Here is a 253325-nt window from a genome sequence, read left to right on the forward strand (position 1 = left end):
CTGGGGCCTGCAGTGGGGACTAAAATTAGAAACTCATTACAAAAATAGGAGAGTGTTTCTTTGAATAGCCTAGTTTTATTTTGAGATACTCTAGGGAACACCCCACTGAAATGTGATCCAATGCCAAATCTTTGCATAAAAGTTGTCTTATTTGTGCAGATGATTTGGTGACTTATTTTTTATTTTTATGTAATAGATGATCATTTAAAAATGTATAATAATAAGCTGCCATGATCTGAAGAGCCTGTCAAAGCCGGGTGCTTGTGCTGTTAGCAGTGAAGGAGAAGGCAATTTCCCTCCTGCCCGGTTCACACAGTGGCAACAGGCCCTACCACAGGTCTGTGCAGTGCTGAACTGAGTTTATATGCCATGTAATCTATATGGGAAATGCCCATATAGATGTTTCAAGGGAACCTCAGGAAGGGATAATGCCACGCTGAAACCCTGGCAGATTATTGACTGCTGCGGATTTGTTTCCCATGTCCTTACTAGTACAAGTGTAAGGGCTAAATGACAATGCTCTTTGTTGAGGTGAGCTTGATACACTTTTGTGGAATTTTTTCAGCCCTTTTGTTATTGAAGTCACAGCGTATTACCAAGCCTTCAAGTCCCAAATTTACACAGATGCATTTCTGGCCATTCGCCAAGTCATAAGATGGCAAAACATAAGCCTCAAGAGCAGCAGGCTTATGAAAATATACCATTTACAACCCCTACCATGAAGTACTCTCAAAAGCCCAATTTTAGATGTGCACGCAGAATCAAATAGCAAAGGGATTGGTGGGGGGACGAATGGAGGATTTTTTATTCAAATGTCAATTATAATTAACCTAGAGCACAGTATTCTTCTGTCCCTGGGCAATCATGGTGACATGCAACACCATTCTTGGAAGCTGGCAGGACATCCTGAGAAAGACGTTCCTTGCCTCAGGAAACAAAACCACCAAATGTTTCTGCCAGTGCTGGTCCATGAGTCTTGCTTTGGTGTCTGTGCATCAAGGGCTGGCCTTGAGCACCAGCAGACCAAGCAGCTTCCCTTGACTTTTCCCTTCCCACCACCCTCTTCATTGCTGCAAGGCCACCTCAGGGACGTGTTCCTGCACCACCACCCATGTCATCATCTGCCTATTTCGTATTGCACAATTGCAAATTGTCTCTGCTCAGGGAGGAGCAATTGTTCTTGGTATGTGAAGGAAGCAGAAGCTCGTGGTGCTTGGGCTCCAGGAGGCTCTGAAAAAAGCAGGAGGCATTGTCAGTCCTTTCCCATGGGAGCGGCATCATCACCCACGTCCCTGGTCCTCCCAGGGACTGGCTGTGCGATGCCAAGTACTAATGCTGTGGTCATACCTGGGACTGTTGCACTCATCCTTGCTTTCATATTTTCTTTTTCTCCTCTCTTTCCCTTACTTTGGGCAGGGGGTGGCAGCCATCTGTGAGACAAGGTGGAGCCCCTTCAGCAGCAAGAGTATCTATCAGGAGCACTGGTTGGTGGGGGTTTTTTTTGGTCTACTTGTGCCATAATCTCTTCCCAGAATCAAATTATTTTGCTGTGTTTTGCCGGTATACCACCTAGTAAGACAGCATCTAACCTACAGCTGTGCTGCAGCAACTTATGCATAAAGCCTAAGGCCAAGAGCTTCAGAATCTGAAACCCACACTTTGGCTTGTGGCATAACTATGTACGTAAAAATGGGAGGATCCCCATTCCCCACTCCACTCCAGTGGTTTTGTGCTAGTTTAACGCTCAATTTCCATGCAATGAGGCTGTAACAAGAGAAGCATAACGGAGTAGAATGGTGTGTGTGCAACAGGCTGAAGTCTCATTTACAGGGAACCCCAGAAAACTGTCAGGTCTCTGTAGAAAGCGATAAGGTCGCCCTGAGCCTCCTTTTCTCCAGACTAAACAACCCAGCTCTTTCAGCTGCTCCTCATCAGACTTGTGCTTCAGGCCCTTCCCCACATCCTTTGCCCTTCTCTGGACACGCTCCAGCACCTCACTCTTTCTTGAGTGAGGGGTCCAGAGCTGGACACAGAACATGGGGTGTGGCCTCACCAGGGCTTAGTACGCAGGGCTGATCTCTTCCCAAGTCCTGCTGGCCACCCTGGCGCTGATCCGGGCCAGGGTGACTTTGGCCTTCTTGGCCACCTGGGCACATGTTGGCTCATGTTCAGCTGTTGTTGACCAGCGCCTCCAAGCCCTTTTCTTCTGAACACCTTTCTAGCCACTCTGTCCCCAGCCTGTAGTACTGCAGGGGGTTGTGGAGACCCGAGTGTAGGAGCTGGCACGCAGCCTTGTTGAACCTCATGCTGTTTGCCTCTGGTGACCAGCCACCAACTGGATGTAGCTCCATCCACTCTCTGGGCCAGGCCACCCAACCAGTTTTTAATCCAGCAAAGAGTGCAGCTGTCCAGGCCATGGGTGTGAAGGTTTTACATTAACTTCTGATCTATACTAATCTCGTAATAAAGCTACATCTCAAGGAGCTAGTTCAGGTGGCTTTGTTGGGACATTTATACTCAGGGGAGCAGAGCAACCAAACCACCCCAAACTAAACCAGCGTGCAGACTGGAGAGACAAGAGCTGCCTGGATTATTCCCAGTGATATGCAGGGCAATGACTGAGATCCCACAGGAGCCTTTCAAACTCAAAAAATACTCTTCAATCACAGCAGAGCTGTGAAAGGTCAGAGTGTTTGACTGACAAACCAGCAGAGGTTTGCTATGAAGTGCGTCTTTGTTTAAAGACCTTAAAAGGGGGAAGTTTAGTAAAGTGCAATAAATAAACTCCGGCAATCCACTTTGAACAAGTTTCTTATCTATGATTGCAGAAAAGAGGGAAAGCAGCAAGTCTGGGGCTGAGGCAGTAGCAACATGCATCCAGGTAGCTGTACCTTCCTAGGTAGTGCCTGGGCTCCTCTCATTGATTCATACTTCGATTTGAGTATAGAAAGCAACAATAAAAAGTTGTGCTCTTTAATACACCGAAGAGTTGTTCTTTTATCAAGAACAGCACTCTGGCATCTCATCTACATATGTGAGCATAGGGTTTGCATTGCCATCCAAGATAAGAACATACTGGTGTCTGTCCTGGCTGCTATAACTGAGGTCTTATTAACAAGAAACAATTAGGCAGGAAAGCATGTGCAAATAATTTATTGTAGCATATAAATGCTTTCAGGAGATGGAAATACTAGCTACAAAAGTGCCCTGTGCTTAAGTGGGAAAAGGCACAAATTCAGTGGCTGGAAGCCAAAACCATACGAACTCATATGAGATATAAAATTTAGATTTTGACCAATGAGGTTGTTTAACAGCGGACCACAGGCATTGGTGAAGTTCTCATCTCTTGATGTCTTCATATCAGAAGTGCAGAACTTTGCAGAAGCAATGTTTTAATTAAGTGCTAACTGAAGAAACTCCCAGAATTGATAGGCAGACAAGAATGAAAGGGTTTGAGATGGACTGAGGGACAGAGTTAGGCAACTGCTTTCAAGTCACTCTGTGACCCTGCCAAGCTAACTGTCTATAATAAAACTCACCAGCTCACTCTTTTGAAATCAATATATCATCCAATAACCCTGAAAAATGCAATTTGTTTCTTTGTATTTGTACTAAAGTTAAGTTCCAAACTGACTTTTCTAATCCCTAATGGTCTTTGAAGGCTACAGAATCTTTAACTCACTTCTTGGCTCGACTGAATCTTCTGGTTGTTTCAGGACCAGCAGACATTATACAGAAAAAGTCAGAAGCTTTGCTGGCCACCATGTCAGGCAGGGAAGCCCCACTCCTAGGCAGGCTCTCCAGTGCTCAGCCCATTACAGGGCACACCAGTTTCTCTCTGAACCTGTCCTGGGGATGACTTCTTGGCCAACAAGAGACCTCTTGTGCCAGAACAACACAAGATTATTTGAAATAACTTAGTTTTAGCCATAAATAAAATACTCCTCTTTGATTTCTACGGTCTACTCATATTTGGATTTTAGATTTATTTTCCTACATATAGACTTATTCTCACTGGTTGATAGCTATTAAAGTATGTTGGTTTGTTGCTAAAAAGTAGCCCATAACTATAACTGGTATTTCCTTTTTAGTAGACAAGATGATATACTATATACATGCTAGATGCATAGCATAAAAATGCAATTCTTGTGCTGAATGAACTAGAAAAGTTTTAATTGGAACAGGCTACACATTTATAACAAATGATACCTTAGACAAAAAAAGCATTATTCATAGACATTTAATCAGAGTAATAGTTTCTGATCAGTATGATTTTCTGCATTTTAGAACTAATAGATGTCAGCCTCTCACACCTCATTTTTATAAATTGGAAGAGGAAACTTGGCTTTTTTCAAATCTCAACTGGTTTCTCAAGTTCTATTACATTATTGAAGTAGCTATTGGATTGAACATATCTGATAGGAAGAAAATATCCTTCCAGCAGAAGAGACAACAGATGGCCAAAAAGAAATGTCATGCTTTAGTAAATTCCATTTCTAGAGTTCAGAGAGTGATTTCATGAGTAAATTGACTTTTACATAGATTTCATTTAAGCAGATATATAGTGGCTAAATAGTGTTATTTACATAGCCTAAAGTTTTTAATAGTGTAATATCAGGGGTTATCTCAGGTCATTATAATTGTTTATTTGCATGAAAAATGTTTTTAATAAGGAAATTAGCACCTTTTTAAAAGATTTACTTATTTTAGCTAATTGACTGTTGTTATATTCAAAGATCTTCAGGAAAAAGATCTTGAGAAGAGTTTTGCCTGTCTGTTGCTGACTATTATCCTATACAAACTACTCAGCCTTGTCACAACCCTGTGACTCACTTCTGCACTTGGATCATGTAAGGACAACAAAATAAATGCGAGTTTAACAAGACAGGAATCTGTCTTTGAAGCACCTATGGGTTGAATTTCATAGATTCAGGGAGTTATGCTTCCCCTTTTCAGTAGTCCTATGCTGGTTTTTTGAACTGCTTTTTCCCCTCCCTACCATGCTAGATCTTCTTTCATGGAGAATTTTGGAGCATTTTTTGCCCTCCTCACATATGCAACAATTAGTCTCACACTCCACAAGCTTCAACACTTGAGTGTAAGATATTGCCCTGAAAAATACCTTTTGTCTTTAAAAGAAAACAACAGTCTTTCAGCTCCCTAAATATATGCAAAGTTTGATTTACCTTTGCATTATAAAGGAATATTGCCTGTGAGAAAGTGTGGAGTCCAAAGGCACATAGATCAATGAGCATACATATAGTTAGATATTTATCAAAGATGCATATATATGCACATATAGGCATACACAATTTGTGCAAGATTAGCCAAAAATGAGGTAAATCCAAGAACAGATTAAAGAAATTGCTCTAAGAAAATTGACATCTGGAGACGTTTCTTCAGACTTAGTATGAAGCGCCTGGAAAAAGTTTATTTCTTTTTCTATTCTCCTTCTCAAAGGTATAATTAGTGGTTTTCTGTGCGTGAGGGCCAGCACATGTATTATATGTGTGTTCCTGTATGCTTTACATCCACCAATATGTGTGTGGGGGGATGTATAAATGTATATACACACAGATATTTTAAATATTGTTTGTCATTAAAAATACTTTGCAATTGCAAGTAAACAGGGTAACAGGGAATTGTAATTATATATATTATTCCTGTTTCTGAACTGAGGAACTCTGATAACAATGTGAAAAATTATTCCCATTGGGAAAAGTAACAGCACTGAGATGAGCTCTTACTGGCACCCCTCCATGACCACAGCTCCAGCAAGGAGCCCACCTTCTCCCAGGAGCCCAGGGCCAAGCAGGACTCCATGCTGGTGCAGATTCTGCCTACTCTGAACCAGATCAGTTCACAGGATCAAGGCCAGAAGAAAAAAACTGCTCTGCTGAAGTCAATGAAGTTCTCAAAGCAGCGTTTTAAAAGAAAAGTTCCGCTAGGTAACATGCTTCTCTGGGATGCAAAAGAGATAAGAAAGGGAAATGAAAGCACTATCAGGTATAATTTACATTAGCTTGTGCCACTGTGATGTGGCCACTTCCATTGGTTTTTCCTAAAATTTCTAATAGGTGCATCATGCATTTCTAATGGTGTTCAGCTCTGCTATTGCTGCTGGTTGGGTTGCCTTATATATGCAGTTCAGATTTTATTAAATAAGATCATACAGTGGTCATGGAGAACATTTTAATTTTTACTAGATAGGTAAGAGCAATCAAATCAGAAAAGAACAAAGATACTTTATCACAAAGGACTGTTTCTGCCTTTAGTTTTACAGACCAGTTTATTTCTAGAATGTCCTTGGTACCAGCCTAATGTAATTCTTGCGCTGTTTTGCAAGTGAAAAGAAGTTTCCTAAACTTCACTTGAAAAGGTTATACGTGCATAGAAGTGAAAGAAAGATGAAAAATCAACAATCACACCCAACCTAGGGTGATTCATCTTCCACAGAGAAAGAGATAAAATCTCTCTTTTCTGGAAAAAGAATATGCAAAAGAAGTCTGTAAAACCATTGAGCAATATTGAAAAATAAATAAATCTGCAATCAAATGGAACATAAAATAAGATTAAAAATGTACAATGCCTTTAGGCAAAAGGTAATGGTCAAAAACCAGTCAGATGAATGGAAATACTTGAGTCTAAATGAAGATATTGTTACAGGATATTGTAATGCGAACTAGGAGAAAGGAAAAAAAATTCTTGTAGCACGAAGGTAAAAAATCATAACAGAAAGCATAGCTGTCTGTTGGTGGAGAAACTGTGTCTGTGTTAAAGAAATCCTTGGCAGTCAAGTAATATGATTAAGTCATCCACATCAACAAGTCCTAGGGTATCACTCCGGATTGAAATTGTGGGTTATAGGTTAATACTGGGGCAACATCAGTGGAGCACAGTGGTGACTGTGGCCTCCAGGATCAGAAATACAACAGTAACGGAAAATTTCAGTCATTGCTTTTCCCCCTGACAATGGGGAAATGTCATTGCAGGCACCACGCAGAGACAGAAGTTGAAGGCATCATAAATGACTGTGTTTTCTCAAGAAAAGTGAAAAGAAACAGTCTCCAAAGTAGTCTAGATTAATACTATATATAGGGAAAAAAGTATTATACCAGATGCAGATCAAGACTGTATCATAGAAAAGATACTCTGTAGTGTCTAAACTACCAAAGTTTAATGCTCTAAAAAGAGAAAAATGTTCAAAAATTGATTACGTTATCACAGCACTTTAAGAAGGGTAGTAAACAAAATCAGAGAAGCTTATCAAGGAAAAGAAAAAGAAAAAGGAAAAGAAAAAAAGAAAAATAAAAAGAAAAAGAAGAAAAAGAAGAGAAGAAAAACAAAAAAAAGGAGAAAAAGAAGAAAAAGAAGAAAAGGAAAAGGATTCTTTGTGTCAGAATTCAGCACAGAGAGGCTTAAGGAAGTTTGCACAACAAGTCTTTATTTACAAGGGTGAGGCTGAGGGGTTATGTCAAATTAAACTGTCAGTAGAGAGGTTTTTGAGCAAATCAATAAAGTGAGTCGCAACACATTGCCAGGAACAGGTAACAATCACTCGAGGGATCTAAGGGAATTCAAATATAAAATTGCTGAACTTTTCACGGGAGTGTGTAACCTATAGCTTATATTGGCCCAGGTTCCAGAGTAATGGAAGGTGGCAAATGTGGCCTCAATTTTTAAAATAATCTCCGGAGGGGAGCCAGGAAACCAGAGAATGGTAAATTTGACTTCCTGCTGAGGCAGACTGATGGAAGTTATAATAATGAGCAGAATTAGTAGACATGAATATATACAGCTTACTGGAGATAGTGGACAGGGTTCATAAATAAAGAAATTACGTCTCACAAATCCTATACAGGTCTTTGAAAGGATCATTGCCCTTGTAGACAAGGGCAACTTGAGAAAAAAAAATTACCTTTGAATTCCTAAACCTTTCTAAAATATCCCTTCCTAAACAATCTTACAGAAACCTAACGTCAGGGGAAGGTTGCTGTGCATTAATAACTGCTCAAAGGAGATGGAGCAGCAGGCAGGAATAAATGGTTGCTATTCTTCCTGGGGCAGTAACTCGGGGAATCCCAGGGGGATCTGGCTGGGAATGGCCACAAATCACCTAGAAAAGTTGAAGAAAACATCGAGAGGGGAAAGTTTGCTGGTCTTTTGGAAGTAGTCAGAACAATTGAAACCAAAGCATGCTGAAGAATTTCAAAAGTTTTCATCATGCTGAATGGGTGATAAAATGGAAGATAAAATTAATCCTCAATAAACATGAAGTAATACACACATGGGAATGCAGTCCTAAGCACACTTTGGCGGTTATCAGATCCAAAATTAGCTGGTTTTGTTTGGGAGATACGGGACAACTCCAAACGGGAGATACGGGACAGATCTCCAAACACATCTGCTTGACAACCTTTCATTGGTAAAAATTTGAACCACATTAGGGATGGACTAAGAGAAAGCAGCATTATTTTAATAATGCTGTTACAACTTAGAGATCAGGTTGGCTTCTGTCTCAGCCTCTGTCTCAGCTCATAAAGGAGGTGGAAATGAGAAAACTTCAGAAAGAAAGGTAGCAAAAATGAGCAGAGGCTTCTGTGCAAAGTGAAGCTTTATATATGAAGACTGCTAACATGGGAAAAAGGTCCAAACAGGACACACCTAGGATGTATAAAAGTCCTGAATGATATGGAGACCTGGAGGACCAAACAATTCTGCTTTTCTCAATATGAGAACTGGGATCATTCAGCAGAAAGTTTTAACAGCATACCTAAAGCAAACAAAAATAATTTTCCACATAGCACACAGAAAATTGTGGAAGTGACAAAGGATTCTGTGGAGGTTTAGTATATGAAGTGTTTTAAAATAAAATCAGGTGGCTACGGAGTGAGATCTTTGAGTGTTAAACAGCAGCTCTGCTCAGCAAGCCCCTAATCCCTGATTTCTAGAAACTGGGAAAATATAACAATATAAGGATTATAATCAGCCTCTTTCTCATGGACTCTGCTTGCAGCTGCTGTGGCCAGATGGGATAAATGGACCCTTGCTCTGGCCCAGCATATCATCTTTAATTCTCTGTGTGCTTTTGTTCACTTTAGCAATCTGTTATCTGGCAGTGCTGAAGCAGGAGAGAGATGACCTGATGGTTGTGGTGAAGCTCAGTTGCACAGAAAAGCTTGAAGAAAAAGTGCAAGATTCTCTCACACTTCCTAACAGCCCAAAATAGCTGAAAACTCTCCAAGCCTGAAGTCTGCCATGTTAAAAGGTAATAATCCCTCAAGGCAGAATGTCGCACAGGTAGCAGGTTTGGGTAGGAAACAAGAGTATGCTGTAATTGATGGGAGGAAAATTAATAACATAAGCCTGAGCTGTGAAATTCTAATGGCACTGAAAGCTAGGCACACTCACCAGGCACTGTGGCATTCTCCTGTACCATATCTAGTGTATGAATTAGCACTTTCCCTTTCAGACTTTGAAAATTCACAATTCACATTCATATTTCCCTGAAATAGGAATAGGGGAAAGGTGTGATGAGCTGGGTCTACCACACATGAAAAATATTATTCTCTAAAATAATCACAGTCATTTTTAATAACACAAAATCTCATTTTTAAAGTAAAAGAGCTTGTTAGAAGAACAAAAATTGCAGCTTTTTTTAAACACACATTGCAGCTTTGTTTTGTACAGCAAATACTGTGTACAGTGGAAGCTGCTCTGCTGGCTGACAGCTCTTCAATTCCTGGGAACTGCTGCTCTCTGGTGCTCATCTTCCAAACAAAACTCTGGGACAAATTCCCTTTCATACACTTCACTCTGCTCTCAATGTTGCTACTGATCTGCCTCATCAAGAGAAGAATCAAGATGCAGTGACTCATGTTCAGACACACATCCTTTCTAATTAAGTGTTGGGAAATAATGTGCACTTGAATTGTAAGATGGGTCTCTGCAATATGTAAATGAGATTCAGTCAATTTGCAGATTGGGCTTTGTACAGCATGGTGTCTTCTATGCATGTGACATAAACAGCAAAGAAATTTCCAATTTTGGTTGTGGTGGTAGCCTAGTTTAAACATTTTCAACAGAGCATGTCTGGACTCCTCATTTCAAAATTATTTTCATTTTGAAATTGATGGAGGCATCTTGAAAATGGGGTTAAATAACCTGAAAATGAAACAAAGCACTCCTTTTTGCAGCTTGATGTTGATACACTGTTTTTCAAGGAGACTGTTTGCTTTAAAAGGAGTATAAATCCTGTGCTGGGTCCCTACAGTCACAAGGACCTTTGATGCATTTTGCAAGTGATGGCTTAATTTCTGTTTTGATTTTATAGTAGAGAAACTACACGGGTGAAATAATGAATGATTTGGTAATATATCTTTCACTATTTATTGCTTATTTTCATCATGGTTCTGCCATTTTTATTCCCTCTGCAAGCCTGTACATCTTCCTTGATGTGAGAGGCTGGTGAACTAAATAAATATAGAGCAGAAACTGTCTGCAGAAAAATGTCTATTAGAAGTTCTCTCCTTTCCGTTTTAGATAATTATGTCCTATAAACTGCACAAAGCAAATAACAAAGTCAGCCAGTAAATCAGAGGCAGTAAGTAGAAAAAAGGACTGTTGATGGTGTCTTTAACTGCTGAAAATGGATATATGCATGAAACAGCAATACTTTACAAAATCATAGTTATTTCTGACTTTACCGAAATGCCTGCTGCTCATTACAAAGATTTAAGAGGTTGATGCTGGGAAGGATGACAGTTAAATTCAATGAAAGTTGCAGACTCACGCTTTCTGAGCTACTGCAATTATATTTGACAAAAACTGTAGAAGCATTTCGTTCATCTTTAGCTGATCGTCACAACATCCTATGTTGTCGAGCTCAGTGATTTTAACATCCAGTTCTTGTCATAACTCTCTAGAGGTTTTATTAATACTTCTATTTCCTATTTTTGCTGTTTTTGATAAAAATGCTTCTCTTTTAAATATTATATGCACCAATTTCAAGTACAGAAAAATTGTGTAAACCTATCTACCTATACAATAAGAAAGGGAGTTAAGAGGAAGATGGTGACAAGAGGGGCTTGTGCTGGCAAAATTTATGCATACTTCTCAAATTTTAAAAAATACACTTATCATGTATTATCTGATAGAAAAATGTCAGCACAGGAGTATCCTGTTTTATTTGGGATTTTTTTTTTTTTAATGTACAGACACTTCATATAAATACTGCTTCTCCAAATCATCCTTACGCAATCATTTTTATTGTCTCTTTGCATTATATGTTCTGGGATAGCTATCTCCAAAAATACTATTATTTTCATACCATTTTCCATGTACAAATGTGGGCTGCCAATAACTCAGGAATCATCTGTAGTTATAGATTCCAGCTGAATACTTCCAAGGCATTTATATGTTGGAATAGAATTGTTCTTCAGATCATCCTACAAAATTAGGAAACTATGAGGTCATTTCCAATAAACAATTACCATGTAATTCACCGAGTGATTGGGAGTGAGGGGAAAGTGGATGCAAGGAAGCCCTTGTTTCTTGATGATTGTGTATCCCTTAGATGAGCACAAGGTAAACATTGGTGAAATAGGAAAAAGAGCATGGCCTGCAACTAACCCCGAAATACAAGACAGAGGTACAGAGACAGTGTCTATGAGGAAGGAGAAATTAAGAGTTAAATCAATGGAAATTGAAGTTTGAAAGGATGCTGAGGGCAACAGAAGTTCAGACTCATCATTAAGGTTCACTGGTGCTACCCTGCTGATGAAGAAGTTGTTGTACCACATACATAACTTTCAACAGTTGTTTTGGGTTTATGAACTCAGAAATCCTTTCTTGTGCATCTCCATGTTCAGATATGCAGCTTGAGGGTTTATAAGGAGGAGAGGACCATTGATATCTTGACCTGGTCTGTCCTGCACCATGTCTGGCTCCAAAGCATGCAGACATGCTGTGACATGATGACTGAGGTCTGGCATCATTTTGTATTCTTCTCTTCCTGCTTGCAATTTTTTCTCCTGTGGTGTGGGCCTGTGGAAGCAATGGAAACAGAGGATCTGACCAGGATAGATGATATGGGAAGGGTAAGGAGCAAGGAGATGAAAGAGAAGTGGAGAGAGGTTAAGGTCTGAGAAACCCCAAGACGTGCTCTAGAAGGTGAGGAGTACAACCTAATGTTGCCTCCCACGCCTCCCCCTGGGCATTTGTTCAAGTGGCCTCACATTTACAGATTGTTTTGTTGCAGTCATGGACAGGTACTGGAAAAGATAGAGTTCTGCCAAGATTAAAATCCTTTTGCTTCTGATCAAATCCAAGAAAAACTGGTGGCACAAAACATTCCTATTGAACATTGACTGCTGTCTATCATATTCTGCTACTGCAAAAATGTGATGAGACCTGCCTGGAGAAAAGCAGACTGCTGTTTACACAGAGCCAGCAGAAATGTAGCCACTGATTGAAAACATTGCTTGTGTAAAATGTTCAGCTTTGAGAAATAAGGTCTTAAGTACTAATGTAGCTTAGATGGTTCTGGATTTGGCTGAAGCTCAGAAGCTTGCTTTCTGTTTGAACAAATAAGGCACTGAATGTCCAGTCAAGACATTCCTAAAACAGAGCTTCTAACAGTTTAAAATTAATTGCTAGTAATAAGTCATTATGATTTTATGTCATAAACTAAAGTTCTTAGTATAGCCCTGACAGTTGCAGCCAATTCTTAAGCTTCCAGGAACTGTGCTGTGTAATGTTTCTATAGAGATTTTTCAGTTGTGCCACAAAATAGGTCTACAAATGTACAGCAGGGTGTTCCCTCTTCTGCGATCTCTATATCTCTCAACTGTATATTTTAGTGGTCTTTCACACAACAAGAGCATATCTTCCCATAATTGTCCTTCCTGAAGATGTCTTCATGCCTTTCAAAAAGATGGAGAGCAGAGACAGAAAAAAATAATGGAAGTTTTCAGTTTTCAGAGATGTAAAATCTTGGCTCTACTGTTGTTGATTTTGCTTCTCTATATTGTTACTTCTATTCTGCCCTTTTGCTCCTGCACACACAGCTTTACTCTATTTTATGTTCATATACAACTTTGGGTCAGAAATAATCTGAGATTTAGGAAGGAGAGGTTATTAGAAATTATTAATATAGTATTTTTCACACAGTTTTAAAATAAATGGCAAGTTACTATAACACATTGAAATGGAAATATGTTCTTCTTTTTTTTAAATAAACCATTTTTGGTTGGAAACTCAGGGAACTGGGAGGGCCTAATTAGTAAAGCTAATTTCTTTAAAAAATAAAAATGAAAGGAAAATTACATATGGAATAGGATTATTGATATACAATAAATATATAATGAGCTATTTCTTCAAGCTGCTAAAACCAATATGAGAAGCTGTAAGAATATTCCTAATAACTAAGTTTCTTTACTCGATTTATTTTAGTGGGTTTCTGTAGATGCTATGCATATTCTCTATTAAAGTAAAAGAAGCTGTAAAAATAATTTTCTTGTAGAGAATTTTTAAAGAAACACTGCAATTCCTATTGAAACTACAAAACATTTTTCAAAATAATTTTAGATGTATAAACATTAACTCTTGTATTGAAAATCTGGCTCAAAGGACTGAGTAGATTGTCAGCATGACATTTTTATTCTGACTTTTTTGACAAGACACAGTTCAGCAAAACAATGAATTTTTTAATTAATAACTTAAAACATCCTTATCATTTTCTACAGAACAAGATTTTTTTCTGCAAATCATAATAAAAAGAAAAACAAAACAGATTCCACAACTTCCAGAACAATGCCTTCACAAATGAAAGATTTTTAATTCATCCAAAGAGTATTAGTTTGGTGTTTTTTTTCTTTTTCCAGCAGTACTGAGGAATATTGTTTCTGCAAAGAAAAAAATGAGACAGTTTTGGAACACAAGAATTACTGAATAAAAGAAGCTAATCTTGCAACATGTTTGTTGAGAAACCATGAATATACTTCCCTGTTTAAGACCAGCTGGAACATCACAGAAGACTTTTATGAATTTTCTGATTTTAATTAATCCCTCAGGGTTCTCCATTGACCTCAGGACAGTTACACAAGGATGAGATTTGTCTTCTTGTTAGAAACAATTCTGTATATAAATATGTCTTTAATTTTGGTAGGAGCTGGGTGGATTCTTTACTCTTTTTCAGTAGAGCACTACGAGTACAAAGCTATTTGTCCTTTCTTTGGCTGCTGCTTAATTAGACTTTTAAATTCTAACCAAGGTTGTTATGGAGATCACCTGATGCTGGGTTTTTGTCATAAACCCAGCTTTCATCACAGGCTCACATGCTCCTGCTTGCATCTGCCACATGCTTTCTAGGGTTTTCTAGGTAAAAGAGGCCAAATTTGTGCCTTTCAAGATGTGGGTAACCTAAGGGCAGAATCTTATGTGACTTTTTTTTTCAGCTGTGAGTCCTGAGTTCACAAAGCTGGGAGCTCTCAGAGAATTAGAGCTGGCTCTCCATGCAAAATTAGCTGGGAACAAACAAGCACAGGATAAGATCACAGTTAACCCTTCCCTTAAAACCACCCATCTTTGCCTTGGCCATAAATCTTCACGTGTCAACCTAATCTTTGATCATGTTCACAGCAAGAAGCTGTGGTGTTACAAAGAGCCTTCTCAGTCACTTAAGCAACAAGTAGTGAGTGCTGTTGAACTTGTGTATTTACATAAATTCCTATTTCTGTGTCAAGAAGCTTGTTCATGTATCAGTAAGGAAAGGTGGGGAAAGGAAGGTAGGACAAAAGCTACACACAGCTACACAGAAGGCGTAGTGTCAGCATTACACCTTCTCCTTCAGGGGAGAGTGAATCAGAAATGTTTGCCTTCCATACCCCCTTGCTTTGAAGTGGTTCATTTTGGCTTGATTTGACTGCACAGGAGACATTGAAAATCAGCATTTGTGCTGATACTGTCAGTCCTCAGGTAGGTAAGGAATCTGGTGCAGACAGGCACCACAGCACTGCCTAAAACGTGCTCGAAAACATCAGTCATGGGGATTACACAATGTATTTCACTGCTGTTTACATGCAGAAATCTCACCATCGGGGTTAATCTTGTAGAAGCAAGTACAATTAGGTGATATTTTGTATGTATGATAAAACCTGAGCCACAGGGCTCTGTGCCAGGCTCCATTCTCATAAATGTGTAAATCCAGAGCAACTCCCCTAACTTCAGTGGAGATTACATCAAAGCTGAGCTCCAATTCAAATTGTAGGTTCTCACTGCCTACACACAGCCTACAACATTGCCTAAACAGATCCCTGGCTGCCTCATTTCTGGCACCTTAAAGGAACAGTTAACAAATATGTGTGTGTGTGTGTATATGTATATATATATATATATATATATATATATATATATATATATATATATATGGGGTTGTATTTATTATTATTATTATTATTATTATTATTATTATTATTATTATTATTATTATTATTATTATTATTATTATTATTATTATTATTATTATTATTATATATACTCATATCTATGTACTCTGAATTATTGTTAGCTGTGCTGGAAATAGAAGCCTAGCACCAAGAATTTTCTAGTATGAATTTTACATTTTAATCAGTGCACGTGCAGCTATGTGACATTCACACAGCCACCAGAATTTATAGATGCATTAGCCAAGAAGAAAGGGACGAGAAAGGAAACTTTATCAGAACAACAGAGTGAAAGATAAAATGGCAATTTCAAGGTTAGTCTTCCAAACTTAGAGCCCTGACAAGCAATACACAAGATGACTACACTGGAGAAAATAATCAAGTGTTATATAGTGTGTTTTGGACCTTTGACAGAACTTTTAAGTCAGTTTTCCATTTTCTAGAGTAGTCCTCTAATGAGGATATCCTGTGGCTGGGGTAGGCCAGTCCCACAGAAAGAACTTAGAGAGGAAGTATTTTGAGAATAAAAATAGTCAAATTTCCTACAGATATCTGGCTGTTGATATGATTACAATGCCTAAAGATCCATTTGTCTTTTTCCTTGTCCTACTCAGAGATTTTTGGCCAGTTGCAGCTATATCAAAAGAGAGTTGTAGAATCCTTAAATTAATTACATTCCTACAGGTCTTGTGATCTTTTGGGTCTGGATGGAGAAGAGACAGCTAAGGTGGTACTTTTGCTATGAGCTCTGAAAACTACTAGAAGATATTGCAGGAAGATACCCAGGAGAAGGGAAGTTGAAATGTTCCAGCCATAGGAAATGCTTCCTTCAGAACTTGCACTGTATGAGGTGCAGAATGTCAATAGTCACTAAGGCTCGAGTAATCAGAGCTCATTGGAATCTTCTGCTCAGGGAACTGCCTGGTTAAACAATGAGAAACGTGATGCTTCCACTGCATGATAAGGCGTGGAAGGATAAAATCTGAATGCAGTTTGAAGACATTATTCCAGTTTTCTAATAAATCACTAGCAATTTTCTAATTGCCTGTGACCCTTTCATAGCTACTTTAAAAATCTATTCTAAAATGATGTCACTAACTTGTTTCTGTGTGTGGAATTCTTTAGGGGGCTTTAAAAGCAAAAAATTTTTGGCAAATGGTAGAACCTTGCATAGAAGATTTGTTGCCTTTGGGTTTTAATCTGGAGCTTTCCAAGAGCCTTGAAGATAAAATTTTGACTTAAATATGATTTCTGTACTCCACACTCACCTTAGCAGATACAATTCACATCTCGGCTGGGGTGACTCCTGGGAACTTAACCGCTCTATGTGGAAACTCCCTGTGCCCTTGCATCCTCCACCATGGCTCAGCATTCACTTAAGATGAAAGAAACAGGCTAGAACTAAAGATTTGGGAGAAACTATTGAAAATAGAGAACCCAGATCTTGAGTTTGCAGCTGTCTGGACAGTGGATGGGAAATAAAAGCTCCAATTTTGTGCCGCCTTGCAGCTGTTAACTGTAAAGTTTAAAGCTGACATATTAGGCACCAAAGACAAACAAATCATGTGCATGTAATTTATTATGCCACAAAATAAAATTGGAGTTCCTACAGCTCATCTTCAGATTGGAAAAACCACACCAAAACCTTAATTTTAAAAATGCCAATAGGTCTCTCAGAGAATGTGTATCCAAGTGTCACAGATGGCAAGGACCCCACTGTAAAGTATGCAAAAGTACAAATTCATCCACTGAATCCTCCATGAGGGGGTAATGTGCTCATACTTGGAAAAGAAATGTTCAGTTAATTTCCAGGAAGTCAAACTTTCTAAACTATACAACTATTGATACAAGCTTAATGTTTCCAGTCGATACTGATATGCTTTCTTGGCTGCTGAAAGAGACCCTTTCACTTGGCTTAGCTGCACTTCCAGAGACCTCTCCTCTCCCACGGGACACGCCATGCCCATCCCTAATGGCTGCAATCACAGAGCGGACGTTTCTGTAAGGCCTTTCACGGCACGGCACGCTGCCTTACAGACGTGCTTTCTGCCCGTGCTGAGATCCCGTGGAGAAAGGGGGAAAGGTGGTTCCTTTGAAAACAAACACAAAAACAAGCAAGCAAATAAAATGTCTTTTGACACCTCCCATGCCTGCGCCGCGTGCGTTTACTCCCGCGGGCAGCACCACAGCAGAGGTGGCTAAACCAGCCATGCAGTGAGCTGAACCTACCAGCCTTCCCAGAGATGGCAAGGAGCCAAAGCCTGTGCCTTATCTCTTGGACCCTGCCCTCCACAACCACAGTGGATGGTAAAGTTACCATTTCCCAAAAGACATCGCATGGGAGCTCTCCCCGCCATCCTCGCCCAGTGGGCTCCAGGGCTGCAGAGCCTCCCAGTGCACGGTGACCTCTCCTGCACCCACCTTTGCTGAGGTGCCGATTCTGAGCTCCTTTAAGCTGCCCCAGTGCCAGGACAGAGCTCAGACTCCCAGGCAGTGCCCAGCGCTGCCCGTGGAGCAGGGAGCAGCAGCAGCCTCTCGCGTGGTTGGCTGCGGTGTTACTCATTATTCCAGCCGGATGCATGGCTGGAGTTACAATGATTTCTACCAGCTTGAGAATAAAACCCTAAATGTGCAATTTCCTGCCCTAAAGGCCTTGAATTTCAACTATATTTCAAATGTGGGCCTCTCATTTACCTGAAAAAGAATAAGTGCCTAAATCTCACTCAGGTACTGGTTTTAGATTCTTCTCATCACTTTCCAAACAATTCTTAAGCCGGGAAATTTAACAAAAGACACTTATTCAATTCCATGCACATAAGCCAAGTAATACTGGAACTGAAGGGCAGCAGTAGAAGAAATGGGGCCTGGAAGGCAAAGGCCTAATTAGCTGTGGTGTGTTAGAAAATCTGATAACAAATACAAAGCAGAAGGGGTTTTAGATGATCCGCACTGACATGGAAGACTCCTGTTGTTTCTTAACCGAGCAAAATGGTAATAAACCTCCTTGTGTGCTGGGTTCGTTAGGACTGGAATGCATTGTGACTGAGGAAAATAAAAGCAGCTCTGGCACTTTTAACTGATGAGAGCTTTTTTAATGAGACTAGCTGGCCTGGCTTTCAAAATGTTCAATGGACTTCTCTGGATTGAATGAAAGTGGCTTCATAATTGTAATGATATTGCAAAATAAATGCAGGCGAAGTTGAACCAGTCAAATGTGGTACTCTGAGTTAACTGTGGAGTTATACTTACAGACTATATTTAATGAATATGGAAATTGGTCGATATGGAGATTTAAAAAGTGTTAAAAAAAGGAAAAGGTACCTTGGAGTTCCTTCTCAGGTTTGTGATTTTACACTTCTTCTTTATCACCTTGTGCCTGCCACGCCAGGCTTCTCCAAATGTGGAGCTTGTTTGAATTCTGAGTTTTCTTAGTACTGGTTTTCATTTTAGTAATAGAGTTTATTTGGATTTTTTCTGCATTCTGCTGTGCTAAAACACAGCTACAGGAAACCACCAGTTTTCTGGTGGAAGAACCTAACAAAAACTATCAACATTTACAACACTTACAGCACTTAGCATTTACAACAAACAGAGCAGGAATGTCAGTAAACATTTAGGATCCTGCTCTTTATTATCTTGGCAGTGAGTCTTCTGAGCTAAAGCTGGCCAAGGGCAAACCCCAAAGAAGTTTATGGAAGGTGTCCATAAACTGTAGACTTTAAATAACAATTAAAAATCTATTTGTAATCTAAGGTCCCTCAGAGTTTTCCCCTTGTTTTGTCCAATTTTTGAGTTCAGTTTCTTAACACGTAAAATTAAACCTTCTTGAAGAAATAGAAAGCAGAGGGAGGAATTACTCCATCTGTACCCTGGCATCTCGCTAGAGTTTCCTGGGTGCAGTAAGTGGTTTTGATGAATTAGGAAGAGGCTTCTACAAAGACTGCCATTTCCCACCTCTGCTTTCTGCAGGATGGCTCCACCAGCCCTGGAGACATCAACATCATCAGCTCATGTGTCAGCTCATGCCTTGCCCAAAGAAGTTGTTGACAGCCTTTAGTCTTATGATTAACCCACAGGCAGAGCAGAGCTTGCAGGAGATGCACAGTGAGCACCACTCCCTTTTGACTGGCTTGACCCCGGGGAACAGGCAGAGATCACCTGCAGGGGGAGAGGGGGTGTGGGACAGAGGCCACATTGCAAACTGCTCACTGGACACAGCACACAGAGAGCTTGTAGCTGCCAAACTACCTGCCCTTAGCTGTCCTGAGAGCCTTCTAATGAAATGGTTACTTGTGGAAAATAACCTTTTTGTTGGAGTGCATTCAAGCCGGGAGGGTTGAGGTGAGAATGCCCATCCCATTCAGTGAGAACGCCCTTTCACAGGGGCAGTCAGACAGTGCCCTGGAACAGACAGGTTGCCTGCAGCCCCATGTCCCCCTGTGCACTTGGCCATCCCAGTGGGGAGAGGAGCCCTCACCTTCCAAACCTTGATGCAGCAGAAAGGCACATTTGATGTGTTTATTTGGGGAACAAAAGATTCCTTATACCTTGACAGCGGGGCTGCCTTCAAAACCCTCATTCAAACAGAGCCGTGTTTATTGAATTCCTCTGCACTGAGTATATACATGCCTGAGATTTTAATTCTTTCATAACTGAGAAACACTTGGTCATATTTCTATCTGAGGTATCAGGATGAGAATTATTACATATTTGTGTGAATTTTGGTCTGTTTACATCAAGACTGGGCAAAAATCAAGTACGTGGGACTTCAGAGGTTCCCCAGGCAGAGAGACTCGGGTGGAGGGAAATCTCTTCTCCCCAGTGGCCTGTTTTGTGACAAAGTATGTCATAAAATCTCAGACATGGAATAAAAAAAGCCCACATATTGCTTTTGATAACTACTCACCCTCAGGCTTTCCGAACAGATGGGAGCACTAAACACCAAAATTCTTCAGCTTACAAACTGGCAAAAGGCCCAGCAGCCCTGCTAACAGAAGGAGTTGTACGAGCTCTTCATTATTTACAAATTTAAATTCTTCTGGAAAGAATTACTGTAATATGTAGGACATGATCCCAGGGTTTTGGCAAAATGTATTAGTAACATGAGCTCTTGATCCTAGGAATTAAATTAGATCTTGGAAGGTTAAAGTGTGATGTTGTCTAATGTACCAGGAACTTTACATCTAATGGAAAGTTGTTTACACCTGTTGCGAGTGCTTTAGTTAATACATGAAAGTTGGTCTTGCCACAAGGGAATTGACTGGCTGTTCCTCTCAAATGGTGCCTTTAGAAATCAGGTGAACACTTCTGGACTGGAAGCATGATTATAATACCAGTGCCACATAACCAAAATGCTACATATCATTTAGCTCCTATTTTTTTGTCAAATGCAAATTTTGGTCCCAAGTATCTCATTGTAGAAACTTCCTGCAAGTAATTCAAAATTTAGACACTTGTTTACAAAAAAAGAATATTTTAAGAGGTGATGGGTTTTTCTTTTAGGTATTATCATAATAATTTACTTTTAAGGATTCTACTATATCATATCAAAGTAAATGTCTATGTGTACTTCTGCCTTTGTAGCAGGTAATGAAAGAGGGCCTGGAAGCACTTGAAATAAAATGCTGGGAATGGAGGGCTCAGCTATACAGAGCTGTTTCTGTAATTTCAAGAAAATAAGGAGGTTTGGGTTCTGATGCCAGTGGGAGCTGGGAGCTACCGATTGAGGCAGCATCAAGGCAGTGAGATCTGCTAGGAAGGGAGTGGGAAGCATCATGCAGGCATTTCCTGCTTCCCAAGGAGTCTCTGCCAACACACTTCATCTTCTAATTTGGTAAGGAACAATCCATCTGGCGTATCAGTTTGAAGAAAGTATGCCCACATTTTACATTGCAGGCAGCAGCTTCTGAGGGTCAGGACAGTGAGAGACACCCAGGCAGAGATTCAATGAGTGGTAGTTTCCTGCTTGCCATATAACATCCCTCCCCAGAGGGTACCTGCCCATCAATGGGGTGTGGATGTACCTCTCTCCAAAATACCTTCCTCACTAAACTTTCCCTGGCATTTCTATTGTTTCCTTTAAATGTTTCGGTGTTGACATGTTGTTTTGTTGAAAAATTCCTGTCTGTCTCTGCTCAGTATCTCCTCCTTCAGTAAGCTGTCAGCGCTTTTTGATTTGCCAGGCTTATGGCAGTCACATAACAAGGAAACTTGCAGTATGAATCAGTGATACATAAGTGTCTCCCGGAGGATGCAAGTGATGGAAATCACAGTTATTGGTTATTATTGGACCAGTGGGAGCTTAGGTCTGGAAAAGAGATCATCTTACCAGTTTCACTGTAGTAAAAAGAGCACCTTCTTTGTTCCCTTGAAGCCACTAATTGCAATGGCAGTTACTTTTGGGCCCCAATTTTGGGACCATCCACATGGAGTAAGTGAGACTGTTTGAAGCATAGGGATTATCCTGAAACTCCAGTTTTTGTTGGTTTTGAGTCAGGCCATATCTCCAGAAGCAGTCATACTATGACTACTGCAATGCATTTCAGGAATATCCAAGCAAACTTTAGCCAAAATGCAACAGCACTGATTTTTTGCAGGAGTTGGCTGGAGCCTGCTGTTGTTGTGCCATGTTCAGAATAGTGGGAAAGAGGCTCAGACCCTGTATCTTTGGAAAGGCAAACTGTTTGTTCAGCTGTGTCTGTGAAGGTGGGCAGGCTCTTCCCCTGCTGAGGAGTTTAGTAGATCTCTCACTGTTTTATTCTCCAGCCTTCTCTACAGAAGACCAGGCAGCTTTTTATTTTCCCAGGAAATCTTACATTTCAGTTCGTGCCAATTTGCCTGCATGGGGCATCAATAAAAAGCAACTGACTGAGTCAGGCCTCCTTCCATGCATTTGCACTTTTGCTCCTGTCGGATCTTCTAAAAAATACACAGTTGGGTTTGACCAGTGTGCTAACCAGAAAAACTCTGAAGGACAACAATTGTTATCTTTGTTTAGCACAAGGATCTATGGTTTATCTACAGTTATGTGCTGGCATGTCCTATGGCAGTTGGACTGTGGAACTCCCTTGTCTCCCATCCTTTTGCCCCCCTCTTTTCTTCTTTAGCTGAATTCTTTAATGATTATCATTCTTCCCCACCGTTGTGGATGCAACTGTCAATCATCTGCCAAGGGCCTTAGCAACTAGAGCCCACATCCTAAGACCTGCAAAAGCTAAAGGTCCCAATCCAGCCTGTTTCTACACCTGCTGCAAGCAGGCAGGTGAGAAATGACACAAGCAAAGAGATTTTTATTATAAAAAGGAGACATGGTTATCGTTCTGGGAAAACACAACACCCATTACACTTAAAAATGGAACTGTGTACTGTTCTTCTTTTCCAGCAATGGCCAGTGCTCTCCCAGTGCCTATCTAGCTGCCAATGGAACCAGTCCCCTGCACCAAGGGAGAAGCAAGAGGATGCAGAGTCCTGGAGCAGCCACAACAGCTTCAAAAGCTGCTGCTTGCCCCAGCATCTGGGGTCTGGAGGGGGCTATCTGTTCCCTCAGCTCACAAGGTCAGGGACAGCATTAGTGGCGTCACACGGTGTTGGTTAACCTGTGAGTAAATAGCTCATGCAAATAAAACCTCATTGTAGCACCTCTCTAGGGAAAAATGAAAAAAATTAAGATGGTGGTTTGACTCGCCAAAGTAACATGAATGTGTTAGGAAGAAAATGTTAGTGTTTTGGGGGATGTTTTCCTGCTGTTGGGGAGCAGATATCAATGTGCTTCATGTCCTTTGAAAGGAGGTAACTACCATGGACTGCTCTGATTCAAAACCAAAGGCAATCCAGCAGCTGAGCTGCCATGGAGTAGGGCAGGGGAAGAGAAAGACTGTTCATATTCAGGAGAAGAATTGTGCATACATGTGCATATTCACACACCCATTAGGCAGGAGACTGCTAGAGCTTTCTCTGAAACGATTTCAGCAGTGTTTTGACTTCTACAGTCTGACACATTCCAGCCATTTAATGAGAATCTGGGGATTTTTATTGAGCTCACATTTAGGGAATTGAGCAGACCATTTTCCTGTGGGAACATCAGAGCTGTACCTTTACAGAAATGACATGAAGTCACCCTTAATTCCTTTCCTTTAGTTTCTTAAATCCAGGATGTGAAAGAATACAGGGGGAGTGAAACAAGGTGATACAAAACTAACAAAAAAAAAAAAGAAATTCTTCTCAAAGTCTTGACATTGAAATGCATGCCTGAAACTCATTCTTGCACAAGCTAATATCAGACAAGTGAAAGCAACTGGCTATGAAGAGAGGTAGATTTCTGTTTAAAGGATGAAATTCCCTCCACAATCAAGAACAGCTCTCTGAGGTTATTTGTCAGGCCCTCACCATGCTGCACTATAACGAATTGATTTCAGGCAGAGAATCAGTGAAATTATATCTGACTTGGCCAGCTGCCAGCAACATAAAAGAGATTATGATTTCCAAGAAAAAAATTATGATTTCCAGGATGAGGAAATGGTCTCTATAACCTGCAGAACCACGAACTGTAGGTTAGTGGCTCCCAATGTTTTGTAGGAAAGGCTCACTGAAGAAAATTGCTAGTATTATATGCCCTTCCCTTGACCCCCAAAACCCCACTGCTTTTCCTCCTGTCACTTGTCCTTTGTGCTGCTGCTATCCCCACTCCCCTCTTCTCTGGCCATCCATCACAGGAGTCCTGCCATGTCTTCCCTTCCTTTTGTCATTGCCTCTCCGAGGAGAACCAGGTGAGTGCTTTGTCAGTGGTTTTCAGCTGGCACCTGTCCAGGTGTTGCTGGAGAGATGACTCGACAGCATCACGTTTTCTTCTTTTGCCTGAAGATACTGCCAAATGAATGTGGGGTTTTTAGTAAGTAGCTGCATCTGCTGAGATATATGCTTTTCATGTGCATTTTCATAACCACTGAGGACTGCAAACAAATATTCTCAGGTCTAAATATATCATTAGGCTACTGTGCCATATTGCATTTATATTAAAGAGTTCCAAACAGAACAATAACAATAGCCACTTTAAAAAGTGAGGATAATGTGAAGAATCAGTTTGAAAAAATCTGCTATTGATGAAAAGCATACCTGAAACAACACTTTTCTAATGCTGGTGGAAGACATGGTAGCAATTTGCAATAGGATTAATCTATCATCTTGTTTCACTAATACTTTTTATGAGTTTATGTAACAGCAGAGATGCATAGTTTATTTTCAGCAAGTTCCTCTCATATCATCAGAATCAGGTTTTTTAGCCCTTTATAAATATTTGGTGTTTATGAAATACCTCTTAAAATTTTCTTTTAGATCTTCTTGTTGTTAATCCTGATCACCTGTCACTTGTGCACTTTAATAAAAAGCTGTTCCATGACTCTTTTTTGAGGAAATATCTTGACTGCAGCTGACTGATGCCCGCTGGCAGCTCTGAGAGAACAGTTATTGTATAAACCTTTGGATAACAGCAGCCCCACAAAACCTAGTGTGTCAGGCTAAGGTAAATCAAGGCACGCAGTTAAAACTGCAGTCTTGCATTTGGAGAAGCTGGTTTTGACAAGTGATTTGGTAGCGGCACCCAGTGGCTAAAATACAGACTGCAAAATTTTCTAGCCCCAAAATTTCCCAACTCCGTTGTGTTCGTGTGCATCTGGTAAAAAGCTTCCAGCTGAGTTCAGGGAGCTGCAAGCAAGGAGAAACTCGTTTTCAGCCTCTTTCGCGAGTATTGGAAGAGTTAGACGTTAAGGGATACCCTTGGAATATGCTCTTTTTGCGCTGAAACAGCTAAATATACGTATTTTCCTAACATTTCCTTGCACAAATGCTGCAGTTGCCATGGGAGGATTATATAACAATTTGTGGGAAGGGATGTATCCTCATAGGAAGCAAAAGATCTTCATTGATTTCCTAAATATAGTCTATGCTCTAGCACACACTATAATATTCTCTGCCTTTGACACTACATTTATTTCTGTTTACACTTTTATGTGCACCTTGTATATAATTTTATTTTTATTTATGTTACACATGACGATGTGTGTTTGCACACGTATTTTGTAGGAAAACAAACAGGCAGACCAAGAATATTGATACAAAGGGTCTGCTATCTGCTGGTCCATGTTGCTTACCATTTAAAAGCTGCCATAAGGTCGTACACTATCAGCACCTGACAAATCAGACACGTATCTTCATGTTTGTGGAGAATACACTGGGGCTTTAGTATTGGCCCCCTGAAAGCCTCCATCCCACATGGCATGTAGGCAGCTGGTTCTCCTCTCCACTGCAGGTTTCGTGGCCCAGGTCTGGGTAACAGAGGCAGCAGAGCTGCAGTGACACTGCCTGTGACCTGGGCTAACTGGAGAGGCGCTGCTGTCCCTTAAATGTGTGTAGGAAAGATCCTGCTGCCATCATCTCTGCTGTCAGCAAAAGTCTCATGGACTTCCCCATGACATGGGCTTTTGTTGCATGGCCTTGAGCCAGGGGACTGACCCTTTCAGGAACTCTCAGAGCTGAAGCTTGGGGTGTTTGTCCATAGAGGGACAACTACTCTGACAGTAGCAGCTGGAAACCTCTTGCTATAATAATTAATATATTTGTATATTCTCAGTTGAAGCTCTTAGTGCACCACATTAAAGTAAAATAACATTTTCAAGGCAGTGTAAGGTCAGTACAAATATGAAAATTGCCAACGCACCCTTCACAGGAGATAATAAACACAGGTGTTGTAAGGTGCAGGTGGTTTGCAATCTGTGGCCAGCTGTGGTAGTTCAAAGCAGTAACTTTGCATGCAGAAAGCTGGGAAGCAGCAGCAGAAAGCACCCTGCAAGGTTCAAAACCTGGAAAAGCTGGCTGATGTGAGAGGAAGTGAGACTGAGCACTATCTGAGGGCTCAGCACCTCACCTGCTGGCTTGTGGTTGTAAGGACAGATGACAGGTCACTGCTGCCTCCTCAGCCTCATTTGTGAAGCTCCAGGGAAAGCTGTCAAGCACTCTCACCATAAAGAGCCTTAAAAATGTTCACCATGTGCAAGTTCCATGTTGTGTTCCTTGTGCACCAGGAAAAATGCCTGGCAGGACAGTTTCCAGAGTGGTTTCTCTTCCAGTTGTTCCTCTTAGTTGTAAGGCTCCTTCCTACCACATCAGACTTCAGCATCAGAGGGAAACACACCTACATCTCAAAATAGTTACAGATGCAATTCTCACTTTGGTGAGTTGTTCCTCCTCTGGAAACCACTGGCTGAGAGAACGTCCTGCTGTACAAACATTCACTTCTTAAGTGGAAGCTGTTGGAGTTAAGAAGAAGCAAACATCTCTAACTCCCACTGCTTTTCCAGGGTTTCCTGCTCACACAGCAGAACCAAATTCCTATCAGTCACCCATCTTCATGGATCCTTACACAGGCTGGATCATGAGCTTGATTCTCCATTTTCAATCTCCTGCTGCTGGGCAGACCCTTAAAGAGCGGGATGGAGCAGGGAACTTACAGGGAGAGTTTCCTAAAAGCCAGAGAAGACAGGTTCAGCTCATGCATTCAGGCTCTGCCTGTATGATTAATGTAGCACAGAAGCAGCTCATTTTGGGAGACACAAGATTCTTCACCACTGATGACTCTTACAAACTGGAGAGATAAAAATCTCTTGAGAATTATTTACTTGTAGCTCTTCCTCCATTATGAGAGAGAGAATGGACTAGAAGACCTCTCAAGGTACTCTGCAGCCCTATTTTCTATGATTTCTGGTTGTGACTGAAATTTTCAGTCTCTAAAGTTCTCTGACTGACTTGAAGGGACTTTTTACACTGATTACAATCCAAATCAAAAAAATAAAAATAAAGAATAAGAACAAAAAAAACCTCCAGTACTCCAAGAACAGTGCTATTTCTTACCAGCAAATGGCAGGGTTTATTCTAAATCCATTAAATGTAGAAAAATATTTGCTGATTAGTTAAAGACAGTTCAAAAGTACTGATTAACATATGAAGTTTGTGTTGCTTTTCATGATGACTTACATCCGCTTTTCATGTTTCAGTATTTGCTGTCTTCCATATTTGAGATAATTCTTCTACCTTTAACGAACATGTATTAGTGAAATATTTTCTCATCAGTTTTGAGTATTGCATCAAGGCAATACTTTGCAAAAATTCCTCCTCCAAAACCTTGACCTTCTTTTGCCTTGCTCAAGCTTAGCAGTTTCTGCAGCTGTCACAGCATGAGGGAACCTTCCCTTTTCTCACAGTGGTTACAGAGGCCAGCATCCCCAGGTGGACTTTCAAGAACCTCTTCCTAATCCCTGTAAAATGCAGGAAGTCCCAACAGGATGAGAGAGTGAGAGTCCCTTTCCTCACTTCCCCACCCTGCAAAAAAACCAAATCAACAGTTTGAATGGGGGGAAGGAATGATTAACACAGGGGACTAATAGAGAATGAGACAAAAGAAAATGCCATCCCATCATCATACAGAACGCTGCTGGCTGGAGTTTGTAATAAAGATATGAAACAGGAACGCATAAGACATCTTGCCCAATAAATCCCTCTTCCTCTTACACATTATTTGTTCCCAATTGTTTTCAGCTATTTTGAGTCAAAACACCAATGGCAAATTTGCTGGGACACTGTGAGACCACCCAGGCAAGATGAAATCTGCCTGCCATTCCTGACCAGGGTTTACATTCTTAACTACTACCCAGTGATTGATCCTTTGAGACTCCACTTTCCTGACATTTCCCAATGCCAAAGCTGAGCCTTACTCACTGTAGTTTTCCTGTCATGCAATCAACCGCAGACAAGGGGAACAAACAGTTTCCTTTTCTGTTGCATAGTTGAAGATAATTGCAATCCTCCTTAGTTTATCCTTTTCTCTTTCTGGAGAAAAACAAACTCGAACCAATTCTAATTAATCCAGTGTTGTCTTCAAAGAACTATTCTGATTTTTTGCTTGGTTCTCCTCCTTCAAAGATGAGAATCTCAAAAACTGAGGCAACACGTCAGCTATAGCCTTGCCACTGTTGTGTGCTCTTGCAATACTTCTGCTTACACTGAATTTTTATCCCTGAGTGTGATACTGTTGACTCTTATTGCAGCTTGTGATAGGCTATCCTATGGCCTATTTGCTATAAAGCTGTGGGTTACCATGTCTCTCCCAAGCTTTTGCCTGCAACACTCATTGTTTCAGTGACATGTGGAATCCTCTACTTTCAAGGAACATTGCTATAGCCGTGGATTTTACAGCCAAAGAAATTATGTGGGTTCTACTTTTCCTGTATTAAATGTTGTTGTTTTTCCCCGAGCTACTTCTCCAATTTTTAAAGATAATTTTGAATTATAATCCTGCCCTTGAAAATTGCAAACAATGACCCCAGGAGACTTTTGCACATGCCTGTTAAAAGCTGACTTTTTGCTTTCACCTATGAGTCAGTTTTGAAAGCGCTTCCCTTAGCCTGGATTGAGAGACTCTGAGTACCTTGACTAGAGAGAGACTCCATTACTTCATTACTGCCACTCTTCTGAAGGAAGTGACATATGGGCTGGCAAGCAATGTTAATATAGAGCAGTCCTGCAAAGATTGTAATTTTTGCAGCTCTTCCTTGTGTAAAAAGCAAGCTTCTTGTTTTGCTTTTTGAGCCACTGTTTGACTCCCACATTCTTCTGTAACAGATCTATTTTTTGAACTGTCTTTTTGAATCCTGGCCTAACTACATGTTATCTTTTCATTTTTTTAAGAAAGTGATTCAAGGGATTTTTGTGTACGTTGACTAGTCACAGAAATACTTAACAGAAGTTCTTATCCAGAAGACTAGTTCTCACTAGTACACATTTTGGATCAGGATGAGCTCTTAGATTCTGGGTCATAATTACATAATTTATACTTTCACAGAGTGGCATTTTATTAAATGTATAGATTTGTTTTAGTGTCATGTTATCTGGAGAATTGTTTGGATGGGAACTCTCACAATAGATTATTTGGTAAATTAAAGAATATAGAGATTATGAGATAAAATTAAAAGTTTATAGAAATTATGGAGATAAGGAGATATAGAGAACACCATCATCTTTCAGGCATTGATTTTGCAGACAAACAAATTTAGACTTTATTTTTCCATCAGACTAAATATTCTTGTTTGTTTCAGATCCTCCTTTGGGATAAACTGCTGTTGCTTCATTGACCACAGCAGACTTGTGACATTTTATACCAGCTAAGGACTTGCCTCTGGTACATTTCAGCTAAAATATTAAAAGCATTATACTTTTTACAAAAAACCAAACAAACAATAAAAAAAAACCAAAAAAGGAACAACATCTGGTGTCCTTTCCATGTAGATTAAGTAATGAAAGGTTTTAAAGCATGGGGTGCTTCAATTTAAGCTCTGTTTCAGTTTCAGACTGTACAGTAAACATTTCATTTCATATAAGAGGTGTTATTATAATACCTAGAGGGCTATTTGGATAGGAGATTTTCTGGCAGATTATTTACTGAATTATTGAAGTTATAGGATATGAGGAACATAAGGGATCCTGGATGCATTTGTCGATTATGAGAAAAGCCACAGTTACTTCTAACAAGAGAGAAGAGATGCAAAACCTTTTTGCTGATAACAAATAAGCTCAATGACATTTGGAATTGGGAAGCTGACTGATCTCACATACATGGAGGTTTCTTGCTTCCACTGACCTCCATTCAGGTATAGAATCCACTGCTCCTGTTTTCCTCTGACAGTCCAGAATCCTCTGGCTTCACATTCAGAATGTGGACTTCATTTGAAAAAGAAGGCAAATAGGGCATGCAGCACAGGTTTATTTGCCAGACCTGGCACTGAAGAATGTGCTACACTGAAAGGAGAGGAATGGGGGAATCTGTGGGATCTTGGTCATAAAATGGGCTGTAAACCTCTCCCAGGAGAGAGCGGATTTGCAGGGAGCATGGAGCATTTTTCTAAACATGAAGATAAACATACCTGAAATATGGGGTGGTTAAAAGGGGGAAAATAACAGGAGAAATAGAAATAGAGCAAGAAGAGAAAGAAAATGGGAAAAAAAGAAAAAAGAAAAAAGAAAAAAGAAGGAAAAATGAAAAAGAGAGAAAGAAAGAGAGAAAAAGCAAGAAAGCAAGAAAGAGGCAGAGCAACTTGTCTGTTGGACTTTTTGTCACAAGAGTGGCAGCATGGAAAGACTGAAGACAGGCTTTCCAAATGGTATTCCAGATTGAGGTACAACAATGGTCGAGCATACAATAATGTACAATGATGGTTGGGGTACAGCCATCCACTAATAGGCTCTTCTGGGCAAATTTGTTGGCAAATCATCAGAGACAATGACAATTCAATTAGATCCTTCTCAGAGCGAACACAGTGAAGGGAAATGTTAGGAAAAAAAGAAACAACATCAAGCAATTCATATCATATTGAGCAGTTTGTCCCTGTTTCTCTCAGAGACACCATTATTCAACAGCATTCAAAGGAAGGAAGCTCTTGCATTATAGTCCATGTTACTAATTAAGAACAATTCTAGTTGTAATTAAAATACTTAATTCCACTGCTCCTTGGTGGCAAAGGTAGTTTACATCTTGGGTCTTTCTATTAACTCAGAGTAGAAACAGTAAGAAGATTATTTGACAAAAAATGTCTTTGTAGCCTCTGGACACAAAACTGAAAGTTCTCTTGGTTAATTTCATTAGCTTAATTAATTTGGCCAGCTTAATTAATTAGACTTTCATTAAAACCAACTAAAAAGAAACTAAGTACTGCTCATGTGTCGATAATGCTTTTTTTAATGTGCTCATTAAAAGATTGTCCCTACCCAGACAACTTTGAAAAATGTTCTCTATAGAAACTGAGGTGTTTTATGTACCAAGCTTGTCTTTCATTCTGTTGCCTTTCTGATTCTTCTTAGATGACTTTAGAAGAAAAACCTTATCAGCTGGCAGACCGCAGTCTGCAGGCGCTGAATATCCTGCAGTTTGGGCTAATTTCTCTGCCTCTAACATCCTGTTTCCATGCAAACATCTCTTCAGGACAAACAAAAAGGGGGAAGTGAGACAGAGATACACAAAAAACAATTGTCAGAATAAAAAATAAGGAGTTAAACTTGGGTCAGCTTTTACTTTTCCTTGAAGACTTGCTCGTGGAAAGCAGCCATGGAGTCAAGGGAGGGAAGGTCAAGCACCAGCAGTGAGAGACCAAAACTGGTCTGAGCAAGAGAATAGCTTTCAGGTTACCCCCTGAGTGGAACCAACCTCTTTAATTGCTTTCCTAAACATAGCTAGATGCAAAGTTATTTTTCTCCGATGAGCCATCCATTTCACAGCATAATTGCATAATCTTTAACTTTGGGAAACAATACAGTTATTTTTCTTTCTCTCACCAACAGGATTTCAAAATATAGTAGTCAGTAGGCAAGCAGAAGTAGATATATATGAAAGTAGGTGCTTAGTTACACAGTTCCTTAAATGAATATTCATTTGGAAAAACATCTTGTTTCATGTTTCAAAATCAATTTTTAATTCCATTAATCTCTCTCTGTTAACCTACGTAGTACCAAGCTTTTATTTGCATCTTTGCTTACAAAAGAAAAACCCAAGATGCTTTTCTGCAGACATGTTTGACCTTTGTTTAATATAGGCAAGTGTTTTAATTTGTTAATATGGGTATGTTAATATGGGTATGTGGAGGCATGTATGCTTGGTAACAACCGAATGTCATCATCTGTGTTTCAGATGGGACCTCTCCCACAGTTAGCTTCTGCACTCTAAGGGAAAAAATACATGAAGAGAACTCTAATTTCTGACACATGAGAGACTGTGGAAGATCCTTCTCACAAACTGCCCTGGCAAAGCAGTTTTGGTAAGCTGTCATCTTGTAGTCAACCTACTAGAAAGCAAAAGATGTGACATCAGTGTTACTCTGTTGAAGGGTGGAATTAGAATACTCACTGAATTTAGATCCAGCTGATGCTAGTGGGCCTAATGGCAAGCAAAAGTAAGACTTCATAATATAAGAGACCGTCAAGGTTAGTGGAAGGGTATTTTAATACTTTGGAACATATATATAATTATGGCTTGTTCCTTTGTTCTTAATATCCTTTACTACTCTTCTCTTAAAATTAACAAATTCCCCTATCCATCTGCTGCAGTGCCATTTATCTGTAATCTGATTCAATTCCCAAGAAATAATTTTGCTTCAGGTTATAGAACTCTGGCTGTGACCAGACTGAGGACCACAGTCAAAAGGCAGAGTTGTAAATAAAAAGTGTGTTTACTCACATCTACAATGGGCTTACACTAAATTGGTACCATTTGGGGAAATTAGAGAAAAGAATGGTGGAAATAAATGTAATTGATCCATTCAGAACCTATTCTAGTCCTGGAGCATATCAGTATGTGATAATGCTACAGTGGATGGTTCTTGCAACCAGTTCTGTAATTAAAGTTAAGAAGATTATTCTTTAACACAGTCATTTTTTTTATACTTGAGGAAAATTACAGCATCTTACTACCCAACTTTGAGCACTTTTTTTTTTCAATTTTGAATGAGTATTCAAAGTTTAATTTGAAATAAATTTCATGAATATATTTTAGTATGCATTTTAACTTTTCCATGACCTGAAGGTTCTTAGTAGAATGACACAGACTTTTCAAATCGTACAAGTGAAAGTTTATTGAATTCATGGGCAAAATTTTTAAAAAGTTCTTGCTAGACTTCTACATTAAAAATTCTTGATTTAGTCATTAAATGTTATGTTTGTTAGAATCTATTGTTGTTTAGGAATGGTACTCCCCAATTCATTGCCCCCACTGAGATTCTCCAAACCACATGCTGTTTTCTTGCTGCCCTGCTTTGCCCCTCGTCTCCCCCTGCAGCAGGCTGGAGGAGAGAACTGGAGGCACAAAAGGCAAAGATCATGGGTAGAGATGAGAACAAGTTACTGGGAACAGCAATGAGATAAGAAAAGGAACAGTAACTTGAAAAGTACTAATGACAGAGGGTACAAAAAGAGAAAGGATTCACATGGAAAACCACCCCACCAACACCAGAGGCTCCCTTCCCCACATTTACTCAACCAGAAGGAATCTCTTCTTCCTGGAACAGACTCCCATCCCCAGAAACTATGTGAGTCCCCTACTGTCTACTGCAAAAAATTAACCCTATCCTGGTGAAAACCAAAACACAAATTAGTAGGATGAGGACAAAACTGAAGAATAGAAAGGTGTCAGAGTCAGGAAAGCATCAAGGATTTAGGCAGATGGTGACTCTGCAAATGGCTAAGCTGATGCAAAGCACTATTATGGAGTTTTTGTGCAATAACAGATAATGTGTTTTTAATAAAAAGGTCAACTAAGAAACAGTCAAAGAATCTGTGAAAAGGATGTATGCAATCTCACAGCCTCAGTTCACATCAATATCACCTTAACAGAGATATACTCAGACTCCCAGTGGTTCATCCATCATTTCCTTTGCCACTTCTTGGCCTGTGCCCAGCTTAATACCACAAGCCTCTGCTTAATTTAGCATCCCTTCAGATCTGCCAGCAGGAAAACCTACACATGCTCTCCTACAGCTGACTCATTCAAATTGGATGGGCTGGTTTAGACATCTTAAATAGAAAACATGTTGACCAACTAGTAGTTTAGTAAGCCTTCAGATGAGTATCTCCTCTGCAAGTGTAAATATGCAAAGGGGAAAAACAAAGAGGAGTTTAGAACAGGTTCTTGATAATTTTCCTTATCTACTGACACAGATAGATGCTGCAGAGCAAATTTCTCCTTGACAAATGGTGTGTTTGTCTAAGGTTGAGGAACTGACTTGGTGCAGAAGTTTCTGGTTTGTATTTTGGCTCACACAGGAAGGGCCACGTCAAGCTTCATACCTTGCCCTAGGTCTTATGCCCCTCCACTGCATGATTATTATCTCTGACTGAACAGACAGCCATGTCAAGAGCTTGGTTTATTTTAAAAAGTAACCAGAAAGCTCCTCCAAGGCTGAGTTGAATCTCTGCATCCCCGTGGCCCTCCGTGGGCTGCAGGGGCACAGCTGCTTCACCACGGTGTGCATCACGAGCTGCAGGAGAACCTCAGCTCTGCTGCCCGGAGCACCTCCTGCCCCTCCCTCTGCACTGATCTTGGTGTCTGCAGAGTTGTTCCTCTCACATATTCTCACTCTGCCCTGCTCTGAGCACAATTACATCTGTGCAATCAGGTTTTTTTCCTTCTTCTTAAATATGCTATCACAGAGGTGTTAGTATCATTCCTGATGGGCTCAGCCTTGGCCAGTGGCAGATCCATTGTGGAGCCAGCTGGCATTGGCTCTGCTGGACAGCGTGGAAGCTGCTGGCAGCTTCTCACAGAAGCCATCCCTGTAGCTCCTCCCCACTACCAAACCCCAGCCACACAAGCCCAATATACAGCAATTACACGCTGCTCCCACAAAGGGAGCATTAACCAGCAGCCAGAGAATTTTGCTATGTCAGAGATGCCCAGGAGTTGTGTGCAGCTCCAGCATTTCATCACGAAGGAGCATCTTCCTGGGAAAGATGCATTGGTGAGAGTCCAGCAAAGCAACATCTTCCCTGGAGCCCATGGACATATCACTGCTGGCTGCAGCTGATAGCATCCAAAACAGATCCCCAGAGAGTTATAACAGCATAGTCCTGCTCTTGAATCTGCCATCTCCTCATTGTGAAGACCAATAAAAATGCAAAATGGCCAGTAACTTTTAGACTAAACAAAAATCTAAAGCAAAAAAAAAAAAAAAATCTAAACAGAAAGAAACAAGACTGAAAAGAAGAACTAAAATCCAAATCTGCAAACCCAGTTTCAGTATTCAAATGCCTCTGTCAGAAAAGGAATCCTTCTCAGAAAAGCTTTTTAAAAACTGCCCAGCATTTCCTTTCTATTTTGTCAACATGCAGTTACAGTAGGAAATTTTCTTAACTATATAATGAGAAATACAGTTATTTTATGTATTACACCAAAGATAAAAAGTCTGTTAACAGTAATGCTACCTATTACTACTTTGTAAATGAAAGGTTATTTACCCTTTACAAAAAAACATTTCAGAACTAAAATAAGGTAACCACATGGATTTAATAAACAAAACAAATAAAACCTTAAGTGGTCTTGAAACTTCAAAACAGGAGAAATATCAAAGTGAAGCTACACAAATTAAGCATAAAAAATAAATCTCATTTACTAGTAACATTTTGTAAGATGGTCTGTGGATTCATAAATTCAGAGAAATTTAGCATGCAGATGAAAAATAAGGAGGAGGGAATCATGAACTGCAGTGGAAAAGCAATTTTAAGTTAATTTAGGATGTGTTCTGCCTAACACTGTTGAAGATCTAAATGAGAGCTCTTTAAATTGTAGATGTAAAAACAAGTCCTGGTGTGATTCACATTCTAACTTCAGATCTAACATGGCATGCTGAAATACGTAAATGTTGCTTAGGATAGCAAAGGAAGCTCAATTTGCTTCCCTGGCTTTTTTATAAATTTTGAATGGGGTGCCAGAGTTAGACAGCAAGACTTTGTAAAGTCTAACATTAACAGGCAGACTACCTTATTCGCCCTCCCTTCAGTGCCTGAAAAATAAAACACAGTACAACAACAGGATAAAAATACCAATTATGGAACTGACAGCCAAGGGAATACAGTAAAATGATTTGCCATTGTCTCCTTAAATTTTATAGAAGTATCATTTAATAGTTTGGGTTAGAAGGTATCTTGGAAGATCATCTAGTTCCAACATGAGCATCAGTTCATGCTGGAATCAGCTCAGTCATGAACTGATTATGCTGTTTTCTGGTCTGCTGTGTTAATAACAAATATTACACTCTGAAGCAGTACAAAATAAACCTGTAGCCTCCCTTTCTATTTCCAAAACACCAGTAGAAGCTCAACTTTTCCAGTATCCAGATAGGTCTCTCTAGAAGAATGTGTTGAAGATAGAAACTCCTATTTACTTCAGGGGCTTTGAAAGGAATTGGGACTACTTTGCCACTGCAAGAATTGGGTCACTCCTGAGCAAAACTCCATGAACTAGCTCTCAGTGCAAAGCTGGCTCTCAGAAGCGTATGCAGAATTAAACATTGCAAGATGAGGCTCTGGTCCAAGCTACTCTTTGCTGGAAAGAGAGAGGAAAAATCAGAAATAGAAAAGTGACAGCAGGGAACAGTCTGAAGAACTCTGCTCTGATGGTTGTCCCTGGGACAGGAGGAATATGACATCCCATCCCATCCCATCCCATCCCATCCCATCTCATCCCATCCCATCCCATCCCAGTAGAACCTGCTAGCCCACACAGCTAGACTGTTTTCACGTGACAGCCACTGTATGCAGTTCAGTCCTCCCAGGACAAAAATTGAAGCAGAAGGCTGCTTTTTGGCAGTTTTGGCAATCAGAGAAGTCTTCAGTCCTAGGAGTGATTGCTGTTTTCTAAGACTAGAACAAGCCTGGCCTCATTCATTTAAACAAACCAGTGAAGTACATGAGGCTTATTCTAAACGTAAAGCCTGAGAAAGAGGTGTCTGCAGTCCATGCAGAGCTCGGTGATTTTGCAAAAGGAGGGATGTTTGCAGAAGATGACCTGTTGCTGGGGCCAGAATAAGACATATCTTGCAGTCAGGATGTTGATATGCTTTGCTGTTTAGCCTCATGAGTTTAGAGCAAGAGGAAGATCACTGACAGTTTCATATTTGAACTGAAATTAAACTAGAAGGCAAGGTAGTGTGTAATGCATTCCAGTATGACATGTTCAGCCTCCTTTGCAGAGATGTATAAATGACATTTCCATACACAGCCTATTGGTGATATGGGCAGGAGGATTTACTTTGCCTGCATGCTGACTAGAAGTTCAGTCCTCCACGGGTAGCTGCAGGCAGCGTTAGCACATAGAGCATCTCTTTGCATCTGGCAAGAGGAAAAATTGTGCAATGATTCTCTTCCACATCCTCTGCTACATTTTGCAGATTTTGGATGCGTTTTGGAGTCACTGTACAAGAGATAGGCAGATGGGCTGTGGAGAGCTCTGGATTTCATGGAATATTTGTCCTAGACACTTTTTACTGGAAAATTATGGAATATTTTTGCTGACCAGAGCAACATCAATTCTTGCACAATAACTGCTGCTGGGCACTGTCGAGGAGAGAGAATCAAAATTTGTTAACATTGTTGCAATTCCTGCTTGAAAATGTTGCACTTGACTGATTCATCAGAGGTTACTTTTGTTCTAATTTTTACAGTCCCACTTTTTCCTGCTATCAAGCTACTTCAAGACAAAAGCAGTTTCAACAGAGGGTCAGATGACTTCTCGGTTTTGAACATTACATCCTCTTCTCAGTAAAGCAATGGGCCCTACACCTATCCTCACCCAGAGTTTCCAGAGTCATCAAAAAGAGAACACTGAAAGACATCTTTGCTGCTTTTAATTTTTTTATTTAAAATTCAGCAAAACGGTAATTTACCGTAAGCTCAGCATGTGACCTATACTTCACATTGTGTTGAAGCTCAGCCAGCAGTGACAGAATGGGAGATGAAGTAAATCAGTTGCTCCATTCAACGTGGCCCATCCTGTTCCCAGCGCGCGTTGGATGGGCGTCCATGTCTCAGCGGCACAGCTGGAAAGGGACAGGTTTTTTGTGTGCCTTGCAGGACCCCGGAGAATGCCTTTGTTCTACCACAGGCAAGACCAAGATCTAACCAGGGATCTCTGATCCTTCAATCTTCCCGCTCAAGGAGCCATCGGCCGACTGGTTGACGGGGGTGCTGTTTAGCGGGGCGGTTCTGCGGTGCATTTGAACGGGGACAGGACGGGTTTCCAGGCTCGCATCGGGCGCTGCCGGAGCCCCGCAGAGTCTGACCCACGCCCACACGCGGCATCCGCCAGCGGACCGCGCCACCGCGCTTAGCACCTTCCCCGCTGTTCGCCCACTGCCCGCGGGGGGCTTCAGCCGGGCCGGGAGCGAGGCAAAGGGAGCGCACGGAGGCCTCCCTGCCCCGGAGGGGTTCCCCTGCTCCGGCGCCCCAGAGGGGTCCCCGTGCGGGTCCGGGTGCCGAGCGCCGCCGGGCGAGGTGGGTCTCGCTCCCCACCGCGTCCCGCCACGCCGCTGCGAGCGGCCGCCCCCGGCAGCCCGGCGACCGAGGTGGGCTCCCGCGGCGCCGCCGCCGCCCACCGTCCGCGGCAAGGCGGGCCGGCGGGGCCGGGGGGCGGAGGGGGAGCGGCAGCGCACGGCGGCTCGGTGGCTCGGCAGCCCTCCCGGAGGAGCCCGGCCCACCTCTCCCGTGCAGGCACCCCCTCCTCCCCGCCCCGAAAGAGGAACTCCCCGCCCGCGCAGCCCGGCCGCGGCGCAGGGAGAAGCGGCGGCAGCGGCGGCAGCGCGCCCGGCCCCTCCGCGCACCATGGCGCAGCAGCGCCCGCCGCCCGCCGCCGCCTGAGGCGCCCCGCGGCGCCGAGCCGAGCCCGCGCCCATGGCGGCGCCGCCGCCCGCCCTCAGCTGGGCGCTGCCCCTGCTGGCGGCGCTGGCGGGCGCCACCAGACCCCAGAGCTTCGAGCTGCTGGGAGCCCCCATCGACAACATCGAGGTGAGCGGCGGCGCCGTGCTGGTGGCGGGCGGCAGCTGCCTCTACGAGCTGGGGCCCGAGCTGCGGCCCCGCCGCCGCGTGGTGCCGGCGGCGGGGCAGGGCTGCGGGGAGCCCCCCGGCATGCGCAGCAACCTGCTGCTGTACTACGAGGAGGCCGGCGGGGTGGGCGTCCTGCTGACCGGCTGGACCCAGGATGGCGGCGCCTGCCAGGTGTGGGAGCAGCCCTCCTACCGGCAGCGCTTGAACCAAAGCGAGGTGGTCAGCTGCCTGCCCGACGGCTCCACCGCCGGCGTCGTCTTCCAGCAGGCCGGCGCCTGGTACCTGGCCGTGGCGGCCACCTACTCAACCAGCGCTGACACGAACCACCTGCACTGCGAGCCCTCGAAGTCGGACAAGGAGACCGTCATCACGGTGCGCAGCATGGTCAACCTGAAGTCCAAGGAGGAGCTGGGCATCATCAAGCGCAGGGAGGAACCTTTGCACTTTGTTGACGCGCTCCAGTGGGGGGATCACCTTTTCTTTCCCTACTACACGTTGAAGGCCAGGTTGGCCAATAACACGGAGCCACCCAGCATGGCTGTCCTGCGCCAGCTGCCCCCTTCGGAGGGTGGCCTTACCTTGCAAGGGCACGTCTATTTGGACTGCGGGTGCAGGAGCCTCATTATTTCCTCCAGCCTTGTCCGCCAGGGTGAGCGGGGCTGGTGGGTGGGTGTGTTCCGCCACAGCCACAACGCCAAGGCGTGGAACAGCACCGCCGTCTGCATCTTTGGGATGGAGGAGATGAAGGAGCAAGCCTGTGCATCCCCGCACTTCAATATGAACGGGAAAAGCTGTGTAAGTCTGGGCATCGTTTGCTAAGCTTTCACCCTGCTCGCCCTTGTTGACACTGTTATTGTTGTGGCTGGTGTCTCGGTGCATGACTCATGGGGTGTCCCTGACCTGGAGGCACATGAAGTTTGTGAGAAACTTCAGAGCCACACCAGGCTTTGCACATCAGCCCTGGCTCTGGCAGCTCTAGTGATTTCTCCAGCTCGTTCTGTTTCTAAAAGGCTGATCCTTTCCCAGATTTTGGTGTACTTCCCACCTGTTGGGAAAGACGCATCTGAGGGAGCACCTGAGGGCATCCTGGGTCAGACCTGAGTCTTAGGCTTCTCCCTCAATGTGTCCTTTTCAGCCTAGGATTAGTCATATTTCATTTTATTTTCCATACAGCCTAGATAAAGCATCTCCTATCTTATTCTGTGCATTCACATCTCATGTCATTGCAGCTACATCAGAAATAATAAAAAAAACCCATCAAATTGGCTCTGTGCACTGGGCTGTGTGCACTGTTATCCCTATCATTCCCTAGTTATCTGTGGTTGCTTGTTCAGTGGTAGGTATTTCCCAAGTCTCTCACGGTTGGCCTTGCTTGGGAGGGCTCTCACAGCCACCACCCCAAATCCTTGTGTGCAGACAAATCCTTGTGTGCAGACAACAATAGGTGATATCTCTTTGTTGTTGCAGTGGTTACATTTTCACAGACAGTGGTATCCCATGGAGTTCCCCATGTCACCTACTTCAGTAACACTCTCTTCAGCTCCTTCCTCCTTTTCAGGATGAGCTGAGCGTGTGGAGAGTGGGATAGGCGAGGCTACTGGTGTTGCTGTGGCCTCAGTAGTAAAGAAATTACCTGAAAATTATGTTATATAGGAGAGTAAAATTATCATTCAGATGAAGAAGCTGCTTTTGAAAGGCCTGTCCATGCAGAAGACTTTCCAGAGCTGTGGCAAAAAGATTGCTGAAAAGTATTGAGGAGAACTGTAGGGGATCAAGCAAGGCATCATAAAGCAAGCCCTAAGCCCTTTGCAATTCCCACACCATCCGGGGTCTTAGCAGATAAACTTCTGAAACCTTAATGTGTTACAATAAGAGTTTCCTCAAAATTCCTTGAAAGAAGTGCAGTAGATTTACTGGCACTCCTTGGCTTTCCAACTCTAACTCATAGCAGAGTGCAGCGCTGAGATTTTTTCCAAACAGACTACCAGAGGGCATGTGTGATTCAGTCTGCTCATCTCCCTACTGAGCTGTGAGACTATTGCCAGTGTTAGAGGACGTGGTTGTGAATGAGAACCCCGTATGTGGGTGAGACAACTGTGCTGAAGTAAATAGTGAAACTCACTACGGAGCCAGAGCCAATCCTTTGATTTCCAGTCCTACTTACCGCTTGCTGTGTGATTTCTGTGCTCCCACAAGGCAAACTTCCGGAATGAATTTGAAGTCTCATTCTGATCCCAAAATACCTATTTGCTTGTTGGAATTTTATTTTGCATTGTTTGTTCTTAATTACTCGTGAAGTTTCTTAGCAAAATGCTTTCTGAGCCTGCTAAACAAAGCAGAAGTAGAAAGCTCCCTGGGCGGTAGATCCCTTCGAAACATTTTACAAAACCTCAGACAAGAGATTTCAGAAGAGTCTCATGATTCTCATAGAGTAACATAATGCAGGTAAGGTGAGCCACTTATTTCTGTGGACAGGGCAATTCCCTGTCCCCATTGCCTCTCAGGGCCTGAATATGAAAAATCAGTGATCCATTTGTTTCAGGATTGGTCTGATTCAGATCAGACTCTTGTGACTCCCGAGTTACTTTCGTGTCCCAAAAGGCTCATCCCTCCTGGAAACTTAGATTATATTTGGATACAATGTTGAAGAATCTCAACTGAAACAATCTTTAAAAGGCTTGCTTACTTGACCTTGTGTCCCAACCTATGATGAAGTTATTGATTGTAATATTTTGGCACAAGAAATGCAGTTTGCCATTGAGAGAAAAGTGGTATTTTAATATTTTGTGAGATAGCAGGACATGTGGGTCCTGTGAAGTAATAAGACCTATAACATTACATGGCTAATTAGCTATCTTTTTTAAAGCTAATTATATGTGCTTATGGTGTATAAACATAGCAATAAATGCATGTAGTTCAGCTTTAATACTTTCTTATACTACAGAAGGTTAGGCTGGGCTATTGCAGAATAAGTTTGGAGATGACAGGCCCATATGCTGCTGCTTCTGGGTTGTTTTAGACCAGATCCTTCAACCGTCTCTCACCAAAGTATGGGAGTCTCTGCAATCCCAGAATATGCTGTTCTTGTGATGTCTCAGGTTTTAGCTTTTATGTTTTTCAGGTTCTGTACTGCTTTAGTGTGTACTTCTGATCTTCATATTAGGGGATAGTAATCTCTCTTCACAGACTAGGTAGACAAAACAATTCCTTCTGTAGCTGAGGACCAAGGACAAATGATCCAAATTTCAGGCCCAAGAGCATAAACAACGGTGGACTGAAGAGAGAAAAACAAGAAGGATGGGACTTCATAAGCTAAAGCTATAATTGGACAATTAATTCCAATATGCTAATAGATCAGAACTTACAAAAGTGTGAGACCCCGTGACCAGTCATCTATTTTTGGGATGATTTTGGGTTCATCTTGGGTGTAGCCCTGGCTGGGCTCTTGTGCTGCCCAAGGTGTATCCATTGAGGCCTTCTAATCAATACCTACTTTATTCTTTAGCTCCATCTAGTCTCTGTTCTAGGTCAGCCTTCACAAGGCATACTTGGACTCAGGAGCACGTGGGCTTCAGAGCTGACAGGAAGATGGAGTGTGGAATGTCCATCCCCGTGCTGCTTGCAGCAGTGGCTCTGGCCAGAAGGGCCTCATAGCATGGAGCTGTCAGGGTGTGTAGGAATGGCAGCAAACAGTACTTAACACGGCTTTAAAGTCCAGTCTTCTAAAGACAGTGTTGGTCTTGAGCAAAGGAATGTGTTGCAGCATTATGAGCACTGTAAGTGCAAGACCTCTCTGGTGCTTGTGGTGGATGGATCATGCTGAATGTCAGTCTGGCTTTTGCATTGCAAATACCATGTGCTGTAGGGTGCTGCAGGTCTTAGTCATCTCTCTTAGTTCACTTGAATGCAGGAGCTCAGGTGTGATGTGATGAGGTATGTGGATCCCAAACATGGGACTGTCAGTTTTTGTAGGAATTGAAAATACAGGGATTTTTTTCACTGGACAAGTACAATTTATAGTAAGCATACACATTAGGAGGTAGTGGCAGTGTGTTTTCCTTCTGATCTTGTCTTCTTTCAGATTTCTGTTATTATTCTGATTACCTTTAGGCAAGACATCCTCTTACTCCTCTCCACTCACGTTGCATTTCTCGCTAGGACACTGCAAGAGGGGCTTAGCCCAGGGTATTTTTGGTCCTGAATTCCCTGTTGTGCCATTGCTGCATGGTGTACTCAGAACTCATTCCTGTAAGGTACTGAGCTTTCTGGGCACAACCCAGTAAAGCACTTAATGACATATTTAACATTAGGCATATATAAGTATTCCCATCATCTTCATGCCCATGCATTTAAAGTAGAGCATGTACTTGAGTACTTCACTGGATTGGAACCAAATTGCTCTGCCTCCTCCTGGAACTCACTGTAGGTGTGTAATCTCTTTACTTCGCTTTGCCTCTTAGGCCAAAGTTCTCATTTGCATTAAGTTTTAATGCTGGATTAGAGTCTGTCATTGAAAACTGCTAATTTTTAAGATCCTTGCTTAGCAACTTTATAAAAAAACATGTGGCTGCTACAAATTCTGTGGGATTTCTCCATATGAGAAGTAGGTAAGTCCATTTTTGTTTTGTGTGCACAAATTAGTTGGTCCTGCTTGGATGTGTGTACTGAGGACATTGGCACTACTTGATTCCCAGAGACAGGATTTCTATCTAGCAAGAGGCAAGTGGTGTTTTAGTTGAAACTACTCTGAAAACATTATGCAGTTTTATATTTAGCTATTTTTTTTTTTTTTGATCCACATGTCTCTTAGTTTTGAATTTATCTACTTACATGCACTGTCAAGGTGTATGTGTTGCTGGACTCTTTAGCATATCCTACACATACATAAGTGCATCTTCTTCACAATTTCCTTAGTTAATAAATGTGAATTTGCCAAATCTTAATTTCTTTTCAGAAACCTGACTGAGTACTTACAAACACAGGAGGAATGCTGGAATTTGTCACAAACTTGCTGTGGGAGTTAGTGAACTGTAAGAAAGGCTTTTCTTCTGTCCTGTTGTTCTGTGACAGAACAGGACCTACAAGGATCTCAGGTCTCTCACAGACAAGCCAGGATGTTGTTAGTCACAGTCAAGTAGATGAGTAGGAAAAGTGTTCCAATTGGAGAACATCAACAGGGGAAAGATGTAGAGTGTTACCTAACCACTATAATGACAAATCTGGTTTTGCCATTTAAAAAGTTGCATGAGAAGAAAAGGACTTAGGGAGATTCAAGGATTCGCAATTTTTCTGGTAGAAATTGCCAAAAAAATTTTTAGGCATATATCTGTAAGAAAGAGAATTGCTGTAGTTTATATTAAGGTGTTTACTCGATTATGTGAAAAGGCTAAGTAGTTGTGATAGCTACTAAAAAATAAGCTATCTTGGTTGGATTTTCATCTATTATTTAATGCAAGTTAAGAGTTGTAGCAGTGTCTTCTTTGAACTTTTTCATTTTTCAGTGGTTGATACATATGAGGGCTGCTATGTGTCCCTTAATTTATCAAACGTAGGTTGGAATTCTAGGATACATCCTTGCTTGTGTTAGCTCTACCAAAATGAGATTTGAAGTCAACAGAGTCACATCAGTTTAATTATGGCCTTTAATTTGCAGGAACAACATTTGAATTTGTGTGGTAACTCATTCCAGAGTGATTAATGTTCTTTTATTTAAGGAAAGAATTACAGACTTCTAAATATAATTTTGTATCAAAATCGGTCCTGTAATTAATTTTGTAGTAGTGAAGTCAATCTCCTGAGTATTACGGACTGCTAGTGTTACATCTGATGTTTGATGGGTTTCTAGTTAGCCTTTTTGAAGTGAATATTTCTGTCTCATTACAATGAGTTTTCAGTTCATCTCTGTTTAGTGTGGGAAGTAAAGCCACCAAAGATTTGTCAACTCTCACCCTCCAGGGATGGGGACTGCACAACCTTTCTGGACAACCTGTTCTGCTTGACTGCCCTCATAGTGGTGCTTTTTCATCTCCTGCTCACTAGAAACCTGCAGTGTTTCAGTTTGTGTCATTATCTTGTTACCTTACGTACACTTTGTTTAGGAGTCTGGCTTTGTTTCTTTGGTCCCTCTGAAATTATGTCTTCCTTAAGCTGGACACACCCAGTTTTGGAAAAGGCCTGTAAAATCATCCACGACAAAAGCATGTCCCTAAGCGCCACATCTACAAGTCTTATAAATACTTCAGATTTGTCAGGCATGATTTATTCTTGGTAAATTTATGCTGCCTTTTCTCAGTCATTTTGTTCGTTTCTTGTGTCCAGGTTTCAAAGAGGATTTTCTAATGATTCTCCCAGGAAAAAAGTAAGACCTATAAATGGGTAGTTCCCTGAAAAAAATCTTGGGTTTTTTGAATATTGGTGCAGTATTTCTCTTTATTCAGTTGGAGACTTTACCTGATCTCCACACCTTTTGAAATAGGAGAGAATAACCTTTCAGCTTCATCAGACAGTCTCTCAGCATCTTCCTACAGATCCCATCTGTCTTCTATAAAACTTGTAAAATCTGAGGTTTCTTAAGAGATCTCTGGCTTAATCCTCACAGTATTTGTAGTTTCTCTCCTCCTTGAACTCTGTGTGTACAAAGGACCACAAGATGTTGCTGGTGAGGTCCAGAGCCATGTCTGCATCCACTGTCAGTAAATCTCCTGAGCTATTCAGCATCTGGTGTGCATTTTCATTGTTCATTCTTTTATTGCTTATGGAAGAGCAGAAAAAGAAGAGTGGAAGCTCTTCTTGTTGTCCATACCATACCTTGCCAGTTCCAAAACCAGGTGAGCTTGGGTTTTCCCAACTCCATTCCTGGATGTCCAGAGACTTCCTCCTTAGTCCTGCTTCCTCCTCCTTTATGCTGTTCTTCTGCAGTGTAGTTCAGTTGTGACTTCCCTGTTTATCTAGAGGCCATCTCGTGGTATGTCTGCTTGTTTTCCTGAGTTTTGTGCTTGACAGAGATTGTCCTGAAAGACCTGCTAGCTTACTTGAGCTCTTTTTCCCTTCAAAGCTGACTTTCAGGGGATCCCACTATTTCCCTGGAGCTCTCTCCAGGTCTCTGCTCAGATTATCACATCTTCAGTCAATTCTTCCTTGTTTTTGAGTAGCAGATCCAGAAGAGCATCACTCTGGACTGATCCACAGCTTAACATAGCCTGGAGTCCCATCTTATTCACTTTGCCCCCAGAGCTTTGTAGTTCTGATCTGCACTAGGCCATGGCTTTGGTGCCCATGTGGATGTGCAACAATGGGTAGTGGTCCAAGGAATGGAAAATTACCACAGTCTTTCTGCAATGAGTATGGTCCCCTAAAAAAAGCCCCAACGAGTCCCCTAAAAAAAGCCCCAACCTCTTGTAACAGCATGCCTGTTTAGCAAGTGTGTGCTTTCATCCCTCACAGTCACCCACCACTTCTTTTTGCTCTCTGCTAACACGCTGTTCAAGCTCAGTTGGTTTCAAAGCCCTCCTTAATGGAGCTTGTTCTCCCTCAGTGGTTATTAGGACACTTTACCACTTTTGTGAACATAGATCTGAGGGCAGAGAGGACTGTTTCTGCTGATGCAAGAAGTCACTAGTTTCTAGCTTCCCCGTCTCAGGAGTCTCCATCAGCATCTCACTCAACCATATCCTCTGACTGTTCTTCCTGCCTTGCATCATGAGCCTCAGGATTTGCCTCTGCAAGGTCTCACTGAAGACTCTGACTTTCTGGTCGTCCTTGATTTTTTGCAGGCTACTCACCTGGATAGACTTGTCCACCTAACGCTGCTAGGCAATGCACAAATCAAAAAACTTCCTGGGAATAAAATTTTGGAAGAGTTCATGTTCTCATTCCTTAGCACTAATAAAGGTTCGCTGCATGCCCCAATATTTGTTATCCTCTGATAGAGTAAAAATTGATGGAGGTGGTTAAAGGATGGTGAAGTTAAGAAAGAAGAATAAAGTTCCAAAAGTTCTTTTCCCCCTAGGAAAAACATCTATTGTTTCAGTGTTGACTATTGCTATACTCTACTTACAAATCTTGTATCCTTTTGTATAGCTGCATCTGTTCTTTCACTCAGATGCTCAAACCCTTTATTTTTACTTTTTGGACAGCTGCATATGATGAGTGCTGCATGAGCTAAAAATGCTGCCCTTTCCTCTGAGGCACGCAATGTAAAATAATCAGGAGGAAATCAAGACAGAAAGTAGAAGTGTGAATATGGTTGCTGCAGCTGGAGTGACAGGGAGATGCATCTGAAAATGAAGTGCCAAATAGAAAATTAGTATAAATACCTTCCATGCCAGTAATCAAACAACTATAGACTTAGGGGGACTACAGAATAGAATAGAGGATGAAACTGAAGAATTAAAAAAAGGGAAGTCTTACAGAGTGGTACTATCTTTTCTTTTGCTTTTCTTGCTTCTATGTGCCTGAAAATGTTTTAGGATAGACAGATGACCACAGAGATGAACGACTCTTCAAGTGTAAAGGATGTTTAGACTGTAAATGCATTTTTAAGAATGGATTTAGCTGTGAAAGAAGCAGCTTGGGAAGGCCCTACAGTGCTGTAACCCCATTAGTCACAGTGGAAGAGGTAAAAGGGCTTGTTAAAACAATAAATGGATGTGGAAAAGTGGTGACAGAAGGGTGAAAGCAGCAGCTGCACCCTGGAGGAAATGGGCAAAAGAGAGAAGGCAATTTTTTTGGTGACTGTCCACCGTCTGAATTCCCCCCGTTCTTATCCATATTAGCTCAATGTCGCATTGACCCTCCCTCCAGCAAGCAGAGGGAGGGGAGGAGACTTCCACACTTGTCAGTATTGGTTCTTCAGTCAGATGAGGATGATGCACTGATATGACACTGGTTATTTTATTAGTATGTGGGTGAAAATAAAATCTGGCAGCAAAGCTTTTCAGAAACCGGGTGAGTACTCCTCTTTTCTGGGATCTTGCTGTACAGAGTCTGCAAGGAACCTAGGGTAGTTTATCTCTCTTACACTACTACATGGTGCACTGCAGAAAAACTATTCCTAATTTTGGTGGAAATGAAAGGGAGGAAGATCCATTTTCTCACTCCCTAACCTGAGTGAAGACTCATTGAGTGCACTAATCCTGGAGTTTTGTTATCTTCTGATCCATTATAAAGTGAGTTAACTTTTTCCACCTTGAAATGCTTGCCACATCCTGTCCCACTTCCCTATCTAGCACAAACATCCAAGGTACTGGATTCTCATGGCCAAGTGAGTTTTACCAGAGTTCTGTGCCAGTGCATGACACTTCCCTGTGTCTTCTTCCTGCTGCATAAAAAAAAGATATAGTGACTTTAAATATGAAAGTTAATCAAGTCTTCTTTTATTCCAAGTGGCTGTTCTTTCAAGCTAATTAAAATAATTCAGATGACTGAAGAACATTTTAATTGACTTAGGATTGCAGTTCAGAAAAAAAAATATTTCTACTGGAAAGACATTTTTGATTAAGCCAGCATCATAGCAATGCAAGAGAGTTGAATTCAGCTGTTACTGTGTTATGGATTTGCTTCATAACTTTGAGAAATGCCTTCACCTTACTTCTAAATATCAATTTTGATGGTCCATTCCACACTATGTTTTGTGCATTTAAGTGAAATAGGCTCTTGTACTCAGAGGGTTCCTGTAGGTTTAGGAATCTGTCCTGGAGGCTGAAATTCTGGATTTTGTAAGCTAACCTACAGGGCTTGTTCTGAAGGAGCTGGTCTTACCTGAGCTCTTGTCTCCTCCCTCTCCATGCCTGCCACTCCTTTGTGCCGGCACTGGTGTTTGTGCAGCCACATGTTCATGTGATGAGGAGCATGACTCAAATGAAGATCTAGGCAGGTAGATTTACAGAGCATTTTCTAGGCACATCATTGCCTTAACTAAGCTCACTGGAAAACATTATACTTCACAGGGAAAGTGAAGTAAAGCTTGGCTGGGGTTGGACCCATTTGGAGAGCAGGTGGGATCCCACCTTTGGCAATGTCTACCACAGAGATTGACTTAGAGGACTTCAGAACCCAGTTACTGCTTGGGCTTCTAGGGATTCCCCCTGGTAAATGGTCCTATTCTCACACATGTAAATTTCCTTTCAACAGTTGATCATCTACACTCAGAGCTTTTTGGTTTGGTTTTTCATTCCACAAGATACAGGGATTTCCTTCATGATATTTTTTTCATGAGCTGCTTGCATGTGTTTGCCACTTAATTTCCTCCAGGTGGGATGGAGAATTGAGGGTAACTTGTTGATTTTAAAGCTCACACAGCTACATTTATGTTCTCCATGACATGAACATTATATTGCTTTATCTCATTTTTATGTTTATGTAATACACAAGTCTCTACTTTCTCTAGTGTCATGGAAGATGAAGGTTTGCATTTTTATACGCACAGGCACTGTTTGTTTGAAGTGTCTACTTTCTCCAGAATATTTGCATGCCTTTGAAAGTGGTTGCTGAGTGTATCTAGCCTTCAGGTGATGGCAAAGCATGGCTTCATTGAGAAGAACTGGAAATTCAGAATAAACCCAGGACTTATGTTGCAAAAACCATAAATCCTCCTGCAAAGTAACTTACTGCTGCTACCTGAGTCTGTATCCACTGAAGTCAGTGATTTAACAGCAGCAGATACAATATTTGTTACAGATATGGCCGGTTGTCACATATGAAAAACTAGTTTCCTGTGTAATTTCCAATGATGTGTTGCTCTGAAACTGTGTCAGAATTGGAATGTTACTCAAAGTATTGTCTGAAGTTGGTTCTCTGAGAATCTTTCCAAAGAGTCTTCTTTTACTCAAAGTTTTGGAGTATAGATGAATGATTTTTTAATATGTTTTTCTTATATCTGATTCTCAGGAGGCACAATCAATCAAGAAATTACCTACCTTGATTCACTCTGGATTAGTAGCTGTTTACGGCACAGTTGTTTTGAATCATATAGTTCTCTTTTTGGGAACAGATGATGGACAGTTACTGAAGGTAAGCTGAGTGTGGCAGTTCTTCCCTTCTCCACCAGCTACTGTTGTGTTCAAGTGGGTAAATATTTCCTGGTTTATTCAGTATATTATAAACAAATATGATCCCCTGAATCTCTGTTTTTTGTTTGTGAAATAACTGCTGTACAGTCATTTGGAGAGCAAGATAACTTTCAAAAACAATTATGTACCCCGCTAAAATTCAAGTAAACATTTCATTAAAACCCTAATGCCCACAATATTAACTTACAGACTGTGGAGTTCTCAGTTATTATGCCTTGTTTCCTCCTTGCTTTGATTTTTCCAGTAGAAATATTGTTAGATTTTGGAAGGGTGTTTGTTTGTTTGTTTGTTTGCCTGTCTGATGTGAAAAGCTGTCCATTAGAGAGAAGAGTCAAGATTCATTTTGCCTTAGCTTCTGAATAGTTGGCCTACACTAATTTAAATCCATTGCTTGAAAGTGAAAAAGTCGTCTTATCTTATTATCAAACATTTCAACCATCCAGTCAAATGTCTTTTATGCTTTAGTTTTTTCTGGGTTTTGTGAAAATGTGTATTTCCTGCCTACACTGCAAAGGATGACTCTCATTCTTTGTCTTTATTAAGCAGACATTTGGAGAGGAATATCGTAGAGACATTGAGAAGCTTTGTCCATTTGATTTAATTTTGCTTTTGATAATGAAAGATGAAATTGAAGTCTTTCATGTCTCCTTAACACAGTGGAGACAGTGACCACATTTCCCTTATTTGGTCATGAAAAACCAATGTTGGTGTGCTTATTGACTTGCAAAATGCAGTTTCTGTGGTTTCTGGTGCCCTTGAATTCTCTGCAAAGGGTGGTGGAAAATAGTAGAGTTGGGCAAGGTAAGAAAAAGTAATATCATCACAGGTGTATACTTAGAGAAGCCACAAAGAAATTTGTGTAAATTCCTTTTTAGTTTATGGGTGTCTGAATGTTTGTTTTCTGAAGGCTAATACTTTCTTCTCCTTTGATAGGAGTAAAAGATTGTTATTTTGGGATATAGGCATTTCTTCCACGTGCAGTTTCCAAATCAGTCAGTAACAGGCTTGGTGGAAGGCAAGTTTCATATGCTAAACCAGTGCCAAATTCAGTGCTAAATGTGTCTGGCATGGATTTTGTTGAAATCGTGTTCTTATGGTCTTTTCCTTCATCCTTCTCCAGTGTGAGAACCAGTGCAGTAAGTGAATTGAATCGTGGCACAGTAATTAATCTCAGAAGCTGTGATGTAACTGAAATTAGGTTTTTGTTTAGGATGTTGACTGAGCAGTAAAAGAACATGGTAATAATTAAATTACACATGTTTTAGGCTATTCTTAATAAGGATATGAAATCTAATTGCCCAGAGGTTTTATATGAAATTGAGGAAGAAACTTCCATTTTCCCCAAACTACGACTTGATCCAGTGAATAATAACTACATCTATCTGTCCTCTGCCAATAAGGTAAGTACAACATTTAATAAAACAATAAATTCATATAAACTACTGCTTTAAGGATTTCTACTGCTTTATAAGTGGAGCATTGGTTTGTGTCAGAGTTAGACTTTTCATATGCAAACTGCAGTTACCGACTTTCTAATATCTGCTTATGTTGTCTATGTTTGGACTGCACTCCTGCAGAGCTTGGAAGAGCTTCTGCTGTCATGGGTGCTGCCCAGTGTTGCTATGATGCAGCAATACCCTTAATTCCATGGTTATTTTGTGCTATTCTGCCAAGAGAGTGTTTGTTTCTCTTTTTCCTGGAGGCAGGAAAATGCAGATCATGCAGAGCCAAGCTTAGAGATAGCAAAAAAACTTGTACATTCTTTGGAGACAAAGCAATCCCGATGTTGGTAGGTCAGGGTTTGCCAGTCAATTAAGGATTTTCTAAAGTGGAGAAATCTCTTAATTTGAGAGACGGCTTTGAAGCCTTAGTTCTGATGAAATCAGCGATAATGCTGTAATCAGTGATAAACTTCCCATTGTCTTCAGTTAGGCGTAGACTTCAGAAGAACAAAACAAAAGGACAATGAGAAGTGAGCAATGTGTGTGCGTAGTGAGGCCAAGGAGTTCAGCAGTGGCTGAGAGATGCTGCACGTGAGCAAACGTGTTGGAGCTGCGCGTCGAGCAGTGAGCAGCTCCCAGGAGCCAGTGCAGTTGTTGCAGCACATCTTGCAGCAGGGCTACTGAGCAGCAATGAGAAAATCCCTTTGTCTCACCAGCAGTGGGAAAGATGGCACTGAAAGCTTAAGGGCTTGCTGTCCATCTTAGCTGAACAGGTTTTCACCCAGCACTTAATTACCGTCACTTGAAATAAGATCACTTTTCTGGCAGGGAACATAGTGTTTTAGCCTGCTGTTATAGAGCAGGGGTAAGTTGGTAGGAGAACCCCTGACTGATATAAACTGTCTATCACAAATATAGAGGGAATCAAAGTCTCAGTCAAAAGTATACGTAGATATTCAAAGTAAGAGTTTAATTTTCTTTAGCTTTGATAAAAGACCAAGTTGTTATAGAGGAACAAGAGCTTTTAGGAATAAATGCACTTCTCTGATCATCTCTTGGAGCTGAAATAAGGCTTCTACATTGTCTTCTTTAACTTGGTAGTAATCTAAGATTATGACTGGCTTCTGAATTGATTATCTCACACGCTTTCAGATCAATTGAATTTTACAATATGTGGATGGAAAAACCAGTAAATATAATTTTGCAGGAAGCAGTGTATCCTTGTTTCTGTTGACAAAATATAGGAACTTCTAATTCTTGCAAATTTGTAAAATATGGTTTGAATTAGTTTTTCTTACTAAGATCATTAATTCACATTGTTATTAATCACATTATTTGTATCTGTATTCAGTATTTGTAATCAGCTTTCTCTTTTTCTTTTTCCTTTCCTTTTCTGAAAATGGCTGGCTAGGATATTCAAGCTGAATGTACAAGTATAGATACATACAATATAGCCACAATTATCTACATTTACTTACTGAGATGGCATTTTCATGCATGCTAAGCAGTTGCATGCGTTTGTTCTAGTGTGCACATGCAGTAACCTGACATGGTGATGCAAACACAGATGCATTTTGTTATGCGCATGCATTTTTGGATGCACCTTCATCAATCATTTAAGTATCTCCATTCGGAGGAGAGGAAAATGGTGTTCTGCTAAGCAGAACATTATTTGTAAAATATGCCTCCTTTCTCTTATTATCTATACTTCACTATGCTGATAAGTCTTTCTTGCATTAATCTGCCCATGCTGGCCTTTGAGTAGTAGAACCAAATTGTTATTGTCAGAGGTGTTTCATTATCTGATGGCAAAATACAGTGTGTGCAAAATAGGCTTCATATTTCTATCCAAAGGTCTTCTGGCAGAGGGGAATCCATAAGGAGACTTCCCCAGAGGGATTGTGCTTGGTTGCTGTCAGATTTTTAATGGTAACCTTCAAGTTCCCTGTTTATGGAGGCTGTATTAATTCAATGTGTTATTGCATTTTTTGGTTTCAGGTGAGAAGAATACCAGTTGCAAATTGTGGTAGATTTGCTTCTGAGCAAGAATGCTTATCTGCAAAGGACCCCTACTGTGGGTGGTGTTCTTTCAATCAAAGGTATCTTTTAGTATTTTAGACTGTTATATAAAAGCAGAGCATTACTAGTCAGTGTACATTTTGACTGGCTTGGGGCTATTCAACATCAAAATTGTATCTACTGATTTTTTGTGGAATCAGTCGTAGCCATAAATATGAGACACATTCTTGTCATGTGAAAGGGAACTTGTAAAAGGCTTTGTAACTCTCAGATTTTTGAGATCTATCCATAAAATATATGTTGGGTTAAGAATAATAAATAATTTTGCTTTTAGAAGAGATATTTTTGTTTTCTAGTTTGAGAAAGAAAATTGTATACTTGTGCTTGAAACATCTTAATAGCTGGGAGCATCTTGTATGTGAGAACAAGAAGAGTGCTTAGTTTTCTTCCATATTGATAGTTCATTTTTTTGGAACCACTAGCTTCATTCTCACATTTGAATCATTAATTTTGACACTAACTCTGAAGCAGGTTTGAAACCTATTTTACATCTGGGTTCTGGGCTGGAGAAATTCCTGGGTTGTCAGGCCTAGTCTTAACAATTGCAAGCAACTACATCATGTAAAACAAAAAACTTACAAAGGACCATCCTAAATTTAAATGGGCTTTTTGTTCTTCCTGCCCTGGTTGTGCAGCTTCCTGGCAGTCTAATTTTTGCTGATAAAAACATGTCTGCTCACTTTCGTCATGTGTATGTTTATGGACAGGTTATAGTTATTTGTTCTGGTGTTCACATGACCTTTGCCTAAATAAGTTCCTTCTCCACTCTCTCACACTTTCAATGTTTTGTGAAAGCAGTCTCTCTCTCTATCTCTCTCTTTTCATTTTGGTGTGCTGAAACATTGAACTTCACTAAGGTCCTCTCACTTGAGATACTCCTTTCTTGCCTGCACTCCAGTAATCCTTCCATGAAATTCATGCTTCCTTGTAAGATAAGGATGGCCAGGACTCTCAAAGTATTCCAGAAGAGATATCAGCTGTGCCTTGCTTTATCTTGTTTAATCAGTCTGTCCAGGAAGCACCTTAGTGTGTTCTGGGATCACAAACGTCTTTTTCATGACAGCATCACATTAATGGGCCACAATCATCCATGATCAAATAATGCCCCCAGGTCCTTCTCTTTCTTTTTGTTTTTCCAACTGATGAGTTTCCAGTCTATAACACATATGGGTTGTGAGATTTTTATTGCTGTAGGTGCATGTTCTTGTACTTTATGCTTTGAAATGTCATTCCATTTCAAGGTTATCCAAGTTTTCCTGTGTGATATTCTTATCTTCCTTTGCATGTTAATGTTCCCAACTCTGTATCATCAGCAGATGTCAACAGTGTAAACCTTCTTTTATGCCAATTTGTCAGTGATTACAATCTTAAACTAAAGTGCCTATAAGATAGATTTTTGAGAAATTCCACTAGTAGCCTCTTCTAGAAGGTTAATACTACTCATTTTGGTTTGTTACCCATTTGGTGTTAGCGTGATTTTGCTGAAGATCTGCTACTTTGTGTTTGCAAAGGTAGTTATTGGAAGAGAGTAGGTATTTGTTCTGTGGTGTGTTTTCTTCAAACTCTCTTTTGCTTCCTTGATAGAAGCTGTGTGTGTAACAGTGCTGAGCTTTTCAGGCTTTTAATTGCCTTATAAAGAGATTGTGAATAACTCTTATTACTCAGTAAATCCCCTGCTCATGAGGGGAATCACGGAAAGTTTCCGTTTGATTGAAACAGAAATAATTTACTCTTTTAGAGAAAAAATGAATTACTATAATATGAGTCCTGTTCAACACCCACATAATTTTTTACTGTTAAATACTTAATGTCATTAAATATTTGACTTTTTGAAGAGACACCTCTAAAGCTTTAGGAATAGAGACAGACATTTTTAGCCAGTATTTTAGTCAAAGTCCTTATGTATCCACTAAAGCAATATATTCCATAATAATTTTGAGATCAATGATGTTTTCTACTTTTACAGGGAAATAAATTTTCTGTAAAATAAAATACACACTCCAATTTTATGTAAAATTTACTAGCAATGCTCATTTTTCATTTTAAGGACAGTGTGAATTAAAATCCAGTCCTTTAATGAAAAAATGTGTGCATCTCATTGCAAGTGAAAACAAAATGAAACAAAATATTTCCACTGTTCCTATTTCTACTCTTTCTTCCATAGGGACATATATAAATTCTCCTTTTCACTTGCAAACCAGTTAGTCACAGTATTGTGTGATTTCTCCTAATGTTTCTAGATTTTTTTTTGTAGATGAATCAGGTTTGCCTGAATTATGCTGAAATGCAATTCAAATACAAGGTATTGATGCACTTTCCACATGGAAACAAAACAATGTATTATCTAACATGACCAGAGTTACCTTTGCATGTAGTCAATGTGTGGGATGTCAGTGGACTTTATTCAGGGGTTGGTACACTGGAGAAAGAAGGAAGCCTCAGCTTTTTCTGAAAGCATGTTCTCATTCCATGAGGAAATCAGAATGCTTTAGCAGGACAGAGAAGGCAAGTATGTTAGGATCTGTAGGTAACAAAGATTAGTGAATACAAATGAACCAGTTTGCATAAGTATTGTGTTATCACAGTGAAATAAAAGGAACTCAGTTCCAATCATGTAGAGAAATCTTTAGCACTAGAAAGAAGTAGTTTGCTGTGGAATATCAAAAAAAAAATCTTAACTGTGCTTCTCTCTGTGCACATATCTAGGCACGTCTGAAGTCTGATCCAGGGGTTTCCATACCTTGTACCTTCATGCTTGTATAAGGTCCAGTTCACCTTTCCAAGAAAGCCAAACTTAGTTGTCTGAGTCTATGTGTTAATTTTCAGAATCCTGTGGTTCACAAATAATATTTGTCTGTTATATTCATTCACTTGCAATCAATATAATTTTTTTAAAAATAGGGGTATTACAGAATAATGTCATCTTTAGGTGAGCGTAATTATTTTGCTCTTAGCCTTTGCAGGGCAATTTTGAGAATTTATGCTGAGGGGCATCAGATGTGACTGATTCCTGTGAAAATTTCTTCACAGCACACTGTTAGAGTGTTAAAGGTCAGCTTTTAGAGCAGCAAAAGGTGCATTTTTCCCTCACATAAAGACAAGCGTGACCCTGGGTGGCATTACTGGTTTTGCTATTAAACTCTCAGATTCTTCACAGGTTCACTGCTTGTGTTCCTCAGGCAGTCTTAAGAAAGCAAGTAGCTTCTTCCTGGGACAATTGTAAATATTCAGTTTGATAAACAGTTTTTAAATATTTCAATATTAGCATCACTGAAATGCATACGCTTATTTAGTGCCAAATACTGTAAGTGTATTGCCTTGCATCTTTACCATTATAATCCTCACCCTGTCAGAAATTGTAGAATGTCTTTTGTCTTTCCTCATTGCCAGTGTGAATTACCTGCCTGTATGTTTTTGAGAATGTGGTTTATGCACATCTGTGGATGACAGAGTCTGTCTTCTGTGGCTCTAAAACTGTGGTGCTAATGAGCCTTTGTGATCTCAGCAGGGGGAAGAGAGATATAAATGAGACTGAAATTCACCCTAGCTCAGACAGTTTGAAATATGTCAGGCATATATAGTCCCAGTTTATTACAATATCATTATGGTCTGAATGTATTCAGATGCAAAACCCCACCAGGTTCTTGTCCAGCAGGAACTCAGTTTCCTGAGTTAGACCACAAAGGAAGTGACCTTGTGCTTAACTGCATTCCAATTGCCAACATCTTGTTCTGCAGAGAAGATGACTTTATGGTTCCTAAGATTTGTGGGGTTATTTTGGGCATCTTGGAATGTGGTGGATATTTTTGTTGAATATGTTGTTCATTTTGGAGGGAAAACACATTGTTTCTGAAATATGTTTTTACAGTGAGCTTCTAATGAAAAAGGACCATACTTTGCAACTGTGAACTCATTTCCAGTTTGTAGAAAAGGAATGGTTCATGCCAGGCAGATGTCACTGTTCATAAGATTGAAGCTATATATGCTACTACATTTGGTAGAAAAGTAGAATTAAAGCTATTAAATGTTACATTGATTTATAAATATTCAATCTTAGTATTAAAATATTAAGATATATTCAGTTAGTACTTACTTGTCTTTAATTGCTAACTGTATGAAATTACCTGGAGTTAATCTATGAATTGTTCATAAACTGTTGACAGCAGACAGAATGTCTTTTAAGGAGTCACCTTTCAAACTCATTGATTGTCCATCTAATTTGTATGTCTATGTTGTCTTTTTCTTATAACATGTTTTTAATATGTGTAATCTTTGTAGTACTTATGTACCCTAGTGTTTCCTCATTCTTCCTTAATTTTTTGCTGCACAGTTTGTTTCCTACAATTTGACATCTCCAACATTTGTATTTACTTTGAGCTATCCTAATTCTGAAGTGTATTTTGTGCTTGAAGACAGAGAAATCTATTTTGAACCTTTTCAAATCCAGTGTTTTTATCCAAGTGCACTGACAAAAAGGAAGGATTACCATTCAAATCAGTGTGTGACAAAGGAGATTAGGGATGAGGATGCATCTCATGAGCTATGCACATTCATAGCCGAGCTTTACATTTGAGCTTCACTCCCATCCCTTCTTGTACCCTCTGGAGAGAACAAGCAGCTTCTGTGGTGTGGTTCATTTCATTTTGGTGGGAATGTCTAAAACAGGATGGGTGAATTGTACCCTAAAGAACGTATTTCTCCCCTCAGAGTGTGGAGGGGGGCTGGGGGGCAGCGAGGGGAGCAGATCAAGTGCTGTCCAATGGAACAGTCAAGTTGGCAATGATGAATTCCTTCCCGGGCTACCAATTCCACTGTTACTGGCCGAGCATCTCATGTTTGCTTGAGTTCCATTGACTTAATGAAAACCCTCGAGCATATATCAATGCAGTGTAATTAATTTTGATAAGCAGAAGATTTTACTGATTGTTTTCCTGAAGCTTTTTGCAGTTATAACCATATTTCTGCTAAAAAAAAAATGAAATCAATAGTGTTCCTGTAAAAAATCAGTAACTTTAAATAAGTTGAAGTACAGTGTCTGAAGTCAAAGGCACGATAAGGAGGCTAGTATAATTTTATGTATACTTTTAGGTGCACATTAAAAGAAAATTGTACACATTCAAACAGCATAAATGGTTGGTATAACATTTCACATGCACCTGATAAAGATCTGAAAATCCTGCTAAGTTTCCCTGCCAAATATCAGGTATGTACACCCAGTTTTATATGTGTTTGTTTATTGTGACTTAAAATACGTAATTTTGTTGCTTATTACAGCTTGTCTTCTTTTGTCACCATGTTCCATACATTAGTTCCTCTTACCCCAACAATTGGCAAATATCTGGGAAGTCTCAGTAAGCTCAATGTGTAAATTAGATAGACGTTCTTCTTCTCTCCTATGAAACATATCTTGAAGCTGCACTTCATGATGCTGAGTCAAAATTTCAAATATTTACCATGCTAACATTGCTTGGAAGTGTTTCCAACTGTATCAGCTATTTTAATATTTCCAGTAACTGTATATCAAGTGCAGTATGGAAGTTCTGAGCTTTGTAGCAAGTTAGAAAACATTCATTGGGACACATATGCTAACACAAATTCTTAAGTGCTTGATATTAGTCTTTACTCTGTATCTGTTCACAGCACACACAGCCTTGAATATTTGATTATCAACTATTGTGACTGGCCACTTAATCTGCACGCTATTGTTTCTGATTTCCTGATTGAATACACTAATGTAATCATATTTGTAAAGCACATGCAGCCAGAAACAAAGGATAACTCATTACAATATAAGTTCTGTTTCATAATTAAGTGCTCTTTGGTTATGGATACAAACGATCTCTCTCTGTGAAGATTCTTACTTAAATATTTTTTAAAGAAATATAACAGCATAAAACACAGCAAAATTCTAGTTTTAAACTCCAAAATTATTTAAGATTGCTTGCTAACATACCATACAGATCCATTTTATTTCTGGAAGTAAGCAATGCTGTTACTTTTAGAACTTTCTGTATTGCTTCTTCAGCTGGAAGAGTCACTCTCCTTTGAGAGTTTACTCAGTGAATTGTTTGCTTTCACCACAAAAATTTTCATTTTGTGCATTTCATAGTTTGTCATTTTCTGTAGAGACAAGGTGATGACTTAGCAAGTGTAACAAAACCCCCATTGTATTCTTGTTTTTATTGTTTTATAGGTTGTTGTGACCGCAAATGTAAGCAAAATCCTTACTTTCTGTATGATAAAAATTGTAACAACTGTTGAAATATTTTATGAAAACGTAGTGCTGAAAAATTCATCCTGTTTCTGCAATCTAACTACGCCAATGATAACTGATAACGGTATGTTTTACTATTAAATGTATTTAATGCTTATTCACTGTTCTTTAATACTGGGGAGTACTGTATAAATACAGGCCTAATGAGTGTGAAAGTACATAATGCTTTTTATTAAATGTCACTGAAGAAAAATAATTCATATTTTGTTGAGTGATGTGAGTATAATCACAGTGTTCTTGGTGATTAAAGTTGTGTTAATATAGAATCCTTTGAAGAAACCACCCTGTGGCTGGAAGCAGCTTCATCAGTTGACCCTGTGGCAGTGCAGTGCCTTAGCATTAGAATACTTATTTACATGGTGCCATTAATAACTGTCTAAGGAAACTTAAGATAACTGCACTGACAATCAAGCTGGCTGGAGCAATGGAAGCAGTGTTGGTCTAGGCTTTGCCTTGACAAATTAACCCATCTTAACTCTTCTCTAATCTGCAAACCGAATTTGCCTTTGCAAGAAGCTGTAGTAATGTAAATAAGAGGAGAATCTAATTATGAATGTCTGTACAATATATAATCTTATCATTTAATTAACTGTTTCAACCTAACTTAGACACTGTGAGAAAGTGATTGTGCTGTGTGGAAGATTAGCAGAAAAATAGATGGTTCAGGGGCAGTTTGGTGGGTACATCCTTTTGACTTGATTTCCTTCATCCTGAATTATTGGTTGAATCATTTTGCAGTAATTCTGACACTGCTTTGTTCACCAGTGGTTCTCAGAGTTAGGTACCTGAGCGATTTGTATTGGATGTGTAGTGCTTGAGATCTGGTTTGTGTATCTAATGGGCAGCTACAAGTTTTAGAATGAGGTGGTAATTTACTGAATGTCTAGACTTTTGAGCTGTTCTTTAGGCTTTGGTCTCAAGGATCATAATCCTTCACAGTGGAGTCTTACTTGACTAATAGTAGGGCCACGTCCCCCTTGAATTTCTTCAAGAGTCTGTATAGAAGCATAAAGCTTTTTTAACAGAGATTGGCCTTATAACTTCCTAAAGTTGCTTATGTTAGAATGCAAGAGTTTTAATATAAACTAAGGAAGACAGCAAACACAAGGATTCCCACATGTTTTTAAGTGACTTGAAGAGGAAACAGAAAACAGACACATGCTTTGCCTCTATCTCTCCCTCAATAATATAGCCCAAAGGACATGGAATACTGTGCATGAATCTAATTCTCTATATAAAAACCTTGGTAGATGAAGAGGAATGAAATTTACCAGGTATTTTCAAGGACCCGTTGTTCTGAAGAGCTCAGTGCTACAAAGAGCTCTCTTTCTCTCAGGGACCCTTGCCCCTGAAGAAGGCTCTTTGGAATATTTGGATCTGAGTAGGCTGTATGGGAAAAACTCCTCCAGCATCACAGAAATGTTGTGTCAAGTTCCTGTCCAGCACTGGGAATTGAGAAGAAAAGACTGTCACTAGAAAGTGACAGCTGGAGTGATATCCATGAGTATTTTGATCTATTAAGCTGTCTTTAGTAAACACTATTAGTGGATTTTTAAGAGGGAAATGTCCTTTATTGACCCAGTCCTAAAAACCATGTTATCTTGTAATTATGGAGTATATAGTTTGGTTCTCTGTCTTCACAGACTAAAGCTTTCTCTTAACTCCATTAGCAGGTTTTCAGAGAACAGTTGTTGTGCAAGCCAGCTCACCTTGCCTGTGCTTTGTGCCAAAAACGAGCCCTTTGGCAATGTTAACCAGAAGGCTGTGAGGTTAGCTTGTGCCTGCCAGTAATTTACTGCTACTCACATGCTCCTGTGAGCTGAGATCTCTTAGTGGATAATTCAAGTGTGAAGTAACATTGTCTATTTGTGGTATCTCCTGTCAAGTGACCTCAGTTTCACAAGAGGATGCACTTGCAAAACTCCTTTAGGTATCATTTCCTGGAAAAAACATTTTGAAAATACCTGCTACTCAGTGCAGTCTAATGCATTTTAAAAGGTCAGTGCAGACCATACAGAAAATAATAGGTTCCATTAATTTCAACAGACAGAATCAGGAGAGCATATTTGACAGTGTTGTTTTTAAAGTATTTATACAAGCTTAAAAGTAAATACAAGCTCTGCCAGTAGGAGATAAATTCCTTACTTTTACTTACTACTTCTAGTAAAATACTAGGAGTATTTTACTCTTTCTGTAGCTCATGGCCTGAGACCTTTCTCATATATTGATTTAGGCAATTGTGTATCAACACGTCAGATTTCTGCTGATAACTAGATTTCTGTAGATGCAAATAAGTGTTTGATGAAAGATTTCAGAATGTCTGTCTGTACTCATCCACATCTTTAAGCATAAAAATGCTGTTAAAGTCAGATTCTGCTATCCAGTTAGTAAGGTGTTTGAACATCTGAGTGGTCCCAAGGGCTGTTTCTAACAAGCAGTTCAGATGAGCTTTGCAGTGAGCACCCAAGCTGCCATGCTGCCATGTGGAGGTTGGAGATGCTGACATTAGCAACACAGATGTAGCCAAAGCTGGCTTTCCTCTGAACCAGCCAGCCTGTGATAAAGACAAAGGTTTCTCTACCTTTGCAAGATAGATATACTTAAAATCCGTGTAACTTTTCTGTATTAAAAAGTTAGCTACTTTCTAGGATAGAGAAGTCAGAAAAGTCTGCAAACGTGGGTTTCGTTTGATCCCAGGCAGCCATTCATTTCACAGACTACACATCTGCAGGCACACAGATGAAAGAGACCATGGCCTAAGTGGTATATATCTAATTCTACTGTTGGATGTGGTATTCTGCTCGTAAGGGAAGATACTCTTTCATACCACAGCTGCCAGTGAATTGTTGGTATAGTAATTGCTAGCTGAAATAATGGCAAATTGACTCATGCAATCATAAAAGATTTAAATAGGATGAAAATTGCTACTGCATAGATTACAAAAGGAGACTCTGAAACCAAGTCTGTGAGACAGAAAGAGAGAGAAGTATGGTATGGTGGGGTCTCTTGCATTAGAACAGTCTGCTGTGTTAGAAGACTTGAATTCAGGGTCTGGTTATACCACAGTATATATCACTCTGTGCTTTTTCAGAGATGATTTTATATCCCTGCTTCACAGTAGCATTTCCTTATCTATATCCTGACAATAACATTACTTTTATTTGTCATGCAATGGTGGTATCAAACTTAATTAATATGTGTGTATAAAGCATTGGCATAACTCAGCTAAAGGGTTCTGTGGAAGGACAAAATCTGGTTATTTTTATCAGTCAAAAGTGTGAGTGAATGTATGAGAGAAGGTGCACACCAAGCACAGAACAGCTACCATGGGTTTTCAACTCAAATTATTTTTGAACTGTTATTTCATCTAATATCCATCATATACCTAACATGTGCATTTTTCCAGATTGTCTAGTTCTTGAAGCATCACTGTCCTCAAGCTCTTGGAATATCACACAAACATTTCAGTTGAAAAAGTAAGAGCCTTATTCTTGTTAAAGTTCATTGTGGGGTTGATGTGTGTGTGGAGGAAAGTGGCTAAAGTCATTCATCATTCTTTTTTTTAATTATTTATCAAGTAACTACATGGCACTAAAGATAGTCAGATCTGTTTTCTTGGCCCACTTCCTCCCCCTTCTCTTTTTTTTTTTTTCCCCTCAAAAAGCTACTTCTTCAGATGATTCCCTTATTTAATGGGACCGTGGAAACTAACTGTAGGAAAGTCATTACAATAACTGAATTTATGACAAGTGCCTGAAGAGATAATAAAGGATGTCACAATAAGATTAAAATTCTTTTTGTCCTTGCATGAAAGGTGGGCCCCTGGTACTCAGGGTAAGGCCTAGATTAGAGAAGTCAAGAGATTCTTTAAAATCACTTTGTGAAGCTGTTTTAAATTAGACCCAGATGCAATTTAAATATGCTCTATAGGTAACATGAATATAATTAAACCAGAAAGTAACATGTAATCTGCTAATAGGAATAATGAATACCTATTCTTCTTTACACATAATTTTTCAGACTCTCTGTTGAGAGCTGGCAGAGGAAGTATTCATGCCCAGTACGTGGCCTAACACTTTATGATAGGTGGTTGTTAATATTTAGAAAGATCTGGCTAACATATTCTGTAGGTAACTACAGTGCTCCCATTCAGAATGCTCCTCCCCTATGCAAAAAGGCTAATTCCTGAGCACCTGGGATGAAATAAAACTCTTGCTTTTTGGGGAGTGGCCCGTCACTTCCCTGTCCCTGGAGGAACATGGGGAAGGAGCTGTCTTTCTCTAAATCAGAGCATTTCTCAGCATGTTTGGAGAGGGACTGTGCTGCTCTTGGCTCTCTTCCATATTGATAGAAGCATTGCAAAGCAAGATAGTGACTAACTAGTCTCAGAACAGGCACATTTTTTGGTAGATGAAGGCTATAGCAAACTGGCAATACTTTCTAGCACTACACACATGGAACAGAGGTTCGGACAAGCTGGAAAAAAATCAGTGATGGTTTTCTGTCCTTTAATGGTTAAAAAGTACTACCTGGCCACTCAGTGTACTGGAGTAAATCACAGTAAAATGTAACCCAAAGTGTTTCCTCTGCTTCCTGCCTTTTTTGAAATTACTCTCAGCATCTCAATACAGATTGTATTTCATACTAAATTTCTTCTCAGAATAAGTACAGCAGAACAATAGGCTTGGAGGGCAAACGGACTTTTACCCATTTCATTACATGTTTGCTTGGTTGTTCCCTTGGGTTTATGCTCTTTTCTGTCACTTGAAATTTGACATTCATGACTGAACCTAGATTGAGTTCCTGTGTCTTACAAAAACTCTGTTTCTGTGTTACCAGCTGCTCACGGTGTATACACAAGGGTGAGTGTGCCAGCTGTGAATGGATACGTGTCTCTCCTGTCACCACCTGCCAGGTGAAGTTTGTTGGGGAAAACTGGAATCCCCTTTTCCTTGTATTTTTTTTATCTGAGCAGCAATCTGTCTCTATTTTATCCTGACATGGTGAAATGCTTTTTTTTTTTCCCAGGATGATTGCAGTGCAGCTGCTTCCAAGGGGATCACCACTATGCAGAAAACAGAGGTTAGTTAGCATTTTAAGATAGCATTATTAAGGCTCTCTGGGCTGGGGGAGAAATCAGAGGACTTTGCAGAAAAAAAGACAGATATGGATGAGGAGGCAGTCATTTACAAAGGAAGATAATGCAGAATTTGGATTAATACTATTTTTTCTTAGAGCTTTGTTGGTGTTTAAAGGTACCAGCAAAGACTTATGTTTCAGATGCAGGCATTGAGACAGTGAAAACTGCAATTGTCACGTGCCTACCTCTAGATGCAGTGTTTACAACATTGCTTTAAATGCCAAAGTCCCTGTATGCTGTATTTAGTCACTCCACAGGAGCCAGCACACTGAGGGCTGGAACATGTGAGCTGACCAACAACAGCAACAAAAAAAAGCAGAACATTTCAGGCTTAATATCTTACCTAGGCTTAAAAGCATGTTTGAGTTCTGCTGTCACAGACAACTCTGGGAAACTAGGCTTCAGAGTCTCAAACCTCTTCCTCATTTTATGCAGCCAGATCACAGCTTCCCCTGAAACATAGCTGCCAGGGGAGCAGAAGGAAGGGGAGGATGTGCCACCCAGTTTCTGCATAACAGAGAAGTGGCTAGAGGATGAGTCCAGGAACTGAAATCCATGGGTGTTAGTAAATCTCTAGTTCACACTTTCAGAAAAATTTTCCTTGTTTCCAGGCTGTAGACAAAACTGGAGATGGATCCACACAAGCTGGATCACTGGGAAGGAGGAAGTGTCACTGAGGCTGCCAAAGTACCTGCTGAATCTGGTTACTAAATTCTCTGCAGAATTCATATAGATTGTATGTGTGCATACAGTCTAAATGATTTGTCTCATAGGCCAGCCTTTGAATTTCTGGTCATAGGTCAGCCCTTTAACCACAAGGTTATCCCTTCATTCTTTATGGAATCAAAATGTTTTTATTTTCTCATGAAGCTGAGTGATCTTTTTATCAGTGGTTGCTTATCACAGGTGTTAGGAAAGAAATGAGTAGTGGAGAGAAAACTGACTGATGAGTAAGTACGTAGAGATTGGCTGCCTACACTTTTTGGTTTCTGCTTTTCTGAGAGTGATGCATAGTTGTTATAAATAGTGACTATCTCTAAGTGTTTCATTAGAACTACCCAAACTTTTACCTCTCAAGACAGGGATTACTTCTTAAATTCAGCTGCTCAGCTGCTGTTACTTAAACAAAATCACAAAATACATCTTGTTTTTCACAGAGCGTGGGATTGTAATACTTGTGCTTCTGAGCATTAATATTCTGGATTTGATCTGCATTTAAAGCATTATGGCTGGTGAAACAGAGGAAATTCTTCTTTGCTCTGCTTCCAAGTGCATTAATTTGACATTGGTAAATAGTTGGAATTGCCTGGGAGATGGCTTTCTTCCACATGCCTTATCTTGGAAAGACAGTGATGGACAAGGCAGTGAAAGCACCAGAGGCAGTGCAAAGGCAGATGTTTATTTAGAAGTGATTGATCCATTCAGAGAGCTTGAAATTGCATTTGAAATCCTGCTCTCCTTTGACTGCTTGTGCTTTAAGGAGAACATACTGGAGAGTAGAGAAAGAGGATTTGTGTTTTCCCACAACCCCAGCTGAGCATTTAGATTAATATACTTTTTTTCACTGCCAGCCCCAGCCCTCCTCCTGACTCCAGCTGCTGGTTTCTATGCATGCACCTTCCCCCTCCCCTGCCAGAGCAGCAGTTGGAGTGGTTGGATTGAGTACCCTTGGCTAGGGAGCTGCTTTGGCTGGAAATAAGTGTTATCTTTCAGCAGGTTATTGTTTGTCTGGGCTGGTTCCCCCATCCAGCTCTTCGGGGCCCTGCGTTAGCGATGCAGGAGCGGCTGTGCCACAGAGGGACTGCCCGGGGTGGCAGACACTGCTTAACCTGGGCTGCTGCCAGGTTCCTCTCTGAGACCTGCAGCCACGCTCACCACACCTCCGAGGATGTGGCTGCCACGGTTCACACCGCCCCAGGGGAGTGCTAGGCTGTCCAGAGCAGGGGGGAGGAGGCTGCAGCTCAGAAATATGGAGCTCTATTGAAGCTGACAGGGCTGTGCTGATTTACATTACCTGAGGACCTGGTGCACGCTTTCTGTATGTCTCTTTGCATGTTTACACTTTAATCACATGCCTCACAACTAGTGTTTTTTATAAATATCCTTCTGCCTCTCTGCTGTGGCCCCTCTTGCCGCTGGGCATTGCTCCCCCTGCCATGCAGCAACTGGAAGGTCAGAGGGGCTGTGTGGCGCTGGGGAATGAGCGCTGCAGACCCCAGTGAGGGCACTGGGTCCTTCCTGTTTTCAGCGAGGAAATCATTGGCTTCTTTTGCTGCTGAGCCAAGTATTGCAGATTATGGCAGTCAGGCTGGGTGGGAGTTGGACTCTTGAGTAGCTGGGGTCACCTTGCCTCAGTGCTGTGGCTGCACTGACTCCAGGAGGCTCCAGGGCTCTGTGCTGTGCAGCCTCAGGGAAGGAGTGATGGCAGAGAGGACCGAAACTTTCCGTGAACAATACTTTCCGTCATTTCTTTGTGGTGTAAGAAAAGAAGCGAGGCAGGTCATCTGAAGCCTCTGTGGTGTGTGGTGCCTGGCAGAGAGAGCAGGACTCCCCCTGAGGCACCGCAGCCTCCCCCTGCCCCCCTGAGCCATGGGCGCCTGGCATGTCCCTCACCGGGTTCACAGCCTGATGCAGTCTGGGGCATCTCCCTGTGTTTGTGTGATACTGTGCTATTCTGGTGCTTCAGGGATCCCTGGTGGTTACCAGTGAGAACCCAAAATAGTGTTTTCCTCCTGTCTGTGGTACTTGGCTTCTGGATTTGTGCGAGGATATTGACTGTCCTTGGTGCGCTGGAGGTTGGACACAAGCGGAAGGACAGGATGCAGGTGAAGAAAAGCAATAGTGGTTTCCTGGCTTTAATCTCTTAGATTTCTGCTTCACTTGCCCTGTCCCAAGGATTAAACTGATTTCCAGATTGTCCTGGGAGTGAATTTTCCCCCTCAGGCTGTTTGTGAGGGATTTCCTTTGCCTTCCTCTGTTATCCACACAAGAGGTCATCTTGGAGCCCTTTTAGAGGCCCTCTGGCCCCAGCCTTTGCACTCTCTGGCCTTTTCCTGAGGCACAAGCTGCAGCTTTCAGTCAGTGGTGACAGATGCCTCATTTGCTCTGGAGTGCTCTGGCATTCAGTGAACCGTGGCAGCCTGTGGGGACAATGTGCTGGGACCTTTTTGAAATGGTCAAAGTGTTGTGACCCTGATGGTCCCCTCAGGCAGCAGCCCAAAATCTTAGTGCTGCTTTAGGTACGTGAAATTATTAATGGTGAGAAAAACCTGTGGGATGGACTTTCCTAGAAGCTTTGCACCAGCACTCTTAACAGGATCAGAAAGACTGAACTTCCCAGTGCATGTGTCCACAGGTGCACAACAAAAATCAGGATAATCACAATGCTCTAAAAACTCAAATTAAACTAGTAGTACACGCAGTTAAAAGTTAAGCAAAAAATTATTTGTCTGAGAAGGTCCCAAACAGTTTGTGGTTTCACATGCGTATTTTCCTGTTTTTTTGAATGTTTCAGTTTGTTGTCTGAAAGACAGACAGAGAGGAAGCAGTCTGTGTGGCTGCAAAACTGGGGAAGCAGCAAAACTGATTAAACATGAGATGCTGTCAAAAGTATCAAGTGAACACAGTAGGGAAAAAAATAGCTCTTCTTGCTCAGTAGTGTTAGTAAGTTAGAATAAGTAAATATAGACAAAGAAGAACTCAGTTTTTCTGCAAGACTGTGACAACATCAGAGCAAACTAGAGTTGTTTCTAAATGCTGGAGAACCTCTTAGCGTAAAAATAAGATACCAAAAGACTCCTCTGCAGTTGTTTTATACCTTTAGTTCTCTGTATGACTTTGAAAAGACTTTCTAGTAAAGCTAATTCTGGGGTGCTTTCTCAAATTTTCATTCTACGATTTCACCCTGCTTCCCCTTTTCAGGTCACAAAAGATGCCTTCATTTGTTCATCTGATCTCTCATAGTGACAGCACCATGGGTTTTGTCTTGCCTTTTCTTTTAGTTCTTCAGGGGTCACATGAAATGTATCATTTCAAGCTGGGTTTTTATGCTACCTACCTTCCAGCATGTCAGACTGTGATTCCTTTAGGCAACTTTGTTATGAGATAAATTGAAATATAAAATATGTAGGCGAAAATAGTTGCTTTGTAATGAAGTTGTGATTGACAGTATTTCCCAGGATTAAGTTAAACAGGATTTAAAATGATTAATAAAAATGTATCCCAGTGCCATAAAATCTTCATTCCTGAGTGGTGGTTGTTTTTACAGCTGTTGCTTATCTGCCCAGCCTTTTCATAACCAGATCTTGTTTTGCTTTCTTTCCTAATAGCATATCAGCATTCAATCCATTGAACCTTTGTGGATTTCTACATTAGGCAAAAGTGAAATAACAGTCAAAGGAGAAAACTTTACACGTGCATCAGGCATAAAACTGATACTGACTGGAATCACTGGCTGTAAACCAGACGTGTGAGTTAAACTGAAAAATAACACTATTTACTTTGCATGGTGAAAATTCCATCCATTTTGCTCTAGCAATATGGCTGTGTGAACAGTGGTCATATACCTCTCCTCAGCAAAGCAGGGGATGCTCTGCACTCCTTCATTTGTACTTTCACTTTAAATTACCTAAGGATGAAAATGAATTTGGTGTTTGAGTACAGCACAAGGGATGGACAGGTTGCCAGTTCTCTCAGTAGCAGTAGGATAGTTTATTATCTGTGGCTCTCTATGCCTTCTAGCAGGCACCAAGAAGCTAGGTCACAGGAAAGCCTTCGTTTTTGTTTGAATCTCCTCTGCTTCAAAATATTCCTCGTATATTTTAGGATTCTGCTTGTAAAGCACAGACACCATGCCAGGGAATGAAATCTCTTGTACAACAGCTCATATTTTTCTCTGTTGATGATCACACTGTGTAAGCCCCTAGATAATTAGGCAGTCTTATTCTGAATCAGTTATTTTCAGGTGCAGCTGCAATGGCTGCCTGTGATTAGGAAGCCCATTTTACATAGCTAGCATTTGAAAAGGTCGTATCCAATTTTTGCTTCAACCATGAATTTTCAGGGAACCACTGAGAAAAAAGGAGAGAAGGAGAGTAAGACAGGAAGTAAAGAGAAAGAGGAAGGAGTGAAAAAATGGGAGAAAAGAGAGAAAGAAAAAAAAAGAAAGGAAGGGAAAATGAAGATTCTCATTCTTGACTAGCTCATGGAGCATGCTGTCAGCATGGAGAAGTACACAGTAAACAGCAAAATCACACGTTGCATTACACAGCCTCATCCCAGGGTTGATTATCTATACTGTTTTGTGTGATTATTGTCACATAGCAACTTCATTCAAAAGATGCCCTACTTTGTCTCTTCGACTCCCTGCTCTCTTTCCACCTCCATCTGGCAGCTCAGACAGAGATTCAGTTCTCTTCTCTCCTATCTCTTGCTGTAGGCTATAGGCTTCGTGTAGTAACACCAATAAGTGGCATCTGTGTTTCAGTGTTCGTTTACTTTCTTCTCCAGCATTAAAGTCAGAAATGTGCTAAATGATACACAAATGACATTTGCTCTCCCACCAACACGTAAAGAGGCCAAAAGTATATGTATCCAGGCTAATGGGAAAAAATGTTCACCACCAATGACCCTGCATTATGTTTCTCTGCCATCGTGTTCTAGAATTACACCAAATACCTCCTGGATCAGGTAAGTTTGTCTTTCTGTACTTTTTATTTATTTATTCAAATGTAGTTGCACTGAGCCAATATGAGCCTTCTTCCTTGGCCAGACTGCAGCTGAAGCAAGCTTGGAAGGCTGCTGTAACCTGTTGTGTTGGATAAATTTAAGCCTGTGAAGTGATTTAGTAGATAGGGTCATAGTAGCTGCAAGATGGATTCTGTAGACTTCTGCCTACCTCAGGTCTCCTTTATAGAAGTCAAAAGTAGTCTGTTCCTACTAAACCTAAACCCAAAATATGGATAGCATAAATTCTAACTCAAATTAATTTGATTTCTTGATGCTAATATAGCCTTCATCTGTGAAATAATATAAAGTATCAGTGGATTGGAAGTGAAGTGAAAATCATCAGTGCACTGATGTACTTGCTTTACAATATGATTCCTTAAAGCCAAAAGAGCTCTTTTCAAGCCTTTGCTGAGTTCTGTGTGAGACTCACAGACCTGGTGAAAGACTTACAGGGTAGTTTTAAAGATATTCTCTGGCACAGCTTTCCACTTGTCTCTCTTCTTTCACATTTTTTACCTCTTCTCACGTTCTGAATCTGATATCTGGTCAAGTGAGGATTTGAAGTAATGGGTTGGGCTGGCAGCTGCAGCAGCTAAGCAGCCAGGATGCATGCCCTCATCTCCAGGTGAGAGGCAGCTCAGGCAGCTGGATATTAATAATACCTTAAGCCACTCCAACTCTGTAGAACAGAGGCTGTGAGCCACAGCCCTCAGACACAAGCAGCATTGTGTGCTGAGACAGATGATCTGAACACCACCGAGAACGTTTCCTGTGAGGAGCCTGGCACGATGAGTTTGTCCTGAAGAAGGCAAGAATTAAGCACAGGCAGGGCTGTGCTGGGGCAGTGAAACACCACAATGCTCTTTCTTTGAGACAGAATATTCAATCATGGTCGAGTTCTTTGGCTGCATAAATAGAAAAAAAGGTGAAGCGTCCCTGAAAAGGAGTATGCATGTGTATGCAATCAAGTAACGTGGTTTTGGGCTAGCAAGAGTATTTGCCATGACATTATGAGGAAAAAGTGGAAGTACACTGTTATAGCTCAAGGTATCTTGTTCTGCAGTTTGACTTTATTATGTTGTCTGCTACCAAAGCAAAATGCACTTGAGTAGTTTATTCACAACTGAAACCTTAATGCAGGACATGTCTGCGGGATGAGAGATAATATTCTCACCACATTTGTTTATGTTTTGTTTTGCTTTGGGTTTTGCAGTGGTGGTCGCAAAATTACTACAACTGGTAGAAATTTTAATGTGGTGGACAGTGTGATTATTTCAGATGACCAGAGATCAAACCTCACAGTAAGTCTGAACCTCCTTTATAATACCAAATAGAGGTCTCTTGATGCATTAGGTTGTTTTCCTAAGGTTTGAGGAGAAGAGACCTCAGTAATTTCCAACCACTTGCACAGACATGTCAGTCACCCTGCTGAAATAAATATGACCACTTACAGGATTACAGTTAAAGACATTCTCAGTACAGAATCACAAATACACATAAGCTGCTCTCCTGCATAATTCCCTGAGCTTTTTTTATGGTCTAGGGACAAATCTGTCCTTTTTGAGTCTCCCTAGTCTCCACATACAGGTGTGTTGGAGGAGGGGGTGCTATACTTCCCTCTGGCTCTGTGCAGAAAGCCCAGATGGTACCACTGCCTCAATGAGGGGCAGCAGGCTGGAGCTGATGTTGGGATGAAACCCTTTCTCCAAGGCTGTGAGGAGGTAAGCACTTTGTTGACCCTGCAGCACCGAGACCAGAACACAGCAGAATCACCCAGTGGATGACCCCGTGCTACAATGACCCAATGCTGTGGTGACTGTAGCAACCCCTTCTCCCAGGAGTTAAAGGGCAAATTCCTAGGAGTGCTGGAGAGCTTGTCCTACTCTTCTCTTGTCACCTGCATTGAGGGGAAAGAAGGAAAATTCATTGTCACAATTCCTGTCTCATTGCAGGAAACAGTTACCTTAGCAGTGAGCAATCAGCCTTAAAGCAGTGTGCAGAGTGTGTGACAAATGCACTTAAAGGTAGACATGGGCTCAACACAGAAATTTTTTCAGGTGCTCTGCATGCAGCCCTGATCTCAGAGAAGAGGTTTAGCAAGGAGCTGTGTGTAGCCAGGAAGACATTAAAATGAATTTGAGTGCCTCTGTTTGTGATTGTACCCACCATTGAGTCTTTAATGACTGTGAGAGCTTTACTATTGCATTTCTAGGTCTCTAGGTGTCCTGGAAATGCATCTGAATATCATTATTTAACACCAAGCCTGAGCCATGCAACAGAGGGTAAAGTTGTTGATATGATGTTAAAAGTGGATTCTACCTTTATACCGTGTGTCAAATTACACTATCACCCAGACCCAGTGTTCATTAACTACCAGCTGCACACTGAACTGGATCCTGATCTGGAATTAAAAATATATGTAAGTTTTGAAATAATAAAAACTACAGTACCTCATTTAAAATAGTGCTTGGAGATAATTTTTTTTTCTTACTGCATTTAGTGACTGATCATTGCCTTCAATTTTTTCCCTCTAGAAAGAAAATGATAACTTGAATATTTCTAAAACGGAGGTAGAGGTTTATCTATCATATATGACTGGCGCACAGACCAAAAAGATATGGTTCAGTGTCCAAAACATTACCAAAAAGCCAGACCGCAGCACCATACTGTGCAAATTCAAAAGGGAAGGAACCGACAAGATTGACTTTTCCACTGTGAAAGTTTTTGTAAGTAGAAATCCCTTTTGTTGCAATTCAGCAGTGTTTGAATGTTTATACAAGAGTAGTGAAATGTATCATTATTGCTGTCATGGTGCTCGGTAGTACAGTTTTCTTCCTCATACCTAAGCATACCTGCCTAGCTTAGGTACCACTGATGGACTGAGTTCATTTTCTGTGGGGTGGTGTCGGAGCTAAGCTTTGCAGGCAGAGCTGAACCCGCTGCTGCTGAGCTCCAGGAGAGCAGTAGCAGTCACACCTCTTATCTGCAGAGCAGACATCATTGGAACATCACTGTCTCCAGGAGAGCCCCTCATCTTAGATCTGTAAGCAATCTAATTCTCCAGTGTGGCCATGAGGAAAAGGATTGTGTTCTCCCAGTCACTTTTTCCTGCTAAAGTAAGTAAGGATCTGTCTCAGAGATCACCAATAAGGCAGAAGGCATTTCTGGATGAAAAAGGGGGTGAAATTCAATGTGCACTGGGAAAGCTAAAATGCTTCGAGCATGTGGCACAAAGCCAGGCCCAAATATAAGGACATTAGCATGGATATCAAAGCTGAATTGCAGCTTAAGATATTTGCTCCATGAATAAGATGAAGATAAAATTTTTTTTAATGCTATGATTACCATTTATGAAGGAGAAAAATTATGCTAGACTCTTATTGCAGTGTATGGTGGTATAAAACTGAAATAACTCTATTGACTTCAAGGCATATGGCTCATAGTAAAGATTAACAAAGCTATTCTTGAATTTTATCACTTTTAACTGATCCCCCATCTGTGGATCCTGCCATCTGAGCCAGTTATGGCATGGAAAAGCCTTTCTGAATTTGCTGTTGCATTTAAAAATCAGTGTTGCCCTGCTCTATCACATGCTCATCCTGCAAACTTCATAGAAGTGACTGTCATAGAAAGGCCACCACTTTGCTAAAGCAAATCAAATGCAATGGTTGTCATGTACCATTGCACTTCTAGTACCTTAAAAATTTTTTTCCAACATAAGAAAAATATGGAAGTAGCAAATCCTCACATTTTTTTAAAACCTTATGAATAGATCTTTACAGAAGAAGTAGGGCCACTGAAAAAAAGGATAAAATGGGCATAAAATATAAGTTTGACTCAAGAATAAATGTATCTCTGGCCTTAGTTTTCCAGAAGAAAGAAGATATTGAGTGTGGGTTCAAAGACAGAATGATCAGTCTGCATGAAGGTGCCAGAGTAGAAAATGCCATTCTTGTGACAGAAGGAAGATTCAGATAGATCAAAAGGCTCAAGACAGCAGGAGCAGGATCATTCCCATCATAGCACTAAGGGAAAACTGACACATGACAATGTAGGCTTAGTAGGAAAGATTTTTAATAAAACAGAGGTCAGGAGATGTACTGTATGACTGGAGAGCAGCAAATAAAATCCCAGTATTTAAAATGGGAAAACCCCCAAACCCTCGGCAAATGGAGGCTTGCTGATTTAATCCTAGCTCTGTGTAACACTTGAGTATGTATTCTGAGTTATTCATGAAAGACCTGGAGGTAAGTGGAAAATGGGATAATTGTCAAAATCCTTTTAATGAAAGCAGATAATGCTAGATATCTTTATTTTCTAAGATGAGTGATTTCCTCAACAACAAAAAAGCTATAGATCACATGTACCTGGAAGTCATTCAGTAAACTATTTAACACGGTGATTATGAGGGCACCAGGGGTTAGAAAAATCACATGCTGTGTGTGGGGAAGTGGCTCTGGGCAATGCTGATATTCACACAGATATTCTTTAATATCACCACTGACTTGAACACAAAAATAAGGCATGCACTGGTAACACTTGCTGATGACATCAAGCTCAGAGGCATTACTGGGCCAGAGAAGATTTTATAATGTCATGCGGAAAAATGAAATTAATATAGGAATAGGAATTGGATTAATTCAGGTGTACCTTACATAGTCTGTGATTCATAACCAAGAAAAGAGATAAGGAAAGAAATGAGACCACTAGATAGGAAGGTTATGGTGAAGAATATAGATAATCGAAATATGAGCAGATAATTAAGTGAATGCCTTGTCTCACTTTTCAATAAACTAGGAGGAGTAAAAGAAATTTCTGCTTTAGGAAGTCTTCAGTTGGACGTGAGAAGTCTAGAAAAGTAGATGTATTAGCACAGGATGGGTGATGTATTTAGCCACTAATGCATTTGAGCCTTGGAAAAGGTCAGTGGGAAGTCACAGAAGGAAGCCACAGACCAGAACTTTGCATAGGAACTGTGAAAACGTAGAAACATCAGAGGAAGAAGTAACATTTGATGAAGGAAATAGATCTGCTTGAGGAAGAAGTAACATTTGATGAAGGAAATAGATCTGCTTTGTCTTCTGTTCCTTGTAGCCCTGGAAATATAAAGTCTGTATCCTTCCAGCCTGTGGGGTTTTTTTGCTTGCTTGTGTCTGTATAGCTGTGATGTGAGTATCCATTTGGCAGTCTGCAGCTGCCCTGGCTGCTCACCTCCTGTGACAAGCCACTGATTGCAATCACCAGATCTCTGCCTTCCCTGCTGTAACCCAAAATAATTTCAACTCAACCCTCCTTTTCAATTATCTCAAGCTCATTTTTATCCCTGGCACTTGGTGGTATTCTTTTTATGTGCCAAAACATATTTTTGTGTCTAGCCTGTTTATAGTTTTAGCTACCCTTTATTTATGTGCTTTTGCAGTCTTCTTTCAGATCCTCCTTTGTGAAATTTCTTCTGCCATAATTATTAGTGGTAAATGCCTCAGTTTGGCATTTGGCAGACTTCAGCACTTTCATGTATCCCTAAGAATTAATGCCTGTCCTGCCTTTGACAAGCCCATGGCTGGGGGATGTTTGTACATGTATTGTAGCATCTTCATGTACATGTTGTGCGCGTATCGTATGTTGCATTTTTTCTTAACGACTCTCAGGAGCAATGTCCTGCATAAAGAGCTTGAAACTTCCTCAGAGAAATAGGGAAGGGGGCTATAGGCCAGGTGTCTCTGAAAAATTCTACTTCCCTCATTCTTATTATGAGTCTTATCTTACATTTCTGCTCAGCAGAGTAACACTGTGAGTGCAGACACATGCCTTCCTTGTTTCAAAATGCCAAAATGTTTAGCAGTGACTCTGAGTGCATGAGCCACTTGCCCCAGCTGAAGGCCAGATCTTGCCTTTCATTTGAGGGCTCTACTTTGCAGCAGAGCATGACAAAATTTGGTGGTACACAAGGGCTTCTAAATGTTTTCATCATTGCTCTGTTACCCTGCTTAAACATCAAATACAGTAAAAGTTAAGTTAATCTTGGTTCATAGGCATTTTGTTGAACCTCTACTATTATTCCCAATAATCTACCATTGTCCTTATGTGCCTTAAATACTTTTTTAAGATACATTAAATGTCATTTTAAGCACTGATATAATGCCTGTCCTCTATTAACACAGCCATTGCTTTTCTCTTCAGGTCAAATTAGGAAATTTTGAGCATGAAGTCAAACCAACATCATCACACATATATTTATATGTTCTTATTTTGCTACCTATTGTGGTGGGTGTCATTATAGGTAAGTACAATAATGTGTTATCAGCTTTTGATTTGCTGAAGGGTATGATCATGACACAGACACTATACAAACTCACATGTCTGGAGCTGTCACAAACAGTCTGGTGATTTTACCCTGTTCCCTATAAGAGTGGACAAAGTTAACTCTATTTTGGTGATGAAGTCCTAATTATCAGACTGCAGCACGTCAGAGGCATGTTACAAGGCAGAATTTCTGTCTGTTCTGCTGGGATTACTCACTTTCACCTCATGAAGCAAGCTACAGAACTGACATCCTTGACTCACAACTTGGTCCCTTCCAGCTGTCAGAGCTCAGCTACCCTCCTGTCCCTGGGGCAGATGAACACTACAAACTGCTTATCCTCAGTCAGTGTTTGTGGTGTTTCTGCTCAGTCTCATTTGGATGATTCATGAATTTGGGGGTCATTACTAAAGTGAGGGAGGTAAATAGTTATCCCCTTCTCTTCTTGGTGCTCACTTTTTTATTCTGAGTCTTTTTACCTGGTTATGTATTTGATAAATTTGTCAATCCAATTTATTTTAATAAGTATCGGGGTTTGATCATTTGGTTGATTGCTTTTTTTTTAAAGTTAATTTTTTAAAGGAATCATATGTCATGCCTTTATTCTCTCTAAATAAGCTTTAGAAAAGTTAACAATTTGTAAGTGGATTTTCTTTTCAAAACAACTGGGTTTTTTGTTTAATCAGTGCTACCTTAAGTAGGTTGCTACTTGTAGAAGTGGTTGTTAGAGTCTGTGTCTCACTGTGCAGGCTGTATATAACAGGGGGTGCTGCATTTTCAAATAAAGTTGGATTGACAATTCAAGACCTTGTTAAAAGGAATGATTTTTCTAAAGATGGGGGTATATATAGATCCAGATAATATATATATAATATATATATAGATCCAGATAACTACTGTACTAGTACAGGGACAACAATAAAACACTAATTGTGCAAATATACATTAACCTTCGTGTTTCTTGATAATAAATTGTCGTGTATAGGAGTTTTCTGTTCTGTGATTTCTGTACTCAGAGTCTTTTTTTCTTCCTTTTAGTGGCATTTGTAGTTACCAGATACAAATCCAAAGAGTTAACTCGTAAACAGAGTCAGCAACTTGAACTGCTGGAGTATGAGATTCGTAAGGAAATACGTGAGGGTAGGTCTGCAGCGTATTTTCTGAACTGAAACTGTCAAGAAGCTCACATTATATAAACATTTTCCTTTCGTAGCTGTTAGAATGTTTTTGTGTTGTATCAGAGTTCCTGTTTAATGCTGTATGCACTGCAGTAGCAGATAGCACTGAGCTAATAGGATTGCATGTAGTATTTCCTTCAACAAAAAAGTAGATTGCTGCTTTCCAGCTCATAAGAGCTTCAGCTGTAAAAACAGCCCCTTTTCCCTGAAAACTGCTTTTGAAGGAATATCTACTGGGGCCAAGTTATAATTGTGATTTTGTGTCAACTAAACTAACTCTCTGGGTGGGGATGGGGGGTGCTTTTTCAGGATTTGCTGAACTGCAGATGGATGAATTAGATGTGGTGGACAGTTTTGGAACGGTTCCCTTCCTTGACTACAAACACTTTGCTCTTAGAACTTTCTTTCCAGAGGTAAATATTTACAAGTCTTTCAGTTGTCAGCCCTGGCTAATAGTAAAAAAATTGAGGAAGGTCAGGATCAAATAACTAAAGAAAATACTACACAGTAATTGCACTTTGTTCTTACAAGAAACTTTTATTAAATCAAGAATTACCAAAGAACACTTAAATATATCTCTATATTTAGCCAAGGCTTTGTGCTGTAGATAAAGCAATATTCTTGAATTTTCAAGGGTTGTGTGTGTCCATTTATTTTTGTTCAGCCTCACTGAGCTGCTTGCCTTTCAGGCCATCTCAACTAAGCTATAATTTATCCATTGCTTTTTTTTGTTCCCATGCTTTCACTTCCAATGCTATAGCTAATTAAAGTAACAGTCAGGCTAGCTAACATGCTAGCTAACATCATGACACTTCCTAATTAGACTTATGGGATGAAGAAATGGCTCTAAGATGGTGCTGACTTTCTACACCAAGGTGCTGACAGAAATGGTAAGATGTTGATTCAAAGGGGTGCAGCTCAAATGCTTAGAAATTACATAAGTAGTTAAATGTTTTCCAGTTTAGGGGCAGATATTTTCAGTGTTCATTGAAGCAGCTTTTGCCACTGCATCAGATGACCAAAGAGGTGTTCTCTTGAATGTTTTACTTCTCCTAATTTTTATTTTTTTTTTGCCTGTGTGGCACATTATGAGGCTGACAAGCGCCTTTGCCACAGCTTTCAATATTATATTGTGATATTATATACTCTGTAACCAGTGCTTATGAGCATTTATCCAATTGGCAGAAGCTGTGATCTCAGCTGGTGATGTTTTCCTGTATGACTGACACCAGGAAGTAGAAGTTTGGTTAGTTTAGGGCATAACTGGTATGGATGTGAATTATCTACCAGGCTTAATGTTAATCATCACTGCTGCAGCCAAGTCTTGCACTCTTGTCTGCACACTGCTTCACTTCATTGCTGCTTGTGATCCTAGCAAAGGCTATTGTGAAAAAGTTAAATACATGTGGTAGTACAGAATCAGGGCCTTTGGTTTTTGTACAACACCAAATACCAGACACCAAGGCAGAGTAATATTTAGCAATTACATATGTAAAATCCCTGTATCATTTGGGTCCAGTTCTCACACCAAAGGACTCTGGGAATATCTCTGCTGGTGCTACTCTTGTGCTCCCAGCCTAATTTTTAGAGGGTCACCAGGTGGTTTGAAGAAAGTGGAAAAGAAACTTTACTTCCTATATCTCTTTCCTTTCTGTTTGTTTTGTTGCCAGGCATATTAGCATTAAAATAGCAGTTTTATTCTTAAACATATACCTTTTCCTATACTTTCCCTTGTCAAAACAGTAACAGTCTGTAGAAGCTGACCCAGTGGAAATGCTGTGCTCTATGCAAATAAAAAGTTAAGAAAAAAAAGGTATAAAATTTGCCACTCTGCTGCAGTCTGTAAAGTAAACATGGGAAAGGCTCCTGTTTTGCCTTGGTGAGTCTCATGCCATTGCACATCCTGGAAATTATTTCAACTGGATTTTGTCTCAGTTTTGTAATACTTTTCCCACAAAGGTACACTTGCTACTGTTAGCTCTCTACAAACATACAGTGTCAGGCAAGTTACTTAAACTGTTGTATACCAATTTCTTCTGCTAAGTACTTACTGTTTACATTGCAGTAGTGTCCAAACATGCCTGGTGCTGTATGAATGTGGCAGAAAAGCAGTGCTCCACTGAACAAATATTATAGAAGAGCAAAAAAGCCAGTGGGGTATATATTGCAACTGAATGTCAGAAGGGTTGACAGGAGGGTCAAAGTGACAAACCACCCTTCCCTCACTAACCACATGTGTTAGAATGATGTCCATATTGCACTCTTTGTGCCCTCCAGTGTGATTGATGGGCTTTGTCTTATCCAGTCTAAGCTGTTTAAGCATGGAAATTGAAGCTATTGACTGAGCATCTTCTGTAGTCAGTGCAGAGATGGGCAGCTCAGAAAAGCAATTCATCCCATTTGTCTGAGGCATCTCCCTTAGGATGGGACAAGTTGCTTAAAGAGGGACTCCCATACCTAAAATGAAGAGTGATCCACCCCATCTTTGTTCTGCTTCCCACTGCTTCACTTTTCTATATTTGATCTGGCTTAATAGCTTTTAATGCTTGTAGGTCTTAAATGGATATTATATTTGTTCTTAAAATGTTCTTGATGCTAAGCCTGATTTTTGCTTTGCTTGTTAAATTTGTCTTATAATTTCTGTTTTCCTTCAATTTCACAAATTGTTTGGTTTAATGCTCCAATCCCTGTTCCCTGTTCACAGACATTTTAAACCTTTAACACAGTTCTGGTTCTTCCACTCTGTGTGTGCATGTGTGTGTGTGTGTCTTTTTTTGGTAGTTTGTGTGAGGGTTGCTAAAGTTCTGGAGAAATGGGAATAGCCAGTGGAGGAAGTGGAATAAGAGTTTGGTATGGTAGAATAGAGCAGGAGGAATGAGGAAAAGGAGGGATGAACAACCAAGTATGTAGATGAAAGATTAGATGTGAGATGCCAGTGTGTGCTCACAGCCCAAAGTCAGTCATATACCCAGGGCTGCATCAAAAAGAAGCATGGCTGGGGAGGTGATTCTCCCTCTCTGCCCTGTGAGACCCCACCCCCACTGCATCCAGCTCTGAGGTTGCCCAGCACAAGAAGGCCATGGACTTGTTAGAGCAGGTCCAGAGGAGGGGGATGAAAATGCTCAGAAGGTTGGGACACCTTTTTTATGAAGAATGTCTGAGCCAGCTGTGATTGTTCAGCCTTCAGAAAGGAAGGCATCCTTTCAGTTAAGATGGGACTTATAAGAAAGATGGAGACAGGATTTTTACCAGGGTCTGTAGTGACAGGACAAGGGCTAATGGTTTTAAACGGAAAGATTATAAACTTAAATTGAACACAAGGAAGAAATTTGTTATGATGATGGTGATGAGGCCCTGAAACAGGTTGTGCAGAGCAGTTGTAGGTGCCCCATCCCTGGAAATGTTCAATGCTAGATTGGATTTATGTAGCCTGGTTCAGTAGAAGATAACCCTACCCACAGCAGTGGGGTTGGAACTAGATGATCGTTAAGGTCCATTATGACCCAAACCATTCTGTGGTTCTGTAAGGAAACTAGGGGCTGCCAGAATGACAAATAAAGCAGATGACAGTAAATGGAGTGGATCTGTTGCTCAAGAGGCTTTGACAAGGTGTTTGAGAACTGGGGGCTTCCTTTTGTGTGAGAGCTTTTGCTAGGACTGGATGTGTGGTGGCACCTGTGCCTCAGTGGAGACTGCCAGCATGGAGTCCTGGTGAGTTCATTAGTGAATATTCATGGGGTGCCTTGCAATGAATGGAAGCAGATGAGCTCAAGTGTCTCTTGGTTAACAGCAGCCCTGTATAGCCAAGGCTATTGCTGCCAGCCAGGAAGGATGCAGCCTGCAGCACCCAGCACGTTTGCAGATGACAGTGACACACAGCTCTTCCTGGGGAGCATTGGTTGACTGCTGTGCTAGTGCAGCTCAGCAGCATCGAGTAACACACACAGCATGTTGAAGATGATACCAGGTCATTTTTGAGAGTTCACTTTCCAGTGATCTTTGGCAGCACCTTTGCAGAAGTTACTGCGTGGAGTTTTTATACTGTATCTGCTAGAAGTCGACATTTCCATTGTTTTGTTTCAAGTAGTAGCAGGGACATGCTTGGCGTGTTAAAATACATGTGTTAGAAACTCCTGGTGTACTTGTGAATGATAAATATCCCCTTATATTTTAGTCAGGAGGCTTTGCATCCATCTTCAGTGAAGAAATGCCTCAGGTAAGCTGATCTAGTGTGATATGCCTTAATTCTTTTCTTTTTTTCAAGAGTGATTGTATCCCTTCTCTCAGTGTTGTCCATCAGCTTGCATGGATTTATATGTAAAAGGAGTTTGAAGTGTAAGGTGCTGTTATCCAATGTGCCTTTACTTAGATAAAACAGAATCTCATCATGGGAAATGATGGGCAAACTCAACTATTAGCATTGCTTTGTGTATGGGGCAGAAAATGTATGCTCTGCACGTGTATATTCTGTGTTGTACACAAACATAAATGCATTTTTGGTAAAATCCTGAGACACCTTAAATAAATGCAAAATTCCCACTGATCTGAATGAGGCCAGGATCTTATCCCATATGTTTCTTTCAATTTTTTATGAGCATTAAGAATCCATCATAGCCAAACTACAGTTTGCTTATTTTTGTTTAACTATTCCAGAGCAGAGACCAAACGAGCAAGGATGAAAGCTTCAACATGTTGCATGCTTTAATTTGTAACAAGAACTTTCTTGTTACTCTCATTCACACCCTTGAAAAGCAGAAAAATTTCTCTGTGAAAGACAGGTATAGTATGATTATGCTTATCATCTTCAAGAAAAAGAATTAGCAGGAAAAAACAACATGGGTTGTGGCACACAAATGTATTTGCTACTTTTTGCAAAAATAAGCTTGCAGTACTCTGGAGCATTTTTCCTTCTCCATCTGTACTCACTGAGGAAGAAAAAACATTACCATTAAAACAAGCAATTAAAGAGAAATTGGAATGTTTGTACATATAAACAAAGAGGCAAAGGAGCAGGAAAGCTCAGTTCAAAACTGTAAACACTTCCTGCAGTTAGATCAACAGTTCTACAGTTTAGAAATGTTCTGTCACTGAAGCAGGTGTTGTTCTGCAAAATTAAATTTAGAGACACACATTCTGTGTTTAAAAAATAATCACAAGAGCAGATGGACTTGCATTTTTTATATTTTTGTAGAGAACAGTGGACAGTTTATGTGCCTAAGGAGGAAGAAATTGGGATATGAGCTGCACTAAAATGTGTTTCATTTATTAAAGATGACTGGGAAGAGAAATTCCAGAATTAGAGCATTCTTTTTTTTTGCCCCCACAGGTGCTTGTTTGCATCCTTCTTGACTATTGCATTGCAAACTAAGCTAGTTTATCTGACCCATATTTTGGAAGTATTGACAAGGGACTTGATGGAGCAATCGAGCAATGTGCAGCCTAAGCTCCTGCTCAGACGAACTGAATCTGTGGTAGAAAAATTGCTGACAAACTGGATGTCTGTCTGTCTTTCTGGATTTCTCCGGGTACGTGTCCATCTTTTCACTACATAAGATATGCAGAGAATTTCTTTAATTTACTTTTTCCATAGGAGCTGTCAGAAGGGTCAGTTTAAAGCATTCAGTCTGGCATTTAGCATTATGAGTGTGCAGAGTTTAGGTGACTTAGCTGGCTGTCATCAGTGGAATGCAGGAAAAGAGCAGATCTCTAAGCAATGATCGTGTCATGTATTTGGCCAAGATTTGGGCAATTTTGTAATTCCAGCATATCCTTTTCTCATACCCGACATTTCAGCCCAGTGAGATGTATTGTGATCATATTAAAAGACTGATACACTTGATAAAATGCAGTGGTATCTGTGCAAGTTGTTGGAAAACTACCAAGAAATGGAGACTTAGGGAGTACCATCCTTTGGAAAGCTAAACTTCTCTCCAAAGTTTTCAACCTCCAAGCAGTATTGCAGATTTCAAAATCTAAATTACTTCAAATGAAAACAAAATAAGCATTTAGTTTCATTTTAATATTTGTTTCTTTTCTTAACTTGATACCAATGTTGTTGGTTTCAGTGCTTGGTTACTCTTCCTGTCTCTCTTATCAATGTGATGCTATCACGCTGTTGGTATCATTCTCATCAGTGCTTGCATTAGTACAGAAGCTGAATTGTTTGAGCTCAGCAGTTCACAGTGGTTTCCTGGAACTGAGGAGAGTGCCAAGGAACTGTCAGAGATGTTCTCAATACACCAGACATTTTTACAGAGCTGTGCTAGTGAGACGCCTTAGCCGGGCTGCAGGAATGGTGTCACGTGGAAATAGAGATACATCCTTCCTTTCTCAGGTGCTTTCCTGAGCCCTGGGGTTTAGGCAGGAGAGGAAATCCCCAGTTTCATTTCCTCTTTTGCTGATACACCAGGGTAAGTCCCACCAGCTTGCTCCCAAGACATTTTTCAGAGACAAAAAGGGGAGACACCAATTCAAAAGGAAACTAGTTGTTAGCTTGTTTTCTCAAAAGACTGAAAATGGAAGAAGTAGCTGAAGTATGCATGTGAACATGTGCATGTCTCACCCCCCACCCACTCCTTGGTGGAACTAGGAAATGTCTGCCAGGTGGAGTAGGAGCAGCTTGTCTGTAGTGTGCTTGTGCACAGCAAGGGGCTGTGAGATATCTTGCCACTCACTCCAGATGTCCCTTCCTATTTGCATGAGACTTTCTCACTGAAAAGCAAAAGATGGAGGTTAAACAAATAACTAGATAAATCTGCTTGGAGGGATTTTCTTTTCTAATTGCAAGATAATGAGTTACTTAAAAGGAAATAACACCATTTGTTACACTTGATTTTTTTTCTAGTTATTCATGCTCATTTAATGATTACAAAAATAAATGTTTCTTGTATTTTTTTCCTGACCCAGGAGACAATTGGTGAACCTTTCTATTTGCTGGTGACAACCCTCAATCAGAGGATAAACAAAGGACCTGTTGACGCAATAACTTGCAAAGCCCTGTACACTCTTAACGAAGACTGGCTGCTGTGGCAAGTGTCTGAATTCAAAACAGTGGTAAGTGTGCAGCTTGTGTTTCCTCCAGGCATGGACAGCTGTAATGTTTTCTCTGTTTCTAAGAAGCTAAAATAAGGCTCCTCAGACACTAAGGTAGTGGTTAAGTGCTGAGATAGTAAAATTGTTATTGCTGACAAAGTTTCCAAACATGGTAAGAGTGTAACTGGCTGGTGTTTCTCTGATATACCTTTCACAAATAGCACTTACTCCTCACTTCACAGCATGCATTAATCACCAAAGAGTAGGTTTAATGAAGTCTCAGGATATTAAAAAAATCATTCCTATTTTAAAGTATACTACAAAATTATAAACATGTTTAGAATTTAAACTAAACTACACTTCACGAATGAATGAAAGAACAGAATGCAGAGGGTTTTTTTCTATTGTGTTTACTTGTGACTAATCTTCAGGCAATGATTTGCTGTGGGTTTCCATATTATTAGCACTAAATCATCTTCAAATTAGCATGGTTACAGCATGGTGGATTTTACTTAGTTGCTTGGTTAAAAACAAGATATCTGGGAAGTCAGTCTAGCTAAGCTTCTGAACTTTACCATAGATTTTTTTGCCTTTCTCAAAGCACCTAAGAAGTACTTCCTGTTTTCCAGTTGCACCCAAACATCTTTGAAAGCTGGAGTTCCCTTACTGATTGTCATTTTGACACTGAGATGAGAAGGGATAGCAGGATTATTGCACTTTGGAGCATGTAAAAAATGTGGCTTTTAGAGTAGGAGGCCTGAAAGGGGTTTTCAGAATAACCAGAGCACTCTTCTGCTCCAGAGTTTCCAAGTGATTTTAGGCCTGAGAACTTTAAAATGTGCATTTCCAGTTATTTTTGTAGCTTCCTTGTTTCTTAACTCCTGGCTTCCAGTCAGAGTTAGGTGACATAATGAGGAGTATGAGAAGTGCTGCTGAACAGTGGGCTTCACACCTTGGGAGCAGAAATTGGCAGGCAGCAATGGCCACGGCAAGGACAGTTCAAGTGCTGTCCTTTCAGTCCTTTTCAGAGCCCATGTGCTAAGTCTGTGGTAGGGCTGAAGTTTCCAGGTCTGCCTGTCTTCAGTTTGAAGCAAGAACTTGGAGGTGCTAAATGCCACATACTGGAGTAGACTACAGGACCCTGGAAAATTTGGGGGGTCAGCAGTCCATTGGACTTCTCTCATTGGGCCACATAGGAAACTCACTGAAATGGCAACATTTCTGTGAGTCATTTCTGACTTGACATTCTCTAATGAAAGCTTCAAACTGATAAAGCAGTAGTCAGATCTTCTTCTTACAAAGCTGCTGTTAGAGGCTGCATTTGAAGGTACTTCAAGCTAAGTTACCAGAGTGCATTTGAAAGGGAAGTTTGTGACTAAAAATCAAATACATAATCCAAGATCTTTGGTTTCCTTGTTTGTGTGCTGCATGCTGGCATGTATTTGAGATCCAGAGTAAATTTAAATATATTGCTGTATGTATCCACAGGATGCAAAACGCAGTGGTGATGCAGAGCAACAATTTTCAAGCAAGCTCAATATGCCTGTTACTAGTAGACTGCACAGAAACATTTTCTAATTTATAGCACACATTCAAATTGAGAGCCCCTTGGGGGGATAGCTGACTCTGAAACTGCTGAAGAACCTTAAATACTTTTTCTAGAGCTACTTCTATGCATGTAGTCACCTATAGGGTCTTGTGGTCAGATTGCAGTGAAGAGATAAAAACATAAGTGGTCTGAAGGACTTGCTATTGCTGGGGAGCACTCTGCAGATGGAAGAGGAAGTGGGAGCCTACAGCCCTTCTTGAACCTTGTTTCCTGCCTTTGTACTGTGTATTCCTGCTTTTGAATAGGAGATAATGATGCAGCTATAGTGTTAATATAGATCAGCGTTCCCGTTTAGGTGCGGCATTCCTCGGGCTTAGCTGAGAAGTGCTGAATGTTCCCTTTAAAACCATCACAAAAGGAGAGAGGACTCCTGCAATAATACTGCAGAGATGAAGTTCTAGGATTGTAGTTCTGGCTGGACTGGGAAGTGGTTTTGTTAGGTGGTTTATCTGAGATTCACGCTGGAAGCTGAAGCTGTGCTGTGAAGAGACTTAGGTGGAGTGGTGAGGCTTTCTGGGCAGGGGAAGCAAGCCAGCTGCGCACATTTTCCCTTCAAAAATAGCATTTAACAGGAGGCTGAAGAGAAAGCAGTCAGTTTTCTTCCTTCACCACTTCAGATGCACTGCATTGACGTGCAGGACCTGTAAGCTTACAGACTGGGAACCAAGTGTTTTCTCCTTACTGTGGAAGAACATTTCTGCCTAAAGGAATGCAGGTTTTGTTTTCTAAATGGAATTAATTCTGATCTGAGTTTTCAAGTGCACTTGCACAGTTGCTCACTGCAGTTACATTCTGAGTCTTGCAGTACTTTGTTGTATTTTGGTTTTCCCCTTTGGCCAGCCCTACAATAGCAGTACATTAAAATCTACCTCTCCAGAGCAAAGCATTAAAAAATACAGCAAAAAAAGAGGGTTATAGAGAGATGGTGAAGCAAATCTGCAGACATTTGGTGTCCAAATTTTTTTAAGCTGTGTAGGCACTTGAAGATACAGGGATATATCTGGTAGGGAGTTCAATTCTCAAATCAGTAACAGGGTACAAGGGTGTAGGTGCTCTGCATGAGAATCTCTCCTTTCAGGATTGGGAGTTCAGTTCCAAACCAGTAAAAGCAGGATACAGACAGACTCCTAAAAATCAGGGCAAGCTCCACAGATCAGGAGAGGTTTTTTAACATTCAGACCATTTGTAAGCAGAAAAAAAAGAGGACCTAGAAACATGTAGTGTTTGAATTGCATTAGAGCTGTTCCCTGGCAGGGCCCCATGCCTTTTTTAAAAAGGCCACAGACCTTGGATCACCCGACACCCTACTGTTAACCCTCTCTGCTAGAAAGGGTGAGGCCTTCAACAGAGATAGGCTGCTGAAGTACATACTCAAGTGGAGGAATTGAAGGAAAGATACTTCTAAAAGCACTGGTCAAGTATGGGCTGAGAAGCTGTGCTCTGTCATGCTGTGCTTGACAGCTGAGAAATAAAGCTGCCTTGAAAGAGACTTGGATGTGTCATGGATCCTTTTCTCAGGCTGAGGAAGCCAGGCTGCTCTCTCGCAGGCAGACAAGCAGCTGCACCCCTCGGCAGATAATTTGCTCAATGAGTGATGAAGGAGTGTGCTCCACAGCTGAGTGCTAGCCTTTCACTGAAGAGTTTCATTTTGAATAGAAAATGCCAGCCTGGAATGGGAGTTCTCAGTGGTGGATCTCCTGTGGGAAACCAGGGGAGACTTCTTACAGTGGACTAGGTGCTCCAGCATTCCTTTGAGTAGTCACTGTTTATTTTAAAAAAGGCATTTGGGCCATTGAATGCTTTGCTGAAATGTGTTTGCATTTTTAGATGGGAAGAAATGATCTAATTCACCTGTTCAGCCAACTGCCTTTTATCAAAAGTGAAGCAAAGCCATATAATGGAAGGTTGTTTAAAGTGTTCAACTGCTTCATGAGTTAAAAGAGGGGTGTTAAAAAAAGGTGGGTGGGCTGTAAGGGAGTAAAGCAGAGACAAGGAAATCAATTTCCTAATAAGACATCATGGCTGTGGTATTATTAGTCACACTTTGTGAGAGATAAGGAAGCTATTAAAAGCATGTGACATAAGGGGATTTTTGTCAGCAGAAAAGTACAGAGCAACCCTCACTACAAAGTGAGCAGTGCAGATGTTGGCTATAGGAGAGTCCTCTGGATTAGAGACACATTGAGTGTCACATACAGCAGCATCAACAGCACAACCCTTCCTTTGTGTAGTGCCCATCTAGCCTAAATTTAACTCCTGCACCATTTTCTGTGCCAGTTGGCTAACTCTTCTACAGCTGTCCTATAACCTCTTCACAGGTGACTGTTCTGGCTGCTGCAGAAGGATCATACAATCAATCTGATTTTTCTTGTTGATTGTATTTCATAGTCTGGGAGATGGGAGTAGTTTTAAGGCAGTTTTGTTATGTGGTACATCTTGATACTGACTCTTTACATAAATGGCCTTTCACCAATCAAAAGAGGATTTTTTGGGGTTTTTTCCATCTGTCTGATAAATGGAAATATGATTTATTCAGATGCATAGCTGATGCATAGGGTAATGAATAAGAGTCCTTGAATAGCCCAGATTATTGTTCTTTATTTCTAAGAAAGTATGATATTATCACATTGCTTTATTAAACCACATCACATTTATTATCTGCTTGCTGTCGTTATTAATAGCTCTGCTAAATAATTCATTGTGTGAAATTAATTTTCAAGGAAACTACAAATCTGAAAAGCCATCTGCAAACACTGTCATCAAATGTCATTATTTCTGTGACTGCATGGGTGAAAATACATTTTTTAGGTTTGTTCCTGTCTTGTAGCTAGGTTCCAAGCTAGTTCCTATACAAGTAGTTGCAGGTGCCACCTTCTCCTTAAGTAGCCTTTAACAATTCTTGCAACCCATGTTAAAGCTTTTCTGAAGAGCACTGTGACTTTGTCTTGCTGTCATAATTTCTAGAGTGTGAAGTCTCATCTCTAGATATTATTAGCTTGAACCAGGTTCTATAATTTTCTTCTGAACCTTTTGCTAAGTATTTTTATTTCCTCTGCAAAGTGAGAGAATTTAGAAAAAGGCTTGATGATATTTTCTTTTGACTTTCACATGTCCTTTTGCGATTTCTCATATATTTTCTGACCTCCCGAGCTGATCATGAAAGGACTTTCATAATTTTACAATAACTTCTGTTTCTTTTTCTAGTTCTACGCTATGTGTCTAAGTACAGTGATTGTGACTGTCGGCTTCTGATTAATGGTTTCTAGAGCCAGGGACTGTGCTGTCAGACAGGTTGAATCTGATTTATGAAAACTTCAGCTGCAGAGGGACAGCTTAATAATAATTGGCTTTCCTAGCTCCCCATCAATTGCTTTATCACTTAAGATTAACTTCTGCAGGAAATCGTATCATTAAAACCATCTGGCTCTCATGGCTTAGAGACTTTTACGTGTTTCAATATTCCTTCCCATCTGACCACTCCTTTGAGTTATAAAGTATTTCTATTATCCTCACCCTATGGATACTTTCACTTAAGCCCTCCATACATCACTTGTATTCCACCTACATGAAGGATGACTTCTCTCTTTTCACATTCCTGTCATCCTGCAGGAGTGGAGCAGGAATGGGAGGGCTCTCATGTGCTAATGACTGAAGAGCCTGTGTGAGAGTATATGCTGAAAAGGAAAGGAGGAAGAGACATAGTTCCCTTTGATGGTCTGAAAGGAGTAGAAAATGAAGAAGGAGCAGGAACATGAACATTGCAGTGTAGGAATATTGTTAGAAGGAAGGGATCATCTGAAGGAAGGAATGTTTCCAAGGACATTGAGCCAAATGACATCAGTTAAAGTGCAAGGAGCTACTTCAGAAAGATCAGTTCAGAGACTAGAAGGGGCAAAGACTGATTAAAATGAGTTTTCCAAGGACAAAATACAGTTAGTCCCTGTCCACATTTTAATCCTACAGGACCATGACTTCAGGGCAATCAGAGTCAAGGACAGGACTATTGTCTGTACAGTTGGTCTGTGGGCCTAACCAAGCATGACTCCCTCGGTGCTGTGCCAATATATTTTTTACTAATTTTCTGCATGAAATCCCAACCTGAGGCATGGTGTCCAGTCTGCTTCTCCTTCTGCAATTCCCACATATCCTTGTCTCTTGTTCCATCTGTCCTTTCCATGGGCTCGTTTTCCTGACAATTAAACATCTCAGTGTCCTGATTAAGTTGTTCCCTGTTGCTTCAGTTGCATCTTAGTCTTTCTTAAATCATAATCTTAATAGTTTTGCAACCCTGTTTTTAATAGTCCCTTTGCTTCTGTAGAGACTGTAAAGTTAATTTTTGTTGCATTGGACTACTTTTTTTCACCAGTAGTATGTTGTAATTTCCACTCTTGCTGGGTAATAAGCAGAACATGCTATTCTATAACTATTAATAACTACCTATTTTTCTGAGAAGATAGAAAGTTGTCCCTGCAACAATCTGGACAGAAATTCTTTCCTTCACATGACAGAAGAGAAAAAAAATTGTTTACTTGCTTCCTGTTTTAATACTCAGTCCTTCAGAGTCACACCTGGAGTCCTCTCATTTCAGTCAGAAGATAAATGTTATACCAGAACCATTCAGCAGCCAGAATGGTTGGAATACATTTATTTTCCTTTGCCACTTGCAATCAAGTGCTGGCACCTAAAACACTTGCTTTAATTCTGTCCCAAGACATCTTCAGCAGAACATTTGTGTCCATGTAGCTGGACAGCGATTTCACTGCACAGAGCAGTGAAATTTTGATGTTATTGCTTGGCAATTGCAATTACAACTTAGCAGTTCTGTGCTCATACTTTATTCCCTGCCTTCTAGCAGTTAATCTGCCTCACCTGATCAGAAATATGACCTGACAAAAAAAACCATTCCCTGGAGATGGTCACTCAGTGTCACTGGCACCTCCCTCCAGCCCTACTCAGCTTGTGTGCAGCCCAGCAGAGGAGTTGTGTCCCAGCCAGGAGCAGCAGTGAGCTAAAGGGCAGAGGTGCTGTAACCAGACATGGGTGTTGGAGCTGAAATAACAACTAATAGAACACAATGCACTTTTCTGTGCAGAGCTGTACCACTTTGGATTCTCTCTGCTGCAACCTGCTCTCTTTTCCCTGCTTCTGTGGCAGCCCTGTCTGTGCTGCCTGCAGAGATGGGGCTGTATGCAGACAGACACCGACAGCTCCAGGGGAGGTGTACCTTCTGTGTGATATAAGGCACTCAGCATAATCTGCTGGTGTAAACATGCATTTTAACACTGCTTTCTATCCACTCAGAATCAATCATGCTTACCATGACTGCTTACTCAGCAACCTTATCAGATCTCTTGTCACTTACAGTTTTGCTCTTAAGGCATTCATTTTACATAAAAGATCTGCTTTTTTTAGAGCATGCATTGTAATTCTTCCTTGTCTCTTGTTGTTTTTTGGTAATTCACTGAAATACATTTGCACAAAAGCAGAAGACAAAATACACCCTTGGAAATACATAGCTATATACATCTATTTTTCATGTTATGAACAGGAAGAATTCTAAATGCTTCTTTGTGTAATTCTTTCAAATAATCTTTCTTTGAAACAACTTTAATAATAAATATGCTGAAAATCTCTCGGGTGCTGAAAATCTGTCAGGAGTTTGTAAGTTTCCTATGCCAGGTGTTCCCTGTAAGTCAGAATAACATGTATTTCTTTCCCCAGACACTGAACATTATCTTTGAAAAAATCCCAGAAAACGAGAGTGGAGATGCCTGTCAGACTATTCAAGTTAATGTTCTGGACTGCGACACCATAGGCCAAGCCAAGGAGAAGAGCCTTCAGGCTTTCTTTAATAAGAATGGCTTTCTCTATGGTCTTCAGCTGGATGAAATTGGTCTTGGTAAGAGAATGTCACTATGCTGGATTTTCATGGAGTTTACTGGTCTGTTGTGGAGTTTTCTTATTAGGAATGCCTACCTTTGGCTTTGATTCTTTTCAGAGTTCGTACAGAACGTAGCTTTTGTGAGGAGTTTTGGGGCAAACACTAGATTTATTTATGTTGCCAGTTAGAACACTGGAGCTATATCTGCTGCACTTCTGCAAGGATGTCAGCATTGCAGTTAAAAATGATGTTATTTATTATGTGTATAGAACTTCCATGTTCCTTTTCTGGGGTAAGTAAGGTGGCAGGCCCGTCCACCTAAGTACAGCTGGTTGGTTGTTACATTTTGTCAGGGTATAAGATGGCATATCATGATAATCAAGTATTTTTGTCCCTATCTACTATTCCTCCTACCTCCCTTCCTTTCCTTCCTTCCTACAGGCCTACATTGCCCTTGATCAGAAGAGCCTTCAAATAAATCTTATTTATAGTCAGATTAGGTTTATATAATAATTTGCCCATGACTCACAAAGTCACCTACAATATCTGCAGATGTAAATAAGTCTGTACCAGCAGATGAGTCAAACCACCTTTTCTTGTTGGGTTTTCAAGAGCCCAAGGTCTGTAGCTACCACCACCATACCACTTCCCACATAACCTAGTAGGAAACCTAACTAACTCTATATTGTTGGCATTTGTCACCTCCTGGACTGTTGGCATTTGTCACACTCCCTAAGATGTCAATGCTTCCTCACCATCTCAGACTCTGTGTTGGCAAGTGCTCATAATTTACTTTCATATCTGATGTCTTGATGTCTTTATCCTCTACAAGTACCTGACCACCCTTCATAAGTACTATATCAGTCTTGTACAGCTCATTTTAGTGATCTCTTAGAAATGGCTTGTGGAACCTTTCTTCTAGTCCCAAGGTAACCTTAATAGCAGGACACACTTGTGCAGCAGAATAATGATTAGGTGAAAGCATCTCCAAAAACTCTGCTTTGACCAACACAGAGTGAAGCACCAAAACCTGCTGAAAGGGAAGCCACCCAGGCTGTCACCCCAGAAAAGGAATCAGAAGTGTGGGAGTGCAAAACCACTTTCATGTGACCTAGCACAAGGATGGAAAGAAGCAGCTCAGTTGGGAGTCACTGGTCCAAAAATAGTTGGGTGTTGTTTTTCTTTACAAACACCAGTACAGTGAGAATGCCATTGGGGTGTAATTGTTTTCTGTTGCTGTCATACTGCAGAACTTGTGTCTGAGGAGCAGCAAAGAGAATTGTTAGATATTGATGGTTCCTCAGAAGTGATGGATGATGGGATAAGGAAGCTAAATACCATCGGCCATTACGAGGTAAGCACAGAAGCCAGACCAGTGAGTTGAGAAGATATTTCTCCACAGCTCTCAAATGTGATCTGCACAGCTTGAAGTTATAGCTGAGCATCATCAACAGAAGGAAAGAATTGTGTGGCACACAACATTCTTGCCAATGAGTCATGTTTTCTGTTACTTTTCAGAGGTTTCCTTGTTGCAGGGTTGCTTGGTTCAAACATACCAGGTAAACTGTTACTCTGTCAAGCATTTTATTTAAAACAGAATCTGATTTCCAGCTACGAACATTGCCTCAGGTCTTTTTGAGTCTCTGCTGTTGAGTTTTTGTTGCACCATGAGCAACTGTTTACCTCATCCTACCTCATATTTTGATTATCTGAACAGGCAGTATTGATACTTCTGAAATCTGATTGCAAGTCAGAATAAAAAGGATTGATGCCGCTTCTCCCTCTATTCTTGATACCTCCTATGCCAGTCTCCTTCCCTTTTTCTCTCTCTGTTTCTGCTTCCATCTGCTGTTGGCACTTGTACCATGTCTTTCCCTCTGCTTCCAGTTGCCCCTGTAAAGCAGTTGTTTGTGATGCTGCAATAATCTGTCCATCATTGCAACAACACACAAAACTGTAACTGGTGGCAGAGCTCTCCTGGGTGTAGCGCACTGTGAAAGCATAGCAAGCAGCATTTCCTCACAGAGGAGTTTTCAATGACACCAGTCAAAATAGAGAGTGAGATGTTGGAGGAAAATGTGCAGCAGGTGATTGGCCTCAGGTGATATGGAAGTTCACATGTGATGCTTACAGATAGATTTTGGAAATGGAGGTTATCATGCTGAGTGCTTTTACAGATCATTCCTCATGCCTCATTGAATTTGAAAGTCTAGCTCTTAACAAGTTCATAAATTTTTATTGATTTAGAACTTTTGCTGCCATAGGTCTGTGCTGTGCACTGCAGTTTAGTGCTGAGGAACCTGAGCCAACACAGAGCATGTTGCTGTCTGCATGAGCAAATGCTGTGCCATCTATAGAGAAACAAGAATTTTTAGCAGAAATTTGTATCCTGGGCAGAGAACAAGGCTGCTTAGAGCTGAAGCAAGCTCATTTGGACTCGCTTTACAGATGTCTGTAGGCATTTGTTGCTCTTCTTGCGTCACAGGGGTTCGTTCAGCAGTGAACCCAGATTTCCTGAGTCACCACCCAGTGGCTTTGCCTGTGCCTGTCTTGAATCTTATCTATAGATGAATGTGTGACCTCCTCCACTCCACTTGTAGAGATTTTGTACAAATTAGGACATTATAGTGTTGCAGTTTGAGCCTGTACAGCACAGGTCAGCGTAGATTTGAATTAGATTAGGTGCTTGAACTTCTGTCCAATGCAGCAGTGCCTGCCCTCTCACCACAGGCAGCTATTGCAGGTGCTCCCTACTTTTCCCAGCAGCCTTCTGTGTGCCTGGAGCTCATGGCATGCTGTGGCTCAGGGGTGTCAGACCTCATGGCAAGTAAGTCTGCTCCACTGGTCTCTGTCATCCCTGGGTATCTTTGTCCCAGCCCTTGTTTTGTCTGAGGTTTCTGCAGGCAAGGGTTTCTTGCAGATGCAAGTTAGGTAGGAGGCGCAGTTGTTTTTGCAAAGCTGTAACTACACTAATTATAGCTTAGCAGCTGCCTTATGGAAATTGTACTGCATGTCTCTTCCATATTTTAGTTCACATTTTCTGACATTGACAAAATAATGTACATTTTAGGCAAAAGCTCAGTGACATTTTAGGCAGTGGCTTAGTGGCAAGTATTAGCCATTAGCATATCGAGTTTATTTTCTTGTATGCATATTGATGCAAAAAGGAATGTAAAAATGTCTAGATAGCAAGAAAAAGGAACACTGCATGCAATTTATGAGGGTGGTAACATTGCCTGAGAAATTCCAACTTACATTTCAACTATGCCTCGAGTTTTGTGGCAAGCCTGAATTTTTCTTTTTGTTTATCAGCCTTAAATGCTAGAAAGTAACCAGATGTTTGATACTGGGAAGTACCATCAAACCTTTTTAAGACACTGGAGCATGAGGGTTGTGTTGTGAAGATCCCAGAGTCACCAATCAATCATGAAAAAGTAGACTTAGTTTCTACAATGATTTTTAAAATATGCAAGAATGGTGCATTTGCATTTTTGTGTAGTGTTTGTGAAGAGAAAAAAATCCACTGTACTGTTAGACTCTCTTATGCCTCTGGCCTGTGTGCTACTTTTGCTCTATTTTTTGGCTCCTAGGAGGTTTATTGATATGTTTATTTATGAGGTCTGTGCTATCACTTTCATAAGAATAACCACAAGCCATGACAAGAAAGTTGCTAATTGTCTTGACATCTCATTCCCCACACAAGAAGAGAGCTGGACAGTCACTTTCAAGTCTGCTGTCCAGTTTCTCAACTGTTGAGAGTCCCACACATTCCAGGAGCAGGCAGAGCCCCATCAGGCAAAATTGAATGTGATCCTGGGAGCTCACTGGCAAGGACTGGATTACAGTGAGGACAGATAGCCTGGGGAGCAAGAGGCATAGAGCCACACTACCATGTCTTCTCTTTTGCCAAGTAGCTGTATTCCATGTTATCTGGATTGGAAGAGATCTCTCTTCTCCCTGTTTGTCCCCCTCAATCATGCAACTGACAAAGCAAAAAATTTTGCAGGTGTCCATGGGAGCAGCCCACCACAAAAAGTGATTTAGACAGCAAGATGCAAAAAGAAGGGGTTTTTAATTTTTTTTTTTTTTAATTGGGTCACACTGTAAGAATCAGCAAGTATGGCTGCTGCAGTAATGATAAAGAAGGGAAAGCATAATCTACTCACTGCTAAAAGCATAATTTGCCCCAAAAATAAAACCTAGAGTGCAGGCTATGGTCATGGCTGCTCTGCAGCAATGCCTTAGATTCCTGGAGGGAAGCACAGTTCTCCCTGTGAGCTCTGCCCATCTCCCTCAGGACAGAAGTCAAGACATTTCAGCACTGAGCTGCCCTACTTCTTTGGGAGGGAATGGAGGTAGCATGTTGCCCACGTTGCTCTGGGAGGGGGTAAGCTGCTGGGTAGCACTGTTCCTGTTTATCTGTCTTCATGGCCAAGTAGGAGGACTGTCTGGGTGTTGGTATCCCCTCACTAGCTAGCCTTACAGCATATTCCTATTTGTAGTGTGGTTTTCAAGTGTTCTGTGCTATCTAAAATAGTTCTGAAAGTCTGTTTGATAGATGGAATCTCTGCAAAAAAATCAGAAAATAGATTGCATTTACTTTCCAGGAGCAAATGTAAGTGCAGATTTTTTGGCACAAGACACAGCTTTTGATAGAGTATCTTAATGTTTAAACTGGTTTCTCACACCAGGCTGGCTGCCAAGGTTTAAAAAACACTTAAATTATTTTGGCAGAGATCCCTTCCTAGAACTGGCCGGTTGTTTTTGTAATTATAGAGGCAAGTACACTAGCACTTGGCAAGACTCAACATTTGATAGCAGAGCAGTGGTGTAGTTCTCAGTGGGAGCCATTTTTTAGTTACTCTTTGACAATAAAAGCATGGCTTGCCAGTTTGTTTTAAAGATAATGCGTAACATCCTGGCAACACTATAAATTCAGGGAAGGAGGAGGTTGATTTTTCCTAGAAATCCCAAGATGGTGAGATATGGATCTTGATCTTATGGTGTATAAATATTTTGTTCAGTTTGAAAATAGTTCTTGGGAGCACCAGGCTAAACCCTCAAATGGCCCCTCCACAGGACATGGGTAGAACAGACTGAGCTGAAGGAAAGGGACCAGAAGAGAATTCACCTTTGTGTGCACCTCTCTGCCTCATCTTCCCATAAGATTCTGTTGCACTGGGTGCAGAGAATTTAACCTGAGCAATCTATAGAAAAATGGATGCAAGAAACAGCACAGAGCAATACATGAAAATTAATATGTCCACATATGGGCTGAACCAGAAAAATCAAAGGAAGGAAAGGTCTTCAAGGCTGGTGCACTGGAAGAGGTGCCTTCCCACGTGGCTGGGTAATGCTGACAAGGTGCAGCTACTGCCTGTGCTGAAAGCCCAGCCCTGGTTGCCTGCTGAAGGCTGTGCACACTGTGGTGAGAACAAAGCAGGCTGGGCTGTCCTGCACTGCCAGGGGCTGAGGGACAGGGGAAATGAAACTGAGTCTTTTGTAAATTCTAAGCACTTTTGTTTCAGCATGATATGTTTGTTTTTTCTTTCAGATTCCAAATGGAGCAACCATAAAAGTCTTCAAAAAGAAGGCAAATACCCGATCAGGTATCAAACTCACCGTGACCCATTTAAACTTTCTGCAGAATGGTTGGGGATGCAGAGAACTGAGCCCTGACAGGTTGTATCTTGGGCAACAGGAGGTCGGAGGAATTGGTACTTTGAGAGAGTTGAGCCAAATGAAGAGCCTTGGCTCTGGGCCTCTGGCAGGCACGGTAGGCCTGAAAGATAGAAAGAAAGCAAAGGAAAGAAGGACAGAAGGGCTTACAGTCCTCGTTAAATGATTGCCTAGGCTCATAGGCAGGAAAGCAGGACAGGGAAGTCCAGGTGACACAAAGAGAGGGAACTCTCTCTCCCTGGTGCCCAGAGCTGTGCATCACAGACATAGTGCTGCATTGTCCAGAAACAGGAATGATAAAACCCCCACTGTTTGGTAATTTTCCTTATTCTTTTGAGTGTGTTTCTGAAAGCTTTGACTTCACTGTCTGAGCAGCATGTCAGAAGATAAAGGGTGCTTACAGGGGGCCAGTTCATCTCACCTAGCCCTGTGGTGCAGGTTGCTCCAACCCAGCTGGTGGATGAGGGTAGAACTTTCTGTAGCTCCTGTGAAGAAACACACTCCTAACGTGTCTCCTTATCATCAAAGTTAGGAGAGACGTGCATCTCCCCCTTTGCAAAACTGAGGTTGTCTGTTCCCAGCCATTGTGTTTAAGCCTGACCTCAGCCCACCTGCACTCAGCACTCCTAGAGACTTAAACCACTGCAATCATCTCATCTTGTCCTCCTTTCAGAGGAGCTGTGATTGCTGCCAGCTTACCCCAGCAGCAGATAGGATGCTGTAGCTCAGTGGTCTGAGCTACAGGTTGGCACTAGGGAGGTGCACAGGGTCTGTGCATTTCTCAGAGACTTCCCCTACACTGGAAAGGATGACACTGTCTCTGCTTGCTTGGCATCTTGGATGCACCCTGCTGAACAGCCCAGAGCCCAGCAGAACTCACAAGCTTGTAGCTGTGCGTTTCATTAATGGCTCTCTGCTTTTGTTGTTTAGATGTGGACTACTCAGATGAACACTGTCATTTGGTGAGTTGAATCATTCCATTGCTAAGTGGTAGATTTAATACTGAGCTGTATTTGGATCTGTGTAATCTCTCTAATCTCTTCGTGACAGATTTTACCAGACTCGGAAGCAAACAAAGATGTGAAGGGAGCAGGTCACAAAGGAAAGCAAAAATTCAAAGTGAAAGAAATGTATCTTACAAAACTTCTGTCAACCAAGGTAAACTGTAAAGGCTTTATATTGGGGAAGGGCTGATGTTGGCTTGGACAGTTTGGCATAAACACAAATGAAACAAAAGGACTTCCTGTGTGTAAATCAAATGTTAAAGGTTGCATACAAAAGTCACTGCGCTAACTATGGGGGATGACCATTTGCAAAGACAGACACATTTCAGTTTTTCTAATACTAGAGTTCTAAAATTGTCTGATTACACATAGCATCTCCTCAGGAAGCACAACCTTCTTCTCAGGTTAAAGAAAAAGGTTATTATTTAGCCTATGGAAAGTGAGTTTTACCACAGAGTTCCATAGAGTGAGAATGAGCCATTCTGGAATGACAGCTTTCAGTGAACAATCTCCTCACTCTGCTCTAGAGTTTGCCCAGCTTAGAGATGACTTCTGAAGCCTGAGTTTCACAAGATACTGCCCACAAAATGAAATAATCTGTTATGGTTTCAGATTAAGCATTCAAAATAACTAGATTAATTTTAAAAGCAAGGTCCTTAGGATTTATAATACAAGTACCTAATTTATACAATGTGCATTGCTTAGGAATAAGTCCTGCTCACTCCCTCCGGTAACGTCATCTTGTTTCTGACTTAACTCCAAATGGTTAGAAAGCTCTTTGCAACAGCATATTGCATAAAATATTAATGGGTGCACAACACTGAGCTGTGCAAGAGGCCTGAAGGGATGATGATTATAGCCTTCTTGCATTTAAAAATCTATCAGTCATTATTTAATTAGGTTGTTGATAGCATCTGAAGTAATTTGGGACAGTCCCCAAAGTGAGAGTGAAAACTGGTCATTTCTCATTACCTGTGAAAACTAACATGAGCCCTTAGGAAATGCTGGAGTAAACCAGTAATATCTTATGCTGGAAGACTGAGGTACAGAAAAAAAGATCAGTTTTTTTAGAAACAGGCCTTTTAAAGGGCTTTAAATTAATCATCTCCTTCTCCAAAGCAGGACACTGCCCTGAACAACAGAGCTGTGATATTCTTTGCTGTGAAATTCCTCTCATGATAGGCTGTGCACTAAAGGAAATTGCATCTCACCATCTCTCTCTCTCTCTGCTCCCCTCTCTCCCATACACGCACACAGGCATAATTGCAGAGTTTACCCCATGAAATGAACTGGCCAGAATTCATCAAGGCCCTGGGATATGATTAAATCCTTCTTGTCAAGAGAAGATTGGGCAGAATTGAGCTTCAGAACAGATGTGAAGAAATAAAGCACAAAACAGTGTTTTGCTTTGTTTGCCTCTACTTATAAATACTCTGTGATTATGTCAGTGAGTCCAGCAGCAACCAAACCCTTCCTTTAATGAGCCAAATATCTTCTCTTATGTATCAGAAATATCCAGTTTTCAGTTCTTATCTCTAATATTAGTGTCTTATAACACCCAAAGCTGTTATTCTAGAATTAGATCAAGTGCCAGAGCCACTTGGCTGTGAAGTGTTGATGAGCACGTGTGTTGAGCATGTGCCACAGATGGCACCTGGAAGACCAGTGCCCTAGGAAACTGGCTAAACTGCTTTTTTCTCACCTCCCTCTTCCTTCCAGTCACAAATTTCAAATGCTTTTAGCAACAGTGGCAACAGTATCCCAAGAGTTGATGTTGTCTTTATTAGCCCAAGTGGTTCCTCCCACCTGTGATTTATCAGAGTTCACCATGATTCTCCTGTAAGCAGAGCAACAGGACATGTGACATATGGAAGGAGCTCATTGTGATGTATTGTAGTTTCATTTTTGTTACTGTCTTGTTTGCCAATAACCTATGGCCTTGATGTTTGCCACAAGCATATTGTAATTTCTGTGCGTGGTTGTCTAGGGGCACACACAGCTCTCTGAGGTAAAACATCTTATTCTTTTCTTGTGTAATAGTTACAAAATATTGACTTTGTTACTTTTCAGGTGGCAATTCATTCAGTTGTTGAAAAGCTCTTCAGGAGCATTTGGAGTTTACCCAACAATAAAGCACCTGTTGCCATCAAGTACTTTTTTGACTTTTTGGATGCCCAGGCTGAGAGCAAAAAAATTACTGATCCTGATGTGGTTCACATATGGAAAACCAACAGGTATGCCCACAGGATATATGCAGGGGTGCATGTGCTTTCTGAACACTTAGTTGCAGAAATGAAATGTGTCAGGCGTGATCAGAAGTATAAGATTTTGGCATGTCTGGGAATAAGATGTGGTTTGGCTTTGTGGATAACAGCAACTTTAGTGTATTGATTTAATACAACACAAACCATCAGAGCTTCCAGGTCTGTGCAGCCTGCACACTCACTTCACACTCTGAAAGAAGTAGCTGCAGATTGGGAGCATTATTCGAAGCTGGGTGCCTGACAGATGTGTTTGCTCTGTAGCCTTTGTTCCCTGACCCCTTTTTTGTGTGAAGAAGCAGCCAGGAATGTGCTTTGTTCCATGAGTGCAGTTGCAATTAAGGACCATTTTAAAGCAGTTGTGCTACTTGAGTGGTTGATTTTAAAGATGTTTGTTCTTTCTCCTGTCTAGTCTTCCTCTTCGCTTCTGGGTGAACATACTGAAGAATCCCCAGTTTGTCTTTGACATTAAGAAGACTTCACACATAGATGGCTGCTTGTCTGTAATCGCCCAAGCTTTCATGGATGCCTTTTCTCTTGCAGAACAGACACTGGGGAAGGTAATTCTGCCCCTCCAGTCTTCTCCTACTTTCTCAACCAATGTCTTTTTCAAATGTAGAATGATTAAGATGATGAAATCCTGAATCTGCTGATATTGGGGGCAGAATTGTCAGGGGCCTAATTAAGCTGGGTTTCCATTCCTTGTTGCTCTGTCTCCTGAGAGTGAAGAATTCACTGGCAGACAGATACAGCTATGAGAATGCCTTATTTATAGTTAACTGCTGTTTTCTCTGCAGTTCAGTTCTGCACAGTGTGTTTACACAGTAGGTGGCAGAAGATGGAAATTGTAAAGTTCTAATGAAGTTTTAAACAAAGGTCTTAAAAGTATTAACGTTATTTGATAAGTAGTCCAGATTTTGTCTGCGACACAGCAGTGTGCAGAAAGCACACACAATAAGCTAGTGGAAGCTGTAAGAATACTGAAAGACCTCTGAAGATTGAAACAGTTCCTTTTACATATATTAGCTGCTCCCTTTTTATATGCAAAATTATTTGCTGGAGCAACAAGTTCAGGAATCTTACATTCAAAAACTCTTTAGTATAGTGTCCAGAACTCTGGGGATCAGAAATACTTCCTTTTTCCCCAGGGTATTTTCCTTTTCTTTGGACCAAAGCAGGAAGCTTTTGTTCAGGCTCATACTACCAAGAAAAACAGGCTAGAAACTTTTTAACCTAAAAGAATTTATATAAAAATGGACTAATTTCCTATGTGATCTAATCCAACTGCTCATCTGTTAAAGGTAAATAGCAATTAATGTGCTTGTTTCTCTTACTTTAGGAATGAAGTATCATAAATTAAAGCTAATCACATCACTTCCTTGATGGAAAAACTGCAAATGAGCATGGTTATTAGGCTTCTGTGCTTAACATCCACTGTGCAGAATTGTTGAAACAACAGCTCCTGTTAGCTATTTGAAAAAAGGCGCTGAAACCTGATAAAGCTTTGCAATGCAGCAAACATCTTGTGACCTTTTTGTACTAAAATGTATTTACCTTCATGATTTTTAGGCCTTTATCTTGAGACATCTTTTAGCCATTTAGAAAACAAACATTTAAATTACTTCATCACACATTGGAAGCAATGGTACACAAGGTTATATCATTTATTGCCGAGAGCTCAAACAGGAAACTACCAGCCCCCACTTTTACATTCTGAAAATCAGTTTTCCAGGTGGGGCTTTGGCTCCTATCACAAGCATCAGCGCTTATTTCCTCAAATGAGCCTAAAGCTCCTGGATAGGTTAATGCTGACCTGGGTTGTTAAAGTCCTGGGGTGAAGAAAAATCCCTTTGGCTTTGTGTGTCTGGCAGTCAGCTCTCCATGCTCTCAGACCCCTGAGGGAAAGGAGTAGTAGGGACCAAAGAGATTTAGGGGAACCTCTGCCAGGACAGCATCTAACAAGGCTCTCTGGTGTGTCACTGCCAGGGAACTTTCCTTTCAGCAGTACTGCTGAATCTTGTATGTAAATTGGGTTTTGGCTTCAGACCCTTTGGTTCAGCTTTCATAATCTTTCAGGTCTAAGGATCTGTAAGGAGGAAGTGAGAAAGAAAAATATGTCTGAGGGACAAAGTCATCAATCCTGATGTCAATAGAAATAATTACATGGCAATTGTCATGAAACACAATACACTATTAGTGAAATCCTGCCTCTGGTTTGCATCTTTGTTTCATAATCTTGGTTCCTTGCATATAACCACAGCAAAGAAAAATGAGTCACACAGACACAATTAGATGTAATTAACTGTGTGGAGGTGGAACCTTAGGAAATCTGTGCTGTGAAAAGTTACAAGGCTTCAATTTTTTTCTTTTAAGGAAGCACCAACAAATAAACTTCTCTATGCTAAGGACATTCCTCTCTACAAGAAGGAGGTGAAAGCGTACTACAAAGCCATCAGGGATCTGCCTCCATTGACCACTGCAGAGGTTGAAGAATTTCTAGCTCAGGAATCTAAGGTATGGTTGAGAAGCAGCAACTTCATTTGCTTTCATGTAAAGTTTTTGGTTTTTTTTAAAGAAGTATCTGACCAGAACTGTTTTCTGTTTTAGAAACATGAAAATGAATTTAATGAGAAAGTGGCCTTGTTTGAAATCTACAAATACATAGTGAAATACTATGATGAGGTAAGCACATCTGCAATTTCAGCTGAATCCTTAATGTGGGGTAACACAGTAACCAAGGGCTGGGCTGCTGTAGGACCTGCTGGGTGCCACTCCAAAGGCAGCCTCTCCTTTAATGCAGCTGTGGCTGCTGCTGAGCTGTGAGGGGCTGGAGCAGCGCAGCCCCCAGGGCAGCTGGAGCCCCCACCCCTCCAAGGGGGCACAGGCCAAAGGTTTGTCAGTGCACCTTCACTGTCACTGCTGCATTGCACAGAGGAAGTAGCAGTAACACTTTCCCTGCAGTTTTGAGGAAGTTCCTATATAGCCGAGGCTTCTTGTTTTACTGTGTTTGCAGTCTCTGCAAATGCCTGTCACAACTCCTGTGCACGCGCTCCATTTCCCTGGAGGTTCAGAATCAGATTAGACTGTAGCACCAGGGTTCTTGATTTAACAGTCAGTGCAAACACCTCAGTGGAGCACATAGCCTTAAAGCAAGAGGTGTCTGCTCCTTTCCCATCATAGCTGTCTTAATGCTCTCCTCTAATAGCCTTTCTCTTTAAAAGAAGCAGCTATAGTTTCCAGTCCCTGCTATTACTAACAAAAGAAATCTTTTCTCAGCTGAAAGTACTTAGTCACAGGCTACCTCTAAGCTGCTTTCTAAGAAAATCCCTGTCCTCCACTTTGCATGATAGGATTCTCCACTCCATTTTGTTCAGCATCCTTAACAGAGGCTGCGTGTGCCTGCGCAGGGACTTAGATAAGAGCCAGCTGGGGTGTGTTGCCTGAAGGCCTCCTTATGCTTCCAGCAGGTTGTCTGGGTTTCCCAGCAACCAGGCCTTTCTCTCTTTCATCCTCAGCAGCACAGCACCAGCACTTGCTGTAGTCATCCAGCTCTCAGTCACCTGTTAGCTGGCTTACCATTCCTGATCTCTAATATTCCAAATCACCTGGATTCACCATCAAATCTTTGCCTCCTGAAACAAGCTTGGGATGATACTCAAAATGGCATCAACCTTTATTAAGCTTATTAAAATGACTGATATAGGAGAATTCAGTGTACTTTCTAGTGTTAGTGCCCATTTTTGCCTTTTTGAAGCTACTACTGGCTAAACATAGCCCATCCTTAGAAGGAAATCTTCCCTCTGCTCTTCCCCCTTTTGACTGGGAGCAGTTAAATCTCTTTCATTGTTTACTGAGACCTGTCCCTGTGTAGCATTGCCAGCAGATATTTCAGACAGCAGAAGTGCTCCATTCTATCACCTGGGCTAGAGCCAAGTGGGTGAGTTAGAGGAAAAGAGGCAGTTTATTGCCCTCAGCTTATAGGGCAGAGGAAGAGAAATAAAATATCACTTGCAAATCTTCTGTAGGGTAAAAGCTGGAGTACTGGCCTTGCCTCACACTCTGAGAGATGAGCATGTGTTGGGTTTGTTTTGAATTTTTTTGTATGGCTCAGTCATTCTTTTGTGGAAGTGTTGCAAATCCTGTGATCAGAATGACTTGAAGGGAAAACTACCAAAATAAATTGTTAAAGTCAGAAAAGAATGTTTACAGATAAGCAGGCACTCAATTTTTCTGTCAGTAGTTGTTAGAGTACAGAAAAACAGGCTTTATAAAATAGCAAATAAAATAAGCATTAAAAAAATTATTCTCTCTTTTACTAATTGTTAACAGATTATCAGCAAACTCGAGCGAGAACGGGGGTTTGAAGAAGTCCAGAAACAGCTCCAGCAAGTAAAAGCCTTATTTGATGAAAAGAAAAAATGCAAATGGCATTGAGCAGAGCACTGACTCACAGCACCACTGTGGGGGATTTGCTATTAGCGCTACTGCTCCCAAAACTGTTTTGACTGACTTTATGTACAGGGTTTGAAACGTTCGGACACTCTTCTCCACTCTGACCATTCCACGTAATCTGCGATTGGGAATGAAATATGGGCATGGTTACATATTCACACAGGGGCGTGTGAAAGCGAACCTAATGTTGGCAGGGTCAGCATTTTTAGGTACTTGAGCACACATAACCCTTTGGTTCGGAAATACCATCTAGTAAGCTTTTGGCTTACTTTAAAATAAGGTCATAGGAGATGTGCAAAATACAGCGTAAGTTCAGAGTTGCCCATGTGAACTTGCAAGTTGCTTACCTCTTTTTTTTTAAGAGAAAAAGCTGATGTTTCACCACATCCTTTCAGCAGCTTGGTAAACTGTGAGGGTGAGAATACGGGTCAGCTGCAGTTTCTTTCCTTCCAGTCAAATGTTCGCTAGCTCCTGTTCAGAAAAAATAAACCACCAAAAAAACAAAATAAAAACAACAACAACAAAAAAAAAAAAAAAAAAAAACCAAACCAACAAAAAAAAACCACACAAAAAAAATCAACCCCAAACACATCAAAAAAACCCAACAACAACCTGGCACCAAAGTGACACTTAGGATGAGTGTGTTTAGCAGACACAGTGGGTCTGAGGTTGGAAGGCCAAATGCCACATGGCAGGACTTACCTTTGTTAGGTTAGAAATTCCATGTCCAGAGTGAAGCGAACCACTGAGGGAAAGAGGTAAGGGGAGGCGTTTGGAGAAGGGCATTCAGCCACCATCAGTCTGTGTTTACATTTTTGACCTTTCCATCCTTAAATAAGCTGTGAAACACTTGTGAGCAGCTTCACAGCTGAAACTGCACTGCATCAGGACACTTGTGATTTGATGAAGCAGCTGCACTTTGGTGCACAAACTTGTACTCAGGTGCATGATCAGCCCATGCATCAGTGCTGATGATCCTGGCCAGCCTTGCCATCTGTGTACAAGGGCCTCACAGACCTAAAGCCAGCATGTGGGGGGTCAGGTCAAAGGTTGGTTTAATAATATTTAAGAAAAGGAAGACTGGGGTTTAAGACACTGATACAAACTTGCTGGGGTTGGGGTGGGGTAACTGTCTGCCTTAGTCCGGCTGGGGTTTCTTGAGGCTTGGCCATTTTGGAAGGAAGGTGTCCATTACACTTGCATTGGTGGGTAAAGTCAGCCCAGCTGGAAAGCAGGGGCATGGCTGTGCTGCTGGGATAGGGCTGGTGCAGTGGCTTCTGAGCAAAGCCACAGAGGAGCAGCTGTGGCTCCAGCTCTGCTACAGCACCAGCACAACCCTACCCTCTACTACAGAGTTGAAATGGTTTGTCAGCATGGACACTGCTTCAGTCACAGGAGGCACATTCTGAGGCCGTCATGTGCCCTTAGATTCGAGGTAAGGCATTCATGACAAGGAGATACATTTCCATACATTTCTGGAGGGATCCACCACTGGAGGTAAGTGGTGTAGCACAGTGGCCCACAGGAGAGGGAAGAGCTGTCACCTGCCTTGGCAGTGGGAAAGGTGCCATGGGCTGTGAATGGCACAGGTGGCCCAGGTTTGGTACAGAAAGCCAGTGCTGGGACTGTGAGCAGCCAGAGCTGGCTGCACAGGGTTCCCAGGCAGCAGAGGGTCACACAGTGCTGAGTTAGAGGAGCCTCAGAGCTCAGGCATCGATGCTAATGCTGCCTGCTCTGGTCACAAAGGCAGGTGGCCTGAGGCACAATCCCAGTGGCAGAAGCAAGGCAGGCTGTCACTGTGGAGAAAAGTAAACACAGAAGCACGGTCCTGCTGGTCTACCCCCTCCCTACCATGTGATTGCACAAGTTGTTCCTCTCGCATACCAGAGAGGGCAGCCACCAACCAACCCATACTGTGATGGCTTTGTTGGTTTTTTTTTTTAAATTCAAGTCTTACACTTGTTATTAAGTTTACACTTTATACTTGATGGAATGTATGGCTTTGTTCAGGACACTGCACTACAATGTTGCAGTACTTTCAGCAGTTCTCTGCCTGGCACAATATATTTTGATAAGTTCAATTTTAATTGGAAAAAACCCCACACACCTCTAATCTATCTTGTCCTCTGTCCTAAAAGAGTGGACCATGGCTTGACTAGCACTTAAGCTTGGAATACCTGCACGTAAGGGCTTGATTTTTATTGTTCTTAATCTAACCTTTTAAAGCAGCATCAAATAAATAGAAAAAGCACAGTAATTGATACTGAAGGAGAGGCAGAAGGGGATTACACTTTCCAGTTAGTTCTCTTCTACTTCAGGTGTTTGCTGGCAGTGCATTCAAATGAACTGTGATAGTTTTGTTCAACAGTAACCTTCTGTACAGGCAGAAAAGACAACTCCAACATTTCTGCTTGAAAAGCTGTAAAATATAATCTGTTTGCGTGGGTCTGAACCTGTGAACTTCACTATATGTGTTTATATTGATGAGGAAATGAAAATCAGTCCTATTCTGTATTTGTACTACTGCTTGTTTGCTACAATAGCTTTAATGATTTCTAGAGATTAAATATGTGTTGAAGCAGGCCCTGTAGCTTTACCTACAGCCTGGAATAGGATTATTGCCTTTTATTCAAGCCTCCTAAACAGTGTCACTCTGTTAGTAAACCATTTTTAAGTCATACTGGGACTTTGTAACCCATCAAGTGGATCTCACTAAGTGATGTGAAGTATAATTAAGTGATTGTGGCTCTTTTGGTAGGTTTGGGTCAACACACAAAACATTGGCACTTCCGTATCTGCAATTTGCCGTTACTGTCACACAGAGAAAAAGAACAATCTCTGACTATTATGGGTATTATGGCAACACAACAGTTCTAATCACATCCTCAGAAATGAAAAGCAAACCTCTCTTCAACTTACTTTCCCATGTTTACAGGCAAACTGCTATGGCAAACAGCGTGTTTCTAACACTAGCTTACAGAGCATTATTTTGCAGTCATCTAGTTTGAAGTCAAATCTTACTAATGTGTAAAGTAATTCCTGTTGTACAGAAGTTAATCTGTTGTTTAAAATGAATGGTTAAAAAAGTGCAAATGACAAATACATGTTGGTGTTTGTATGGGTTTATCTAGAATAAAAGCATTTGGAGGTTAGTTTGATTGTGTACTTTAAAATGGTTACAAGAAAGCAAACACGGCTGGTAACAATGCCAGGTCATGCAAGGAATGGAGTGTAAGACACGGAGTGGCATCAGATGAGAAGCAGTGCTGCCGCTCCAGCCCTGCAGGGCTGCAGGACAGAACCATGCAGGTCAGCACAGCACACTTCCATCAGTCTGAAATTGGGAAGAAGAGGAACAGGAAGGTAGAATATAACTTTGGATACTGCTGGAGAGGGGAGGCACTGGCCTAAACCCCAGCAGCTGCTGAGCAACGGCCTCCTGCAGAGTCTGAATGGAGTGGGATTCCTTGGGCCCGGGCCCAAGGATTCCCAGCTACCTTCCCACCTGTGGGAAGCAGCAAAAGACCAGGGACAGGCTGATTGTGCAGTGCCTGTCACACCTCCAAACAGCCTTCAGGATTTTCACTTCAACTGCACCACTTAATGGCTCTGAGGATGATGATACTTTTAAAAAACTAAACATGTTAAAAAGGATGATAACCCAATAATCCTTCTTTCAGGAGAAGGTGCTTAAGGGTCAGGAAACAAGCTTTCACACAGAGCCTGGGACCAACTGGGAAAGGTAGCCCATAGACCAGGTGCTGACCATCATTCCTCTTCCTACTATTATTCTTTTTCTGCCTTCCAAGTCTTACCTGGTTTGTATAAACCTCCCCTGCCTCCTGACATCAGACAGCACCTTGCTGACACAGCCGCAGCTGGGTACAGAAACACGAAGCTGACGACAGCTGCTCTTTTTGCAAGGGTTCAGCGCTGTAGATGCTGGTGACCATCCCATTTGGCAAAGCTGGCTCAGGCACAGTTACTTTGTACAAGTTCATACTGCAGGAGGCAGCAGAAATAGCTTCTGTTACTTCTAATAGCTACACAGTTTTCCTCAGAGAAGTTTAACAAATTCCCCAAGAATGCAAAGCCCTGGTTTAGGAATGGTATTCCCTAATTTAGTTCTCCCACTGACACACTGGAAACCATGCTCTGCTCTCCCACTGCCTCACCTCCCCTCCCCTGAGGCAGGATGGAGAGAAGACTTGGAGGCAGAAAAAGTAAAGATCATGAGATCTTTAGTCATGAAGAAAAGTAAGAACAACTTACTGGAAACAGCAATGAGATAAGAAAATGATCAGTAACAGGAACAATGCTAATGACAGAGGGTAGAAGGGAGGCAGATTTACACGTGGTTGCTCACTACATGGAGCCTGGCATGCTACAAGACCCAAAAGGGTCCCCTGAGCCCAGAAAATGAGGTCATGTAGAATAACCCCAGCTCCCAGCCACAGCCCCCTGGTACTGCAAAATTTAACCCTGTCCTGGCTGGAACCAAGACAAATCCTTATACTTACACACTATGAAAAGTGAAAAATGCAGCCTCTGAAGAGTTGAGTCGATGCCAGTGTCATTCTTTCGCTATTCCTACAGTCTAACAGCAATACTCAATAACCTATTACAAGAGATTGCACAGTGTACTCTCACTGTCACATGTTTTTGTTGCAGTATTTTGAAAACAACAACAACCGCAAACCAAATACAAACAAACAAAAACCTAGATAAAAAAATTCCTCCAGTTCCAGGAAAGTCATCATTATTGGATTATCAGGTAAAAAAATTTAGATAAACAATTGATCCTTCACAAATTTCTGGACTGATAATGAACTGAAAAAAATATATTCAACCTAGAATAAATATTTTTGTTGTAGTTAACAAATTAGAGTAGGAATAGATACAGACTTATATTTACTTAATGCAAAGGCAATTTATTATACTAATCTCTGCTATATAATATTTTAAAAAATCCAATTATTGCCTATTCCCATTATAGAAATACAAGAGGCACATTGTCAAGGGTAACAAATAGAAAGTTTTCAGAGCTTTTAAAATTTCCTTTTTATCTGCATCAAAATACCAACCTAGGTGTGGATTACAGCATTGTTAGTGATCAAAACTGCAACCCAGAGTAGCATACACTAACTTTCAAATTGAAAGAGTATGAGAATATTATCAAAAGCATGAAAGGATTTATAAAAACCTGTTTAATATTGTTGTATTAAATGTCAGTTTTATTTTAAACAACCCAAACCCTGAAAAACAATTTTTAAAGTTTCTTGTGCTGAGATTATTTAATATTTTAACTTTATGGAAAAAATATTGAAAAACATACCTTATCAAGAAGGGATCTTGGCAATGGTTCACAGAATCACAGAATGATTTGTGTTGGAAGGGACCAAAGATCATCTGGTTCCAATTCCCCTGCCATGGGCAGGCACTTTCCACTAGTACAGGTTGCTCAAAGCCCCATCCAACCTGGCCTTGTACACTTCCAGGAATGGGGCATCCACAGCTTCTCTGGACAACCTGTTCCAGTTCCTCACCACCTCCACAGTAAAGGATTTCTTTCCAATATCTAAACCTGCCATTTTTCAGTTTAAAACTGTTGTCCCTTGTCCTGCCACTCTCTGGACATAAAAAAAGTCCCTCTCAGTTTTAAAGCCCCCTTTAGATACTGGAAGAATAATGTCTCCCTGAAGCCTCCCTTGCCCTGCTGGCCATGCTGCTTTTGCTGCAGCCCAGGATGTGGTTGGGCTTCTGGACTGTGAATGTACACTGCTGGCTCGTGACCAGCCCTTCATCCATGAGAATTCCACTGTCCTTCTCTGCAGGGCTGGTCTCAGTGCAGTGACTTCTTTTCCCAGTCTATACTCACATTTGGGATTTTTCCTACCCAGATGCAGGACCTTGCACTTGGACTTGCTGAACAACATAATGTCTCCATGGGCCCACATCTGGATGACATCCCTTCCTTCTGTTGTGTCAGCAAGCTTGCTGGGGCTGCACTTGACCTCACTGTCAGTCATCAATGAAGATATTGAAGGGCATCAGTCCCAAGAGTGAGCTCTGAGGAACCCCACTCATCACCATCCTCTACCTGGACACAGGGCCATGGGCTACAACTCTGGCTGTGTCCATCCAGCCAGTTCCTTATCCACTGAATGATGATTCACCCAGCAAATCCATGTCTCTTCAATCTGGAAATCAGCATGTCATGTGGGACTGTATCAAAGGCCTCACAGAAGTCTAAATGATGACATTTGTTGGTGTTCCCCTGTCAGCTGTTGCTCTCACTCCATCATACAAGGCCATATTGCTCAGGCACAATTTGCCCACAGAAAAGCCATGATGGCTACCTTGGCTGCCCTCCTTGCCTTTTACTTGCCTCAGCACATCTTCTAGAAGGATCTGCTCCATGATCATCCCAGGCACCAGTCTGTAGTTTCATGGTTCATCCTTTCTTCCCTTTTTAAAAACAGGAGCAATGTTTCCCTTTTTGCAGTCACTGAGGGCATCACCTAATTGCCATGACTTCCAAACACAGCAACAACATCAGCCAGTTCCCTCAGGACCCTGAGATGCACATCTCAGGTCCCACAGACTTCATCAAATCATCCCAAACCTGCTCTTGGCTTATAATGGAAGGGACTTCACTTCCCCTACACATGCCCAGAGAAGCAGCACTTCAGAGAAGTGGGAAGTTGAGTGGACCAGAAAAACTCTGCAATTGATTCCAAATATTGAGCCTGTAACTGCTGCTATGCTAAATATCATTGCACAGATAACACAAATTCAGGGTGCAGCACCCTCATGAATGGCATCCCTGCCATATTCTTTTTATGATTCCAAGTGAGAAAAGTCCTTAGACCTGCTGGTCCTTCGACCCAGCAGTAAAACAAGTTGAGCCACAAAGGGATAATTATGCAGAACATATTTTATGCTATTCAGGCACACACAACCATGTTTTTGGCAAAATATGAAAAGCATGTACAAAGGATAAGTTATTGAAAGCTAACAGCATCAAAAGTATGCAGATTTTATTTGCAGTCTTCACTTTGTGCTTCATCTTCTCCAGTGATCTTATTTCTTGCCAAGTTCCCACATCCCACCATTACCCGCTCTCTAGATGGTCCAAGATCTTCCAGCTGTTTTCTTTGTCTGGTTTCTAATTCTTCCAATCGCTTGCCAAGCAGGGAAAGCTCTCTTTGATGCTGCTCCTCCTTGAAATTTAAAGGGAAAAAAATGTCTCTCTATTACATTTTACACACTTACAAGGGACCAAAATGAGCAATACATTCATTTTCTTTAAGGAAAATAAAAACTGTAAAGTCCAAAACATCCTTATTTGTTAAATTTTGCTCATCAGTGTTTCATGGATATTGTTCTGATATTCTTGATGAACAGGATCAGGAAGAAATACATTTGCAGATGTTCCTCCTCTCAGATGAAGGAGCACACAAACCTGAGGTCTCAGTAATCATGAATCTGTTAAGTCAACCTGCTCAACCACAGCCCGAGAGATTTTCACGCTCAGCAGCTCAGCCTAAGATGCTTTTGACCACACAAGAAATCAAGACCAGCAATACTGCTTTGTAATAATGAAACCATGGTGTGAGAGCAACAGTAGCATTTCTTGCTCAGAAGGAGCCATTTAAAGCCTCTGAGGGGAAGGACAAAGTATGGAGAATTGGCTTGAAACTACCCAGCTGTTACATTCTGTAACATATCCTTTGTCTTTCAAGTACTCCCTCCTATTGCAAGGAAGGGAACATCTCCAGATAACTCAAAATTTCTTACTTCTGTTCAAAGATGAAGTACACCTTCCTTAAGACTAAGGTCAGTAAAAAAGAACTATTTCAGTATCCTCTTTTGCTGCATTATTTTCACAGCTTGTGATATATCCCCACCTGAAGAAAAGAGAAGGATGCTGCAGGCCCAGGAGGCAAGGCAGATGACGGCGTTACACTGACTGGATTGAGTGCCGGTATGTCAGGATTCAGAATTATATTCCGGAATTCATTGTGCCGACGTTGCAAGTCCTTTAGCCTCTTCTGGAGTCGAGCATATTCTTCAGAGGAAACGTTCTGTCTAGGAAATAACAGATTTCTTATTGCTCAAGATTTTTGTTATCCCAACACAGCAGCACAGCCCTCCATGACTGCTCTGCTATTTAACACCTCCAGTTTCTACCTATCCTTACACAGAAAAACTGGAAGGTAGATCTGTGTATGTTCTTTTGCCTACACATCTGCCTAAATGTCCCTCTACATATTTAGCTATCTGCTCTATTACAGATTAGAGCTGACATAAAATAAATTAAGCTTTTAATACCATTCACAGTAGTGAGTCAGAGAAGCCACCTTAATTACTAAAATCAAGCCCTCCATAGGGGCTTAATGAAGAGAGAAAAACCAGAACTTCATTTTTCAAAGAGGATGCCATGTCTATTTCTCTTGCAATTCTGAAGTCTTGTTCACTTCCTTCTTTTAAAGGGATTCTTGCAACTGTGACTACCAGTATTTTTTCTCTTTTTCTTCTTGAAGAGACAGCCCTGCAGCTGTCTCATAAGCTCTCAGCTACCCATCCCAAACAGAATCTGTTCAAAGAATTCTTGTGCTATAAAGACCATTAGACTGGACTCTGGTTACTAATCTAGGTAACATGTATCTTCAAAAATACTCCATATTTGTAAGTCATACCTTGAGCATACATAATTTTTCAAGCTAAGAAAAAGCAAAGTTTATTACCTATTTAACACTTGATTTTCCTTTTCTAGTTCTTCCATCTTGGCTTCCAAAAGTTCTATTTTCTCATGCATCCTCCTTTGTTTATTGTCGTTGAGAGTCTTTCTCTGTCAAACAGATGTTTCAAAAAGCTAAGTAATACCTTAATAGATTAGATCCTGTAAAAATTAAATCTAAACTGTATGTGGTTTCAAAGCTGGGACACTTGATAGGATTTTCCTTCTCTAAGAAGACATGCTGTGTTGTTTGAAGGTGCTTAGATTGCCATGCTGGGAAGCAGAAGAGATGGAAAATGATCCATAGTTGGGAATCAAAGAGACACAGCTGCCAGTGAGTTGTTGGCCAGTGACCAGGTGTACTAACAAACATTAACAGTATCTGAGAATCACAAAAGCCATCCTTTAAATGACCACCTAGAAATGTGCATAAGCATAACCAAAAAAGTATGCTTCCTTTTTTTGTTTTGTGGTTTGGTTTTTGTTGGTTTTTTTTGTCTTTTGGTTTTTTTTGTTTTTTCTCATATTGATCTTAACTTTCCATGACCTTAAAAGATACTGGTAGGTTTCATAATCTATGTTCAATGTATAACACCGCTAATTAATCTTGAGGTTTTACCTGCCTTTCCTTCCAAAGTATTTCATAAAAAGTAAGCTTAGGAGAACAAATAAAATTTTAATATTCCATCAAGGAAAAGTAGAACATCATTTGTCTAGTATCTGGTATCATCCTCCCTCATCAAGGGGTTCACCTCTTAATCAATGCACATATATGTGCAAAGAAAGCCTCACAAAATCTTTGATGGTATTGCAACAAAGTTTTTGGCTGTCATATTATTTTGCATGTCGTTCAACCTATTTCTATGCTAATCTTGAAGAACCCAATGTATTTAGTTATTATATACAGTAGATTGCAAATAAAATCTTAACATGGAAACAATTCTAGCTGGCCAACAAAGTTGAACTTTACACAGGCTGGATCATTCAAAAAGGAAGAGATAACATGCCTTTTTCTGAGCAACAGCAGCTCGACATAGCTTGTTCTTCATTTGCTTGTATTTCTCTTCATACTCTGTGATGCGCTGAGTAAGCATATGCTTCTCCTGCAGCCATTCCATACGCTGGTATTCTGAAGTCCTTTGGAAAAAATCAGGTCAAAAAATCAAGAGGTCATACAATGCAGCACGTTCAGTTAATATCTTAATGCTCTTAAAACAGATGCATCTTTTCACAACTCCTACTTTTATATACTTAAAGGATCTGATGTAAATTTTATTATGTTAATCTAATTGTGACTATGACATTTGAACCTGTGCATAATCCTAGGATTTCTTCAACCATCAAATTTTGAAAACTGATTCCAATAAGCTAATTGTTGGTGCCTTGTTGCATTAGCATGCTGCCAAACCACCCAGAGAAAATTCTTCAATTCAGGTCAAACCATCACAGTAGAACACAACAGCAGATGCCTATTCCAAACATCAGTTGTCAGAACTGTTGACAACTACTTTCTCTGTTTAGGAGAGCAGGGTGATGCCCTATGGGGTCTACTAAATCTTTGCAATAGACTTGCTTAGGACGTGCTCCCAACCAGAACAAACACCAGCTCAACAAGAAGCTCCCACTAATACGGTTTCTAAACAACATTCCAGCTGAACACACACCACCAAAGGCATATGTTATCTGTTTAGACTTTTGCATGGTTACAACACACTAAAATTAGGCTGTGTTCTCTAGCAGTGTATAGGAAAGGAGCTGTTTCTCCGTGCTGCCTTGTTTGTTTGGGCTACCTGCATTGTGAGTCAAAGCAGACAAGAACTAATGGCATATTTAATTACCGTACTGTTAAAAATTAAAATCAAATTGTGAGATTCTATGTAGCAGATTTTAAGAAGACCAAGGCCTGGTATTACTGCATCCACCACTATTCCAGTCCTGGGCAGATGCATTTTCCTTGCAGGGACTCTGAATGCATCTCCACAAATTTCTCACCAAACTGCCTCTCCCTTCCCCACAGTAGAAGCATTGGGCATCATCCACTCTCACTTGGGAAACAGAGTCCTGGCCCCTGTGTCACCTGTCATGGCTCTTCTAGTTGATGCAGCATGGCTTGTACCTCACTCTGAACTGCAAATAACTACTAGCATCCAGGAACCAAAGCACTTTGGATGAGCACTGCTTAGCAATAAAAGGATTTCAGCTGAGGCAATGGTTAAAAACGCTTGAATTGGGTGTGAGGGTTTCTAGAGGTGTTTAGTGTGCGTTTTTTGTTTGGGGTTTTTTTTGTGGTTTTTTTTGTTTGTTTGTTTGTTGTTGTTGTTGGTCGGTTTAAATGCCACTAATGCACTGCTCCCAAAATGCTAAACTAGTCCCTGTTTGAGCTCATCTCTGATCTGTATCAGGCTCATACTTTGCCTTCAGCTGTTTTTCTCTTTTCACATTTTCATTTCCAAGCCTAAGATTGACACAACCAGATACGCAGCTGCTTTGCCTACTTATGCTCAATGCTCAACTGGCACTATTTATCTGAAACTCTTTATCTTGTTGTCTCACCTTTTGGTCCCTATTTCACTTCCTCTTGCTTTGGTGCAACTTAACTCTTTGGTGTTCAAGCTTAAAAGAATTTACTGAACTGAGGAAGGAGGTTCTATCACTCACAGATTCATAAAAACAATGGGAACATGACCCAAGGCTTCCAGGGTAGCAATGGCACAGACCTGCAGGAATTACATGCAGGCTACAAAGCTGCTTCATTTCTGCAGTACCAACCTTAGTGCATCTCTCAGTATCTACATACTTGTACAATGATCACTGAGGACTGACAAGTTCCTTCCACTGCCTTCCCAGGAAAACCTAGTCCTGACTGTTTTGTGATCCATAAATATGTAAATGACAATGACAGTCTCATTCAAGTAACAGCAACGATCTCACTCAACATGTGAGTACACCTTCCTAAAGCAAACATCCAAAGTATTTAAAGTGCTAGTGACATACTCTGCAGTCCAAATGCAATATCTTCAAATGTTGAATTGAAAAGCACAACTTAAAACAATGACAACATAGCAATTACAATACCAATTAGTAGCAAAAGAGATGTTAAAACAAAAGTTACATTATACACTTTAGAAATGTTATATTTAATCTGGGACACTGACTTTTTTAAAGTACCCACCACACAATAATCCAGCACTAGTTAGACAAATATTGGGTTACTAAACTAGGAAATTCTGAAAAACCATTTCAGACTGACAAACTGATCTTTAAATTCTAGGCAAGTGCTCATTTCTATACAGAGTCTGAATAAAATTTGGCTTCCTTCATAATTTATTGTCATACTTTGATGACACGCGGTCAACCATGTGCAAAAAAAGGAAAGTGATTATTTTTAATTTTGATGAGAGGAACAAGAAGATATTCTATAAGCTTTTACTTACCTCATATCAGCTAAAAGTAGCTAGTGGGAAAGGGAAAGAAGTATTCACACATACACTGACTGGGACTGTGGAACCTTACAATGCATAATACAATGCTTGAATGCTCTTTTCACACATACAGCTTAAGCACTCTTAAAGAACTGTCTGGAACTCTAGATCCATTTATACCTATAGAAGTTTGACGTCCACTTCAGTTAAGTAGAATTTCAAATTATGCAAGAAGTGTATCTCACTGATCAATAATTAATTTTGACAGATACAAATGGAAACAAACTCCTGTTTTTAAAGCGGACATGAGGAAAGCTTTTATACACACTATGCCCGCAGAACATACAGCCATTTTTTTCAACTGTCCAATATTTCCCGTTCATTTTAACTTTCTGACTTTATTTAGAATCTATAATCCACAGTTCAGTAATCCATATGAGAAGAACACAAGCAGCATGAAAAGTAAAGCCAAAAGAAAAAAATTACTTCTCTGTTTCCAGTTGAGCTTTCTCTGCCTGAGCCCTTGCATGTTGACATTCTTGTTTCAATCTCTCTATTATTTCCTTCAACTTTTGATTAGATTCCAGCAAATCTTTTTCTGATTGAGAAAGTGAGGCAAGCTGGAGTTGGATATCATTTATTTGCTACCAAAACAAAAAAGATTTTTTCTATTTCAGAGGGTATGCAAATAACCAGCAACTGATTTTGAGATACTGAGACAATGCAAAATGGAGACACCAACTAGCTTTATCTTTTCATTAGCCTTTTTTACTTGTTTCTTTTCTCTTTACTCAACAGTTTCTCCAGAAGCTTTACAGTAAATCACTACAAGACAAAAGCTTTCTGTTGTAGTTAAAATGAGAAAGACAGGCAGGACGCTTCTGCCACTGAAGTGTCCCCCAGAACTTCAGAAATCCAATGCTTCAGCCCCAGGCCTGAACAGAACTCGAGGAGCATGAAATACTTAGCAGCAGAGCTGTGGAGCTTTCCAGGCTGTTCTGTCTCATAACACACCAAGTGTTACAGCCAACAGTGACTGTACCAATCAGTTCACAAAACATGGAAGCACTGAAAAGTCCAACCTCTGCAGCCAGCATACACAAATGATCATTTCCCTTTCTTCTTCCTCCCCCACATGGACACTTAGATCCCTCAACTTCTGATTTCTGGAGGAAAAAAGAATTGTCTCAAACTTCAGTGCACACAGCTTGCAGAGTACTTTGATGCACAGCTATTGTTATTATCTACTAAATAATATCACAGGCAAGCAGGAGTTAAAAATATAGGTTTGATTTTCAACTGCCATCAATTGACTCTGCAATAGAAATATACCTCTTTACACTAGTTTGTTCATTTATGAAACATCTGTTAAACACTTGAAGAACCTCAAATGAGAGACGCAGTGTAAATGCAAAGCATTACCCAGAAACAATTTATAAGTCTCCATGGCAACTGAATCTCCAGTTAAATAGTGCATAACCATATTCAATATACCAGTCTATAAACATTCAGCTTTGAAATCCCTGTTACCCACAAAACACATGAAGCAAAAAACTGTAATCCATTTACAGAGGTTCAGGAAAGCACAATTGATTTCTGAACACTTCTCCTTTAAATATCCGAAGTACATATTTCATCCCTCCAGGGGAAAAAAAAAAAAGCCTTAAAAATTCAATCTAATCTTCAAACACAGGACATGGTAACTAGAGGAAAGAATGTATTTCTCTATGAAACATTATAATGCAATAAAACCTTACCTGTTTCAGATTAGCATTTTCACATTTCTTTTCTTCCAGCTCTTTTGTCTGCATAGCTTGCTGTTGAATTTTTAATCTAAAATTGTGTAAGACATCCTTATTTTTATCTAATCAAAATACAGATGCTATAAATTAGGACAAATCAGCCTGACAAATAAATAGCATTATTTGAAAGGCTAATAAATATTTAACTTAAAAAGTATTGAAAATATATTTCTATTCATTCTTTGAATTCACATAGGAATAAGACTTTTGGAGTACGATTAATTTTATCATGCTAACCTTCAACTACAGAAAACTAAGTAAACTCCCAATCATAAGAGCCAATTCAGAGATGGTCTCAGATTGCCAATTTCTGCTACGGTGCCATTGTGGAATGAGAAATTATTTACTCTAACACTGGGGCTATGCCAGTAGCCAGCACTAAACTGGTTTTAACAAAGGTGTATTGCCAAATTATTACTTCAAAAGGGTCATTGAAAATAACACTTAAAGCTTTGGATTAAAAGGGTTATCATCTCAAACAGTAAATTTTTAATTTTGCACTCTTTTTTACATAGTGCAAAAGATAATTTTGTTTAATCTACACTAATGAACGCTTCATAATGAAGACTTCTGTATCTATGAATAGTAAGCTTTCATACTGTCTACTGTAAAGACATTAAGGGGGGAAAATGAAAGATTGGTGCTAAGATTAGAAAAGTCACACTACCGCAAACGCTGAAGTTCCTTTTTGCTAGATTCTTCTGCCATCTGCACAGCACGTAGTTTCTCTTCATACTGATCCTTTTCAGATTGCCTCCAAGAATCTTGTTCCAATTTCATCTTTTCTAGATCAGCTAATCTGTTTTCAAGTTCCAACCTAAAACATTATTCAACATACACACAAGAATCACTACAAAATGTCAGAAGTGTTTCGTTAAGAGTGATATTTTTAAAAGTATCACAAACACAGTCCTCTTTTAGAAACTGAGGAGAAAATCAGTAGACATACTTTTCATTCTGTAAGGCTGCAATATTGTCAAAAACTTCCTCTTTGGCAGCTTGCACTTTACGAATTAGCTCCCGATCCTTTTCTACTAAAAGCACTTTATGACGTTCAACAGCTGCAGCAAGAATTTCCTTGTCAGACAGCAATCCTGCATTATACATTAAAAAAAGTTAAACATGTCATTATTGGTAAGAACCTGCTAGGACCCTATATCCAAATAACTTTATAAATTCACAAAAGGGAACTAAAAATCTCAATTCAAATGACAGAATGAATGGGGGAAGGAGAAAAAAAACCCACAAGAAAACAAGAAGAGATTTTCTTAGTACATCAGTTATATTTCCAAAACTTTTGAAAAATAACCATTACGCTGGCGTAACGGCCTTCAAGAGTATCTTACTTTAATAAATGAAAGTAATTAAACAGTTAACATTATTACAGATTTAAACTCCAGAGCAATTTATATAAAGCACTTGTGTCTGGATTTTAAAATTTTAAGAAGTGTTCCACAACAGCTATGTAAAGGTCAAGCAAGAAAGTTTTCATTTTCAGAAAAAGCTTACAGTAAACAGAAACTGGTTGTCAGTGAAACCAGTAACTGGGCTACAACAAATCTCAATTTTAATCCACCTATATTACCAAATGAGACATTTCTAAAACCATGACTTTATAGGCAGGAACAAATTATACAAACTTTGTAACTGACACCTGTATTCACTGGCAAATAAGCCAACATGCTCTAACAGTGACTCCTGGTTATTTCAGCGATGCAAGTGGAATTCCACAGTAAGTTCAGGTTAACTTAAATCTTATCTGTATTCAGTTTCATATTTCATAGGGCCAAACATTTCTAGTTTGCGATACACTGTAAGTATATTGTCAATACAGAAAACGCCACTTTTTCTTTGCTCTTAGCAAACTTACTATTGAAGCAAGTGAACAGAAGCAATTATTTCAGGAAGACAAAGGTACTATTTTGGGGCTGTGGCCAATCAGTGAGGACAGTTCTCTTTAAAACTGTGTAATTGTGTAGTTGTGTGATTTAAACACAACTAGTACTAGAAAGCTATTTCAAGTTGTCTAGATACTCAACTGCATCCGCTATCTTAGAGCAATGTCTGTTTCCTTCAAAGAATGAGCTAGGTACTGTATTTTGTTTCATGTGGCAGCCTTATGGAATTGGTATCCTTTCCACAGACACAGAATCAAAAAAAAACCCAACAACCACTGAAGCTTTGTGGCACAATATGGTTTCAAGCAGAGTATGAAAGACTTGAGACTTTACCAATAATAGCAAAAAAATAACCATATGAAGTACATAATTTGAAACAGATTATGCTAAAATTGTGCCACAAATGCACTAATTTACATAAATGAAAAACTGCTCTCAATTGTTCTTTGCCTAGTAGAGCAAGTGAAACAACACAATTATTTCAAATACCAAATGAATTGTCAGATCTATAACCTAGATCAGAAGACTGCTGGGGACCGTTCAGAGAAAAAAACAGTTGTATTATTCTAACTGAAGTAAACAGATTCAATAATTACAAAATAATTTCATACTTTACCATCCATTTCACTTTGAATCTTGTTTCTCTCTCTTTCTATTTCACTCTTTGTTCTTGCTGCCTCCAGTTTGACATTTGTTACTTCCAACTTATGTGAATGTTTAAGTTCTTTTACCTATAAATTAGTAAAACCCAACATCAAATTAACTATAATAAATTTATAAATATTTACTTTACTTCTGACTAAAGATACCTCAGAATCAAGCTAAAATAAAATTAAATTTAATCTCCACAAGTAAATCAAAACAGTGATATCCAAAGCCAGAATATCAACTACTTCCCCAAGTAATTTCAGTTTGGTAACTACTTATAGTCCCCCTCTCCTCCTGGAGTGCCACTCAAAATTTCTCAAAATCCAGGTCTGCATAGTCTTGAAGTGCATTTTAAATCAAATGCTGCTCTACAGACACATCAAATGGCCTCATAAAAGTAGAGCTTTAAGAACATCAAATCAATGAAAATTACTGCTTGCATGGAAACTTTCTATAGTTTAGGCATTTGAACGCAGTAATTACACGGTCAATGCGAATTAAATATCTGGAGGAAAGCACTTATAATGAAAATCCATTCACAATGACAAATGTAATTACAACCTGCTCGCATATACAAGTGGCAAAAGGTTAAGAATGACACAGTAGCTTATTAAGTAACTACATTGAAGATTTAGTTGCTTATATATCAAGTTGATAACATTCAGGGCAACTTGAAAAGATTTAAGGTGGCTTTTTTAAGGCAGAAAATCCAGAAGACAAACATGCACCTGTGCTCAGGAATAGGTTTGAGTGGGAGCAGAAGCAGGTGGAGGTTACTATACTAAAGCTTCCATTTTCCTCCCTTTGAGAAATAGGACTGTAACATTTTATTTTGTCCTGCTTCTGGAGAGGAGCAGAGAAGACCAGTTGATACAAAAAATAAGGAGTGTAACAATATCCTATATATTCTGGGAAGCGACTGAAAAATCTTTAGCAGAAGTTTTCCCTTCCTATTTAGCATTCATGAGGGCCAAGTAGGGTATATTACATAAAGATGCTTTAAACAGTGGTATAGCTCTACCTTATTCCTATGGTAAATTAGAACTTTCTTTAATGAATGCCCAAATTAAATATTTAGCACTCACATATGTACACTGTAAAAAGATCTCAAAAAAAAAAAAAAAGGAAAAGTGTACAATCATAAAAAAAACCTCTAAGATCTGGTGCCAACTCAACAAAGTTACTCAAATATGTTTTAAGACAATGGTCAACCTAAAATCCTGTGATGCAATTCTGTATTGAAATGTTTCTGTACAAGCTATGCTGGCATTACCCAAAGAAAAAGGCTATACTAATGTGATTACTCTGCTTCTAATATAACCAAAATCACCACAAGTAACTCCAATGCAGCTTGCTTCCTGTAGCTAACACAGCCCATTTAGAGGATAGTTTTCAAGACCTCCAAAAAAAAAAAAAAAAGGTAGAAAGACCAGTTTTAGGCTGACTGTTTTCATGAACATTGATAACATGGATATAAAGATACCACTTCACAAGTCTTGTTCTGTTCAGGAAAAAGATCTAAAAGAAGGAATAAGAAGAACATAACCTCAATCTTTAGAGATACTTTCAGGTATGACATGTCTCCTGTAAAGTCATATATTCTTCATATTTGAACTGGAACTGAGGGAAAAATTCCATACCTATTTTAAGTCACAGCAGATCACATTGTTACTTTATTTTTAGTCTAAAATATAAGCAGAAAAACATAACAGGATGTGAAAAATATATTTTAGATACCATAAAAGTACTTACTTGAGCAGCTAAGGAATTGACTTCTCGTTCAGATTTGTGGAGTTTGCTAGTTAAGAGAATGTTTTGCTCATGACTCGTCTGCAGTTCTTTCTCAATGCGATCAACCTGTAGTTCAGCAGACTTCTTTTCTGCCTTGAATGAAGGAAGTATTTTTAAGATTTTTGGAGCTGGGTTGCCTCTTGTTACTCATTTGAAATGTTTGGTTGATCTGGGGTTTCAGATATTACTGTCTCATTATAGCATGTAATATTATATATAAATATTCATCTTTGCTCAACCATATATTCCAATACGACAAGGGTCTTGAATCATACTAGAAAGTCACAATTATTTTTACCAACACCTCCTACACAGAATCATTCCCATTTTCAATCCTCCTTGATAAGGAGTGGTGGTAATCTTAGTCAGGAGGCAGCAGGCGCGCTTACCAGTAAATTACTGGGCTATAAACAATGTAACTACAATTGGTGTTTAAAAAAAGTGTAATATGCTGGCCTATGCAGTTATACTGATGGAAGAATTAACATCCTGGAGAGGAAATAAAGTGCAATTTCTGCTTTATAGACTCTGATCTTTATACGACAAGACCCTGATCTTTACTGAATATCAAAAAGGTAATCTAACACATGATTTCACCTTCCTTTTTCTAAAACTTCTGTTTTCAGCAGGGCTCTCTTTAAAGCTGTCTAAGAAGATGATAGCACTTTTTAAGTTGAGATCAGAGCATTTTGTAACTGAAGTATACAGCACTGATAATAGTAAAAAAGAAAATGAACCATCTATCTGCATGCTGCAACTGCGTGAAGAATCTAGATGAAGAGGTTCGCTGCCTAGAGAGGTAGCAAGGACTGACAGAAGGTCTGAGGACAACAGATGAGGAATACAGTGGAATCCTGGGAAAAGTGCAACAGCCTGGAAATACCAAGGAGAGCAACAGCTGAGTACTAAACAACTGAAGCAATGTGGTAGAGAAAGAAGAGGCACAGGTAAGCAAAAACGATGACAGATGAGGGAAGGATTAAAGAGAGGAGCATCATGTGACATTTTTTAAAAGAATAAAGAATTTACTGCAGCAGATTATTAACATATTGATTTCTAAGTCCAGCTAAGTGGCAAGTGCTGACATGACCTTCTTACTGACTACAAATATGGATATGACTTGCTTGTTTTGAAAGAATAATCATTCAGCATAATCTCTCAGTTGAGAGACTTTCCAAAGTTGAACTGGCAGCGCATGACTCCCAGTCAACTACAATCTGACTTTAAATCTGAAATGTAGAAATTCAAATTGTGGAGTCAATGGCAAAATTATCAGTGATTTCAGTGACAGTTCTGTCAGGCCAAGTGCTATTCTTACTACACTCTGCAGGGAGGCAAAAGGAAAAGAAAATCTTACCTCTAGAGATCGCATCATGGTCTGCATCTCAGCTAACTGTCGTGCTTGTACTCTTTGAATATTTTCTGCTTGCACAACACTGTTGTGTCTTTCTGCTCTTAGTTCTTCAACTTCTGCTTCTAAGGCTTTTAATTTCTGACACAGTTGTGCCTTTTCTCTGGAAAGTGCCTCCACACGTTTACTGTCCCTTGTGGGATCAATGCTAAGCAGCTGATTATGGAGTTCTTCCTTATCTTTATCCAGTCTTGCAATCTGATAGTTGTTAATCAGAAAAATAAAAAGTTCTTACATTGGTTAGGTGTCAGGCAGCAATAATTACAGTAATTAACAATTCAGAAAAGAGCAGCAGTGGACATTTAAACATTCATTTGCTTAGAGTAGGAAATTCCAAGCAAGACCACCTGAAAGCCTGTTAAAAGTGTGGTCTTTTTGAGAACACTACAGAGTGCAACACTGATTGATGTCCTCATTAGCAAGCTGGATGACGCCATGGAGTCAATTCCAGCAAGCTTGAGTGTAACACCAAACTGGGGGAAAATGGTCAATCTGTTGGAAGGCAGAACTGTTTTCCAGAAGAATGTGGACCAGCTGAAGGAATGGACAGAACTGGATCCTCTTCAATAAGAGGAGCAAGACATGCATCTAGATGGAGTAATGCAATGCAACAGGTCTATAGCAATTGTTGAGGAAGCATCTCCATGGAAAAGGATCTGGGGGTCCTAGTGGACAACAAGCTAAACATCAGCCAGCAGAGCACCCAATCCAATCCTGGCAGATTGGCAGAAGGATAACCAGCAGATCCAGGGAAGTGATCCTTTGCCCCCTTTCCAGTACTGGTAAAGCTCTGCCTGGAGTTTGTGTCAAGGCCAGAGGGCCGCTAAGGTATTCAGAGGGTTGGGGAATATGACATATAAAGACAAGCTGGGAGAACTAAGCCTCAGATCAGAGAAGAGAAGATGCACAGTGATGGGAAGAGAGGCAACAGGCACAATTTGGAGCATGTGAAGTTCCAATTACGTATCATGAAAAAAGTTTACCATGACGATGGTTAAATACTGAAAGAGTCTGCCCAGAAAAATTATGGAATCCCCATCCTTGCAGATGTTCAAGACTTGGCTGGACACGGACCTGAGCAACCTGATCTCATTACACTTAAATATTTTAAACAAGATTTTGGAATGTAAAGAGTCTCTTCCAACTTATCTTATGAATCCACTATTTTATAATTACAACAGAACTGAAATCTGCTAATAACTCCAGACAGCCAACATGCCTGGGCCCCGACAGACTAGAAATCAAAAAACAAACAAACAAAAAACCCAAACCAAACCCCCCCAATAACAACAACAACAAAAACCCCAACTCTCTCTTACAAAGTAGTACAAAAGGTACAAGCCAATCTGGAGACTGTAATTAACAAACATATAACTTCATAGATTGTTATACTTCAAAATAAGTTACATGGATGAATATAATAGTGGGACCAAAAGAGTGAGAAAGGTATGTAAGAATTCTCTCCATATTTGGAGATTAATCCAAACTCTGATCTGCAGCAGTCCTTTTAAAAGTTTCATCAGGGTTTTCTACAAACAAACCTGATTTCTGCAGCAAAAGCCCTCCAAATACCTTTTATGAGGAGATTCAATTGCATTATATGCCCAAGCCATCATTTAAGAATTAGGATGTTTTTATAGCCTTCTTGTGCAAAATGACATAGAATGTTAAAAAACCTCTGAGAGAAACCAGATCACATTGTGCCCTGGGCTCAAGGTAGTTGCATTCTGTGTAAGTTTGCTAATTAGCTGCAGGACTAGCAAAAACTCAAAAAGCCCATGAGAGAGGCAGGCTGTAAAGCAGCATGTGGGTTTAGCTCCAGGAAGGAAAACTGTTCTGTTTTTAATGCACTACATTTGCAAACTTGGATTGATTTTGCGAGTGATGATTGCTTTGATTTTTGTCTGATGTTTGGAGTAATACATTCAAATCTGGCATCTTAAAATATATGCTTCCAGACAAATACTTAAATGGATACGCAAATGACATCTGCAACTCATTTACAATGATATATCTACTTAAAACATAAATAAGCTGACAATTAATTTAGCTACCTACACTTTCCAAAGTCCAAAGAAATGAACAAATGGTTTCTTCAGGAGCTAATACAAATGAAATAAAGTTACCAAAGTTTTCAGTATCCTTTTGATTATCACTATCTTGATCCAAACTAACATCATGACAAGTACATCGCAAAATGTACCCTTATCGCAAATGTCTTTTACCAGAAAGCAAGTTATTCTTACTTTTAATAGCACAAATAATATTGCAACCCATCACTGAACAAATCTACAGAGGCAGCCTTAGGCTAAGTCACAGAAGTGCTTTGAGAATTAAGAGAATAGAAACAAACATGAAATGCAGTCAAACTGACAACCCTTCAAGCACCAATAGTTCCACGATGCTCAAGCAGCTTTGTCAGAGAAACTTTCTACGCTACTACAATATTCTACATACCTCAGTCTCATATTTTATTTTCTTCTCTTCTAAAATATGTGCATGTTCTTCCTTTTGATGCTCGAATTCTGATTTCAGAAAGGTATGGTCATAACGAAGTTTGTTATATAGCGTTCTGTATTTTTCTACTTCCTAAGTTAGGAAAAAAAAAAAAATTGAAGTTTTCAAATTTATTTCCTTAAAATGTCCATGCAATGTTCCTATTACTTCACAAGTTATCTTTCATTAACTGAATGCTGCCTCCTCCCTCTTCCATGATTTCAACCTTCCCTGCCTGGAACAACAGTACCAGAGAAATAATGCCATATTTTGCTCCCCTTTCAGTTTTAATTTCCTAAGGTTTTAGGAACAACTATAAAGCAGCAATCACTACTCTAAATAAAATAAAATTTCAATACTTCTGACTTACATTTTCTAGCTTCTGATAACGCTCTCTCATAGGAGACTCCAATTCCTCATACATTTTTGCTTTTAATCGTTCTAATTTTTGAGGAGTTAGCACCTTAAAACAGAAAAGTGTCACAAATAATTAGTCATATTCAGTTATTTACACTGTGATAGGTCACAGAGACAGGAATAAAGTATTTCAAATGTGTTTTTAAGAATTTTACCTGATTTTCTAAGTTTTTCTACAGAAATTTCAATAGTAGTTACAGAAGCAAAAAAAGTATTAGTGAACTAAAAATATTCTGGGAAGATAACAGAAGCATTTGGAATGTCAGCATTTATTGGTAGAAGCAACACAAATTTCAGGCGGAATTGCCAAGACATTTATCTCCTTTGTGGGGGATAGGGGAAGGAAAAGCAGTCTCACATAAAAGAGAAAGAATTAACGTCTAACTTAATAAGTGAACCAAGCCAAAAAGCTCAAAACAAGCAACACCAAACAATTATTTGCAAAGCACATTAGATGTGTGTTCTCCAACAGATACATGGGCACTGGTTTGAATCATCAGGAAAGATTCCTTGCTTTAAGCTCCCTTTTGTACAGTATTTTGTTAAGATTTCTTGGTATGGTTCACACAGCAAACTATCTACCAAGGAACAGAGTTTAAAACAAAAAATTTCATCCACAGCTATGACATAGTCTTATTTATTCTACTTTTCTTTCACTTATCTGTACCCTGAAGTCCCTGGAAACTAGTCATAGATATGGTACTGAGGCACATCTCCTCCATTCAGTCTGGGATTCTTTGCTTAGAGATTATATTTATTTCCTAACAACATGTCCTGCATTACTTTAAGGAAACAATCAGTTACACAGATTGTCACCCAAGTCATCTTAAATGTTGAGGAAGGAGTTTTTTTGTTTGATTTTGGTTTGGGATTTTTTAAGAAAAAGAAAGAATAAAGCTGTCATCACAAAGAGAAACAAATATATATGTTTCTAGTCACTTATCCTAACAGATTTAGGCACCTAAGTTACCCTCCAATACAGATGATTCTCCCCTTAACGGCAGAGCAAGCACAGATAGAGACAGAGTCTTACACAGCACCTAACAACAGGATTTGGATGATTCAGTTAAACTAGGAAACACTATTTTCAACCCACAGTCACTCTAGAGAAGAGCCATTACTTAGACTGGGTGAATTTCAAGACATTTGAAATATATCCAAGCTGGGTATATGCATGCTGCATTAACAGAAAAATATGCATAATCCTACTACAGGATAAAAATACGTACCAAGTCCTTCCAGTAAATTATCTCACCTGCTGCTTCACTTGTTCCAGCTCTTGTGTTTTAGCCAGCAACTGCTCTTGAAAGTCAGCAAGAAGCTGCTGAAATTTGTCATGTACAGTCTGTTTTTCAACTAACAACCTTTTCAGTTCATCTTGTGATTTGGTATAATCCTCTTGCAATCTCAAAGATAAAATATATATTTACTTTATATTCACCTTTTAAAATTAGATCTTAAAGCTCAAAAGACTCACACACAGAAGCAAACATATGGACACCAAATAAGAACTAAGCTATTAATATCCTCTTTCTGTAATATACTGAAAAGTTATCCCACACTTATAAGCATAGAAAGTACTGCAGAAACATCACCTGCAATGTCTTAAGGTACTTTGAATTGTTTATTTTCCTAATATGAACAACATTCAAATCTCTCCTTACACACAGGAATAGCTAACATACATCTCACACATACAAATAAATCCCTTCCAACATTTAGCTTCACCTTTTGACAACTCAAAGGTAGAAACTTGTTTAAATTGATGTACCTTAGATGTTCTGCTCTTAGAGTTTGGTAATTTGCTTTGTGGTGTTCACTTCGCATTTTTTCATCCATCAAAAGTTTTAGTATTTCTTGTGAATTAGCTGCTTCACCACTTTCACCCACAAGAGGAAGGAGGTTGCCCAAACCATCCATTTTATGAGGACTGTTCACGATGAGTATGGAGATGACAAGATTAATGTATAGCTAATCTACAACACCATCCACTCGTTATCCTGACATCTCAGAAGATCAAGACACCTGAACAAACACAAGGACATGTAATTAGCATTCAAGTACATTCACAGTTCAAAGGTTTCACACACTGCTTTTTCTTTAAGTACAGAAGAATCCTGGTTCTGCTTTAACACAGATGAGAAACCTTTACTGAAAGTGCAACTCTTCTCTGCTCATGCAGCCTGCCCGGAGAAGTAATAGCACTTCCAGAGGCATAGAATACACTTAAACATGAAAGTCATTTGAGTCAATACAAAATAAGAACAAGCACTACTATCTGAAAAAGATTACATGACGTGTTATTTTTACTTATAAACTGAGATTATACACTGAGACTCCAACCATGATGCCCTAATTATGCCTTTTTAATCAGAGTTCGAGCAGAAGTCACAGACAGCAGACACACAGCTTTTCTTACTACTTATTAAAAAGTCTGTCACACTATCCTAACATGTTGTATTAATCAACACACCAGTATTTCAGCTGGAAGAAAAGCAGGTAATTCTCTACTGAATTCCTATCAGGCCCTCTCTGGAGGAGAACTAAGGTATCAGGGACAGCCTGGAAGACACCTGCCCACAGTTCAGTCCTGAAATATGTCACTTCCTTATTTTCAAAGCTTATCTTGTGGTTGCTTGTGACCTTTCCAGAAATACTTTTGCAAAATGTGATAATATCAGATTGGTGTGAGGAAAGCTGCAAATCAAGAGTTCCTGAGAAATAAGGAAGTATTCTAATACGCCTCATTAGTGCTTTTTGATATTTGAAGCAATAGGTATTAATCTGATCATTACTGACACTTCCACAGGATCTGGGGGAGGGAAGACTGTAACTGAATTTTAGGGAAGTTACAAAGATTTGAAAACAACTACTCTGCCATTTTAGCTTTTTGTATAGCTGGACTGATGCCTAAGAAGTCCATGTCTGCAGTGTGCAAAGCATACCTTTGTATAAAGTAAAACTCAAACAGAAACAATGATAAATTCCTACCATCACTACAAATACCTCACCTTTACATGCACAGTTGCATGTATATTTTCTACCACTGCACTCTTTCATGGATGTATCTTAAACACTTACAATTTGATTTTATAAGCCCCTGAACTGTAAGCAAGATGAAAATCTGAAAATATGGGGAAAAACCCATTCCACTAAGACATGATAATATCAAGAAAGTGTAAATGGAAGACTTTCTTTCCTATTTTTCCTTCCTTCATTGCTAATATGAGGAAAGGTCAGAGAAAAATCTACCACTTACAACATCAGTCTAGGCAAAGCAACAACAGCAAGTTTGTATTCTGCTTTACCCAAATTTGCTGAGAGAATGAAGAGGAAGAAATCATAATAAGGAACGTTCTCCTCTGTGGCTCTCCTAAATGTACAACCAATTTCAAACATTAATGACATAGGTTTTGAAGACCATTCTAATCAATGCAATCTTTTTCATCCCTGAATTTTGTTGGCTGTTGAGAAACAAAGGACAACAGCAATTTTCAAACTCAATATAAAGACATTTTCAATTGTTAAACCAACAGCTGGATGAGAAGAACAGGTCAGCGATGCTAAAGACAATAAATGATATGAGAGGAGAGAAAGCTCTGGTACACAGAGAAAATTCAAGGCAGCATGTCCCTAAGAATTTCTAAGCACATCAACAGGGTTAACATGATCACTCTTAAAAGCAAACAAAAACCCCACACAAACAATAAGGACAAACCAAAACAAGAAAAAACAACCAGGCAATAGCACTTTGCTTTCATTCGTTATAGATACTAAATGTAACTATCAAACTTTAAGCCAAAGCTCAGAATTAGGAACACAGCATTTAAAGTCAGATCTGAATCCCACAGCTTACTTGAGTAAAAAGTATTTTTGAAGTGGCATAATGGAGATAAAGTCAAAGACACCAAGAAAACACTAGATTTTCTGAGACAACGTCAGCCAAAAGGTAAGCTGGAACACAGCCTTTTCTACTCTCTATTCCAAGCTGCTGCAGGTGAGAAGTATATTCTCTCCTCACAGCTTTCGTTACTATCAAAAAGTGCACAAATTACAAAGCAAGACACACACCTGGCCATGTATTCATATGCATGAAGATTTCATTTAAAAGATAAAAGGAGAAAAGAGAGGGAGATAATTGCAGCTGGCAAAACAATGCTCCAGACCGCAAAAACCTGTTGTAGTTAAGGAAACAAAACTCTTTTGGCTTGCAGGGACATCTAGCGGCAAATGTAATGATTTGCATTCCTGGTGACAACAGTGAAACAGACAACAGAGATTTCATTACTTCATGAGAGCTCTTTCCTCGAAAACACAAAGAGCAATTAGTAATATTTAACCTATTCACATGCAAAAAAGTTTTTCTTGTTCTGGGGTTCTTTTCCCCACATCACAAAATAATTTCTGGCAGTAAACTGCCAATAGTCATCAACATTTAGGGATACCAATACTTTAATAATACCAACCAGAATATCTTCTAATGGCTAACAGTAGTTGCTCACAGTCAGTGAACAGGCCTTAAATAATCTTCAAAACTACACAAAGACTACACCATAATTTTTGAGAAATACTTTAAAAGAACACTAGGTTCTTCCTCTCTTGGAGATGTGTTCAAGAAGTGGAGAGGCATAAAACATACTTTAAAGAAACTAAACCCGCCATCATATCTAAACTTCATTCTACACCTACTTATTTGCCAAATTTTATCAAGCTACCAAACTGCAAACTTGTATCAGTCTTCCCAAATTCATGCTATGAAAACTTAACATCATTTTCCACAGCTATAAATACAAAGGCATTGGTGCAGAGTCCTAAAACCTAGGAAATGCACACTCAATAGGTAAAATGGTAATACTGTAGAATAACTAAGTGAAGAAAATAAATTACGTTTCCAAGAATCATCTTTGTTTTGCCTTTCTTCTCCAATTATTTCTCCTCCTAAGGAGAGAAATACTGCTGAATGACCTACTATACATCTCTCCTCCTCACAGCTGTACATCATGAAAGGGCTTTTCTTTTGCAAGATTTTTTAGCTATATTATTTTAACTTTTTCTTTGCTACAAGCTCTTAAAAGTGAGAATACTTGCATTTATAGAAAAATATGATATATCAATATGATATTAATTTTATGGCATTTTGTTTACAATGACAAGGCTTCCTTCTCGTTCACCTGGCATAACCAAATAACATGACTGCACCATGTATTGGTCATTCCCCTGAGTGCTATACATAACTCACTCATGGCTCTCTTTTCCATGCCACCCTTAAAACACTTACATTTATTGTGTTTGAACACAGTTTTAAACAGCTAGATGATACAATGAATATAATTTTGCAACTAACAAAAAAACCGGCAGTATTTAGCCTTGTGCCAGGTTTGCTCAAGCAGTAAAATTCTCAGTAAAATCTGTGAAAGTCAAAGAGCTTCTTCACACAATTCATGGTCTAGGTCCTCTGCCTGCTTCTCTCACAACTCCAGACCTCTTTAATTGAGCTTTCTTTTTTTCTAATCCAATTAGCCAAGATCTTCTGAAACAATGAACTATTTGCCTGAAAGAGTGAAAAACTCAAGGAAAGCACAGCCTCATTAAAGCAACTCTTCAAACACCACCCCCTCTCATCCCTGCTCGAGAGTCTCCAGTAAGACCAGATAATGATCTAATGCAAAAGTGTAATCCAACACAAGAGCTCACTGTCACCAGGAACGGGAGGGTTCCACTCCTCGTTTCGTTGTCCCCATTCCTGTGTTTGTCATTCATCAGACCCCTTCATGAACTGTTTTAACTCAAGAAGCCAACACACTCAAACAAGCAGAAGACACTCAATAGTTTTTCTGTGAGGTCAGTGAGTCACACGAGCTCATGGAAAAATCGACAAGCGACATCATCAGTGAAAGTGGGCAGCTGGTACGGACTAGGGGGGAGGAACAAAGAGCCAAGTAAACAGACAGAAGGAGGAGCAAGCCTTTCTCCTTTCAGGACCAGAGAGCTGGCACAGCACAGGGCTCAGATGTTCACAAAATCACAGCCTTGGACTAGATACCCAGATTTTACACAGTCACAATTCAGTGAAACAAACCCTATCTCAAACAACTATGCAACACATTCATAACAGATCAGACTTCTCATGAACATCAATGGTGTAACAAAAAACACCCCAACCCCCTACTATATAATTTGAGAAATGTGACAGCACACCACATCTTCTTTAACAGTCCGTATTCTATTGATCTGTCATCAGCAACTTGCAGCAAAGCAATCACCTTAAAAAAAAAATTCTAGGGAGGCAAAACCAAAGAGAAACAGGAAATCCTTTGTTAGAGAGCTCCATAACCTAGACACTGCTCAGATGTTACTGCAGAGAATCCACTGAAAATCAACACTTTACACTTTTGTGCACCTAAATGCAGAAATACTGGAGAATATCTGTATGACAGCTCCATTACAGAAGACATCAAGCTCATGCAAACTACTATCACTCCCTCCACAACAGTGTTCAAGGTAAAAGTTTCAACAACCATTAACCATATATTATTGCAGTATCCATCCCTACACACTGGCACGTGGTACCACCCTCTCAGTTTCTGTCTTACACTACAGATCTGATTATTTATTGGGTGAAAAACAACAAACAAGGTTCTCTCTTAACTCAGGGTTAAAATTTGTGCTTTAGCCACATACACTACCAAGTCAAATTGACAATAGTTACTGATCAAATTGAATTCTGAATGGGAGCTACACCTGGTAAACTGAGCTGTAGCCAAGAGCAGCCAGTCTCCACACAACATGTATGTTTTCTGCTGTTTTTTCATGGCAAGAAGCCTTTGAACACACATAAACTTTCACACACTAAATCTCATTCAAAATTCTATTCGGGCATACAAACGGCTGCTTTTTTGCAAATACAGCTATAGCGCACAAACAAAAGTCTTCTGAAAAATCACTTCCCTTTCACATTGACTCAAAACTCGAGATGTTCAAGGAGGGCATAGGTTTCACATTGGCATACATATCCCACACCGCCTGTAGGAAGAAACACGATCTTATATACACTCTACAGAATGTGGGCGAAGATCGAGTGAGAGGCCAAATGAGCCACTTAAGTCACTATGACCTTTTTGCTGGGTTGTTTTTTTGTTGGTTTTTTTTTTTTTACTTTTAGACGTAGGACCTCGGTCAGAGGAATAACACTAACACGGCTGACACACATCCAGAAGCACAGAAAAATAATAACTTTCCTCTCAGTGAACGCGGCTGAGGATCGCTGGTGGAAAGCAAAGCAGACAAGCGCAAACACCTGAAAACCTGCAGCGAGCGGGCTCCTCCTGCCCCTGAAGCGTTCCAGGCGATGGCGAACGCGGCAGGCCCCAGAGGCCGCGCAGGCCGTTCCCGGAGCGGGAGCAGCGGGCACAGGGCAGCGCTGGGCTCTCCCGTCCCGGCTGCGCCCACAGCAACGGCGCGGGCCGCGGGGAGCGCGCGGGGCCGGGCACAGGCCGAGGGGCCTCCCCGCCAGCCCGCCAAGAGCTGCGGCCCCACGCACGCACAAGAGCCGCGGCCAGCCCAGCCCCCATCAGAGCCCGGCTCCCCCCCTTACAGCCCGGTCCTCCGCACGCCCCGACCCCCCGTGGCACAGCGGAACCCCCGCCCACAGCCCAGCTTGGCGCGGCTGCCGCCGGCCCGAGCGATTTAAAAATGGCGCCTCTCACCTCCCGCCGCCCGGCCGCCGCCGGGGCCCGCGGGGCAGGCTGGGAGCGTTGCCGGGGAGACGGGCGGGCTCCGTGATGGCGGGGCCGGCCCTCAGAGCGCCGTGAGCGCTCCGCGGTGCCCCGGGGCCGCTGCTCTTGCACAGAGATCGGCTGCTACGAGCCGCTGAAATACTGTAAGCATGATCTTCTCGTAAACATCCTCATTTCCCCTCTAAAATCTCTTTGAATGAAGGAAGAGATTGAACGTCCTGATCGCTATTGGCATTCCTCTAATAAAGCTAACAGCGCTTTCATAGGGATTAAAATAGTTTTCAATTAGTCTATTAGAAGGTGGGTATTGGTGATGACACACACACATGCACAAAGTGACTAAAAAACCTGGAAGGCAGGTGTCACATTTGGCAGCACGGGAGATGGGAGCTGCAGCGGCTCCCCAGAGGCGGCTGGCGGCTAATGAAGCGTTCAAATCCGCCATGAGCGCAGCCGCAGGGGCAGAGCGCGGCGCTGCCGCCAGCCCGGCTGCACCGCCGTGCGTGCACGGATGTTGCACTTGTTGCGATGTTAGAAGTGAAACATCGCCACTATTCCGTCTATACCAATGTACACCTGTAGGGAAATAAATGACTCCACATGACTCTGCAGTGAATAAAGAATTAGTTTTTATTCAAAACAAATTTTGATGAAAAAGATGAACATTAAAAGCCATAGAGCCTAACAGTTTTACACTGCAAAGAAATCTTTATTGAAAGTGTCATGAAGTTACACCCTCATTTTCTGTATCCAATTTGCTTTCTTTTTTTTTTTTTTCACTATCAGCTCTACAAATATTAACTAAGACCAAACAGAAGCCTTTCACCCTTTTACAGCTGCATTAATAGGAATGGTAGAATGGCGCAGATCCTTTCTTTGGTTCTATTAGTGTCTGTTCATAGCAGGATTACATAGCTATAATCTATAGGAAAGCAATTCATTTACATGAGAAACATGACACCAAGAATGCAGATCACTCAGTGTCAGCTCTGCGGGGGACACAGCAAAAAGTTACAAAATCTAAAATTGTTTAAGTAACTAAAATCAACAGACAAGGTTGGGTGTCTCTTGCCAGCTAATTCAGGGAATAATTATTGTGTGAGTATTTCCAATGAGTAATCTTTTTCTAAGAGGAAACTCAAGATGGTGGAAATTGTGTTACTTTATTTTTGCCTCCACATTTTCCACGTTGAACAGAGAAGGGTTTCCTTCCCAGACCAGCTGAGATAATTCCAGTTACTCACTGATGGCCAGTGGTTCTGAAGTGTGGGCAGTAATGGGGCTCTTCTTCCTCACAGTGACCATCCTGCCTCTGCTGGCTTTCAAAGGAGAGCTGCTCTAGTGACTCAGATGGGAATCTTGCAGAGCGCCCAGAAAGAGAGAAAAAGCCAGAATCAAGATGGACTTCAAGGGCACAAGGAGGAAATGGCTCAAGGAAGGAGGAATAGAAAGCAGAGCCTATAGGAGTAGGAGTGGGGCTAATGCACACAGCAAAAAGAGAAGGGAGGGTCAATCAAGAGAGAGATCTGGACAGCAAGAGGCAGAAACAGCTAGACAAGATTTTAAATATTACTAGACAAATATAGGGGGAAAATGAGGGAGAAGTAAATATGAAGTGATTCTGTTGGGGAGAGAGGAGAACCACATACTGAAGTTGGTTTGTTTGATTTCTCTTCTAACTCAGTACATAATGGAAATGTGTATAACACCTTTACATTAAAAAATATTATTATTCAACAGTGCCAAACTCCCCTTTTTGAAACATCCCCCACAGCAGAGGCAGGTGTGGGTTTTTTTTTGTAAAAATAGAAATTTATGCAGCTACAGGTGTCACTAGTTTATTTTTAAAGAAAGTGTCTTTAAGGGACACTTGAAGTTCACTGTGGCTCAAATAAAAGTAAGAGATTTCATTTAGAGATCTTACAGATTTTGATCAACAGTATTAGAGATTGTGACTCTTTAACTGTCATATTATATTAATTCTGGGTAGATCAACCTTTCACAGAACAGCAAGGTTCATCCTCACACAAAGAAAGCAATAAAATATAAAGAGCTATAAAATATGTAGAGAAGCCCAGGAAAATATTTCAATCCATTTTGTCGATACAGTCTTTGGAGGAGTATACTGACTCAGTATGGTCAGAAGAAGTCTTGAGTTTGAAAGTTCATTTAGACTTCTTTGCTACCCCAGTTGAGCAAGCTGAAAATAGTTGTTAGATTAGACAAATCCTCAAGCTCCTGTAGCCCAGTGACATATCTGTAGAGAAGGTTTTGTTGCTACGTCGTACCTGTGATTTAATCCATGCTTAGTCTGTGTCACCTTGACCTGAATCCAGCCTGGCAGGATAGAGGCCAAGTGGGGAATTAGTGTTGGGAGTACAAGCTCTGTTCAGCATCTGAGTCAGCAGATCCTGAAAGCATCCAAATAGTTTCACCAACCAATACAATTGTGGCAGAGATGTCTGTGACTAAGTAGTGTGCTATTTTGTGGAAGAGACTTAAAACCATACACTGTGGTGGGTAGATTGCCTGATAAAATGAATATTTTTGGCATTACAAAGTCAAAAGACAGAATTGCTTTTAAGTGCCGTAGTACTGTGATAAATCTTGCCCAATTAAACTCAGAGGGGTTTTTACCATTTTTTTTAGCATAGAGGACATCAGTGGGTATGAAGCCTAAAGCAGTTTATTAAGTTATTACTCAGACAGATGAGTTGTATGGGACTGCTGACCACACAAGCATTGTGCGCTCTCCTTTTCTCTTCAGCCTGGATGTACAGCATCTCGTGCTGATCTTCTGTCTTTATCACCAAGTGCCTATAACTACAGAGGAAAAGGGTGTTCTCCTGACCAGTACCAACTCATTAAAATGGTATTCAACAGAAAAATATAAAAGGAATTTTTTAGGCTCCAAGGGTTTCTTCCCATGTATATTGTTTTCATATATTACTGGCTTCAGTCCTGACTGTACTTTCATTTCCATTAGATTGATTCCATTCTAGGCACAATAACTAAAGAGCTTTCCTAAATTTACACACCCAGGTGAGTAGAACCACACACTCAGCAGCTGAAGGGGTCATGACTTCAAATGCAAGCTCAGTTCCTTAAGTTTCTGTCAAAAGCATGTCTGTGCTTCTTTCAGAAGCTCAGCACTGGCCAGCTTCAAGCTTGTCCTAAGGTGTAAGTTATCATAGAATATGCTGACTTGGATGGCACTCATCAGGTCATTGAGTCCTACTCCTGGCCCTGCACAGGACACCTTAAGAGTCTCACCATGTGTGAGCTCTGACAGGCTTGGTGCTGTGATCACTTCCCTGAAGAGCCCCTTCCACTCCTAACCACTCTCTGAATAAATAAGTGTTTTCCTGATATCCAACTTAAACCTGCCCTGACTCAGTTTCATGCCATTTCCTCAAGTCCCCTTGCTGGTCATGAGAGCGAAGCTTCTTCTGCAGGCTGAACAGACCAAGTGACCTCAGCCAATCCTCAAAGGCTGCCATTCCAGCTCCTTCACCATCCTAGTGGTGGCCATTCTTTGGAGGGTCTATAACATCTTAATGGCTGTTTTATATTTTGGCACCCCAAACAGCCCCCAGCCCTCGAGGTGAGGCCGCCCCAGTGCAGAGCAGAGGGGACAGTCCCCTGCCTTGCCTGGCTGGTGATGCAGTGCCTGATGCCCCCAGGACACCCCAGGTTGTCTGGTGCCTCCTGGCTGGCAGGGCACTGCTGGCTCCTGTTCAATTTGCCATCCACCAGGAGCCCCAGGTCCCTTTCCACAGTGCTGCCTCTTGTTCCCCATTCTATACACACAACCAGGACTGCCCTGTCCCCAGGTGCACAGTCTGGCACTTTCCGTTGTTAAGCTTCATTTGGTTGGTGATCGCCCATCTCTAATTTGTTGCGATCTCTCTGCAGGGCTTCTCTGCCCTCGAAGGAGTCGACAGCTCCTCCCAATATAGTGTCATTGGCTAACTTATTTAGTATTCCTTTGAGTCCTGCATCCAAGATGTTAATTAGGTTGAAGAGAACTGGGCAGGGGATGGAGTCCTCCAGAACCCCAGAAGTGACTAGCACCAGCCTGTCCAGAAGTTCAGCCTCTCCACTTTACTTCTGTCTGAATCTGGTCAGCTACGCATAAAAGGTGACATAGCATTGATCCACTAGGCAAATTCACAAAACTAATGAGTTGTCACTTAAGTCACAGTCCAAACAGGAATTGAAGAGGATACAGTGTGGAAATTTCTCCTTTCAATTACATCAGTGCCAGTTGCCAGGGGAGGCAGAACCTGCCGTTTGACTGCTGTACTTCTGCAGCAGCACAAGCAGAGAAATAAGCACACACCTTCAGGAAGAATTTATCACTAAGTTTATAATAAACTGCTCTGCTAGCACTGCCTCAGCCAGCTAGTTCAGAGCAGTTCTGGATGTTGCAAAATGAGTTGCAGCGTAACAGCAGATGAAGTCTTGGGTGCCTTCAGCTGGTTCTGGCACAGTCACACAGCTTTGGTTCTTGGAGTTATTTGAGGCACCAACACAAAGTATGTTCAGAGTACACTGCTGGTAAGGGTTATTTGTTTCATCCAGTGATTGCTAACACTGCACAGTGGCTGCCTCTTGGCAGCAAGTGGCACTTCTCTTTCTGTGCTGTTAAGCAGAACTGTTGTATTTTACTCTCTGCCTTTCTAACTCTGGGTGTTAAAGCAATTGCCAGGGAGTGCTATGCACTCTACAAAGCCAGAGTTTTGAGCAACTGAGAGAAGTGATGGTGAGTGAGGTGCATTTTTTTATGTCTGGTTTGCCTGCTTAGCAGGGATTATTCAGCCCATGCCAGAAATGGGCAAAATTGTTAGTGGTTCTGAGAGAAGCTGCTGTTTGTGAATGGAGTTAGCCTTAATATAGAACAAGTTCCAGGAACCCATGTGAAACTCAGCATGACAAGACCTTGGAAAGTCTGCAGGTGACACAGCAGACCCCGTGCCATTTCATCAAATAGGAGAAAATAGGAAGTACAGCTTGATTGCAAAGCAATCTGTTATGGCACTGTTTCTGCTCTATTAGTGGAATAAAAATAACATCATTGTCTGTGGCTCCCAGTGCCAGCTGACAAGATGTCTGTTTTATGAATTAAAAAGGCAAACTTTTTGCTTTATGTCAGTTATGTTATTTTTTTGGCACATGTGACCAAGGTTTCTGACAATAACATGAAAAAACTTCTTAAGTTTCCAATTCTAAGTTTCCAAAAAAAAAATCCAAAGTGAGTCCAGCCACTTGGCACAATAGCATAACATTTGCATGGCAAATTTCACATAAGCTTCAGATAAAAGCAATGATGATTCCTAGTTTGATGTTTGCAGTTTTGCCATGTCACAAATATAAGTGAAATTCAACAGGTTTTGGTCAAAATTGCAGCAGAGAATGCTCAGATTTGTCAGTATATTAAAACTGGGCCTTGTGCTCAATGGGGTAACTATATCACTGTCAATTGAATAATTTGTTACTGAGAAAGGAAAATTGATAGGGGTTTGAGTGATCAGACAGAAAGTTTAAGAGACAATATTCATCATCAAATAAATGTAAATATTTTTATTTTAAAAAATGTTAATGGCACCTTAGAGGCAGTCATGACTACACAACCAAATATACAAAAATTACATTTTCATAGTCGAATCTTTCCACAGTGCTGCACAAAATGGAAATACTATGGGAAACATTGCAGGTCACACGCCAAGACAATTAACTTTAGTCAATAAAAGCAGACAATTTTTGGTACACCTTGATACTACCAGACCCAGGTTCCCCAGGTAAAAAGGAAAGGTAGCTTTGTGCAAAACTTTCCAACAACAGTACAACTTAATATGCTAAACATACAGCAAATCAACCATACAAGACAGTTTGACTTGGCCTCATGCAGTCCCTATATACAGCATCATCTCAGTTGGCTTTTTCAGGGAAAAGAAGTGATTTCATTGACTTAAATAAAACTTTTCTTAGTCTTTCACTGTTGCAATGTAAAATTGTCTGATATTTTGAACAGGATTAGCATCAGAGAGACCATTCCAACTTTATCTGAAAACAAGCCCTTTATAATCTCCTGTACTTAAAGGCCAGGTTCTGGCATGATGGGGAATGAAGAAAGCAGATATATATTTTGTTGATTAAAAATAGCAGAGAACTTCTGTGTTTTCTTGTTTTGTTCCTGAATTTCTTGTTCAATGATTTTGATTTCAGAAAGCACTAGTTATTATGCAGTTAACTTTGTATCAATCATAAGCCTGAACTAATTCAGCTTCAAATGCTGGAGTCCTTGTTTATTATGTCATTCAGTAGCTAATAATTAGTTGGCAACCCTTACGATTGCAAAACTGAACCTTATGCTTACTCTGGATTTGTCTAGCTTCAACTCCTGGGCGAGTGGATCATCTCCTACAGCAAACTGTCTTCACCTTTTGCATTGCTATTCCCCAAATAAACAGTCATTATGTGTTCACAGAAAACCATTTCATAAGGGCTGTTGCTGTTCTGTGTACTTCTTTCCCGTGCAGGTTGCAGGGCTGGAACAAGGGCTTCCTGGAATGCAGACATCAGATCTATACTGATAGATGTCCTGCAGCAGAGGCACTGCATAACACAAACATTTTGATATTAAACTAAAATGCAGTGAAATTTTTTAGTGCCTCTCTAAGAATTCAGAGCAAATAGACATCACAGGAGTTCAATAAAATGAGAAGTTGCATGAATGCATATAATGTACAGCAGAAAGAAGAAGGAATTTAAACTGGGTCTCAATCAGTCCTGCCAATCACTAATTGGACTTTCAACAATAATGGAGTTGAAGCTAGCAGAGGGATCCATTCAACAATTTTTAGAGGAAACCTCATGTAGTCCTGAATGCTGAAATAGGAGAAATCAGGAAAATTGTGCTAATTTTCATAAGAAACTAAATCTCCAGAAACCTCCAAACAAAGCTGCCAAAAGCCTATAGAATAGGTATTAACAACTTATTGAAGGGCTTTTCCATCAGAGAACTACTACCAGAGTGAAATGAAATACTTGCCTACCAGGCAGCATCAAGCAGAAAAGACACTGTCTGGCAACTTTTTGTTGAGTAGGAGTGTTTTAGAGGCTCATGATGAGTAGGTGTAAGGAGTATCCTAAGAATGCCTGATGTGTTGCATGAGAATATAAAAGCAAATGGTATCCTGACAGAACACGGTTAATTGATTGAGAAGCTGAACAGAGCTCTCATTAGGAGAACTGCCGTTCTTTGGGTTGGCCTAGGCATACTTTCAGAGGAAGCAGAGCTCAGACTGCAGGCCAGATACACACACTGATAGGTAAAATACACAGTCCCAGCCTAAAGGGGGGAAGTGCTGCCCATACTGAAGCTAATGGCAGAGGCATCAGCCCAGGCTAGCTCAGGACCAGCCTTCTCTTCTCTGGATCCCGAGTATAGGCACAGCTGGCTAGCTTGTCCCACCACATGCTGGGGCTGTTTGTTCCCTCTAGGAAAAAGTTAGGAAGAACTTTTCTACACTGAAGCTGCCCCAACAATCTGCAGAGAGTCTGCCTGGAGCCCAGTTTTAGGGACAGCTGATGATTCACTGCAACAAGAAGAAAAAGGCTAATCTCCCTTAAAATCCCAGTTTTGTACTCATGAGACCTTTTTACCAGCCCTTCAAATCTCTAGATGTGGAGAACCATCTACCTCTTTCACCAGGTTTTTGTTCCAGTCTAGTGAGCTAACATGGCATATGGAAGATGTCACTACATAGCAGTAGTTAGCACAGGGTAGGAAATATGACCACAAAGGCAGGAAGGGAGACCTCCCTCCTCGGGTGGCCTTCCACGAGGCAGAGTTCCTGGCACTACAGTCTCACTCTGTGCAAAACTACAATAGTTTCACTCAAAAGCAGTCTTTTGCTCTTCACTTTACATTTTTTATTATTTCTTCATGTGACTTAAACCTCCAGTGATTTAAACCTAGCAGAGAAAATAACCTAGAAAAGAGATGCACCCATTCACCAATTAGGTTGTTTTAATTTACATAACTAACATTATGCAGACTTGAGAGCTTCTTCTATGTCCTCTGCCACATGTAAAGCCAATATGGAAGTGCAAGACCTTCCTGTTTCCAATTTAGAATTTAGGCCCCATCAGATTCTGTCAAGACAGTGAGCAATCTTTTGTAGAGACATAAATTTTAGATTCTACCTTCATTTTGCGCTGAGGTTATCTCCCAGAGTTGTAACAGGATGCCCTTGGAGCAGAAGCCTGCACATTCCCAGGTGTGAAGGGAATGTGAATTACGACAACAACATCCTTTGTTATAAGAAAAATACTAACGTTTTTCCTGCCTGTCCTGCCTGATGTAACATTTCAACTACATAAAATAGCAATGGGGGGATTATATAAATGTATAATCATGCAATAGGCAAAGGAGTTTTTCTTATGTAAACATTATTAACATATGGTATTCCTTTCTTGCATGTCTACATTACTGAATCCATTTAACAAAATGCTAAACTAACTATTTTCTCAAGAGGCCAATGCAGAAGTTGGCTGGGCAAGCTGAAGAGAAGAATGGAGATTATAATAGAGATGGCAAGAAAACACCATGAAGAGTCACAGCATTCTTAGGATCAGAACCAGTTTTTGGTCTTGTTTGGGCTCTTGTTTGTTTGGTTTTGGTTTCCACTTCACTTCCCACTTGGGATGAGGTAGGGCTGGGTAAAGACAACATGGGTGTGCCTGATCTGATCCATTTCCAGTGACTGCAAACCAGCACAGTCCTTCCTGATTCTCTGTGCAACGACTTAGGACATATAAAGAATTCTTTAAATATTTGTAAGTATTTTAATTGAATTTTCTAAATGTTGAGCTATATCATTATTCATTAAGTTAATTCTGTCCTTTCCTTAGTTCCTGAAGCCACAAATAGTAACTATTCACTGTTTATCTGACTGTGGTAAAATGTCAGAGTTCTTCCCTGCCTTCCCCTCACCCACTCCCTTTCCTCAGAATAAAGTCTTCACAAATTCTACACCAACTATTGCACTTGATTAAAAAGAAATATACACATCAAACTATGCCCTCCCTCCCATAATACCAGCATTAAAAATACTGCAACCGAAAACAAAATATGTAATGACAATTATTTTCACCGTTACTAACACTGAACATTAAATAATCAGAGACACTGTCTTTTCACTTAATGGAGAGTGGAGAAAAATTCTGGTTGTGGTGGTTTGTTTTGTGGGGGTTTTGTTTGCTTGTTTGTTTATTTTTAATAAAGATTTTGTTTTATATAATGGCTGAAAGCCAAGCTGATTTCAGGGAAATTTTTTTGCAGTTATTAAATCAAGCAAAATGAATTCCAGTGGGAAAACAAACCCAACCCTTCTCCTAGTAGTGATACTGCATGTTAATACATTATTTTCAGGAATGTTTGTTGAGAGTGTCTACAGTTCCTATATTTACAGAAGTTTAACTCCCTGCTCCCCTTAAGAAGCTGTTCCCTTATGTTTCTGCCACATTCTTTAATCTGACAGAAGAAAGAAATCCACTGTACCCAGGGTCCCACCACCTGTATGCTTTGCATTCAGTCAGAACACCCCAACAATTCAGTGCTAACAAAAGCTAACCTGAATGCTGCTGTTCTGTGTACTTCTTTCCCGTGCAGGTTGCAGGGCTTGAACAAGTGAGTGCTTTGGTGTGGATGACAACTTATCTATCACTTACTTGCTTCTTAACTCCTTTACAAAGTTGCCTGGGGATCTTATAATTCAATTCAGACCATCTTTGGAAGTCTTATGCCAGGTGTATGTGTTTCCTGAATGTGATAAGGAACAGTGCTAGGACAGAACAATTGCTAACTGTGGTCAATAGTCATCACTGGTCTCATGTACAAACAATAAACTCTGTGCAAAAAGTTACTAGCAGAAGCATCAAGTTTTGTTAGTCTTGAAAACTCAAAATCCCAGGTAATGTTACCCAATAATTTAGAATCTAGAACTATCAATACACATGACTGCACAGTTTGGTTTATCACTCTAGCTGGATTCAGAGAGAAAATTAACTATCAGTCTAGCAGAGCTGATACACATTATGGCACTCCCTCTTGATCACACTCTTTGCACGCCAGCCTAGTAAAAAGCACACTTGACACTTGCAATTGCTGGGATCCCTCCCAGACCATCATACCATCTTTTGTGGGTATGGGTTTGGAAAGTGGAAAACCTTTTGGATTAAGGCAGAAGACTGACTTAAGTGAACAGTTCATTACAGATACAGCCAGTTAGACAAAATTAGATTGAACAGGCAACTGACTGCCAACAAGTATACTTTTATATATTTACACCAGAATTTGTTTACACACAGTGCTTATAAAACAGGGAGGGGAAGAAAAAAGGGGGGAAAAAAGAAAAAAAAAGAAAAAATTAAAGACCAGCCAGTCCAATAGCTTCATCTTGGTATAATCATTCTTTCTATAGCACAAATGATATGATCCCAGTTTTTACAAAATATTGCCAGCAGTGTCACTGCAAAAAAAGTGCAGATGATATGAAAACGGCTCTTCATCATAGGAGCAATGAACTTTGCAATAGTAGAAACGCACACTAAGATGACAGTCATGAAGGCCAGGATAACATTTATGCACTTCCCCAGGAGCACTTTGGCATTAACTGTTTCAGACTGCTGTGCTTGCTGTTCTTGCTGATGGAGCTCCAGTTTGGAAACCCGAGTCTGGCATGATTCCAAGGCTTCCTGGAGACAGAAAACAAGAATTAGGGCAGCCATATTTCCCTTCAACGTTTCTTCACATTTTAGCTGCAGAGCCATCCATCAGCTAGATTAGAAGTGTAATTTATTATTGACTGCTAAAATTTCAATGAAGCACCAACTTTTAAAAAACTAAATGCACATATATGTCTGAATGAGTGTGTCACTGTTTGCTCAGGCATAATCAAGCCTAACAACACTGTCCAAAATGTTGGTTTGTTCTTTTTTCATGCTCGAGAAAAAGTATCATAAGTTTAATGTTCATGACAGTTGTTTCCTATATATACTGTTGATATAAAGTACTAGTAAAGCTGTTGCCATAGAAACTATCACTGCATCAAAACAGCAAGAAAATGAGTTGCTTTCATATTCTATAGAAAACATCAGGGCAGGCTTGCTGTGATACTAATTAACTCTACTTTGCAACATGTAGCAGCACTTAGTTTACACTGCCTCTGGGGTCTACACCGATGTTGCTCTCAAAGCTACCCATCCTATAGTGTTGGGCTTGAGTCCTCTGTGAGATCTGGCCTTCTCCCTCTGTCAGTGTGAAGACAGTGGAACAACCTGTGAGATGCTTTTATGGGATTCTCTCCCACATGATCTTTTCTGTTTCACAATTTGTTCTAAAGAAAGCAGACCTTCCTCTTCTCTTGAGGACAGACTAAAAGTGCTCTTTGACTAAAATGCTTCCTAAAGACACTACCCCCATTCTTAAACCCTCCCAAAGCAAAACAACTTCCAACTGCTTCACTTATTTGCCAAAATGCCAGCTTTTTGCAGGAATTGGGATTTGGGCATCACTGCATAACGTGGTGCAGAGCTATAATTTCATGAGTTTGATCAACTTGACAGAATCTTTTACCACTGCGTGACAAAGAAAACCAATGCTCCAGCATCCCTACTTTCTTGCATACTCTCAAACTCCAGGTATTTTCCTTGCACTAGCAAGGTTGTTCACCTGGTCACACAGGTGACCAGGCTGTTTCAAACCAAACCTCTGTGTATAAGCACCCAGAGAGTTATCAGCTTTCCCTTGCTGGGTCAGTTCTTCATTGTCGCAGCAAGTTGAACTGGCTTACCAAGCGACTGTCCAGGCACCAAGGTCACCACAGAGAGTGTGGCACAGTGCTTTACACAAGGCTGCTTCCTTTCTCTAGGAATTAGTAACAATATAGAAGATTGTTACTACAGTTCTTAATGGGTGGCACAAAGTCTGTTATGATTCAGGCACGTTTTCCACTACGCACTAATGAACTTCCCTGGTCTTTCTTCCACTCTGACTGCAAGTTATCAAATTGTCTTGTGCTGCTTTAGAGGCAGTCCAGCTGCAAAAGTCTGATACCTGCAGCTCTGCACTGAGAGGCTGAATATGTCTTTAAAACTATCTGCACATCCTTTAGCGACAGTTAGGCTGTTACTCAAAATATCCAGAGCTTAAATCCTTTTACTCCATTTTAGCTAATTTTCCAAAGCCCAGAGGTTTAAATGGGCCCAACTGGGTACAGAGATAAAAGAAACAAGGCTGTGTCAACATAGCACTTCATTAAGGAGTCTCTGACACCCTTCCAGGAGTCTTTTAGAAGTCTCTGACACCCCTCCAGGATTCTGCTAATGAGTTAGGGAATATTTCACAGCCCTTCTGTTGGACAACTCAGGTTTCATTACGTTTTTACATCCTCAAGATGCCTCCACAGAAAGGAGTCCTCTTTAAATCTGTGAGACACCTCTCTTGTTTAAACATACAATGAAACCTATGATATGCTTAGATACAGTGCCATCCCTTTCCCACTCTGTTCCCAGGAGCTTCCTAATTCACATTTAGGAAACAGTGATCATCCTGTTGTCTGCACTCTCTCTGTTTGGAAATGTGAGCACAGGTGTATACAGGACAGGTTTTAGGTTCTTTTACCATGTGAGCCAATACAGTCTTTGAGCATTCCTCAGTTGTTCATGAATAGGTAAGGCACAACTGTGTTTTCACTACTTTTCACCACTTCCTCAGACTTTGAGTGGAAATATCATGCATTATGTAAGTGCTTGCATTGTATAAAATATTCAAGTGCGTACGTAACTACATGCCGTCAGGACATACTTGTAGACATTATACTGGTTTTTGATTGAGGTCAGACATGACTGCAACTGATCACTAAGGTGAAAACACCCCACAGCTTTGATTAAAGAGGGTGTTGTGACTATGGCTTAAAACTCTTTAATTATAATTGGCAAATCTACAAGTCTATATAAAAATACATATATATATATATATATAAATATATATATATAAATACAAGTTTATAAATCAGCTCTCTTACTACCCTAAGCTCAATTTATAATAAATCTTGTCAGTGATGAAACTACATATTGGAGAAAGTCTGAGCAAGAAGTTTATGTCAGGACATTGTCAGAAGGGTTATGTCACACAATACAAGGAGACTTGATTCCTTCCTCCTCTGTGAAAGAAATTAAAACAGACCCTTCTTCAACCACAAGTCTGCCTGGCCATATGACCAGTTCCAGCAGAAAAAAAATCCTGAATCCAGAGAAATAAATGGTGACTGCCTCTGATTCCATGTGCTGGGTTTTCCCCTTAAAACAGAGAAAACATGGGCCTACATCTTTCCCCATATTCCGTATTTAAAAATATGTAGAAAAAATGCAAGTATTTCATGGTACAAGATCTCTACAAAATGTTAGAAGATTGTGATAAGGAAAATAAGTACCTGAACATCTCGTGATCGCTCGTAGGCCTGATACGCCACCTTCTCCTCTATGCTGGCTAGCTCCTGCTTCAAGTTTGCTGTCTCATGCTGATGAAGGTCGGTGAGGTCATTTAACTGGTCTTCCAATCTTTCATATCTTATTAGGAAAAGAAGTCTAAATTTAGTGCCTTCTATTCAAGAAATGCAAATCATAAAAACAATTGCACATTTTAAAAGGTAATTTCTCAGCATACGGTGAATTCATGTGACTGGCATTACAAAGCACATATAGAACTCAGGAAAAACTTTGCAAACTTTCCATAAACATTTATTCAGCAATCAGAAAGCCTTTTTTGAGTCTTTCTTGCTGGCAGTAGGTGCTAGAAAGCAAATATTTGTACATCATTGGCAAATATTTTGAAATATAAACAGTGCCTAAGGATATCCAACTCACATTTTTCACTCTTCATTTAGCCAAGAAGATATGGCTTCATAAGTAAGTTTGAGCCAGTTAATAGCTCTCCAGTAATGACAGGAAAAATATGTTCTCTCTCATACACAACTGCAGGGTTCTGCCATTTATGTACAGTCTGTTCTGGCATGTTTCTACATGGTAAAGCAGTTCAAGTAAACCACCAGCAAACTAGAAATTTTTTTTGTGAGTTTGTCACTTGATTTAACACACAAACAGGCAAACACTGCAGTCAGCACAAAAATGACGGAGGCACAATTGTCTAGAAATGGGTAGCAGGAGGCTTGAGATTTTATTGGCAGAGAGCTGTCGGAAAAGGGCACTCCGCCTTCTCCTGAAACCAAGTCAGAAGTTCAGCAGGCCTTCCATTGTACTTTCCTCCCTATATTACCACATGATATCAAGCCTTTCATTGTATTTCAAGAACTATAAGCAAGGGAGATATGAAATATTGCCCTTCATACCAAGATTTTGCCCACTGGGGTAATAAAGACTTCAAGAATTGACTGTCACCTTAACAAGCCATAGGAAAAATGGGAAATAGGTACAGCAGGTGAAAGCCCTCTGTAGAACATATCAGCCACTTCTCACAGAGGATGATAAAGAAATTAATTTTCATGTAACCAATGCAAGATGAAGTTGTGCTACAGCACTTCAAACTACATCTACCAGAGTGTGTTACACCAGGGTACAAGGTGACATTGCATCCACAAGATAGCAATGTGTGTGAGAAGTATTTGGACAAGGTACTCAGGAGTCAAGGGTATAACTATCAGCTGTCAGTCAGTTCTGCTACACCACAGACTGGTTAGCTTTTTTGAGTCACATTAGATGAGAATCCTTCCACCAGCTGCAAAACCATTGGCATCTCCTATACGCAGTTCTTGCATAATTCACATAAAAACTATGACAGACGAGGGAGTTTTCTGACCAGCCTTTGACAAAAGGCAAAGGGCACTACACCATTTGCTAGGAAATATAAATATTCTATGTGTATTTGAAGGAATTAAACATGTTGGTACTAGATATTGATTGGAATTCTTTTTTCCTCTTGCTTCTGAAATCTCTCTCTCACACACACACACACACACACACACACACACACACTCTTTCCAAATAGTTTCTATACTCATTCAAAAGTCATTTCAAGAGAGCAGTTAAATTAAAAATACCTATATCTTTCCTCTTGTAGCATCTGAGAAATAAAGCCATAGTCTCTTTTAAATTGGGTTTTTAAATTCTCAATATCATCAGCTAATTGGGACTGTGTCTCCTTGATTTCCCTTAGTTCCTCCAAAATCATGGAAAGCTTTCCTTGACTGTCCAGGGTACTTGCCACAGCAGGACTAAAGGAAGTATTCCCGTTGCTGTCTGCTGATCCAGAGGTCCCACTTGAGCATTCATCATCACTAACATATTTTGGTTTGGCAACAATGGTGGCACTGCCCCCATAGGTTCTAGAACTTGTTTCTGGCCGAAATTCATCCAGGGTATTTTTGAGATGAGCAATGTTGTCCGCGCTACCAAATTTGTTTCGGATCAGATTGGCAAACTCTCTGGACTTGCTGAAAACAAAGACAGGGGGTGTCAGAGATACACCCGGCACTCCCGACTTGCTGCTCTCTGCTCCGTGCCCAGCGCTACGAGACTTTCCATGCTGAACATCTTTCAAGTTATCTTTGGAAGTATCCTTGGTAGCTTTGGAAGATCCATTTTGTTCAATATCCTTGAGCTTTTTGTGATACTGTTCCAATTTCTTCTGCAGCTGGGCAATGGAGTGGGCAGATTTCTGGTTCTTTTTCTCAAAGACTTGCTTAATGCGTCCAGCCTGTTGCTTGTCCGCACTGTTCACCAGTTTCAAATACTCAGCCACGTTTCCATCTCGAGCTGTTTGTTCAACCTTGATTTGCTCTGTAACCTTGAGGATTTTCTGTTTCAAGCTGTCAGCATTGAGTTTGACTTTGTGAAATTCTAGGACCCCATCTGGTACATCAAAGTTCAGGTTGGTATCAGAACCTCCACGGCGGATGTTAAGTGGTAAACTCAGGGTATTCATGTCATGTCTTTCCACCTGAGAGAAAGGAAAAAGAGGTAAATGGACTTTGAATTCTATTTTTTAAAAACAAGCATCCAGTTTACTTTTCCACATATAATTACATCAAGTATACAGCATAAACTAATATAAAATATTACTTTAAATATAAAGCTTATATTAGCAAATATAAAGCATATATTAGCAAAGCCTAATTAAGTTTTCTTTGAAATTAAGCAGCATCTTTTGACTTCTACAGATTAATAAACAGTCTAAGGTACTGCTTGTCTCTCTTAAAATAAAGATGAATTAGAGAGAAAATAATTCAGAATAGCTTAAAGAGTGACTGTAAGCTTTTCAGAATCACTTCCAGTTTACCACAAAAATGAGAATAACAGCTAGTTAGAAAAGGTTCCTAAATATATTGTTTATTATCAAGAGTTTCAAAGAGACCATGGCTGATAATCACTCAGTTTTTTTCTCTTAGAAGTGTTCAAACATCAATGGAGATGTAACCAGATTTTTCCCTCTACAGCAGTGCTATATACTACATACCGTTCAGCATATTTTCCCAGGTTTAATGCCTTTTTTGATAGGTCCCATTCAAATTCCTTTCACAATACCAAGTTTTTGCAAAACTAGCTGAAAGAAAGCTCTTGAAAATTTAGTGTATGCTGCAAGCTGGAAGCAACTGTTTTTTTTTAAAGCAGAGAGTATAGAGAAAGAATTGGCCAGTATTTGACTTTCCAGCTTGAAGAAGGTGCTCAACAAGTTGATCTGCTGTGCTAATTCTGTTTTAATAGGAAGTTCACTGAGTGGGATTTGCAGGAAGAAACTCAGGAAAGAGAACTGCATTCAGTCAAGTATAGGATCTGTACACCTTAAATGCTCTCTGGAAGCACAACAGAAACAATTAGGCAACTCAGTCACAACACTGAGCACAACAGATCATTTTATCTTTCTCAACAGAAAGGCAAGATAGTCTGGTACAAAACATTGAAAGCGTTTCCTTATATAAACTCAAAGTTATGGGGAAGGCATGAGAAGAATGATCTAAACAAAATAGCTTTATCCCTATTATCATCTTGGTTTAGCCTGTGTGACAAAGAAAGTGCATTTCATTGCAGCTGCCACAGTGTCATGTCTGTAGAGACTGCTTAACAAAGGCTCTAGCCATTATGGGTTTCCAGAGCTTTGATGCCAGAAGGAACCAGTATAATTCCTCAGGCAAGACCATTGGAGAAACAAGGCAGAAGCTATATTAAAGTATCTCTTAGAGATGCATTTGTGAAAACTCTTTTCATCTCTACTACTTTATATTATTTATTTATTTATATTATTTCCCTTATAGATTACCGAGGATTACAGTGGGGATTTTTCTTGGTTTTTCTTTTGCTACTGCACCACTCAGGGCACAAACCAGCTAGCATAAAAACTTACATTCACCAATACCTAAAAAAAAAAAAAGCACTTGAAAAATGCATATTGAAAATGTTCTGGAGTTGACAATTTCTTTTGGAGAATATTGATTAATGATGATCTTTAAGACTCAGACTCTATTCCAGGGATTAAACCAGTGCTGTGACCTAACAGATCTACACATTACCAGTTTGTTAAAAACAATTAGTATTGATCCAAATGCTCAGTATAAAACAAGAATTTCTTGAAACAACCTAAGACATTTTTTAATAAGCTTTGGCACAAAATGATACTGTAATTAGTCACAAAATTGTATACACGCACAAAACAGATCCATCACTGATGCCACTCAGAACAAGTTGTACATAACTTCCAGGAATGGGTGGGTCTATATCTAACCTTTACACAGCAGTGTTTACTTCCTCGGTAAAAAATAGTCTAGAAATGTATTGTAATAATTGGATACAAGCCCAAACCAGATCCCTTTTCCCTTATGTCCCCTCCCTCACAGGGCTCTCTATTGGTCAGCCTTCTCTGCCTTCCTGAAACTTCAAGGTCACAAAAGCAATACAGATAAAAAGAACAATAGCCTTGAAGGAATACATCTGCTGAATGCTGCCGTGCTTTTGGACACGAGGAAATCTGTTAGCGTGGGGCAAATCTGCTCCTGAATAAAACCAATCACGGGGTCAGTTCAAATTCAGTAAAGTTTAGTGTCAAAAGAATTGTGTTTAAATTCCCAAAACACTGCTAGCAGTAGGTTTTACTAAAGGGATTGAGAGCTCACTAATAGTACAAAAAAGTAATATCCAACATATTTTTCTGTCTGATTGTATTTGGACAAAATGGCAGGTGTCCCCTGCCATCATGCTGCAAGGCTGGGTCAAGCAACAGAGACTCCTGAAATCCACTGCTGATGCAATACACGTTTTTGTTGGGAGGGGATCTGTAGTGTGGGGTGGAGTTCTTTCTTTTTTAGATGGGGGTTGTTGGTTGGGTTTTGTGGGGTTTAGGATTTTTTGGGGTTTTTGGCTGGTTTATTTTAAATCAGAAACAGGCAGACAGTGGGAGAGTCAGGTATGTCTAGACAAATGGCCTTTCACCTTTCTTCTACCTTGATGATCCATTTGTGATTGTTTAACAACTCAGCACTAATGCTACCCCAAACATCAGATTTCCATCTTCAAATCCTACCCCAAATCCTTCTTGCTTCAAGTCTCATCCTGTGATGAGAAGAATTAGCTTCACTTCCTGCTGTGTCAAACGCCCCATTCTTTACACCGAGCACAAGACTGCCAGTAGGAGTCTGAGATGCTTCCTCATGCCTGCAGGTACTGGTGCCCTCTGCTGGGATGCAGGCTGAAATCCTCCCAGTGCAGGAGAACGAATGACATTGCCTTCAAACTGTGTGAGTGCTCTTCCAGCTATGCTACGGGAAGAAATGAGGAATGCTATCTGTGCCATTGTTCCTTCTGTGACTCCTGGGTCCCCACCAAGCTGTTGGGTCCCCACCAAGCTGTTAATAATAAAGAAGTTGTTGAGAGATGGGTTTTTTATTTTATTTTTTTAAGATTTTCATTGTGGTTGCCCAGAGAAAAATATGTTTACATACAGTAGCAGGCGCAACAGTTAAAAAGGATGAGACATCCTTTTGGAAGTGAGAAGCACTTTAAGAAAAAAGAATCATTGTACATATCTCATATAATGGCAATTAATAGGGAGCTGGGCATTAGCAGTAGATGAGAAGCAGCAGTCCTGAAACATGTGGTACCACAGGAAGTCAAAGCACTAGCCCATAGTCTGAGGAAATACTAGACATGCCCTCAATCGGTCTTCTAAGAAAAAAGAGGGAAAAAGCAATTTGCATACAGTCCGGGGATAGCCATAGCTGAAACAAGACACTCAGAGAGAGACCACTGCACTTTATGGAGCAGCTCACATACACACTTCACTACAACCCAGTTGAGAACTAATAGTAATGTTTGTGCTGCTGAAATACAAGCTTTTAAGAACAGTGAACATGAGCTTTTAAGAACGGCATCACAGATGCCAAGATAGGTAAGTCTCAGAGATAAAGCCCAGGCCCCCTTTTTCCAGGGAGCCAAGATCTCCAGCTGCCTGACCATGCTATCCACGTCCAGAGTTTCAGAAGGGACAGCAAAATCACTTCTTGGTGCAATGAACACAGGTGCAATGCTAGGAACCCTTCACTGCACATGAATTGTCAGGTTTACTTTCTGTCTTAAATGTAAAGTGGAGGGCTGGGTAACAGGCAGCCTACCATTCAAAAGGAAGCATTCAGAGAACAATAGTGACTTGAAAACCTACTCATGGAAGCAAGGGTAGGGATTTCATTGGCATTATAATGATGCACATGTTTCTTCACTTACTGTCTGCAAAAGCAGCACCAAGGTCAGACTTGCAGGCCATGCTATCAATGAGCCCAGAGCACAGTAGGACCCATGCTCCCCAATATCACAGGCAAGACTGCTGGAAAAAGATTCCACGTAGACAGGATCTGCTGAACAGGTGAAAATATTGTGTTTAATGGCCTATAGGGATTGGTCATTGAATATTCCTACTGGAAAATATAAAGCAGACCTAGAACACCTTATCTCTTCCCCATAGATCCTGGGTGGGATCCATCTGGGAGAAAAAATCCATAGTGAATAGAGCACAAAGAGCATGCAGCCCACCCTAGTGCAACCCCCATCCCATGGCTGCTCAGATGAATCACATGCTGTGTTCCACTAACTGTACCAATGGCTCTCCACTGACAAGTGAGAGATAAGGCCTCTACGTTAAAGGTAGCAAACTGAACTCTACTCTTTAGGTCATAGATTTATTTTATGCTCTTTTAAAAAGTACCTTTAAAAAGCATAAAGGAAAAAAAAAGCATTTACAAGACAGATGCACATAAGCATCAGGTTCCAGAAAGCCCACCCCTTTGGGTTGCCTCACTAACAGTAACAAACCATGAAGACATATAATTGTCTACTTATTTAAATAGGCTCAGTTTACAGGTTTCCTTCTTGTTCTTTCTCTAAAAAACCTCATTACCACCACCAGTCATAGCTGTGCAAACTAAACAAAAGCTTATGATGACAATTTAAGTCTATCTTGAAAGAGTTTCTGATGAATGCTTAGAAACAGAATCCCATAAGGAGCATACAAAATAGGATTAAGGCAGCTTCACAGCTCCTTGAATTTGGTAATAACAACAAAAGTCATCAGGAACAATTCTGTTTTTATCAGAAATATGCATATGCCAGAAGCACAGGTGTTCCAATGGGTAAAAGAACATGCAGAGGGAGTTTTAGTAAGTTTTCAGTATATTCAAAAGCAAAAATGTATTTGGGGAAGAGACTTTCACCATCTCTTTCAAGTTCACTTTTCCTTCTAAAATCCACATGAGAATACTTCATGAAAGTCTTAAAATAGAACAAAATAATCATAAAATATTTTAAGTTATGTAAAATCAACTCCCAACATTTTTGTACAGCATGTTACAGCAAAACACCTTCTGCTTGTGTTTCTTTACAGAACTACTTAATATCTAGAAGTACCTACACTCAGAATACCATGCTAATTATCATGCAGAGGGTTGAGAGTATATGGGAATGGAGGGAGTCAGCAAAACATGTTTCTACTTTTTATTGGGGTAATGGAATATCCTGGGTGATTTGTCTGAGACCACCTGGCAAATGCTAATAGAGCCAAATAACTGAAGGTGTTTCTTTCATCATCAACAATTCCTCCATTACCTATTTACTCTCCACCTCCCTTTAAAAAAATGTTGAAGCTGTAAGGCATCTCGCTAACACACATTAGGTGTTTATTCCAGGTAGGAGCCAAAGGTAATCCCAGATGCCCTTTGGCAGGTATCTGCTCTTCAATATTCAAAGGCTGGGAAACTTCAACACCATTCCATGAGTAAGGCATCATACAGGGGCAGAGTAGGCTGTAAAGATTTGAATCCTTTTGAAAATTTCCTGCACTATGCCAACACAGTCTGGTAATTATAAAAATTCATCTGTTCTAAGACACTGCAGCAAGACCTCAGATACAGACTAAACTACTAAGCATACTAGGCAAGACATTGGCTGTTGAATCCAGTCCTTCTCAGGGTCAGTTGGATCACCTATCTTTCCCTCCATTTTAATTCATTAGCACCACAGAGTTGAGGCTCTAAGTATAGGCACCTCAAGAAAGATATACATGTACTTGCAATTTTTGTTTAAGTGAAAAACACCCCCAAAATTTAAAAAAGTTGAAAATGCTATAAAACAAACTCTGCAGAAAGCCATTGCAAGAAAGCACATGCACTGAAGTTTGGTGTGACTAGAAATACAGCTTTTACTCTCTTGATCTAATCTGGTCAAGGCCAAATACTCGTGCATAACCTGTGATCCAAACAGTCAACTTCACGCCAAAGTTGGTTTGCTTCAAATCCTACAAGCACACTCAGTTCAAGCCAGAAATACCCCAGAAAGGACCTTTTCTCTAATTTCTATTTAAATGACTAAACTAAAGCCAAATTTTCTAGGTCACAGCTTGTGTGTAAATAAGCATTTAGATATGGTACTATTTCAAATTAGACCAATAGGAAAAGAGAACAATGGGGATAAGAGGCAGTTTTCTCCTTCACTGGTAACACCAGCTCCTTCAGAACCCAACAACATCCACTGAAAAGTCTCCAGTATCATAACTCCCACTCAGTCCAGTTCCAAGTTTTTTGGCAGCACAAAACTGACATAAGCAAACTGGTTCCAATACAAACAACTTCTGTGCCTAGGCACTGAAATCTGAAAACAACACGCCTCTATAAAAGTAAGCAAGTTACTTCCCATTTACTGTCCAGCAGTCATGTGAAGAAAAAAAGAATAAAAATCACTGTCCTGACTAGAGAAAAAATACAGTGATGAACCAATACTCACATTTACTAAGCTTAAGTTTCTTTCACAGGCAAAAGGTAGATTCCACACCCCTTGGTTAACTATTTTGCTTCAGATCAGTCCTCCTCTTTAGATAAGCATCATTAATTAAAAACAAGTCAATAAAATACCTTCTCCTAACTCAGATCAAAATAAATGTAACTCATGTGCACGTTCCTTCTCTCTCAGGTTTACACAGCAACATCAGGAGTATTTGGGAGCTCCAGGTACTCCAAGGGTGGCTCCATCAAGCAGTGCTTGGAAGAAGCCTGCACTCCTATTCCCCGTGAAGGAGAGTGCCTTTCTCATGACACAAATCCCTCAAAGCACCACCACTACTAAACAGTGTGGGGGTGACAGTTTTGAAAAGTGATGCCAGTCATTTTGTATCCCTTCTAGATTAATTTTTCAACTTACTTTTAGTGTTTCTAATAGGTGCTGTCCCTTCCCTCTTCCCAGGTTTTATGGATTTTTTCTTCCCCTCCCATTCAGTATTAAGCTTTTTTTTTTTCCAAAAGATGTCTGAATAGATGACAATAATGAAATTTTCTAGACTACTGTGAAACATTCTGTGAAAAGTCAGCCTGCTACACATTTTCAATTACTAAATCCTTTTCCATGAATGAGAATTTGATAAAAAGCCAGCTACATCCCTGCTATGACTAATCACTTCTCACAGTTACAGCATATGCTTCTGATCTCTCACACTTCGTATCACTGCATTGTCTAACTTCTCATCACAAATTATTCCACACTGATAAAGTTGCAGCAGGTCACCTTCTCCCTCCACCTGATTCTTTCTGTTTCACAGTCAGCTCTTAATTTCATTTCTATTCAGATGGTCCAAGCATTTTCTGAAATGTCAGCTCCTGGAACTGTACAATCATACAAGAGAATTCCAGGAAATACTATGAAGTTTCTTGCCTTCAGTTACAGAGAAATAACTCTCACATCCAACTTCATACTCAACAACCAACCAAGTCCTCCTTTGCCCCAAAACAAAGACAACTTAAAGGAAATTTTAAATATGTAACTCACACACCTGCAAAAATCAACCCCACAGCTCAATACTGATTTTAGTCTACCCAATTAATGATTTTTATTGCTTTGAGCTGGCAACATTACATAATACCTATTTTGTAACATTAATGCTTTATAGTAGCAGGGAATTTTGAAAATTTTACCACGGAGAGATAAAACATTCTAAATCCATATAGAATGGCCATCACAGGCAAAAGACTCAAGACTTGGGGATTTTGTTTGTTTAAACCATGGCAAAACTTCCATTATAAACAAGAGAACAATAGCTCCATCAGGCCTAGGATCTTTTCATTTGCGTTAACGCAGCAGCAGCACATCCTGAGCATATAAACAATAACTTCTTGTCCTGTACGTGAACTGAGCTTCTTACCTCAAAGAGCCTGCCTGCTTCTTCCCTTCCCCCCTGCCCTGCATGTCTCCTTGCTGGGCTGATAAAGTCAAATATCAAAAATACATATCTGTTACATCAGCAGGGCTGCCTATACCCAGAAGCTTTAGTTCATTTCCCATATAAAGGGTTTAATCAAAAGATAGGGTCTTCATTACATTACGTGACTAAGCAGCTTATTCACCTCTCCACAATAACTAGTGTATCTCTTGACAAAGCAACTTTAGTTCATCAAACTTTCATTACTGATATACATTTCCATGATTTGCCACATTCCAAATACGAGTGCATGTTTTGGCTCCGCACCTGATATCCAAGGCTTGTATTCGTACCCTAACCACAAATAACCCCAAAGGCAGAGAACTGCCTTTGAAGATTGAGCCACCAAAAATCAAAAACTTTGGCCATACTTCGTGATCTACAAAAACTGAAATAAATAACAAAAGAAAAAAAAATCAAACCACAAAACAAAACAAAAAACACACACACACACAAAAACCCAACAAAAAACCTAAAAAAGCCCCTACAACAACTAAAAAGAACAGAAAGAAGCCCAGAAAAGAAAGAGGAAAAGTTTTATTTAAAAGACTTCTTTTAAGAAACCCTTCTTTCATTGGGCAAAATAAAGAAAATTAAAATTTGAATCACACAGACGCATATTATGCAGGTCATTTATTATTCAATACCACTGCTGCAATAATGGTATTTTAAGCCACTATACAAACTGATTTACACTGCTCTGACTTAACTCTGGAGAAAACATCCTAATTGCAGTGCATTAAGAATCAAAATTCTCTGCAGAGTCAATGGATTTAACCTCCTGTGGATCACAACCACACAACTTTAAAGCATTTTGTTATTTTAATTTATTTTTTAAATAGCAAAAACATTTTCCTTTCTTTTCACTGAAGAGGCAATATAAAGCATTAGGCAACAGAACCACATTTTCCTGCTCTTTGTATAACTTCCCCCTGGAAGAAAATGAAATGTTGTCCCTCAAGGTAATATAAATAATATTGTTTTGAAAAGCAAAAACTATGCTGTGACTATGTCATTAAATTGTGTCACAAGTGATGCTTTCTGTTTATGAATAGATCTACAGTTGTCCTCATTGTGGAGAAAGCATTCAAACATTATTTGTATGTTTACTACCTTGTTATTTATATAAATATACATGTATAAAGATATGCTTTTAAAAACATTTTGTAAAATATAGATAAAGTTATTGTTATTATAAGTAAGTACTAGCCCACGGAAAATCTCATATCCATGCATGGTTTCAGCTGCTGTGCCACTTCTGGAGAACCTGCTCTTGGCATGGTGTTTTAAAGTTACACCCTAACAATCAACTCAAATAGTTACAATCAAATCTGAATTCACAAGAAAAGATAACTTTTCCAGTAAAAAGACCCAAACAGAACACTTTATGAAGATGAGTGTGCTTCTTCAGCAGATGTCCCTGAATCCTCTTTAAAGAGGCTCCCTGTGCACATTATAACAATACATCCAAGCATTACTTCAGGCAGTGCCTTGTGCACCTCTAGAAGCACCCTCTGCTGTACATGATGCTCATACAACCTTTTTAAATGTTTATGAGCAGGTACTAGCATGAATCACTCCCATAAGAGGTTGGAGGTATGTCTTTTAAAAAACAAACTTTTGTGTCAGTCTATTCTCTCTGAACAAAATTCAGCAGACTGTTGTATCGATTTTATAGAATTAATCTGCTATTTGTACATAGTCATGAGTCATCTTTATACTCCATTTTTCCTTTCAATTTTTTGTATACACTATACTAATACATATCACACAAAAATCTCAACCCATAAAAGAAATTCTATTGTAGAGAAGTTCCGTAAGTAACATAACATCTATCAATCAAAACTCCAAAATTCAAAACACTTGTGTAACTGAAAAGAACATCAATGAGATTCACCCAATTAGTGAGAAATAAAGTCCTACAGTAAAATTTTTATCTAGTCTTAAAAATATTCCTATTCTGAGAATACCCTTCCCCAGTCAGTGAGTTTCGTTAAACTGAATTACTTATAGAAACCAACTCAGATGATTTTGGAAAATAAACTAGGTTAAATTATTATTCTTATGTTACCATATTAATTGTAATGAGAGTGCTAAATCACGGTTTTAAAAAGTGGACAAAAAACCCCACTATTTTTAAATAACTGCCTTTTATAAGGATTCACTATGTTTTTACTGTATAGTACAAATCCTCTGATGTCATTTTGAAGATGCCTGTGTAGCAGCCATTATGTTTTGCCATGGTAGCACTAGCAATTCAAAGCAGACTTTCCCCCTAAGAGATGTTTGCAAACTGAAAATACATTTATTTCTGTTTTGCCAGAACTAAGATGTCAAGGGTAGAATGAACTCCTGCAGAAGGAAGTCCTGCTGATTCTAAAAGCTCATTACAAAGCTCACTGCCCCCTACTCGTAACTATAGGGAACATTTGTTGAACATCTCCTCACGTAGTGTAAATATACAGCAGAATGCGTCTTATGCATAAAATTTTAGTCAGAAATTCAGTGTTTATAAGCTAAATAAATAAACAAGCCAATCCAAAACCAAACAAAACCCCCACTCCTTTCTCTTTGCCATCCAACACAAAAACCATTCTCAAAGCCAGGACTGCAAGATGAGAAGCACAGGCAAGAAACAATAGTGACTTTGTTTAGCAGGCTAATGGAAAGTGCTCAGAAAATGTACAGTTGCACAGCACATTACATTGCTTAAAACAGAATAGATTCAGTAGGAAAAACTGCTTTCAATTTGATATTTCTTAATCTGTTAAAACAACGTTGCTGATATAAAAGTAATTTAACACAGGAAAATTAAACCTGCTTTTCTTACCTGCTATCTGTTGTATTGAGAGGATATATAAAATACTATAGATCAACTTCATGTAACTTCTTTGTTTCATTAATATGTTTGTGCAAAATTTAATTCTATTTGGCACAGATGTAGTAAAGACCTATCTCAGGAGACAGCAGGGCTGAAAAGGCAACACCAACAGCGCACCAGCAACAGTAAGACTCACGTAAGAAAGTGGCAAGCAAAGATGGAGCAGCCTGCATTGCTCCTACTGCATTTTCTTGCCTTTGGATAAGTGTTTTAGACTCATATCCTTTGTATTCAAGGCTCTTAGGTTTTTTGATTTTGTTCAACTCTGCCTAGGAGGACAGAGGGGGTTAAAATCTTGATAATGCTTTTAGAGTCACAATTTAATTCGGATCTCAACATCATTATCTTAGGTGTTTCATTCTAGCACAACAAAGGATGTGATGGTGTCACAGGGATTATTTAATTGAATAGAGCAATACTAGAAATGTTTCATAGGGATACGTGTCTCAGGAAGTTATAAAATTACTCTTCAAATTACATTTGTAGAAACATGATTAAAGTTCATTGTGGTTTACTTGAAAAAGATGTTTATATGGCCAGATGTCAGAATTTAGATTCTAAAGACAAAACTTGTCAATTTTTCTCATTGAGAACCACTAAAAGTTTTTGGAAGAGGAAACCTCAATATTGTAATCAGAATATTGTACAGTTAACTTTACATAAATAATAAGAAGTATAGCTTGCTACAGAAATAGTATCTACATTAACAAAAATTCTTTTTTCTTTCTTGTAGCTTTCCTCTTTTTGCTTTTGCTCAACTAACAGCAGCAACTGCATCTTTTAATCTTAAATCAGTTAATGTTTTTTTATCTGGGATATATTTTACCTGGTAGAATACTTGCCAAGATTTACAAAAATTGCCAATCTGTGCATTAATACAGCTAAATGTCATGTATCTCCTTCTATAAAGCTCTTAAGACTATCCCAGAACAATTTTTCTTTTTAAATAGTAGTAATAATTTATATTACATGACACAAATAATGAATGTTTAGTCTGGATACTGTGAACCCTAAAGCACATGATTTTATGGAATCCATACGTTTCAGTTTACATGGATACATGACACAACAAATGATATTGCCTAATTATTAAAATATAATCTTAAAATAGAACTGCTACGTCTTCAGTAACATCCACAATGATGGGTAAGTCAACTGCTATAAACACATAAGATAAACCCCAACATCTTCAAGTTAGGTATTAGAACACCCCTCTGTTTTACTCAAGAATCTCTTTCAGCACTGCTGGCAAGCTTTGTGTGCTATGAAGAAACATAAAGCTACCTATATGGTCTGAGCAGAGATGGTAACAGAAGTTATTCATGTAATATCTAACAAAAACTTGATTAAGCACATAGGTATTTCACATTCTTATACAGCTGTAATCCATAATAGCTAGCCCAGGGCAGCATTTCTGAAACAGAAGCTCAGGCTGTTGCTTTTCTGCTTGGTTGAGTTGTCTCACACCCACCATCCATGACTTATATGTCCCACAAACTGAGTCACAGAGCTCACCCATCAACTTCCGTGCCAAGTGTATGAAAACAATAGAAGATGTTTCAGAGCACTTTTAAGAGTTATTTTCAGATTGTTGAAAGCCATTGCCTCTCTTACCTAACCACAGAGAATTGGGACAGCCTCTATCAAGCGATGGTCAAACTGCAGCTCTTATCTCCTTGTAAATTTTTGTATGAAGCAACAGGCTGCCCTAAGTAAGTTTGTTCCTCACATTCCTTGATTACAGCACAGCAGAACAATTTAAAGCAGGATACAGCAGCTCCCCATATAATTTTGTTACAATAATACAACAATATTACACTAATTACAGCAATACACCTGATGGTCTTTTTAAAGCAGTTTCTAATCTTAATTCAGGGTGGTTTTTTAAAATTATCAACAGAAAATGGCATGTGCCGATCTTACATTCAAACTAAAGGTACAGGGTTTGTTCAGAAGCACAGACATAAATGCTAATTGCAAATTTTCTCTTAATGCCAGTTCCTACATATTAAACTCATATTAGATTTTTCTATTTTTAGAGTTGTGGTGATGTTAGAGGCCTATTCACCAATATGATTTGATTAGAATGAAACTGAAATCAATATTCTGCTCCTAGTCTGCCTGCCTGCCTCCCTCCCTCTCCTTTGAACTTTTAAAATTGATTCTTTTTTTCCCTCTCTTAAGTTTCTATTCAGACCGTCAAGAGGATATGCTTAATCACATGGTTTGGTGTAAAACACTTAAAAACATATTACCACATTCAGTCATAGCAACAGCACAGATAAAAAGGAACAAAGCAGAGTTCAGCGGGAAAGGAAGCAGATAAGAGCCATGCTGTCCTTGGAGTCTGACCATGGTTACTGCCTCTGCCCTGAGCCAGAGCTCTGTACCTGTGCTTGCCTACAGGCTCCAGAACCCTGGTGTTAACAGCCTAACATTGGACACAAGAGATCTCATTTCATGACAGTGGAAAAGCAAAGCAAAACACAAACCACAGTGCTCATTTTGATCAAGGCATTAGAAAATTGTCTAAATATTTTTTTTTCCTTTATCTCTCTTGGTCATATGCTCAGGATAATTTTACCCTAAATAAAGTACCATTAATAAATCAGATTTTTAGAGATTTCAACAGATAGATGAAGATCTATATCCATTATTAAACCCTCAAAAACATGCCCCTTATGAGATTATGCCAAATGATGTTAGCCTAATTACACACAGTGAGTTGATATTCTAAACAGTGTAACATGTCAAAAAATCATTTTCCAGACCCTCTTCCTGAAGAAACTGCCAAATACTCTCACTTTCTGTAGTCAGTTACTTGACAGTGATTTGCTGAGGAACACACAAATCACTTCAAGAAATCATAATGCAAACTGCAAAGAAAGCTACTTCAGGCTAAGTCCACGACTTCTTGGTGTTTATGTTATGATAAAAGCAGTCTCTGCCTGCAGGTAAGCAAGTGGAAGAAAACCTAAATTTGGGCAGAAATTGATCTTGAAAATTAGCTTCTGTAGACTTAACTTTACTTAAAATAAAACAGAAGTTTGAGGGAAGAAAAAAATTTAAAAAAAAAGCAGGTGGTTAACAAAATCCAAAATGACCTAACTTTTCAGCAACTCAAAATGCCTGAATATCTTTTATTCTATTTCAGCTAGAGAGGAACTTTTTAGATATGCACACATTCATTAAATGATCTCAAACTTTAATGAATTGCAGTGATTTGCACTGGAAGAAAACCTTCCATGCAAATATGACTGTATGGAACTCTGACCTCTCACAATGGAAAGAGCAAATCACAGCTTCTACAGCTCTGGCCTCCAAATGAAGATTTTAAGTCTGTCCCTACATGTGCTTCTGGTACCAGGTAACCAGGAAACACTGCAACATTTTGACTTTATGGGATGAACTGACGTACTTCATTATTCATCCCATTTGGTCTGTAGGCTTTTTATGTGCTTTTTATTATCTTTCTTGTTCATTTACTGCTTTAACAAGAGTGTTATAAAAATAAAGGTCAGTACAGAAATAAATGCACCAGGTGTTATGGTCCTCTGCATAATTTAACAATATTTAGACAATATTCATATAGTCTGAAAGCTATGTGATATAATACATGGAAAAAGCCTGTTCTGTTAGGACTGTTTACTAGCTGAAAGCCAAGGATTCACCAAAATAAATCCAGATATGTGTTCAAAATTTTCAGATGCTTACCCACAGGTACTGGGACCACTATAGGGTAGTATATCCAAGTAACAACTCATAATCACATTGAAAAGCTAAAATACTACTAAAAGTCATTAAAAATAGACTAGTAAAATAGACTAAAAATAGACTAGTAAAACCAATGATTTGTCATTTATTTAGCTTTTCATTGAAGAGCTGGTTTAGGTCTCTTTAGTATAATAAAACTGATGTTTAGTTTCTGGTACTAACTTCCCAATACAGGTCTTAAAAGACTCATGCACAACACTGTGAATACATCCTTGTTTAGAGTGCAGAGCCGGGGTGGGGGTTAGCAGTATGGAAATAACTGAAAACACTTATCATGTGGTAAAATTAAAAAAAAAAAAACCAAAAAAACATTTTAACACTGCTCTTTCAAGTTCTCTAGATGACTTTGGGGCTACATAAGTTGTTACTTATAGAACTCATAGAACTCATAGAAGTTGTTACTATGTTTAAAATATCACAATATTGTGATATTTGACTATCTGATGTATGAAACTTGTGTCAGAATGATCACAAGTTTCTTAAAGTTTTACTGTTTTCTGAAGGGAAAGAAAAGGAATTATCCTGGAAGTACTTATTGGAAAAAGCATTCCTCCAGAAGGTTTATAGTTTCCTTGCACGTAGCACCAACCAGGGAAATTATGTTACTGCCTTGAATGCTGAGACCCACCTACAAGCAGTTATCTTGCTGTCAGACAAAATCTCCCAGTGTAACTCAAAGGCAATGCAAGGGAATCAGTAGATTCACTAACAGACTGGTCTTCTAAGAGACTACTACATATGAATGTACATAAAATCACTCCCACAGACTTGGCAGCCTGCCAGTATTACAGTGAACAAGTCTAGCAAGGTCAAAATATTTTTAGAGTAGTATTTTCAGAGTTGGAGTATTTTGAGTCTATGATCCCCTTTTGAAGAGTTAACATTGTTCCCAGTGGAATTTAAAAGTTGTAACTGGTAGTTGTATGTACCTGTCTCTGGCATAACCTGCCACAATGATTTGAGCTGTACTTCTGATCTGCAGAAAGGCAAATCCTCAAAAAACTCTAGTAGTTGCAAGAGAAGCTCCAGTGACAAACTGTATCTCAAAGCCTGCTTTGAGATAGTCATTTCAGGTGCATTCAATGATCTGTTCCAAGGAATTTGACTCTCTCCCCACCCCCAAAGCATGTAGACACACTGGCAGGCATTACAAGCTAGAGATAAAAATAACGAAACCTAATCATCACATTGTTACTTCAAACTGATTACGAGTTCCAAGTATTAAAACATGATTTACTTATTTCCTTTTTGGTCAGTGTTTCCTCCTGAACGTGCTTTGGGGGTGGAAGAGAGTCCAATTCAGCATAAATTCTTAAGATGACTTTGTAATCACCTGTCCGAAGAGAAGCAAGTTCCACAACATCTTTCATGCTGAAAAGTCCAAGGACTCATGATGGGCCACGAGTAAATACAGTGTCTTTGACAACCACAGATACTTGATCTGTGCTTACATTTAGATGCCACATAGCTCCTGCAGCACTTGAGGTGAAATTTCATCCCCAGTCTGATACCACAGGAATCTAACACCTAGCACATAGTGATTCCGCTACCTAAAAATCATAACCTAGGCTCTTATGTCTTCACTGTATCTTATGCATGATATGGCTGGCATCCACGAGTGATGATGGTAGCCATTTCAATAGGTGAAAGCTGAACTAGTCACTATTTTGGGTGAAGCAGGAAGGCTTGGGATTTTTCTAAGTGTTAAGATCAGGGAAGACACTGCAGGACCTGTTCTGCTCCTTCTTGAAGGATGGGAGGATGCCACATTGAGGGACTTTGCTTCAAATTGCAGCTTATTGGCTAAACAATAGGTTTTTGAATTTTATTCATGTGAGCAGAAGCTCATGTGAGTTTTTGCCTCACATGAGCTCAGGCTTTCCCCTTACCCTTTCCCCTCTTCCTCTCTCTACTTTTTTGTAAACTCTTCAGTTCTCAGTTCCTTCTCTGTAACCACTTTCCTCCCATTTTTCTATTAACATACCTTGTAATAGGTGAGTACCTTCCCCTCCACCCAGATCTTCTGTACGATCTACCTCCTCCCAAAAATTTGTTGACTCAATTTAGATTTTTCTCACCTCAGAGACAAGGGGTTTTGAAGCTAGGATCCAACACTCTAACAGAACCATCTAATTTCTCCCTCGTGGTACAACTTCCTGTAAATCATATTAGTATCCATTGACACTGGGAAATTTGAAGAAAATAATCTCCCTATCCAAGCACAATCTTTCTAGTAGGTCATTCTTAGTCTCTCAAATGATGCCTTACCAAATGTAAAGATACTCTTTAGGTTACACAACTTTACAAGGAAAGAAACAGCAGCTCTAGGAGTCTAACAGTAGGCAAACTGCAGCAATGCAATGCAGCTGCAGGAATATGAGCCAGAGCAAAAGCAGAACAAGCATCTCCAAAAGCTGTGTAACAAGCTCAGCTACTCAGCAATCCTCACAAACCTGGAAGAAACTTTCATCTCTAAGCTCTTGTGTATGGGCCTTTGCTTCTCAGAAACAAAAAAAAAAAGTATGAAAGGGATCATATATAAAACCAAAACAAACAAAATGCAAACAAACATTAAGTTATTATCAGACAACTGGCTTTTGAGGCTATCTTGGCTCCTAAATAGAATAAATTAAAGGACTGTGATACCTATATAATGAAAATAATTACCAACATCTTTTTTTGTTTCTCTTTTGTGACAGTCAAATAACAAAGATTGGAAAGATGGTAAGTAATACTTCAAAAGTATTTTTAGCTGATTGAAACAGAGCCATGATTCTAAACAACCTACAAGAGAACTACCGCAGGTAGTCAGAAGACTTTGTACTAAAATAAATGTCACTTTGCCAAGTGAGATGCATTTAGTCATTTCCTGATTTCTTTGTCCTTTATTTCACATATTTTAAAATGTGTGTTCCTGATTAATTTGTTCCTTTCCTCCAGAGATTCCTTTGCAATGACTCCATAATAGTCCACTAATGAGGGCACTGGTACCACAATCTCTTTCCAGGTGAATCAATTCAGATGCAAAATGTATCATGACTTCACTGCAGAAATCAGTGGAGAAGAAATACTTAATCACAGATGAATTACATGTTCAGTCATATGTGCCCTCAAGCAAAAGGCATGGGGGAAGCAGGTTTACTTATCAGCCAAGATTGTCCATCAAGAAATGAACAGTTGGATTTCAGGCTTTTTTCAGTTTAAAACATGTCCAAACTCACAGCTTCACGGCAGACATCCCAACCACAAAAGTGACAGCTAAGAAAATGACATTCCTCTGCCTCTCCCCCTGGACCCTGAGATTTGTGGAGACATTACAAAAGATAGTAAGACAGTGAGGACATGCCCCAGGAAGGGGAAAGCTTTTGAAGCCTCACATCACAGATGTGTTGTGAAGAAATGCAGGAGGGCACACTAGCATGTTGCCTTGCATTCTTGGGCTTGTTTTTTTTATTCTTCAGCAGCAAACTTGCGGCCCTGATCCCATACAGTGCTGGGACTAACCAGCCTCAGGAGGCACAGAGGACACACTTCAGAAATGCAGGTTCCCATGGAGCTCAGCAAACAAGATGGGAGGGAATACTCAAGGCCTCCAACAGGCTCCTTTCCTTTAGTTCAGCAGCAGGGAACTTCTGCTGCAGCGCTTCCACAACACATGTTAAGTCTAGTATTTGCCCTATTCCTGTAAAACAATTATTTTGGACCATTTTTTTCAGTAGATTATTAACCAGCAGTGTCCAAGCCACACATCTCTCCCATTAAAAGAGCAACTGCGCTGTAATGCTCCACCAGCCATGACGTGAATAGAGTTTATTCAAAAAACATCCGTAACTACTTAATGTTGACAACAATAACCTGGAAAACAGTTCTGCATGCAAGCTAGAGCATTTCAATGGACTGCAAGCACAACCTGCTTTCCATACATTGTTCTTACATATTCAGCAAGCACATGACAGAATCAAGGCCATCTAGTTACCATCAATCTTGGTTGACTGAACTGGCTTATATACCTGAATAATTTAGCACTGAAGAGAGGTAACTCTAGGTTGAAATCAAGCCATGGCATCCTGTAACTGCTGAGATCCTCTGTGTATGCTTACACATTTAAGAACCCAAGCTGTTGGTTACAAGAATTTTAACTGTTCTGGCTGAACACTTCATTTTCTTTTAAAACTCTACTGATTTTACTTTTTTTCTATTAAATATACTCATGCAAGAAATTTTCATCAATTAGAGCAGCAAGTAACTGCACAAAATAGGTTACATCCTTTGGTATATCTTATTGGACAAGCCTGCTCTATATTGGAAAACTTAATAGGAAAATTCCCCCAAAAATGTTTTTTCTGAAGCTTCAGTTCTTCTGGTTATGAATCTTCATAGGATTGTCTAAAGTTTGGCAAGCAAAAACAGAACCAAAAAGCAAAAACAGAACCAAAAAGCAAAAACAGAGCTAAAAAATTACCTGCAGTATCCAGCCTTGTATGCAGCAAAGTCCAACATGTATTAAGTTGTATTTTATTTTTTTATTGAAAATGCATAAAGAATAGGTAGGCTGTTAAAACACTTAATATTTGGTAAGATACCACACAACAATCGATACCAAATTTTTTATGAAGGCCATGATTTTCTTGCTCCAGTGGTCATGAAAATGAAGTATGAATGCCATGCACAGGAATGAAGCATACTGAAAAGCCCAGAGCTCTCTCAAGACCTCTAGATGAAGAGTTTCAGAAGCAGCAACCAGAATTACTTCAGTAAAGGCCATTCTTCCACACTGTCTGGCAGCTAAGCAGTGCAGAAAGGCATTTCAAATATTTGACCAACATCAATTGCTATTTGTGTTCACAAGCATGGATAAATCCAGATTCTCAAAAAAATTATCAGGAACATCACTATACTATGCACCTGAAGACATTGAAACACTGTCAAACAGAGTTAAGTACTGGCAGGAAAAAAGCCCAAATCAAACAAATCACTAGACAGCAATGAATACAGAATTTAAAACACAGATTGACAAGAATTTTCCATTTATCCCCCTACAAGATGAAACATATACCCAAATTTATTTAGTCTTCAGTGAATGAACTAATCCAGCTAAAATTTCAAAGATGCAGTGTAAGTGTGTCCACACAAGCACTTCCTACAGCTCTTGTTCTCAATGAAGAGAGCAATGACTTGGAAAGAAAAGAGGCCCATGAAAATGGAGTGGATACAGATTAATGCTGCACATCAATTGCAGCAGGAAGCACTTTGAGTAACACCAAGCACAACACCAGAACCAAGTGCTCTGCTGTCAATATCTGCTTCTTCACTTGACACGTTATGCCTTCCCAAAGGCACACTGGCTCATTCTGAAGGAACCTACAGTGCTCCCTTCACAGCGCTTTCTCTGGCCACTTGTTTGCTGCTAAAAGCACAAAGAGTTGCTTGGGATGTTACACCCAAATCAAATATGACCTCCCAATGTTCCTAAGGAATGCTCTTTGTTTCTACAGTCAAACATGAGACACTGAAGATGCTAGAACACCTTCACCTATGCACTTTGGGAAGACCATTAATTGAGTTTTCACTATTAATATACTTTGTCAATTCATCACTACCCTGATGATATGGAAGCTTTATTCAAATTAGAGTACAAAGCTGCCTTTTGTGGCAGAGCTCCATGGCACAGACAGAGACCCTGTCAGGTGCTGCAAGGCCAGGCTGCAGAGGGCATTGAGCAATCTGGGCTAGGAAAAGGTTCCCTGCCCATGGCAGGAGGGTTGGAAGTAGGTGATCTTCAGGGTCCCTTCCAAACCAAGCTAGTCTATGATTCTGTGACCAGAGGGCACACACTACACCTAATCAGTGGCTGAACAGGCACCACTTAGAGATCTGAGCCCTAGCTCAGCTTCAACATGTGACTTGCTAGGGAAGAAGAGGCAGGGACAGTATGCTGTATAACCCCTCACAATCCCACAGAAACACTAGTTCAGCAAAAACACAACCATGTGGTAACATACGGACTTAAGATTTTTTTTCCTAAAAAAACAATACCAGCAGCACCTTCTCAGATCTCCTCACTCCATTCCTCAAATTCTTTTATCCACCCAAAATGCTATAGAGTATTTTCTGCCTGCTCCAGTGTCCTTAACTGTCCTTTATAATGGCTTCAACTTCAATAGTGTGCCTTGCAAAACCTTTCTGGCCCAACAAATGGGCAAGAAAGCATATTCTTTGGATAATCTTAAACTGTCTGCCTGCTGATGGACTGGCATACCAGTCAGTGGATAATAGGAAAATTGTCTCTGACATCCACTCCCTTCAAGAATGGATAGGTGCCTGGTGAGGACACATGAAAATAATTTTCACAACATGCCTGGGCTCATTACCTTTGAAGCCTCTACTCTCCTGTCATATTTACTAGGGAGAATATAATTCTTAAACAAATCTGAATGATAAAAAAGCCTCAGGAAACACGAAAAATAATTTTCAGGAGAGAAATAAAGGACTTAAAGGAAATTCCTTGCTCCTAACATTGAATTACATTAATAAACTTAATAGGCTTCCTTTGCAAGGGAGTAATGCATTTTTGCTGTTCCTCAGGTTTGGGAAGTAATTTGAAAACTACCATGAATAAAAATTTTATCTTGATTTACTCTTTTTACCTGCAGTTAAATCTTCCTCTTCTACACCCTACTGCTTCTTTCTGTCACTGGCACATAAGTGACATACATTACAAACATATAAAATATTTATACCCTTTCCATATTTTATTTGCATGCAACCTTTTTTTCCTTTTACAAAAAATGAGCACAAACAGAACAGAAGGATGAATACTGTATTTATTTTAGAAAATCTGACTAATCTTTTCAACCAATGTTTTGTTTGTGGAAAAAAATATTGCTAAATTATACCATGTGAAATACATAGAATGCTATTTTTTTTTCCCTCTGTGACCTACATTTCATACCAGTCCCTGCAGTTTTCCATCTCTGGGGAAATTTGTACAGATATTGTAGTTTATCAACATCATTATGAAAGACAAAATTGGCAGAACAGAGGTAAGGGCTATGAAGATCAGGAGGTTGCTGTTAATAATTGTTCATCTGTGAGCTACCACATTGATACTGGCTCAGGACATACCCTCTTTTGGGATTCCATGGCCAGTGTGAATTACAATGGTCACATGTATTAATTACTTTTATTCAAAACTACAGTATTTCAGTGGCTAAATGGATTCTACTCTTACATGTAACACCATGATTTTAGCCAGAAGTCTCATAAATTGAATTGCCTATGGTGCTTGTAGTGCTGACAGAAGAAAGCTCAGCATAGTTTTAGCCTAAGGAATACTTCTGAGCATTCACCATTCAAAAAAAAAAAAAAAAAAAAAAAAAGCACAGCTGTTGTGAAAATGCCAAGGGTTTTTTTGCATTTGGAAATGAGCTGTTGAGTGGATGACACTTTGTACCTTTGTTAACATGACAGTTTGCTAAATCTTATTGCTCTTGCAAAGATAATGACAACAGATTGACCTGTCTGCTCCAGGAAGAAAAAGCATTTAGAGAATTATGCAAGTTTACCACAGAAGCCTCAGAATTGGATCTTGATATTATGTTAATAACAGCAGTGAATGGTACCAGGCATTATGCTCTAAAATCAAAGCTTCCCCAAATTTAGCAAAGAGTAATTATTAAAGTAATTAAAGACATTACTTCATGTGCTGGCTAGTAAAATCTATGGAAATTTCACTTCTTCTTACATTGGAATTTCAGAAGCCCAGTTCAAATAAAGCATTTCCAAGCTGCTCTCCAACCTTAAACCACACTGATACAATGGTTCAGTATATTATGACATGAGACTGATCAAAATCATACTGGGAGAAGAATTTCTTTTCATTTCCAATTTACTAACCCTACCTTCACTAAAATGTGTATTTATCAGTCCATCATCCTGTTAGTCACCAAAACAGCCACATCATAAGCAACATATTTGGTCATAAATAGAAACACACAGTGATAAAATTTAAATATGAATTCAGACACAGCTATTACAATTTTGTCTCACTAAACCATGAGAAGTTCACACCTCTAAGATTAGTAAATTATACTGGATTAAATCAGACAGAAAAATTTCCTCTTAAAAACAGAAATTAGGGACTTATTGCAATGTGCACGGGGTATAAATAAAGTGAATTTAACTCTATATGACTGCACAGGTTTTGGGTGGGGTAGAGTTAATTTTTTTCACAGTTGGCTGGTATGGGGCTCTGTTTTGGATTTGTGCTGATCACAGGGTTGATAATATAGAAATGTTTTTGTTATTGCTGAGCAGGCTTTACACAGAGCCAAGGCCTTTTCTGCTTTCTGTACTGGCAATGAGGCTGGGGTTGCACGAGAAGTTGGAAGGAGACACAGCAAGGACAGCTGTCCCCAACTGACCACAGGGCTATTCCATTCCACATGGCATCACAGTCACTACATAAAGGCAGAGGGGAAGAAGGAGGGGAAGAAGGGAGACATTCAGAGCATTTGTCTTCCCAAGTAACTGGTGGGGCTCCATTGTTCTGAAGATGGTAGAACACCTGTCAATTGGAAGAAGTGAATTAATTCCCTGTTTCACTTTGCCTTTGTGCAGCTTTTGCTATCCCTACTGAACTGTCCTTATCTCAACCCATGAGTTTTCCAGCTTTTACCCTTCTGATTTTCTCCCCAGTGCCACCAGAGGGGGAGTGAACAAATGGCTGCCTGGGGTTAAACCACGACAGAGACATTTTAAAGGCCTTTCTTTTCCCAAAATCAGATATTCTTGCAGTAACAATAAGGTAAATTCAAGAGTCCTCTCCTTATTTCCAAGTCACAAATGTGTATTTTTTCACCTTTCTTCCTTTATATATTAAAAAAAGCAATGGGAAATGTAAGGTAACATCCTGTACTGCCAAATTTCTGAACAATCAGAGACCAAAGATTTTTTTGCATAATGGCAAAGCTGGCAAAAAGACTGTTGTTTTTGGTTTTTTTAAGTTTTCCTAAAACAATTATGCATAAGTGAAATGAAGACTCAGTAATATTAAGAATGCACTATGTAAGAGGGAGAGCCAGAATATTCTTTTGCTTTTCTGCCTAAAAGAACTTTAAGTCCCACTCAAGAGTAATTTGGCACAGATGTCTAGATGTTCAGTACATACATCTAGTTCTATAATGCATGAAATATAGTGAAACTTGCATATTTTATGCAGTGTTTGCAATATTCACTGCCACAGCTATTTAGAGTAGATTTAGTCTCGCCCAGCTTCAGGTATGCAGCTTTAAGTGATGTAGAATGAGCTTCTTCAAAATCAACAGAGATTGGACAGATCACTGCAAATCTTTCCCACTCTCAACTACAAAGGGTGTGCAACTGCCTCAACAGAAAATGTCCCATTTCAAAAATGTCCCATTACACTGCCTGGGGGGAAGCAGCACCTACGGCAGATAGTCTTAAAAGCAGGAACATGCATTCACTGTATATTTTTAAAAGCCCAAAACCAGTATGAGGTGGTTTTTCCTTAAGTATCCACTTGGATGGCTAATGATTCTGAAATATGTATCCTTCAAAGTACTTATCCTCCCTCCTGTGCATGCTGGGAGAAACCACACTCTCTTCAGAGAGGTTAAATGACTCCCACCATTACACAAGGACTGAGAGCTGTCACAGTAGCCTGAATCCATGTCACCAGAGCCTTAGGCTATAGTTGTCACCACTGTTATAGGCTTCATTTCAAAACACAGATTTTCTTCAAGGAAATGACTGAACTTCATCCTTCTCTGACATTAAGTGCCACACTGCATAATGACACAGTACACACAAAGATTATTCTAGCTGACTCTGTCAAGTTCAAACAAAAGTAACTCAAACGAGGCCTGGGCTATTTGTTCCAAAATACCACAAGTGGATATATCTTCATTGCAAAAGAAATTCCTCAAAATTAAAGAGCAGTTTTCATATAGGCTACGGTGTAATATACATAGCCACTAAAAACTGAGAAATCACACCTAAAATCTGCATGAAAAGTGGCAACATAGGTCAAAACATCTTTTGAAAGAACAATTTGTAAGCTCCTGCACTCACAGTCCAGCTTCCCAATGCCCAAAAAATATCATAGCTTCTGGCATCAACAAATTCAAACCAAAGCTTGACAGGAAATTTTATGAAGGTCACCAGAGATTTCCCTCTATCACTTTCAGATCAAGCTTTGTTAGGTCACAGGTCCTGTCTAATTCACCATCCTGAACTCAGCTGCTATTCAGGCCCTTCCAGTTACTTGGTGAAAAAAGAGAAATAGAGTTCCTTGAAGGAAAAAAAAAGTTCATAAAAACTATGGGTGGACATTTTTCTACATTAAATTTATGCTGCAAGACACAATGATGTCCTGCAGGTAAAAAAGCACTGAAACCAGTTTTTGAAATATCAGCAACAGAAGATTTGCTCAATAGGATCTCTCTGCACTAGACAAAGGATACCATAGGAGTTAACACTGGAAAGACACAAAGGAATATCCTGACAATGGCACGCTTCCTTTTATGAGTAGCAATAAGCATCCAGCTCTTACAGACAGTAATACTCCTTGATGTTTCCCAAGACAAATTACTCTTAACCACATCCATACAGTTTATGGGAACAATAACTTGCAAGAGCCAACAAGGACAGTCTCAGAATTTCTTCATGTAACTATTGGCAAGCAGAGGAGACGCTCTCACTGATTGTCAAACTTTTAATTGTCTTCACTATTACCCTTTTCTTAAATCTTCCTCAGGTCTTGTTTATAAATGCTTTTGCTCTCTCTCTCATCCCCAGCCTTCCCATGCCTCTGGTACAAAAGCCTGTTAAATCCAAATCACTTGCCCAGAACAGGAGGAGAATAACTCTTGTACAGATCACAGGCCCTCACCAGAAGCAGCAACACCTGCCTGTGATGATGCTGTGTGTCACAAGGGCCCCGTCATCCATGGCATCAATTCACATGTGAAGAAAGGGTTCCAGTGCAGAGACCTGCACAGAAAACTGGTCAGAACAACATGGGAGCGTGGCAAACCCACTGTAAACCTTCTGTGGACCCATTTTAGCAGACCAGAAGCCTGGCAGCTTGCTTGAATCAGCCTGCTGACATTTACTATCTGGCTTTAAAAGAGACAATTAAGAATATCTTTTTAACTCTTATTTTAGGAGAAGGCTGTAATTCTTATTTTGTTCATCAAGGTGAAAATCTAATTTGCTCCCAAAAAGGACTGGATACAGGTGACAAGATGTAGTCAGATTTCTTCCTTAAGGTATGGCAGGAGAGGGGAATGAAAAAAGATAGGCTCTTTCCCTGGATATGACAGGCATGGGAGAAGAAAGAAATTAGAAACCTGATGAAGTGAAGAGACACTTTACTGTTCTGACAAAACGTATCAGAGACAACCATGACACAGGATTATGTTACTCCTGCCAAAAGCTCTAGTAAAACAAAGATTCCTAACATAGTAAGAGCCACACAATCCCATATAATGCTCATGCATCCATACCTGAAGTAATATCAAATACTGAAACATTTTATTTTCAAGTCACCTGTGTGGAGACTAAAGTAGGGAAAAAAGAAAATTACACCTGGCCTTTGGAGGGGGCTCTGTTCTAAGCAGCAAATCCATTTTAGGCTAAGCACATGAAATCTCACCTCTGTTCCTCTCTCATCATGCTTCCTTGCTATTGTCTCCATTCCTTGCTATTGCCCTGAACATGTCCAAAGCTGCTGAGAGCTAGTGCTGCAGACTGGAGAAGCAGCTGTGAATGAGTGAACAGTCAAGACTTCTTTGGTCTTTCCTGGGTAAGAAAGGTCCTCACACCTGATCTAGGCAATTGTTACTAATAAGATGTGTTCATTTAATTCTTCTAACACTAAATGTCTCTTTCAGACTAGTACTGGGATTGATCCTACTCAGTTCCAAAGCTTCCACCTGTCCTTGTAACCTTCAACAACAGCTTCTTGTCAACAATAATCCCAAACACAGTTAGTGGCCACTGCAGTCCCACAGCCAGCTCCCATTTCTTATGAATTAATTCATTTCCTAGGAAGTGAGGGTGAGGCAGTGAATCTTAGCAGGTCCTGAGCAAACTTAAAGTACATTACGCTGTACTGCCCTGAATTAGAAAAATGTTAAAAGTCAGTTGTAATTGGTCTGTCAGTTTGATCTTTGCACATCACTCACCTGTACAGACATGATGATATAAAGCAGCACATTTTCTGCATATTTATATAATTTTGCATTTGAACAATGAGCACTAGCTGAATTCTAATTTCTGTACTACATGTACTGGAATAACTTGGAATAAAGGGAGTGAATGCAGTAAAACGAGAGAAACCTGCTGGTCCTAACAAGGCTTCTCTTGTAACAGTAATTCTTGTAGTCTAGCTTAAAGCCCACTTAGAAATTCCCTTATATTTAATAATCCCAAGACCCCAAAACCCCGACTCCTCACATTTCCTGTAAGCTGTGTTATTTGCTTTTTAGGTGGCAGTAGGCAATATCAGGTTTGGTTTGTTTGTTTAAGAAAGGAAGTCTTATATGTCCACTAGCTCTACTTAATGCTTTTTCTAACCTTATAAATCAACACCTGCTGTATACATAAATTAACTCCAGAGCATTGCCGTCTTCCCTACCTTTAAAACACTAACCTTCATCATGATGCAAAGGCTTGCTTTAAACAGGAGGAGCAAGTCAATTAAAAAAAAAATCTTATTTAGTGCTTGGGAAGCCAATTGTGTTGAACCCTTTTTGAAAGCCATACTTCTACTAACTCCAACCAAAAAGAAAAAAAAATCAAATAACATAGATAATTAGAGTGTTTAATTGCTGCAGTCCTTACTGGTCTTTTTATCACAGTTTTGCCAGGAAACTAAACAGGTTTCCATACATTTTTAGCCAAACCCACTACAAGAGCATTTATTTACAAAGCAAAAACAAAGTTAAAAACCCACCTACACCATCCTGGTTTAAGCTAAAGGAGATTGTAATATCAACTGGAAGCAGCCCCTCCCATTCTGTAATGAAGAGTTAATATACAGAGAAGTTTTCATAAGTCTGTTCTAATTCATCTCAGATTGGTTCCAAAGGCCCCTGATGTTAATCAAAAGTTTCCAATTAATTCAGCACTACCTGAATCACATATTCATTTTAATTCAATAGTGTTAATTCTTTACATCCCCAGCATAACTTCTTCATCTAGAGCTACTGAAACAAATATTTACAAAGGAAGGCAACTGCTTTGTAAACTGTACAAAATAGGAAAAGCCAAGGAAAAGATGTCTACTATATTAAAGTTTAACTGAGAATTATCAAGAAATTGATGCTAAATACTTTGTATCAAAGGTCCTTTGAAATACACTGTCCAATACAGAGGTAAGTAAGAAAATATTAGTACCAGTAGTTTCCCAAACTTCTGTGCCCTGAAATTTTATCCAGTGGCAACCCCTAAACAGAACAATAATGAAGTGAACAAGCTCTCAATATTAAGCTTTTCTGTAATTTTTTTGAAAACAAAAAGCCTCATTTCAGCTTTCTACAGCAACAAATTCTTTAGAGGAGTTCTCACTTGCCGAGTGTCCAGTAAGGTTCAAGACATTCCAGGACATACTTGGTCCCATATGTGAAGGCTTTACATCAGCAGGTTAATTTTTGGCTTTGCATATTAATCCTCCCTCTTTCAGACTAAGGGAAGAACAGAAAACTTTCAGTAGTAAATACTGCAAGTATTTGCTCTTCTGTAAAGTTTCACCACCTGGATACATAAGTGGAAAGGAGGAATTATGTTCCACCATTCCCCAGCACTACATAGAAATTCATCTCTCACACAAGTCTTTCCCAAAATCACACTTACTGTAGGGGCGAAGATGAAAGCTGCACACTTGCTAATGTTCCCAAAAGAACCAAAATGGGAGAATGTGCAGCAAGAATCTTTTTAGATTGCACAGGATTAGATGTCAAACCCACCAAAACCTTGAAGGCTCAGCCCCTGTGCAGACCTAGATGGTGCCTAGTGAAAGCCATACCTATGGAGATGATGACAATAGGCAAGGCAGGGATCTGGAGCTTGTGCCATCCCCCAGCACCACTGCTGGCAACCTGACAGAAGAACAATTACACGTCCTTCAAAAGGAAAGCAAATCAAAAGGCTGGCAATTTCCCCCCAGCGACTTTCTTTTTATACGCATACCTAACATTTAAAAGGTGATAAGAATTCCCCAGTCCTGTAAGCAATACCATCCACTGCAATGAGGATGGATCAACAGCACAGCAAAGGAAAGACTCTACAGTCTTCAGAGACTTGAATTTTCCTGGTGAAAACCAAAAATTATTAAAGGTCTAAGTATAAAGATTCCAAACTTAAAATCAGTTTAAACCTTAGAAAGGAGATGCATTCCCTATTCTACTTATTGTTTAAGACTGTCTTACTGGGTTAGGGAAAAGATTAGGTGGGTGAAAACACAACCTTTATAGCCTACAAGTCTACGAAAGAGGTTCACCTTGCAGGATCAGGGGAGCACAGCAATGCTAAACTAAGCTGTACAGAAACAACTTCCCTTTTGTTTCATTTGACCTAACATTGCCCTTTAGCTTTTAGGTGTATTTAATCCCAAAACTCAAAAAAAAAACCCTAAAAAAACAACTTTGGAAACTTCCTAATATTCCTTACTGGTACTAGGGAAAAAAAAATTAAGAAGTTTCTTAAACAGTTCTAAATGGACAAAATAACCAACAGTTTACTGTTTTAAATGAACAAACCAGGCTTTTCTTCAGTTCTAACAAACTAGTCAGTATTTCTGGGTTCATATTATAACTATGGCTTCCCTCTCTTATTTCCAATTTTCCTGGATGATGCAGGCTACCTCAGGCTACCTTTTGACAGGTTTCACACATTTCTAATTACATTGTGGATTTAAAACCAAAGCTTGGAGGTCCTAGCAAAACTGTCTCATGAAATTATTTTCGTCTTATGTCCAAACCTGAGGGAACTGTGGGGAAGAGTGTGTGTAACATCTTAGAGCACAAAATATTGGGAGGTTTGGTTACAGGTTACAAGAGCCCAGAACAGGCCTGTCTTCCACAGTGATCTTTGTATTTAAAAGAACATCAGGAGATTAAATCTCCCCGTCTCCTAAAACTGTGGGTGGAGTGGTTTTTTGTTTTGGTTAGACTTGGTGGGGTTTTGTTGTTCGATTTGTTTGCTTTGTTTGTTTTTGTGGAGTATTCTGTTTTTATTTGTTTGTTTTTAATCCTTTTAGGTTCCTTTATGTAATTTCCTCCAAACCTACTGAAGATTTTAAGAAATAAAGGGAATTCAAGGACAGACGATGAAAGTGATTAGAGGCTTAGAAAGACACACATATGAGGAGGGATTATTAAAGTCTGCCTTGCCTATAGACAAGATCAATGGGAGGGATCATAAGAGAGACACAGAAATGAGAAGAGACATTCCACAGAATGCTTTTTCATCAGTAGAAAGGAAGTGAATTTCTGGGCTTTTTTTTTTTTTTTAGTGTAAGCCTTTTATATTTGTGATCATGCAAGAATTAAATCATCCAAAAAACCCACTGATTCTGCTGCTAGTCTCACTCAGGCCGAAAGAACAAGAAGCTTGAAATTAGTTTCTCTATTCATTAATAAACAAACCACACCTGGAAGGCTTCTTACAATTCTGTTTTCCACTAATAAAGAGAAAGTTCTGAATAACCTCCAATGTGCAAGAAATCAATTGGGACTTCCCGTGTCTCTCTCAAACGCATCTGGTACTTGCTAAAAGCAAGCAGACTTCTACACAGACTGCTGAAGGGATGCAGTTAAGGAATTCATGTGTTTTAGTTGTACTGGAAAAGTATTTTTCTCCTCCAAAGCCATACATATAAGTTTATAGTCCTGATGAAATGCAGAGGGTTCCTGTTCAGTAATGGGTAAGACATCAAGAGTGAAGAGCAATGTCCTGATCAACAGATTAATAAAAAAAAAAAGAAAAAAAAAAGTTTTAACATACCTTTATAGAGGCTTGAAAGGCAGTCCTGACACAGTACTCTTGTAGTAAAAGTCAGCACAGTGAGGCACGGGTTAGCATAGCCAAGCTAGTTTGAGCTTCAGGAATGTGAACTATTGCAATTGCATAGACATCCGCATGGACTTACTGATCAAGAAATACAGTGTGGCCAGAATCTGAACACCCTAGTCTTCCACAAGGCTTACTGAAAAATCAAGTCCCTTAAGAAAGCACTATGACACTTTTTTAAACTATCCTACCAGTTAGATTCCAGCAAGAGCAGTACTTTGTTCACGACAACTAAAAATGCAACCCCTGTTCCCAAATTGCTCTACTTCATATCTTAGGTCCTGATTTTGAATGTTTTTCAAATATTTGTATTTGAAATGCTGCAGGGATCAGCTAGTAGTGGATATTTAGCACAGTGAAGCTGCAGCAACTGGCATTAGCAGAGAAGACCGGAAACGTTTTGCATGGCTGTATTGTCCACGGATTTCACCTGCACCACCGGAGCGATCTGCAGTAATCCAGATTATAGCAACCAGATACTATTGGCCAGGAGAGGCAGGCAAAGTCTCCTGGAAGGGCACCCTTCCTAAATCTGGAGATGTATGATTTTCCAGAACTAAGGCAACTCCATGGCTATAAATCTATACCCACCACATAAAAGCAGAACTGTAAGGCACTAATTCCTTTACACTTCACGTAACAGTGGTTTTATACCCCACTCAGTACTGCCATGTACAGCATAGCTGGACTCTCTCATGATTCATCCAAGGAAGAGAACATCCAAGAAGAGAGAACAGCCTTTCCTTCAAAATATTTGGCCTTCAGCAGCAGCAGTGACTCTCCTAATTTAAGAATGATCCAACTATACTTCAATAAAGTATTTCCTCTCATTCAGCCACTGGGAATGTCACACAAAATTTGACATATGGAGAATTATTAGCAGAACCCACAATATCTTATACTTCAAATAGCCTCAAAGAAAAAGGTATTGAGCAGACCTGTTGCTATACACTGAAGAAGCTTTTTGGCTGCAGCAAAAATGTTTAAATTCCCTCTACATTTATAAACTCCGAAGGCTGTATTTACGGTCAATTGTTACAGCACTTCTGCAAACTAAATTTAATGATGCCTTCCTACAGTATACACAATAGCAGTTCTGGAACTGTCATTTTACCTGTCCAGTGAAAAGGTGTCACTTTCTCATAAGGAAAATCCTTAGCTGGGCTTGGAAGACATGCAGTAACCTAAAGGCTGGAGAACTTCTTTAAAACCCACCCGCCTAAAAACTGGACTCAGTAGGCTATGTTATACACACTAGGAGATTCAGCTTCTACTTTAACATTTCTCTTTTCCCCAGACTTTATTAAATGGATCTCACCTTACAACATGTCCTATCCTGCTACCAAATCCAGCTCCAAGGCTTTCTTCACACAGCAAGCCTCCCTAGTCTGCATAGGCTCTTGAGAACCCCACCACCAGCTCTGTATTGTTGTGTTCATGCACTGCATTATTCTTCTCCATCCAAGCACAAATAGATTTAATACAAGATCCTACCATCACCTGGAACATACAACATGCTGCTACTATACCTAGCAATTATTTTACAAGTTCTGTGATATTTGACACAACTTGCAAAGCCCAAACCCTGGAGCATCACAGTTACATATAACTCTAAACTTGTATAGAGTTGTATTTCCAGCCCTCATGGTCACAGGAGGGGAAGATGACACTAATTCTGATTAAAAGAAATCCAAAATCAGACAGAAGAACAATGCTATTATAAAATAGCCTTAAACATGATTTTTTTTTTAATGTCAATATGCAAGTACAATAAGCAACACAGCATTAGCAATGATACTTTATACTTTTAAGTAAATCAACTAGAGTAGGGAGTAGAGTTTAACCTTTAAATATGCCAAAAATTATGAAGATGTGCAACTTTTTTCTGTGGCCACACTTAGGTAGGTAGTCACTATTCTTACAGCAAGATCAACGAAAGAGAAACTTATCAGTGCAACTTTCAACAGAGAACACAGGAAATGCATAACACTGTTAACTCCAATATGACTAGCATGTGTGACCACCTTACAGGGTGAAGAGCATTGTAGATTCCAGTAGGAATGCTACAGTGTATAGGGTAACCTATTTTTAAAATATTTCATTCTTCTGAAGCAATCTGAATCACACCATCTCCTTTTCATCACTGTGAATTAATGGGCAGGAGGGATGGAGAATACTGCTAATGCACAGTACTGGGAAATAAAATCCTCAAAACCCAAAACCTTCACCCCAGTCAACCTCCCAGTTGATCCTTACACTTCAAACCATAAAGTTCATTTGCTGTCAGACCCAAGATCTCAGCACAGAAAACAGAATTTCTGCCAATATCCCAAGTCAGCTAGAGCAGCCTCGTTTTTCCTTTCCTGCAGTGCATGGGGAAAAAGAGCCCCTTTTCACACGTTTCTGATCTAAACATTTAGGTAAGAACTTTAAACAGCAAAGTGCCTTCATCAACAGAACACTTACCGTAAAAGCCACTAAATACATGAAAGGATCATAGCTTTGCCTAAACATGTTTATGTTTATATATATACACCATATGAACGAAACACAAAAATAAAGAAAGATTAACTTGCCAGGAGACTAAAAAAAAACTATTTCATAAAGCCATACATCATGGATATATAGATATTCTTACTTTATCCCTAGAACACACAGGTGCACTTTTTCTGTCAAGTTCCATTCCTGCCACAGCCCTCTTTCAACTTCATAAAAGGAACCATAATAATTCTCTGCTGCCAGATACAATCACCTGCTCCAGAGTTTATTAAACAAACCTTGAGAAACAGAACCAAACCCCAGTATTCAGCGCCGTGATCGAAACAGAGTCACGGCATTAAATCATCGGCACTGTTGACTCTGGTGAGTAAGTTCTCTATTACACTTGTATCCCTCTAGTTTCGATTGCGGGGATACCTCGAACATTGGTTTCTATGAAGTCAATATCCAGTTTCGTTTCATTTTCCTATACCAAAAAGTATTCACAGCATGAACATGAAAGAATCACACAGAAAAAACCCTTCCCTTTAGATCGTCAGCCTAGGAAACGTGGAGACCTCACGGGGAAAGTGCTGCAGATTGGCGGCTGCCCGTCAGAGCTCGGCACCCCAATCCCCCAGGCAGCCCCGGCGCCGCCGCCTCCCCGGGCCGCCTGCTCTCGCCCGCCTTACCCTCGTCTTGCGGCGCCGGTGCCGCTCCGGGTCCGAGTACGTCCTGTCCACGGCGAGCGCCGTGTCGCTGCCCGGCATGCTTGTGCGTGTGTTCGTGCTGCTGTTGCTGCCGCTCCTGCCCGCTGCCCCACGCCGGGCGCGGTGCCGCCCAGGGCCGCCCAAGCACCAGCCCCGCGGAGCGGGACCGAGAGCAGGAGCGGGAGCGGGAGCAGGAGCGGGATCGGGGCCGCCGCCGCCGCGCGGGAGCGCCGGGCACGCCCCGCCCGCACGGCCCCGCCCGCCCCGCTGCTCCCCAGCCCGACACAGCCGGATCGGCCCTCGGCGCTGCGGGTCCCGCCGCACGGCTCCTGAGGGGGCCCCGGCTGGGGTGTCCCCTCCTTCGGAAAAGGAAGGACACTTGAGAGGCGATGAAGGTGGGAGAGAGCTTAGCCAGAGGGACTGGGCCAGAAGTCCCTTCGTTTGTTTAATTTTCAAGGCCGTCCTGTCTGAGGGGACAGCCGGAGCTGGCACACGATGATATCCCAGAGAAATGGCTGGACAGAGGGATGACAGTTCCTCCTGCTGACCGCTGCTGGTTTGGGTCCGATCCAGGTCTTGGAGGGAGTTACCATCAAGCAATCTCGACTTCCCTTAAAACAAACCTAAACCTGTGAAACCCAGTGAAACCTCACAAGCACAGCATATCCTAAAGGTTCAGAAGTCCAAAGAGGAAAGAAAGGAAGAAACCAGAAGTATTGCGTTGTCAGTTTTGGGCAGACTCACTTGTAAGGTTTTGACTTTGGTAGCCTAAGGTACCCTGGACACAACCGAGCACTGCTGCCTAAAAGCCCTCGATACCTAGAAGTTTCCACAATAAAATGATATCAACATTCTGTCAAACCAACTAAATAATCAGGGCTTGCATTTTCCAAAGTGGTCAGTGGAGCACAGCAACCAATTCAGCCCCATTTTCTGCACATTACCTATGTAAGATAAATCCTTCAATATCCTGGCACGGCGGAGCTTCAAACCATACTTCTGAACACTCAAGGAAAACTTGTTTTCCAGGGCATGTGTATGCCAATGCACTTAAATTCCTAAGAGCTGAGTGGAGCTTCTGACTGATCTTCACATTTCTCTTCAGACTTTCTATGCTGAGGAATGCATTTAAGTGACACTTAACACATTTTAACCCACTGAAAAGTGCAAGTAAAATACTGTTTTATAATCGGTAAATGGTAGAGGAAATGTATTTCTTTTCCTTTCTGAAATAAACAGACTTGTTGAGTTACTACTTCTAATTATTACACAAGTAAATATGGAGCTCCTTCAGGCCAACTCCGTTACAGGAGTAGCAGGACTTCACCTTTTAGGTACAGCTGTGCTCATGCACATGTCCCACTGCTTTTTTTTCTCTAGCTGGAGACAGCAACAGTCCCAAGGCATGCGGGTATATAAACATACTTAAACACCAACGTTGTTAACTACCCTAGGAGGACCTTGGAACTTTAAAAAATGTTTCCCTGTTGCCATTTGATTGTTTTATTGGAATCTTATGCTCCAACATAACTGTCAGAGGTTAATTAATCAGAGTACTGTCAGAGGTTAATTATCTGACATGAGGACCTCAATAGTGTTTTAAAGTAATGAGGTCTTCATAAATGAAAGACCTGGAATTCTAAAATAAAAAGAAATACAAGACCTCATGTTCTTGGCAGGTGTTTCATCTTCAACTCTAACACCAGTTTTAACAAAGTTATCCCAAAGTAAACAATGAGTGGGTTTACTAAAAGAAGCACTATTTTTCTAATGCAGTATTCAAAGTACCAAACTAACACTAGATACTGCACACAGATGGTGACTTGCCACCTTTCCTATACTTCTTATGAAGCTGAATGAATTAGCTGAAGTTAAAAGGCTGCTGGGAAAAAAACAGAAATGGAAACTGTTTTTTCAGTCCTTCAGCTCAGACATGAACATGAATTCATGTGCCAGAGGGTGAGGAACTCCGGAGGTAAAGCTGAGTAAAAAATTAAATAGGCAAATTTTGTGGGACTTGGGGTTTTCACTGAAGTAATAATTGCACATTTCCAAACAGGAATGTGTGGTTTTCAGCACCTAGGATGAAACGCTCTTATTTCCTCAGAAACTTTCAGGCTTTTTTTAAAGACTTCCCAGATGCAGTTGATCAAAGCATAGAAAGGGTAAGCAGTTGGAATAGGGACACATAAAACACTGCAACTGCTTGATGTTTTAGTAATAGAAGGCTTATTATAAATCATACTTTATTCAAAAGCTTAAGAGTTTTATTTACATATCAGCCTTTTTAAATAGTACCAGCAGACTAGCCACAAAATGGCAAAACTTCTCTTCAAGATAAAAAGAGGCAGGAATATGCAATATATATTTAGAGGTAGTATCAACATGCATACTGCTACATTTACAAAGAAAGCTCTGTCCTGTTGTAGCCTCTAAGAAGAGAACATAATATAGCTGGTTTTGTAAGACCCCAGTGTTGCATTAGTCACACCTTCCAACCAAGCCTGTGGATCTGTTCCTTGGGCACTGCTCTCAGTGGTGCATACCAGGAAGAGCAGCTTCCAGCACCAGAAGCAGAAGCCCTGGCTCTGGGCGGCTCCTGGAGGAGCTGTGACCACAGGACAGCAGGCCAATCAATTAGGAATAGCTGCTGCACACAGCAGCAAGTTATAGTGGAGGAGAAACAGCTACTTGGGTGGAGGCATCTGTCCCACGGGTCAGGAGAGTCCTTCCACACAAGCTGAATTAGGAGCCATTGTAATTTTGACATTATCTGCAAGTGCAAGGTCTAGTGAAATGGTTCTTTTCATATGTTGGACTTAAATCATCTGTGTCTTCAGAATTTATGTCAAACTGTGGTGCAATGCAATTCTCTGACCAAAGGCCGCTCTTTTCCCCCTTTATCTTTCCTTCTCACACATAGGCCACTAGGTCCTTCCTGAGCCGGAGCAGGAGCAGGTTCTTTTCCTATGGCACATTTGCAGAATGCATTTCATTTGGCTTGGCTGAACAATACCACCTGCCCCACTCTTGCACACACAGCTGGTTTGTACAGCTCTCCTTCCTCACTCCAAAACAGAGACGTGACACCCTGAACGTGGCAGAATACTGCACAGCACAGTACTACTGAGAGCTTCACTGGGTACTTCTCTCACTCTTATTTTCAAAAGCCCACAGAGTTTAAATAAATTTTCTTCCCACACACTGCACCTGCTCTCTACTAAACCTTAACTCCACTAAAGCAAATTCTTCCAGATACTGGCAGAAGCATGAGCTAGACTCATAATGACTTAGATAGAAATAGTAGTCCATAGATTCATTCTCTTATCCTTTGCTCTTCTCAGAAAGCATTTAAAACATTTTCTATTAATGATAAAATATTAAATCATTCTGGCTGTCCATTTTGCCAGTTTTAAAGTTCAAATACCTCAAAATCCCTCACTGAGTGCCCAGCAGTCAGTGCCCATTCTTTTCCAGTCTTTTCCCTCACTTCAGCATGCTGGCTTGATCCACGATGCTTAACTCTTGGTATTTGCATTGCTTTGCCTACCTTATTAAAGTGACCTTTTAAAGAGTGATGCTATTAGGAGCAGGTGGTCTAGTAAAGACTTATGATCACTGTACATGAGTATTCACTACTGTATTTGGTTTTCAGAAGGACAGACATCAATATTGCAGTTGCCTGTATTGCCATGTTTTAGGAAAATAAAATCTCTGGAGGTGCAGCAGAGGCACTGTCCAAAGGAGGCCTATCAGCTGGAGCCTGAGCTTTCTCAAGATTCCTGTCTCTCTCTTCTCTTCAGAGACTGCATCTTTGCCCTCCAGTTTTTGCCTCATGACTATGTGTAACGCTTGCACAGCAGACATACCACTCCCACCTACAACCTATAAATTTTCCATACTGACTTATGCATAGGCTATGGAGGGAGCAGGAGTGCCAGTGCACTTTTGGGATTGCCTAACAAAACCCAACTCCCACACAATACAATCCCCTAGATGGTGTCATGCACACACGCTGGGAAGTAACAAAAAAAGCCCCAAAAAGACCTTTACTGAGGTGGAAAACATGGGAACTCTTTCATTTGGAGGCTGGCCCAAGGTTTGTCCCCATTCTCTTTCCAGCTTTATCACGAATCTGGTTCTTGGCAATTAACTTTTATTCTTTGGACTTCTACTACCCTATCTGCAAAAGGAGAAGCATGGCACACCTTTCTCATGTGGAGAACCTTGAACTCCTCCAGAATTAAAAGTGCTATTATTGAATGTCGTGTTCTAATGTTCATGGGGAGAAATTAAATATCTGATGTCAAAGGTATGTTGGCAAAGGTACAATCAGGAAGAAGACTAAGATCCCTTTTCCCACAATGGTAACATCTGTACTCTAAACAGGATACTGGGGTTTTTTTTTTTTGAGAGACTTTTTAACTTGTCCTCCAAATCTTTTTCCAAAAGCTTTCATCAACCAGCCTCCAGGGAAAGGGTCTACGTGAAAAGAGACCGTTAGTCATTTCCAAGTCTGAGGTCAAGTGGGATAGTGCTGAGTGGCATTGGTCTTGCAGTTCAGCCCTGAGTGCACTGTCACAGTTCTCAGTTCCTCTGCCAAAGCATGAGCCTTTCACACCCACAGTGAAGGAGATACTCTGCTTGTTTGTACCCAGCACAAACTACCATGGGATCACACTAAGACTTGCAGATTGTACTGCCAGGCTCTGACAAGCATTCAGAAGATGTTGATAAACTTTCAGACATCAAAATAAAATTTTAAATTAACCCCTCTCCTCATGATTAAGAAATGTCCTCTCCTGATAAGAAATGTTTTATGTGCTTTCACAATAGAACAGCCCTGGACACTTTGTGAGTAAGCATTTTCTACACAGTAAGAAACTGCAAAACAAAGACTTTCACATATTAGTGAGATGTACTTATAGGGAATGAAGTATAGAGAAGCAAGTGAAAAATTCCAGTTCAGGGTAACAGAAGTTCTCCTTCTTTTTCCTTTCCCTTACATACTATTGTATGTATTGTGTGTCCCTTGCTGTGTGATGAGAGGCAATTTCAAGGCCTTTCCTCATTCTCATACAACCTAGGAAAATTAGCTACATAATTCCTCACTGCTGCTGCTGAGTGACAGCGATAGTGCAAACAGTACCTACTAGATGGTGGCAGTGTTTTGCATTTCAAATGCTGTGAGTAAGAGCCACCTTTGTAGCAGACTGAAATGCCAACTGTTCTGTACACACAACTTGCCTGGAGCCCAGCTATTTACATTAAAGATAGTCCATGTTGCAGAGGCAAGTAGAGAATTCTCCCTCTAGCAACATGAATGGTTGCTGCTCATCAGCTTACAAATTTTCTTCTGCCTCATAGTATGTGATTTGTGGCTGCCTGAGAATGAATGTATGCAGCCTCTGAGTCCCAAACCAGCCACTTTGACATTGTCACAAGGCATGCAGGACGAACAGCTGCAGCCTGCTGGCACATAAAGGTGTACCCCCTTCCAAATCACAAATATGAACTTGCATCCAAACCATTCAGGCTGTTGCCAGAAGACAAGCAGCCTGAATCTCCTATTACTTCATATTCTGGTGGTTATATCAGGGCAACATTTCATCTCAAATTAAAACAAGCTCACTTAGACATAGCCCATAAACACAAGAATTGCCCTTGGAATGTGCCACCCTAACCCATTCTGCAAGCAGCAGCCCCTGCAGTCTGAGGTGGCACATAGCTGGGTCGGTGACATCTGAGCTCCTAAAGGCTCTGTAAGCTAATACACTGCAGCTTTCACTCTACTGCTCTATGGCCTAGCTGGCATAGCTGCACAGAATCCCAGCTCAGTTTGTGGCTGAGGGCTGCATGCAGAGATAGCAGAAAGTGCTGGACAGGAACCTGTCAATTTTTATTCATCTATGAGGTACATTGCACGGTGCTGGCTCTGTATAAGTTATGCCACGCTAAATGTGTGACATCAATTATTTCCATTTGAATCGACAATGTCAAATGCAGAATTAGGACTCGCTTGCCAGTCAACCAGGAAATACAGATGGGCTGAGAGGACAGAAAAATTAATTATTACACATGTAAGCCTACACCTTGTCCTGGTGAGAGTTGTTGCAATATAGCCCTTAGAGAGTCACTGCAATAAAACTCAATCTACAGAAATGCAAGTTACAGAGACACGAATTTCAAATTCCCTCACGAATGTAAAAGAAGATCACCTACAATTCATGTAACTGTGGAAATTTTCAAAGCACCTGATTTTAACCACAAATATTTTAAAAGCAAGAAATTGCAAACAAAAGCCCCCAGAGCATAGCACAGATATTTATATTATGCTAAGTACATGGTTATCAACCATTTTTTTATAAGTATCCAGCAACACACTCCCTTTACAAATCTAAAGGTAGTAATATGTCAAGAAGCCACTTCTGGGTTATTACTATATAATTTTAAACAAATAAATGTGTTTCCTAAACAATATTCATAATGATTCTTTGGGGCTTTTAAAATAATGATTTAGTAAGGTATTATTCACTACATAATTTGGGGACAGTCTTTGACAATTTGAAGTCTTCTGCTTTATTCTTATACAACCAATGAATTATATGAGATATCACACAGTACCGTTTTCTTATCCTTGGGACCTGAGTTGAGCAAGAATATATAAGCAGCAGCTTATTCTGCAATATTTTTGGAAGCTGTATTGACACAGTAGAGTCCTAGTATTTTAGGGGGAGTTCCCCCTGAACTTCCATTACTGGAAAATGTTACAGTATGAGATCACTAGAGAAGTGAATAGCAAAGACACATTTCCCAATAAAAAATATAAAAATTCATATTCTACTATATAGCAATGCAATTTTCTGGAACAAAAAATTAATGCCTTTTATCCCCAATCTTTTCTTACTAGAATGTAACCAATCTTTTCTTATTACAATTATATGTAAGAAGGGTAGGATTTCTTTTTCTTTACCAATAGAGCTATGTCTGTGAAGCATTTACACATAAATCAATCTTAAACCAACAAAAGCAAAGTGAACCTCAATGTCCACGGACACCTGACAGGACAGGAGAAGACACCCTGCAACAGAATAAACTGAAACCTTCTTCCCTTTCAGTGCCCACCAATATATTCAACCTTCTTCCCTTTCAGTGCCCACCAATATATTCATCATCAGCTGGCCTCAAGTGTCACTGAAAAATGAAACTGCCCCTCTTCTTGCCTTAAAAAAAACCAACGAACCAAAACCAGTTTTGGCAGCTGGGTTTGGGTTGGTCTGATATGGAGGGTTGCAAAGTAGTTGCCTCTGTCTGAGCTACGAGTAGCTCCCCACTTCTGTTTTATAACCACCTCAGGCTCACAATTTTACAGATATCAGAATTTTCAAGCCCAGACAGAACAAAGGCATGGTGTTATCAACAAGAATCTCACAAACACTTAAATATCAAAAGAGAGGAAAAAAACTGTTATAGGCTTACCAGTGTTCTTTTACAAGGTTCCCTTAAATTTGTGTGTGTATATTTCACACATATGCACAAGCTTATCAACAATTTTATTTTAAGTATAGTAAGAGGAGAAATGTAATGTTTCAGCTTGTTCATTGGGCTAATACAGATTATCTCAGGCAGGTTTTGAAGCACTTGTAAATTAGGAGTCTCAGAAGAAAGTATTGGTGCAATAGATAAACTAATTGCAGTATAAAGACCATAAAAGCAACAAGGCACATATCAATAGTAATTAAGATTTCTAGGGCGCAGGCACACAAAAGTTACAACAAAGTAGCACAGCCAAGAGGTTGTCCTATTACATAAATTAAGACAAAAGAAAAAAGTGGTATCACAAACACCTGGGACCTGACAGATTCTACATTGCAAGTCTGACCCTTACCAATTCCAATGATTTTCAGCATGTCAATCACAGAGGTCTGATACAACTATAAAACAACAGAGCATACTCTTCCTTTACACTCACCAAAATGTCGCATTTCTTACAATAAAAGGTTGTCTTTTTTTCTAAACAGTTCATTTTCTCACATCTTCTTGTCCTTTGAGTTCTCAGATCATAAACCTTACTCAGTTTGAAAACTTAACAGGAAAATGTTAGTAAAAATTATTTTTCATTTCTACCACAAGTTTTCACAAAAATAACCTACCATTTTTCAGCAGTTCTCTTTCATTACACCAAACCTCTAGGCACGGCTTGAGGATTTGCTTGAGCTGAAAGGCTCAGGTTCTGCCTTAGCTGGTGAGCAAAGCTGTGCTGCTCACACGCCTGTAGCCCTGCTGAGTGCACAGCCAGCACCAGCCAGCAGGTGCCAAAGGGTGCTCTCCACACACGCCCCTTTCCGAGATGAAGGATGATCCCAGTTCCAGGTGGGACCTCCCCAGCACAGCCACCAGCTGACATCAGTGTCCTCAGATTTATGGGTGTGGGAACGTATCCAAGACCTCAGGGCCATAAAAAGAAATGGCTGGTTGGTGATATCAGTGTGGAAGCAGCCCATGCAAGCTGTCCACAGGCAGTAACTTGGGCAGAGGAGTATTCAGACTATGTACTTAAGCTGCAACAAAAACCACTGACTGCTTGGATGACATGGCTTCAGTTAGTATGTAGAACTGATGGCTAGTAGCCTGTAATGCTACACGTGTATGAATTACCAGGGCAGAGATATGTACCCTTAGTGCCCGTGTTTAGTCTAGAATCTTATCCTTTAAAGTTGGCCTGTAATTTAGATTCAACAACAGTGAGATGCTCTGAGAGCTGGTGCAGGTGAGAGCTATTTCTGTCAAAACAAAATAAATTATTACATTGCAAAACTACATTGATCTGAGTTTTATTAGCTCCCTCATCTTCTACTAGCACATCTACTCAAGCTGTGGTGTTGACTCAGGAAAGTGGGCAGGGAGTCATGCTTGGGGGCAGAAGGCAGAACATAGCAGACGTCAGAAGTAATAAAAAAGCTAAGCATGTATTGCATTCTTAGCTGACAAAGATTTAATTGTGTACATAGGGTACATTAATGTAAAAGACATGGAGTCAACTCTTAAGTCAGCCTATTACTCATGAAAATTTGTAAAATCATGGGCACCCCAAAATGAACTATTAAACCTTTAAAATGAACTATTTTCCTTTTTTTTTTCCTAACAGAACTTCAATAACAGCTTGAACTAGTTAGGCTTTGGAAAAATAACAAGCAGCTTCATCCAAACAAAAATCTAGCAGAAAGCTTCAGTGTGAATTTTCTGGTAGAGCTGAGATCAGCATTTATATCTGAATATCATATACCAGCTGCTGAAACTAAGATGAGGGAAAGATGAAAACTAGCAGAACTGCCTGAAGGACCAAAAATGCAAATGTAGCATTAGAACATCTGTGGAGATAAAGCACCATACATAAACAATCATCTGGTTTTCAAGAAAAGAGAAAAAAACTTTCTATATAACTAAATAGCTGACCCAGCAGAAATATGATTATCTTCTCCAAGAATGAGTCATCTCCAGGACATGTTTCACTAAATCTCTACAAACTTTTCCCTTTGGTACTGGTAAGTTTGCTACGCCTAAATTTCCTTTAGTTATCTGAGCTTCGTATGGTCAGTCTCCAAAACTAGAATGTATTTATTTTTCTAAGGCATCCTAAGTATGAAATGAGGGTGCATGTATACACAACTGAGCTTCACTGATGGAGAAAAGAAGTAGATAAGTTCAACTAAATCAGCAGGGAATTCTTGTATTCCTCTGTAGTGAACGGGGACAGCCGCAAATAAACATTAAAAAGTTAAACAATGTCCCTAAGCATTTAAATAGCTTGAAGTGAATAATCTTCTTAAGATGAGAATAAAAACAAACAAACTTTCAGTAACTCTCAGCATGACATCTTCAGCCATCTATCAAAATCATACAGCAATTTAAAACCAGAAGAGATTAACTGACCCCAGATCATCAGGTTTTCTCCCCACAAGGTGTGTTCTGTATTTACAGACAGCTTTTTATACCCTCTTTGCATGCACAGAGCTGAACTTGCTGCAATTTGTTTGCCTTGTGACAAATCTTTTTTGACTTGATTCCCCCAGAACTTCTTGACATAACCCTCCTGACCCTGTTGTCAGAGTGTGGTGGTAATAATGACAAGGTCACAGGCGCCATCTCCATATGGGCCATCCACTTAAGAGCTGGACTAGATGAGCCTTGTGGCTCTCTTCCAACTCAGAACATTCTGTGATTTTGTTTCCTATTGTAACTTCTAGACCTGCACACATACAAACGTGTTGTCAAATACATGCACACCAGCATCTCCCACTCTCCTGGTTTCCCAATATTCCTCAGCAGTTGTGAATGACACTTCAGCAAACAAATCTCTTCATGCCTGTCATCAACATCCTCATATTGTCCTGCAAAATCAGAAAGAAGAATAACACTAGACAGAAAACTTTGAGGTTAAAAATATACTGCTCAAGCTCCCTTCTCTTTGTTCATTAGATATTCTGCAGACATGCATATGTATAAACACAGATTATTAATTTATGCCTCCCTAGTGCTTACAGCATTTCATAGGTAGAGTGGGCAGGTTACATGTGGCACTGCATGGTGGGCAGGGGGAATACCTATATCATGCAGCCCTCACTTCAGTCTTCCAAAAGGCTGAGCAGTTGTTGGCTGGGCACTCTGTTGGATAGACAGTAAAACAGGGCAGTGGGAACAAAGAGAAGAGTTCCTTTGAGAAAGGATGTACCAATCTTGGTACATTTCTATGCCAAAAGGAAAAAAGTGGACTTGTTCTGCTTGTTACAGGTTGATTGGAGAGGTTTTTGAGCTGATTTTTAGCAATCAATTATTGCAAAAGATTTTTTAAATGCCATGGAGTTGTGATAAACCTTTAGATTTCTCTGAACATTATCAATTTTCAACAGCTAAGGACCCTTTCAAATCACTTCTGGTATGGCCAATGGGTTTTAATTCTATAAATTGTGGGCAGGCATTAAAGGAAGGAAAAAACAGTGGTAATTGGAATGAGCAAGTGCTTCTAATGCTCTGCAGAACCATTCAAAGCAGTCACAGCTTTGAATGTGTTTCTAGTTTCATATAGTCCTGCTGCAGATGTGCATTAAAATCCTGTTTTCATCCGCTAGTAAATTTGAAATGCTTTTCATTACAAGTTCCATGGTACTTGGATACTTCTGAATGTTAGATATGGAGCTCTCAGTTACATTTACTTGTGTGTATCAGGTCAGAATTTATATACATAAATTTTATTATACATAAACACACCAATACATATACAGATAGCTACATACAAAATAAAGAATATGCAATAGCATCAGTTATTGAATCAGAAATATGAAGTCTTGCAGTTTTAAGACTGAGCAGATGATATGTCTGCAAGCCAGCAGGAACATTTCTATCAGAACAGTGTCTCAGGAGAAGAGAAGAAATGCATAATTCGTTCTAGCTGGCTTTCCCTAATTCCATTTAGTAGGATTTAATTGAATAAGTGCAGAAAATCTTCCTAAGGTTTATATCCATGACGACAGTTTGTTCCCTGTAAGAAATTTCAGAAATATGTCTCTAAGTTTCTGTATGTATGTTATCTTCCTGATTCAAATTTAACAACAGTAATTAAACTGATTTTGCTCATCTAGGATTTGATCATCATATAGTGCTGCTGCTTTGACAAGTGGTGATTTCCAAGCCCGACACATCACAATTTAGTTAGACCTTTTAGATCATGCTGTCAGTACTGGTCAGCATCAGTCTCTGAAACAGCTAAGGCAGAACTTACTGCATAGGTGAGATACCTGCTGCAATGGATACTCAGGACTAAACATTTGGACTTCCAATTTCATGTAGATTTGCAAAGACACCGATGTATTAATGCAAGTATTGAACTACAGAATGGGTAAGATTGGATGGGACTACTGGAAGTCATCCAGTCCATCCTCCCTGTTCAACCAGGGTCTGCTAGAGCTCATTACTCGTGATTGTATTGAAATGGCTTCTGAATATCTCCATGGAAGGAGACTCCACAGCCTCTGTGGGCAGCCTGTTCCAGTGCCCACTCACATGCACAGTGAAGAAGTTCTTCCTCATGTTCAGGTGGGACTTCCTGTGCATCAGTTTCTGCCCATTGCCTCTTGACCTCTTGTTTGGCACACCGAGGAGAGTCTGGCTGCATCCTCCTGACACCCTCCCTTCAGACAATTACACACTGAAGAATCTGATGACCTTCTCAGATCATGTGGCACATGGGTAGAACACAGAAACAATTTTGGAGAACTTAGGAGTGTGCATATACAGGTAATTGACTTAATTTTTTGGCCAGTGGCTCTTCCATAGGGTTATTTCAAAGGCACACTGATATTTTACTAAATTATCAATCACTCAGGGCTATAGTACAAGCACCATTTGTTAAAACTCAACTTTTCCAGGATAATCTACTTGGTCTTTTCACTTCATTTTTTAATCTGTCCTTCCTCAAGAGAGATCTGGAAAGTATCAGGGTGAGGCACTAGCAAAACAACAGAGAAAAACCTTCAGACATGGTCCCAGTACTAACACAATAACCAGGGAGTTTGAAAGGCCTACCTCCTGCTGCAATCTTTTATTAACATCCAACCTCAATCTTTCTACACCCTTGGATTTTGTGATTTACTTGAAAGATTTGAAACATGCAAACATTCAAATTGAAACATTCCAATAAAGCCTGAAGAATATTTTCTATTATATATATAAATTCTTTGAAGCAGTTGGGCTTTAGTATAACCTAAACAAATGCAGCTAAGTGATACTGGTAAACACATCCACAATCACACCCTCCTCAGAGCAGAAGCTCTTGAACGCTCTGCTGGCCTCCATACCACCACCAGGTATATTGTTGTATGCTTTTGCACTGTCAGAACAGAGTGAATTTCACTCCCCAGACAATTTACCACTAATTTCATTTCTGTCAACTTTTCTAAAAGATGGGAGACAGCAGATGGATGCCTGAGACAGCTGAATTTGAAATAAATTGCAAGAAAGATAGGTGTTGTTAACTGGACTCTTCTGCTGAAGGCTGATGCCTCAGCTGTGTACTGATGGAAATTCTTGTCAGCCCAGATTGGTTTTGGCCATGCTATGTCATTTAGATATTATTCTTATAACAGAAATGGGGTTATTTTGTGGCAGCAGCCAGTTTTAGAGGGAACTTAAAAGCATGTGGGCATTGAGAAAGTTAGAGCTGAGGCTAAACATGGGATCAAAGCTAAGCAATCTGTGTAGGTGATTTTGCAAGACACACAAAAGCTTGACTGAAATAATCCACTCCAGCTGTTGGCATGCTGTAATGTAAAGATGCCATATTTTAAGTTTGCTCTGAGATGAAAAGATTCAATGTAAGCAATCTGCTTATATTTGTAAAAATGTATTTCTCAATGTACATCAACCACCGGAAGCCTAAAAAATTAAAACCAGTGTATAGTGCACATTTTGGCTGCAGTGGTGGCAAAAAAAACCTGTGCTTTTTATCCCAGACAAGGGACAGCAAACCTTCAGTTTGACATGGCTTCATTTGCTCTGGAGTTACACATCTTATCTCTCTGCTAGCAAGAGCAGAAGATCAGGGGGCTGGGGTGGCAGATCTCACCTACCATATACTCAGGGAATTGACCTGCAGGTGCACATCCTGCTTTGTCCACTCATGGAGTGGGTGAAAACTCTGCTGAGAGACATTGTTTCCTCCACTGGTAAGATATGATAAATTTTTAAGCAGTTTTTATCCGTTTAAATCTGCTTGCAGATTTATTTTCTAACACCAGCTACCTTGGATATAGGCCCAGCAAGAAGTGCTTTACACCAGTTCATCTCAGGGGGAAAAAAGGTGCACCACAGGTAGCTCCACTTTACTGCTGCTATGTTTTTCAAACATTTTCACATTACAGGACCCCAGGGACTGTCATAGAAAGCTACCTGGGCACATACAATTTGGTGACGCTTCTCCAGGTGCATTTTGACAAAATGGGCCTGGTGACAGAGGAACCAGCTCAGCTTGGCCTCTGAGACTTCTTTAGAAGCCTTTACACAAAAGCAGAGATGAATTCTCCGTAAGCACCCGACAGACAAAATAGGAGAGCATGTGGTATTCAGTATCTGCTTTTGTGCATGGGAGAACAAGAATGGAAAAAGGTATCCAAAACACTTTTCTGCTTCACAGGCAGCCTCCTGAAATAGCTGCTACCTTCACCCTCATCTACGCTTCCCAACAATGAAAATAAAATGCATAGCAACAGGAGAGGAAATCTTCAGTAACCTTTCCAATCCCAAGCAACAGGAGTATGCATGAAGACTGTACTATGCCTTAAATTTTTTATTTAACTTGAAATGTCTGTGTAGCCTGCAACAGATCATTTACCTCACAAAAATCTCAAACCCCTTTACAGCTAAAGACATTAATAAAACTGCGAACCAGAAAACCATTCTATTGGGTTTTGTTTACATTAGCTTCCATTGTTCCATTGCAAAAATGCTTCTTCTCTGGAAGACTATTTTTAACCCATGTCTTGTACAATCATCTGGAAGTATGGGGGGCAGAAAGTGATAGGACATGGAATAGCACAGCGGAGGCAGCAGCATTATGGGAGGAGCAAGAGAAGAGAGAAGGAAAACTCAAGAAGTGGCTCTATGCTTGCATTCCTCAGAGCAAAAAGCAAACTACACAAGCACTGCTGTTTTGAGCTCCCTGGGCTGCTGAGAGGAGCCTGTGAGCCATGGCAGCAGCCCGTGGCACACGCAGTGGGGAGCGGGCAGCAGCACCCAGGGTGACTTTGGGCCGCCCTGCAGCTCTGGGGTGGCAGTGGGGCCGCGCAGGGCGCACAGCGGCGCTCGGGGGCTGCAGGCTCCAGCAGCCGGGCAGCGCCAGACCTGGAGGATATGTCAGATGGGCAGGTGCTAACTGAGTGGCCGTGTCACAGACTGGTTAGCTCTGCCAGGGGACTGTGCCATCCTTCCCACCAGCTGTAACATAATCTCCTGATCCTTTCCTTAGATGACCTGGGGCACGGCAGAAGACAGATGCTTGTCATGAAGAAAGCTTGAGGCATCACCTCCTAGTGTGCTTGTCCTGAGCCCAGTGCCCACCACAGCCTAGGAAGAGCAATCTCTCTGAGAGCTGCAGGACAACGAGTTGGAATGTGGCAGCACAGCAAACACACAAGTCTGTAACTTACTGAAAGGTGTTTTGATGTCCCCTCTGAACCCTCTGTATGATCAGCCCATGCTGTAAAACTGAGAAGGAGCAATGAGTTTTGAGAGCATATACCTGCTGGCCTGTAAACCATTTATCTGCATTGTGCAGCACAATTCACATGGGTTGGGGGGGCACCCAGGTTCCTCAGCAGTTGAGTAATCTGTGTAATTCAGTCAAGATTTTAAACTGTCTCATGACCTTTTTAAGTCATCATATTAAAACCCCATAAACCCAATAGCACGGATCTGAAGCATGCACATACATACAGAGAGGTCAGTCCCAACTTCTAAATAACCCAGCAACTCCTTGCCCAGCAATGACAAGGTGTTTTCAAGACTCTCCCTTTTTTATTACCTTGTTTTTTATTATAACAAGGTTATTAAGGACAGCTGAAGTCACAGTTCTATAACTGAGTTCAAACCCTGACAACAGAAACTGGCGTCTGATCTTTGATTCACAGTAAGGTTTTTAACCACATTTCCACCCACCACTACTGTTAGAAAATTCCTCTTATGTGTGTTGGATGCTCATTTTTCTTAACCTTTGCTGTGGTTCCTTCACAAGGCTGAACTCTAAATCTGCTAAGAAAGAAGGCCTATGGTACAAGGTAGCTCAGATAATTTAGGATCAAAAATTAAAAAAAAAATACCTACAGGCATAGTCTTAGCTAGATTTTTCCTTACATGAAAAGGAAAAATTTGAATTCCACTATCACAAAAGTTTTCTTATTGGCTGCAGAACAAAAATTACTTAAAAAACACTGATGAAATATATCAAGGACAACAACATGCTAACCTATAGAACAAGTCTAGTCAGGTAGAGTGAAATCACAGCATGAGAAATCACAGATGTGCTTGAAATGAACTTTCTTTTACTATCACCTGAGTAACATTACCAACAGATGTGGAATTTTGGGGTTTGGCCTCTGGGATGACTAATACCAATAGACCAGAGCAGAAAACTAGGTCACAGAGTCCCCACCTCACCTGCTGCTCCCAAGTTCACAACAGGCTGACTCACTTTTGCTTTGATTTCACATGTTAGTTTGGCACTTGGAACTATTTCATTATGTCAAATAATTATCTTACATTTTACACAGAGTTTATTTTTCCAACATTTTAGTCAGTGGATTCAGATGCACCACAAATGCTCCCTGGATTTACCCTGATAAGCAAAAGATCCATAATTAAAATACCAGTTAAAATGGTAGCACAATTACAGGGACAATTTTCTCTGAGCAACGGGCATTCACAACCAAATGAAATTATTAAATTTCTGCCAAAATGTTCTTTATTTTCAACTACTGCTAGTCAGCAAAGTAGTAGGAATGCATAAATTAGACCCCCCAGAAAATAATATTCTCGACGAAGAGTTAATCTAGTGGCAACTAGAATTTTGAATGATTTATCGTTTCCCCATTTTGTGGAATAAAAATGCCACCACAGATAATAGACCATAAATAGAACTTAGGTTTTTCTATTCAGTTAGCATTGCCTCATCTAAGGCAAACTACTTGTAACAAAGAAAAACCTTATTTAATTTTCAGTGGGCCAATAACCCAAGTAATAATGAAGCAGAAGAAAAATTGTTATAAACGGCAAACGAAGAACTGTTTATTACTCTGTGCAGTTGTTTGCAATGTTTCTGTAATCTAGCTGCTCTTTATCCATTGCAGCAGGAAAGCCAGTGTATCATAGTGCAATGACCAAATGAAGCAGCTACTTCTGACACTTTAGGTGTGCTCCCACTCAAGAAGAAAATTGCAAAAGGCATTGTGCAATCCACTGAAAGCCGCATAAACAGCTGGTATGCTGCTCCAAATCCATTAGCCATGGACCCAGCAGCACCTCCAAGAGTATTTTCCAGCAATTCCATGTTTCAGCAGCCCATATATAAGATGCCTAAGGTCTGTCCTGAGCACACCTGAGAGCCACAGCACACGAGCCCACAAACAGCTAACCCCAGCAGGGTGGTTCGTGCTGCTGCTCATACCCAGGGCACCCCTTCAGCCTCGCCTGCCCTCAAAGCTGCACAGGTACCATTACACTCTCCAGATACTGCTGTTACCCATCAGCACCATCGATTCATCTCAGAAAAGCACGTGCAGGCTAGAACAGGGGCTTCAAATGGTTGGTGGGTTTTATTTTGGGTACACACCACATTTTATCCTTCAAATTCATTGAAAAAAAATCTGCCATTTGTGACTATTATTGGAGCTTCTTGTACTGCACGTTAACATCATGCTAATGATACAAATGTCACAGTGCTGTCATTAGAAATCCATGTCTGCACTCAGTGGTTCAAAATCAATAAATAAATAGTTACACAGACAAACACTGAAATTTTGAAAGCCATTCATGACTTTCCCTATTGTAGATACTGCTGGTGGTGTGGGGAATCTGGCACTCAGATTTGCAGTCAGACATTAGGGACCACACTGCCCCAGTCTACAGCATCAGTTAAGCAGTTTACTGAATCATAATTGCAGAAGGCAAACTTGAAAATTAACGTGATGGTAACCTACCCATTAAAACCCCCAAAGAGCATATGGCTATGGCTTCAGTACTATTGCCACCTACAGAAATTCCTCTTATCCTTTATTACAAAAAAGTGAAAGGAAAAAAAGCTATGAAACATGCTGTCCTGGCATTATACTCTGATAAATTCAATCGCTACCATGTAATTCACTGATGATTAACATAAATTCTCTGCGTTAAAGCTACAGCTGAACATCTAGTCACTTTAACGCAGAAAAATGTTAATAAATTCAGTGGTAAAGAGGAAAAAAATATCAATTCGGCTTAGTTAGGAAAAAATAAGAAAAAAAGAAAACTTGTCCTATATGATCAGACACCATCTTATATATTTTTTGCAGAAGGTAAAAAGCTGTAGAGAACATGCTCAATGGTACAGCCCAGGCAATGGAGCATGCCAGTGTTCAGGTTTATCAGGGGCAGCAGAAACCCTGTAGCCAAAGCTAGCTCTTTGGCAGGTTAGTGCGTTTGGTGACCCCATGCTGCAGCTGAGAACACCAAGTGCAAGGGCGTGGTTGTCTTTCTTTGCTGTCCCTTGCTTAAGGCAGGGAGCAACAGCCTTCATTTTTTTAATGAGGAAGTGACCTCCAAACAACCTCTCTACACTTAAGTTTTTATCCTTATTTGGAAACATACTTTCTTTTTCTTTAAAAAACAAAAGGTAATTTTATCATAGTTTTTGGTGGTGACTACTATACTTGTTGCTTAGATTATCACCTATGAATGAGTCAATCACAAATGTTTCCAAATGAAGTATTTAAGCCTATTTGAATTCCTATTTTAGTTACTTGCACTACAATTTTCAGACCAAAAAAAATGCTCTAAGTACTAACCATTTTGAGAAAAACCAAAAATAGTTAGCAAAATAGTCAGAATAATCAAACAAACAACTGCTTTTGGCACATTTTAGTCCTACCAAGCACAAGCACAGTACTGAATATCACTGAAAGCATAGGACACCAGGGTGTATGAGCACAGATGTGGCACACAAGAGCTCAGAAAACTAAATAGCATAATTATTTATATATTTCAATTAAAAAAATACGGTTTCAATTACAAAAATACTGAAAACAAGGATCTGATTTCCCAGTTTTACAGAGGTGGATGGATGCTAATACTGACAAAAAGATGAATGTTGCTGTCTGGAAAGGTGAATAATCAGCACAGCCACAGATTTATCTTCACCACTGCTGCCCCACACCATGTTAACAGTCTATATATTCACATTTCTGGCAGAGCTAAATCTCTGCAACTAATAATTCAGCTATAGCCGAGGCTTGTGATTATTTCAGAATCAGAATTCCGTAATATACCCACTCTGAAAACACAATTATTTAGCATGTGCATGACTACAAATGATGTTGCTATATCTTGGTCTTTCATATTAATGGATCATTTCATTCCAAATGTGGATATTTCTTTTGGCATGCCTTTCACCACGCTTATGTGCATAAAAAATTATGAGTTGATAAATGAAACAGACACCACTTAAATACAACGTACCAGATAAACCCAACTGGATTGGAAGCTCCATGCAATAAGGTACAAACTAGGCATAAAGTACTACTGGACATCTCCAAAATCCTACCTATTCAGGAGAAGCAGGCTTACACTATACAAAGAGAAATTACAGAAATTCCTTGCTAGAAGTACCCTTTTTTTTTTTCAGTGTACTGTTTCTGTGGTAAATAGCCAAGTTTGAACTTTACCAGGCTCAGGTCCCTCTACTAGATTTCAAAAAGTTAGTGAAAAAACTATTTTACTTTCCTCACTTTCTCACACTTTCATTGGACAACATTTGTGCATGATAGATTTCTAGCTATGTCTCCTTGTTGTATGGGGTCTTTCAAAGGCAAAACAAAGAACAGACTGTATTTCTACAGCTGAACTAGGCAGAAAGAAAAACAACAGGAAAAAAATATTTATGCAAGCATCATCCTTGAAGCAATTACCTGTGTTTCTGTATTCAACTATATTTAACCTAATGATATGTAATTAATCAGATATTTCGACTGAGTAGTCAGGAAATGTCTCAGAGCACAAAATATACAGCATTTTAACAGATACAAGCAGCATGAAAAGCACCATCTGAAATCCAAAGATGATCACAAACCCCTATGAATCTTACAGCTGGGACAGCACACGAGCTAAAGTGGGCCAAAACAGCTATTGACCATTACATCCCTAGAAAATAACATCTAATTCCTTCTGAGACTTAGAGATGGCAAGTTTAGATAAGATACTAGGAAGAAATTCTTTATGAGGATGGTGAGTCACTGCAACAGGCTGCCCAGAGAAGCTGTAGACTCCCCATCCCTGGAAGAGACCAGGCTGGATGAGGCTCTGAGAAACCCGGTCTAATAGATGTCCCTGCTCGTGGCAGGAGGGTTGGATGGAACCAGATGATTTTTAAGATCCCTTCCAACCCAAACCATTCTGTGATCGTTCTGAACTGGTACGAAGGCACTGACCAAGAAGCTGTGTGTTAAATGAGTCTCAGCTTTTGTCATCTGCACCACAAGAGAGGCGCCAGGCAACAGGAGGGAGGGATGGGGAGAAGAGCTGGGAGCCCAAGGGTTATGCTGACAGTGCCACCACCTGGAAAGTCTGAGATGATCACACAGGAAAGGCCCAGCACTTCAAAAACAGGCAAAGAAGGCCTTTTAATGTGCCCTCTTGGAGAACAAGCAAGAAGCTGCAGCTTGCATGCAAGCAGCTCCAAGGCTCTCCCCCATAGGATCTAACATATATTAGTTTTGGTTTTGATATTAATACACATAAGAGAAACAAGCAGCGTCTCTTCAGATGTTGAATAATGCAATCTAATAAACCCACATAGTCCAAGCAATAATGCCTCCAGTGGTGTCTACAGGCTTACACTAGTACAGGGACTCTTTTTCCTCATGTATTTGGAAGATTTTCTGGCATTTTATTCTAAGGGCAAGAATTATTTTGCAAAGAACTAATATTCTTAAACACACTAGAAGAAGTCTCAATTCACTAAACCAAGCGAGATTTTTGCCTCTGACTTAAATTATACTTTCACCCATTTTCTCTGGTACTGTAATAGGGATCTTTCTTATCTTTTATGCAGATAAAATCTGCCCTGTGGCCTGTGTCAACATGAAAGGAACATAAAAGTGCTGTAAAATTTTGCTAAAAGTTTCACTTCCATGTTTGTCCAAAAATATAAAGTGTTTAACCTTTAAAATCCCTTTGATTATAAATGTGAAGTGGAAACATTCACTCAGAAAATGCACTTTTCTTGACTGAGTGTTTTTTACAAATATCGTCAAGAGTTTTATCAAATTTTTAATGCAAGTACAGTGTTTTGGGTCCAACACTGCAAAGTCTGAGTGATTCATGGACTTCAGTTCTACCATCAAAATAGCTTGAGTATTTTTAAGAATTTAGCCCTTAACTGCTTAAGTATAAACCTCTCTCAGATTATCTGTTTAATTCATTGGGAATTAAAGCTCTGACTCATGAGTAGATGAGCTTAAAAAAGCTTAAAATAATTTTCTCTTCTGACTATCTGCCCATTTAAATATGTCTCCCTCTTTACAGGACTGGGTCAGCTTCTAGGGAAGATGATGCTGTACATCTGTGGCATATTAATGTAAATTGCTATCAGTTCTGGTCTTTCCTAGCAATGATGTGGTCTTTCCAGCTATGAATTAAGCAGCTCTGCAATTGCTCTATGATTAGTCAAGCAATCCTAGCAGCAGGGGCAGAAATCTTCGAAGAAAGCAGTAAAAATCTTAGGGCCAGAATTGCTACAGTAGACTTAACATAAGCTGTCCCTATTTATGAGACAAAAATTCTGAGCACTGGAAAGGAACCCGAGTTCAAATGCAATTAACAGACTGTCTTTAGTGTCTTTTTTAAAAGAAGAGCACTAAGAACAGGTGAAAAAAACTAACTATCTTGTTGGCGAATGCAGACATGACCTGTACTTTTAATTCACTGCTGTTTGTTTTACAGCAGGTCATTATTCTCATTAATTGCTAAGCTGCTGGCAGACTCCTTGACATTTTGGATGAAAGATCAATCTGGATTTAGTAAAGTGATCAAGCAGAAAGAGGTTATAATTCTTTAGGTAAAAAGTCTGCCAAATCAATGGCATTGTGCAGACTGACATCATGATAGACAGTAGCTTATTGATACAGAAGTCCATTTTTTAATCAGAGTGACATAATACAGCTATGGTCTGGCCTGACAAATAATTGCATCATACATGCATGGCCAAGATTTACTGTAAATCCAACACAGTGTCTCTCCTGATTCCTCCTACTTGGAGTTCAAGGTGGGCAGGTAGGCAGGAAGGTGTGAGAGGATTTATGCAGGTTTGTGTTCATCTGTGAACAAAGAAATTCCATTATTGGATTTAAGGGTGCATCTGGCACTACCCATGATACAAGGACATTTAAGTTCATGAGGTTCTAGCTTTTCAGTCACTATCATTCAGAACTACTAAGAAATTTGACTAGTATCAGATCTGAGCGTACAGATACGCTTTTCCAGAGGCGCTCACTAGGAACAGCCTTCGACATGTGAGCAGAGCAAAGGGCTCAGACACATCTCCAGCTCTGAAATGAGACAACTGGTATGTTTTAGACTAAGGGCAATTAGCTTTTTCAAACAATGATTATTTTTTTTTTACAGGTAATTTATCCTGGAGAAATGTGAACAAATCTTGTTTACTCCAAAGCACACATGCCATGGCAGAAACATCAGACAACAGACATTCAGGATGAAGTGAAAAATAAACCGGGCAGGAGGATGAAAGGAATAATGGTAATGTGTTCTGTATCAGCTTTGGATGGGGAAAGTTGGAGTAGGAATTTTTCTTATAGAGACAGGGTTTCAGCATGGCTCAATGAATGCTGAAACACTTAAGTATGTGCAAGGGGAAGGAAATGGGGAAGTGCCCCAAACTCCTTCTGACTGTATGTGCTTTCAGTGTGACCGCCCCCTTGAAAAGTGAAGTTTTGCTAAACCAAGTAATTGGATTCTGCCAGGCTGCAGAAGTATCATCCATCATGTATTGGTATAGGGAACTGAGTATCTCTAGAAAATTAAATTTAAGAAGCAACACAGCAGATTGATAGATTCAAAAGCCTAATGACATTCACACCAAGGTACATTGAATATTTTAAAATCTGGGAAACGAGAAGGATTTTGTAGAAATCTCAGCTAAAATTGTACCTTTGAAGATGTAGCAAGATACATTAGCAATTAACAAGGCATGAAATTGTCTCACAAAGGAAATCACTTCTATGAAACAGTGATAAACAGCACAGGAAAATTACAGATAATGATCAGCATTTTTGTGCTACTTTCCACAGACTGCTCTGTTACTTGTTCTAAGTAAATGAATAAGGAACTTTTCTACAGCCAGTGAAACCAGGAACAAGGAAAATTCCGTGTTACCCTAGTTCACTGAGTCTTGATATATGCAGAGATGAAGCACATGCCATTATGGGGTAATCTGAACTGACAAAGAAGGTCCTTTCTTTGAAGAAAGGCTCTCTGCCTCTCTGTGATACCTGCAAAGGGTGACCCATTGCCTGAGCAGTCAGTCAATCAATCAAGTCCCTTCTCCACCAGTCAAGAAAGCTTCCTGCTGAGTATGGCATAGACTGTTTTTTAAACTTCCACCCCTGCTTACAGATCTCTCAGCCCTCAACTGCTTGATATGGGACAACTGCTCTGGTAAAGTGGGGATTTACTACATTAACTGTGTGCAATGGTTTTCAGGATAAAGTCTAGGAACATCTGAGCTACTGAGACAGATAAGACTAAACTCAATTCACTGTCAAGAGTTAATAAGTGGGTCAGATGAGAGCATGTGGAAAGTTACACACAGTCATAACTGGAAAACAAATATCTGTGTAGAAGTTCCAATAAAAGCTTGGTTTGGGACAGTGGAATTTTTAGGGCTGAAAGTATTGTTAAATAATGATAATTAGCCATTAAAAAGCACACTACACCTGCAAACAGCTCTTCAATAGTTAGATATAGTGAGTATTTCTACTCAATATCCTTGTGTTATCTGCATTAGTCTCATTTTCTAGCACTGAAAAATGAGGTTTTTAGATTAGATACCCTAACTTACAGGGATTTGTTTGCAGATGGATTATCAATAGGCATGTGATGAGTCAATGACAAAATTCAGCTGCAAGTCTTTGAGTCTGTGACTTGGGTTCTTATCAAGTAAAAATGCCTCCCAGGCATGAGGAAAGGCAGAAATATGTAGGCAAAGTAGACTGATATATTTTAGCTGATCTGCAGAGGGCTGGAGTATACAAAGCAGTCCTCTGGAAACAGAGCATTTGTAAGGCTCCTCACTCAGATGTCAAAACTCTTACATGCACAAAGGGATTTCCTTTATCTGAACTGCCACCAAAAAAAAGCAAATATAGATGAAGATCTGTAGGGAGCTGAAAGATTACCTCTACCAGTCCTATCTGACTCATCCCTCAGAAGCAGCCAAATGGCTGCTACAAGGGGTTCCACAGCAGCTAAACTTGCCTTTAGCCTCCTCTCAATTGTTTCGTCAGAGATCTCAGGACCCACGAACCTACTGTCCATCTCTGGCTACACATGCTGGGGATTGCTGCTACAGGAGGAAAGCTTACCACCAGAACAGCCCAGTGTCACCTGTTAACAAGACTCTGCCACAAACACAAAGCACCTCTCTGATGTCACACTTAGACATGAATTATTCTAGTCATAACTGGAATCTGCATTGCTGAAATGTCTGTTGTCACCAGCTTACCAATTGCCTGAGTCTTTAAATTAGGCATGGATATGGAGATAAACAACATTCACCTGTTTGTAGTATCCCATGTTTTCCCAGTATCTTAATTTGATGAAAGCCACAGATGATATTTGCCCTTCTAGCAAAAGAACCAGCCTCAGGGAGGGTTGGCTTGCACTCAACATGAACAAATCAAATCTACAAGGAGAAACACCTAAGTATTTTCCCACCTTTTAAAGGGAAACAAACAGTTACGCAAATGTCATTGGCTACACCTATTTTTGAGCAAAACTTAGAGGATACAGAGACAACTTTTCCAGACCCTTTAAAAACAATCCACATCAGATAAAACACCAAAAATACACAGTTACCTGTAACACATTTGGTATGGGATTCCTCGTTTTACCTGAAGATACCTAATTTTTTGAGAAAAAGCAGCTTCATTCAGACTGATACATCTCCTATTATTTTGCCCAATTCTCCCCTTTTCCCTTTGACTTTCTTTAATCTTCACAGATTCAGCTGTCTTCTCCAAACATTCCTACTGGATCTAATATGAAGAACAGACAGTTCACCACAAAAATATCTTTCAGACACATACCTAATACGATACCACCTGCAAATCTCAGCAGAGGCCCAGATCTTCTCAGTTTCTTGGTAGTATTAAAGCTTTCATCACTCAACCCATCCAGTAGCTTTGAAAAAAACCCCAAACTAACATCTAAGCAGGCACATCTGACAGCACAGAAGCAGAAGACAATGAGCAGCCTCTTCCTTTTAAGCCTTTTTTGCATGTCAAGTGCCGTTTGTGCTTCTTCTCTTTGACATCTTCCCCTCTAGGCAACCCACTTCCACAAGCACCGTGCAGTAGCTGCTTGTTGGCAAGCTGAGAGACATAGGAACAGCACATACCTTGTGATAAGTGAGAGAGCTGATACGTAGCTGAAGTGTCATTGAGGGTGGGGAATCAAACTTTCTGAACAGTCAACACATCTGACTCGAAATGCTCATTTCTCAACTTCTCCTAATTCCAGAACACAGCTTGTGGGCTCCACATGCCTGATAGACCAAAGAGGACATCATAACCAAAATACCTAAACTGACAAATACCTGGTTGTTGGGTCTGTGTTTTTTAGTACGTCACTAAGTCCTAGCTTGGTTGATTGAAGAGAGTGCATTTGAGTTCTGCACACAATGCTGTCAATTTCCACTTGTATGCATCTAAATTAAGGAAGTGAGATTGCAATAGCAGTGAAGGAAATGGCTTTATCGCACACATGCTCTTTAGGCAACTGCCTTCACATTTCCCCCAGAGTAGGAGCACCCTGCACAGCATCAGACTACAGAAAAGAGGCTCGGCAATGTGTCAGGCTGAGTAACTCTTAACATAAAACTGTCAGGATCCTCAATAACTGGATCGAGACTGAAGTTCAGCATCAAAGGCTGTGACAGAGTTCTTGCATATACTTATAATGCTAGAGTAGAGAGAGTGCATGAGTTTCTAATGCATGCCATTCCTCATCCTTAGTCTAATGGCTTTCCAGCAGAACGCAGGCAGCTCCTGAAACGTGTCATTCAAATGACGCACAGCTCTTTCTTGGGATAAAATAATCAGGTTTTTTAAATCAGATAAGAATATTTGCAGCCTATTTAAATCATATTAGGAAATACCAATTTAAAGTGTGATGCAAACATGGAAATTAAAAAGACAACAACATTCTACTTTATTTATGTGGAATGCAGGAGTAATTTCACTCTTGACATTTTCTCTAATCAATCAATTGGTCTCCTATTTGGCCATTGTATAAGAATTATACAATGTTAACAGCATCCCTTTGGTTTTAATTCCTTATTGTAGGCAGTTATGAAATCTTGAGTGGGTCAGAATGTACAACTGCAAACCACTATTACTATTTTTAGGGTTTATTCATGTGCCCCCATAAATCAGACTGCTGTCACTTCAACAAGCAGGTGAGAACTCTCTGAATGACACCAGGAGCTCTGCCTTGTAAACACTGCTTTCCTAACACTGCACATTTCTCCATGAAGAACGAGTAAATCTCCATCCTCACTATCAGAGAGGACATTCAGATACTACTTTCTTCTGTTTTCTTGAAGGGCAGACAAACACTGCACTTCTGTTCAGACAAAGGTTAGGCCAGACCATGACTTTTCCTACACCTAGAGTAAGAGTCCACATGGCACCAGCTGTCTGTACAGTGCAGCTGCACATGGGCTAAGTAATCCGTTTGTGGCAGGGGTTGTGGATAGCTGAGAAGTAGGTACCTTCCTCAACTCCCCATCCATGGACAGCATGCTAATAGAGAGATGAGAGATAAGAGTGAGCCATGGCTGGGATCACACACAGCCTTTCCAAGGGGGCCACGCTCACTGTGCATGTTTCCTTAGTGACATTTACTTGTCTGTCCCTTCTGGCTTGTGTCCTCTTGTGTTCTTGGGTCAGGAGGTCCCAATCACCTGAAAGACTTTGACCCCTTGATATCACTGGGAGAGGTGTGTAAGGCCTTCCTGCAGGCCTCCATGTAGAACCAAGGGAGGGCTCTACTGTCCCATCACAGCCCTAGCAACTATCATGATTTTAGCCAAATTTCCTGACATTTAGTGTTTCTCAAAGCTCCCAGTCCTGCAATGATAAAACCAAGTGAGATTCTCAGCTTCCTTGTTCTTTAATAGTGTAAATATGTGATTATAAACTAAAAACTGTCATGAATGTCATCTGACACCTCATAAAACAGAGGGCAAGGAGAAAAAAGTCACTGTTTTTAATCTCTTTAATCTCTTAAGAAGGTCTGATTTGTGGCTGCTAGGTACAAAAATTGGCAGAGAAGATGTAATACATCTAAATGCAGCATTAAAGAAGTTGTACATCCTGCCCCCAAACTTTGATGTAGCTAAAAATTAATTAATATTGTGGGGTGTCTTGGCAGAAACAATTCACTCAAATCATAAGGTTCAAGTACAGCAGGAACTGGATTCTCTCTACAGCAGCCCAAAGATCCCACTCCCTCAGCACAGGCTGAAGATGACCAATAGATGATGCTTTTCAAAAGCAAACCTACTTGACTGCTTACATATTTTCTGGCTCTGATTCTGGTCAAAAAAATAAAATCAGTGAAGCTGATGAAAACAAAGCAATTGACAAAGTCAAGCTGTAAGAAGCAATTAGTCCCAGACATTATTATTGCAATTGCTTGTCTAGTTCCCCAGCACTCTCCTGCTCCTAGCTATTGGGTAGAAACAACTTGCACAAAAATCTATTTAGAGAATTCGTTAGTAACAGCCCAAGTTAATTGTGGCATGAATACAGATCAATGTTAAGCTTCTAATTAAAAGATGTCAAATTGAACTAGATCCTTAAAAAATCTTTAGATTGTATGAAGGTGTCTGGGGTATGTAATAATGGCACATTGTTTTGGCTTTCTTGCTCTCCAGTCATTATACAAACTGCCTCATTTAAGGCCATTTAAATGAAAATAGCTTTTAGCAACACCATAACAGACACTAGAAAACATCTTTAGCAAAGATGGAAGCAGGCTCTTGCATATTTAAGAAAAATAGTTATTTAATACACTGTAAGCCACAGTTCTATTCTAAAATATTTCTAAAGGGATTCATCTACAAGATACATCTGTCTGGGAAATAACATCCATCTCTTCTACCAGTCAGGAGAGAGCAGGTGGGAAAGGGAACTACATAGTGTGTCCCAGTTTATTTAACCTTTCAGTAAATGCTCCTGAGTTTCTAATGAGTGTCCACTTCACAAATCTCCTGTTTTAACAGACAATACTCAACCTTTCTAATAAAACCGAAACTCTGATAGATGCACATACTTTTCATCTTTCCAGAGCAGTGTCTTCATAACAGCAATGAGAAGTGGATAAAATTAATAATTTTTTTATCAATTAATAAAGTTTTTATTGAATCTAATAAAGTCAGGTGTTTGTAAAGCAATTAGGTTAAAGTATTTATGGCTGGAAGTGTTCAATCTTCCAGATAAATTCAGAAGAAATTTCCATACCTTCCACAAAACCAGTGGGAGGACAGTAGTATCACTTCCCTTTATGACCAAATAGTTAGTTAGTTAGTTAGTTAGTTAGTTAGTTAGTTAGTTAGTTAGTTAGTTAGTTAGTTAGTTAGTTAGTTAGTTAAAGGATTAAAAGAAGACCCAGAAAATCCAAAATTCACATCATGTAAAAAAAAAAAATGAAGGAGCTAAAGTGCTCCCCTGGGGACCAGCAAGCTTGACAGGTGTTTGTTGACAGAGATGTATGTATTCCACCCTCCTCCCATCCCAGACTGGGGAAGGCCAAAGGCTGTTGAACCTTGAATGGTAAAGCAGAGAAATGCTTTGGTCAGAAAGGTTTGTATGAGTGACAGCTCAGCACGGGATTCTGGAGGGGTGTCTTGCACCTCTCCAGTCATGCATGGAGAAACCTTGAGCACACTAAACAGGTGCAGCAGGAGGTGACAGAAGCAGCTTTCAGAGGAAGCACTGGAGAGTCACCCAGAGTGAGCAAGGACACTGCTCTGGGTTACTGCCTGATACAATTCTGTTTATTTACAATAATCTACAAAAATACCTGATAGCATTGCACTTCATTTTCTCCTAGCTGGAGTAGTTGAAGTGCACAGCCTCTATAGTGCAGGTAGGCTCATCTCTTGCAGAGATGCCTTCCTGCACATGTTTCAACATCTTGCTGGTATCTATTGACATCTGTGTAAAAAGAGCCCTGATGCAGTGAGAAAATGAAGCTCACAACCTCTATGTTCAGCTGTTGAATAGTCTGGATAAGATCAAGCACCTTAAAGCCTGTTAAATTTACTTGGATGCCAACAGTGTGAACTCCTGATTCACAGGTAGTGCAGCAAGGAGTGGTAAACATGAGCTGCCCAGAAAATGTTCACCAGAGGTTGGTGGATTTCCCACAGAGTAACAGGCAGCAAAGGCATTTCCCCTCAGCCTGAGACATTCTGTCATTTGACAAAATTATACTCTGAGAATATAAAACACACAAGTTTCCATCCTGCCCAATTTGTTATTTGGTATCTTTGCTATGCTGTATCAATTCTATTTATTCTTAGGTTTCTTGCAGGGTGTTGTTCTGTCCTAAGGACACTCCCCCTTCCCTTCACAGATATTTCTTGGACATTCCGTATCTGTCACAGTTCCCTGGGGATCAGCTGCCACCTGAAGCCTGCCCAGATGGTCAGGACCTAACCTGCAGAGTTAGGAAATGGCTTCATACAGGGGAATGAGCAAACAATTTCGCAGGAGAAAATTCTGTATGAGCTGGAACAGAAAATTTGAAAGTAATATTAAAAAGTACATCCTCAGCATTGGATGGGGGAAGGGGAGCAGACAAAAAAGATTAAGAGGCTTATTTTTGTGGTGACAAGTTATGAAGCACACTCCATGCTGTAGATGTTACTATACTTTTCTCTAATGCCCTTAGCTGTGATCATAACTGGAGTTAGTGAGCTACCAGTGTGATCCAAATGGGTAACTCCTATGTGCCTTTAAGTAGCCTGCTTCCTTCATTAAGTACAAGTAATAAATACAGAAAACAAACAAACACCAAAAAAAAAAAAATCAAAAAGAAACCAAAATCAAACCAAAAACAAAACCAAACCAAAACCAACTAAGAGCAAGTAAACCAAACCTCAGAAATATCTACATACAGGATTGTTATTTATTGATATGCTTGATGTGCCTCAGCCAGTAATTCAGTTCTTTTAAAACAGACCAACTGGCCAACATGAGTGAGTGTCATGTCATCTCTTACTTGACTGGAAACCACATATAACCATAAAGAGAGTTGCAACACTGCCAGTGAAATTTATTCTTCAATTCTATCCTGGTAAGAACTCTGGAAAAACGAAATCAGGGAAGACTTAAGCATTTTAAAATATTTGCTCAGAATAAGGGAGAGCATTTTCACATAAAGAAGTTTCATGTACATAAGAATTAATAAATACTTGAAGTCAAAGTAAAAGGTAAGTTCTTGGTTCTTCTTAGGCAAGGGAAACTAAGATAAAGAATCTTAACTTTCCATTTCTGTACATAAAGTTCTGCTACTTGCTATCATGCCAATGTTGCCCAGTTGAAACAAGCACACTGAAAGTCACAAGTGTAATGAAGCCTTTTTCTAATCTAGCAATCAGCAGATTATTGAAGCCAGAAGACATAAGGCTCTGTGAGGGTGGTGAGCAGCCTCACTGATAAACACCACATCTGGATCCCATCACACACCATCCAGCTCTAGCCACTCCAAGCAAATGGTCCAGTAGATCCAGCCAGTTATTCTCTTGAACTATAAAAACAAAGATCTTAAGGACATTTATGTTTTGTCTGTAGATTATGGTTTGAAAGAGAATTTCTCTCTCACCCTGTGGATCCTAGTCCACTTAGGGTTAACATCAGTATTTTAAAACCCTAATGAAGAGTCAAGATCCTTCAGTAAGAAAGCAAAACACAGTATAATATGATTGAAGTGAGATGCTCCATTTGACAGTGTTGTACATTGCTCAGTCTTCAGTGGAACAACTAAGGAGCAACTCAGAATACAATTCATTGCAAACATCTCTATTGTGGAAGTGATAGCAAATGGTAGCAAGTGAACACAAAAGAAATAAATACATGAATGAGCAGATGCTGATTCTTTGCCATATTTCAGAGTTTAACTGAGGCCCCAATGTCCCATGAGTGCAACCACTGCTTTCATGTAAATGGGACAAGCATATTCAATATATTTTCCCCGAGCCTTTTTTTATCTGCACTAAGAATTAGCCAATACGTTATTTTCTAGTCTTGACATGATACTGAAGAACTTGCTCAGCTGCATATTAGCCGTAAGAAATAGGAAGAAGACATGTGTGACACATCTTTTAATGAAGAAATAAAAAAAGAAGTGACAACCCATTTAGAGAGAACTCAAATGCACATATATCACACTAGACCACGGGGAAGGGAAACAATTTCCCAGCTCCCTCCTCAGGATCGCTTCACAGATTAGTAGTCTGCTTGCAGGAGTCCTATCCATTTCCCAATAATCCCTCAGGAGAGACTGTATGAAAGGCAGATACACTCACTGGAAAGAACACATGGTAATAGATCTCTATGCATCATTAGAAAAAGAGAATATGAATTAATGCAACTAGTAATACAACTTTATCATGTCCTGGCAGCTAGACAGATGGCCTCCTAGTAAGGAAATTGGAAGCAGCTGGAGTTGTCTGCCTGCACAATATTAATCCCCAAATTGTATTTTGTCACAGAACGAAGACTGACTTGCCATACCCGTACTTAATTCTGGAGCTCAGAGGACCCCCACAGGAGCCACCAGCCTTTCATTTTCTAAAACACTCCAGTAGGCTCTTGGTTTCCTCACACACAGCACCTTCTCAAGGCACCCAAGAATGTCTAAGAAAGCCAAGACCTCAAAATGCAAGATCTGGCATAAAATTACTTTGAATGCTCAAAGCAGAGCCAGAGCAGGAATGTGGCAGGAGAGGTGTCTGCCCTGTGCACGATCTCATACAGGTGGAAGCAGAGGACATGGGGCAGTGAGAAGGACAGTATGCACACATGATACCCATGAACTCGTCCTTGTCCTTCAGCCCTCCTCAGCACACACACAAGGATATTAAAGGCACTCACTTTATCACAGAATCATAGAGTTATTTAGATTAGAAAAGACCTTTAATATCATGAAGTCCAACCATTGAACTAACACTGCAAGTGCACCACTAAACCCTCTCCCAAAGTGCCACATCTACATGTCTTCTAAATACCTCCAGGGATGGCAACTCAACAATTACCATGAGCAGGTTGTTCCAGTGTTTGACAACCCTTTCATTGAAGATATTTTTAGGATTATCCAATCTAAACCTCCTCTGGTGCAACGTGAGGTTGTTTCCTCTCAACCTATTGCTACTTACTTTGAAGAGGTCAATCCCCACCTGGCTACTTCAGGCGGTCTTAGGAGCAATAAAGTGTCCCCTGAACCTCCTTTTCTCCAGATTAAACAATCCCAGCTCCCACAGCCACTCCACACGATATTTGTGCTCACCAGACTCTTCACCAGCCCCATTGCCTTTCTCTGGACATGCCCAGCACCTCAATGTCCTGCAGTGAGAAGCCCAGAACAGGACACAGGATTTGAGGTATGGCCTCAGCAGTGTCCAGTACAAGGGGCAATCAGTGCCCTGGCCCTGCTGGCCACGCTATTGTTGATACAAGCCCAACCAGCTGCAATTCAAGATGGGGATGAGGTAGCATGAGGTATGGAAATATCTGACAGCTGGGGTACATATACATTGTGTACATACATATACAAATACCCTAGCTTGTGTACACAGCTTCCAGAAATTTGGAAAGGAAAGAAGCTGGTAGATTCAGCACACATTGGTAAGCAGGCCGTGCAGTAGGGGAAGTAAGAAGTTTTACTAATTACTGAGACATCTCACTGAGGTCCAGAAATTTCACATTTATGCAATTTAGAAATGAAACACTAAAAAGAGATGATGTTCATAAGTGTTTCCTAACAAGGTTAATAATAAGTTATTTATTTCCCTAAACAGAAGAGATATTTCCAAACTAACTCAAAAAAGCTCAATTTAATTATTAGCCAAGTTTTGTAGGAGGGTTTCTCTTCTGCTTTCCTGTGGAAGGCAGAGAGCTCCGTAATCAGAGTGGAAAACAGACCTCATAAAGTTTTCTGTTCTGTTAGCTTCAGTTCCTTGTTGAAGAAAGGCAGCTTTTCATTCTGGTGAACAACCACATCAGTATTTCAGGCTCTTCATGAGTGACCACAGGACACTTTTAGCAGTGGTATAAGTGCCTCTCATTTACCCATGGAGGAGGCTCCCATCCACACCCAGAGAAATGAGACTGTGATCCCTGTAACTGGAGTTGCTCAGAAGGGTCCTGCCTGCATTTTCACCAGATCTCTTAGAATACATTTGGCTCTTATGAGTGAACATCACAATGTTCAGCCATAAATACTGGTTAACTGGTATCTTCATAAATCTGCACTAACTGTTCTAAAAAACAGCTTTTCACAGGAATGAATTAAGTTTCATAATACTCTCAAGATTTAAGCAAAAATTAGCCAGCCAGTATAGGTAAAACAATAACACATTTCATAGAAAAAGCCTCCTCATTTATTGTTGACACCTCTGAATGCTATCAAATATTAAAAATAATTAAAATTTATTGCAACATCATAACTGGTTAATATCATGCTCTCACTCCCAGAATTTTTTCAAAATAAAACATTTCAAGCATTTCTCTTTCTATGAAAATTTCTTCCCAGATCTAGCTTTATTTTAGAGTAAATTCCCGTTTGTTTTCTGATCTTATTTCTATCCTACTTTGTGATGACTTGCTTAGTATGCATAGGCAGCAAATATTCATATTGTAGGTAGCCTCCTGACTCCTGTTTTTCTAGTTCTGTTCCTTCATCCTTTTCTTTCTTATGTAAGTATTTTCTCAGATTCTAAAATCGCAGATGAAAACTGCCAAAGTTTCCAATTTAGATTTAATTATCTCTTAATTACCTTTAATTACCATTCAACCTGCATCTATAAGTAGACTAGTTTGCTCTCTGGGATTTAAAAGTACTAAAAGTTTCTCCTTCAAAATCAAGGACTGTATCTTTGCTAGCTACATGGTTTCTCTTCACAGGACTCAGTGAATCTAGTACATCTGGAGAGGTAAAAGAAAGCAAGTTCTCTTTAATGATAGTGCTGAGAAATAAAAAGACAAAACAGCTTCATTTGTGAAAAAAACCTAATGGAATTCGAAGAAAATCTTTGAAATATGAAGCTGTCACTTAGAAAGGGTGCACATCTGGGATTAAGATTAATGGGACTCAATGATACTACTGCCACCAGAGGGCTAAAGTTTTACTATTCAAAGAGAATAGTAAAAAGAATAGATACAGGTTGAGACAACTCATACATTAGCTGTATGATTCAGACACAGCACATGTCCTAGTTTCTACACAAATTTTCATTAAATCAAGCTTCTGTTGCTGGCCCTCCATAAGGCATAAGCTTGGCTCATAAAGAAGACTTTATGAGTATTTAGTTCACTGACAAAGAGTTCAAAGTTTCCATTATGGTGGATGTTACCTACATGACTTGTTTACAAGCTGAGTATCTGATTTTGCTGCAGATTAAGTGTAAATCCACTCCTTGGCCCACAGGCAAGGCAAGAAGTTAGCATTTCAAGGTTCCAGAAGGAGATATTTAGCAGAGCCCTACAGCCTGGGACTGGACCACAGTCTTCACCTAAAGATAAGTTTGTGTAAATACCAGCTAACTGGTATCTCCATAACTCTGCACTAACTATTGTAAAAAACAGCATTATTTTATACTCAGCATGCTGCTGATTGATGATGAGAGAAATAAGCTGTGTAAAAAAACTCTGAACAATGTCATATCTAAAAATAGCCAGCAGCTCAGACCAGTGGAGTAATAGCACTTAATATTGGTACTAATTACAGGCCAACAGATTGCAGACCAATTGCAGACCTTGGAGCTAAGAGCAGATTTCTGCAATGAGCCAGAACAAGATGTACTCAGAAAGACAAAACACTCTTGGATACTATCAAGAAGATAGCTGCATCACATCAGCCTCATACTGAGATGCAAGGAGAGCCTCTTAAACAATTAATAAAGCTGCACTACCTAATTACTTTTAATAGCCCTTGATATGAACACCAGTGCCAAAGTAATTATAAATAAGACTACTCAGTGTTTTCAGGGGTCAACACTGGGCTCCACAATGCTAGACCTCCATTTACAGGTTCAGGAAGGCTAACACAAAAGCACAGTTAATAACTCATAACACAGATTCACCTGCCACATCAGGGATCATCTTCCCAGAGCTGCTCATTAACTAGCAACAGAGCTTCAGCAAGCACAGGTCAGAGTGCTCTGTAATTAGAACAACGTTGTATCACCATGCACTGAATCATGGCAACACAGCACGCATGGAGAGGAAAGGTTTAAAAGTGCCCTTCAGCACTCTTTGCACAGGAGATGAAGGGAACAGAGCTGGGAGTACCATGGGCAGGCAGAGACCTGCAAGGGGGGAGTGGGAACGAAAAAGGAGACTTGAATAGACCTTGAAGGTCAATCAAAGATGGGAGAGAATGGCTAAGTGCATTTGCAAGGAAAATAGGGAAAGAAGGTATTCCTGAAACACAAGAGAACCGTCAGCACTCTCAGGTGAGCAGCAAGAGGAGAATGAAAGGATGAAAAGGAAGCAAAAAATCATGTCCTGAAACAAGGAAGCTTCTACAATGCTTGGCTGCACCAGGAAGAAGCACATCTTGAATTACACTTTTTTCCCAGCTGTCCACCCTTCTCCTGCCATTATCACTCTCTGGAGCAGCAAGATAAAATCTATGTTGAAAAACCATTTGCTTTTGCCTGGGTGAGCAAGACCTGCCATGCATCCCAGAACAAAAAAAAAAAATGTCCTGGACTTTTGCTTATTCTTGCACAGAACTTGGTCAGAGGATACCACCAAAGCAGTATTTTTAGTGGATGCTGAAGGATATGGAAAAAAAGGACAACGGTTTAAAAAAATTATTGCATTCACCTGAATGAAGAAAATGGCACTTGCCATTACTATCCATCTAACATTCCAGCTGTGTTTTTCTTATTTTATAATGTCCCTTTCCAGCCCCTGTATTATTGCATTTCTGCAAGGGTGTTACTGTGGGATCATCCGAATCCCACAGTTCTCAAGCTTTTCTAAAGTAATCTTAAATGCATTAGAAAATTGCAGGGTATGATTTTAGAGCAGGGAAAATGAGATACACAAATAACAGTGCCATAATATCCACCAATTTTGGTTTCATTTTGCACTTTCATAGCACTTAATACATTTAAAATGCATCTTTAATCAATATGTTTTCCAGTTGGATCACTCATTTCTTCTACACAAATTTTTTAAGGAAACAGAAAGTTCTCTGGAAAGCAGGAGTAGTCTGGCCTACTGAATTCTCATGTCTTAAATTTGGGAAATCTTAGTGATTGTCAGCTCTGACATAAGTTGTTCTAACATTTTTTTTATGCTTAAGCTTTCCCCAGAATTAAGGCTCCCACCCATCTGCCTTTTGCATTCAGACCTGGTCTAGAGGTAACTGCATGCCCAAAGAAAAGGCATTTTTGCCCTTCCCCTTCCAGGCTAGGCACACAAGCACAGCATGCTGTATCCCTCAGCCAGCATCTCTAGCTGCCCCCATAGGAATAGAGACTCACCAGCATTACGTGGGTAATTTCTTAACACATTGGCCAGCAAAGGACAAGGGGTGAATGGATTTTGGGTTTCTGGATTCATGTTTAAGCAGAGGGGAGCCTGAAGGCAAATTTGGGAGCCAAATCCCTTCCTCAGATAGGAAGCAAAGCAATCACGGCAATGACAGTCACATGCCACATCTTCATTCCTTACAAGTAAAAAACTATTTTTGTCATGTATTACAAAAAGTTTTATTCTTTTTCCTCAAAAGAGAATAGATCCTAGCTGCCCACCAGCCTGTAAAAGTCCAGCAGACCGAGAGGACCAAACTATTTGCTTTAATCTTGCCCTCAAAATAGACTAACCCTCTTTCTGCCCTCAAATTCTAGACAAACAATTCAGCCTAAGTCAGATATTCAGAATTATCATCTCCACTCAGACATTTAAAGGGTTGTAAACTTATTATTATTATTATTATTATAAATCCTTCCAACACATTATTCCAGCTCTCATAACTTCTGGCCCAGTATCCAGATCAGTGTCATCAGATGAAAATATCACCTGTCAGTGGAAAAATAACAATGCCAAACTTGAAAGGTCTTAGCTCTCCTAGGGAAAATGTGAAATGGGTTCCAGTACATCCAGCACCTCAAGAATCAATATAAGATGAATGAGGAAAGCCATTTTCTTTGGATCAGTATCAGTTTTCAAACAGTTGACATCAGCAATTCTGCTATTTGCCCCAAAATATCATTTGTACAGAATGTAACTATACCTGCACTCTAAAAAAATTAGAAAGGAAATAGAGTACAGTTGGACCTAGTCATAATATGAAAAAGTAGATAAATAATGAAGAAATGCTAACCTTACCCTCCCTTCCTGTGCCCATTAAAATTTGAATCATGCCTAGTGGTCCTTTCTGTACTATATTTAATAGGCCTTTTTCCATTACATGAATTTAAAATAATACATTTGAATTCTGCTTGTGGAAAATCTTCTCTCCTCACTGAGCACAATGGCATATATTGAAAACAAAATCAGAATTTGTTAGTGAAAGTCACGCTTAATTAAAGCCATTTTTTTTCTCTTACAAAGTAGGATGTTTGCATCTTGTAAGTGGAGCCAGAGCCATTTTCCTTTTGAGCACTGTCCTGCAAATATTCTTGAATCTATGGGACTTCGTTTGCACTAATTTGCGGCAATTCTCATAAGCAAAAATTATTTATGTGGTCCTATCTACTGCTGAAACAGGAAAAAATGATGTTTTTCTTGTATGCCAAGACCAGTGTTAGAAGAGACTGTGGTGTTCCCTCAGCTGTGGTCAGGACTTGGGCTATAGCCTGTCCTCAAATCACATTCAAAATTGTCTGCAGCAATCATCTCTCAAAACATGAGGGGGATTCATAGCTAGCAGAGTAAGAAATGTGATTTATGGAATACAAACACCACAAGGCACTGTTTGCTCTCATTTCATTCCACTTCCTATCTCCTAGGTGAAAAACAATATTCTATGCTGTCCAGTTTATTGTTGGAGAGTCAGGTTACACAAACAGCAGAGACTAACCCATCAAATCAGCGTCCACTTAGTCCAATTAATAAATGTAAAGAGATACAAACCTAGGATCAGAATGAGAGAAAAATACTGAATGGAAAAATATCACATAGAAAAGTAATGCTCCTCTGTCAAAAGAGGATTTATTCATAAAACAGGAAAAAAAATTTCCAAGTTGTTCAAAATAATTTCGGGAACCCAAAATTAATACAGCACGTTCTATATACGAGCCTAGCAATTCAGTCAGACTCAGTGCCCCTCTTACTCATGAGGAAAACTCTTGAGAAGTGCATTGCTGAAGTGTTGATAGGTCTTACAGCTCCACAAGAGGACACTGGTGTGGATTAAGTGTCATTTTGCAAAGGTGAAGCAAATATTATACCCAGTAAAATGCAGAATTGTTCTAAATTCCCTGAAAGAACATCTGTGGGAGGAAAACACATCCTGCCCATTCCCTGAAAGTGCTCAAGGCCTGACTGGATGAGGCTCTGAGAAATGTGGTCTAGTGAAAACCACTCTGTGATTCTGTGAAACATAGAAAGATAGTGGAAAATTAGTATTGCCATAGTTCTTTAGAAACTGGGAGAAAAACAACTTGCCCCAGACATCATCCATCAGCAGAAATGCGTGTAAGCACCAGGAAGGGAATTTCGATTTTCAGAGTATTATGGCTGTGTTTCAGTCTAAAACTAACTTCTCAGTGCTCTGGAGCATGCCCCTGGCACAAGCAAGGTGGTTTCAGGTGGCAAAGGCAGAGAGTACCAACACACAGAACAGTTGTGCGCCTGCAAGGACTGTCAAATCAAAGCCAAGCTTTGCTGATCCCTGTTTGCCCCTCCCTTTGCCTTATGCCTCTCCTGTCACCTAGAGACACAGGCGGCATCCAGCATGTCTTGCTTGCAGCAGTGAAGAGAATCCTAAAACAAGGTATTAAGCTCAGAAGTCCAACTTATTTGTCTGGGTTTTTTTTATTATGGTGAGTAGTAACTTCAAGTATCCATCTCAGTACAAAGACACAGAGAAGCCTGGTGCAGGCTTCTTAATGGAAATGCAGAGCTGAACAACATGTTTGTCAATTAGTAAACCCCCCAGTAAAGGGTCTGACTCTTCAAGTAATGAAACAATTATGGTTAGATCTTATTAGTTACAACACAGTGGCATTTCCAGTCTAGGGCAAGACACTATGCCTGGCACAATGCATTGAACACAAAACATAATCTAGTGGCTCTCTTTGCAGAGCTGTGGCTTGTGTGCCTGATCCTACTGCTGCTCTTTAAAACATGCAAGTAGAAGTTATATTTACATTAAAATTAGCAATAGTAACAGCAGCAGTTATTTCTACTGTCAGAAGCAATGCAGGCAGGTCATTTAGTTGGGAGTGCAATCCCTTCCTCTCCCCTCTGCGCTGCTAGGAGTTCACTCTGCCCAGAAGATGGAAGTACAAGAGGAAAGCATCATAGCTGGTGCACAGGTTTTCACTTCTGGCAAGAATTGCTGGAAATCCAAAGCAGAACTCACTCTCTCTCCAATGTACAAGGCAACTGCTTTTTTTAAACAGCAAGGGCAGACCCTGACCTCTGCTAGCCTGAGAAAGGGAAGGGGATAAAACCTAGAAACAAACTCCATGGAGATGTAATAATATCATGTCCTCAAAAGTCAACTCAGGTTTTCCAAATGAGATGTAGTACAATCTGTCAGAATGTAACTACGAATGAGAACTGAGAGAGGGAGCATGAGCCTTGGGGAAGAAAGCCCTCTCAAAATGTGGGATGCTTTCCTTAGGCAGCTGATGAAGGCTTCTTTGCTGAAGCTATGTGAAAAGAATCACAAATACTGCAGGAAAATTCACAGTGAACTCACAGTGATGAAGAACATGATCCAGTGGCCTTTCTCTATCTCTTAACATCTCTAACCTAAAATCTACCAGTTTGTAAAGGCAAAAGGACCATGAAATGGAATCCAGTCTGGAAAAGACATAAGAAAGTAACCAAAATGCTTTAACCTTAGTTCCAAATTTTGAAAAAATATGATTCTTTTTTTCCTCAGGCCATGTATGCTGTAATTTTCCATGTCAAGTGCGTAACTTTCAGCTCAGCCGTGCGTGAAAGCAAGGGCGTGTGGCAGAGGTGGTTTTTGGAGGTAATGATACCCAACCCACGCCACTACACAGGGACACACCTATCTCTAAAAGCAATAGTCATAAAACTGAGAAAAAACAGGAAGTAAGTCACTTTATATAATCTGGTATTTAAAAGAAAAAAAAATCCAATCAAATTTCTTCAAGGTTTTGGGTACCTTCATGTGCTACCACAGATAAAAAACCCAAACTAAACAAAAACCCCATAATCTGAGACTATTCTAGAAACAAGAGATTTTTTTATGTAGTCTGAACACTTTCATAGCATCTGTACTATTGATAAATTAGTGGAAAATTATTGATAAATTAATAGTGCATACAGTTACCACTACCTTCTAGAAATTGTTTATCTAGAAGGCATAAAAGGATTAAAGTACTGTCAGGATGGATAGTCTGGAAGGGTCACAAGTGCCCATACTTTTCTGTTTCCATTGTTTCAAATAATGCAAACTGCAGAGAAAATTTTTTCAGGACAAGGAATGCAAAAAATCCCTATTATTAGCAACATCAACTAAATCCTGCTTCTCCAAAAGGCAGACTCCATTCCTCTTACAAACTTCTCTCTTTCTGCCTCATGTTTAACAAGTGCTACAATCAGTTGACCAAGTCATCTCAACTACATGCAACACTGCCTGAAGCCTGTAACCAGAAAACAAGAAGAAAGCAGTGTTTTCTATAGCTTAGGACTGGTGTAAATTCACAAGGCCTAAGTGGTTAACACCATTAGGTTTTTCATTTTCCAGAAGACAGCTACATATGCAAGTGGGTGTCAGAAGTTTCATCATTTCAGTCTTATGTACTTTTTTCCTGTCCTAACAGAAAAAAAAGAACATTCTTCCTCAGTAGTCCAGATCATCCTCTGTCACAGGAAGATGCTAGGACAGTCATGCAGAGGTATTTCCCTACACACACTCAAAGTAGCCAACAATGAAGACAGTAAGAAACTGCTGTGGTGAAAGCCCTGTTTAAGCATTCACATTTATCTGCCAAGGGATTACTTTATTTTTCTCAAGTATTTTCTGCTAAACTAAAAATAGTTTAGCAATGAAAGCCATTAATAATGGAGTGAACTGTGTTGTGGGATTTGATATCACATTAACTGTATAAAGAAAAAACAGCACAACAAAGCTCTGGTTAATACTGCACCCCCTGTTGAACTCAAAATAACACCTAATTGACACGACAAGGGTTTAACTCGGTGCTGAGGCAGTCCATTGGCCTTTCTGACAAACAACTGCTCCATTTTTTTGTGGTTTCCCGTTCCCTGAAGCACAGACATTTTAGGTCAGGAAACACCACAACACACAGCTCTGATCTCCTGCACCATATCAGCACAGAAATCATTCAGGAATCCCTGCAGTGGAGAGATGACTTCTTCTGAGCCTCATGAACAAACACTGACCTCAGGAGTTTATAGAAGAAGCAAATCCCAGGCCTGGTTATGATTTGCACTAAGATTGGCCTCCATTCAAGATTTTTTTTTTTACCCCTCTAGGATAGACTGAAGATGCAAGAATCGATTCCTGTCCTTTCCAGGCAGGCAGCTCATGCTATGTGTTCCAATCTCTTACTCTCTTAAATGTAATTCACTCTTCAACACAGATTCTCCAAGTGTAAGGAGAAGATAAAATTTCCAGTATGTTGGTATTTGTGGCTTAAATCATTACATTAATCTCAATTTTGGGTAGTAGAAGGCTAGAGTATAACCCAGCATACCTCTATCTCCCAGAGGTATGAACAGATGTATAGTTTTATGGACAAGGCTCCAAAGCCAGATGGGAGCTTCTGCCTTTCAGATGAAGTCACTGACAAAACTGAACTAGAAGCAAATGCTACAGTCTCAGTGTTCTCAAGAGTAACCATGTTAAGTAAGAGGAAGCCAAGAGAAACTGCTCACTGATATTTGCTATGATGATGGCATTACAATGGATTACTTAAAAGTTTCTCTCCAGGGATTTCAGAGCCTCCTTTTACCTATATGTTTTTAACACACATGCTGCATTTTCCACAGTCATGGTTAATGATCCCTTTCTGTGGATTTGAGACACTGTTTCTTAAATCTCCTTCTACAAAGAAAATTAATGGATGACCTAAGAAAGAACTGAGACCTTGCAGCATTCCCTCTTGTTTGGCAGACATAGGAGAGCTCTAGGACGTCATCCACAATGCTGGATAAAGACCCCTTACCTCAGCTGCAATGCACTACTTCTACTCTTAGAATCATAAAATCATTTTGGCTGGAAAAGACCTCCAAGATTGTCAAGTTCAACCATTACCCTGGCACTGCCCAGTCCACCACCGAAGCATGTCCCTACGAGCCACATCTACACATTTGTTTGAATACCTTCAGGGATGGTGAGTCAACCACCTCCCTGGGCAGTTTGTGCCAGTGCTTGACAGCCCTGATGCAACCTGAGGCAATTTCCTCTTGTCCTGAGATCCTTATACAGATGGGGAGCTACATACACATGAGTGGATGAAACATGGAAAGCAAGCCCAAGTCTCACTGTGTTCCAGCCCACAGACACACACAGAGAAAACTACTAAACCACACCACGCAGCCATCTTCTGGAACTGCCTTCCCAGGTTATTCCTACCTGATACACTGAATAAGAATGAAGGTCACTTAAGTCACTTGAAGCTGAGCTGGTCTAAGATATTGAAGCCTATGCATTTAGTCCCTGAGTGGCTATCTTTAAAACAAGGGCATGATGATATATCATTTTGTTCAACCTGAGCTTTCTGCAATCTTCTGACAGGATCACCTGGTGCTGTCAGGACACTGTCCTGTGTGGCACCACAGGAGAGCTGCATTTGAAGAAATAAAAGTGTAGGAAAAAGTGCAAAATACCATCACAGTGTGCTCAACAAACAACAGTCATTAAATACCCCAGTTTATTAAAGAGGATAGATGAACCAACAAAAATGAGTTTGTCTAGGATCTGTCTTTGGGCCTCTCTACCTGTGTGCTCCCAAGAACAGCATTGCACTGTATTTTCAGGGACAGATCCCACCAGACTCCAACCTGTACAGACACTGCACAGCCCCAGACTGTCAGAAGCAACATCTATTTTGCTAACATATCAACAGAGACTAATGACAGCAATATCTAACAGGGAGGAAATGTTCCCTGGGGATCCCACCATGAAGCAGAGAAGAAAGCACAGTTAAAGCATTAGCAGGAGGCCCTCTTTCAAAGTACCCTGAGGTGCCTGAGGTTTTCACCAATGAGCTGGAGCCTGATGCTCAGATAGCAATAAAACCACACATCCCCTTTACCTCATCATTTGAACTATCTTGTGTGTGTTTTTCTACACCATTTAAAGGCTATAAATAATCTTTTTTTAAACAAATTATAAATTGTCTTATTTACATCACTATATGGTGGCTTTTGTATATTTAAAATCCTTTGACTGCCATTGGCTCTTAGGTGACTGAGCTGGGCTGTCCTTGTTTAAGATTCAGACACCTGTAGTTAGGCAAGAAGTACCCTGGGCCAGGCAGTCAGTCCCAAAATACACCACAATAGAGCAGGAATTCCCACTGGGCTGCCCAACTCCCAACACCGTGCTGCTTAGCACATTAAACAAACAAAAAAACCAAACAACAACAACAACAAAAATTACAAAAAATACATTAAAAAAAATTATTGTGCTTGTCTGTTTGTTTTCTACTTCTGGTATGGTTTCCCAATTCAGTTTTCCCAACTCTTACCCACATAATGTTAGCTCTTTTCTGTCCTCTCTGTGCATATACTGCTCACGCAAACTCTTCCTATTTCTAGTTAAGTTTGCTTTACAGAAATCAGCCTTCCCCTAGCCACAAAATATATTTGTTACAGATGACCACACAGTCAGGGGATAATTATGAGAAATAAAACTTGTTCCACTTTCAGGTCATGTCTTCTGTTTTGCAAAAGAACTGCACCATTGAAAAGGCAGGCTATTGCATTCCCAACTGCTATTCAGAATCTAAAGAGTCACTAAATCCAGAAGGAAGTCTTATTTTTAAAAAATCCATTGCCTTGTCTTACAGTCAATACAATAAGAATACACTTACAGTATAGAGCATCCTGACTATTATATCAGAAAAGAAAACCATGTAACTTTTAAAGAAAGGAAGATGACAACTTTTAGTGATTTAATTTGCTTTAAAATACTCTCTAAATTAATACTCTCTAAAACAAGCAGAGCCTGTTCATAAATTTATACAACTCATTTATACCACTGAATTCTGTATGTGGGCATTTGAGTCAGCAACAGTGAAAGTGATCTCCTGGTCAACTTTTCACCAGCATATGATATTAAAATCATAAGCTGAATCAACTACTAACTTGACCAATGAAAACTAAAACTACCCCCTGCAAAACAAGAGAAGGGTGAGGAACATGACAAATATATTTGGAACACTGCAAACAGAAGTCTTTCCCTGTTTTTCCAAAACAAAGGACAACTGTAAGTTATGTAAAATCTCAGAATATCAAGTTGGAAAAGACCCAAAAGGATCATCAAGTCCAACTCCTTGCCCTTTGCATGACTACTTAACACTGAATGACACAACTACAGTGGTGGTTACAGTAAGAGCTGCAAACAAGAATGACGAAAATACTGATTAACCTATTTTCTGATCTTTCATAAGCTTCAAAAGTACAACAATTCCAGTAAATACTGATATTATCACATACAGCTCATGTCATCTAATTAATCACTGGTTGTTATTACTGCCAAACTCTTGACATTTAGGATACAAATACTCCATCCTACGTTCAGTCACCTCTGCAGGCTGACTACTACTTGTTTAGCATATGCACAGCACAGCTTGCTGTTGTGGAAGTGAAGATGACAGAAGACATAATTCAAGCTACAGTACTTGAGCATCTGGAAAACACCTTTACTCATAGACTGCCACCATAGCTGACCACCTAGTCCTGGCTGGAAAAGCAAATTAACATCACTATCTAAATACAGTTCCGTTTTACTTGGGAAGCCAGTAGTGTTCCTTAAGCAACCCAGAGTGGTATATTTCTCCCAACAAGGTGAGAAGGGTTAAGTAGGTACCATTAATATGGAGAGGTAGACGGTTTCTGCCTTGCTGCAGCAGCTGTAGGAGTTATCCCTAGAGAGAAATGAAAGCATAAGCTGAGCAGCAAGGACCTCACCAACACTGAAGTCAGACAAGAAGGTTGTTTCTATTGCTATAAGTGCAACCCAGCAGTCCTCTGTCTACTAAAGACAGCCTGAGAGCCTTCCTCAAAACTAAATGATGATTCCTCCTCTTTCATGAGTGCAAACCCTCTTGCACTGCATCAGCATGCAGTCACCCTGTCTGTCTAGGATGGGCAGAAGGTGCAGGAGGGTTTGAAGTGCTTACAGTGTTTCTGAAGGCTGCTTTTTCTGACCAAAGATATGTGGGCAATGTTTCCAGGGTGAATTTTAATAGCTGAATATCACTGAACAGGCTGGAGACTCTACAGGAACCAGAAACTGCAATGAGAACCTAGGTTTGCCCTTTTTCCAATTATGTACTTTTTCTTTATAAACGACATTAAAATCCTATAAAAATATGCAAACTGGTTTGACTTTTCATTGCAAGGTTACTAAGGCAAACAAAAGAAAAATAAAGCCTTTGTTCCTCCTCCCTACACAGTCGCACACAATCAAGCTTAAAGTTGAACAGAAAAGAGTGCTTACAGATTGGAAATGCCTGAAGCTCTCCCATGTCCTGTTCTCAGTCTAGCAGAATGAGCAAAAGAATAAACCAAATAATTTTATTAATGCACTTTTTGATCAAACAAAAGAGTAACGCAATCTTCATTGCTTCTTCACTGCAGAGCAAGCTTTACTGAAGCAGCGCAACCACCAGCTCATCTTTTTGATTTTTTATAGTGCTATTTTCCCAAAATATTCTAAATCTATTATTCACAGCCAGTTCATTCCTGCTCTCTGCATTAGCTACATCCAAGAGGTGCAGTGGGTTGCAGGAGCTGAACAATGAGGACACAGCACTTGCTCACTGAACTGAGTGCAAGGCTCATCCTGCCTCTTACCTCACACCCCTCCTTTGTGAGGTCCCTCTGCCATGTTTGGCACTTGCACTGTACACAGTTCATTGGTGTGATACATGGTCTCTTCAAGAAGTCACCAAATCCAACACAAGAGGACATGAAGCAGGAGAGGGACTGCAGTGCTGCCTCCTTGCTGAGGATATTTCAGATGGTGACACTTGCCTCTCCTAGGTCCCACTACTTAACCCACAGATATGGATTAGGGCTATGATTGTTCCCTGTTCTCATGATGACAAGTGACCCATTGCATCATCCAACACTAGTTGTCTTCTTGACTGGGAAAAAACAATGCTGTGCTTGAACATGAGGTTTTTGACAGCTGCTAGTACTTCCCATGCTCCCATGTTCAGCTGTTATTTATTCACTGCAGCCTGCAGAGGCTTCTTAAGAAGGTACAAGTTTGTCCCCACCTGCCTCCTCCTTCCTCACACCACAGTCCTGGTAGATCCAAGCGAGTCTGCTGTGGGAGTCACGCACCAGGAGGAGATGTGGGAGGGATTGCCTGTTTTCCTCCAGCATCACCTCTGCTCTCACAACAGCAGGCACAGGCTGGTAAGGGAGATGTCCAGGCTGCCCTCCAGAGAAGTCTCTTTTGTAGTCACACTAAGGGAGTTAAACCCCCTGACCCTCCTGAGGTTACTGGGAGTTCTTGCTTTTGATTTCCAGCATTTGGATCTTACCTTGTTTAGGGAGGGTCAACTAGCTATTAGATAATCCACTCTTTTTTCAACACAAAATGGAAACCCTGGAGCACACATAAAAAAAACTTTTTTTTTTTTTCTTTCTAACATTCAAAGGGAATTAGATAACAGTTATAATGGCTCCACCTACTCTTGATCCTTTCTGCTGCCAGAATGTTTTGTGTAATAAATCATGCGAGTGCTACATTATTCCAAAGCTAAAAATGGAGCAGAGTCAGGAGGCGGCACAGAGCTCTGAATACAGAGTCGTATTTGATAACATCTGCACTGTCTGATTTTAAGCTTCCTCAGGTTAGGATAATGAACTCAAATGAGAGGGGAAAGGTTCAAGGAGTGATTACAGCACAGGCTGGCTTTCAAGCCACTTTTCTTTCAACTTCACCTTCACCACATCTTGATTTAGATTGGGTCAGCTCATGGAAAGAGTTCTGCTTAACAGACCACACTGAAAGCATCCTTTACAGCTCCCCAAATCCAAGAGAATTGTTGAAGCGTGCTGAGAGAGTGCAGGTGAATAGCAGGATGCAGTATAATTTTTCCTCCAATTGGAGGGATGAGATCAATTTTTTCCTCCAGGCCTGGAGAGAGAGCTTTTGAAAAAACAGTCCCACTAGTTGTACTGGGCCTAAAATACTGATTTATACCTTAAAATGAGTAACAAGCACTGATCACTGATGAGGCAGCTGGTTCTAGCTAAAAGCAGACACATTATTCTAGTTGCCCTATTTATTCCAAAGCCCGTTCCCAAGCATCTTCATGTAAGTAATAGCTATCCATACTGAATAAGTAATCAGGCTAAATGTGACACTCACTGCCTTTGCCATGCTAACCTAAAGTATCATCTGTGCTTCTGCTAGGTTAGTGGTGAAATGCAACTCTCCAAAGGCTTATTCCTTAGAAGAGGTTTTAACATCTGTGAGGGAAAAGTCTGGTAACCATCATGAGCAGAAGTTTTAGTCTTTTGGCCTTAAGAACAGTTTTAGTTAAAATAGCTGATCTTTTTAGATGGCTAAACACATACTTTGTAAGCTATCACTAGTTTAGATTGGATAAAACACTATGTTTCACCTATTGACAATGGAAAACTTTTGGGAGAGATCCACACCAGGGAACTGAAAATAATAAATCAAACAAGGGGTTTTTTTCCCCCAAGTAGTCCTAACATCTAGGAACTGAAGTTCAGTGAGAGCTGAAATTCACGGGGAGCTAATTAAAGTACAGCTGCAGGCTGTTAGTCCAGGAAGTTTTAACACCCACTGCTGCTGGAAAGCACATGCACCAGCTCACAGATTTCTGGCAGGTTTTTACTGCTGCACATTTACCCTGTCAATAACCTTCTGTGATGCAAAAACATCTTAAGGGTTCTTTCCATATCCAGATGGTGTTGTTTTTTCCAGGCCAGTCTGCTAGATATCTGATTTGAAGATAGCCCAGCAGGCTACTTAGATCTTCCCCTCAGATGACTCCACATTTTCTTCTATGACTGATTTACTGGAACAAGAAACAATAAAAAGCAAAACTCAAAATCGCTACTTGCGGATGTGCACAAACTGCAATTATACCGAGAAATCAAATGGAGCCACCTCACTAAGAACTGATCAAAAACGTGAGCACCTCTTCTAAAAAAAGAAGAGTAAAAAGAACAGGTAATGACTGACATAACTTGAATTAATGAATATTAAGGCCAGCAAGACTATTGTATTCATCAGCCAGTCTGAACTGCAAAATAGCAGCCAAACTAAACCTCCGAACATTTCTGTTTCCACCAAATTATTTTTAAGTCTATACACAGGCATTCATTAAGAACATTCATTTCGTCCTTTTATCATCCTGTCCCATTTCAGTTTTATTATTTATTACAGATACAGCAAAGGAGGATGATTTTGTTGTACCTTTCCCTGCATGCTTTAAAAGCAGATTTACAGATTTGTGATCTGCTTTCTGAGGGCACTGCTTGGTATTCTGATCACAAACCCGCACCAAACCATAGCCCTCTAATGAGGAAAATTTGAGGGACAGCTAAAACATACCACTAGTGCTTAGCTCACCAGTACTTTCAATCTGTTTTCCACTTTATTAAATTTCTCCTTTTAGAAATAATTTTAGCTGTTTTTCTTTTAAATATATTTTCTGCACTGTTTTCTGTCAGGTGCATATTAACATTGCAGAACACTCTCTCTTAAACACTAGAGACAATTGCCAGTTAATACCAAAGCATGGATCATCAATGATAGCATCACAGTCTTCTTCAGTTTAGATCTGCATGTCCACCTATTACCAGTAGGCAACCTTAAGAAATGTAACTCAAAAAAACCCCACCCAAACTTAAAACCTATCTTTAACTTGTAATGTGAAGCAATATCCCCATATATCTAGCAAACCAGAATCCCTCAATCAATGTCCTCCTGCAGTCACTGAAAAACCCAGGAGTAGTCCTTCAGTCTTAGACCCACTGGGCTTGCAGCCAGATCTAAAATATACTTTGAACCTGGAAGGGCAGTAAACTGCAGGGACTAGAAAAGTTCCAGGCATGACCATTACCCTGGCTGCTAGGGTAGAAATAGGAGATACAAAACCAAAATGATACTACAGGGGCTGACTCTTACCTCAGTCACAGGCTGTTGAGCAGCCAAATACTATTTCTAATAAAGACCATAGTTGTGAAGACTGTACAAAGGCCCTGGAGATTTTGCAGGCTCCCTTCACAGAGGCTAGAAGAGCTCCACAGCTATTAAATCATGACAGAATGACCCAACAGAACAAATTCCCTAGCTGATCCCAAGTTTTACACACAGTTCTCAAGATAAAAACCAATACAAATAGTCAAGTGCTTGAACTAGACTTTTAAAAAAAAAGTTCTTTTATTGAGTTCTGGTGCAGGAAGAACAGCAATCTGTAAGAAAGATCTCTGGTAGGAGGGAAGGATTGCTCCTAATTTTTTTTCCTGTCAGGAAGTATTGGGTTTTTAATGCATAGGGTGGTCAAGAGGGCAAGGGTGGTAATGATGCGTGTGTGTTGCATCATGAACTCAGTCATGGACATAAAATCCAGAGACAACAGAAAGATTAAACACTATCTCCATTAGAGGATCTTTTGCAAAATATATCCTTCAACTGAGGATATTTTTTATAAATTATGACTGTTATCTCCATGCTGTGGATATCTGGGCTCTTATTCTAAAAATAATTGAACAGTTTCTCTCCAGTTCAGGAAATTTAATTTTATTAAGTGACTGCAAAGCAATGTACAACATTCATAAACAAGTCAGGAAGACTGCAGGCTAATACTGGCCCTGTCAACTTGTATAATAAAAGGAGAGATTAAGGTTGTTGCCTCAATTGCTCTTGTGTAATCGATTTCTTTGGAATACTGAAGAATTGAACAAAATGATGCTTTCATTCAATTTAAACACTAACAAAAATTAACATTTGAACTTCTAGCTAAGCAGCCACGAATAACTTCCCCTGCTTATAGTGCATTGCTCATACTCTTGCTATAAATAAGTAGCCTAATGACATCAAAACAATCCAATCAGTCCACACAGGGACACAAAACTAAAAAACATTTTAATAATCTTGCCATTTTACCATGCCAAAAGTTAATTAGCAGCATTAACATTCAAGTTTTAAGACCAAAACTGAGGATGGTTTTAATGGCTATAGAAAGTACAAAGCTGCAGAGCAAGTCTAGTCAAAACAGATTTTCACTATCTTTAAAAACTAAGAATACCCCAGGATAAAAAGCCTTGCTTTAAAAAAACAATCAAGAGACGTTAGATTATATGCCTTTAAAGTTTTTTTTCCTCTGGTTTATGGGTCTCAATACTAATATTATCACAGAAACTGAGAAAATAGAAATGGCATTTAAATACAAGAAGCAACTTTTATCATTTCAAAAACAAGACCTTCTAAAACCAGCAGTGTAATGAGCATCCCTGTGAGTGCATGCTGCTAGTAATACATGCAACTTGTTGAGCTAATATTTTAGTTAATATTCATACAATGTTTACCAGGGGAAAAAAAAATAATTTTTTAAGAAAGTCACGGCATTTAATATTTCCCATAACACAATGCACATGGTTTACTGACATATCTACAGGAGGCTCCAAGAGGAAAAAAGCAGCCTCCATCCCTCCAAGTGTGAGCTGCAGGGAAGGGAGGAGGCAGCTACCTGTCATCCCATCTCTGCAAAGTGTGCCCAGCCTCAATAAATCAGGAGGGCAAATCTTGTAAGAAGCATGCCCTAGGGGATCAGCAAAAAAGAAGAGTCACCTTTAATTCTAGTCCTAGACCTTACTGCTCCTCTGGGCTTTTCTGGTCTCCTCAAACTGATTTTTGCAGGTCAGCAGGAATGGAGGCCAGCACCATGGCAGTTTTCAGTCCCAAACATTTGCTGGAAGGCTACAGGATGTGATGTTCCCCTCCTGCCTGCACACAGACTGGCTTTCCACCAAATCAATATCAAACACACTCACAGAAGTGACACTGTGACTGGTTCGAGGTAAAGAACTCAGCAGTCAGCTCAGATAGCTCCATGTCCACCAAAAGATAGGTGGAATCTTTTCACTGATCCAAAGGAGCAATAGCAAGCTCCTTAATAGCAAGCTCTGTAGTAGCCAACAAAGAAATCTAGCTAGAAAACTGAATGGGAGATAACCTAGTCTCAGCTTGACCATTGTTTCTCCCTGTTTGAAAAACTCCAACAAGATCACTTTGTGTACATAGCAGTTAAATCCTAACTGAGGGGCTATCAAAAAAACCCCTAGGTTGGATGGAGTATCTATTGCACATAAGGTCTTGCTAGAATTATGAATGCCTGCTTGTTCCTAGAGAAAATCCAGGATACTTATCCATCCACGGAGATCATGACAGTGCTTTCAGAGCTGTTTTGGATGTCATCTGATCAACAGATCTGTTTTGGCCAGGCAGTGGCACAGGACTCCCAGAAAGACCATGAACTTCCATCCTTGGAGATAGTCAAAACTCAGCATTGGTCTGCCCAAGCTACCTGCTCTAACAAGACCTGCTTGGAGCAGGAGGGGGACACAGAGGCATCAGCTCCTCCGATTCCGTGATTCATCTCTCCCCCAAAACTAGCAAGCTGAAATTGAACAAGATATTCATGTGAAAAATAATGAAGGTAAAGATCAAAAGACATTATATTTGGTCAGGTTCAGATATAGAAAAAAATCTTAAACTGAAAATTTGGAGGAAAGATGAGAACAGACAAAGCTTTCATTAACTCCTTCTCTGCTGTAATCAGACCAGCCATAGGAAGATTTTTTATTTAAGAAAAAGACTTAGAATTTTTTAACTAAATAAAACTTTTAAACAGCAAGAAAAATATTCTGTAGTGTCTTGTAATTAAACTACTAGAGAGCATCCAAAGGAGGGCAATGAAGATGGTGAAGGCCTTGAGGGGAAGCCGTATGAGAAGTGGCTGAGGTCACTCGGTCTGCTCAGCCTGGAGAAGAGGAGACTAAAGGGAGACCTCACTGCAGTCTGCAGCTTCCCTGAGAAGGGAACAGGAGGGGCTGTTCCAGGAGGAACTGGTCTCTTCTCTGTGATGATCAGTGACAGGATTTGAGAGAATGGCCTGAGGCTGAATCAGGGGAGGTTTAGGTTGGATATTAGAAAAAGGTTCATCACCTAGAGGGTGGTTGGGCACTGGCACAGGCTCCCCAGGGAAGTGGTCACAGCACCAGCCTGCCACAGCTCAAGATGGGTTTGGACACATGGTGTGACTCTTGGGCATGCTCATGTGGCCAGGAGTTGGACTCAATGATCCTTGTGGGTCCCTTCCAACTCGGGATATTCTCTGATTCTGCATTTAGTGAATTCTTCTATCTCAGAGCTCAGTTCAGCTCTCTTGAAGTTGCAGTCTGTGCATTAATTTTAGTGCAATTTGTATCACAACCTAAATTAGTTGCCTCATCAACCTGTCTTTAAATCTCAGGATTTTGGATATCACAATTGTAACCAAAAGGAGTCCTTCTCAGCCATTCCACTTTTAGTGAAGTCCCCATGTTTTTTGCAGGAGGTTAAGTGACTACATCAATTCATGCAGTGAATAATTAAATTCAAAGTGCATTTACTTGCTCCCTGTTGCCCAAGTTCATCCAGCTGACTTGCTTTCTTAATCTGTGGCACCTAAATAGATAGATCCCAGACACTCTATATTCTGTGCAAAGAGAAATGAGTTGTCATTTAAAAGCTTCAAATTCTTTAGAGTGAATTTGGGCTGATGTACCTCAATCTCCCAGTAGTAAAGCTACAGGCAGATCAATGCTTCGGCGTCAGAGACAGGACTCTGCTCTCCAACTCCCACTATTTCAGAAAGTAGACTACCACAATTTCCACTGCCATAGTAATTCTCTAAATAAAGGACTGTACATTCAGCAGTGATTATTGAAAGGAAGTTTGACAGAAATTTTCCATCTAATGTAGAGAGAGACAACACAGTGTCTATAAAAATGCTGTGAAAATAGAAATTAAGTAGATGATAGTTAATGCCACATAAGAGACAGACTCTGTGTGGGAACATCCATTCAGCAGAAGATTTTCTGTCTTTGTGAGAGCAACAAATAATGCTGACTGATCAGCGATTGCATGATCCTGCTGAACTTCAGCTCACAGGAAACATGGAAACAGGAGAGGAAATAGGCTCTCTCTTTGCAAACACCCAGGAGGTCATAGAGTCATAATGTGGATTTATCAGAGACAGATTCTGCCACTCTTCCTTCTATGACAGGATAAAAGGACTTCCTCTAAGACAGAAGTAGGAGATGCTCTACATCTTAAATGAATACACAGCTTTTTTATGCTCTTTCACAATAGAAAACCAGAACGTCCTTCTCAGAGGTTTGCTGCCAAACAGAAAGGCTGTATTGTGTGATACTCACTTAGGGCTCGACTGACACACTGATACAGAGAACATGCATTTTCTATGCACAGTACAGACAGTATCTGGAAGGGACTGCAAGTACATGGGAGGACAGATTTAGAAGTCTAAATTTACTGAAATGGGCTTGAAATAAGGTGATAATACCATATAACCATATTGTATGTGCAATGTACCAGTTGCACAAATGCAACATGGAAAATGGGTAGATGTGGAGATTAGACAGTATCAAAAATACATCTGTATCTTGCTGTTGGAAAAACATGTGACAGACAAACAATGACTCTACAACAAACTTCACCTTGGAATCTACAGACATTTGTTTCACCTGCAGATATTGATGCTTCTGAAAGAGTACTGCACCACGCCTGCACACTTCTCTGAAAACACTACAGCAGGGTGAACAAAAAAGAGCCTTCACTATTAAATGTAATGAGAGAAATAATGGGTTGTTGTGTTTAGTTTAGGATTTTCATGCTTCAGTTTTCTGCCACTGCTCAATATTCCTTGTCATGTTACAACTTCCACATGATTTCCAGTCACATTACTCATCCTGCATCACGGATGGGTCAGATGAGAATTTCCATATTGCAGCATGGGAAATTTTGTTTTATAGAAATCCCAGTTCCTTTAACAACCACACAGCACTGCCCTTGTGGGGAAAGGAAAGTTATAAATGGGACAGCCAGCATCAGAACTAGAACTGAGGTGCAGGGTTCAGATCACCCCCTAAAAAAGGGGGCACAGCTAGTTTCTTTCTTGTCTGCACCCTTTATTTCAATATATAGGCAGAACAAAGGGGAGGCTGTGACCTTCAAGGCATTTGCTCTGTTCCACACAAACTGATTGATACAGAAAGGACAGAGAGGCACAGCAGTGGTTCAGTAACGTTACAACTTCTACTCTAAAGTGACAGGGAGAAAAAAATCCGTTTAGAAGGAAAAGGAGAGGCAAGAGTGGCATACTTAGAGAGACAGAGCAAAAAGAGCAAGTGGCAGAAGAGACTCCCTGCTATTTGAAGAATTCGTGGCACCTGTGAGTCCGTGTGCTCATGGGCAACTCTAGCACCCAAGAGCTCCAAGAGAAGTAAAAGCATGTCTTTTCCTTTTATGTTAATATAAACCAAACATACAAAAACACCCCAAAAATTAAAAGCAACAGATGTCTTGAAGTAGCGTGTAAATTCACAGGGGCCCATGCTTGTTGGACTTAAGTCAAAAACTTAGATGATTCAGCAAATACCCATAATATTTTCCTACTGTGTGATACTCCATATATCAATGTTTCAGCTCACTAAATGCTTGGAAACACTATATCTTCAGACGAAATGAGTTGGAGTGTGGGTTCAGGAATCTCAGGTCCTCAGGCTGAGGGAATGCTACAGAAATGTCTGAAGAAGATGAGTTTGTCTCTGACCAGACAGCATAAATGCTATGATGACCAGATACGATCTTATGTCAATGTCAGTAGGAAGCTAAGGCCACTCTGCACTTTCTCAGGAAGTTTTTTAATTTACTGGAAGCAGGCAGAGTATGCCCTGCCCACACTGCTCCCTGGGGCTGGCAGCAGTCTCTCTCCTCCTGCTCTGCCATCCCCTGCCTTATATAAGCAAAGGTAACCCAGAGGTCATGGCAATTTCTGTCTGAATACATGTCATACAATATATCTCCTGGCTCAGGAGCCCTTTTCTATTTGCTTCAGATACTGCTGCCTGATCAGAGAAGCAAAATCATTTTAGCCTTGAGAATAGACTGTACTTACAAAGGCATCCCCATCTCCAAGTCCCTAGTTGTCAACAGGCTTGGGCTGGAGGACAAGCACAAGCCATCTCTCCTTCAGTTTGCCAAGGAGGCCAAAGAAAAGGGTTTCAATCTTCATCACAAACAGCATATTTAATATGGAGTTGTCAGCAGTAAACTTTCTGATCAACTGGACAAAATTAATTAATTTCTGATTTTATGGCTACAGGCTGAATATTTGCTCCAGAGGGCACAAGAGAAAGGGGGTGACTACAAGGCATCTCACTCCTTTTCTCCCTAGTTCTCCTCCCTATTAATCAAATCATGCCTAGTCGTGTGGCTGGGATGGGATGGGATGGCATGGGATGGTATGGTAGCTACATGACCAAAGAATCTCCCTCCATTTTGGATCTTTTCTCTGTCTGTGAGAGCCATTCTGCAACTCTCCCTCCCAAAACTGCAAGACATCAATCACAGACCAGTCTGTGTCTGCATAAGAGGATTCGGGTTTGGGAGGGAGAGTTTGAAAGACTACAAAACAGGAAAATCAAAGTGCAAAATCTACAGGTGTTGAAAGAAACCCAGTAATAACCTGCTGGGAGCACACAGATTCACTGGAATGAGATTATGTGCTGTCAGTTTCCATCAGTCCTCTCAACTGATTGCAGCATTCGATACATGCAAGCGAGATTCTCAGGCGATGGCAGATGAATACAACTCATTTTTTCCATCATTTGAAAGTCATTAGGATGAGAGTGCTGCATGCACCAGAAGCATCAAATTATGCACCCATCACAGGATCAATCCCAATTATCCCCTAGGTTTTTGCAAATGAACACTGCAAATTAAATACTTTAGTGAAAGCACTTATAATTTGTTTTCTTGGTTAGCAATGATTTAATTATGCCCATTTTTAAAACACATGATAAACAAAAGTTCTTTTTCACACAGCTAACAAATCAGTATTTTACTCCTCCCTGTTACAACTGCAAAATTATGATGTGAATGTAGAAACTAAAATCCAGTTTTAAAATCATATTTCATTTGGTTGCTATTAAAGTTGTTAATACTTGCATTACTAAGGATTACTTGAAACAGTAGGAAAGTGGAATTCACAAACAACCAGAAACAGCAGGAAAGGGGGAAAATATAGCAGTACCAACTTTCAAATATTTTTATCCATCTGTACCACATGCAAATCAAGATATGCCTTAACTTAGGCTCCCAGTCTGTGACAGAACTACACAGATTGAGGCCTTCAGGATCATGGAATGGGCTGAACAAATGATACTTTGACCCCATAAAATATTTTATGATATTTTGATTTTTTGACCAAAGACACAAGTATGACCAAGCACGGAACAAACAGGCTCTGTATGTTTGTCACCTGACTGTCATAATCTTTAACATGAAACATTATATCCTGCTTTAGGCTTGCTGGATTTCTACACAAAGTAAAACAATTGACACAGGGAGAACAAATCTGGGGAATGCACCCCCTTACACAGTTTGCCTCAGAGAAATAGCAAAGCCATTCAAGGTGTTGCTATGTACATGTAAATATACAAAACAACAAGCAGACGAAGCAGAAAAACACTCCACAGCATATAGTTTATGTAAATTGAAACTGAAGTCTGTATACAGAAAATGAGAACAAAATGTAATATTTATTGAGTTCTATTCACTTGGAACATAAAGCTGGAATTATAATAACAGGTGTTCTCAGATATATGCTTGAATGCCAGGAAATTACTTCTCTACAATTTTTGTCTACTACAAAGTATATGCTAGCAATTTAGCCCAAAATTAGCATTTCTATGTCTCCAGGCCAGTTTATCTTCTGCTACCATTCTATGTATTGTATATAGAGCATCTTTCACACAGTATTAAAAAACAAAAACAACAACAAAAAAACAAAACCAACCAAACAAACAAAAAAAGCACCCACCACTCAACAAACTTATAATAAAACTTGGTAAAAGTAAATCTTTCTCAATTGCAACATCCCCAGATGTTACTACAGATAACCACCACACATTACCCCACAAGTGGAAAAGGACAGAAGGTAGGCTTAATACTAGACTTCTGTATTTCCAAAAGGACCTATTGCCACAAAGGATTAAATTGTTTTCTCTCTGTGAAAAAGTACACAAACTCTACAGAAAATGAAACTGTATGTTCTTAGCCCCTTCTTACCCCACTCTGTGCAAGCCACTGCAGAGCAGTGTGCCCTCTCTTTCACAGATGTACAAAATCTCCAAAGTAGCTGGTAAGCTGATAGACTCAAAATATTATTTCTAAATTTTTTTTGAACCACTATCATACTGCAGAGCAGTAGCTGTAGTTCCAGTTCCACAAGTTGCTTTAGTCCCTAGTCCCAGCAGATCATTAAAACAAGGAAGGCACTTTATACACTTCATCTTTTAATAAGTTAGAAGCTATGATTCTACACAAAAAGTCACCCTTGTGGCCCCTTCACAAGCCACATACACTGTCCTAATTACTTCAAGTAACTAAATTCAGTTGTGTAATTCTGAGCTAATTATTTTCCCCCCAAGTAGGCAGTCTCAGGATTTTAATGGAAAATGTGCAGATGTGAATATCCAACTGTGTGCATTCTCTTATGTATATGTTCATGCTTCATAAACCTTCTACCACAATTTAATTTTCACTGGATCATAAATATCTGAAGAAAATTGAACTCAGAGGATTTTCACAGAGTAAACACTTTAAACCTCAGAGCCGGAGTCTACTCCCTGCTGTTATGCAAGCAGTTTCAAGCAGTGAAATACATTCTGGGGCTACACAGACTTGTCACCTAGTGATTGATTTCTCCCATCTTACCAAACAGGTCACAGATATTTGTTTCAGTCAAGGGCTGCATATTCTTATCATCTACCAATGACAAAGCTAATTCTTTTTCCTAGTGGGCCAGATACAAATCAAAATTCAAGACAAACGCTCCATAGCGATCAATACTCACCAACCAAACACCTCTCTTGAGAACAGTTAAGCAGCATTTTTGCCATCTGAGCTTCCCAAAGGAGTGAGGGACAGCTTTAATTCTGCTTTGCATCTCTTTAGAGCAAACTACTGAAATATTCAGGTAAACATGAACCCAACCTTTTGCTCCCACCTCACCTTTTTCCCAGCCAGGGCTGTCTCCCTCAGATAACTAAAGCAAAGGAAATTTTCACTTTTATGGCCAGATCCCAAACTCCGGTAACAGAATTTACAACTAGCAGAAGCAGCTGTTAATAATCCCTTTATAACCTTGCAACAAATTCAAGCCTGAATCCAATTCTGCAATCATTACTTCTGAACCCACAGAACCCCTTCCTAAGGAGAAAGATCTTTAGAAATATCAGAAAAAAGCTGTGTGACTGAGTCATCGGTTTAGGCATTTTTCATTCCAAAGGTACTTTTGAGAAGTTTGTGTCTGTCCATGTGCTGTCCTGGGGGAAAAATAAATACAAAAATAACAGAAGGAGTAAGTTTTTGTATTGATTGCAAAAGAATAGCCAAATTCATTTCAAGGACAGAACTAGGTTGGAAACTAACACAAGAATGTAATTCCAGTGGAAAGATGTTTTGACCCTGAGAAGAAGTGAAGGCAAAAACAGATACCACAGATAGGAATCTTACTTTAACTAAGAGTCACTGTTACTTTCCCACACAGCTATAAATCAGGATAAATAAACAGCAAAAGCTCATATACCAACAAACAAACAACAAAAAAAAAACAACCAAAATTTATTCCAAAAGAATATGAAAATGGTATCATCTCTAAAAGATGAAAGGCATATTTGCACTCCAATTTACAATTCTTAAAATCATGCTTATTTTCCCCTTTTTATCTTGTTTTCAAATTATTATTTTTCCCCAGTCTTCTCAAGAGCTGTATTTCTGGGCCTACATGTAGCTAAGCAAAGTCAATCTGAGTACAAAAAACAGCTGGCTACTTAAGTCTCTAAAAAACACAGGTGAAGATATCTCTTCAGGAAGGGTGCAGACATTTCTGTACTTCTCACCTCTAGTGTTTACACACCTGGGTGTCAGCCTCAGGTAGATTTCTAGACTTTCATCTGTCATAATATGTACAAGACACTGTAATAAAGAGCCAGCTCTAAGCTTCTCACTTGCAGTCAGCATTGCCAAGTGCAACTGCACATGAAGGGCGACAGTGCAGATGCTTCAGGCACCCTGCTGAAAATAAATGAATTTTCAGAAGCTAGGGAAGACAACCTGGAGATGCAAGGAAGTTGAGAAAGAAGCATGAAGAAGCCCTTTTGGGGGCTGTGATCAGAGTCTTTTTTGTTCTGAGGTCTAGGGGATATCTCAACCCAGTAATCTGTGCCCACTATGAAGCCAAAGCAGTTCTTGAAGATTGTTCTGCTACAGTTGTGGCTGTGTCTTGAGGCAGCTGGGGTGCCAGAGCAACCCACGTGCCATGCATGTGAGACAACACGTGCTTTTAAGAAAGCAACATGATGATCTCCTCTCCTTTCCCATGGAGTACTGGGCACTGCTCATGGTCTGCACACACACAGGTACATTTCTACCCTGAGATCTTTCCACACAGAGGCAGAAGTCCCCATGCTTGGTGTGTCCTTGCTGGTATGTGCAGAACCATACACAGGACTTCAGCTGAGGATATGGAAAAAGCTCCTCTATGAGCAGAGGTAAGCAAGTGGGAGAAGTGAGCAATGGATGAGAGGAACAAATGTGATGTGACACTGAGATGCTCTGAGATCTCAGACACTGAGATCTGTGTGAAGGCACCTCAGTGGCATTTAAATCAGTTCTTTCCAGCAGTCAGGGAACATGCAACATTAGGATTCCCACTGGTCTAATTTAGTGCAGACAGAACAACAGCTTTTTAGCACCCAATTAAACAAACTTTTCTTCACCATCCACTTTGAACTATTGCCTCTAATAACTGCCCCAGCTGCCTGTTGTTAAAAGCTACCCCACTACATTTCCCAGTTTAACTGTGGTACTTGTTGGCAGTGATGGCCTGGAGGACGGAAGTATAAAGGGGCTAAAATGTGGAAACCTCCTTTTGGGAGGCTGTGAGAATCAATAGCAAGTAAGAATGGCAGCCTGGATGTAGGTTTTGGCTCAGGACATTCTACTGACAACACTGATGAGGGCTATAGCTATAGCAATAGTTACCCCTTCCATATGTACCTGTCTGTACCTGCATATACACACCAGTGCAGCATGATGCTTAAATTTGTGGTCTAGTATCTGACACTGATTGCCACAAGAGACTTACAGTGTGTCCTTGTATGGCCATTATTCTACCACAGACAGATAATCAATAGCATCTCTTCTAATGACTCCTGAGTGCCTACGGGTGCTTTTTCAGCAGCAGATGCAGAATATACATATCCCCACGATGACCTAGAGAACAGACAGCCAATGGCCAGCTAGATCCAGCTGCATCAGCAATGTCCTGAGGCACACTGCCACCTGGTTGTAGTTTAGAGAGATGACAGCAAACACTCTTCACTCCAGCTTCCTTCACAGCAACGTTACCTGGTACCCAGAAAAGTGTTGCTGTGTTTGTTGTCGCAAAGGAGATGAAGGGTGATGAAGGTGCTGGCTATTTATCAGTAGAATCTGGGAGTTCTTCAAGACATGATAATTCAATTTGAATGCAGTGAAAAAAAATACTTTCCACCTTTCAGCCCCTATGGTACAAATGTACTTAAAACCACTATCATTTGATGGGTTCTAGTTTGTCTAGATCAATACATGCTTGTCTAAAAACAGAAACAATGTTCCACAACAAGCAGGATAACACATCTAGACTGCCTAAGTCAGCCTAAGGACTTTATCAAAGCCTGGACTCTGGGTAAATTCAGTATGAAACATGTCACTCGCTACATGTAGATGTGAAAAAAACCCAACCTACAGAAGGCAAAGGAATGAGGAATTTAGTCCTTAAGGTGAATGTGGTCTGTTGACATATCTGCCTGTTCAGAATATCCTCTGCACATGTCTTGGAGCTTATACATATATACAAATTTAATGGGTTCAGCTTTAAACAGCCAGTTTTAAGAGCTGTATTTTTACCCACATAACCCTGGATCAAAGTGGCTTAAAAGTATACAGTCATATAGCTTTATCTCCAGTGATACAGAAACATTGCTGTAATTGATACTGCCCTGCATCATGATCAGTCTCTCACAGTGATCCTCTCCAAAGTACAGGTTGGGCCTTTCTTACTATTTCCTGAGGTATTTGATGAGTTTATACCAAGACTCTGGGAGCAATTACCAAAAGGCAGACAAAGCAAGAGGGCAAGTTAAGCAGTTAAAGAACATGAAATTTAAATCAAACAACCTTCTTTCTGTGCCTCAGGATAGGATTCCAGATGTTTTGTAAGGAAAGAAAAGACAAGACAGTAAGACATCAGTAAATACATCTTAGCACTAATGATCTGAAAGCTCTATTCTTGTAAAATGGAATTATACAGTTCAAAAGTAAGGTGCTCAAAAAGGTTTTAGAAAAAAAGGATACAGGTGAACTATTTTTTTTTAGCTTCAATCATTTAAAACGCTTAGAGAATTTACTTAGGAAGACAATACATTCTATTCAGACCTTTCCTGATACCTTTTATTTTCTGGCTGTCAGCAAAAAGAAAATGTTACCTTATGTTATACAGTCTAATGCTGAGAGACTTGATGGTGCTGTTAATCCCATCCTTTCTTTCCTTCACCTTAATTAGAATTGAAGACTGAAATTGTGTGACTCTCAACACTCAGGAGATATGTAAATTAAAAGGGAAAAACAGCTAAGGGCTTGCCTGCATGCGTTGCACACCCGATGAAGTAATACTCTTTCCTTCCCCTCTGCTATAACAGCGTTTCCACTGCAGCATGTTTGGCCACACTGAGATATACAATACCACAAAAGCTATTTATGAACTTTCCTATCAGTGCAAACACAGTGGTCACAACACAAGACTGCAGTAACCAGGAACATTTTGATATGGCATTTTTCTAAAGGAAACCTTATTCCCTTAATTTCTGCAGGAAAGGGAGGAGCTGCTCCAAAGCTTCAGGCCTGTGGTTAAAGCACTGATGGAAGACTAGATCTCTACCTTTGAAGATGAAATATCATTTTGGATGCTCATTTAAAATTAGGCTTAATTGATTTACTTGCATAATAAAGGCAGTAGCTTCTGAAAAGCGCTCACCTAAAGGAAGTGAAACTGCTGACACAATGTGAAGAGCTGAAAACAAAGTGAGGCAGCTGACACACTCATCTCAGGGATATGGTGCATCTTGATTTTCTTAGACGGTTTTGCCTAATGCTGTCATGCAAAGGCTCTTCAGAAACCCAGGCATGATTTTCAAAACATCCAGCTCTGGCCACTGATACTGAAAGACACTGAGACAAAACACCTGTCACAAAATTCTCTAAAATTTGTTCCTGTATCAGCTATTACTGTTTGAGCAAGATAATAATAAGAATAATCACTGTTGTAGCACTTGATGGCCTTGTAAGTGAAAAATTGATCAATATTTTTCTTTTCTCCCACCCCCCCTAAGAATTTACAAAGCAAAAACAAGTATTTTCTAAATTCCTAGCAAAACAAAAAATTCAAAGTCTTCTCAACAAAATCATACATTATTGTTTAAAACTTTAATGTTAATTAAAATAAAACCAAATAAGGTGACTAGAAAAGCAATTATACCTTGGATTTTCAGATCAAAAAATCTGTGAATGTGTCATTCACATGGATGTGACAGGGCGACCAAGTCTGCTTTATCTCTTGAAAGAAAATCTGTCCACTTTATATCTCTAAAGATTTGATTAACTTAACTTTATGTTTTATTCCATGAAGGGCAAAAACTAAGGTAAACTGGCAGCAGATAATCAGAGGCAGCACCAACCCTCAGCAATACCTTGAGCTGGTGTGCACTCCTGGTGCCATGAGGAAGGATGCCAGTCCACTGCAACATGCCCCTCCCCTTCTCTTTCCCCAGTCTTATGTTAGTATTTGCCCGTTGTTGTGGACTGATAATGTTGCATAAAGGCAAAACTAATTCTTGTGCCTGTAAATGGAAATAATATTTCATCTGGTATAAAAAACCATGCTGAGGTACATATTTTATTTTCTTCCTATATTTTTGTGTTGAATACTGTGCCGTATCTTCAGGGGTTTGAGCTCTTACTTCTAGATCATTTGATAGAACAAACCAAATAAACAGTCCCCAGGTAAATACATGAATGGAAGCTATCACCTTTGCTATTAACAAAGGGCTAGTTAAGTCATATAGTACAGAGAAATAAAATGCTTCAGCTCCTCTCAGACACCATTTGGGAAAGAAATATTCTGTTAGAGGCACACAAAGATCATAGTTTTATTTGCCACAGTTGTAGCAATTAGGTTTGTTGCTATACAAGGTGCTAACAAAGAGTAGCAGAGCCTGTCTGGTTTTCAAGTTTTGTGCCTTTGATGGCAATTTTTATACAGCTGCTTTCAGACTTCCTCTTTTTTGTTCACCAAACCACTCTGAGAAATATCGCAACAGGAACAAGCAAGTTCTTTTAAAACCATGTTAAGAACATCACTGTGAACCACATCTTTAAATAAACTGCTGTCCTCTTTAGAAGGAAATTCTGACTGTGAGTTCTTCTAATGTGAAAGACAACAAATGGTATTTTGATTTGTATTCCATGGGTCTTTCCCAACGCTAATGAGGGTAGCCTCCCAGCCCTCCTCCAACGACAATAGTTGTTTTTTTCCTGCTGTGGGGGAAGAGAGACAGTGAAACTACATGAGTGCCTTGTGGGTCACAGAGATAGTTTGGGGTACAGGTGAGTTCAGCTCATGTTGCTCCCAGCTATCAGATCCACCTCGTGAACCAAACCCACCAATCACTTCTTCCCAGACAGACTGGTCACTGCTGCTGCCCACAATGAAATTCTTCAGCCAAAGGAAAGCTGGAGGGGAAGGGACAAATCTTTGATACCTTTTTGCCCTTTTCTAGCTCTTTACCTTCTGAAGACCTTAAACACTTGATTATCAATGGTAAACAAGGAGACATATCAACCCCTTCACTTCAAGCCAGCTGGTAGGTAACTAGCAGCACCCAAACAGGCACTGTACCACCACAACAGGATGACTTCTTATGACTTGCCAGTGTTATAACACAATAGGAACTTGATTCAGCAGGAGCCTCCTCTTTCCAGATCATGCAGAAACATTGTAAACTATAGAAAATTAAAATCACTGCCCACCTTTAACTCAAACAATCAAAAGCCTCAGATGTTGAGCTGGCTCTGCCATCCTGTAGCACAGGATATACATATTGCCAAGTTGTTTATTACTGAATCATATTGCATCCATACATATCCTAAGCAATCTCTTACCAGGTGCTGATTTATTTAATAACTTAATGGACTTTGAATAGTTTCCAGAAAAGAATGCTGGACCTCAAGGTTGTGTTGTTATTTTGTTCAAATGAAGCAACAATACCTGAAAAAACTCTCATGAGTCCTCAGCAGAGGTAGGAAAAAAGTAATTCTGCATTGTGGCAGACCTTGAAATCAGATCAAAGAGCAACTGTGAAGCATTCTTTTTTGAACTGCAAGAGTAGATGAAGAGAATAATTTACCTTTATGCTCTTAAATTGAGATTAGAGCTACAGCTTGGAGAGACCAGTTCAGAAACAATCATAATCAACAAATCTTTCACAAGATGTAAAATGTTCAATATACAATAGATCTTTGAACTGGATGATCTTTGGAGATTTATTCTGTCATACCTTCAGCCCTCTAATTTTGCATCATCAAAGTGAAACTGAAATACACAGTTTTAGCATCAGCTAAATGTAAATCATCAGCTAAATCTTCTATTTCTGCAGACTGTTTTGCATTAAAATATGCCAAAATGTCTTGCAGAGTCCATTAAGTGGCATTCTTTTTTGCAGGAGAAGAAGGGCAAATGATTCTCAGAAAACGGCAATGGCTGCCCCTGGAAGTCCTGGAAGAACCCTCAGGATGCTCTGTGAACTGGGGGCTGTGGTGATTGCAGACCACCAGCCCCTCTTCGAGGTATAAAGACAAGACCTGAGGAGTGTGTTTCTTCTGATGAAGCAGACTTGTGGCTGGTGAGATTGCACGCAAGATGAAGTTTGTTATACCTCCCAAAGGCATACTTTGGAGTCTTCTTGGGTCCACACTGGCATCCTCTTGCTGCCTCAGGCAGCTGATGTTCCCTCAAGCACCTCCCTCTTGGACATGGGGGTGTGACATTGTGTGAGTGGAGAAGCCCACTGGAAATTAATTTGCTGCATGCACTTTGGCACAGAGATGCGCCATGCTGAAGGACCAAGCTGGGCAGTTGGGCAGGCACTGGAGGCATGTGGCAGGCATGGTGGGTGCATGGCACTCTGTGCCCAGGGCTGGGGGTGTCAGCACAAACACCCACACAGCTCAACTTTCTTCCTAACTGGCAATGCAAGCTCAGCAGGTGACAGACCCTGGGTATGGTCTTCAGTAACTGAGATCTGAGTATCAGACAAAATCCAGGGCCTAGACTTTCACTAATCACTGGAAGAAACACAGAATTGGGCTCAAAACTCAATGCCTCTTGCTGCTGGTTAAGGAGATGCATCTGAACCCCTTAGTCACACAGCCTTGATATTGGAGGTCTCAACATGGATCTGAAGAGACCACAGCTACAATTGTCCTAAATACACAATAAAATCCCACTGCTAAATCTAGAGAATGGCACTGTACTTCCCCATAAGAACTTCTGTTTCATTCTGTGCTACTGGATAATATTTTGAAAAATAATAAAACAAACATTTGCTAATTTTTTCAGTTCAAGGGCAAAGCTGTAGAGTTACAGTTCACCCATGCTCTAGGTCTTCTGAAAAGGGGATGGTTACAGTGAATCTGGTTAGTTTCTGGTCTCTTTATAAATGCAACACACAGGTTTCTCAGTCTCTGCAACCTTATTGTTGTGTTAAATAAATGTGATTTTGTTATTGTCATAAAGTTCAAAAAATCATGAATTTACAAGCTCATAGCAATTTCAAATAAAATCTATATTCACATCGCTGAATATTGTCATTGACATATTACATAGTCCTTAAAAACAGGTCTATGTAAGCAA

The 253325-nt window shown here is 40.1% G+C and overlaps 3 protein-coding genes across 3 annotated transcripts; 1 reads left to right on the forward strand and 2 right to left on the reverse strand.

The window, feature by feature from the left end:
• Nucleotides 1-38912: 38912 nt before the first annotated feature.
• Nucleotides 38913-109302, forward strand: PLXNC1 (plexin C1; the record flags this gene model as incomplete). The annotated part of the gene is given in 33 exon segments (XM_084206552.1): nucleotides 38913-39860; nucleotides 49953-50075; nucleotides 51400-51534; nucleotides 53575-53675; nucleotides 58744-58858; nucleotides 59849-59993; nucleotides 63336-63405; nucleotides 64769-64844; nucleotides 64958-65011; nucleotides 69398-69537; nucleotides 70578-70757; nucleotides 72010-72097; nucleotides 73009-73215; nucleotides 73331-73522; nucleotides 75891-75918; nucleotides 75921-75964; nucleotides 76977-77076; nucleotides 78136-78237; nucleotides 78585-78688; nucleotides 82450-82491; nucleotides 82929-83053; nucleotides 83602-83800; nucleotides 85182-85328; nucleotides 92638-92815; nucleotides 94048-94151; nucleotides 98352-98406; nucleotides 99407-99438; nucleotides 99527-99634; nucleotides 101551-101714; nucleotides 102154-102301; nucleotides 104115-104255; nucleotides 104349-104423; nucleotides 106071-109302. Coding segments are annotated over 33 exon segments (4575 nt in total). The 3' UTR covers nucleotides 106176-109302.
• Nucleotides 109303-113166: 3864 nt separating this feature from the next.
• CEP83 (centrosomal protein 83) lies at nucleotides 113167-130816 on the reverse strand. Its single transcript, XM_084205500.1, has 15 exons — nucleotides 130593-130816; nucleotides 130077-130227; nucleotides 128775-128867; nucleotides 128366-128497; nucleotides 125855-126106; nucleotides 124459-124590; nucleotides 122675-122789; nucleotides 121110-121254; nucleotides 120828-120977; nucleotides 120116-120191; nucleotides 118845-119002; nucleotides 115944-116073; nucleotides 114944-115047; nucleotides 114104-114284; nucleotides 113167-113416 (listed from the first exon to the last, which is right to left on the reverse strand). The coding sequence occupies exons 1-15, from the start codon at nucleotides 130739-130741 to the stop codon at nucleotides 113234-113236; spliced, it is 2151 nt and encodes a 716-aa protein (XP_084061626.1). The 5' UTR covers nucleotides 130742-130816; the 3' UTR covers nucleotides 113167-113233.
• An 11350-nt stretch (nucleotides 130817-142166) lies between these two features.
• Nucleotides 142167-186500, reverse strand: TMCC3 (transmembrane and coiled-coil domain family 3). Its single transcript, XM_084206016.1, has 4 exons — nucleotides 186284-186500; nucleotides 151683-152581; nucleotides 150060-150195; nucleotides 142167-147321 (listed from the first exon to the last, which is right to left on the reverse strand). Exons 1-4 carry the CDS (start codon nucleotides 186359-186361, stop codon nucleotides 147019-147021), a joined length of 1416 nt encoding a protein of 471 aa, XP_084062142.1. The 5' UTR covers nucleotides 186362-186500; the 3' UTR covers nucleotides 142167-147018.
• Nucleotides 186501-253325: the final 66825 nt, after the last annotated feature.

Source organism: Fringilla coelebs, assembly GCF_963513975.1.
Source record: "Fringilla coelebs genome assembly, chromosome: 5".
Lineage (NCBI taxonomy): Eukaryota > Metazoa > Chordata > Aves > Passeriformes > Fringillidae > Fringilla > Fringilla coelebs.

Excerpts from the sequence above, each read along its gene's own strand:
- CEP83 (XM_084205500.1), bottom strand. The coding sequence starts at position 130,741 with ATGGATGGTTTGGGCAACCTCCTTCCTCTTGTGGGTGAAAGTGGTGAA. Across the intron at positions 122,790-124,458 it reads TCAATTCCTTAGCTGCTCAA|GTAAAAGAACTTAAACATTC; the intron begins GTAAGTACTTTT and ends ACTAATTTATAG. Across the intron at positions 119,003-120,115 it reads AAAATGCTAATCTGAAACAG|CAAATAAATGATATCCAACT; the intron begins GTAAGGTTTTAT and ends TTGTTTTGGTAG.
- TMCC3 (XM_084206016.1), bottom strand. The coding sequence starts at position 186,361 with ATGCCGGGCAGCGACACGGCGCTCGCCGTGGACAGGACGTACTCGGAC. Across the intron at positions 150,196-151,682 it reads CTACAAGAGGAAAGATATAG|ATATGAAAGATTGGAAGACC; the intron begins GTATTTTTAATT and ends TTTCCTAATAAG. Across the intron at positions 147,322-150,059 it reads AGCGATCACGAGATGTTCAG|GAAGCCTTGGAATCATGCCA; the intron begins GTACTTATTTTC and ends TTCTGTCTCCAG.